Below are 266,764 nucleotides of genomic sequence, written 5' to 3'. Positions count from 1 at the left end.
AACAGAAGATGAGGAAGCTCCCAATCTGGAAACTGTTACACTCTATCTAAAAAATTACTAATTTTCTAGAAGTTTTTGAAGAAAATAAGTATAATACTTTTCAGGGTGTGTATGCTGTTATATAAATATAATTTATATATATAATAATTGATGTAATTTTTCCTGGGAAAGTGATCATTGGAGACTTCTGTATCCTTCTCCCACTAGGTAACTGGAGACCACAAAAATGAGATTCGCCCACATTACTCTTCTCTTAAGACTGAACAAGGTACCTGTTCTCTCAGCCTCTTTCTTCATTTCTTCTTCCAGCTCCCTGCGCATCTCCGTGGCCTTCTGTTAGTGGAGTCATTCCAGTCTGTTAGTGTCAATCTTGTACTGGGAAGCCTGAAACTTCAGTCTCACAAATACGAGTTACTGAAGGTGACAGTGGATAGTGCTTGTGGAAGGTTTGCCAGGTAGTTGAACAGTATTTCCTACTCTCTTTCTGTGAGATGTCTTCTGACATCCATGATGCAGAAAATAAATGCATCCGTGTTAGAGCCTTTGAACTGATGACCTGAGCAAGCAAATGTTTCCCTGACCCTGAATTTCTACAGTACTTCTCATGAGCTTGAGGTACATGAAAGCTGAAAAGTGCATGATGTGTTCAATCACTTGTTTTGTGGTTGGTTTTTGCTTTTGTTTAGGTACAAGATACCTGCCTTGGTAGAGGGAGACCAGATTGTGATAGAAAATAAGAAGGAAGACCGCTGTGATAGTGTACCTTAATCTGCAGGGATCTTTGGCTGATCATCTGGGCCTGTTGATCTTTTAACATCCAAGCAAGCAGGGAAGACTAGATATTTACATGCCTTGAGCCTTTTTTGTTTGTTTTCCTCATGGGAAATTCTAACTTAGTAGATCTTATGCTTCTGATTATTCACCTCACCCATGCACTTCTGAAAGGATATTTTAGGACTTCATTTTTCAGAGATTTATCTCAGACTGCCAATGTACTGATGCTAAAGTGCCTTGTGAGAAACTGATGGCCCTGAGCACTGCCTGGCCTGTCTCCGAGGTCGGAGTTCTGGGGATGGCCTGCTATTTTAAACCAGCCAGTGGCTGTTGGCTCCAAAACACTTGTAAACACTGATACTGTGCTGTGGATTTATTTAGGATTCCCACTCACCTTCCATAAGTACTCTCTCATAGAAACCTCTGAGGTATGATATTAATGACACAACTCATCATCTGTGCCAGCCCTACAGTAGTGTTGTAACTGACACTCCAATGAGCGGCTTCTGTTTTACTGTGCAATGGGTGAACCTCTGTATTGAGCCTGTGGCTGTATTTTTTCTGTGGGGGAAACTGGTGCGGATGCTACCGATGGACCCGGAGCAGTTGGTCTCCTGCTTGGGATGGGCCATGTAGTGGGTGTCCAGAAGGAAACGCTGGCTCTGCTGCGCTGGTCTAGACTTTCGCACACTGGCCAGCCCTCAAATGTCTTTCTGGCTCAGCTAACGGAATTGTTGGCTGGGAAGGGCTGCTGTCGTGAGGTTGCTGCCGCTTTAGGGAACTGTGTTTGTTAAACATGCTCCGTGCTCGTCACCCAGCGAGCGCCAGGAGAGAGGCGCTGCTGCGGAAACGGCTCCTGGCGAGGCCGAACCGCGGGCCTGGGCCCGGCGCGAGGCGGGCGGGAAGAGCCGCCGGCAGGGGCCGCCAGGGGGCGCGCTGCCGCCGAGCGCCCGGTACCTGCGGCGGGGGTTGAGGCGGGGGGGCGACGACGGTGGGCAGCGGCTTTGCTACGCGAAACGGCTCCGTCAGCTTAGCCAGCGCTCGGGGACCGGCGGGGGAAAGCCAGGGTAGGCTCCCTGCGCCGTCTCAGGCGGCCGCGGCCCCACCGTCCCTGCGGAAATGACCCGTCCAGCCGGCCGCGCTGTGGCGCGGGAGAGCCGCGGCCCTGCCTCACGGCGCGGCCTGGGGCAGCTGCCGGCGTGCGGGTGGAGAACTGCACAGGTCGCTACGTACTTTCATAAAAGCGGGCCTCTCCGCTGCTTTAGGGAGAGGACTTTCCTCAGACTGGAAGCCGGGAAGGGAACACGAGTCCCAGTGTCTGCTGCAGCTCCATTTGGGCCAGTGGCTGGCGTTTGCTGTGACAGCCCAGGCAGCTGTGCCACCCAGCTTAGAGTGGCGATGTTTGCTGTGTCACTGCCCACACCACCTGGATCCCGTGAGGATTACAGTCACCGTGAGGGGAAAGTGTTCTACTCATGGAGCACCTAGAAGAAAGTCCAAAACCTTGAGCTGTCACTGTTGAGTGCTGGCCGGTGCGGCCTAGTCCATTCTCCACTCGCTCATGCTCCCTTGGCAGTGATTCGTTTTCTCTCCTCTGCTCCTGGCAATTGCCTGACAACTTCCATCGTATTTTCCAAAACCAGCCTCCATCTCTCCTCTTCCTGTTCAGTCTGATGCGTGAATTGCCTGGCCATGGTACAAAGTCACTGAGAAGACAAAGCTCTTGACTCATCTTCCTTGGAGACACATCCTTCACCCCTCAGCTTTGACCTCCTATCTGAAAGCTTGACAGTTCAGGATTAATTGTAAGCATGACTTGATTTTATGTTGGAAATTAACCTTGAGTTACTAATTGGTCTCCATTTCAAACTATTATTTTAATTTGGAATGAACCTACCAATGTGTGCTGTGATCCCATCAGGTAAAAGTTAAAAAGGAGCAGAGACACATCTTAAATACTGCAGGGCTGACCTGATAGCAGAACTCCCTCTTAAAACAACCATCCAAGAAAAAGGATTAATGGCAGTTTTAATTATTTCTCCAACTATAACCAAAAAGACAATTAGAACCAGCTGCAACCAATAATAGCTGCTGGGGCAGAAGACAACAGCAGGTAGGAAGACTTGAGTCTACTTTTTTGGCACTGGATTTGAAAAAGTTGTAATTATAACACGGGGAATAGGGAGGGTCAGGAGGATAGTCTTTCAACACAGGTTGCAAATCAGAGAAGAGATTGAACCTTATTTTTTCCCAATGTTCCCTTTCATCAGGAGCAAAAGTATCCATGAATCAGGGAGAAGCCAAAAGGCAGCACATACAGTCTAATTCATATTGATCCTTAAAGGTGCTCTTGTATTGTCCCAACTACAGAGAGCATCACTGATAATGAAAGAGCCCTTTGCCACTCTTACCTTTTGAACACAGTTTAAACCCCAATCTCATACCATCTGTGGTCCTGAAAAGATTTTTTTCCATTTTAATGAGTCCGAGGGAGTTAATCTGACCGGTCTTTTCCAGTCCCAACTTTGTATGTGTTATCTAACTTCTTGCTAGGGTTGTGTTTGGGTGCAGTGTTTTTAGCTCCTGATTCAAAATGCTGCATTTTCCTTCAGAAGTTGCCTTCCAGGGCTAGCCAGGTGGCTGAGCTCCGGTGCAGCAGTCAAGCTGGGTAGGTTGCTCCATTTAGTTCAGTTGCAGAGCTCGGCAGTTTTGTAAAAGCCCTTTGGGGCTACCTTGGTTGGAAAAAACACCCATGAACAAACTGTTTTGATTTGCTCCAGGAGGCTTAGCTAACAGATGTTGGCTGGGTCCCTACTTTGAGGGCTTTTAATTGCATATTCATGAGCTGACCTTTTTAGGCACTTCCAATGCAGGAAGGATGTATAGCTGCATTTTGTTTGCAGTATTAGGAATATAAAAGGTTGCCTGCATGACTGAATGTGAAAATCGATTGGGGTTTGTTATCTCAAGTTCTTTCTGCCTAAGTTTCTTCTGAAGCCCTTCTGTGTTCTGTCTGCATCTTCTCTGTGGTGGCCCACAGTTCCCCGGTTTCTCTAGCAATGACTGTTTTCCAAGGTAGAGTCACCAGGGTATGCAGTGGGGAGGATTGACAGTCTAAATTAAGAGGCTCTCACAGACTTGGAAGATGATGATTTGTCTGAAACAAAACTCCTCATTAGAATACTGTTAATTTCCTTTCTGTGACAATTATAGCACAGCACTAGCTCATATGTGCAATGTGCAGAGATATTTCCTCCACTGGTGAAAAACATTCCTTAGAGGAGAGAAATGAACTTGTAATTCTGCAGCAGTTTTCCACTTTAGTGGGAGTTTGGTGTTAAGGTCCTTTTTGGGGGTTCTCCCTGTTGTTTATTGCATTTATGTTAGACTTCATGGTTAGCATTTTCCTGCTGGCATCTGGAATCAGAGGTGATACAGAGCTCTTGACATGGCAGTCCCCAACTGCTGGAACCTGCTGCCCCTGAAGTTCAGCTCATTTATTCTCTCTTTACTTTAAAAAACTCGCCTCCCTCCTCCCTACAGACATCTTTAAATGATTGTTGTTTCTTTCTGTTGGCATAGCATATTTTTGCTTATCCATCTGTTTTGAAGTTTTGATGAGGTTTAGTTTTTTAATCAAAAAGAGATTGTTTTTATAATAGCTGTTCAGTGCCTGGAATATTTTGGCAGAGGTATTGTATGAGTAAAGTGGGTTAGTGCTTCTCAGAAGTGCTGGATTTGGTAGTCTGTTCTTACACTTTGGGAGAGCAGGCTGGACAGGCTCTAAACAAGAGAGAAGTGGATGCTGTGCTGAGGGAAGCGCCTTTAAACCTGAAGAAGGTCTGCTCTGTTTAACCGATGATGACAGTTTTGCTCATTAAGGGGAGAGAAGCGCTCTTGTTCATCAGTTGCACTGGAGATCCCTGAAGATCTTTTATTTTGTTGTGATTTTCCCACCTGAATCTTCAGGTAGAAAAGTTCTGCTCTTTGGGTCCAAAGGTGCTGGGTTTACTTGCACTTGTTTTAAAAGTTTAGTGAAAATTTTCAAAATACTGGAAGGGACATATTTTTAAAATATATTTTGGCTAGGATTGTGATCAGCTGAGCTCAGAACCATGAACAGAGAGAAGATTTTACCTCAGCACTCCTTGAAGATAACAGATTGCTTTCTAATGTTTTTTCAGGATGGGCAGTACTACAGGGCAAGGTTATAACCTCAACTCTTTCCCCATATATGGATCATTTGCAGGATTGAGTTATCCTATTGTGCTTTCCAGGGAATCAGACCAGGTGATGGAGGAGATCATTCCCTTTATTTGACCTTGCTCAGCTGTGTGGGATGATATTTTAGCCCTTGGCTCTGACCTTAAATTAGTGCCAGCCATGCAGGATGCTAAGATGTGGAAACCTGCTGCTCCCTGGAGGCAGGCGTAGCTCATGTGTGCATATGGAAAAAAGTTGGCATTGTTCCCCTTTTCCTGCAGAAAAATCTTTTAGTAACTAAGAAGCTAGGACCTAGCAGCTAAGAGTATGGGTCCATGTGGTTTCCTGTCACTGTGTGGGACAGATTTGATCCAGATCAAAAGTAATAGTATGGGCTTCATGACAGCTGTGAACGGGAGAGACAGTCTCTGCTGTATGGTCCGCTACTGCTGGATGGAAGATCCCATCCCTGTTCCAGAGGTATTCTGAAGTTTTTAATTTTTTTTTTTTTTAATAAGTTTGTAGGGAAAAGAGGGACTTCTAGTTTAGTTCTGTCCTTGTGGCTGAGGTGTGTCTGATTTGGTATTGGAGCTCTTGCATCAAGAAAACGTGGCCTGTGGTGCTGGACCCTCTCTGCTCTGGTTCGGGGCTCTGTCTTGCTTTGGCTGTCGGTGCAGTAGAAAGCAGAGGCACTGGCACCGTGTGGATCAGCCTGGCTCTGCTGCCCTTCCCCCTTGCCAACCTGCTATTTCGGTACTTGACTGGAAGAAGCTCAAACTGCTGGGTTTTTGCCTTCAGTCAAGGCATTCCTCAAGTTCCTAACCCAGGCTCCAGATGGTTAAGATACCCATCTTGACAAATAATTATGGTAAAGAATTTAAAACCCCACACCAGCCCCGGATTGTGAGACTCTCCGGGAGGGAGAAGTTCTCTTCGGCAAGCCCAGATCACCCTGCACGACTTGCCTGCTGCCCGCACTCGCTCAGCGAGACCAGGAGCGTCCGGACACCCGCGGCAGGCACCTGAGGGCGGGCTCGGAGGGGCCGAGACCTGCGCGGGCGCTGCCGCAGGGGCTGCCCGGTGCCTCCGAGGGGTAGGCGGTGCCCGGGAGGGGCCGGGGGCAGGGGCGGCCCGGGGCTGCCCAGCCCGCATCCTCGGACGTGCTGCAGCTGCGGGCTCTGCCTCCGAGAGCACCCGCCCCCCCCCCCCCCATCCCCGGGGACGCGCAGCTTCCCCCGCGCCGGGAAGGGCCGGCCACCCCCCCCTCTATGGCTCGGGGGAGGCGCCGACCGTGCCCCGGGGCTGGGGGCACCGGAGGGGCGGGCAGCGGGAGGGGTCACCTGCCCCGTCCGGAGCCGGTCGCCGGGATGCCGCTCGCCAGCGCTGCCCGCGCTAATTGGATGTTCCCTGGATGGATGGAGGATTTCCTCCCCTCCCGGCTGCGGGAGTCATGAAGGCAGGCTCGGCTGCGCTTGAAAGTTTGCCAAGCAGCAGCTAGGTTTAATTTCTTTAAGGATCTGGGGAGAAGGGGGGTGGGGGGGCTGGAGGGGGACCGTTTCCAAGGATGGGAGACAGGCTGCCGGAGCCTTACGCCAGCTCTTCCCCTGCTGTGGCTGCCAGCTCAGAGGCGGAAGAAATCGAGGTGCTGGACTCCGAGGATGTCCTACCTATGGCCGCAGAGGATGTAAGTTTCCTTTACTCGGTGTCCTCCCTCCCCTTTCCCCCGGGCCGGGTTAATCAGCTCAAGCTATTTATAGATGAAGTCCGGGATGGGGAGAGGCATGGGGCGAGGGGAAAGCCGCCGTCCCCGTCGCTCTGCGCGCCGCCAGTCTGGCTGGGTCCCCGGGGCCGCAGCTCCCTTCTCCCTGCCCCAGCCCCGAAAAGCCCCGGCGGCAGCGGCCCGGCCCGGCTGCAGGTCCGCGCCCGGGAGGTGCTGGCCCGGGGCGAGCGGGGGCAGCGGGGCTGCGTCTCGGGAGGGGCTGGCGCCGTGGCTGGAGGGGCTTCCCGGGGACAGGGAGCTTTCTCCAGAGTCCCAGCTGCTTGGAGGGTGACGGCTGTGAAACGCTTTCGGGAGCCCGTTCCCTCTTCCAGCCCCCGAGCAGCGAACAGCCGAGGAAGTTTTTTTTTTGGTGTTTTTTGTTTGTTTGTTTTTCTTTTTTCCTTTTTTTTTGTTTTTTGTTTTTTGTTTTTTCCCTGCTCGGCAGAGCTGATAGCTGAGCTCTGCACCTGAGGATGGGGTAACTTGGCACCGGGTCTTTGCCTCTGCTCGCCCAGTCTAGAAGCACACCGAGCGGTGCCAGGCTGAGCAGCAAAGCCCGCAGTTCTGCATCTGCCTGTGCCGGCGGCAGGAGCTCGCTGTGCACCTGCCTGGGAGGGAGTGCAGGGGAGCAGGTCCTGCATCCCTGGTGCATCCCAGGGCTGCGCGCAGCTCTCCTTCCCTGCAAACTCTGCTGGGATGAGGACTGCGTGAAATGCTCAGTCCGCAGAGGTAAGCGCAGGCTCTGACCCTGCCTATGGAGGGAGGAAGCAGGGACGCTAAATGCCTTTCTGAAGTGGGCTCTGTCTGGAGTCTTACACCGGCATGAAAGGGACGCTTGTGAACTAAGCTTCCAGCAAGGCACATCCCCTTTCCCCTCTACTTTTATGACACTGCTGGAGGAACCCACCTGGGGCTGCTTAGGGGCAGTGCCCACTCCTCATCCCCTTGCCCTTCCTTCGGAGTCACCTAGAATTTGGTTGCTGTCGGATTTTCCTCCCAGAGGGTAGCAGAGGAAGTGCAGTTGCCTGGTAGAGCTGCATTCCCCAGGCTGTTTTCCTGGGCGCTGTACGGTCAGGAGGGAACGTGTGATGCAGTTTGTCCTCTGCTGCAACACTGCCAGATAATTTTCAAAGTACTGTGCCCGACCTGGGCATGTGTAGCTTTCACTCAGAAAGGGTGGCTTCCCACGGCTTTCAAAGCCCAAGTTTCCAAATCCCTAAACTTGCTTACCTCAAACTGTGACCTTTTATTCCTTGACAAATTTTGTGCTTGTTTGGATGGTCTACAAGAAAGATTTCCTGATGTGATACACGTGTGCGTTACTCCAGCCTCTACATGAATGCAACCATCAGGATTCAATCCTGCTGGGGCCCGGGAGATGCTGAAGTGCTGAGTGCCTGGCAGGATGGGGCTCCTGAGACAGGAGAGAGACCATGAGCTTTCCTTGGGGGAATCTAGATTCTCATCCTAGTTCAGCTACTGACTCGCTGCTTGACCTTGAGGTAGGACAGCTTGGGTCTGATCCAGCTTGCAGTGTTTCGCCATTACTGATGCTGGGATCTGCATTGTTATTTGACTCTGGTACCATGTATTCTGCAATCAAAACAGAGCTAGAGCCTACAGTTGCATTGGTTATGGGAAGCTGCTGAGACCTGGCAATAGATGATGTGTATCATCTGCAATAGATGATGTGTATCATGTATCATCTGCAAGTCAGAAGAGCAGGAAGCGGTGTAAATGCTCTCCTCCTGTACCGCCAAGATTTCCTGCTGAAATAAGCAGGCTACAGAGCGTCATCTCTGAAAATTCAAACTGCTCTGCAGTAGGAGTGTGCGCCCCTGAGACCTAACTGGGAGCTGATTTTCTGTTGTTATTATTACATTTGAAAGCTTGATGTAAGCTCCCTGGCTGGGCCAGCAAGAACTGACACAAGGTCAGTTCTCTATGTGTTATTAACCACAAAAATATTACGTAGTGGAGGTTTGGCTGTCACAGCCTTGACAGTGTATAACAGCTCAGCTGTGATGTCATTACAGCTCTTGGAGCAGTGTTCCACAAAGCCAGGATTCAGACAGTCCCAAAATGTTCCCTTTAAAGTGCTGGGCTGATTTATGGTGATAAATGGGAGTTTATAAATGGACAGAGGCATGGGGAGGAGGGGAGCCAACAACTTAACTGATTAAACAGAATTCAGTGGCCTGATACCCCACTGTCTCTCCAGTCAATTCTGCTTTAGATCTGCCTACAGTGTGAAAGGAAACATTCTTGCAGGACTAGATAAGACTCTCACCAGAGCTCTGCTTTGCTTATAGCACAGTGATGAGATTTGCTTGTATGAGTCTGATGTTTGTTATTTTCCTCATTTTGCTTTTCTGGGAAGACAAATGAGGCAGAAATGAAGTGCTGTGCTGAACAGCGCTTCAGACAGGAGAGCTGGAAATGTGCAGGTTTTTTTCTGGGAACTACAAGCCAGTGGTTATTCCACTGTCACCCCATGGAAATTGCTGTCTTCTCAGCTGGCCCCCAAGTCTGGGAGAGATGAAAGATGGACACGGAAACACTTCAGTAGGAATTTCCTCTCTTCTATGGGGCGGGGGGGTGACTTGACGTTGGTCTTTCTATAAAGCATAAATTGGAGCTAGTTGCCAGCTTTTTTTCTGTTCCCAAGTGACAAGGACTTGTGGCATGTTCACGTCTGTGTTGAAGTGGAGCTTCCTCCTATACAGAGCTTTTAAAGCAGAACTGCTAGAACAAAAGTTGTGTGGTAAATCCTTGTAATGGGCTCTGTCCAGCCTTCTGCCTTCCCACCTTGTGCAAGAGGAATTATTTGTTTTTCAGATATGGACATGTGAGGCTCAAAGAACTGATGAGTTATCACAGACCTTGCAGCAATTTTCTGCCAGAGTTAGGAGCAGGCAGCAGACAAAGCTCTGAGAACTTGACAAGGCAGTCTGGGGGTCAGTGTGGGGCCACAGGACCTCAGAAAGTGACCTTAAAAACCATTGCTAACTCCTCCCTCCCCTCAACATACACCAAGCTTTATTGATCTCTGTGAGTAAAAAGCCTTTTATTCCTTGCTTGCCTGTGAGTAGACAAAGCAGGAGAAAACAGAATTAACACATGAATGTTCTGAGTTCATCCTAATTTGGATTTGTAAATGAAAACTGTCCTCCCTGTGGTTGGTAGATTCCCCCTGCCTCCTCCTCCGGAAGGGTCGGTGATTCTGCGATGAAGAAGGATGTTGGAAATGGCACTAAATCCTTTGGTTATTTCTCTGTTGGAATATACTTCTACAGCTTACTGCATGTTAATGTCGTTGCTCTTATACCTTCTTTTTCTTCTTTTTCCTCCCTTATGCATTGCCTCTCAGCACTGGAAAGCCCTATTTGACCAGGTATGTGAACAACTGATATATTGTCTCTGTCTTGTGAGCAAAGAGTCTAACCTCCAGTTAATTTCCTCTGTACTAGATTTTCTCTGCATTTAAAATACAGCCTAGGAGTAATGTGCTCCATGCTCCCAGTTCCCAGGATGCTGGTGTGCGAGCCATAATTATCACCCACTATGTTGTCCCTTGTCAGAGCAGCCAGGGACAGAAGCGGGCCCAGCCTGGCCATCCATCCTAGCACAGGGTCTAAGCTGAGGTGCTGCAGCAGGTGCTCTGTTTGCTGCCAGTTGCACTGTCCTTGCTCTGTGGATTTAAGGATCTGTTACTCTTTGAGGCAGGCAAACTAGGACCTGTAAAACCAGCGCTCTGTTGTTTGAAATGACTCTCCAGCTGCTAAACTGAGTTCTGCGGTTTACATCCTCCAGGGGAGGACCTGCTGCTTAAACTTGCACAGAATTAGCCAAGTATCTGCTTCTGTACTAAAGACTGTGGTTGTATCAGGTAAATGCCTTGGGTCAGATCTGAAGCTGGCTGAAATCAGCACAGCTCTGTAGAGCTGAGTTATAACTGCTGAGAATTTGCGTTGTGGATTCTGGTTTGTAAATTATACTTTTAGTTGCTTTAACTAACATGTTCGCTTTGTGGTGTTCCTTCCATCTGCCAGGTTGAACTGTGAAGCAGCTATAAACTTAAAGATTTTTCTAGGGTTGACTTGCTTCTAAACTGCAGCGCTCTCTTGATGTCATAAACTTTCATGCTGCTGTGTGTGCGTGTAAATGTCACCTTCTGTAAGGGAGCTTACTCTGATGCTGGCATTGTCCTGGCAATACTAAAATTTGGATGGGATTTCGTCCCTGCTTTACGAGGCGATAATCTTGCTTCTGTGTCTGACTGAACTGCAAAGCCAAAAGCTGTGGTGCAGTCTCTGCTAAAGGATGTCCTTGGTACCCTGGAGGCTGTGTTACCATTCAACTAATAACTGGACTGCTTGTTCTGATGAGTGCTTATTTATACCCGGTTAGCCATGACCAACTGCTAATCAGGGCCTCTGGACTGCAGAACGTTTGTTGTACAGTCAAGCAAGCTGGCAGTTGGGAATTAGGTTACAAGAATTGTTGATGACACTTAAAATGTGTGGTGTATTTGAATTTGCTGGGGCTCGTAGCATATGCTGCCACTCAAAAGGTGGATGCAAAATACATTTATTGTGGTCTGAGCTGAATGTTTGTTTCAGCCACTTTGAATTCTCCCCCATCTCAAACATTGGCCTTAATTTGGAGTCTGATTCTACAAGCATCCTTTGAAGTCATTGAGTCCTTGTGGGATGGGGTTCTTGGCTGGTAGCTACCTCTGGCTCAAAGAGAGTAATCTGTAATTTCCCACTGGACTTGCTTGAATAGTAGATAGGGGGTGGGTTTTTTTCCCTTCTTTTTTTTCTTTTTAAGGGAGGGGAGAGTTTGACTGTTGGATTTACAGAACATTACCCCAGTGACAAGGGAATGGTCTTTAAAGGCGAACCTTCAGTAATTAGCTATGTTTCAATTAGGGCTGCAGCTGAAATTTAAGCCTTGCCTGTAAGGCTTTATTGTCAAAGAGAATGCAACCTATGACAACTAGTCCTAAGTCCTGAATAAATCAATAATATCCTTGTTGCCTGTGGGCAAAGCCAAGGAGCTGAGGTCTTCTTGAGTGTTATATCAGCAATTAGCCCTGCAGTGAATTGCAAGATGCTGTTTGTCATGCAACAAGGTTGCTATTCCTAGCAGCTCTGTGCTGGTAGGAGAAGGGAGTGTTTTGTTTAGCTCTGATTGGCATCCATATGAAACGTGGGGACAGTCTTAATAACTAGAGAAAGCCTGTGTGTTGAGACTTGGAACAGTTGCAGCTCTCCCTGGGAGATATGGCCTGGCCTTTCGTGTGCTTAGAGTGGAAATGTGTGGCTGAAGATTCCTGTGCATCTGTGACTCACGGGCTGGGACTGAAGTTTGATAGCCACTCTCTCAGCGAAGATACATGGGCCTCTGCATTCGCCACCTTCCAGGAGAGCAGCAGAGCAAGGGAAGCCTCTGGAGAAAGTGTTAGAGCAGTTGGGAATTCGCAGGCTGGAGTTTTGCAAGCCTCTAGTTTCTGAGGTGATGGAATATGACATGACAGCAGTGTGAAAGGGGTCTGCACTTCCCTCCCTTGCCTTTGAGGGGGGAAGAAATTATTGGTCGTGCTTTCCCCCCTCCACCCTGCCCTCCACGCAGAAATTTTTTTTAAAAATACTTTTATTTAGGATTACTAAGAAGCAGGTTTCTATTTAGGCATACAAAATTAAATGGTTTGGGTTTTTTATGACCCCCTGAACATCTTAAATTAAAAATTCAAAACTTCTTGATAAAAATTGCTGCTCAAGCATAAAGCAGTGACTTTCTTGTTGTTTATTTTGTGGGAGAGGAGTGACTGCCAATGCTTTCTGGAGGAATTTATTTGTTTTGATCCAGCTCTAGTCTGTCAGTGAGTCAAGCCAGTATCTCCAGCCTCTTGCAGATTGCTTCTTTTTAAGAAGTAAAATAACTTAAATTTGGCAAAAAGGCAGATCCAGAACTACTTCCTAAGTGTTGAGGTTCAAAGAAGCCCCTCCCAGGGCAAAGTCCCGATGACACTGAAGCGAGTACCAAAATTCCTCCTGCGTTTAGTGAAGTCAGCACTTCACACAGGAGTTTGGGAGCAGGCAGACTTGCAGCTTTTCAGTGCTGCAGCCAGGCAGTTACAGTACAGCTGCTGCTTCATGCTGTGCTTATGAGATGCGGTTTTTATTATGAGGCCATGGCCCTCGGGCAGCTCTAACTCACTTTTATATGGGAACTCTTATAGGGATTCATACACTTATTTATTGTGCTCATAAACACCCTCCACCCCCACACACACATTAGCTCCGCATCTGCTGCCTTCTGCAGAGCCTGTGCCGTCGCGGAGCGCTCCACGCTGTCTCCCTGTGGAATCCAAGCTCTGAGCAGAGCAAGGCATTGCCTCTCTCCATCCCTCTGCAGTCACTTAGGCTTTTCTTAATTTGCTCTTCACTGGCCAAAACCCCCCTCCTTTTTTTTTTTTTTTTTTTTTTTTGATTAATCTTCTGGTAAAGTTAAAAATGTGACAATCCCAGTATGAGGTCCTGCCAGTTTCACTGCTCTGTGCTAATAAGATCCCTTGTTAATTGCCTTGCATGCAGGCATGAGAACATCTCACTGTCCTTTTTGAAGCCAAGTTGTCTGGTGGTTAGAGGTGAGACTGCAGATGACTCTCCTGAGGGGCTGTTCCCGCTTTGCTGTGTCCTTTCTGGGGCCTTGGGTGCCCTTCTTTGCCTCCATGTCCCCAGTGCCCCTGCTTTAGAGATGACTGCAGCTAATCGGTATTATCCAGCCTTGGCTGTGCTGGGTGGAAGGGGCTCTGTAGGAGGATGGTGTTTGTTATTAGGACAGACCTGCCTTCTGAATGTGGCTTTTAGCCTTGTTAGATGCCAAGAGCTTGTATCATCTTCTCTGTTGCCCCATCCCTATGGCTGATGAGGTTTCAAGGGTGAATTAACATTATCAGCCCTCATCTCAGAGTTCTCACTTCTTCTCACTGGTACTTTGGTTTGTAGTCATGACAACAAACTTGTTTTAAATAGACTCACACAAATCTCTCCAAAAAGACCCTCCTCACTGGCTCAGCACCTTGATCCTATTGCTTGTCAATCCAGGCTGTGTTTTTGTTGCAGCTGCTTTAGAAACCTTGTATTCCTTCCTGAGACTTTTCTGTGGGTGTGATGGCAGCAGATGAACGGAGTTTATGGGAATGCAGAGAGATGCCAAGTTACGCAGTCTGTGTAGGCAGCTAATGGAAAACTTGAGCTCAGAAACAAGGCTGTAGAGATATCCTGGACCAGACGTACACTTGCCAGGAAGAGTTCAGTTGCTGACACTACCAGCAGTGGGTGCAGCTGAACCTGCTCTGCCATGGTCTCATAAAACATTAAAATATGCTGACTTTGCAGCCGTCTGAAATCCAGGGCTGGTTCCTGCAAGGCTGAAATTGCAAAGCAATCCATAAAATCAAGCCAACTATGATCATGGTTGGTGGTAACCAAGAAAGGGAATTATTTTGAACTCCGTGATCTTTTATGTTAACTGTGTTCCTTTTCTCTTGATGGTCTTGAACACAGGCAGGACAAGCCATTTCCCACACTGTAAAATAAATTCCAATTTGTTTACTGGGGCACTGTTGAGATAAATGTCACACTTCACTTTGAAAAGTTTCCCTGACTATTTTTGCTGGCTAACCGCTGCCGGCTGTGGCTGGAAGACCTTGCCAGGCAGGTCTCTGAGCTCTAGGCAGTAGTTTGCCTGGAGATTTTACCGCTTTCTCTGACAAATTGCTTGTGTCATACGGCTGGTTTGTGTGGGTCACTGGGAGCAGGAGGAGCAGAAACTGCAAATTGAGGAACGGGAAACGATGGCAGTGGGAGCAGCGGCACAGGCAGAGTGGTTGAGCACAGGGTTGTATGAGACCTTTAAGTCCTTGCCTGAATTTTGGACTGTTGCTGCCTTTTTAGAGTAGTGTTTGTCAGGATGTATGTCCTTATTTAGTGGAGTGCTGCTGCAAAGAGGAGGTTATAGGAACTGGAATTAGGAAATAGATACTTGTTACTTCATCTCCTGAAGTGAACTGGAGAATCAGAGGTGCTGGTGGTAAGACTGTCCACGGTGATAACAGATTAGCATCCAGGCCCTAAAACCAGGGTCTGCCTTGTCTGCTATATTAGACACTTCTGTGAGCGTGACAATAAATTTGTGCCCTTCTCCCCCTCCACCAAGCTGTGCATTGTAAAGGGGAAAGACACTTCAAAAGCTACAAGGGTCTCTTGGCGATCCACAGAGGGGATTCTGCATCTGCCCCATGCCTTGAAGTCTAATCTCATTTACAGTTGTCAGCGTGGGCTGCTGGAGGAGATGAAAGGCAGAGGACAAGGAGGGAGAATAGATTAGTCTTGAGCAGAGGACACTGGGAGTGCACCTGCCTCTGCCCCGCTACCTTGAGGAGGGGCGGCAATAGCAGCTGGGCATGTGTCATCTGCTGCTCTTTGAGGCGCCCAGCCATGGAGCACACGATTAATGACTCAAAGGGCCAGGCTTTTGTGAGCCATAAAGCCCTGGGATTTAGGCAGGGCTCTCAGGCCTTTTTTTCTGGACAGCGCCATCACTTTACATTTCTCAAGTGGCATTTTGGTTGCAGGGAGCTGCTGTCTGTAGCCACAATGCTTCCCTTTCTCTTCCCTCCCCAAACTGGGCTGACCTTTGTCATGCAGCATTAACCCTTTGACTCTTCCACTTTGGGTTACAGGGTTGGGGGAAAAAAAAGAGAGTCCTTCAAATTCATTGCCCTGTGGACAGACTTAAAGGGAAGAGTGAGCTGGTAATAGAGGATCCGTTTTTGGTAAAGAAGATTGGTTTGCTGATGCTGTCTGGATTATCAGCCCCTTGCTGCCTTCTGCCAGAGGCTCTTTTGAATACAGCAGCTCCCAGGAAAGAGGGGAGGGGAATTTATCCTTCCTTCAGTCAAGGATGGAAACTGAGGCATTGAGCAGCAAGTAAGATGTTTGAGAGACTATTCCCTCTGCAGGGTGATGTCTTGTCTTTTACTATGCCTGCATTAGCCTGTGTCCATCACCGCTGTTGTTACAGTGGATGGCAGTCTCCCAGCACTTCAAGGCTTATACCCAGATTTGGCTTTTAGCCACGGAGTGATGGCTCAGCATGAAAAAGCTACCTGGGTGTTACTGATGATCCGCCTGCCTCTTGCAGGATGAACAGCAAAAATTCCCCAAGTTCCTCCTTAATCTTCTAATACCTCTGGACACCAGCCGGCCCTTAAGCTGGATGCAGGTCTCTGGGATTGTCTGTATTTACATCTTCCCTGCAGCATGAAAGGTTTATGATCGGCTACCCCATTCCTCCTTCCCTGACTATTCGGATACTCTTCTCTCCAGTCCCACCAGCCCGTACACAGACTGTTGGCTTTGCCTTGTGCAAAAAGTTGTGAGTAGAAGTTGTGAATATGAACTAGATATCAGCAGCGTAGCAAACACAGCGCTATCAAGCTTATGCTGCTAGAAGTAGGCATCTCCTGAAATGTTCCAAAGAGTCATAACAAACACACCGAAGAGCACATGGAGGCTGAGTCAGTCTTACACAGCTCGTGAGTTACTGGCAGCTTGATATCTCTACATTTGTAAAAGTCTCAGGAGGCTTGCTACTCATTACACATTTGTGTACCTTCCACATCTGAGCTGCCTGGAAACCTGCACGTTAGAGCGTGGCGTCTGAGAGGGACCGCAAGCCGCATTCAGACCGTTGAATCTCTCTGCTGCCTCCTGATCCCAGCTGCGGTGAGAGGCGTTGGTAGCGTAGCTCTGCCATTTCAGCTGAATGTGCGGGATGGTTTTTAAGCACATAGATCCTTGCTAATGCATTGTTCTCAAATCCTGTCTTGCATATAGAAAATCACTGAAGCAATAAAAACATTTAAGCCTGCATGTTTAAAAAGAAAGGGAGGAAGAAAGCCATAAACAGAGTGGATTGATGCTGTTCTGCAAATCCACCAGTGCATTGTGCTCTGTGGCTGTGTGCTGTGTTATGATAGAGAAGGGGAAGAGATCATCCTGTCTCCAGAGGAACAAACCAGCTGCTTAGCGAGTGGAAACAGTTTGGAGGTGCTTTTATACACCATCATCACTTATGCCTGTAACATTTACAGGGCTTTTAAAGTTACTCTCTACCAGACCTGCAAAGCATTTCTCATCTGCGGTAGGAAGTATGATGTTACCGTTGCCTTCCGGTATGTGCAGTCAGTGCAAACGTACCAGGGCACGTTTGCAAATTAAACGCAGCAGTGGGCGTTTTTAAGTTTGACAGCAGCCAAGGAAGCTGTGATCTCTTTCTGCCTCCTCACTAGGCATTGTGCAGTGCGTTCATCTGAAATCAGCTTGGTATCAACACACCGTGAGGCAAAGTTGATGGGGTTCAGATGATGGGTTGTTTTCCTGCACCATTGTACATACCAGCTGCTGAGGAAAGCTGATCTCTCAATGCTCTGGATTTTTATGCAGATTTTACCTGTTCAAGCTGTAGCACGTGGGACAGTCACTTCTTACCCTCTCCTCTCCTAATCTCCTGAGTGGTGGTATCCCTCCTGATTGAGCTACTCGTGGTGACGCTGGCCATATTCTGTCACCAGAGATTATACATCTTGGTGAAATGTGTAGTGAAGGTCCTGAATGTTGGTGATCACACCTGTCCTGATACTTGTTTTTGAGACCAGTCATGATCTTCTCTGCCCTGGACAGATTCCAGCTGGCTAATTGTACTCTGACAGTAATTTCAGCTGGAAAAGTTGGCTTTTACTTTCTGTTGTATGGGACAAAGATCATCCAAAGGACTCCATGAGATCTGACCATACAACTCATTGTAAGCCTGTAAAGTGTTTCTTTTGGATGCTGTGTTTGAGTAGAGGAGCCTGGAGACTGACTTCTGCCATGGCCTGTCCCTGTGTTACGTTGGGTGTCTTGTGCAAGGGCTGCTGTTGCACTCTCATCAGGAACCCAGAACTTTCCAGTTGGAATTCTCTTCCTTCTTTAGAAAGCACAAACCAGTAAACAATTATAGATTCTCTGCAAATGACCTTAATTAGCAATAACTAATTATCGGTGCCTGTAGTGTGAGGTTGTTCTGTGTGCCAGGGAATCATGAAGAGAATGCATGGAAGTCTCACTTGCACCTTGAATTCCTTCAACTCTAAAAGTAAAACCCCAGCACTAGCAAGACACAGAGAATGTATGTATTCTTAGAATATGTTCCTGTTGCTTAGGAACTGCTGTCTGCAGTGACCCTGTGTTGCTGGTGAGAAGAGTAACAATGTGTGAAACTCGTGTTAAACAAGTGAGATCAGTCTTACCCCTCATAACTGTTGTTTGCATTCTTTGATACTTTACGTACTCTGTAAGTAGCATATACTTTGGAGTTTCTTGGTTGCATGAGGGGGAAAAATAAATGAGGCTGCTGGAGGCAAAGCTGCTTGTGACTATCCTTAAATTTCTGGTCTCATGCGCTTTTTCAGGGCAGTGTTCCCTGAGGAAACATCTCTGGGTTGTTCTCCTCCCCATCAGCAGGGAAGGCACAAACATTTTTCCTTCATGTGTTCTCTGACAATAGTATTTGAGTTTTGGAGAAATGTTTATTTTGTATTGATTGGTGCCTTTAGGCAGCCCCTTTAGAGAAGACAGCCATGAAGAGCATGGGAGATAGTCCTGCTGCTGCTATCTTTGGTCTCTGAGATGTGCCTGGAGACCATGGTTGGAGAATAACTTCCTTTCAACCTAAACACAGTGCCTGAAGAATCTTTATAGAGCTGCATCACTGCTTTATCACACTTGGACTTGCCAGCCTTGGGAACTCTTTGGGGATGTCTCAGTGCATGTGTGTATGTGTGCAGGATTGCTCTTGTGGCTTCAGCATGTTAAATATTCTGGTGGTGTTTCCTCTAGAGCTCTATAAACTAGAGTGCGTGTTGGCTTTTTTAGAGGATTCTCCAATGTTGGCCATCCCCACCGGAGGTTTTTGCTCTTTTCAGTCAGTCCGTGTCCCAGAGGCTGTAGTGTGCTGTCTTGCTTGTGTGCTCTTCACTTGATGGGAGCCTCCTGCCTGCATTCATTGCCTTCTACAGCATTTGGAGAGGCCAAAACTACCTCTCTTTTATGAATGAGTGCAATGGCCAGTTTATCTACCTGTCAGGCATGACAGGAAACAGCTTTTATGGTGGAAAGAGCAGCAGCATGGCTTCAGTTATATGTGAGAGCTGAAGCTGGCTGGGATATAAATGCTGCACAGTCCCCTTCAACAAGACAGGTGCACAGGGTGACTTCTCCCAGGGTAGTGATAGCCAAAATGTCTCCCAAAGAATTGTCATATGTGTCTGAAACAGCATTATCCAGCCTTATTCCCTCTATGGCCCATAAGCTGAGAGCTGCTGTTGCTGCACTGATTTATGGGATCTTTTAGGGTTGGTAGTGGTGGCCAAGAGGAGCTGGGGCAGAAAGCCATTTGCCAGCTGCTGATTTATGGCCCTAGTAAACAGTCCTGAAAAGCACAGTGAGACTTTTCTGGACCTTACGCAATTCCAGCTGACTGGAAGCTCCAGGCTGTTATTTGACCATGTGGAGTAATAAAACTGTGAAAACTAATTAACTTCTGGGCCTACTGCAAAACAAACTGGTTCATGCAAAAAATTACTCCACGCTTGCAAGCAACAGTGATTTTATGGGTTTATAAGCCTGTATTTGATGACCAGGCATGCAGTACGATGCGTGAAGTATGTTCCTTTTACTGACTTCTAAGGCCAAGGAGAATAGAACAAGCTCTACCGGTTACTGAGGATCTGAATACCAGCTTCGAATAATGTTCTCTTTCATCTTTATTAATTATGTACTTGATGTGTGGGTGGAGGTTTGACACAAAGCTGCATTGGATGATTTCTTGTAGTCTAAACCAGCCTGAATTATGCACACCCAACCTGAGCTGAAGCAGTTCATTCAAGGAAAGATGCTCTCTGCAGTGCAAGTGCTGTAGCCTTTCTGAGGTCATTCTCTGCTCACTGTTCCCTGTGAGGTGTAGCTGAATGAGCTCTTTTCCAGTGGGAACACCAAGGTTTTTCTGATGTTAGCACGCAAAGAGAGTAAGTCCTACTCAGAAGCTGCCTCCTGTGATGAGGATGCTCTGTGTGTGCCAGTTGTGATGGTCACATCAGGGACGGGATGTTTCTGAGTGCCTGGGTATTGTGTTCCTTGTCAACGTCAAGACACTTATCAGCATTGTATAGATGATCCAGCCCCTGTCATCCTACACCGACTTGGAGGGAGGGAATGACTGGCTGTTCTTCCCGCTTAATCAAATTACTAAAGTAACCCTTGTCCTGTCCCATCGCTCCTGCATTACTCAGTAGCCCTTAATACTGGATGCCTAACTGCCTGTGGTGTTAGTCAGAGTTGTGCCTGCTGATTCCTGTTCTCCCTTCCTAGGATCTAGCTATTTAGCTGGTGGCAGAGCTTTGTGTGGAGCCTTTGCTCACTGGGACACATGATGCTGCTTTGCTGTTCTTTTCTGGTGGATAACTCATTGCCCCAAAGAGCAGAGCTGGCCCTTTTGCAGAACATAAGGTGCTCTGGAGTAAGCTGTGTGCGTGTTTGCTATGTCTGAGCTGCACAGGCTTGAGCTGCGGTTCCTCAGAAAGCCGCAGGCCTGTCCTCTCCCCCTGTTGAGAAGGGAGGGGAGGTAGGTTGAATATTGCGCCCTTTGTTGCCTCGTTACGTGGCTATGGAATGAGGGAATCTGATCTGGACCTGCCTGCTGTGGGGGGAAGGTTGTGTGCTGTCCAGGTCTGTGCCTACACCCGTGTCACACAGACAGAGCATCTCATATCTTGGTAAGATACTTGTCATAATTGCTGATTCAGGAGCAGGTATTTGGAATTTAAAAGAGAAACCACCTCAAAGGCAGGAAAACTGTGATGTGATGAGATCTTAAAAAATAATTTATTTCTTTAAAGTTTCTCCCCCTCTCTTTCTGATGGATGTGATTGAATTGTTGTGTTACTCAGTACTGGAGTACCAGCTAGCATGAGTCTATCCCAACCTTTGGTTTTCTCTGCTAAGCTAAGTATTATTGCAGAGCTGCTATTTGACCTAAAATAAATGTGTGTGCATATAGCTGCTATAGAATTCTGCTTTTTCACGCATCAAATCAAGTCTCTGTGGATTTTCACCTCCCTCCCGGATCTGGCAGACAGTGAAAAAGGGAGCTATTTTTAATCTGAACTGTTCTGTGTTTCAAGTCCAAAGTATAAAATGTAGTTTTTCTCCTGGCAAGTTTCATGGCTGATTGCTATAAAACTCCTTGTCTTTAAAGGAAGGATAAAACTTCCTACAGGAAGGGCAAAAGTTAGGATTTTTGGGGACTATAGATCTTGGTTCCTTTTAGAAACTGACAAACAGTGGCAATCACTGTCCCTGGATTGAAGAATTTACCAAGGAGGAGGAACGATTTAACAGAGGAGTCTAGCAAAGTCCAGTGTGGTAGAATGTTATCAAGAGACCCAGTTCACCTCCAGGAGGGGAGATGATGGTCACTGAATTAGGAATCATTTACCTGAATCAACGTTTCTGGCAACTAAAGCGATTGGCATCACTGGCAGAACTTGCTTACACACCTTTCATCATCTTCTTGCTGTCACTACAGTTCTATCATTCCACTGGAGTCCCTGCTCCATCTGGCCTCCTGAAAGGCTGGCATGTCTTGTCCAGGAGAGAAGATTAATTTCTGGTCCAAGTGTTCTCCCTGTGCAGAAGAAATGGGTAAAGAAAAAGTTTCTTTTTCTCCCCACTGTATGTGTTGTTCTGTGCCTCAGCCCTGTCTGATGGGTCAAAGGGGAGGTCACCTTCCAGAACAGGTCCATCCTTCTTGCGCTGTCAGGGGTACGATGATGGGGATAGCAACTTGTTACCACCAAGGTGCAGACACTTGGCTAAGCAATAAAGGCTGAAACTGCTGGTTTCTTTTTGCCCTAAAGGGAGGAGGAGGGAGAGAGGCAGAGTAGATCTGACTACAGGCAGGCTTGAGTTGAGGAAAGCAGCATGCTCAGTTTTCCAAGGTAGCTTTAGGTCAGGACTAGGCTTGGATACCTTGGGTGTGACAGGAGCAGTGTTCCCTAGGCAGTGCTGAACCCTGTGCCTCCAGCACTGGTGGAGCTGCTTCAGAGCAAACCCAGCTCAGCTTTCTTCTGGCTCCTAGTGCAGAAGGGGCTACTTGTGACAGTCCAAGTGGTCTCTGTGCTGGTGGCCCCGTGAGCTGGGACAGCCCTCACCTGCCCTGCTGCAGCCTTGGTCAGCAGGGTTGCAGCTAACAAAACGTGAGGTCAGAGGAGCTCCCTGCAGTTGCATGGGCAGAATTTTTCCTTGCTGAATAGATTTCCATCCTGGTTACCAACCTGGCAGCACCCCGCAGGCATAGCCTTGGCCGTTGCTGTAAGGACTGACTAACGCAGCCCGTTGGTCACAGCATCCTGGCACCTGATAAGGCTTAATTGGACAGCCAAGCTGTGAGCCCAGCAAACCCCCTCACGGCACTGCCCTGCAGTGTACCCCTTCCTTTTCTGCCTGATGCAGCAGGCGAGCAGCACTTGTCTCCTGGGGCTAGCTGGATTGTTGGTGTTTCTGCCTGGCCTTCGTCTCTCTGGTATTGCTCACCAGATATGTCTCTAAGCAGCAGCAGAGGGAGACCCAGTGGCTCAGATCTGATTAACCTCTACAACTTTATCCGGTGTGTTAATTGGATTAGCTGCAGGGGGGATGGCTTTACTGTTGTTCCTGTTTTTTTTTTTTTTGTTTTTTTTTTTTGTTTTTTTTTTTTCCTCTTAAACAGGTACTTATCACTGTGACATCTGATGCAAGGAACAAGTTAGAGTAGCAAGAGCTGTGAAGAAACAAGTGGTGTTTGCTTCTTCCCCACTAGTCAGCTAACAGCTCCTGCCCTTCCTTTCTGAAAAATTGCTGCAGCTGATGCCTGTGAGATGGGTCTGAGTAAGCCCTGCAGTGGGATCTCTTGGAAGGTGTGGGTCTTGCCTGAGAGCCTGGATGCCAGGCCAAAAGTCCCCAGTTGCTGACTGCAGTTCTGTCACTTTTGGGAAGGATTTCTGCTCAGTAAGTGTTCAAAGCAATATTAACTTTCCATGTTCGGTTTCTTTCGTCTTTTCTCTGAGCTTTTTAGTTTCCTTCAGGGCCTGATTCTTCTGCACCCTAGGGTTTTTGCTTGTATCACTGCAGTGGTTGTGGGCTCTAGGGAATTAGCCTTATTCAGCACCGCAATAGCCCTTCCTCTTCAAGAACTTCAAAGCTCATTCTCCAGTATCAGTTCATTTAGTTTCACAGGTGGGAACATGGAATAAGGAGATCAGTGATGGTGTCCTGTTACAACGGGGTCAGGCTGCTACAGACCAAAAAAACGAATGGAATACATTTGATTGTGGGATTGCCTGTCATTCCTCAAGCTGCTGTCCTGGTGCCCAGTTGAGAAAAAGGAGAATCGTTTTACAGGAGACTTTTCCCCCATGTCCATCCTTCTGCCTGCAGCACCCAGTTACCTCTTCAGCAAGCTTAAAAGAGAAGCATTTCTCCTTGCCATTGCTGTAATTGGTCCTGGACTGGGCATTGGAGAGGGTCATTCACCTCCCTGGGATGACAGAAGGTGTACATGCTGCTGAGAAGCTCTCTTACATCTCTTTCTAGATAGCTGTGCACAAAAGGAGTGAATTGCAGGTGTGATATCGGAGCATGGCTCTGTTCCAGGAGGAATAATAGATGTACCAGCACCACTGTAGCTGTTACAAGATCAAAAGTGCTGTTACATTAAAGCTGGTAATACTGCCTGGCTTGGCAAAAGGGCTGAGAAATTGTTCCAGGGATTTAATGTATGTTCAGAAAAACTGTCTTCAGCAGTGGGGATCAGGCCTTTGAATTTAGTCCATGTACGATAGCATGGATTTTAGTGACTTGGTCAAAATGTAACTCCAAGGAATTCCCACTTTGGATAGGACTTGAATGTGATTAATTCGTGAACACTGGGTGCATCACAGTTATAGTCTCAAGGTAGTGGGTTCAGTGCTTCATTGCATCTAGGATGCCTTTATGGGGTGCGTGGTTGTCAGGCATGAACTCTGCAGCTGCTTGTAAAGAAAATGTAATCATTAAGTTGAATTACGATGGACGTTAGTTTCCTTCTTCAGATTTAATGTATTCATGTATTTCGTGTCCACTGGCCCCTCAGCAGCTTGCAGGCTGGATATGTAAATTGGTAGCTACAGAGGATGACTGTTCCATTAATAGGTTGAATTTAATGCTCATAAAAATGAATGCATTTAATGTTGCATGGCAGTAGTTTGCTTGAAGTTTTAAGTCACCTGAAGATCTCTTACTTGGAATTCTGTGGCTCAGGCTATATTTGTTACAAAAGCAATACACATAGAGAGGCCCTGTGGTTTCTGAGGGTTGGCTATTCTTTTGTAAGTGATACTCACAGACACTTTTTCTGTATCAAATGTTATTCCAAGGAAGCTGTGAAAATGTGAAATGCAATGATATCTCGAAACAAAGCCTTGCAGTCCAAATTCACTGTGTCCACAGAAATATCTGTCCTTGGAGATCTGTTCAGATACTATTTTCCAGGAAAAGCCAAGTATTAGTAGATCATTTTTCATTATTAGGCTTTCATGGAGGGATGTAGAGGACTAAAAGGATTTGGTGGGTCATTAAAATAAGTACAGATCCACCACTGTGGGGTTTTAAATACAAGATGAAATCCTGACCCCTCTGAAGGGGCCTCATTTGCTTCCTTTGGGCCCCATGCTGATTTCTCTACTGATTTCAGAAGGGTAAGGACTTATCTGATTTTAATGTTACAGTGTTTCTTTAAGCATGCAGACATAGAAACATTCAGTTTCTTTTGCTGAGGGTTTTATTAGAGGAAGCTCACACAACATGCGCCCCTTCCATGATAGAGCATTCATGTGCTAAATGTCATTGTTCAAGCACATGAGGTTGTGATGATCCCTCAGATATTGAGAGGCTGCACTCTGAAAACATTGGCACTTCTTGCTTTTTCCTGTAGCACTGAGAGACAAATACTTTAGCTCTTCATCACTTACGCAAGCCTGGGCTGAAGGGGCAGTAGCAAATCCGCAGGGAGAACATTGTGATACACACCATGAAGTTGTGCCAAGGAGAAAGGAATATCCAGGCTCAAATGATCTTTTTCTCTGAGGCTTCTATGGTTTATTTTAATTTTTTTCTATGATGAAATTCTGGACCCAACCCTTGCTAACAGCCAGTATCTTTCATGTCAGGGAAAAAAAAATTATTTGCTTGTGTGTTTCTTGGCCACAGCTTCTATAAATGCTGGTGATTTCAATGCAGCCGAGTTTGGCTGTGGAAAGTCTATCGTTACTGTAATAATGTACAGCTCTGTGGGTACTGCATCCATCTCTGACTGATCTGTTCTCATAAGAACGTGTGCCGGGTTAAACTGAACAGCGTCTCCATTTTACAGCCAGAGGAAATGACCGTGGTTTGGTATGTTTCCCAGAAAGCAATCAAAAGAACTAGATTTGCTGGATGGGCAGCAGGAATAGGACCAAGGTGAAGAACCAGTGTGGGGTGGCTGGGGTTGGGGTGACACCTTCATGATGCTTCTTCCCCACACTATAGTATTTGAAAAAAAAAAAAAAATCCCCTAAAGGCAAGTAGGGGTGCTTGGTTATGGTGTCTTGCCTCTGAAACTAGCTAGTTGTGATTGCAGGGATTTGCAGTCTGCTCTCTTTCAACTTGCAATGAAGCTGCTGCATTTGCTTGAAGGACATCAGGCAAGTTTGCAGGCAAATCCCAGATACTTTTCTTCTGGAGGCTTAGTCTCTCAAATAGTCAGTGCCCAGGGTTCTTGAGAATCTTATTTAAAGTTGATGAATTCAGTGGCAGCTGAAGGTATTTGGCATCTTTGGGTACCAGTCACTCTTTGGGGCTGCAGAAGGCAGCATTGCACTGTGTATGCTTTGCCCAGGCCATTCAGACCACCAGCTCCTTGTCAGAGAGCTTTGGGCTCCTTGGTTGGGCCGGGCTGCAGCACGCAGCTCTGCACACAGCAGCCAGTTCATGTGGCTCAAAGGTAAAGGAATGGTAAGATGTACAGGACTGAAAAAGACCTCAAGAAATTTCTCCACTTCTCCATCAGGCCCCCACCACAGATCAAAGTTGTATAGACTGTCCCATTTCCTTGGTGTAGGAGAGATTCTCACTTTCAGTTTGTCTGAGACCAGGTCCACAAGGCCTGGGAGGAGAAGAGGAGAAGCTGTTCACCAGGACCTGCTTCTTATGGTGGTACCAGCTGGCAGTTTCAGAAATAATTTTTACTTTAGCTGCCTCCAAACTATGTAGAGGTGAGAAGTGGAGCAAGCAACGTTGGTCAATTAAAATGGCCATATAATTTTCATTGCCATAATAAAGACTAATGTAAAGTGAAGCTAATTATTTTATGCAATAGGACAGGAATTAATCTCACCTAAGCAATCCAGTCTGTTGTACTTCCCTACTTGCTAGAACAAGCAGTTATCTATGCAGTGAGATTTTTCTAGCGTAAGAATGCTAAGGGAAGAGTGTGCACTGTGTTGGAGACAGCCATGGGAGCTGGACTGGCTTGTTCTCTAGCTGTGTTCCCTCCCTTGTTGGGCAGGTGAAGAGACAGATGGCCAGCTTCCAGTTAACATAGTTATTTTGCCTGCTAACATGGTAACTGTGCTGAAGATCCTGCTATTGCCTGAGTAATCTAATTTCTGAAGAGAGACGCTGCTGAAGTCTTTGTCCATGGAATCAGCTGAGTCAAAACTCTAGTTTCCCATCCATGCTGGGGAAATACCCAGACTCAGGGTGCAAATCCTCAAACCAGCCGTGGGTTTGTGCCTACCCTACGTGGGACAGAAATACTGCAGAGCCCAAAGCAGCTTCACAGCTGGGCCACAGCTACTTCCTCAGTAGTGAGAACAAGCACCAAGACTGTGACTGGCTTCCGTCTGTCTCTGGGAGTGCAATAGACCTGCTGTCCCATGCATGCTTACGTCTAGTACCGTACTGCGGGGCTGAACAAGGCTACATATCTTGCCTGTGTGTCTCCTGTCCAGCTCCTCCAAGTTGCTCAGTGTGATGAGCAGTGCTGGGTTGTATCTGTTCTCCATCTGTCCCTTCCTCCCTCATCTTTGCTATCGTTAATTGTTAGCATCCCACTTGAAAGATTGCCTCTTAGCATGGTGCTGATGGGATCTTTCTACAGAGGATTAAGGGTGGAGTGGATTGACAGGAGATGGTATCCTTCCTGTGGGAAGTTTGCCAACTGTGTGCAGACTCAGTGCTGCTGCTCTTCTGGTTACTCCAGTTCACGTCAGGACATAAGCAGGAGTCAGTCGCAGCTCCATGCCCCCTCAGCTGGGGCCAGCTGGCCAGATGTGGCCTGGGTTTGGGAGAGGCCTCCTGCACCCAGCTGCCAGATGCAGCGTTTGTCGAGGCTTTCAGTCTCTGTACACCAGCTGCAGCATCCCATGGAGGTGACTTCATACCTGGCACATCAGGTGGCTTCCCCTGTGCGGTTGCAGCACTTTAATCAAGGATGCGGATAACGGTATAACAGTATTGTAGGGGGTGCTGGCAGTAGGAGTTGTGATGTCGTTTTTCACTGTGTCATGCTCCCTGGGTGGCTAATGTGTCTGTAAATCACACAAGTGCTTTCCTGTAGCTTTGCTTTCTGTTACCGCCTTGGCTGCCAGGATTTCATGGGACACAGATCTTCACTTTTGGCAAAAGCACAGCCTTCTTTCCTTGTAAAGGTACTGAGAATGTATCTCCAGTGCCCTGAAGCGTAGCTGAGGGCCCTGCTAAGCTCACTGAATTCAGGCCCCGAGAGATTCTATTTCTTCTTTTTTTTTTTTTTTGTTGTTTGCTTTCCTGTGGAGCCTGTTTGGTTTTTTGGTTTTTTTTTTGAGGTTTTTTTTTTTGTTTTTTTTTTTTCTGTACATACACAGCGAGCAGGGGAGAATCCCTTGGCATTTCAGAAGGCAGGAGTTTCCTCTTACCTTGTCGGTCTCCTGCTAAGTCCGTGGAGACTCTTGTTGCTCTTTCCCAAGGGTGCTGTGTGTCCTGCAGTAACCAAAGAGTATCTGTTACCTTGCAAGGACAATCTGGGGTCTGGAGGCACATTTACTCCTTGCTCTCAGTAGCACAGGTGGTGTTGTGTGTGTTGATGCTGTCTACAGCTACGGTTGTTGCAAAAAAGTCTTCTCCTTTCTCCCAGTCTAACGGAAAACCTTTATACCTAATCCATCTCAGACTTTTTAAATCTCAAGCTAAGTAAAACCAGCAGAGTTTGCACCACAGGGCTCAGTTTTGTGGGCTGCTTGGAGGGAATGTTAAACGATGTTCATGGGGTTTAGAAGTATTGTTGGAGGGGGGTTTTTTGGGTTTTGTTTTTTTTTTTTTTTTTTTATGAAAATTCCACTGGCTGGTATTCCCCTGTCACTTTAAGCCATTTGAGATAACATTTCTTCTGTTTCTTTCTTTAAAACTATTTTTATCCTGGCTCATGGGACTGTGCGAGTAGAAATTAAAACACTGCTTGGTATTTCCTTGCTCATCCTATCTGTTCTTCATCCCTAAATCCTTTCAGGTCTCCCCCCTTCCCTCCCTAGCTTGCCTTGAAGGGCTGGGAAAGCCGGCGCTGGTGCATTATGTTGCCTGTCTGATTGTTGTGGGGTTGTGTTTGTGTGGGGAAGGTCACGAGACAAAAAGACCACCAGGCAGGGCTGGGCAGGGGGGGTTCAGTCCCCTCTCCATTCAGTCCCTGTGGCAATGGGTGGGAAGAGTCTTGTTTGCATGACAGGATTTCAGAGGGCGATCGCTTTTTGTTGCGGCTTCTTCCACGATGGGCCTTGGAGGGCTACAACAAAAGTAGAGCATATATATGAGATTCATGGGGCTGAAGCATGCTGAGATAACCAAGCGGCAAAGCTGTTGGTGCAGGAGTGGCTGAGCCAGAGCCAGCCGCTGTGTGCTTGCAGCCTGGAGGCTGTCAGCAATTGGTCTGCATGGGGTGTTTGTGCTACGTCCACTCTTGGCTCTGGTGGGAGCTCTGCTTGAGTGTTGGAATCCTATGGGCTGAGATTTTTAGCTGGATGGATGCTGTGGAAGTTTTCTCTCTGTGGGATGAAGGCTGTAATACTGGGGGACAGCTCCACTGACCTGCCACAGTGGCTACACTTCCCTGAATATTTTTGAGACTTCCAGCGCGTGACTTTTAGTTGTAGCATCTGCCTCCTTCCTTCGCCATCAGCTCCATGCTTCTGACAGCATCCTTGCATTTAAACAGTGCTTGCTTTTCATCATCCCTCTGGGAAGCTGAGCTGCTGTCCCTCAGTGCAGCTCTCCCCTCACCCCCCATCCTTAGAAAGCAGCTCAGTCTATATTTACCAGTTGTGTGCACAAAGGCAAACATTGTCAGGGATTCATTGTAACTGTCCCAATTATCCTGAGTTCATTTGCATAAGAAGATTGACCAGCCTGTGGTAGTGGCTTTGCCTTGGCCGTCTGATATGGGACACCTAGATTTGCGGAGCAGAAAAAAAAAACCTGGAGTTCCCAGGCTGGGTGTGGGATGGGGAGCAGGTGAGAGTTTTGGTCCCTAACAGCACGGGTGCGACAGCAGCCCTTCCTGGTTCTGTCTGGTTCAGTTGTAGTAGCTGCCAGTTTCACAGACATGCAGATTCAAGGAACCCCATGCATCCTTGAGCTTCGGGCTGTCCCGTCTGAGTAAATCCGTCTCCTGTATAGTGTGTACATGTATATTTATGTATTTTAGTAGGTGTGACCCTGCTTGAATGCTTTTAGACTTAGCAGTGACCTGCCTTGTGCGGTAACTTCCCTCAGGCACATGTAACCTCTCCTCCTTCTGTTTGGATTTCTTCCAGAGAGCTAGCTGTTCCTGCAGGCAGGCACTAAAGGGAGAGTAAAGCAGCTGGGATGAAGCACAAGACAGGAAGCAGGCTGAAATGGTATGATCTCTTGACCCAAAGCGATAGCTAGTGCTGGTAGGGCTTGCTTGCACTGCAGCAGCTGCACAGTTCACACTCCTTTCACTGAATTGAGAATTATTCATATTTTCCTTCCCTTCCCCCCAGTGGCATATGTAACGTGATCTGCCTGTGCCCAGCCTGGCAGATGGAAAAGCGAAACACTTCTCTGTTTGCAGTAATGGTTCTTCATGGGCTCAACTGGCCTGTGAAGTTGCTATATTCAAGCCTGTCAGCTTTGGCAGAACAGCCTTTCTGAAGACCCATACAGTCCCTCTGCCACTGCTGTGTGCGCCTATGCCTGCACAAATTCACATCCATCTCTTCATCTCCCTGCTGCTTCCAGGAAAGACTCTCATACTTGGACATCTTTTCTTGTTGCTTGTGGGTATCACCAAGCTCAGTGTACTTCCTGGACGTGCTTTGACCTTTAGTCTATCTTAACCCCTCCTTAAAAAAACTCCATTTAGTATTTGGCAATTTCTGATTTTTACTAGCCAGTTATTAGGTGGCAATATAGGAGTGCTTCGTGGAGGCGACTGGAACACAGGCAGCTCATCTCAACTACGGTTGTATTTTAAGCCTCTTGGATCCTTGGGTGAATTACTTTGCCTCTCTGTCTTGGGTTCCCAGTTCATAAAGTGGAACTCCTTATGAGGTGGTACTACTGTGAATTATAAAGAGCACAAATCATTATTTCAAAATGCACTGTGTGCTAGAGACCTGATGGCCAATGGCCAGATCCCAAATCTGTCCTGTATTTTTGGACCTCTCTGAGAGATATTCATGATCCAGCCCAGATTTCTCAGGAATTCCTTTGCTGTTTGAGGGGGCCGGGGGGGGCGGGGAGGGGAGGAAATAATGTCTTTTCTCATATGAGTTGCTGCTTGTGCTCTGACTCCAGGGCGCTCACCTCTTTTGTCCGAAATTAACTGTATTGATAGTTATGCTTGGTGCAAGAAACATCAAAAGAGGAAGCAGAACCAGAGATGGGGCCCCTCATGGTTCCTCTAGCAACACTTTAAAAGCCTGGGTTTATGTTTGACCTCCCTGATGTGTTGAAAAGGCAAAGTAGGGTCAAGTCTTAAATTTAAATTTGTTTTCCTTTCCATTGTGTTTGGTTTTGAGGGCTGTGTCCTACCCTCTACTGAGTTTCTATGACCTCTCATTTTTGCTTGTGTGACAGTGAAGTTTATTTATGAGCAAGCGAAATATGAGCTCAGACAGTGAATTAGCTTTTAAATGGTTGTTCCTGACAAATATGAAAGATATTCCGAGCATGAAGTAAAGGGCTATGATTTAAGACCTTATGCTATCCCTTTTAGAGTGAGTCACTGTATCTTTTGCTTTGCAGTTGGGGAAAACTGGATTTGGCACAGGATAGTGTAGGGTGTCACTGATAGACCTAGGAGGATAACTGATGGCCTGTCTAAACCTGCACACCCAAAAGTGATGGAAGTGTATCCAGTTTTCAGCTCTGCAGGTGAGATTTAAGTAATAAGATGTGGCGCTCTGAACATAAACAGTAATTTTCTAATGAAACATTTTAAAAATGGTGATGTCCAGTGTTTTGGCCTTGTAGAACCTAGGGGAATTTCTTCTAAACCGTCAATGTTGAAAGCTAAGGCAAATTCACAGGAAAGCCTTGGCATGACTGAAATCTCCAAGTTTTTTTCTTGGGAAAGTTCTTTCGGAAAAAACATTGTTCTGGCTTTAGAAATGCAAATAACACGGATGATAAACGTTTCTATGCCATACATACAAACTGCATCTTATCCCACCTTTAGGGTAGTGTTAAGCTTGCATCTCTTGGGCTGCTGCTTGTAATTCTCTTGGTGCTTTATCCCATCAGCTGTTTCCACGTGACTGGCTCAGTTTTGCTATAACTCCCTTTGATGGGGGCCATCTGGCCTTTGGTGGCTGCTGTTCGAGTTACTCTGGGTTCATGAGAATTTGTTGACTGGGAGCAAAGACGGTGCCCAGTGTTGAAGGGATTATAGAGGGACAGACGATGGTAACACTGCCTGCTGCAGGCAGCTTTTCTGCTCCTGGATTAAAGTTCATGCTGTATTACTTGTCTCTCTCTCTCTCTCTCTAAGGCCTTGTCAAGTCCATGTGGGAAGCTGTTCTGTCTGCACTGTTTCACTTTGCGCTGCTCAGTGTTCTCTCTGCCTCATTTCTCCTCCCTCTTTCCTCTTCCATTCAAGCGGCATCTTTCAGTCTTCCCCATTCAGGTCTGTCTTTGCTCTCTGCCCTGTGTAAAACTTCCATGCCCTCCCTACCATTCATCACCCCTTGCTCATTCACCTCCTTGCTTGCCTTTCTCCATTCATCTGAGCTTCCTCCCAGCCAGTCTGGGCTGCCCTCTCCTCCTGCCCCTTCCGCAGTCCTCCTTTTGTGTCTTTGCACTCCCTTCCCTGTGACCGTCCGAAGCACAGCGGTCTGCAGCGTGCTCTGTGAGGATGCTCTACTAGATGCTGGCCCCACTTGATGGGCTAATTAATCCCCAGTGGAAGCCTGGTGGGATTGTTTTGGGTGGATTTGTCTCTCTAGTTACCCTGCAGGTGAGAAGATTTCTTTTTTCCTCCCCCTGCTCCTACTTCCCAGAGATGCAGTATGATGCATGAATAGGAAGAGTATTACCATTTCCTAACCTTCCTTTTCAGTCTGCTCTTTCTGTCTCTCTCTCTCCTGGCTTGTTTCCCCTTTTTTTTTTTTTTTTTTTTTTTTTTTTTCAGTGGTTGCAGCTCTCAGGTGACTCTTTTTTGGGGAGTCTCTTTGATTTCCTTATTCCTGCTGAGTGAAACATGCATTCTCTTAATTATGCTCATGCTCTAATTATGGCTGTTGCATGTGCCTTCTCTGCTTCCTTTTTTTAATCATCTGCATTTGGGTTGTATCAGTTTGGAAAGCCATCTTTGCACTTGAATGTGTGATTTAAGTGTCGCCCAGGAAATAGAGCTTGTGAATCGCGGTAGCCAGGGCTCGTCGTTTCTAAATCTCAATGCCACCATGACCCTGTGCTTGTCATGCAGACATGGCAAACATGAACCACAGGCCTCTGTCAGAGATCCCCCACTCTGCCGTGCACCTGGTCCCCTACAGCTCACACCCGTGCCGGCAGCATGCAGATATCCACCCCATCCCATAAAAAGAGAAGGTCTCTTTGCTGCAGTGTGGCAGGAAAACAAAGTGGGAGGTCTGCTTGCCTGTGGGTGCCCATAAGGGCTTCAGCTCTGAATGGTTAAACTGCATTCAAGCCAGTATGTTCAAGTAAAAGGTGAATATTAGAGCTTGGGAAAAGTGCACAGGCTCGTCAGGGGAAGCAGGTGCTCTGTAAAGCATGTGTGAGCCCTGTGCACAAGAAAATTCCCATTAGCTCCCTAAAGGAGGCAGAAAGGAGGTGGAGAGGGGCTCTGTGAGCGAGGGCGGGTGTGACTGACAGGACCAGCGCTCTGTCGTGTGGGAGGCTGCGAAGGGAGCTCTGCTGCTGGCTGCCCAGGCAGGAAGGAGCCCCTGGTAGGGCTCAGGCAGGGGCAGGATTGTGAGAGCTGTGAGAAGGAGCCTTTCCCGTAATAAATGCCTAAAAGAAGGATTTCAAACCACAGTGTAGTACAGTTTATTGTCAGGCTGGTGAGTGTCTAAAAGGAATTCCCTACTCAGTGTGTTTGGGCCCCAAAGAGGCATTACACCTTGCAAGGCACAGCTGGCTCCAGCCCAGCCTTGGATTTTGTCATCTGTAGGGAGAATGGTTCCGCTCCAGCCAAGAGGCTCGGGCTGCGAACCTGCATGGACAGAACTTTTTTCCGATGAAGTCAGTTGCACTCCTGTTGTGGAGTATTTATTAAGTCATGATTTGCTTTAAAACTTCTGGCAAATTTAGTGTGTATTTGAAAACTGTGGCAAAGAGAGCTCTAGAAACACTGTGCCTTGCATTTGTCTCTCATATCCAGTAAGAGCATATAAGAAGCCAAAAATGTAGCTTTATTTTTGTGATTTGTGGTTGTCTGTGCAGCTTTGGCACTAGGGCAAATATCTTCTACCCTTAAACCGAGGTATATTTGACATAGCAAGACACTGGGAAGGTGCAAACACTGCAGCTATCCTCGCAGTCCATGCAAGGAGCCTGCAGTCTGGGTGTCATCCAGGACTCATTTGGATATATCTCCTAAGAAACGATGTGAACCACCACAGCTTCCAGAAGTCTGGCTCCTTACTGCAGTTGTAACCCCTGTGATCATCCTGGAAAGATGGAAGCTAAGATTGCTTGTTCTCAAGTGTTTAAATTATAGAGGTTAAAGTAATAATTAGTACTCCCAGCTCCAGGCTCCATTTGGAACCTGTACTTTTGAGATTGTTATGTCACTGCTGTGTAACACCAGGTGCCTACAAAGCATCGCAGGGAATTATGTGATACCTCTGTCTCCTCTCACGAGGCTGACATTGCCTTCTGCTCCAGCTTAGCTTGGAAAGCAGAGGGATTTCTTTGGTAGCTTCTAGTCCCCATGACTGAGCAAAGCCAAATGTAAAATCAGTACAAGTTAAATATGTTTCCCAGTCTGTTCAGTAGGAGTTTTGCTCTGTGGTGGTTGTTCTAACCAGAAGTGTGATTTGAATTCCAGTATAGGCGGGTCGTTCTGGATATACATGTGTTATTGCAGTTGTTATCTGGGGTTTTAAATGCATCTGCTTGGCTTTAGTTTTTCTGAACCTTAATAACTTGCGGTCTGATCAGAAGGGAACTGTTGAGATTGTCTGTCTAGTCTCTCATAATGAAGGCCAGAAGATTTTTCTATGGGGTCTTCTGCTTGACCTCTGCCATACCTTGTCTCCTAGGAAAACTTGCAATTCAATTGTAAAACACATGGTGAAGTTAGTGAGACATTTCACTTGTTAATAGTGAAAATAATCAACTTACTCTAACCTAAAGCTGCCCAGCTTTGACTTCTAGCCCCTAGATGTGATTATACCTTTGTCACAGTGGAGAAACCTCTCCTGCTAAATTTCTGTTCACTTTGTGGTTCTTCTGGACAGTGATCAAGACATTGCTTAACCTTCCCTTTCATAAGCTAATGAATTGAGCCTGTCAGTAGGGCCAGTCAGACTGCACCAGTAACAAGTGCCAAATACAGAGGTAATGTCACCTCATTTACAAACCTGCAGATCATGTTTCCTTTTTTGAAGGCAGTGTTACCTTGAGAGCACTCAGTGTAACAAACAAGGCTCTTTTTTTTTCTTTCTTTCTTTCTTATTTTTTTTTTTTTCAAATTTTTTTTTCAATTTTTATTTCCTCCCAGAGTGGCTGCTTCTGAAGATGGCGTTCCCCATCCTGTAAGCTGGCTGGCTTTCTTGGCTGCTGGCCATATGGCTTTCTGTTTGTTTTTACTGTAGTATGTATTGTTTGCAAGCACCCAGCTTTACTAAAAGACCCAGCTCATGCTTAGTAACTTGCTGCTTTAGCTCATCTGTGAGCATGGTGCAGATTTGCGTTACGCTTTCTCCTAAGTCACTGACGATAATTCTGTAGGGGCGAGAATGAATTCTCACGGGACCCCATTAGTGGTACCTCTAGCTTAGTTTTGCTTTTGAGACCTGTCAATTAGCCAGACTTTAGCATGTTGAATGTGTGACAGCCTGAGTTTGTGTCACAGTAAGTCCTCAAACACTGGGTTGTCTCGTGATGTCAGATGCCCTGCAGAAATCAGTTAAACCAGCGATCTTGACTTAAAATCAGCCCCAAGTTTGCATTCTCATCCAGATAATATCAGTTGAACATAATCTATTTTCTGTAGCCTGTTCTGACTGCTATTAGACCAGTCCTCCTTCAATTATGCACTACTCGATATGAGTCATCTATTCATTTGCTGTGGGTTACTATGAGGTCGACAGACCTGCTTTGTCCCATTAAATTGTTGTCACAACCCTGCACTTTTGGGAGCGGTGTGAGTGCTTGTCGCTGCGTTTGGACAGGAGTTTTGGAGCTATGGTTTGAAGGGCTGCGTTGCTGATTCAAAGCTGGAAGAAAGGTAAAAAGCAAATCTTTTATATTCCTCCCGTATTCCCAGACTTGTAGAAAATCAATATTAGTATTAGCTTTTAAAAAACTTTTGGATGCAAGTTACCTTCACCTGCTGCTTCAAAACTCTCTCTAACTTTAGGAGCTACTGCGTAACATTCTCTAGTCACTGTTGGGACAGGAAGGGTATCATCATTGTATGATATAGATAGTTCATTGGGCTTTTCTGCATATACAGAACAGAAACATTTCAACTACTCCTGGCTCTTTGCACTAGTATCACGTATGCTACTTTTTCCAGATAATATCAGACCAAAACTCTGTTTTGAAGGAGAAGACTCATCTGCCTCACCTGTAGCAGCAGAGATGCTGCTGTGTCAGGAGGCATTGTCGATAGCACTGAATTTTACAGAAATGCTTGTGTACGTTTAGTTAACCTGGGGCTAAGCAGGGATCTGACTGCAGGAGCTTGGCCTGAAATACAGCCCTAGCTGAACAGCTATTCTGACTGTTGTGTGTTGGTTGTTTTTGTGGTTTCTTTTAAATTTCCTCATAGCAATAGTGATTAGAACTTGTCTAATCCAGTCTGTGAGGCTGACTGTGCATGCTATACCCTCTGTTGAGTTACGTAGTCCAAATAAATGGAGCATCCCACCTAGAGTGTATTGCATTTCAGCTCTGAATGAAGTGGCTTATGCATTATGGCCCCTCACAATGTAGATGCCCTGAGAGATGTAATTAATATTGGTACAGGATTTTGAGATTCTCCAATAAGATATGACTAAAAATCCATAAATAATTATGTGGTGGTAAATGAGAATATAGTGTGTGATGGTAGTATGGATATTGCCGTTTTCAGCTTTTGATATTTAATGCCTTACAGCACCCAGATGAAAAGTGAGTTTTATGTAAATTAGACTGCAGAACTCTTTGCCTCAGGAGATTTGTGGAGCCCTAAAAACTATAGAGGAGTTCAAAAGGGAGAGCAAGAGATTGGGCATTTGTACATATACCAATGTCTGGGCCACTGCTGACAAGCAGATCTGGAAAGAGTGTTAAACCCCTCACCTAAGGATTTAAGGAAAGGTTTTAACTGTTAGGGTGAGTTTGGGCATGGCAGTCACTAGGTGATCTCTTGTAGGCTTCATCGTGTCCACAATCTCGGAAATGTGCGGATAGTCAGCGCCAGGGCTGGGCTGGTGGTGTGAGACACATGACTCGCCAGGCTGGGCTGTAACCTGCCCAGCCTGCTGCTGCAGCTGAGGACATCTATCCAGCGAAATGTGCAAGGTGTCCAGTGCTGGATCAAGATTAAAAATTGTATTTCCACCTAAATAAAACCCCACTGCTTTTTAGAGTGCCCCAGCTTCCTTCCATTAGTCTTAGTGCACTTACATAAATAATAAAACAGGAAGAAGCAGAGCTGGAGAAGGCTCGGTCTATAAACATGTCTCTTTGCGTTAAGCCTTGTGGCATAATGGAGGGCATCTCCTGCCATCCATGCTGTCTCATTAATCATGTAATTATCTCCCTCACTTTCAGTGCTGCATCTCCTTCCTTGTTAGTTCTGCTGATAATGGAGCTTCTATTTACCCTGGCTTCTTTCTGGGGAGTGGCTTTGGTTTCAAGGGCAGCACAGTGGCATATTTTGAATAATTTAGTTCTGGGTGGCTTGCACACTGTGTGCAATTCCCCAGCTGAGACTGGAGGCTGATTCTGTGAGTGTTCTGCCAGGAGGTTGATCTGGAGAGAGGCAGTGGGATCGCTCAGAGTGGTGGGTCGTCGAGACAGCAGAGGAGCTCAGCAGGTCCTGTAGGCGTATCTCAGCTCTCTCCTCTCAGTCTCTTCTCAAGGACTTGCAGCAAGAAACCCACAGGCAGAGGAAGGATAGGGGAGAGAGTTGCATTAAAAATTTATATGGAGACAGAAACATTGGTTTGGATAGCTGGCTGAGCGTGATAGGCTTCCCCAGCAAGCTGTGGGTCAGAAATTCCTGGGGTCTCTGAATGTAGGATTTGCTCGGCCTACGGTGGCTTGGACCAGGGATCTGAACCTCTGTGGAGTCAAGGAGTTCACTGTGGTATCCAACTGCTGGAAAGTTTGACATGTTTCTATACATGAAACCCTGGCAGAAGGCCAGCTCTGTTCATATTCTCCCCATGCTGCTTGGCCTTGTGGCTCGCTAATTGCCCTTTGCCGTGGCAGCCATCATCCAGTCACGCTCTGTAAGCGCTCCATAGGCCTCACTGTGCTGAATCATGCAGGCACCGGTGTGTTCCTTGTGCCTTGTAGATGGGGAAGTCAAGGCACTACAAGAGGCACCTGGGTGCACTCCAGAAATCTTGGCAATACCAGGAATGAAACCTGGTCTCAAAGCTCCCTTTCCTTTCTGCCTAACAACTGAGCAGTGGTGCACTCCTGAATCTTCTTATTCTCCCGTTCATGTTGAATCTGTGCTTCCAGGGACTGTTTAGATCAAGTGCTTTTGCAGAAGGTAACAACAGATGGTAGCAATGTAGGTCTATTCCTTGTCTTTACGCCTAAGATAGTAGGAGAAATAAATTAGAGCAGAAATGCCTATACAGATTGGCAAGCTAGCTGATGGACCTGGTCCTTCAGTCTACTCTGCTCTTCAAGGAAAACAGAATCTTATACCAGCTCCCTCCATTTCCACTTTGCCGTGTGCTGCATACAGAGAGATGCTTAGCCGAACCCAGGTGACAGGCCATCTGCTCTGCAAATGCATCCCTGCCTCGGTGAATGCTGAGCTGAGTAGCTCTGTGCTCACTCACTGCAGCTTTTGGGGAACGGGTCTGTCTGGGGGCCCCGCTTGGTGAGTTAATGAGGGTGTGTCCTCCATGCTTACATGCAATCTGACTCTGGAGAGCTGGGTAAAGTTTTCAGCCCTCGGGTTCATCTCGGGTCAAAGCAATCTAACATGCGTTAAAAGTACTGCTGGACAGACCTTAATCACTTTATAATGTCTGGGCAGTGGTGGGTAAATTCGTTATTTAGAGGGGAAGAGAGTGCGTCACAGGAGCCAGCACTAATGTCTTACCACCCGTGTTCAGGCAACTCAGATTAGGTGACTTTTGACGGTGAGAAACTGGATTTCAAGGAGGAGGGATATGCACTTACCTTTGACTGGCCTTCCTCTCTTCTAGATCAGGGTTTCTCCTCTCATGTGCACTTCCCACTACTGGAAGAGAGAGAAGGATCGTTAAGCTGCTTGGAAGATCATCATCACCAGGCAATGATGAAACTCCTCTTAAAACAGCCTCTGCTTTTTGCTCTCTCATTTGGATTATAAGGCAGACTTTCATCTTCTGCCTTGTCATTCCTTTGTTCTTCATCAAAGCAGCAAATGCTACATATACTATTGCCACATTGTTGTTTTGTTGGGTTGTTGTGGCTGTTTTTTTTTTTTTTTAAAAAAAAAAAAAAAAAACCAAAAAATTCAAATTCACAGCATGAACCCAGAGACTGTGGAAAGTTAGGGAATGGGCTCTGGTAAAGAGGTGTTGCTATCTTGAGGAGAGTTTCAATGCCTGTCTTAAATGTCTCTTCACGGCTTCAACTTTAATCTGTCAATTCCATGTATTGACTTGGAGATTATTGATTTAACTGCAGTGTGGCCCTTGAGGCTGGAGATGGTCTGGTTGTTTCCAAAGCTTGTTAGCATCCCTAGATTGCAGAGACTGTGCCATCTAACGGTCTGAGTTCAAATCCAGCAAAGCTTAGAATGGTTTCTGAAACCCTTGGAGATGAATGGATTTTGCATGTGATTAACTCCTCCTTTCCAGTGCCAGTCATGAGAAAGGGCCTACATGTGAACAAGAAGCAGGCCTACTATTGATAGCTCCTTTCTGATGGGAAATGAAGCAGGAGTTCTCACTTCCATGTAACAGGAGGGGAAGCTAAAGCTCAGGGCAGTTTATTTCCAGAATCTGCCTCCTAGTCTGGAGCAGAGCTGGGGTCAGTGGCAGGAGGCCTGACTGCCAAGCCAGTCTCCCAGAAGTGAAGATACCACCGGACAGTAGAATGATTCAGATTTGTAGGGGCTGATCCAACTCAAAGCCAGTTTCCAAATTAGGTGAAGTTGCTTGGAGCCTTGCCCGTTGCAAAGACAACTTATGGCTTGGGTGATGCCAAGTCAAAGCACCTCAATGGGGAAACTATGGGTGGTAGCGAATTCTCTGTTCTCGCAGCAGATCTGCAATCCTACAGCCAGGTGAGGATCCTCATGTTGTGCCCAGTTCAGCTGTTGCCTCTCCAGCTGCTCTGATGCCCCAGAGGGCTCTTTGCCATGGGGGAGAGGAGCAGCTGGTTGCTCTATGTGAAATGTCTGCATTTTCCCAAGATACCCATTGTCTGTCTGCAGCACCAGCCTCCACCCTACTTGCTCACTCAGCCGTGGCTGATGTGTCTTTAATTAAATAGGAGGAACAATTTGAGATTTCATTTTCTTTTTTCAACCACATTTCGTATTTCCATCAGAGTTTGTGGGGCCCCTTCCCCATATTTTTGTCTTGTAGTTTTGCTGTCGGGCCTTTAGTTTATAGAATATCTGTTCTAAAATAAGGAAGAAATACGAAAAAATAGGTTGTTTTGGGCCAGGGAATTAAGATCCTGGGTCAGATGGCGGCTATGGTCATTAACATATTTACATTTTTGCTTAAGAGCCTGGTCGAGGATCAAGGGAGTTAAGGGTGATTGTCATTGAAATGCGGAGGAAACCTTGCATGAAATTGCCGTTAGTGTCCTATTGTTTTGGGGGATGGGGAGGGGCAAGTGGCCTTCTTCATCCCTGCACCGGTTGGGTTGTGCTTGTCTGCTCGAGTTGTGCTTGTCTGCCTCGGGCAGAGGCAGAAGTAACTACGCTGGAGGAAGCCGGGGTGCTGACTTGGCTGCTGGGAGGCTTTGGGGAGCACTCCCTGTGGGGCTGGGCCTGGGGCTCAGAGCAGCCTTGCTGCTGGCTGCCGGTCATCGTCCGTCCGCTGGTTGACACAAAGGTACTCGGCTGGGCTTGTGGGACAACTGGCCCTTCACGAGATCATCATGGATAAATACATGAAGCGTCTAGCAAAGGTTAGTTGCCTCTTTTGTAATTGATGGACCCAAGAGTTTTGTGTGCCATCACTCGTTGCTTTTGCTGTGTGTGGGGATACATGTTCAGCAGGAACAGCTCAACCCCTTGATTTTTGTGGCTAGCTGTGATATCAGAAACAGGATTTGAGGCATTTTGAAGTGTTGGGGTAGATTTTGAGTGTTGTGGTGACAGATGAGTTTTTTATATACTGAAAAAAATGTTTAAAAATAAATAAGAGAACTCCCTTACAGCTGGAGTTTACGGTAAAACATTCTGCTCCTGGCTGTGGAAGCAGTGGTCTAGTCCTGCTCTGAGGCAGGCCTTTTTAGTCCAGATGCCAGTTGTTCATTGTTCACCTCTTACTCTTCCATGCTGTTCAGATCCACTGTTTTAATTCAAACCTGTTTCTAATTAGTATCATTAACTTAGTTAAAAAAATAAAATTATACATAGTAACGTGAAAGAGAACAGGCTTCCTAACACGTTTACAGAACTGAAAATAGTATCTACCTTCTGCCACTGCTTTGATTTTGGTGGCACAAGCAGCAAGACAGGGAGCTGAAGGAGGAATGCTGGTGCCTGTTGGTGTGAGAAAGAAGCATCCATGGAGCAAGAGGCTCATTTGTAGCCACCAGACAGGCTTCAGCTGTCTGTCCATTTGCAAAGCCGGCAGCCAGGAACAGGTACGGACAGTACCGTCTGAAGTGGCAGGATCGGATCCGCTCTAGCGCGAGCGAGTCTGGCGTCATTAGTGTGTCCTTGTGGGCTGGTCTGAACTCTGAACCGGTTGTGTCATTTCTGTTCTTGGTTACAAAATGTGTCTTTTTGGAATGCTTTAAGGCAAAACAAAGGCTGGGAAAAGCGGTTTGTGATATGAGCAGCTCTTTTGTGCTTCGGGAGCCTGTGTGCGTCAGCTCTGTAACTCTTCTGCCCTTTGAAGGAACAGCCGCGTTCTCCGTGGCTGTGGCCATTGGTCTTTCCTACGAAGCCAAACAGTGAGCACATGGCATGGGGGGAGAGTTCCACGCTTCAGTCACTGACCCTGGCCTTCAAAGTGAGGAGGCATTTAAGCCTTGAAGGGGCAAATAGTTTTGTCTTAGACAAGATAGGTACTGACATCTTAAATGTCAAGATATTGTTAAAGTGGTACAGTTAAGTAAGATGTTGGTTTGGTCAAATGTTTTCAGGAAATAAGGATGAAAACAGCAATATCTATGGGATTGCAGGTGTTATCCACTCACTGAATGACTCATCTCCCAGCTTCTGCAAAATCCCCTTGAGAAAGGTCATCTCAGGTATTATGCTGATAATACTTTATTTCCTAGGTAACTATGCCTCTGGGATTGAGCACAGCAAACTTATGCTGGCTTGGGAGTCCCAGCAAGAGCCAAAAAGCATCAGGGGTGAGCCTGAGTGCAGAAGCCCTGATTTTGGGGTTGGTTTTAGAATTTGATCTGTTAAAGCATCAGAGTGGGCTGGAATAGAGGAGCTAAACTTCTCCAGGGATTAATATTAAGCCCTTGTTTAACAGTAAACAGCTGATGAAATCCACCTTTGGCTCTGACTGCCAGCTGTCAGAAAGGTACATCCAGGCCACCTCGCAAGGATACAACAACCTTTAGCAGAGGGCAGGGGAGAGCGCCCAGCTCCGACTGTCCACAGGTCACTTGCTTTGTCTTCTTTTGTGTAATCCACTTGCCCCAGCAGCTTCCTCACAGAGGGGGCTTCTGCTTTGACAAAATAGCAGACCAGCCCTGCTCCAGCGAGGGGCTGTGATCTCAGGTTAGACAGCTCCTCGACAAAGCAGCCAGTGATAGCAGGGTCCTCAGGAGCAGTGGGACAAATGTGCTCCTGCCAGCCAGAAGGAGACAGAGCCAGATCCTCGCACGTGGGCACTGCATCCTCTAAACAAGCTGCCTGTGCCTGAGGCGGGTCTGCTTTATAGCTGCTCTGCTTGCTGCAGAGCAGTGCCAGCCCTGCCGCTGGCAGGCTGCATCCTCTGCCACGTCCCACGTCTCACCTCCTCCCTTGCCAAGGCACCCTTTACACCACTGCGTCTGATCGAAGGCTCGGCGCCTGCTCAGCTTTTGTTCTCCGATAGGAAAGAGTGAGGATTGTCAGGACCCTTTTTGGCTCTGCCAAGGCCTTTTATGTCCCAAATGTTTCCATGAAAAGACTCCCTCCTGACCACCCTGCCCCCTGACAGCCATTCAGTCCAGCCAACAAGCTTGATATCATTATCTACAAAAGGAGGCCAGTGAGTAGCAGTGTCCTCACAGCCAAGTTTGGGAAATGAAAGGCAAATCTCCCAGCAACAGAGAGCTGGCAGAGATCAGGCTGCACTACCGCTAGTGTGGGCTGGTCTGGCAGCTTGTGTCCGCTAGTTTTCAAAGCACAAAAGAAATGCACTCGGCGCGGTGCCAGCACTGGCTTTGCCGGGGCTGGGGGTGTGCCCCTGAGCTGGCAGCCCCTCGCAGGGTGCCCTGGGGAGCTCAGTGTGGGTTGGAGGCCACTGGAAACAGTCGTATGTTTGAACAGCCCTGCAGAGCTGTCTCTTTTCAGTCAATAGTGTTTTTATGAGATGAACCGCTTAGTCAGAGGAAAAACAGTGATGGTTTTGGTCAGAGTGGGACTCGCTCCAAATCTCACCTGAGACTTTCCTTCTAATGACTCTGGTTTAAGTTCTGAAAATGGTATGTGGCTACCTTGTCACTTTTAGTTTGACATAATGTTCATCTGCTTTGCTCCCTATCCAAAGACTTTCCTTGCAATCCATCTTAAAATAGAGAGCTCTTCAGCAGTGAAAGCACTTACCATTTTGGAGGCATCTGTAGAAGTGATCTGGAAAGGTGACTGTCAGAAACACTGAGCGCAGAAAGGGCTTGAGGAAGGATGGCATATGCCTGCATTGCAATTGTGTTAGGAAATACAGAAGTAAAACTAATTTCAGTATGTTTATCTCACAGACTGCATCTCTGGTTTGCTTGATAGTCCAGGTATAGAGCGATGTAAAAAATAGCCAAGAAAAATGATGATGCAAAGGGAAGGAAGGTGAAGGAAGCTGACTTAGCTGAAGCTTGGGTGGAGACCGGGTGATGATGTCTGGTTTCACCCCTCTCTGCAGCAGGGTGCTTTGCAGTCCCAGGGCAGTGTAAGGAAGCTGGAGGTGGGGTGATTGCAGGGCCAAAGCCTAGAGCAGCTCCTGGGGTCCCTATGGGTCTGCAGCAGGGGATGAATGCATAGGAGAGGAGAGTCGTGTGTCATGCGGAGTCATTAATTCTGGCACTTTCCCCTCCTATCCCAGTTTGATCCTGACAACACTGGCTATATCAGCACTGAGAAGTTCCGCTCCCTTCTCCAGAGACACGGCTCGGAGCTGGACCCCCACAAGCTGGAGGTCCTACTGGCCCTGGCAGACAGCAACTCCGAGGGGAGGATCTGCTACCAGGACTTCGTCAACCTGGTGAGTTCTTTGGCTGGCAGAGCCTGTCAGTCCTTGTCTCTGCTTTAAATATTGGCTGTTGAGGGACAGTCTCTCTCCCTCCTTCCCTCTATCCACAGCAGTGTTTGCTGTCTCCCTGCATCACACTTTGCATGGGCTTGCTCAAGTATTCAGTGGTAACAACTCTGAAGCCAAGAGTTAAGTTGCTGCTGATTTTTTTTTCCAGGGAAACAAGTTTGCATGGGAAGAAACTGTGGGAGCTGTTGTAAGACAGCATGAAGCAGTGGCTGCTGCTAGTTTAGGGGCTTTTGCTCTCAATATCAGTTGGTAGCTGTCATAAGGAGCCATTTGTTTGCAAGCAGAGGTCTGTCAGTCTGAATGTCTCCTGTTTTATCTAGAGATTTGACCACTTCCAGACAAAACATATAGATAATATTGTGTTGGCTTGCTGGGTGGAGTCATGTTGCACTGCTGTAGGCATCAACAGGGATAAAGCATTTCTAGGTCATGTTCATTTTGTCCCAGGTGGGATGTCTTGGACTGCATGAGTCATGATCTGGATGCCTCTCTGTCTCTACTAATGAGTCAATTAGTGAAGGGATCTCTGTTTCTTGTCGAGGCAGTTAGGCAAGCCAACACGTATGTAGACATGTTGTTAGATGCCCAGGATGGCGTAGAAATGTGTGCAGGATAGATATCTTGAGCAGCAGCCATTCCAGAGGCTTTGCCTTGTTCTTGCTCTGTCATTCCCCACTGAGTCCCAGCAGATGTAGCACAGCAGTAAGAGAAACCTGGGTGACAAAGTCAATGAGCAATGAAAGTCAGTGATGTCTTGAAGGTTTCACTGGAAAGCTAGATATGTTCTTGATGTTGAGTATAATAATTTGCATCCCTCTATGTTCCTGCAGTCAATATGGGGATTTGATCTCTCAATGTGTCATGGTCACTCGTGCACATGTTCTTGTTTAGAAAGAAAGTGTCTTCCATGTGGCCTGTCTTCACATTATTCAGAAAAGTATGATAACAGGCACAGCTGTCAAGGATCCAGGTCATAACCTCAGTCTGGCTGTGGGCAGTGTGAACATGAAATCACTGTGATGCAGCGATGTAGATCTGTATCTGATCTATCTCGTTAGCCCCTTGCATATATCTAGGTATATAGTAAAATAAACGTAGCAGCTATTAAATAGATCAGAGTGAGTGTGAGGTTTTCCTCAGCTCCAGCTTAATAAACAGTGTGGTCAAAGGTACTCCATGACCAGCAGTGTATTTATAGTAACAGCTGCTTGTTCTACGGTTTGCTGTATTCAAAGTACCATGCAGGCATTCACTAATGGAGCTCCTCAACACTTAGGTAGCAAGAAGAGGTATCATCTAATTTCTTTTACAGAAATGATGGCCTAAGGCCAGCCAACACAACATATTGGCAACAGGCTCACGAATAGAATTGGGTTTTTTTCCTTTCTGCTCGCTCCAGAGCAGCACAAGCTAATGGGAGGCTGGTGGAAGGTGAAAGGCTTGGACATCCTCCTCCTTTGGGGAATGGGAGATTGTGCCAGCTCACACCCACCTGATGGGATTTCTGCAAAATGGCAAATTTCCTTCGCTACTATTGAATGACTCCTGTAAAGAAGGCATTGATTTTTTTTTTTCTGTCATCAGTCCCTCTATCCTCATCTGCATTTTTTGCACTTTCTAATCAATAGGCAATGCAAATGCCAGAACATTAAATTACTTGCAAGTGGCATCTATTTTCTTACTCCTCCTCTAGTTGCTATTGATTTCCAACATTCAAACTTTTTAGGGCTCCTTCTCTTTTCCCCAGTTTCCTGCTCCCAGACTTACCTTGTGAACTTTCTGATGGAAAGAAACAGCACAGCTCACACAGAGTCACTGTGAAATTAGTGATTTCCTTCACTTTATAGCTGTCAGTCCTGCAAACTGTAAGTTACAGGCTTGTGCTTGATGATCATCAGCCATCTCTGCTTTTTGCTCAGGTTAATTTGTCTGTTTCAGTTGCTTAGCAAAAATGGTGGTGCAGATGTGGGGAAGGGAAAGGCTGACCTTCTACTAGATCCACAGGGATTTTACCAGCATGGCTCTGTGCATGTGATTTTCCTTTTCTTCATCAATATTAATGAACAAGTACTCTGATGTGATCAGAGAATCTCATGGCCTCCCAAAGGTGTCCAAGGTACTGGAACTTTGAGCAAGGGGTAAAATTGTGCTAATAAAGCTCTGGCCACTGGAGAGGCCTTGAGGGGAGGAGTGGGGCTGGGTATCAGAGACACATTACACTGCAGCGCTCAAAGCAGAGGTGTGGAAGGAAGGAGACTCCTCTGTGCGTGTGTCTCACAAGCAGCTCTTTTGGTTTTTTTCCAAGCATGGCGACGGAAGTAGCCGATGAGCTGCCTGCTCAAGCTACTATGAAAAGAAATTAACTCTATCCCAGCCAAAGCCAGTACAAACATGCGCTGCCTCACAGAATCCAGCAGAAAGTAAGGTTTAACCACTGGGCATCAAGAGAACTCTTATCTTCAACGGTCAGTTCCTGGGATATGGTGTCATCTCTGTTTCTTCTCTCAACTTTGCTAGTGCTGATAAAAATGGAGTAGGGAGGATCTTCCCTTTTTTCAGCCCCTTGATTTTTGCTGAGTTCCCTGGAAGTGTGACAGAATGTGATACTGCTTAGTCTGCAGGATGCTTGTCTACTTACTACAGAATCTGATGCCGAGAGATGCTGTTAGAGACCATAGAAGCAGCTATAACTCTATAAAATTATTATTTCCAGAAGGCACTACAGGCCATAAACCTCACAGAGCAATAGTGTTAACACTTTGTTTCCTCAAGAGTACTGGATGTTGTCCCAGAAAGGACCACCTCTCTGGTGAGCATTTGCTTGAGGAGCTGTATTGGGTCTAGAAAAGCTGAGGACAAACGGCTGTTCCCTGAAGGCAGCGATATTTCAGCATGTTCAGGAGAAATCATAAGCTCTGAGACAGAGTTCCTGTGACTTGGGAAAAACAAAACACTACTGCTTCTAACAGAAATGTTTAGCTGTAGCTTTCTAGTAACTTGAAGCTGATGTAGCATCTCAGTAGCGAGCAAAATGTATTAGCTAATTAAATGCACATCCTTTGTTTTCCAGATCAAGAATTAACACCCATCTTGCTCTCCCTGGCCCTGCTGGCTACTAGGGACAGGCTAATTCTACCTCATTTTCAGTGAACAACACATGTTTTTAAAGTACTGTGTAATGATAATCAGGTCACCCTAATCCAAATTTTGCTGGTGCCAGCACACTTTACCCTCCAGAGAAAGATTTCCTTTAGTTTTTGTGATTTCCTCTCTGGCTTGCTCAGCGTGCTGCCAGACTGCAAATCCTGCCTCTTCAAGTGAAGAAATAAAACTGCAAATGCAGGCTAAGAACTCTGCAGTCCCTGCTGCTCCTCCTCGCAAGTGACAGGTACACAGGTCTATTGGCCAACAGAGACGGTGAGAGGGACATATCTTTGCCGTAGTTTCTTTCTTCATGGAAGAGGCTGAAATATGATTAGCTGTTGGTGGAAGGCTATCTTGTGCTATATGCTGTTGAGCTGGATGTTCAAAGGGGCAGTTATTATGTCAAAATATTGCTGGAGTCATAAAACCAAGATAAAATGTGGGAGGTGAAGGAGATGAGGTGACTGCCCAGAGTCTTACGATCTCTCTATGCGAGTGGATGCTGTAGAAATACAAAGGTTGATATTCAGGTGCTAGCTTTTCTGTCCTGGGCAGGCTGATCTGTGTAAGCATGTGAAGAGAGAGCAGAGCTAGCTGAAGGGATAAAATACTTTGGGAATGTGTTACAACCCACAAACAAAACCAGTGAGTCCAAAGTAGGTCCTGGAGTGCTGTGAGTGGGAAATGAGCTGGTTCAATGGCAGCTTTGACTTGCGCTTTCAGCTTCATTGGTCTATAGAAACTTATTGTGTGGCTTATCCTAAAAAAAAAAAAAGGCAAAATAATGAACTCCCACTCTGGTTTTAACAGTTTTGTAGACTTGTGAGAGTCTAATGCAGTGTAGAAAGATACTTAAAGATGCACTCAATTTAAGGATGTTTCAACTTAAGCATGTGCTTAGAACAAGTTAATGCCTTTGCACAGCCCTGAGTTCAAGCCCTATGGGTGTGGAATTAGTGTACTTCGATTTAATGAGGTTATGTTAGGAACTTCCCTTCTAGATAACTTATTTGAAACTTGGTAAGAGTAAAACCTCTAAAATGCCATTGACAGTGTCATTAAATGGGGTTCTTTTGAGGCTGTTTCAACCTATCGACTGTCATAGGAAGTGGGGATGAGAATTTTTACTCTTTTTCTTCAAAGAGCCAAAGGATTTTAATGAGATTTTTAAACTGATCTATGAAACTAGGAATTAGCAGCCTTGTTCCACAGGGGTGTTGCAGTTCTCTCTCTGAACTGCACAGTGCTCTCCTGTTTGCTTTGTGAAAGGCACAGCACATAGGCTGGTGCCCATTAAAATATATGTTGTCTTAGAGGCTGCAAAGCTCTTCTGTCTATGACAGTTTGTTTTTTTTTCCTTTTTCCTTTTTTTTTTTTTTTTTTTCTCAGAGTCATGTGTGTGTTGTAATTGTTCTGCAGACCTTCTGCTGGCCACTTATGCCACTAAAATGGAGCATTAAAGCACCTTTTCTGACTTAGGAGTTTTTTCTTGTGCAGAGATCTTGGAGATAGCAGCACACCCTCCCTATCAGTAGTCACCAAGTGAAACATTCACATTGAGTTTGTGAAAGGACTTTTCTACAAACTCTCAACGTATTGTTTTGTCTTAACAGATCAGAGGTGAGACATATCTCCAGCTAGACATGGGATTTAGTAGGCAATAACCAGCCAAGTTAGAAGGACCAGTTCTGCAAGGTGCTGAACCCTTCCTGCTGTTCCTTTAGCTCCCTGTTCCCTGTTGCTCTAACTCCAACCTGCTTTTCCATTGCTTTCCAAGGCTTCAAAAGTAGCTGCTTATGTTTTTCTTAAGATATTTTTCAATAATGCATGGCTGGAAGCCATTTGTTCTTGTCAGCCACTTCAGTGACAAAAGCCAGGCTTGGTTCTGTCCCTTGTTGGGACACTGGGTGTGCCTGTAGATTTTTTGTGGCCATACTTTTTGCTTTGAAAGATAACTCTTGCCTTTGCTATTTCAATGCTTGCAGTGGTAACACTTTTACTTGGGATACTTCCTCCAGCCTGGCTTGAACTGAAATGAGGGGAAACAGTGAAAGAAGAGCTGTAGTTAGGAACAGAGATAACTTTTTTTTTTTTTTTTTGTAAAGAAGAAAACATTGTATTTTATCTTTTGGCTTTGAGTGCATATGTAACAGCTCCAGGAGGGCTTTGTTATCTTTGTGGATGTGAGCTTTTAAGAAGTCACATTCTGTATTCTTGTATGAGGGGAGATGATAGAAGTTTGCTTGAGTTTTTTTAAATGGTACTTGGAAGTACTTCATAGCACGGTCATAAAGTAGCTATAAATTCCACTTCCAGTGTCTTTGCATGTCCTTTGCTGAATCAGCTGACAGCCTGCATTGAACGCTTAGGTGAACAAGGCTTTGCAGGAACTAGATATAATTCTTTATTACCTGAATCACAGGGAAGATAAGCAATAAAGCCTGAATCTCCAATTCTGAGGGGAATCTCCAGGCAAGACGAAAGTTTGCCCAAATGAATATCTCCTCTTCCTGTTAAATCCTTGCTCACTTTCTAGTGAGTGTTTTAAGCTTAAAAGGCTATTGCAGAATAACCCAGGACCTCAGTTCTAGTGGTCTTGTCCGGTGTTTGTCATTTTGTTCTCACTGTGGCTAATCTGGATAGGTTTGTTGCAGGCAAAGCTGCAGGTTTTCTAACTCTCTCTCTTCCCCTCTGTGCCTCCTGTTCGCTGTGCTGTTGAACCAGGGCAGATAATCTGCCAGACATCAAGAGGACGCCCACCTGGAGTCCACTAGGATGTCTGTCAGCTTCCAGGGACACCCCTTTAAGTGCTCCCTCTGTCCTTCATTCACTGTCTTGGCTGAAAGTATAGGATTCTTGAGTCCTCTTCTTGGCCTTTATTCAGAGGTAGAATAATAAATATTTCATTTTAAAAGGTCTGAAAATCTCTTACTTCAATATTTGATCTAATATTATGCTATTACGAGTAAGGAGCAGGTTTTCCCAAGAGATGGGTGAGAGCAGTCATGTGATTGTGTCCTTTTCCATCTCTTACCTCTCAACGTATTGAAGTCATTACTGAGGTGCAAAGTTTCTTACTCCAGGGAGCATTTCCAGGAGCTGTCTACCCCTCCTGACAAACGTGCCTCACGCAGCCTTCCTGTTGTTTTCCTTCCCATTTTGGAGAAAACTGGTGATTTTTTTATGTTCCAAGAACCACAAGCCATCAGAGGGCCAAGTGAGTATCTTGAAACTTAATAACTGTGGTGTAAGACCTGCTTTTGGAGTGTGTGTGGCTTGTACATTGATCTGAGTCCATTACGTACTGGCTACACGTAGCAGCTGAAGAGAGAGCTTTCTTCCAAGTGAACTAGTCTGGCAAATAATCATTATACCAATTAAAGTGGAACTTAGCATAGAAATTTCCATCCTTAACCATGATTCCTCAGCTGTTTCCAGTCATGTACAGTTGAAACTTGAGAAGCACAATGTCAACTTAAATGGTTGTTTTAATTGTGTATGTATCTAAAATACACATGTGATAGGGAAATGTTATAAGAATATTAAAAAAAAAAATTGCTTCAGAAAGTTAAATCTGGATTCATTTTAGTTGTGGAGTCCTTCCCAGCTCCAGTGAAAACTGGAACAGGTGTTGGGAGGTCTGAAGTTTCAAATTTGCTGGGTTTTGACCAATGTTGTTTGAGCTACAATATTAGTCTTGTCCTGCAAGCAGTGTTCTTGCAATTAACCTTGAAATCTGGATGTGGTTTGCCTTTTCTAATGGAAGTGCAGGCAGGTCTAAGCCTGGCACATTTAACAGGAGTTCAGACAAAACCTTGCTTAGGGAATACCCCTGCAATCACCAGAATAACTTATTTTCTCTCTCCTGCCTCTAACTTTTCTTGAATCCCCAGAGTAAACCACTGCTTGGTCAGAGCAAATCAAGATGTTAGTATTTGCTTTTCTTCTGTTTTGCACTTTGGGAAAGTGCTACCAGGTTGGCTCAGAGGATGTGAACATCTGTGACAGATGAACTTGGTGCTGAGCTATGCATTTTGGGAGAAGCAGTCTTTACCCACATTAGCATTTTGTAGAAGTGTGGAGTGAGGGAAGGAAATAAATGTGAATCTTGAAAGCAAAATTGATTGGAAAGGCTGCATTTGTAAGTAAAGTGGGTTATAAAACCGGAGCTGACAGAGGCTTTTACAAAGCTTGTGCTAACTTCTGATTTAGCGTTCTGTGTCTTGGAGGATCAGAGCTGGAGAGCTGAATGCATTGCCTGTCACAGTGTTGTGTGTGTTTAAAAATAGCTGTAGACCAGACTCAAAGATGCCGATATGTAGTGGGCAGAAATCCACGTTTTTCAAAATCTCCTGAGTGAGGCTGAATAAAAACCGTAAAAAGGGTAGCGTGCCCCACACCAGCCATGAAACTGGAGATGGGGAAATGCTATGTGACTTGGCTATTGATTATCTGAGGCAGCAGCAGTAGTACAGATAGCCAAGAATCCCAGAGAAATTGGTCTGCCAGTGGGAATAGACAGTTTCCATTGCATGTTGCAGATTATTTGAGACTAGGTCTAGACTGGCATGTGTCCTGAACAAAAGCAGAGCTTTGTACAAAGCTTGACACTGTCCCATGCTAGATGTTAAGGACTCTTATCCTAAATTTTGACATTCTCAACTTTGAAGGTTCAGATCTAAGTAGGAAAAAATTTTCCTTTCTGGCAGATGTATCAAACCCATCCTTTGAGCAGAGCTCTAGCACTGAGCCTTGCTTTGTTTTGGTATGGTAATACCAAAGGGCAGAGGTGGCAGTCCATGGTTACCAGTCATGTCAGCTTGGCTGTTTTGCAAGGGAAATTTCTTTCTCTCTGCATAATAACTTTTTGCAGGCATGAAGGACTAAGGAAATGTGTTGTTCTCCACCGCTACCTTAATTCCCCACATACTGTTTGCTGTACCTATCTGCCTGCAGCTTTAATTTCACACTTATTAAAGAAGTCCCAGATCAACTGCGTGAGAAGTGGAGTGGGCTACCCTGACCTTCTGGAGCCGTAATAACATGCAGGCCAACAATGGGCCCAGTGTTCTTTCAGCTGATGATTAAATACTTGGCTCATAAATACCAATATTATGTAATTCTGAAATCAAGTCAGCAAATTGTGACCATATGGGAGACTCTCAGAGAAGATTTGGGTTTTCCAAAGTCATTCTGAGGAACAAAATAGGCTTCTCATCAAGAGTTGGTAAGAGCAGTGGTAGTGACTTAATCCTGTCTCTCCTCGTGCCTGTCACCTCTTAGCTTGAGCTTAATCAGCATGATTCAAAAGCCTGTGGGGTTATGTGAGTAGGTCCAAGACTATTGTGTTTGCTTGTGTCCTGGCAGTCAGCTCTCAGGTACTGTCTGGTATCTTCATCTGTTGCAGACAAATTTGTAGTTTCAGTCTGAGTTTATTCTCATTCACAAGAGGAGCAAAGCCAGAGAGAACAGAATGAAGTCTGCGAGGGAGCATGCACAGTACATCTCCGACAGGCTGCTCCGAACTAACTCGGAGCAAAGCTTTCTTCTGTGGACACACTGAGTCATTAGGTGGCTAAAGGTACCTTTTGAAACAGAGGTATGCCTGTCACCTAGCGTCTCACAGATGCTAAGGAAAGCCTTACACCTGGTGCTTTCACTCTGTGAAAATACTGTCTTTCAATAGGAACAGGCTTTCTTAGTGCAGCAGCAGATCACCAACAATATTTTCCCCTCATCTTCCCTAGTTTTAGATAAAAGCTTTCGGATGATACACTTGAGAAGACTGGAAGAAAGATTTTTGTGGACAGATTTTTAATTTTTTTTTTCTTCTTTGCCTTTTCTGTTTCTTTTTCCAGAAGAGCTCTTTTACAGATGTTTTATCAGTGAACAAAGGAAAGAGAGAGCAAAGGAGAAATACCAAGAAAGGAAAAAGAGTTTTTTAGGGTAAACCTTTTTCTCAGTAAAACAACTCAAACAGAACAACATCATTTTCCCCAGTTTAAAAAAACTTGAAATAGATCCATTTCCTATCAGTGTTGCTCATGTCTGTGAATTTCTGCATTAGAGGGACAAACAGAAGGCTACGGAGGGCAGCTGCTGGGAGAATGGGTTGCAGTGCATCACCTCAGATGGCCTCTTTGCCTTCCTCAAGTGATTAACAGGAGGTGGCTCCCTGCAGTGATTACTGTGTTTTAAGCAGCTTGGTCCGGCTTGGAACAATTACCCGTCCGCCTGGGCACCGAGAGCACGAGCTCTGGGCTTTGCTGTCTTTGGGCTGTTAGCAGAAACCAGTGTGATCCAAGGCAACTGGAAGCCAACGCTGTTGCACATCATCTCTTATATGGTTCTGGGAGATCGAAGATGCTGTTGGTTTCTGAAATCAGTTAGCCGTTCTTTCAGAAGAAGGACCAGGCAGTCATGTTCTTTTTGCTGCCTTTTACTGTAAGTGGTCCCCCTGTGCAGGTCTTTACGTGTAGTTTGCCTTTTCAGCCTTCTTGCCAGAGGTTCAGCCACTACAGACAGTGACTCTAATGCAGCAGGTTTGTTTGACATCAGGGCTAATTAGCAATCCAAATCTTGGAGCAAGCTCTTTCAGGCCTGATTGTGGGGTTTTTTGTTTGTTTGTTTTTGGTTTTTTCCTCCACCCAAGCAGGCTAGACATAAAATTCCAGCTGCCTAACTTGCAAGTGGAATAGGTTTAATTATGCATCCAAATTGAGAAAGTGTATACTCAAAAAGATAGATAGCTAATTCTGTGCATGTAAGATGATAACGTATACACAAATTAGCTGTATCCTCCAAAGCCTGTGCCATCTCAAAACCTGCCTGTACACCAGTTTAGTTTGTTCTTTTGTTGCTGTTCCTCATGCAGTTTTGTTTTACACAAAGGGATAATTTTCTTTGCCCAGCGCTAACTCCTACCAACAAGAACCACAATACAAGGCTTAGATGCTGTGAATATACCTGCTGCTGCGTTCAAGAAATGCTCTGCCCCAAGAGATGGCAAGTGCAGGGAAGTGTGACAGAGCTGAGGAGCTGAGGGAAGGAGGACACAGGAATGTGGATTGTGATAACTGCTGGTGAAGGCGATGGACAGAAGGCGGGAGAATGGCCCAGAGAGCTCAGCTGGGTGCATCAGCAGCCTCTGCTCTGTCTTGCCAGTGTTCTGCCCTGATCTCATTGATTGGCATCATAATAGCAGACTCTGGTACTGGTTTTCCTTTCACCCTACGTAGGTCACCCTGTGATCATCCTGAGACTTGATTCCTTGGCTTCAGCCTGGTGATGGTTCTCCTGCCTGCTTGGATGTGGTGCTGCCAAACTAATCTCGCCAGATGGTTGTACCATGCCTTGCGTTGTCCTCATGGTTTCTTCCTTTTCTTTTTACCCAGATGAGCAACAAAAGGTCAAATAGTTTCCGCCAAGCCATCCTTCAGGGGAACAGGAGGCTGTGCAGCAAAGCACTGCTGGAAGAAACGGGGCTGAGCCTTTCACAGAGGTTGATCCGGCATGTTGCATACGAGACCCTGCCACGAGAGATAGACCGCAAGTGGTACTATGACAGCTATACCTGCTGCCCTCCACCCTGGTTCATGATTACCATCACTGTTGTAGAGGCAAGTACCTTAATTCCCTCTCTCTGGGAACCCACACCACACTGCCAAAGGCTTTGCTGGGACATGATCAGGGGCTAGAGTGAGAATTTTTTAGACCCAGACAAGGACAAGCACAAAACTAGTAGCTGTTTTGGCTTATCTGTGTGTGTATAAGTGGATATGTGATCCTACCTGTCTCCAATTGTGGTTATTAGTCATTGAACTAATTTGTACATGAAACCACAGAATTTGGGAAACTATAGCAAAACTTTCTGAGGGGTGAAAATCTGGACAGTTCTAGGAAAACTGGTAATTCAGTTAATGGAATTAGAAGGAAAATTCCTGTATAGTTACCTCTGTTCTGTGAATGGAGGAAAAAAGGAGAGAAGAGAAACTGGATGAAATATTCTGACCTGCTCATCTGATGCCCAAATGAGATCTTTTCACAGTTGCTGAGTGATGTACTGGAATAAGCACAGAGAAGGCTATAACATGGCACTGATCAGTAAGGTGCTGAGTTTCTCTGGCTCAGTGGCTGATGTGTTACAGAAAACCATGTATAGTTATACCAATGTTTCCTCAAAACAGGGAATTTGTGCTGTGTGAAGGTGTCAAATGGGAGAAAAATTATTGTACATTTTTCTCCATGACTTTGAGTTACAAAGGGCTTTTCAGTGAGAGAAGGCAATTGCTAACCAAGGAATCTCCCTGCTCTTCTAGGTTGCCTTTTTTCTTTACAATGGAGTGATGCTAGACAGATTTGTGCTGCAAGTCACCCATCCCTTATACCTGAAGAATGCATTACTTTACCATCCTCAGCTCCGTGCTCAAGCTTGGAGGTACCTAACATACATATTCATGCATGCAGGGTGAGTACTTACAAACTGCGGAGATTCATAGAATCCTAAATAGTTTGGGTCAGAAGGGACCTTTAAGAGTCATCTGGTCCAACCCCCCTGCAAGGAGCAGGGACATTCCCTACAGCTCAGGTTCCCCAGAGAGAGGAAGGAGGAGGAAGTGACAGAATCAGCTCAGAAATAAATTTTAAAAAATAAATTCTAAATTGCATATAAAAATCTAAAGCTGTTGTGGAGTGTTGGGCAATGAGGGGCAAATCTTCACAGCTCGCTGAAGGGAGCAGGCAGCATAAGGAGCTTAACAGATGCTGCTCTTCTCCCCAGTAGTGTTGGGACCACACCTTCCTCATATTGTGTGCTTACCAGTGTGTCCTTCCTGAAACTCACCAGATCGAAGCCCAGTGTTCCCTCTAGAGGAGCCCTGCAAGTGGTAGAACAAGTCTTCAAAGTTGCTGGACTGGCATTTAAAAACTACATGGTGTATTCTTGCCAGACTTCCTAGTTGATGTTGGAAAAGTCAATTAGATTCCCTGTGCCCATGGCTTAATGTTGTCCCTTCTGTAGGGACTGAGGTAGTGCCTAGAAGCCTGAGTCAAGATTGAACTCCAATTTTGTATGCACTGTACAAACACCAGTGTTCCTGAAAAGTTGACAGTCTCGACTGACTGGATGGACAGAGAATGGTCCATCTAACGCAAAATGAAGGTGCACAGTAAAATGAATCCTCCTTCATCCCGTGGGAGGGATGTAGCAGACTCGGGAAGAGAATACAAGGCATGGGGATTCTAACTCTCCTGAACTGTGCTAGTCCTCCCAAGATTCAAAGAGACTTAATTGTATGATGTTTGTGATGCCATGGTAGGTGAGTGCCACAGGAAAGTTCATCCCTGTGCAAAAGTTCATCCCTCTAAGTAGTTTCTCAGATCATTATCTTCACATGTTCCTGGCAGATAATTGCAATTTTCTTTAATTCTGTTATTGAAAAATCACAGCAACAAGCTTTTTAGCAGTAGTTTGCAGTTTGAAACTGGATAAAGACCTTTTGTTCTTAAATAGAAACCCTATATTCCCATCAGTCAATGTTCTCCTATGAAAGGCCAGAAGGATCAAACCGATCTTCTCCTTTTTCTGTGTTTCTGATGGAAGATGGGCTGATGTCTCTTCTCTGCCATGGCATAACTGCCTGGGTGTGTAATTGCCCTTGAGCACAAGATGTGCCCCAGATCTCTGGATAAAAATCATAGGAAAGAACAGACTCCATCCAAAGGGAGAATAGGAAAAAATGTGTAGATGAAACTTCTGAATGTGGCAACATCTGTGTTTTGCATGCTAAATCCCTCCAAAAAGTCCATTGTACACAGGCTTCAGTCTGCAAGTGGAGACTATTTGGCTTAGACGTGATACTGGTTATGTAAAATGAGAATTGGATATTTCCATTGTTGAAGATGTGGGGAAAACTGGGCCTGTAACAGGAAGAAACACTTGATATTAGTTAATGTTAGCTAATTTGTATCTGGGTTTTCTCCTGGTGGTGGTTGTGTTCAACTACGTCACTTACGTAACCACAGGTTGCTTTGTGATACGTTTGAAGAGAAGCACCTGCACAAGGGCAATTTTTGCAACATTAAAATTTCTTCCTGTATTACCTGTGGCGTGCTTTCCTGACCTGTGCAAGTTGTCCTAACTGGTTAGGGGTCCCAACCTGTGCACCCTTTCCTGTAACAGGCAATACTCTGGCATTCTTTGCACTTCCTGACTGTGGTTGACTCAGAGATGAACAGTGGGGAAGGTGGTGTGCAGGAGATTAACTGTTTTTGTGATGGATTCCAAGATCTTTAGCTACATAGCCTTCAAAACGATGGAGGGTGCTGCTGGAGCAATAAACCCCATGATTTATCTGCAGTATCTGGAGCTAGACCAAATGTTCATTTATTGCTAACTTCTGTGTGTGAAGCTTCTTTCATTTCAGAACAGATAAATCTTGGAAAGGTAATAACGTTTGTTAGTGGAAGCCCATCATTCTCCTCTCATTTTTCAAATAAGAGGCTAACACAATGCCGTGGGATCTATTGTTATCCTGCTTCCAGCTGTGATTTTAAAATGGTAATGTGGGCTGCTCCTTGATTTAGTGCACTCAATCTGTTTTTTTGAAGAGCAAGTGACAGCCAGAAGGTGTCCGAGAAGACAGCAGTTGCTAAGGCTTGGCTGGCTGTGCCTGTAGAAAGATTCCAAAAATGCGCGGGCTGTGTGTTGGTCCTGATGGAGAGAACTTTGTCAAGGGCTGAAAAGGCAAGCAAAGTTGTAAATTCTGCCCGTCTGCTTTAAGCAGACGTTGATTATCTGGGGCCCATGCATTTATAGCACTGCCATAACTAATGACTTGCATTGATGCTCAGTCCCGTTTGTTTGGTCCCAGGGAACGTGAAAGTCTTTCATAAATCAATGAAATTGTTATTTCAAGAATGACACATTCAGCGCTGGCAAAGGCTAATTATATTTTATGGGTGCTTATTGACTGTGGAGCCTTCAAAGCTCTTAGCATGATGAGGAGAAGTGAATGGAATTGCTCCTGGAAAGTCTTTTAAGAACAGCTGTGAATTGGAGCAGCCACTTTAGAGTCTAGGATAAACTTTGCTGAGCTCTTACAAAAGCTTCCTTTGAAAAATAAGACCCAGTGCTTTGTGTGAAAATGTCAGGTGCAGCCTCATGGTGTTGACTGTGTGCCAGCCGGAACTTCCCTGCCCTCTGTAAAAGGGCACTTGGATGCTTTGACTCTTTTCTGTGTGATCTCAGTTTGACCTTTGCTGGTTGCTCCTAAATTAGTTCCTAAGTTCTGTGAACATGCAAAATCAGAATGGGTGCCAGAATGTGCCCGTGCCTAGTGGCTTCAAAAGTCTTGAGCAAGGTAATAAAAGCACTCAGTTACATGCAGCAGTTTCCCATGATGACAAATTGCAGTGCTGAGTGTCTTGTGCAGGAGAGAAATTTATCCTTGGAGAGAAATTTTTGTGGAAACAAACCTAGTAAGATATCCGGAAAGAACTGTTTCCTGCAGTATCAATTCTAGCAGTTTTTTTCCGGTCCAACTTTAAATTCTCATTTGTGAGACTGTTCTGTCATTACTGCATCTCACCATCAGCGTTTTTCTCTGATGTATATGGGAAATTGCTATGGTAACATGAAGAAAGACCAAAACAGTGAAAATACATATCACTTAAGTCAAAGATTGCTAGTGGCTGTCTGTGAGCAATCCTTTTCTTATCTAAAATAGGATGTAGATTTCCAATGCATTAGCTATTTTGCACTCTTTCTCCCAAAAGATGCTAGCCTTCTGTTTTAAGGGTGCCACTGTGCCATTTAGGTCTGCCTGCTTTGTAAGCAGCCTCGAGCATTCTTCGTACAGAAAGTGCTGTACCCCTCGGTCCGGTGTGATGTGGCCATTCAGCAAGGTCACAGCCCTGAGAGCCCAGGGTAAATCTCAGACATGAGCATAGTGTTGAGAGGGACCCATTCAGGGGTGTTACATCACTGGAAGATTCTGCAGATGGCAAAGGCATGGATAAAGATTTGTATAGAGCTTTGAAAAGTAGCAAGACAGTTTTGTTAAGCTATTGATTAGAACAACAAAGAACTTGCTTTGAAACTATTGATTCAGCACAGGAGAGAACTGCTGCACTGGACTCTATCAAATATGCACATCTTGGCTGTCACCCTCTCTACCTCTCGGCTGCAAGTGGTCTTGCATGTCCTGATGTGCATAGTGGGGTTTTCTAAAAGACTAGCCCCAGCCCAGCTTTTTCTGTGTTCAGCAGAGTTTTGATATTGACTGTAGTCCAGGTGAACAGAGAGCTTCAGAGAATACACCTTGTGTCTCACGGGGCACCTAACCAGAGATGAAAGTGCCCTCTGCTTCCCATTCTGACCATGATCACGTTGAAGTAGGCACAGCAGAAAAGGCTGAGGGTCAGACAGAAGAAACAGTAAAGTGCCAATATGTTTCACAAGGAAACAGCAACTGTCTTGGGACTGCTAGGCTTATCTTGCTCTTGACTTAGTATCTGCTCCCATCATGGCAGTGTAATATATGCAGGGAAAGGCTGCATCATTAGGAGGGGAGAAGAGAGCAGCAGGACAAGTTTCTGCCTTCTGTTCCAGGCTCTGCTGCCATCTTGCTGCTTTTTTGGACAAGTCACTTAACTTCTTAAAATTAAAAAAAAAAAAAAGAAAAAGAAAATAAAAAAGTGTCACTAAGAACCAAACATACTATAAGGTCTTTGGCTGAAAGGACCTGGATGAATATGAAGAAGATAATGAGCAACAAGGAGGGAAGAAACATCGCAGCTCAGTCTGATTTATTTCCCCCCCCCCCCCTAGGAACCATTGTTTTTTCCAGTATTACAATCTACTTTGATGAAGCAGGTGCTATTTGATTTGCTTTCCAAGATATCTCTGTCTCAAGGGTAGAGAAAGGAGACAAAGAGTTAGAAAAGAGGACAACTGTTGTTTTTCCTTGCCGCAGGATAGAACACCTTGGACTTAATGTTGTCCTTCAGCTCTTGGTTGGGGTTCCCCTGGAAATGGTGCATGGAGCTGCGAGGATCAGTTTTGTGTACGTTGCTGGAGTTGTGGCAGGTAGGTGACACCTCTGGATGCCCCAGATGGAGAAGCATCTGAAAATGGTCTGTGCTAACTTTTGCGTAGGAGAGATGTTTTGTGACATTTGGGTGTAGGAGAAGAGCGGTCACTGATCATCTGTGTGTTGAAATTCTGGAAACTTGGCATCTGTTTTGAACTAGCCGGAAGCCCTGTATTTAGGAGACCTACTAAAAAAAGCACCAACAACCTGTTACTTTAAAATAGTCCTACTTTAGATGATCTTCCTGAATGTGGAAGTCATTGCTGTTCCTTTTCTCTCATGCCCCACAGAGGCATAGGAGAAAGGTGGCATCACAGGCATCCCTGCATGAAGAATATTCCCCCCCCCCCCCCCCCCCCCCCCCCACCCAGGTCCTGTGCCTGTTCTCCCTCCATTTGTCCTGTGCTATCTGCTCTCTACAGCCTGAATAAGCAATAATTTTGTTGTAGGTTGTGAACAGTGCACAGGAATCTGGAAATTCATTTAATCATGAAACCATGGGATTGGATTGATTTTTAGTTTGTGCTGTATTGCTTTTATTTATGTTTGGCATTTCCAGCAGTTTGGAGGTGATGGAAGTTAGCTGACAATAGATCAACATCTAATTAAAACAGGAGGAGAGCGTAAGAGCAGCCAAGGGCTTCACAATGGAACTCGGACAACCATTGACTGCCTTAGTTCAAGATCTATGGTGATTTTTTTTCCAGCTACATAATTCTATTTTTTCCATAATGAGCAGATAACACCTTTGTAAAGTGGGCTGCAATGGGTACTAATAAATCATACATTCCAGAAGAGAGACTGTGGAAAGGATAATTGGAGTAGGACACAGGACTAGGCATGTTACAAACACCACACTATTTAATGCAGAGAAAGGAGTCAGCAGACCAGCTCCTTGCCTGTTATTTTAACAAGCCCTAAAGTAGGCCTCCATCTGCAACTTTCCAGACATAAGCTTTTCTACATAGAGCCATGTACCGAACCCCGGGGTTTCATTTACATACGTCTAATACACATAGCACGTGTATGCTAGGTAAGTGAAGCAAGCTAACATTGAATCTGCTGCAGCTGAGCCCAGGCAAGCACTGCGAGTTGCCGGCTGCCTCTCGGATTCCTGTGGCCGTGGACTTGTTGGCAGAGCCCACAGGGCCAGAGGCAGGTTTTCCTGGGCATTGAGCTGGGCTGAATGCCCGGAGCTCTGGAGGCTTGTAGCCAAGTGCCTGAGTGAGGCTCACTAGCCCACCTACCATTACTGGTTCATTTCTGCTACACAAATGATCTCATTTTTTTTTTCTCAGACAAGCTGCCACATCCTCATAGATTGGCCTTTCACACCTTATGACCTATCAATTGTAGAAGAAAGTGCCAAATGGAAGGGAAAACTTCCTTAGTGCAGGATGGAACTACAAATGTAACTGGACAGTCGCACAGAGAAGAGCGACCCCTTACCTGTTTGAGTTGTTAGCCAGTTATTAAACAAGCTTTATTCTTTGGTATGTGCCAGGAGAAAGAGACATACTTACGCTGAAGGTCTGTCAATATAAAGATAACACAGCTCATAAACCATCAGGAATAAACAGTAAAATGTAGACATGGGCCACAATGGCCAGTCTCTATTTTTATGGGTTTTTGCTCATTTATCTGGCTTTACTGAGAAAACATGTTGAGACTGAGATCGAGACTGAAGGTATATGCTCATTGCAGTGTCCAAGGACTTAACTCCAAGTTCTTGTTACTCCTTTCTTAACGTCTCATTAACTTTTTACTTCACGGCAGTGTTGAGGAGTCTCGGGGCCATACAGTGAAGGAGGGAGCTATCAGCAGAGTTGGCTGGTGGAACCTCAGCACTTTATTGACCCAGAATCAGCTGAGCAATTAGCAAAGAAGTTTGTTAGATTCTGTACTACCGAGGAGACTCTCAAGATTTGCCATTGTGTCTTTTTCCCATTCCTGCTCGTCACAAAGATCTTCATTGCCCCTGCCTTGTGACACCAAGTCTGCCTTTGTCTCTCTGTCTCTTATATTACTCTTAAAGTTTGCAATGAGGAGCTTTGAGCAGATCCAAGCCTCCAACTGGGGTAAGGAGAAGCAGGGTCTATGTTTGGATGTGTTGTTATTAGTGGTGCCTTTATGTGATTGACCTGTCATTTTGCTATCTTGTGTTTACTGCCTCTGTCCAGGTTATTTTTAGCTAATTTTGCTCTGAAGTTTTATAAGTAACAGGCTGTGCTTTGATCAGAGGCCTGTGCTAAGTTACAAGTCCCCAGTTCCTTCTCACTGTGCAAATACCTGTCTTCCCAGCATGGGAGCTATTTCTATGCTGTCTTCAGGTGAGGAGCAAGACACAGACATTTTTGTCTCCTGCTTCCTTGTTGTTTTAATCAGGGTGTAAGTGCCTTTTTGCAGCGTAGGTTTGAAGACACGTTGCTGTCTTGCTTGGCTGCTTTTGAAGTAGGTGCAGAAGAATCGATCAGTCACTGCCTTGGCAGCACTACAGGACTGCGTTAGCCACACAAGTCAATTGATTCCCTGCCTCCTTCTCTTTACCTGCATATTACTGGCCTGCAGCAATTAGCACAAAACAGGCGGTAGCAGCGATGTAGGGTAGGAGAGAGTGTGTTTACTTTGCCGGCAATTGTCACAAACCCTTGTTCTTTCTCGCAGGGTCCCTGGCAGTGTCAGTAGCTGATATGACTGCGCCTGTGGTGGGTTCCTCTGGAGGCGTGTACGCTCTTGTCTCGGCTCACTTGGCAAATATAGTCATGGTGAGTACCAGAGTGACTGTCTAACCTCTTTGGAAGTGAGCCAGGTCTGGTGGTCCAAAGGGATTGGAAATAAGGTCTGAGGCAGCTGTTGGTCTTTCAGAGCTTGCCCTGGTTAAGAGTCTTTTCTCAGTGATGTGGTCCTGGAATGGAAATATTATACTGCAGTTAGTGGCTTGGTATCCTGATGACTGGCAGCTTGCCAGGAGAAGCCAAAGATGCTGGTAATTCAGGACTTATCAGTCTACTCCAGGATATCAGCTCTCTTTGCAAGGGCTTACCAATGTTTGGAAAAGAAGGAGCTGACTGGCTCAGCAAAAGTTGCAGACTTGTTTCTGTCTGCATGTGCCATATAATGTTAGTGGGTGCCTAAGGAAGTACAGGATTTGTTGGATTTGTGTGCAGAATATCCCTTGTCTCCACTTGTAAAACCTAGACTGAGCTGAACCCTGGGTGTACTAGTGGTGGATCTTTTTGCCATTTCATCCAATGAAATACTTTACAAAGGTCAGTAAATACCAGCATCGTCATTCCTCTAAGGCCTGGAAACAGGAGCTCATGCAAGGTCCTCAGCTAGATGGTGGCAAAGCTCAGCATATCTGCCTGTATGACCCCGAAGCTGACTGCTGGGTAGAAATGGCTTTGCTGAGAGAGCAGGTTTTGCTGTGGTTACGATTTGTGTGTATTGGTACAGGGCTGCGTGTCTGTCCTGCACCAGCAATGTCAGAGCCGAATAACCATTAAAATGATGGCAATGCGGCCTCCCGTGGGGTCTGAGTGGGCAGAAAATGCCAATTAGCTGCAGTAGAGACAGAAGGTCTGTTATATGGGTGCTGGAAAACATGTGTGTGTGGTGGTGCTTGTGTCAAGCCTAAAAGGAAACCTTGAATTTAATGCTTTTATGCAGTGAAGTCAGCAGCTTGGGCTGCAGCCCACAACGGTGCTGCTCCAGGAAGCCTTCGTAGCAGCTGGGAGTGGGGAAGCGAGTGGTTTCCTGAGCAGAACAGGTCTCCTTTGCTGTCTCCAAGCTTTTCAGAGCATAAATGAGCTGGGAGCTGTTGCCAGTCTAGGACAATTGAGTGTCTGGCAGGGAGACAGAGTGGAGGAGAGTGGCTACCCCTATACCACAGGGTTTCTACTGGCGAAACGCCTCCTTATATACAGCTATTTTCAGTATGATTTGTGTTCCCTGCCGCTGGGGCACAGCAGCAGGAGGGAGTTTCCTCTGTCTCACAAGGTGGTAATGTAGACACAGGGTTTCTTCACAACAAGGTTCACAGGGTCAGAGAGGGACATTGGAGGAAATTTTGGTTTGCTTTAGAGGAAGAGGCTCTGCCAGAGGTGTGTGGGGAGTCTTCACCAATTGCCTTACTGGACTTCTTAAAAAAATTGCAAAGTGGCCTGTCATCACGCTGTTCATTGGCCTCCTCCAAATCTATTTAGCAATTGCTACCTTAGCATCTATATTTATCCATTATCCACTGCCTCTTTTCTCATCTGAAATTACTTTTACTGCCTTTCCCATTCTGGTGGAGTTTTTTCTGCTTTTTGTTCCCCCTCTTCTCTCTCTCTGCTCACTTAGTATCTAGATGTGATGCTCTGCATGCTGGAAGATGCGCTGGCCATGTGCTAGTAAAGAACACAGTCTTGCCCAGGTGCTTTGAGCGTGCTGGGAAGAGGAGGGACTGTTGTGAGGAGGGTCTCTTGAATCTGCAGTTCCCTTGTGCCTCCTGGTAATCAAAGGAAATGAAAATATTCCTGCTTCTAAAAATAAATATTCTTGGCATTAAATACATAACATAACAAACAAAGGGAAGCGATAAAGCATGTCGCCCTAAGGAAAAGAGTGAGGGGAGGAATTCAGAACAGCTGCATGGAAATGAAAACTGAGGGAAGCAGCACAGTATTAATCAGCATGAGTTCAGAGCCTTCTGACTGGGTTAGGTGTCTCTGTGGAGAGAGAAAATTAGTCACTTATTTTGTAGAGATTGCATTTTTGCAGTCACAGAAGTGACTTATGTACAAATTCCACATAAAACTTGAATATATGTAATATGTATTGCAGAATGTTTCTTCAGCAGGCTGAAAAGTCACTGGGTGTGTTCTGGTTTTGTTAGTGAGGGGGGGCCTAAGGTGGTAGCTTCTGTAGGAAACTGCTAGAAATCGCTCCCCTTTGTTCAGTGGACTCGGCCGGGCCTAGGGCGGACCCGCTGCTGGCCAAGGCCGAGCCAATTGGTAGCAGAATGTCCCGTGATAACGCCTCTGCGATAACGTATTTAAGTAGGGGAAAACAGGAAAAAAGAGGAGAAGATGTGAAGCAGCTGAGCAGGGGGCAGAGAGGGGGGGGAGGCGCGAGCCTCGTGGGCCTTGCAGGCCTCACCCTCTGGCCTCCCGCCGGGCAGCCGACTGGGCCCAACTCGGCCCGGCCTGGCTGCAAGAAGTGGAGAGGAGATGAGAAGTGAATAAGATGTAAAAAGGATCCTGAGAGGCGTCTGCCAGCCTGTTGTGAGGAACGGCTGCAGACGCCAAGGTCAGTTCAGAAGGAGGGGGAGGAGTAATATGGCTTCTGGCCAAGATTCCTCTGCAACTCGTGGTGAAGACCATGGTGGAGCGGGTTGTCCCCCTGCAGCCCATGGAGGCCCACGGAGGGGCAGAGATCCACCTGCAGCTCGTGGAGGACCCCACGCCAGAGCAGGTGGAGGCCTGAAGGAGGCTGTGGCCCGTGGAGGGCCCGCTGGGGCAGCTGTTCTAGAGGGACTGCACCCCGTGGAAGAGATGACCCACGCCGGAGCAGTTTCACGGAGGACTGTGGCCCGTGGGAGGGACCCCACGCTGGAGCAGAGGAGGAATGCGAGGAGTTCTTCCCCTGACAATGATACAGCGGCGTAAAACAACGCGTGATGAACTGACCGCGACCCCCATTCCCTTTTCCCCCCCCGTGCCGCTCGGGAGGGGAAGGTAGTAGAGATGTTAAGCCCGGGAAGAGGGAGGGGTGGGGGGGAGGTTATCTTGTTCCCTGTCTCATTCTCCTGCTAATTTTAGAAAATAAATGAATAGTTTTCCCCAAGTCGAGTCTGTTTTGCCCGTGACGGTAACTTTAAGGATTTCTCCCCGTCCTTATCTCAAACCTTGAGCCGTTTTTCTTATATCATCTCCCCCTGTTCTCTCGGAGGGTGGGGGGAGCGGGAGAGAGACTGCGTAGTCTGGTCCTGATCAGGGCTGAACTACGACAGGGTGCCATTAAAGTTAGGCTGAAGAGTTTACAAGCATTTTTTTTTAATGCCTTCAGTGTGATGAACAGGGAGTTTGTCACAAGAAACTTGGCTAGCTTCATGTCTCGTATTGCTTTCAACAGCTAAAATTTCATTTAATTACTTAATAATAGTATGGTTATACATCAGAGTTCCCTAGAACGTGATCTCTTTTTCTGCTTGGAAATTTTGTGCAAGTGGAAAAGAAGGAATTTGAACATTTCTCCAGGGATTTCTGGCTGTCATTCAGAGATTCTTATTCCACTATATTGATTACTGACCAAGCCTGAAGAGGCCAAATCCAGGCTTTCTTACGGCACTGTTTCCTTGGTATGCTTTAATTGAGGTCCTTATTTTTTGTGTATGTCCTATAGTAGATCTGAGTTGCAGAATTTCAGGGAGCTTGAGGCACAGGCAGTAGCACTAGAAAAGCGCAGTAGGGCTTGAATGCACAGAGAAATTGCCTGACAGGTGACAGTGTTGAGTTTCCAAGTGAGTCGTAATGAGCTGTGTGATGTTAACCTGAATGAGACTTGTGTTGGATGCTAGGTCCTACTTAATATAAATTTATTTCATGTGGCCTAATAGAACAGGGTTTTCCAGGGAAGGTAAATGCAAATATTTTCAGAAGTCAGAATTTAAGGTGAAACATACTGACATGTTAAAAATTAGTCTGTCTGAAGAATGGAAAATGGCGAGGCCAGCCAAGGACCATGCCACACCAGCTGGATCTCAGGCAAGGAGAGTCAGTAAGACTGCCAGGCATAGTTGTAGACTGTCTGTAACTTAGAATTTCTGTAATATAGAATCATATGTCCTTTATGAGACATAAGTTCTCCGGGACTGACAGAACTGTGTTTGTTGTGGCCAGTGGAGAGTTCACAGCCAGGTGGCAAAGGCATGAATGGGGTTTGTTTCAAGGAATGGTCGTCCTTGATGCTCTTCCAGTGCAGATCTGAATGTAAAATCCCTCCAGGTTTGCATGCAGCATCACTTTGTTTTCCTTGTCTTTTTTCCAGAACTGGTCAGGAATGAAGTGCCAATTCAAACTGCTGCGCATGGCTGTTGCCTTGATCTGTAGTAAGTATCATGCAATACTTGGCACACGAGCAATCCTGTTTTGTTTGTTCTTGTCGTAAGAGTTCATGCTGAGTCAGAGAGTTTTGACTTTGCAGCAGTTTTGGTAGGAATTTGCAGCTGGACCTTCTGGCAGCAGAAACCACATCACTCTCAAATGCAGATTTTGGCTTTCAACAGAAGCATTTGTAAATGAGGATTTGTTGTTAGCCAGCATCTGTAGCTTGTGGCATTTGTGAAGACCTGGGACTTAAACATCTCGTCTTTAAATTAGCAAACAAGCGATGCTTTCATAATGATAATGCTTAGGTTTCCTAGAGCACTTGCTATCTGGAATGGCAACAGCATTATACACCCATTAATGAGTTATCTTCCAGCCATATCCCTAGGGTGGCATAAGGGAAACTAGGCTGTATATTCATCACAGACAATTGTCTTCAAAAGTCTAACTTTTTTTTTTTTTTTTTTTTTTTTTTTTCCATGAGTGGTTCTGGTACCCTTACCAACCACTCAGGAGACCTCATGTCTGTGCTCCACAGCCCTTACATAGCCATGGCTTCCCAGCTTCCCTATGCTCACTGTAGAAGGCCGTTTTTCCCTCTCCATGTCTTCAGGGATGCAGTGCTGCCTGCAAGATGGACTTAAGAAGGGATAGACCTAGACAGCTAATTTCTTTTTCCCTCTTTGTTCCAGTGAGCTTTGAATTTGGAAGAGCCGTGTGGCTGCGATTCCACCCCTCCACTTACCCACCGTGCCCGCACCCCAGCTTCATGGCTCACCTGGGAGGGGTGATGGTTGGAATCACCCTTGGTGTCATCATCCTGAGGAACTATGAGCAGAGACTCCAAGATCAGATTTTATGGTGGATCTTCTTTTCTATTTATGTCATTTTTGTCTTGTTTGCCATCTTCTGGAACATTTTTGCCTACAACCTGTTGGATCTAAAGCTACCTCCCCCTCCTTGAAAACACGGGACAGAAAACTCAAGAGCGGAAGTCATCTGTCAGCTGTGTTAAATGAATGAAGATGAAGGATCTATTTTTATATTTAACTTAGGAGAGGATGATTCTTTTGAACACAAGCGTGTGCTGGAGGAGATGCTTAAAGATCTCGTGAAAGAATGGGCTGATCAGTTTGTTCACAAATCTAGCAGGTACTGTAATACTGAATGACCTGGGGCCTGCAGTTTCTCTGCTGCCAGGGCTCCTGTTGGGCAGCTTGTACCTGGGCACTTATCACTTGGTTTGTTAGCACACATCAGTATTTTGTATGAGATACTTGTATTTTCCAGGTCAGTGCTGGAATTATGGCTGGTTGTTGAAAGAATCTCCTCAAAGTTACTGAACGCTAAAGGGGAAAAGAGCAGATGTTTACTAATTAGAGGCTCACATGGTACTCAGAAGGCAGCTTGGGTTTGGTTTCTACGAACACATCTGACTGTTCAGCCATACCAGTGCCACTGTCTAATTACTTGAATGGTTCCTAAGATATCTTCGCCTATGGTGAAATCTGTCTTATGCACCTTTCAAAGGAATCCGCAGAAGTTGATCACTCAAAGTGATGGAGACTGGCTTCAACTACAGGTCAAATGAAATTGCACTATAAACCGTGGGAACTCTTAGAGTGTTGTGGACACCCAGCCAGAGGTGACTTTTACTGTGCATGTTTCACTTGATTTTAATTGATTAGTTGGGTTTTTTTTTTGTTTGTTTTTTTTCCTCCAGCCTGCTGTGGCTGGAGGTTTCTTTTTTCAGAGGTGAAGAAAAGGAGGGCAAATGTTCAATTGTGTTTTTATCAGCTGGTGATCAGGTACTGCTTTCTTCTCACTTTGTTTCTGGCCACATTGATTCAGCGCTTGGCCTGCAGTGAGCTCCTAGCGAGGATCTCAACTCTTCCAACAGGTTCTTCCTAGAAAAGTGGGAACAGGATCACCTCTAGCAGCACAGGGTGGGAACTATCTAGTCTTTACAGCCATAGTCCATTTGGGGCCACATCTGTCCACTGAAGTCAGTGGAGGTAAATCAGGTTGTATGTAGCACTGGTTTCCCACTGAGGTGGAAAGGGTGTTACAGTGATCATCGTGAAACTGATAAAACTGGTTTAAAAGTGACTGCTAAGTTTTGAGGGTGCCTCTTTCTGAGGCAATGGACGTTCAGGGGCTCCAAGCAACGGTTAGTTGCAGTGATGCCTTTTTCTTTAACAGTGGTCAACCTCAGTTTTTAGCAATCTGTAACTGGTCTGTAGCACAGTCCATACAGCTGCCTGCATGGACTTGGGGAGCAGGCTGGAACATCTGTAGCACAAGCAGTGCTTGTAGGTACACTTCTCTGTAAGGTGCTTATGTTATTTTGCTTCTCACCTTAGAGAGCTGCCAAACCACAGTCCAGGAGTGTGGATGCCCTCCTTTTCTCTCCCCTCTACCCACCTGGTTTGATGGCCTGGATAAAGTAGCCATAGAAGTCTCTCTAGACTAGCTCCTTTCTTCCTTTTTTTCTGTTTGCAGACTGGTGCCCAGACACCAGCCACCTGAGCCTTCCACAGCACATCTCACAGGCACTGTAGCAGTTGTGTTTGCTCCGTAGCAAAATGTCTCAGTATCGTGGGCTTTATTCTCTCAGCTGTGTAACCAGTGCTGCCAGATGATACCACAAACTATAGGAGTCTGTCTTTCTAGAGGGGACATTCACAAGTGCTTATCGGCTGCCCTTCTCTTTGCCTCTTGTGGGAAGAATCTCTGGAAGGGTGAAGTTCTGCTCCCACAGTATGCACTAATAAAGCTCCTCTTGCCTTGGAGAAAGGGAGAGGGGAGAAAGTAAGTGTTTCTACAGCCCAGAATGAGCCTTACCAGCCAAAGAAACAATTTTTGCCACCTTTGTGCACAGGAATGGGATCTCTGAGGGCAACTGCACCTTTGTTGTTTTGCATAGCTAGTACATTGCTTGTGGGCCCTCAGGTGAAGGAACAAGAGGAAGGGATAAGGGTTAGAGCTCTGTTTGTTTTGGAGAAGCGGATTGGTTCCCCATGCCGTTTTATCTCTGCAGTTTGGGTCCAGATCAAAGCAGTCGTGTGAGTTTGCATACATTGTTTCATTGGGAGCTGGCCAGCGAGCATCCTAGGGATGGAGATCAGCGCCCTGGGGAGCAGCGGGGAAGCAGGAGAGCGGGGAGCTAGGAGGGTATTGACAGACACATGGTTAACACAGGAGGAGGACATTCCTTTCCTCACTTATTGCTAAGCCTTTCTGATTACAGATGCCTTTAAACCAGAGGTGAGCAGAAATGGGAGTTCCCCTGGAAGTTTTAGGAAAAGAAAATTTTGGTAGAAAATTTCAATTGCAACAAAACTTGGTTATTTTGTCTATAATTTACCAGAGTACAGTATGCACCAATTGACTGTTATTTTTGGTTTCTCAACTGAAAGCTACTTAAGGCCCATCAGTTTCTCCCCAGGAAAACTTTCTGTGCCTGCCTGTGATGTGCTCTGGGGTGAAGTAGCAAGCTACAAGTTCAAGTGCCACCTGTTTCTTTGCCTAACCTTGGCCAACATGTCTTTGTCTCTGCTCAGGAGTAGATGGGAGCTGAACAGAATAATCCAGGCATCCTTCTTTGGTCATTTATCCATAGATGAACATATTTTACATGAACTGGTTGAAAACAGCTCTAAGATTGAGCTTACTACTTTGTTCTTTAAAAGTGTTGTTCATCTTTCTGACTTCCGTTCTGTGTCCCCACACCCTGTCTGAGCAAGTCTACAAGCAACTCTGGGGATCAGAAAGGCCAGACTTTAAAGCACTAGTAGACTTATTTTGGGTGAAGAAATAAAACCCTTTCATGTTTATGCTCGTCACAGCTGAAATCTCTCCCCAGACATAGAGCAGGTTGTACACAGAGCCTGTTTGCTAAGAATCTATCAGCTCGTGGAGTCAGGACCAGTGCAAAGTGCTTAAGCTTTTATATTTTTTTTTTAATTATACTGTGAAAACTTGTTGTGTTTTTACAGAGTATCAGGAAACCCACTTATGTTGTTTTCTAATGCACCCAGGAGTGCCACAGTGCTGCAGCAGCAGAGAGCTAATAGCAAGCAGGCTTTTCTTTTACCTCCAGATGTCCTTGAAGCTGCTGGCTTGTGTCAGAGACGTCATATTCTCCATCCTGCTCGTTTGTGGTTGCAACTTGTCACAATCAGCAACATGTTCCTAGAGGAGCCATCCACAGAGGGGCTGGTTTTGGTGATCATTTTGGTTTTATTTCAACTGCTGCCAGGATTTTACATCAGTTGGACAAAATGTGAAAGTATTGAACCTTACAGACATGCAGTGCTAGAGCAAAAGGCAAGGACTGTTACAGAACTGAACAGCGCACATTAGAGGAAATTATTTTATGCTTCTGTCCTTGAGTGAGAACGCAACACCTGAGGGAGGGAAGAAAGAGAGAAAAAAAAAAAAAAAGCCATTTCTGTACTGGACCTTTCCATTTAGTAAGTATATTGCAGCACTGGCCCAGTGAGGATGGGTGTAGAGAGCAGTGATGCAGACTGGGAGAGCCTGGGATGCTGGTTGTAGACCTCCTTCAAGAACGCCTGCCGACAGCACGGTGACAGCACAGATGGGTTCAGGCTCTGAGCGTCTTGCTGATCCCTCATCCGAGAGGAGAGGTGAGAGAAGTGGCTCAGGCAGCCGTGGGGAGGAATAAGGAGGAGAAGAAACAGGTATATTAAAGTCCACAGGGCTTGCAAATTGCACCTTTTATTCCTGGAAGCTTGGAGGCAGGTAAAGATTAATTTTATGTCGAGACTATAGGAAGGAGGGGGAGGGTTGTAATGGAGTGATGGGAGAGGAGGTTACCAGAAACAATCTCTGAGTGAAGTGTAGAGGAGTTGTAAAAATGCTGATTAATTTGCTTTTGCCGAGTTCTTAAGGCAACATCTCATGTCCCTTTTGCCCCATCAGTCAATGAGGAGCCTTAGCACTTATGTGGCATACTGTGATTCTTCACTGCTTGCTCCTCTAGCAGTAGGAAGCATTTTATCCATGGGGAAAGGTGGGGACAGAGACATGATCATTGTCTGAGGCTGCTGGACTAGAAATAAAGCTCAGGGATTCTGTGTCCTGAGACCTTGCTCCTTCTGATGGATTGTACTGCCTGTATGTTTAAAATCAGATTAGATCAATGGATATGAAGGATGGAATCTTGACGTGTTTAGAGCTGGTACTAAAATAACAGCTATCTGCTGGCCTCACAAGCCAGCTGTTGTTTTGTGCCAATGTTCAGTCCATAGGATCGTAGCTAGGACTTTCACACATACTTCAGTGAGTGAAGAGCTCAAAGTCTTATCTGTTTACATAGATTCAAGCTCAGCTCAGTTGCTTTGGAGACCCCATCCACTGGCTTTACCTGAAGTGGAACTGGAGAATCTGGATGCAGTTCAACGCCAGCAACCTCTGGAGGCAAACTGGGATCTAGAGAACAAAGGCCAGCACCTCTGGGGTTTTAGCCTCTTTGAATTGGCTGCTTTTCTGTTTCTTTTATAGTAGTGGCTGCTCCACAGTGCTCTGTGATAGGACTAAAAAATTCCTTCTGCAAGCACTGATGCTGAGAGCTGGTTATAAAGGACAACGGTGCATTTTGGAACTCTGTAAAGAAAGAATCACATGTAAGACAGAAACCAAGCTGGTTTAAAGGTAAATGTATTTTTAATGTCACCATTAATCACTGGCTTTTAATTGGAAAAAGCTTTCTAATGAGGTATTTTTGAAATGCCAGTACTAGTACAGAAAATTTATGTTTCAGGGTACTTCACAACACAGAGCACAAAATATTCCCTAAGCCTGATTTAAGTAGCAAAAGTACCTTCATTTCTGGTAAGCTTAATAAATACATTAGTCACTGACTATCTCCTGACTCGCCCACAGTGTCTGCTTAGTTTGCAAATAAAGCTCGATTTATGCAGCTTTTCTTTTGCTTACACTACTAATGCTAACACCACATCCAAGTGTTAAACACAAAGCACTAAACAATGTGATTTTCTGCCTTAAAATACTGAACAAATGATACTTTCCCGTTAAGGGCTAGTAAAACAAAATGATATTTGCAAGGTAAGATGCTATGGTACGTTTCCAAATATTTTTGTATTGTGTACATTCTGTATATTTTTGTTGTAACAATATTATTTGAGCGCAGAATCCATTAAATTTTCTTTGTTGGTGGGTGTTTTGGTTTTCTGGTTTTTGGTGGTGTTTATTTTTTTAAATAAAATTGGGCTGTTCTACATCACATGCCAAAAAAAAAAAACAGAGAAAAAACTTTCAAAGACAGTTTTGTAAGTTTGTCCGTAGTTAGCACAGTATTTAACAAAAGAGCAATTGGTTTTGAGCTCTGCAATGTAATCTTTTAATAATGATATTGATAACTCATTTTTGTGTCTCTGAAAGTGTCTGAAAGATAAAGGCGAAAGTGAACTGCTGCTTTATTTCTCCATCAGGTGTAACAAGGATGCAGAACTGGCTTGGGACTTGTATTGGAATTCCAGTCTTGTCCCACCATTTGACAAATGACACTTTAGTGCAGTACTGACTTCAGAACCATGGGGAAGTTAACAGCTAAGTACATTAGATTATTTAATTTTTTTTTTTATTGGGATGGAAAGTTCTTCTCTTTTAACATCAGTCTGGACTGATTGTCTTAAAATCTCAGAGCCAACACATTCTCATCTCTTGAATCAATAGTGGAAACAACATACTCAGGAAGTTCTGCAGCAGACATCCAACTGATTTAGTTATTTTGAGGTAACTAAAATAAAAATCCTTCCACCAATGTGGGAGGAGGAGGCTTATTTTGAAAAATATTTTGTTGTTTTTTTGGGAAACATTGTGTTAAAGTTTAACTTTAAGAAATTAAGATGTAACTAGCAGCAGTTCCTGTCCCTCCAAAGGGAAGGCAGATCACTGCTGCCGTTAGGTGGGACTTCGCTCTTGCTGCTAGTTTTCTTCACTCAACCGAGCTTTTCAAGACGCTTAAATCTCTTTATTCATTAGTTAAGGACTTTCAGCAAGAAGGTAAGGTGGGTTTTGTCACTTTTTGTCAGTTAATACAGGAAGTGTTACTGTTTGCTAGCACCATACATTCTTCTTGGTGGCTAAAATAATTTTTTAGAAAGGCAAACTGAAAGACAGAAATATTGGCAGTTCCAGCGTATGTGTCACAGAGAAGGAGCCAAAAGCTGGCAGACTTGATACTCAGCCTCATGACACTCATTATCATTTTATTCCCATAGCTCAAATCATATTCTGTATAGTAAGCATTGCTCCTAAGTGTTGGAAAGAGAAATACTAGTTCTTTTATGTGCTACTTCTCTTGTAGGTGAAGATGGGGGAAACACAAAAAACCAAACCAGACTCTGATCTTTCAAACTGCAAGAGGTCTGCAGCAGTTAAATCTAAACTTGCATTCTTAACATAAGCCTGGGGAATTTTTTTTATTTAGTTGTTTTTTGGTTTGGGTGTTCTAGGGGGTTTTGTTTCATTTCTCTGTTGTTTTGGCTGGGGATTTTTTTTTTTGTTTTGGTTTTTTTTTTTTTCCCCAAAGGGTTTTAAATCAGACTCTTAAAACTACAGTAAAAGTCTTTCACGTTTGCAAATTAAGTGCACATCTCGGCATCTTCTGACTTTTTGTATGCTTCATCCTGAGCTAAGAGGTAAATACAGATTGTTTAGCACTTCAGCCAGTTATTCTTGAAAACTTCCAGGGATGAAGACTAGGCATGCAATTGTGGTTGCATCTCAGAAAAAGTTCATGACCACCATTACTGCTATGCCTTGGACTGACCTGCTTTTTGGAAATATTAGGGCCAGCACATAATCCCCTGGCCCCTCTCCACCCAGCAGCAGGCACAAGGAACTGGAGAGGACTAGTGCCACAGCTTCTTACACTCCTACCAATCACAGCTACCTGTTCTTGACATCCATCTACTTTAACTACTTTTTTTTTTTTTTTTTTTTTTTCTTGAGCACTGAGCTCTGCCCTGCCTCGTGGTCAGCAAAATACTACACCATCAGTCCTCCAACTTTGTTAACAATGTACAAGAGCAACACAGGGGGACGTCTTATTGAGTAGCACTGCTTTACTTGCTCATTAATAAAATATTCTGAAGGAAAACATTATTTCTCAGAGCTCCTGCCAATAAGAGAATAAGGGGTTTGTTTTCTTTCAAACTACTTTTTATTTTCTTCTGTGACCTGCCCGTATATGTTACTTACCTCTGCTGTCAAGATGACACTGCAGACTCCTGCACATTATACTAGCAGCTCTTGCATTGCGTGAATAAAGGGTTTTAAAAAGCGGACCTCAAGGACAACACTCATTTGTAATTTAATGTAGGCACACTACTACAGATTTGAATGTGTTTTATTGTAAACCTTATTACAGGTTCAACACGGTGACGTCACAAGAAAGCATTCAATTTTTATCATCCCAGTACACATCACTGGCAGAACAAATAGCCAAACGTAAGACTGTTACAGTTACTCTTTCAGGGAGAGGTGTTCAAATGCCCTGATAGGCACTCAAACACCCTCTGCTGCAAAGGAAAGCAACAGGGAGTTTTGCTTTTATCAGGTTTGCAGAAATAATCCTTGTTTATGTGGTCACTCAGAGGCCTCATGAGTTTTGATTCAAGCTGTAGCCAAAGATTTTCTTCAAGTATTCTGCTGTCTAAATGTAAGAATTCATTGCTGAAATACAATGGTTTAAAGTCTGAATAATTTACTTGGGAACTTAGTTTACTTGAATTCCTGAATAAGTTTCTATTAATTTAAACTTCATATTTAATCTGTAAAATTTTCATGTTTAATTCTCCACGACTGAAAAAAACATACAATTATTTACAGTTACGCAAAATGGGTACTAAATATAGAAGTCGTCTTGATCACAACACAAACTAATGAAGAATGGGATTCATCAAATAGCCTGGGAATTTAACATGTCTGCCCAATGTATGTATGCATCCATACAAGCGCGTACAAACTGATTCCTAAAATTATGTTCAGTCTTAAGGCAGTTTTGTTTCATACCAATTAACAACTTGTTAATCTAGTACCAAAAGAACAAACTGCCAATTTGAAAGTAGAATGTGGAAACTAGCTACAGATTTGTTACCTATGTTCTCTTATATAAACAAACATAATTAATTCATTTACTATGATTTATCCAGATGTTTGTGCTTCTTTATATATTAAAACAAAAGTAACCAGATCTTAGTGATTACACATGATAATTTTAAATATATTTAAAATATTTAAAACACTGAAATGCTTACCAGGTAAGAAATTCGGGTTGGTTTTAAATGTCATGATTTCCTCAGAAAAGGAGTAAGTCAGTTGGAGAATCTGGTAAGCACTGAAAACTATGCAGGAGTTTGTATGATACAATATTTACAGATAAAAAAAGCTCATACTGCTTTCTCTAAAAAAGAGAAAAGAGGTGGATGAAACTGCAACTTAGGTTTGTTTTGGGTAATACTTCTAAATAAAAATTAAAAATCCTGCAATAGTGAAACTAAGTTGCACAGAAGAAATTAATGATTTATACAATACCCTCAAACGAGTACAGAATAGTTAAGATAATTTTAAGCCACTGATGTTTCTCTCATGAATTCCTCAAGGACAGTCACTACATTTCTGGCTTCTGGCATTTCTGCGTGTTCTACTTTAACAATCTTCAAAAGGATGTCTCCACTGCCACAATTCTTTAGAAACATGTAACACTTGAACAAGGCGTAGTGGTTCATTTCAGCCTGGCGGATAAACCTCTTCAGGTTGTTAATGTCTTGTATAGCCTGCGAAAAGAGTCACAGAGCATTTTCTTATCCTTCTACATGGAAAGAAAACATACTGTCATGTGGAAAAGTGAAAGAAGAATAGCAGGAGAAGCAAAAGCATTTCCAATAGGAATTTTATATTACTACACAAGAGTTAACGTAAGAACTGAGTACTGTCATTGATGCATATTACTACTGATATTGTGACGATGCAAAACGTGTGGATGCTACAACTTGATAACCCATAAACTCAAGAGTTCTCCTGTTATGACAGATCACCTAGGAAGCGCTAGCTAGTGAACCATGTTATCCAATTACATGACGCTGTGTGTGCACAGCTCAAATACCCAGTATTTTAATTTTTTTTTAAAAGTGAGTTTTATTTTAAATATGAGAAGATGCTTTGGAGTATTCATTGAAGAAACTTTCACGCTACTTTATATTCTGGTCTTGTCAACTACAGTAATCGAGTCCTCAACTTAAACTTCAGAGTTAATCAGTCTGTATAGACATCATAAGTAACCTAAAACTTTTTTTTTGCAGCAAAGTACTCACTCCCTCAGTAACCCTAATGTTTTCTCCAAGTCTTTAAGATATATGAACAGGTACCTTCAATTTAAAGTTTTCCAAAATTTGCTGGAAGAGAAATGGATTTCCACCTTCAGCACCATTCACAAAAGCACGCATCCAGTCCTCACAGAATCTGTTGCTTCCTGTTATGTGTTCAGGAACATGGAGAATAGATGAGAAAAAGTAAATGAGCTCAACATCAATACATATCTGCATTCACCTGGTTTAATCACTCTCACATAACGACTGGTAATAGTATACCCGGGCCAGGAAATAAGTCTTAAGAAAAATAATACATGTGGAAAAGAAAGCAAATATAGCTACAGTGATTGTATGAAATCCTGTTCTGATTGTTCAATCTCTTTTCATAACATTAATAAAAAATACAACATGAGGGCCCGGGGTCGGGGGGGTGGGAAGTTTTGCAGCTTCCCTGCAGCATACAAGTTGTAGTTTCATGGTCCATAAAAAAACGTACTGTGGATTTTATTATGAACCATTTCAAACCAGAGTTCCAGCGTGTCTGGTAAAACAAACTACTCTGCTACTTCAGAGGAAAACAAGTGTTGTAGTTTCCAGCCAGAATCCAAACTTTCTGAGCATGAACCTATGAGCTTCTAAATATCCTCAACTACCTCTAGTGGCCACAGCTCTCAGCAGCTGAGGGTACAAGTGGGTAACATGAAGTATTCGCAGCTGTAATCTCACCTGCATTATGCAACTGGGGCTGAGGTCCACTACAGTCTATAATCACTGACTTGTGCTGCTCCTCAGTCATGGCAATACACAAGGAGGTCATTGTTCCTTCCTGAACAAGCCCTTGGAGGCTGGCAGCTGCCAGAAACCTGAGACAGAAAACTCTTGTGAACTGCTTGTTTCTTTACAATTCCTGAACAGCAAGAACAGGAGGGTGTCATACACAAAAGCTAAGTTACTCACAGGTTCCTTGGTCTCAAAGTATCTTTACCTGCTAATATCTTTTTCTGTTCTTTCATCTGCATTTTTCACTTCCATGGGAGTGTAACTCAAAGCCTTAAAACAAACCAAAAAAAGAGAAAAAAGCTAGATGCAACCTTGATACTACCGTTGCTATATTGCAGTTACTAGCAATAAATACATAATGTGCTGCTTTAAAAATTGTTCTTTTCAGAGAAAGAGTAGAAACTAAGGAAATGCTCCATATTATAGTCATTGCAGCTGGTTTTGCATTCAGAAGAAATACAGTAGTTATTATACACCATCAGCTATTCCATCCAAAGCCTCATCAAACTCAGAGACTAGAGCTAGGACAAATGTCTCTTCTGTTTCTAGTGAATTACATGAGGCACATATGCAATATAACATCCCTTTTGGTTCAAAGGAGTTACAGCAGGGACAGCTTTCTCACGCTGTTTCTAATGTTCTCATTCTAATTTCAAGTTGGACACTACTATGTAACTATAGTAGTTAATAATAAAAATTGATAGAAGAAATTGCTATGTGCTTTCTTAGCAACAAAGCAGGGAAAAAATACTTGTCCTGATGTCCTAAATTAAAAAAAAAAGAAGAAGAAAAAAGCTTTTCCTCATTTACTCCTGGTTGGGAAAGCAAATGTAAGAAACATTTTCAACACGTCGGAGTCACTGAGATTTCTTCTGAACCTTTTTTAGTTATCCAGTTTGAAATACACTTACAGCATGTAACAAAAAGGCGAGCTTCTCCTGGAAAAGCTGTACTACTCTCTGAATAGGGCATATGGCATTCTCAAACCAGCTTCTTAAGTAGGGGTTAACATAGGTCTCCAGGTTTTTTTGCTGTAACAAGTTGAAACATCAAAATGTTAACTACAAATCAGATTTCTACACAAATAGAAGCCTATTAATAACCTATTCAACCTAAGGTATTTGGATGTCAGATCCTTCTTAATGTCAAACCACAGTACACTAAAATAATGAGTTTGACATTTAAAGCCACACTTATGTGGAATATCACTAATGAAAGACTTTGCTCAGTATGTACTATCATAATACAGCTCTGTCTATTTCTTAAAATGCAAAGACCAGGCAACAGCAGATGGGACGAGGCAGAGACTTAAAATGCATAGTATCCATTAGAAAAATTGTGACCAAAAACCCACTAAAAATCCTTTCTTAAGAAGTTATAAGAATGTAGGTCGACATCAATAACTTTGCTGTAGACCATTACATTGTATTAGTCATTCTTCTTTCTGAATCTAAATAACCTTTAAGAGATCTAAGAGTGGCACAAAAAAGTATGCTCCCCCTTTTTTTTTCCCTTTTGACTTGTGTGGTTGATAGCACTTCAGATATTCACTGTCACTACAGTGAATCAAGTATCTCTCGCAGTGTTTCATACTAGTACTTAAAACACCTATTTTGTCTCTACAGACTAAATCTTCCAGATTGTCTTTGTAATTAATATGCATAAATAATAATTTTTACCTCTTAACAAAAAAAAAAAACAAAAAAACCCCAAACCTTAGGCCTTACCTCCAAAGCAAGGTTTATCTTCAAACTTTGAATGTATTTGTCCAGCTCAAGTCTGAAAGTATCTTCTTAAGGAAAACAAGATGCATCAGTTAAGACCTGCATTTTTCTCTTTCAGAATAAGGCTGTTGCTGACATTCTCAGTTATGGGAGGTGTGCAAAACTGGGCTGATTTCAAGTAGGAAACAGACAAAATGAGAACATATTTTTTACATCATCTCCCTCTCCACATAGATAAAGAAAGTTAAAGGTAAGGATATAGTTCCAGACCTTTCTCTGAGCCACCCAAGAAACAAACCACATATTCTGGAGCATTGATGTCTGATTCCAGTGCTGCCAGTTCTAGAAGATTTTCTTGTTGGAAACGACAATAATAACAACCAACTTTATATTCTGGTATGCTACACAGGAAAAAAAAAAAAAAAGAATTATTTTGTTACAGATACATCACAATAAATAAATACAAAAAGCAGACATACATGATTTCTGTAAATAATTTTCACCTGCTAGCACTGGTGGCTGCTATGGTCATATATAGAGCTCTTAGACCTCTTTTTTCCTCTGTGGTATGATCAGAATAGTTTAAAAGGAAACAGCCATAAACACTTGTAGTATTTTTTAAGTATTCAAGCAGTAACTTATTTACTAAAATATTTTTCTCCGAGCTACCTTGAAAAAGAGGAAAGTGCTATTGCGAAAAGCTGTTATTAACAGCAGCAATAGACTGAGAATATGGAATCAGGATTCAACATAAGTGCAGCAGCAGATGGCAAGATATGCAATGCTGCCAATGTTTCTTACAGTTTCTGATTCACAAATAATTTTTTAAATTTACCTCAGCCCCACTGATGCTACATTCCCCATTCCTTCAAACATGGCTCCTTTAGTAAGGCGCTTAGCGATGAAACTGCGCAATTCAGTCTCCGCTTCAGCTGGTAAGTTAGTGTCCAGCAAGGAGAGGCTTTAAAAAAACAAGAAGAAATCTTAAGCAGAAAGCAAATCTGTTTTGGTTCTCTGAACAAGTGCAGAACCACCCGCTTCTAGAAGGGGGATCACTGTGATCTCTCTCTGGCTTACAGCTAACTCACTCTGTGACTTCTGGCCCATCAGAAATGCAGCCGGTGGTTTCCCCACTGGACCAGAAGTATGGAGTTGCGGTGTCAGCTGATGCTGAACTCCTCAGCAGCTATGAACAAATCACTGGCCCTCTTTGTTCCTATGCTTCCCTACTTGTAACACAGAGCAACAACTCCATTACAGAGCTTGTGGAAAGACAAGATGTCAATTTAAAATTGCTTAATAAATTTTAATTATCTACTATCTACATGAAGATCTAGGTCAATACAGAAATGTCAAGTATTAGTAGCAAAGAAAACAGTTCAAACTCAAATACGATAGATTATGTTTAATACATTATTTGAGCACTGTAGTTGTGTCCATTCTGTAGGTATGCCAGAAAAAGCACCCACAGGACTTTAGTACGCTTTCACAGAGGTTTCTGCTTCGAAGGGACTTCAGTGGACTTGCTTACCAGTCACCTAACAGCAATATGGCAAAGACTTCAAAACGGGGTGTTAAGGGAATTATGCTCTTCTGCAGATTGGCTTTACCTGAAGTCTTCGCTGGAGGGTGTCTCTGCCGCGCTGCTGGGACTGCCATCCCCGCTGTCTGCTCCCTGCTGTGAGGATCTGAAAAACGAGCCACTCTTAGCATCGATTTTACAGCCGTAACAGACGGAACAGGGAAAAGGGACTGCAACCGGGAAAGGTATGGTCTGAGGGCATTTTAAATCAGGACATTATGGGACAAAAAAAAAAAAAAAAAAATCTCTTCGGGGAGAGAGAGGACACAAAATAAAGCGAATTCAAGCAGCTGGAACTGACAAGGCCTGGAAACGGCCCCCCCGCGGAGCGGACCCAGCGCGCACCCGCCCAGCCAGGCCCCGGCAAGCGGCCCCGTCACCTGCAGCTCCGGTAGCCGTAGAGGCCGTGGTAGGTGCTGCCGTGCCGCTCCGCCCGCCGCTCCTCGCCCGCGCCGCCGCCCTCCTCGCTGCTCTCCAGCTCCCGCTCGTCGCCGTCCGGCAGCGCCGGCAGCATCTCGGCCCAAGCCGCCGCCTGTGCCGCGGGGAACGCGGTTCCCTGCCGCCGCCCGGGCCGCGCCTCGCCCGCTCCGGGTCCCGCGCTTGCCGCTCCCCGCCCCGGAGGCAGAGGAGGGCGGCGGAAGGGCGGGCGTGCGGCGGGGGCTGCGCTACAGCTTGTCGCAGGCCGCGCCTGGCCCCGGCAGAGGGGAGGAGGAGGGGTTGACGCGGCGTTGACGGCCACGCAGCTCTCTAGGGCTTGAACCGCTCGGGAGGCGATAGGCCGTGTCCTCAGCCGAACTAGAGCTGTACCGCACAAAGCTGAAATAGCTGTTGCTGCAACTCTTCTGTTTATTACTGAAAAATGCAATGTATCAGTGTATCAGTACAGATAATCCTTCAAAAGCTGTTCACTTAATGGCAGGACCAGCTCAAATCACATTTGACAAGATTAGCTGTGTTGCCTGTTTTTAAAAAGCCTCTGCTTCCAAAATACTTGTCTGTTAAAGCAGCACATTCGCTAGCTCAGCGCGCAGCTCCCGCGGACAAGCCCTGCGGGCCGGCTCGCACCCCGGCCTGCGGCAGGGCTGCTGCAGGGAGCAGGAGCCGCAGGGACGCTCGGGGCTGCAACGCAGGACCACCACCGGCTGGGATGCACCAGGGGGACCGGCCCCGGCTGGGCACGGGAGGCTCTGGGGGTGAAGGCTCAACGCATTCCAGTCAGTTTTAGTGTTGCTGGAGGGCCGGACTCCCCACCGCGAGCCGGCTACACAGACGCATATAACCAGCACCAAAACACTGCACAGAGCGGTCTGCTTAGGAGATACCGGCTTCTTGCTCAGTCGGATTTCACAAGGAAAAATAACAGTTTCTCCTTGGCATTACACACGGAGACAGGAAACGCAACCAGGCAGCCCAACCCACCCCGAGCGCCCGCGCTGCCTGCAACGAAATGGCGGCGGGCACCCGCGCGAGACGCGGCGTAAGAGGCGGGCACGCTGCCGCGAGACCGTCACGTGGACAGCCCCTTCCCCGCTCTCTGCCGCCGCGGTGCAGGCTGGGAGCTCGGAGGCGGTGGTGCCAGGAGGGGCTGTGGCGGCCATTTTGTGCCTGCCTCGCTCACCTCGGCGGAGAGGCTGGTTTGGGCGTCGCGGCTCGGAAGGGAAGAACTCGGCTTTTTTATTTCTGTGTAGGTCGGGGACACCGCCGCTATGGGCCGTAAGAAGAAGAAGCAGCTGAAGCCTTGGTGCTGGTATCCTTCTGTGTGGGACGAGGCGGGTGTGGGGAGTTGCGGGGGGAGGGGAGCGGCCTGGCCCGGTCAGGTCTCTCTGCCCTGCCTTGTCCAATTCTCTGGCTGGCTCCTCGCCCTCCTGGGACGGGGCTCTTTTCTCCTTCACGCGTTACGGTTTGGCTCCATGTTTGGTCTTGTTCCATTTCTGTGCCCCTCAGCGAGGAGATAGGGCCTGGTCTGTGCCCTTCCTCTGCCCCCCCCCCCCCCCCCCCCCCCCCACCTTGCGGCCTACTCCGCCCGCTCCCGCCTGGCTCGCTTGAGGCCTCCTCGGTCTCACGTCCGGTCCGTACAGCCAGGGCAGGCCGCAGCATCTCTGTCCGGCTGTCCCTGGCGCTCCTGTGGCGAGACCCGGCGGGTTTGCCGAGATCACGGGGAAAATGGAGAACGATTTTTATGCCCCGGAGGGTAGGATGTCAACGGAAGAACACCCTGCCTCTGATAAATAGAGTTATTCAAGAAGTTGGGCAGATATGGTTGAAATTGACCTCTTGAAAACTCTTTTCTTTTTCTTTTGGGTGGGGGATAGCCTTTCAAATTGTAATTGCTGTATCGAAATCGCGTACAATTTTTCAATATCCAGAAATACTGGTGGATTTTTCTTAGATCATTCCTTCGCAATCTGTTTTTTTTGTTGGGGGTGATTCCAGACCTGCCTTTTCTCTGAAATATTTCTGCCCCATCTAAAATTGTTTAATTTATAAGCTGCTCTGAGATCTTTTACTGTTTTATATTGGAAGGCATCTGTACTTCTATTTTAGGTATTGGTCTATTTTAAGTTTTGATGGAAGTGAGGGGCGCGTATTAACAAAGAATAACTAATAAATAACAAAGGTGTATTTGTCTCGTTTAGGAAGATATGTGGAGTGTTTGCTGAAATATGGTGACCTACAGAAAGAAAATTGTAGTCTGCCTCTTCTGTCACATAGATGTCCAGAAAGTTCTTTGCTTAGAATGTTTCTGTTTAAAACCAGAGAATTCTTTAATGACTGCAGTGAATCATGCAATGTCATAAGAATTGATAGCTGGATGACTGAAAAAGGAAAGGAGTTTTGAATTGAAATCTTTGTTCTGTTTTGTAAACGTTAAGTACTGATACTTGTTTTAAATAGGCACTTTAAGTATTGAGCATCACTTCCCTTTTGTGGATTTCAAGTCTATTTCTCCTTTACTGCTTTAGCAACTTTATTTTAATCTACACATATGCAAAGGAGGAATGAGTCCACTTAGAAATAACTAGGACTTGAAAAGCAAATGTCAAAGAACATGGCATCGAGTGATGATTCTGATTTCATGCACGCATCTTGCTAGTTTGCAAGACCATGTACCTATCTGAAGAGGGAAATGCTGGGTGGTATGAGGGAGAGATTTGATTTCAGACATCCATGAAATATTTGTTAGGCTTTGAAAGCTCAGAAATGCTTCCTATGCTTTTTTTTTTTTTTTTGTTATTGCTTTAGGAAAAATCACAATAATGTTCATTAGCTTAGTGTTATATAGAAGGCCAGTTTCAGGATTAAATGTTTCCTTAACAGTCTTCAATAGGTATTGTAACAGGGATTTTGATGATGAAAAAATTCTTATACAGCATCAAAAAGCAAAGCACTTTAAATGCCATATATGTCATAAGAAGCTGTATACAGGACCTGGATTAGCTATACATTGCATGCAGGTAAGAAGTTTTAGACTTATATAAGCTTTTCTTATCTGTATCTAAAATTGGAATTAATAGTGAACTTAAAAAGGTGGGGGTCCCAGAGTCTTAAATTAAAACTGATGAGGACAAGACAGCAGTGGTCTGTTTCCAGAACAGGAGTCCTGCTGTGTCAGCAGTTACACGGAGAGTATGCAGTAGAGATCTCTGCCATCGTATTTGGGATGTAGGAGGAGTGAAGGAATTGTGTTGTCTTGGTGTTCAGAAAACAAATTTATACGAACTGGTTTTAGAAGCTAATAGTTGTTAACAGTTATTAGGAAGCAGATATCAAGAACGTACTTGGCTAGGGAGATGGGAGATTCTTCCCATTAAGCCCATTAAGGCTTTTCCTTTTGTATCTTGAAACTGGCTGAAGAACATGTAGAATCTAACCTGAGTTGTGGTCAGGAGGATTCCTTTTTTTTTTTTTTTTTTTCCTCTCTTTAGGTACATAAAGAAACAATAGATGCTGTTCCAAATGCTATTCCTGGAAGAACAGACATTGAACTGGAAATCTATGGCATGGAGGGCATTCCAGAAAAAGATATGGAGGAACGGAGGAGGTTACTTGAACAAAAAACTCAGGGTAAAGTGTAATCTCACTAGTTATCTGTTACTTGCCTTCTCTGTTTCTTACTGATACTAAGCTGTGTGATACAGTTCTTGCCTCTCAGAAGAGTTACGGGTTGGGTTTAGTGCGTTCTCGAACTGCAACTTTAGACGTTTGCCAGTCGTATAGAAGCATGAGATATTTTTGTGTTCAGAAGTAGCTGCGTGCCAGTACAGCTACAATTACCTAATGAATATGGGAATGGTGATTTTATTTTTGAGGGTAAGGGGAGGAAAGTCCAGGGATGATACAAGCCTGATGATGCCCAAGTACTTAGTTTTCTTTGCTGTTTAAGTATACCTTTGAACAGCTTTGGTTTATTCTGAACCGCATGAGACTGACAGGACCCCTGTTTATGTTGAGGGTCATTACAATATGAGTCACTTTCCTTCCCTTTATTACTTGTATGTATAGGTAGGCTCACATAGTTTTTTTTTCTTTATAATTCTGTGAGTTTTTGAACAGTGATAAGATCTGAATTCTATTATTTTCATTCCAGCTAGAATACTCCAGATAAAATTAATTTCATAAAATACAGTTTGTCTTCAGTTTGACCATATGCATTATACTCTCCAGCAGAAAGCCAGAAAAAGAAACAACAGGATGATTCCGATGAGTATGAAGATGATGAATCTGCGGCTTCAACTTCATTTCAACCGCAGCAAGTTCAACCACAGCAGGGGTATATTCCCCCGATGGCGCAACCAGGTTTGCCTCCTGTGCCAGGTGCACCAGGGATGCCTCCAGGTGAGATGGTGTTTTAAGCTAGTTACTGAAAAGCTGAGTAGAAATACAGATTGCTGCTTTTATCCTGGGGTAATCTGCCCTTTCTGATACAGAGTGTTAGAGGTCACAAAATAGTTTTGTAAGGTGCACAGAAGCAGTTCCTTCACTTTTTTTTTTTTCTTTCCACCATTCTTTGTGTGCACACATCTTCCTTTGTGAAGTAGATTAATAATGCTTGCGCCTAGATTGAAGGAATGTTAATAGGGTGGTAAGACAGATTAGTGCTTTAAACTTAAGTTACCAATGATATTTGTGGTATTTTGTTACAAGATTTTGCAAACAGAGCAGAAAGGCTGCCATGTATCTAGAGAGTGCTGACAGAACAGGCACGTTATACACAGGCCACAAATACATGGAGGGAAAAATGTTGCTCAGTGACAGTGAGCGAAAAACTGGTCTCATTCTATTTTCTGTAATGATAAGGCATGGTCCTGGGAGACTATTAAGAAAATGTATGGTCTTGAAAGACTGAGAACAATGAATCTAAGTCGGATCTGCAAATTACCTTTTATATTGTGTTGTTTGTAAGCAGTGTTATTTCAAAACCCATAAATATTTCAAATATTTAGAGCTCCCTGTAAAGCGTTTGTCCAGTCTCATTTTATTAGATGATATTTGTTAGCAACTACATTGTCAGAGTTGTTTTGAATTTTTTTTTTTTTTTTTTTTTCTAAGGTATACCACCGTTAATGGCAGGTGTTCCGCCTATGATGCCTGGAATGCCTCCCGTTATGCCTGGAATGCCTCCTGGGTGAGTAGCAAGAAAGACTTAATGTCACACATTCATACTGGGCGTTTTAAACTGTCACAGAAAAAGTAAAGCTGATTAGAGAAATGTTAATAGTCTTAATATTAAGACTAACCAAAGAACTGGATGGCTGTAAACCAACATTAGAAATATGGCCAATCTGTGAGTTTATGTATGAAGTATGTTGCCTTTCTCCTAACTTTACTGAGTAGTAGTATAATAATTTATAAAGTTTTGTTGTGTTGGTTTAGAGCCTTCTGCAAACCACTGTTCCTTTGTATGTTGCACATGTGTTATGCATCTGGTTATCAGTCATCAACGTAACAGGAAAAAAATACTAGATAGTTTAAATTTTTCTTGTATTTTGGGCAAAAGTAATGTGTTGGTTTTTATGCTTGTTTGGGGTTGACACCGTACCCTATCACAATGTATTTGGAAAATCACAGTTAGATTTTTGATTTTGTCATAAATTTTCACAGATTACTTCAACAGAGAAAATACATGCAGTCATTTTGTGGTGGAAACATGTAAGCATCTCATTAATGTAATTCTAGGTACATTCATTATGCCATTTTATGTCATGTTTTTGATAAGCTTGAAATTGTTTTGCTGAAAACTTCTGAATATTGCCTAAGAATTTGGGGAAAATGTCGCTAGGTTATGTTATTGTATGATATATGAAGTTTTTATGCTTTTTCTAAATGAATATTGCAGAACCATATGTTATGAGAAATGCATTCTATAAAATAATAATTAAGTAGACCCTTAGGGACTTAGCAGCCTCTCTTGAACCAGAGTACAGTTTCATTTGCTCGATCTTTTACACTGTAGGACATACTGCAGGAACTTTGCCTTTAAGTTTTAAAGCTCATTGAGTTGAAAAGTTGTTCTCTTCTGAGACATAAATGTTGTTTTAACAGACTTTGAATTAAAAAATCATGTCTTTTTTTCTCCAAGTATCATTATCAAGGAAAAAAATTAAAAAACCCTAACCTGTTTATATGAAGGAAAAATATGCCATAGTAAGGACTTCTCCTTAAAAGAAAAAAAAAATGTAAATCTCACTTTTCTTTCCTTTAACATAGGGAATATTTTTGTAATTGAAACTCCAGAAGATTACTGATCTTGTGATCTCTACTCTGCTTTTATCAGTATTTTGTGGATAGTTATACAGATTTGGGTTGTCTGTAGTTCACTAGAGGAAGGAGAGTATGATAAAATAGTATGAGGGTGCTGTGACCACAAATAGACTTGTGGTGTCAGAAAGGAGTAATTGCAGATATAGAACAGCTTTAGTGCAATTAGCGTTAGTTATTTTTTCTACTTTCCAATTTTCTGAGTGTATGAAAATCAGGTTCTTCGAACACTGCTGGAAGTAGTAGCCTGAAATAGATTTCAAGAGAGACACCAGTTCTGGAAATCTGATCATAGTGGAAGTGAAAGCTTGAGGAGTTAGTGTTCAGATAAAAAGTGTTTGGGGGTTTTCTTGGTGTGGGTGTTGGTATTTTGTTGGGTTTTTTTGCCTCTTGTGGAAAAACTTTTCTAATTGTGGAGTCAGCTGGTTTTGAATTGCCTCTGTCGAGAGCTTCTTGAAATTAATTATCATATTTTTTTATCTAATACAGGTATGTGCCAGTTGTCCCTAAGAGTTTATCATGAGTGTTCATACCAGTCCTCATTTTCTGTTTAATAGGATGATGCCAATGGGTGGAATGATGCCTCCTGGGCCAGGAATACCACCTCTTATGCCTGGTATGCCACCAGGTAGGTCAGTGTTGTTGAGCTCATACTATGGTGAGAGCTAAATTATATTTATTTCCACTGAGATTTAGAATTTGTGTAAAGAGTATACGGACTTATGCCACTACTTTGGTGTGGATTGATTGTCACAAAAGCCACTCGTGCACAGGTGAAGAGGTTGACTTATTTTTGATTTGTAAATAGATAATGATTTGCTTTTTGTACCACTGTAAAGGTTAAAAAATAGAATATAGTTTTCCTATTGCACTTTGCCTAGCTTTTGGGTTGCGTGGTCTTTCTTCACCCCTTTTTTAATGTCTGTGGCTGCAGCTGGAAAATTGTAGTAATTGAAGATGTTGTGGGAAATGAGAAATAGTATTGGTGATATACCCAAGTAATGAACCTGCTGTGTGACGAAACTAACTGGAATTTTGGTCTCTACTGTAGCTAGATGAGATGTTTCTTGAGCTTTTGCAGCTCTTAAGCAGCTTTAAGTTCTGAGGGTCTCCCACCTGTCCAGCAGCTTTGCTGTGATGGCTTGAGATTTGCTTGTTTGCCCACATTTCTTGCTGGAGGAGGAGGCAAGTCAGTAGGACAGTTACAGCCTAGTTCTGCTGCACAGTAATATGATGGAACCCCTTGTGAGCTGTTAACTTCCCATCTCTGAACCTCTCCGAGAGCCATGCGTGAATGAAGTGCATGTGTTGGGATGAAGGGTTACAAAAAGTTGCCTTGTGTCACTATTCCACTGTGCTAAAGACCCACAGCAAAGCTGGTCTGTGTTTTGGTCAAAGTTCTTACACCATTCACAGTGGCTGCATCTTTTAGATTTTGTTACAGTCTTATCCGTGCATTTGGCAGCACAGGTGCAGTGTGTTGGAAACAGTTACTGCATTAATTGCACTGATTTACTGAGAGCATAGACTTCACTGAAGCTCTAGTAGAAAACAACTTAATTCAGTATTGCTCTGAAGTGTTTGAGGTTACTGTCTATGCATGGACATTTATTGGTGACTGCTGGCATTACAGTTTGTTCTTTTTTTATTTTACTGTTGCCTTAAAAATACATCTTCCTTGAGGGAAACTTTGTTCTAAGGAACACTGCGAACAGATTCCTCTAAAGGAGTATTTTTACTTCCTTCAGCCTAATTCATTGGTTCTTTGTGATTTTGTAGGTATGCCACCACCTGTTGGGCCTCGTCCTGGGATGCCTCCAATGACACAAGCACAGCCTGTTACAGCACCGGGCATTCTTAACAGACCTCCAGCTCCTGCTGCATCGGCACCTACCCCCCAGCCTCCAGTTACTAAACCGCTCTTCCCAAGTGCGGGACAGGTAAGGTATCTTGTAGCCTGGAATCTATTGTTACATTCTTCAAATTGCCACTGTGTCAACAGTGTCTATTCTTTATTCTTGAGGAGGCCTGAGAAATTACTGGTTAAGTTTCTTGCTTGTGTTGATTCTTGAGTTTAATTCAGTGTAGTGCTTGAATGAATTTTAAAAGATTCTTTTGTTTATCTTATAATAGCTGTGAAACCAGAAAAGTTCTGTAAGCATGTGGGGAAGAAAGGAGTAGGCAAAACACATCGTTCTGTAATCCCTTTGGTTTGTTGTTTATAAGGGTTCTTTTGAGTGGGTGAAGGGATGCTCGTCAGCTACAGGAATCTGATTGCGTAGAACTTTATGTAAAATTTCCAACGTATAAATATTGACATTACTTGCTCTCCCCTGTTCTTTTCATAACGGGCTCTCTATTGATAGATGGACTAATTTATTCTGTAGTTTTGTTGAACTGGTTAAACATTGCCTGAATTAGGAAATCTTTTTACTTTAAAAAGTTTAGGAGTAATATTAGGGTAGTAAAAATCCATTTAAATCTTTTGGGGAGGGAATTGGGGAATTGGTAGTGGCTTATGATCTTTACCCTCTGATGGCACTTGCTTTGTGTAAGTCCTGAAGTTTTTCCTTGCTTTCAAGTATGTTGCAGAAAGCTTCATAGTGTACTATGTGTATTTTGGACTTCTACAGGGAAGATACTTGTTTACAAAAACACAGTCCTTTCATAAGAAAAGACTTAGCATAAGAAATCCTTTCATCTGGATACTTTCCACCCATTTGTTTGGAGACTTTTCACTGTTTCCTTTCTTTTATGCTACAGATGGGGACACCTGTCACAAGCTCAAGTGCAGCTTCCTCCAATTCAGAAAGTCTGTCAGCACCTTCTAACGCTCTGTTTCCTAGCACAGCACAAGTACGCAGGAAGTCACAGTTAAAAACAAATTGCTTTGCAACTTAACCCTTTGGACCGTTCTGTAAATCTAAAATTGACTAAACATCTTCAGATAATTTCTGTTAATATTCCTGGTTATGTTTAGCTGGTAAAACTACAGAGTCCTTGATTGTGAGTTGCAGCATGTCAAAGTGCCCAATTCTTCCTAGTGTGAAAGAACGAAATGTTACATCCTGGTTCTAAAGGGTTAAAAAAGCATGAAAGCAGTTAAATGCATTTTAGTGGGCAGTGGTTAGCTTGATGCATGGTGAAGGCTTTTTAGTTTGTTGTTTACTATGGTACATTATAATGTAGGGAATTTTCAAATTTGCATTATGTGTAAAAGATTGAAAGACTTTGTTTTGATGGGAAGTTCAGATAATTGTAAATGTACAGCAACTAGAAACAAAAGCATTCTCGCATAACTAAAGCTTGCTTTGGAGATTGTTACATCTTCAGAGAAAGCCTGGTAAGGCAAACTTTCCTCATCTTAACAGTTTTAATCTGAGAAAAAAGTAGGAAAGGTGAGATGCTGGAGTCTGTAGTGGACCTCATACCTGCCTTCAGTTGATTCATCATTCACAACTGAGATTAAAGATCTGTAGAGAGACATAGTACTTTGTGAAAATATTGGAATGTTTTTATAGAGAGAACGCTTAAAACAAAAACCCCGACACAATAGAGCTTTCTTAAGTATTTAATTAAAACATTTCTTAAATACCTAATTTTAATGAATACTAACACTTTGAGCTGTACTCTAAACTAATGGTTGCTAAAGTATGCTAATAATTTAGTAAGACAACAATGAATTTTTATTTACAAGCTCTTTTAAGAGATTCAGGAAAGATTTAGACATTTACCAAACTTAGTATTTGAGATTAAAATTTTGATAGTTGGGGATTTTCTTTTGTTGTTGTTTTTCCTTTTATATAGTTGTGGCTTTTGACCTGCAAATTTTAAACTTTACAGTGTGTCTGTGTGTGTGTGTATGTGTATATGCTGGGTTTTATTTTGTCTTGTTTTCAGTTGCTCTAGTGTGTGATAAGGCTGAAGTTTACTTTTGTCAAGCTTGTTTTAATTATATATCTCACTGGAAGGTTTCAGAGATCTAACAGACATCATTTAAGTTTTGTTATGCTTTGGGAAATAAATATTGATCTATCTGTGTTTCACAGGCTGCAGCAGCTGTTCCAGGTCCAGTTGGTACTGATTTCAAACCTTTGAATTCTACACCTGCAACAACAACAGAACCCCCAAAACCTACATTCCCTGCTTACACACAGTCTACAGCCTCAACCACTAGCACGACAAACAGTACTGCAGCTAAACCAGCTACATCTATAACAAGTAAGCCTGCTACTCTCACAACCACCAGTGCAACCAGTAAGTTGATCCATCCAGATGAGGATATATCACTGGTAAGTTAAAATACTTTCATTGTCTTACTGAAAAATGCAATTTATGCTGATAGGACTGATCAAATTGAATTTCTTCTGTGCTCTGTGTTATACGTATTTTAATAATGGTGGGAGTGCAAACTACAGAATTAACATGACAGAACCATGCATCGAGAAAGCTTCTTTGGTTGCAAAGTGATGACTGGCATATTGCAATGATCTTGCTGCAGATCTAAGCTTTATTTTTGTTGGTGATAGGGAAATTACTCAACCCAAAATACAATTTGGATTTTTTCTGTGTGTAACTTAAGCTTGAAGTTAGATAGATACAGCTGCTGAGTGTAGGACAAAAGACTTAACAGTTTGAAGTGGTCTTGGTGCTATTACAGAAGTGAGAAATAGGGAATTTATGGATAAAAGAAATAAACCTTAATTTCAGTTCACATATTTAGATTTGGTTTTGGCTGGTTTATCTCAGCTTGTTATGAGGAAAAGGCTTTCTTTAGCTGAGGGAGGGAGGGAGGAGAATGTGTGTTGTGTGCAAAATCCTAGATTGGCAGGTGTTAGTACAGTAGCTTTGAAGGAAGGGGAAAAAATCCACGCGCTACTGTGTGATGTTACTAGTAGCAGTCTTTGAACTTGTAATTGAAATAGTTCAGTACTGTAGTCTACTCTGTTACACTTTCATTTCATTTCATTTACTTTACTTTTGGTGAGTTTTAGTCTTACAACGTGTTCTGGTTGTCTGTTCCTGGTTTTAGGAAGAGAGAAGGGCACAGTTGCCTAAGTATCAGCGCAATCTTCCTCGACCAGGACAAGCTTCCCTGGGTAATCCACCAGTTGGACCAATTGGAGGTATGATGCCACCACAGCCAGGAATTCCTCCGCAACAACAAGGAATGAGACCTCCCATGCCACCTCATGGTAATCATAAGTTTCCCAGCTTGCTTTTATTGAAAAGATTTGTCTTTACTATAAACTTCTTTTAAAGCTTGTGGCATATACTGGCAGGGGAGTGAAGCTTTTCACAAAATGTAACTTCTGCCCATTATTTAAAAAAAAAAAATATTTTTCTTTCCATCTTAAATGTTCTGTTTATAGGTCAGTATGGTGCTCATCACCAGGGCATGCCAGGATATCTTCCTGGAGCGATGCCTCCATACGGTCAGGGACCTCCGATGGTGCCCCCTTACCAAAGTGGACCTCCTCGACCTCCAATGGGAATGAGACCTCCTGTAATGTCGCAAGGTGGCCGCTACTGATGCTACTACACACGCTCTAATAGGTTTGGAGATTAAACCTTTTCTCATCTTGTGCTGTTAATATAGCTGAGCTTCCGTCAATTAAGGCTTCATTGTGACTTTAAAAAAATAAGTATCTTCCCACATGCAAGGAGCTATTGGACATTCTTATTTTACATGGGAAAAATTATTTGGAATAATAACAGGAACCTTTCCTGATGTTGCAATTTATACTGTATGGCTTCTTTTTCATGTTTCATCTAGGTTTTTAGAAGTGAAGTATAGTAAATATGGTTCGTTAAATTGTGAAGGCGCTGGAATTACATGAACATACCACCTTAAAGGCAAGTTCTGTGACATTATGTTGCTATTTGTGAAATGATGCCTTCACAGCACTTCAAGTGCTGTTGGACTTCATGTCCCCAACATAGTTTGGTGAGGGCTGTAACTGTTCCCAACTACTTGTACATTTAAGTCTGAACTTGTAACAATATTTAATGTATTTAGAGTTCCTCCTGTTTCAGGGTTTAAGTAAACTGACCCACTAAGGTCATGTGACTTTTCTGTACTGTTATAAACTTCATTGTAATAAAAGAAGAGAAAAATTTATATGCCTTTTTATTCATGACCAGCTGTGGACAACTGCCTGAAAGGTTTGTACAGATGCATGCCATGGTAGCTGTTGGTGTAACGAACACAATTACTGGTGCTGTTCTGATAAAATCTGAATTTCTTGTTCTAAGATTAAGTCACTCCTTAGCTGCACGTCTGAGTAGACAAAGACCTGTACACTTATTAACTGACTCCTCAGAAATGAGGCTGCAGGAGGCACATCATAATTCTTGGCTGTAACTTCTCTTAATGCATATGTTTCTTTATTTGTGCTTTCTGTCCTCAATAAATTTTAAATGATTTCTAATCCTGGCACTAACTTGTAGGATGTAAAAGTGATTACTTTAAGATGCATCCCAGTGCCAGATGTGTCCTGTTAGTTTATTCTTTGGCTGACTCTTTTTAATGTGCAAATGCATATGAATGTCAGGAGCCTTTTAGATGAAGATTTCTAGAAGCTTAGGTGCATGCCACATGGGTGAGTGACTTCCAGTTGATGTTGTATTGAAGTTGACCTGCAAAAGAGAAAAAGTAGCTTGACCACCTTCTCAGTGTGTGAAAGAGAGGAGACAAAAGTAATATGTTACATGCTGCATTTTTACTTGAAATGTTCAGAGTTTCAGATCTCAGCAGAGTGTAAAAGATGAACTGTCTGTTGTGCGCTATGATCAAATGTTGACTGAGTTTCTTGAGCAATTTAATGGAAGTATCTAGAGTAAGAGACCTTTTTATCAGTTCTAATGACAGTTATCAAAGAGAGGTCTTCTCGATATGAATTAGTCTTTTTATCACTCTACTCTTTATAAACAGATGAATCACTGTCAAGGTTGTAATTCTCTGAATGTCTTAACATCACCATGTTAGTGTGCTGTATTTCTGATGAGAATGAAAATGTAGAGGGAGACTTTTCGGAGGGAAGGGAAGTGAGAGCTTTCCTGATCCCTTCACAACAAGGGAATAAAGGGGTGGTGAATTTTTCATTTGCAGGTCAACTTTAAATACAGGTTCCAGCCTCAAGCCTTATCTGTGCAATTTAATTATGGGGATATCTCCTCTTCTAGGTTAGGTTAGAAACAGTATCAGCATTTTTGTTTCAGTTTATGTTCCGTGGGTGTTTTTGTTGATGGTGGAGTTTTAATCACCTTATTATAATACTGAGCTCTCTCTCAAAAGTCTTGGTCTTTTAGCTGCACTTAAGTACTTCATGTGGCTTTATTCTGTACTATCTCTTCATAGTTCAAAAATACAGTACAGCTAAAATACTACATTGTCTCTCAGCTTCAAACTTGGGGTCATGGAATGGCTCTTAAAAGCACTAGAGTATCCAGTACACGAATTACAGCTGAATGGCCTTAGTTTAACCATTAAGAATTATCAGGCACTTCTTCTGAAGTGTTTACCAGTTTAAGACCATAACTCCAAGCCTCTGTTGAGAAGCAGTTCTCTCTGATCTCTGGTATCTGCTGATCACCTGTCAGATGTGCACTATTTGGCTTGCAAATGTGCTGAGTGGGCCTTGATGTCAGATCTTTTGTTAGCTCTTCATCTTGCTTTATATAATTCTAACAGACAAAACTGGTTTGCCTAGGCAATGCTTTTGTACTCTGATTTTCTTCTGTTTATCTATTAAGGATAATTACAGAACGCTGGAGAGATTCTTATAGTGTCTTACATTCATCCTTTTTGTAATCCTACATGTAAAATTCATACATTATAAATTGATCTTAACTTGTGCTTTTAAAACTGTAGAACTACTTACTTTTTCTGAAAATCATATTGTTACTGTAAGGATGCTTTGCCCTCCTGCCCCTGGTAAAGTAGATACCTTCTCCCTTCAGTGTCTTTCTGTAATTCATTGGTATGTTGTTTCCAGACTCGTACCTTTTCTGGGATAAATAGTTGAAAACCCTATTGCATGTACTGTTAACTCAGCATATTCTGCAAGTTGTATTAATTAAGAGTTTCCCTCTTTTAAACAGCGAATGTCTCATTATTCTGATAATAGTACATTTTTTAGCTAATACTACATAGACTTATAGTTTGGACACAGAATTTTAAGATTGAACTTTCTTTAGTAGTAATGTTATGATAATCCCTCAACTAAGTACTGCCACATACTATTCATATGGTACTCTAATAATCTTCTGCAAGCAGACGAAAAATGTTTCCATGATTTTTCATGTGGATACTTACTTTCCTGCTCCTGTCGTTTGTGTACTGTAAGAGCTGTGATGTGGCTATCTTTAGTTACTCTTGTGTCTCTCGTGTGAACTCTTCTGTAAACAGGCAGGTATTTCTGTGCATATGTTGTGTGTTCGTCCCTGCCTTCATTTCTTTGGATACTGCTTCTTAATGTTCAGAGAGTTGGATTTATGGTGCATTTTCCCAAAAAGAGGAAAACTACTTTGAATGTAGTAATTTCTTGTTAAAAGACTAAGGCTTGGCTTAAAGTACAAAGTTTAATCAACGTAGTTGTGCCAGCAAAGTTCCTAATGTATCGCTGCCACAAAGAAAGTTTTTTTCTTTAGTTAATCTCTCCTTGAAAGGAGATTGCAGAAGCTTTCATGATTACAGAAAAGCCTGTCTTTCTTAGATCTGTTGCAGAACTCTAGTGATATAATTACATAGGCAGAAACTTTGTTCTTCAGTTGTTGCCTAAATTTGCCGTGGCAGATCTTACAGTAAAATTAAAACTTGCAAGTGGATTTCGGTCAGTCTTTAAATTGGAATGTAATGCAGTTGTTAAATAGAAAAAAAACAGGCTGGAAGAAAATGTTCAGACACAGATGGGAAACTGTTTAGCAGAATACTTACAATTTATGGCATCTAAGACTTATTTAAAAGGTTCCAAATTATTTTATACATGGTCTCTCAATATCATTATGAGAGACTGTTCTCATATCTGCTGATTTTTAGAGCAAAAGGAATGAGACTGGCATGAAAAGGACCTTGGAAAAGCCAAGGCTAGTTTTTCAGAAGTCTAAAGATAGGACTGTTTCGTATGGTCTTTAGAATATCTTTCTGCCTTTGTCAAAGGTTGCTTTAAATAAAGTCTCAAAAATTTAGCTGGCTTATGCAAACAAAATTTCTTTTTCTGGAACTTTTGGATTTGTTTTTGTCTTCCACAGATGAGATTTTTTTAGATGATGATAATAAATTTGAGGCTGGGATTTATATCTAATAATTTCAGTGGACAACTATTCCTCGCTCTGTGCATGCATGGCAGAATATAAACAAGCTTCTAGAAACATTCAGCTGTGTCTGCCCTCTATGGTTTGTGCAGTTATTTTAGTGTATAGGGAGAGCTCTTGAACAGTACTTACATAGGACTGTAGAACTTAGTTTCTTAAAACTTGCATAAAATTGAATGGAATATATAACCTGCAGCTATTTTATAGGAATAAGAGTTCTGCATACAAGATAAAAAATAAAATACCAAGATTACTTCAATTCTGTAAACAGCAAGGGCATTATGACTCTTCAGTTAAATTGAGACCAGTCCATGAGCTGGAGCTGCAGTTTCAAATGGTAACTAATGACACATTAAAATAATAGTAAATGTCTTAATAATTGTACTGGTCTAGCTTCTACATAAATACTAAGGTGAGGGTGAACATTTTCAGTGGCTGATGGAATCTTTAACTCCACTTTTTGTGAACTAGTACAGTAAATACTATCAGTTATCGGAAAAGTACCCCAAGACAAATGACTTATGTTCCATTGATCAAGATGCAAAGCAAAACAATCTGTCCAATTCAGAAATAACTACCAACTGTAAAAAGTTTTGTTTGGGCCTAATAAAATAGGAGCTATAGCAGTCATTTTCTTTTGTTTACTTGATCACTGGAATTTTGTTAACTTTGAATGCATGTCTTTCAACTTAATTGGGTCATGTTTTTTCTAAAATTTAAATTTTTCTTCTTCCTATAGCCCTGCCATAGGACAGGCTGAGGCAGAGTCTCAGTGTTGCCCTGTTCAGTCTGAGGCAAGTGGGATTTATTTTATTCATTCTGGGGGCTTTCACAGCTTTATGGCTGTTGGATATTTATGTCCCCAAACTTGCAGCAAGTTTGGTGAAGGCCCCTAAATTTATTTTAATTTAGGTTTTTTAATTATCTTTTGGTAGATGGGCTCTATATTAATATTTATCTTTTTATTATCGTTGTGTTTTTAAGAGTCTTAGGGGGAGGGAACATGTTTTAAGATGCTGGAGTACCTTTTCTCTTAAGGAATGTTTCCTTCAAGGCTGCTCAGGTAGTCCTTCAGACACTGGCCCCCTCCCCCTCTTTCCCTGCGTTGCATTTGTGCTGTATTTGTTTTTGTTTTGGTAATGTGACTTTGTGTGTTTTCTGAACTAGTGGCATGTAAATATCACTTACTAATATTTCCTCTTCTGGGGAGATTTTTCTTTTGAAGTGGTTAAAATACTTAGGTTTTAACTAGTAAGTGAAATTTATAGTCACAAAATTGTGTAGCCTAAATTATAGACTACAATTTCTGTGGAGGAGATTAAGGAGTTAATATTGCTGCATATGTGAGCTGCACCACAACAAATATTAATGTAGAGCCCTGTGAAGAATAGAGATTTGAGTTGGTGAAATAGAACAGAAGAATGAGAAATCAAAGCTGCAGACTTGTTAGTTTGTCGGTTTCAGGGAATGCCTTTTCATCAGTCAAGTACACCAAACATGACAATATTTTGTCTATTGCAACAATACTGAAAGTCATATCCTTTTTTTTTTTTTTTTTTTTAAACCTTGTAGAATTCTGTTGCATATTCAAAACGTGCTTAGGCATATGCTTGTCTGAAGTTCCTTATTTCACACGGTGACTAGCAAAAAATTCTACCCTTTGTGAAGAAAAATGAGCTTTAGTGTTGTTGCCCACTATATTGCAAATAGATTGGCTTTGAATGCTTGAGGTTTCTTAGAGACAACTTCAGCTTCAGAAGAACAGGTTTTGTCCAAGGAGGTCTATCAACAGTGAAGTGGAAAATTAACAAATGCTGGAGTCGGGTTTTATAACTCTTCAAAATTTTTTAGATCTTTTTAAAATGTGTGGTATTTTTGAGCGTAGACTGTGTTTTGTTTCTTCAAGATTTTGCTAAATAATGCCCCCTCAGTGTGATTTCCAGTAATTTTAATTAAAGGATAGAGTTGAAGTTCTTAGTTACAAGAGTGAATTTTACATTCCTGCTGTACTCTTTGTTTGTATTCTGCCCGTTGCATTTTTCCTGTAGAAGGATGTCCAAATAGTCTCTGACTGGAAAGTTGACGTGTCCTTTGTTAACTGTTTCAAAATGATTGTTGAGCATGGTGGTGTTTTTCTAATTCTCTCCATGGTGCTACCTTTGATAACAGTGAAGATGAGAACAACACTTCAAGATATACTACTGCAACTAGTATTTGTTTCACATATTTAGTCTATAGGAGCATTTGGCTTAATTCTTACTTCCCTAGAATGTCTAAGGAAACCGTTTAACCAGAAATAATATGCAGTATGGCTGGTACTTGTTCCTTTAAATAGTTGAATCTCTTAGAGACTCAAAATGAAAAATAGACAAATTTCAAATGCCTGATACTGAACTTTGTTATCAGCTTCCATTTAAGGCTGATGCAGCACTAGGTAGTTTTTATCCAGCTGCTCGTATGCAGCTTGTCAAGCGCACAAAGCTAAAATTCAGATACGTATGCTGTATTGTGTTCAACGGACCACCCTACTTAGATCCACACTTGGGTTATCTCTTACAAGCTGATACCCTGGTGAGAGCTAAATTTTTTCATTTTCAGATAAATTGCTTTGATCTGGTTTTGTTGAAGATAATTAAGTTTAACATCTTCTTGGAAAAAAATGTCTCCAAAATGGAGTTCCTCTTTTCACTGTGTCATTATTTAAGCTCTGTATACTGATCCTTTGGAGCAAATGAGTTATTTCTTTGTCTTTTGGCATGTTTTGTAAACAAAACATAGCATTTTTCAGCATCACATTGCTTTAAAGAATTTTTTTTTCTTGAAACTGCTTTTAGGCTATTCTAAGGAGACTTAATTGCACACTTCTGAAAGATGCATTTGCCATTAATACAATTCTGCAGGGTGTTACTGTATGAATTAAAGTGGAGGTTGACTCTGGATTTTCCTGCTACACTGCAAATACCGCTTGTAATTTCTGGTGGGTATTTCACACATCCGTCGCTTCCATCCATTACATTCCTGTCCTTTCTCTAAGTCTCTACAAGACTGGACAGGTCTTTTTTTGTTCCCTCTTTGGGAGTTTGTAGCTTTAGCAGATTACGTTTGGGTTACTCTGATCTGTTAGCACAGACTAATGTTTGTCCTCAAATTTGCAGCAAGTAATGATGTGCGTTTTTCTTTTGTTATATGTTTTGTCCTTAAAGATACATGTGCAAGTGCTACTGTCTTCCTAGTCACAAGAATGGCATAATGGCTCTGTGCTTTTTGCTGGGAGTATCTCCTCGGCTATTAGAGCAGCTAGCCTGTCACCTCTTTAAAAGAACTTGTGAAATTTTGATCTAGTGCAAATGGTTCATGTTTTGCTCTTTTTGTGAAGTTCTGTTAGTGACATTTTCTTCCCTGCCTTCTTGTGTGGATCTAAGGGGGATAATTAAAAAAAAAATTACACTATAAATGAGATATCTATTTTGAGGGATGGTAGTGTGTTTTTACTGACACTCCAGTATTGCAGCTCTCAGTGTTGCAGCAGTCTGTATCACAAAAGTTGTACATCTCACTGTTTGTGGAATTTCTTTCCTAATGATGATAGTATTTTAGTGACTTGACTCCTGTAGGTATTAATGGAAGTAGACCTTGGGGAGTTTGGGGTTTTTTTTAAGCTTAAGTACAGGTACATGACTCTGCTAAATTGGGTGAATTTGCACCATCTGTTTTTAACAAGAGAAGTGAATGGGAGGTGTGGCAAATACAGTATATACCACATGTGAAGTTGGACTTGCTTCAGAATTGTATGATGAGTTAATAATGTGTTCTGTGCCTTGCCTACTAAAGATTGTAGCCTTTAAATACTCTGAGGAATAGGCTACCTCCAGAAGAATCTTTTTTGAAAGTGTATATACTTGCAATCAAAATAGTCAGAGCAGTGAAATAGTGGTAGTGACTGGATTCTATAAAAATGCAGGTATCCGTGACTGCCGTATTTTCCTGTAATAGTTGGAGTAGGTAGATACTCGTTGAGAGTAAGAAAAGTTTTGAGGCAGCCTTTGAAGGGATCAAGATAGAATTGAAGTTATTCTGAAGTGTAATGTGCATAACATTCTTTTTGAAGTTCTAAGAAAAACTTTGAGTTTCCTTACACATTGTAAACATCAGCTTTATGCAGTCTTTTGATTGTCAAAGCGCAGAATGTCATTAAGGCTCTAGTAGAAGAAAATATACTTTGAGTACAGTATTTGTAGATTCTGTTGTGTAGTGAATGCACTTTTACATTTGTTTTGTGAAGGTCCTTTAAGGGAGCCAGGCACTTTAGCTGCTTTTGCAGACACCCATATCCTGTTTTGAACTGTAGGATCCAGGATGTTACCCTCAGTCCTTTGTTCCTACCATCCTGATGGGTCAGCATTCGCTGTCCCTAGTATGAACGGTCTGTGGGGGTCGATACTTACCCACCTGATCACGGGTGTGAATAGTGAGACACTTGCACCTTCTGAGCAAGTTTACAATGACTTGTTTTAATCTTATGGGCTTTCTTGCAGTAGGAACAGTCAGCAACACTGTTGTTTTAATGACGATTAATTTAATCGCTCCATAAATATGGTCTTGAGCTTACCTTAAGGTTTTTCTTTCTCAGGGATTTAAAGAAGTTTACAAGTTTTGAGAAAATAGTGGAATTTTAATACCAGTGTCGTCTTAACTAAAAACAAACACACAACTTTGAGAGCTTGAAAGCTTCCTTAAAAACTTCTCTTCTTCGCAGTTAAAGCATATCTCTCTGTTAGCCTTATGCAAGCTTCAGACATGTCAAATTTTATTTCTTACGTTTTGTCTGAATCTTAACCGTGTTTCCAGCTGCTATTCACAAAGGGATGTGCGTAGAGTTTCAGTGTCTGCTGCCCTTAATAACCAGTATGTATAAATGATATTCACTAAGAGCAGCTTTGAATTACAAGAAGTTAATGCCATACAACCAAAGGAAACTGTTTCACTGTCTCCCAATTTAGGAAATTACATAATGCTTTGAAATAAAGATATAATGCAGAGCTTTTTTCTTTTTTTTTTTTTTTTTTTTTTCCATTGAGTTACTTGCATATATGTTTCTTGCACTGACTCTTTAGCTTCTTTCCCATAAATTTTAGTGGAAGAAAATATATTTTACTCTTTCATTTGTAAAAGTCTAGATAAGAAAACACTTTATGAGACTGTTTAATGAAGGAACCTGGTGATGTAAGTATTGTGATTTCCTTTGTTTGTAGTAGCCAACAGGATTACCTTGTTGAACTTCTGGCTTATGTATGAAAAATACCAGAAAAGTAAGGGCAAATTGAAAGTAGTTTTATAGTTGCCTTTACTTCATATACTTTTGTTAAGCAACAAATTACAGTAATTGAAGTTTGGCAGCTTTTTAAATGAAAAACTAAATTATGGGTTAAACTCCTTGGTTTAATACAATTTGTGTTTCTGTTAACTAGCAGCAGAATTTCAGCATTTGCTACTTACTGGTAGAGAAGAAAAATTCCACAGCACTGCCAGTACAGGTTAGTTTAATCTGTAAGTACCTGATGTTCCTATTTGAAATCATTTGTTCAAGTGGTACCACTTAAATACAGGAGGGGAATTTTGGTCTCTGAAATGTGAATGTATCTGTTATCTACTACTGTTTTCAGTAGTGAGTGAACGTCTGGATTTTTTTTTTTTTTTTTTAAGATCTGTAATGGTTTTAACTACACCTGCGGGTAGGTAGTATCTGCAAGTAAGGAAAATTTAATACGAAACCTTAACAAATAGCCATTGGTGTTACTGAAAAGTGTGAAGAACTAAAATTGACGTCACTTCTTCAGTAACATGCCTGTTATAAAAGAGGCTGTTCTATCAGTGAACCAGTTATAGGATCGGATATTTATTGTGTTGGAGAACAGGCATTTCTCTCTGCAAGAATCCATAGCAATTACATAATCTTTCAATTTTCTTTAGCTATTTCTAATTACTGTCTCGTACGAACAGATTTTTACTTTGTTAGGCCTGTAAGCCAGGAGCTTGTTCTTCTCTGGTTTTGTTGGTTTGTGGGTTTTGTTTTTGTTTTTGTTTTTTTTGTTAACCTATTTCAGCACTTCAGAGGCTACCTACAAATGTAGTTTTGCCCAGCTGTTTTATCTTACTTGAATTACTGCTCTGCATCAATTCTTTTTTGTTCTGCCATATTCCATACTCCTGGAAAATTCCAAATTTTATAGAACATTTTACACCTTAGAAGAAAATAGGAGAGATTTTTTGTGATTGGCTAGAAGATGCAACCTTCTCCAGAGTAGCTGCGTACATTTATTTAAGCTTTGTGTGGCTCATCTCTACATATCAGCATGGGAGATGAGAACTTTTTGTGCTGTAGCACATAGCATAGTTTCACAGCTGGATGTGCTGTAAAACTCTGTGCTTTAATTCACTTCTTAAGGACATGTTGTCACACAGTGAATTTGAGGGGGTTTTGACGTCATTGGTGCATAGTTACGTAGAAGCAATAGGTATTGGAAAGATCATACACTAATGTGGTAGCTGAACAGACACTTTAGTTCTGCCAGCTCATCTGAATGGTCTAGAGTAGTTTCATGAGTTGACCCTTCCAGCAGTATTGCTTATTTTAGAATTCTGAAATCCTATACAACGCTGCAGAATTCATCGTACTAACGTATAAAGTTTCAAGGGGGTTGTGTCTTCCCAGGTTTTAGAATAGCTACACTTGAAGTGTAGCTAGGACTAGAAGTCCTAGCGTCTTCTCTACGTCAGTTCTCAGTCATTCACAGTAAGTTGCTTTATCTGCAAAACTAGCTACATGCAAATTTTTGAGTAATGTTGCATAGGTGTTCCTCCCTAGAAGAAAAAAAAAAGTTATATAATAAAATTTATAGCTTATCTTTGTCTATATTTCCTAAATCTTAATGGCACATGTGTATGAATAATAGAGAGACCTTGCTGTGAAGCCATTATCCTATTAACAGAATGTATGTATCTCTTAATTTCTGTGGTTGACCCTAGCTGATAGTGCAATGCTGAATAATAAGTCAGAATGAGTAACTGACTGCTTTTGGCTGCTAAATTACTTTCTGAAGTCTCAGTTTTTACAGAGTTTGGATGCTGACCTGCACTACTTATACACCAGCTTGGCAGTCAGTGAGGATAACTAAGGGTTGTGGTGTTCTCTAGTGTCTTAGCAAGAAGTATATTTGTCCAGAGTCGATCCTAATATGAACTCTGGTAGAATGTAATCTTTTTGTGAAACTTAATAGTGGCAATTAATTACAGTACTTTTTGGTAGAATTAAGTTTGTTCCTGTCTCAAAGGAAAATAAAACAATACTAGGAACTGAGCTTCCATAACTGAGTGAGCAGTCTTAAGTTGTAGCTCAACTTCTGATACGCTGTTACAGCAGCTGTTCAGTCTAATGCAGGTCAGAAGTCTTCCTTCCCAGTTCTGATGCAGTATCTATGGAACAGTGAGTCAGTTCACACTATTTCCTTTAGACTTCTGCTTAGTGACTCTAACTTGCCCCTTCGGAGATTCTGGTAACTGCAGCGACCCCGGGCTCCAAACGGTTTTTAGTACCTTCCTAAAGTACCTTAAAGCACATGGTTGAATTATGTCCCCTTTCAGTAGCAGTACAGCCAGAGAAGTTAGTCTCATGTTTTTTCTATAACCTAATACTACCTTTGTGTAAATAGTATGAAAGGGATGGGATCATTGATCTTTTTCAAAAAACAGGTGGCAAAAAACTGAGGTTGAATTTAATTCAAGAAAGTGAGAGACTGGTAAGTATGTGCATCACTTTAATGCATGCAAATAATAGTAACAGTAACTAGCTTAATTTTATAGCATTCGTTTTACAAAAGAAGATTTAAAGGAAATACGGAGCTAACATTTGCATCCATTGGGAAACCTGTGAACTGTATACTTCAAGAGTGGATCGCTGCACATAGACATCTGTAATGTGTGTCTGCTACTTTGTAACAGTCTCTGATTAAACAGAAGTGAAACACCCTTTCTGTGTGTTTTTTTTTTCTCCTCTTGAGGACCTGTTTAAATGATTGTTGCAATTAATGGTCCAAAGTGTGTGTAAGTAGAAAATCTACCTTCGCTCATGTCACAGTTTGAATAACTTTGTGCTGTTCTTCGATTGTGTATAAACTGCAAAAACTTACTCATGTGAGCTCTGTCTTTAACCGGTGTTTATACCTAGAGACAACCAAAGGAATTCTCACTCCTTAACCTGTAAGTTTCTTTTGCTGCTGATCCGCTGTCCTTCTGCTGAACTGACTATACAAAAAAAAAAAAAGACAATATTTAAGTTGGAAGAGTCAGGGGAAATGTGGAGGAAAGTATTTAATAGCATTTTAGTAAAACCTGGAGAGAGGGCATGCTGTTAAGTGGTCTGTTCTAAACCCTTTCAGAGCAAAATGCTGGAGAGATGTGGTAGATTTGAAGATATGTGTCCTTCCAAGTCCTGTCTAGAAGACAAGAATGGATTACTCTACTAGGCTGGTTGGTCTCATTTGGCTGCCACTTGTAGATTAATTTCTAAAAGGTGGTAAAAGGAAGACAAATCCATGATTTTATTGCTACACTATCTGGAACAATTCAGAGCATTTTGAATTTGATCTGTATAATAAGGAGGAGCTTAACACTAAGTAGAGGACACTTCAGGGAAGACTACTACTTTGCATGAGCTCTTTGCTGGAGTTCGTGCTCTAACCCTTTTGCTCCAGGGAGACTTGAGGGGGTGTTTGAAAAACAGAGGAACTCCTTTGTCCTAAAAGCTGGCTAGTGCAAGGAGCGGGGGGGGGGGTCATGTGTTACCTGACTGATTGAAGCACTCCCAAGTTTGATTAATTGTGAAGAGTAAGAAGGATCCATCTGTACTTTCTGCCCTGTGAGCCTCAGCAGCTTGTTTTATAGTGCAAACCCTGAGTTCCAGTAGCTTATGCTTTTTCTCTAAATCTTGTTTTTCCTGTGGGGTGCAGGGGGAGGATTGTGTTTATAATACCCTGATGAGGTAAGGAGTCTGGATCTAAGCCTTTAGTTCCTGAGAAGTAGAAATGGGTATCTTGAAAAGCAAGACCCCTACTTAGGCCTCAAAGGAAAGAGTCTGCAGTGGTGTGGGCTGCAGGGCTGCTGTCTACAGTATCAAGTCAGGTGTCTGTGGGCAGGCAGGCAGGAACGAGATACCAGATGGACCCTCTTGGCCAAGTCTTCTGGCTTTAATTTTTTATCCTGGTAACTGTTTCTTTTTGAAAAATTGCCACAGCATTTGAGCAGGTTGTATAAACTGTAAGCAGTTAATGATTTTAGCTCCTAAGTTTGCATATGCTATTTCTGCCCTGGCTTAAAGCCATCCTTGTGCTCCATGCTAGACTTAAGAAAGCTGCCTTTGCCCAATTAACATATGCACCCCCTGTCACCCCCTGCCTCAGGGGTGAGGGACAGAGGGGTTTTTTTTCTAGTACCCTAGCTCTCTTGCTCCTATCAGTTCAGATGCTGTGTTGTGGTTTGGTCCTCCAGTGCACCTTCCTAGCTCATCTTGGGGACAGCTGCCTTTGATGTGCTTAACCCCTTAAGGTTAAGCTTGACCATTAAGTGTTCACTTAACCCTGGTGAGATCTGCCAGCCTGGATTGCCCAAGCCAGAAGTGCAGCCCTGCAAGAGTCTACTTTGCTCTTGTGTCTCCCAGGTTGAGGGCAAGGAATGGAGACAAGTTTAGCGTGGGCGGCAGTCATAGAATCATAGAATGGTTAGGGTTGGAAGGGACCTTCAAAGGTCATCTAGTCCAGCCCCCCTGCAAGGAGCAGGGACATCCCTGACTAGATCAGGTTGCTCAGAGCCTCATCCAGCCTGGCCTTGAACGCTTCCAGAGATGGGGCCTCCACCACCTCTCTGGGCAACCTGTTCCAGTGTTCTATAACCCGCATCGTAAAAAATTTTTTCCTAATTTCTAATCTAAATCTACCCCCCTCTATTTTAAAACCATTACCCCTCGTCCTATCGCAACAGGCCCTACTGAACAGCCTCTCCCCATCTTTCTTGTAGGCCCCCTTGAGGTACTGGCAGACCGCTATCAGGTCTCCCCGGAGCCTCCTCTTCTCCAGGCTGAACAGCCCCCACAAGCTTTGGTTTTGCTTCCTGAGGCCAGAAGGTGGAGGCTTGGACCAAAGAGAATAATATTTGGTTTAATCCTGTTTGAGACTTGATTTGTTCTGAATTCATAGTGCCTTGCAATTCCTTTTACAGTTTTGGCTGTGCCCAGATCTTGTCCGAAGCTGGAAAAGCAAATCATACCTTGCTACTGTTAAAACTACATCTTCAGGTAGGGTAATTAAGCATGTGTAGAAGTGGTAATTCTTAAAGATTGTTTACTAGATTAAAACTTAAGCTATATGACATTTTCTAGAAGTTTTAGTGACAATATCAGTATCAAACTGTGAAACTCCAAGAATAACAGCCAACTTTATTATTAGAAGCTTAATGTAACATGATGGTTGCAGACACAACCCCGACAACAAACTTATTTGCATTTTTCAAATGAGTAAATCAGGCTAGACAATTTTTCAAGCATAGATATATACAATAGACAAATTTGAGTCATGTACTGTGTGGGCATTTCTTGGTTGATGCTGCAAAAACGTTTTGCCAAGGGCAAGAATTGTTTGGATTATGAAATCATAACTCTTACCAATAGTCTTTCGTGTCATCAATATCTAACTGCTCACATGTCTGCACCCAATCCCAGGTACAGATATATCTGGTATGGTTTGTAATATTTATATAGAGAAGCAAGGTAAGAGTGATGTAAAGTTTGAGACCTGCTACTGATCCTGATGTTTGCAAAGTTGACTTAAAATTGCTTACTATCCCTCTGTGCTTCGGTACTGGATATTGGCTTGCAGTTGATGGGTAGATGTATTTCTTATATGGTACATGTATGTTACAGCCAGTGTAGTATACGTGTTGTAAGTCCACTTTTTGTTGCTAATTCAGGAAGAACATGATAGAGTTACAGTGGACAAACTGTTACTGGTCAGGACCATTCAGAAATTAATTTAAAATCCTAATTTGTGAGCTGAGAAGAAAGGGATCCCTGCTATACTTGTTTATTGCAGAGATCAGTTCTCCAAATATTGGGGGGGGGAGAGAAATAGTGGGGTTCCCCCCCCCAATATTGCTATTATTGCTGTCTTAAGTTACTCCAGAAGTATCAAAAGCTTCTGTTTCAAGGTATCTTTGACTAGTAGGTTTCAAATTTTTTTAGATATTTGATCATTATTGTAGTAGTTAATTGTGATTATCTTGCTACCTGGTGTTCAGGCAGTGCAGTCTACCTTTTGTTTTAAATGTGACAATGGACACTTTCACTGCTGTCTCTTCTAACAGCGTGGTAGGTACTGCTAATTTACTAAATACCTTGTATTCTGCTGGCAGTTGGATTATTTTCAACCTCAATGTTGAAAGCAACAAGACCATTAAATGAAAAGCCTAAATAAAAGGTCACATTTTCATTTCCAGGGGGCACTGAATCATGATGGAGTGGCAAGATGGGAAACTCCTTCATGTGACCACGTATAAATAACTGTCTGTCTTTGGTCCAACCAGAAACTCTTTTGAGAACATCACGAATCTTGGCAATATTCCATACAGATCCATGTAGCCACTTCATCCTCCTCTCATGTAAGGACCCACAAATTAATTTATCAATTTTAGTTTTGTGCACAATCTTACCTAAGCCATAACCCTTTCCCAGAAAAAAGTGTGTGTAGATTCTTTTCTTTCTGGTAGGAACATCTTTCATCTTGATGTCATATAAACGTTTCAGGGTTTGAAGGGCTGAGTTTAGAATTTCATCTTTATCTGGAGTAGGCTCTCTGTCTAATGCCTCATCTGGCCAGTACAGCAAGGTGAGTAAAAAATGGGCACTGGCTGGAAACGATCTTTTTCCTTTAAAGAATCTTACAGTGAGCTCACGAAGAGTTTGCACTGGAAGAAGTTTGGCTGATCCTGGTGCCAAGCATGCTAATGTGATGTGGCACAAAATATAATTGATCAGATCGTTGTCCTCCAGCTTGTCCCTTAGTGGGTTTTCTGTATAGAAACTAAGGATCTTTTCTAGCTTTTCAGCTGACCTGTTCTCTTTCTTATCTGTTAAGAATGACAGGATATTAGTGAAACTACCTCCACCGTTCTTGTAAATATTCATGCGTCTCATCAGCTGACTCTCGGGGCCACTGTGGCTGTCCTCAATAAGTGATGTTGAGATGAAGAATTTGGCATATACCTCAGACTGTCTTTTTAGCCATTTTCTGGGATTATAAATTTGTTCTTCCTTTTCATATTTTTCATCTTCGTCTTCCTTCTCATGGTTTTTATCTGTTTGGAAATAACTTAGGTCTTCTGAAATCCATTCCAGAGCATTGTACAGGTTGTGGCGTAAGCCTTTTAAGCGGGAGTGAAGCCGTCCCCATGTTTTTTCAATGTCTTTAGGAATGTAGTCTGTGATCAGGTATTTCACAAGCTCGGAATGTTCCCCCTCTGGACTCCTGCAAAATACATCGACTGTGGACAAAAATCTAAGAAGACGACATCCTACTTCTACTTCTCCAAAATAGCCAGCGTTGTTCATGCTGTCACGTTCTGCTTTTGCAGCCTGTTGTGCAGCCCTGAAACATTTCATAGCTTTAAGAGCAATCTCTATCTTTTGAATTATGCTTTCAGGAGTGTCCTCCTGTGTCATTTTATCCACAGTGAAACTAAACCATTTCCTGTAGACTTGACCTTCTGTATCTAAAATATAGGAATCATTTGGCAAATGATATTTTGCAACCCCTGCCCAGTGCTCCGCATCTTTAAATTTTTCATTATTGTAATGCAGTCTGGCAAGCTGCTGGGCAAAAAAAGCATCTTTTCCAAGGAGTTCGTACGCAGCTTTTAAAACAGCTATAGCTTTTTCACAGTCTTCAGCTTTACAGACATGTTCAATGAACGGGGAGAAGAGAGTGTCAGTGTTGTCACCCCTGCTTCTTTTATCACGTCGAATGAACAGATCTCTGATGAACTTTATGAATTCCTCTTGTCCAAATCTGTTTTCAAAGAGCATCTTTTCCTGAAGAAGGGTCATTGCAAGTTGACTTTGAGGTTCGTTCCCTGAAAGCTGATGCAGAATTTCTTTTGCAACCAGGCAGTGTATTATCCGAACAGATGAAATATAGGTGGTACTTTCCCTTAGCTCGATAAAAATCATTCTTGCTTGTTCGCTTAAGTGACTTTTGAAATCATATGCTCTTGATTTCCTTTCTGTATATACCCCTAGTCCCAGAAAAGCCTCGCAGTGTGACAATGAAACGTATGAATTGGGTACATAAAAGTTAAGCAGAGCCACATAGCACATCAAACGGGTGTCACGAGAAGAACGGTCTATGTCTTGCAATATATGCCCTACAAAGTCTCTCACATACGTTTCATTGAACTCCTCACACATCAGGACAAACGTAAGTATGAATTCTGGCTTGACATCTTTCTGCTTCAGTTTTTCAAGTTTAGTTATGAACAGGCTTTTCTCAGAGTCTGTCAGCTTGTGAGTGACAGCGACTGTGTCTAGTGGAGAAGCCTTGCAAAGCCTTTCAGGGTCATTGGATCGCCTGCAGCACATTAGGATGAAGTAAGGTCTGGGAGAATTAATTTTCCTAGTTGCTACAGCATCCATTAACTCATTCTTTAGTTCTTCTAAGTAGTCTTCATCATAATCTTCAATGAGGAGGAGCACAGGAAGACAATGACTGATTTCTTTTTCTTCATAATCTCTAAATGCAAGCGCATGCTCACAGACAGTTGCAGGGGAATATGAGGCTTTGATAACAGCACATCTTAAGTCCTTTCTTCTTTTCCATAGAACTTGTCGTGCTATTGTGCTTCCACCACTCCCAGGATGGTGAAATATCTTCAGTTTAGCCACAGAATAGTTGAGTCTGCTTCCTCGTAAGATATCATCTAGGAGTTTGCTAGCATCCTTGCATGCTTCACGTTCAATGATTTCCCCACAGCGTCTTTTATCAGCAAGCCAGAAGTTTTCCCAGATTATTTTTCTCCCTCGGTAAAAATTTTGTTCTATTTCTTGTATTTGTTTTTCAGTCAAAAGATCTAATTTTATATCATCACATTGGTCAACACAAAGGATTTCTAGAGAAAACATTTTCTCTTCTTCCAGCGAGGGAAGTGTACACAGGCCTCTAGTGGAAACTGGCAGGTGCCTGGGTTGTGCTGTAGAAGGCAGCATTGACTGAATGGTGGCATCTACGTGACTTAGTTTCATACCCACAATGCTGCACTGTTCTAGTGACTCAATGCTGCAGGATGCCTGAGCTAGGTTAGCCCACTTCCTGTAATTGTCTCTGGACTCTGCAATGCAAATGATGTACTCCGTGCCATTCATCTCTGTATAGAATTCCTGAAAGGTGTCCACAAGTGGTTTCTGCACTGGTGATAGCAATAGGAAAAGCACAATGAAAGACCGCTTTGGCAGGATTTCGTCACAGATACGAGTAATAGCTTTCTTAAGGTATTTTTTTTTCGTTCTGATCCATGTATTTTCATCACAAGGTTTTTCATCCCCATGGAAGTCACTGCGCCCATTGCAGAATATCCAGTTAGTCTGATCAAACAGGCACAAATGTTTCTGAGAGGGAGGGTTGCCAGTCTTACTTTCATTGGAAAAATCTTGTAAAAAATAAGACCTTGTTGCATGGTGTTCTTTGTACTTGCTATGCAGTCCCGACACATTAGAATCTTCATCAAAGTCAAAGACGCAGAAAATGTTTAAGTGCATTAAAAAGTTGATATAGTTCAGATTATCCTTTTCACATCTGTTTGTGACAAGGATGTACTGTAGGCAATCATCCATATAGCTTTTGCCATCATTTATTAGAATTGATAGCTTTCTTCCTAAATTTTGAGATATTTCTGTATTTACTTCTGCGCTGGTGAGCTCTGCTTTTTCTCTTTGAGCATCCCTGTCTTGTAAACCTTGAATAAAAGTAGCTAGATCGTTGTGCTTTACAGGTTCAGATTTTGCTCCTAGTCTCTGATAGAGAGCTCGATCTTTTGCCAGGATCACCTTCCGGCTGTCTTCATGGTACTTTGGCAAATACACTTCAAAAAGCCTGTTCTTTACTAAACTGGACATTGGTTCAATGTCAACCTCCACCACAAATCTTTGTTCCTGAGAGTCTTTTGAAATCACTTCAACAAAAACAGGTGGGTGAATACATTTCCTTGCAATTTCTTGTACATTTTCGGGAAAACATTTTTCTATATAATCTAATGCATCAACATAGTATTCTCGCTCTTTGACCTTTATGCCAATGATCTGTCCATGTTTCCAACCCCTGTCATCGATGCTGTCCATGATACCAAAGTGTATGGTGCCATTTGTTCGAATGTTCATGCAGGCTGAAGCAAATCGTATCACTTCACAGGCAAATTTTGATTGTAATTGATTTTTGTTCAGTTCTGCAGCAATGGCAAAAGATTTGTATTCATGGCAAGGAGTGATTAAATCATTGACTCCTGATTCTGGAGCAAGAACTCTGTCTTTCACATATTTGAAATCAATGTTCTGACTTCTAAATGGTCGACAATTGCTGAGCTCTAAAACTTCATCAGCACTTTCAAGTTGGAGTTTGTTACTTCTCCTTTGCCTTTTGCCGGAAGTGGAAGCTGTGTTGTCTCTGATAGTTTTATCTGCTGGACCACAGCTGTCTCCACTTGAAGTTTTTTGAGTGGGGACATTTTTGGGTCTTACTGGATCTGTTTGCGCATCAGTACTGTCAGATGTCTTGCTTCTGGAATGCTTGGCTTGCTGTGCATTTTCCTGTAGGTGCATAAGTTCATTTCTCTTGCGGATAAACACGTGGATTTGGCCTGCCTTCATACCTATGCCTTTTAGGAAAGATTCATCCAGTTCCACTAGTGCTGGGCCTGTCACTTCTTCCGCATGTAGTTTCTCTACATAGTCTTTCTTGATGCCAATGGATTCTAGCCAACATTTGACATGGTTCTCATCCCATTTATTCACAGGTAATGTTCTGTAATCTAGAAGTTAAAATTATATATTAGTAATACAAACTAAAGACGTGTCAGCATGCTTGACAAGGCATTCTAATCCTTGCAAAACTGGCCGCGCTGAATGCTCGATTGCTTGCTTTCTGCCAGTCACAGAGAGGGACTGTGTCTTAACTTCTCAAATATGTTAGTTCTCATGACTAAAAGCATCCTTACCCTTAATTAAAAGCAATCCTAAGCAATGGTGCAAGACTAATAAATCAGTGAAACGGGAAACTCTGAGGGAGGTTTGGAAACTGTCCTCAAAGGGAGTCATGGAAATAACCCAAAATGTTTTTGAGGGGAATGATATGGTAAGGTTATCAGAACTGATAGAGGCCGAATTCTCTAAACTAGAGAGTTCTGGGTAGATCATTTACTCACTTGAGTCTGTCTGTTTTCTGCTAAATGCATCAATACAAACCGTAAGATGTTAAGAGTACAGATTAGGTCTCTGCTAGAGATTAACCCTTAAAATGCAAGTACTAAAAAGCAAATTGCGACATGTAAAGTGCAGATTTTCTGAAAGCAGCACATACCCATTGTCTTTGATGAGGGAAATCCTCCTGTAAATGAACAAAACCCTAGAGAAGGGAAAAAATAACTGTCTTCAGATTTGCAGTTAACATTCCTTTGTTAGCTAAAGTTGACTTGCCTATTCTGTTTTCCCAAGCCTCTTCCCACCTTTTTGGTCCAAGGTAGTTCTGTACCTCTAAAGCCCAGTCAACAGCTGCACTGCTTCTGTGCACCTCTGCTGAGTGAAGGCAGCTATTCTTGCTTCTGACGTGTGTGTAAAGGAGATGGGGTTTTGCTAGAGAAGCGTGTGCTGACAGCAGCTTTGCCCATCTAACAGCTACTTCTGTTAGGTATTGGAAACAAGGAGGCCCAACTCTGTATCCCCTAGGTTACACAGTATCTCTTGCTTTTTGTTCATGTCTCTTTCTTGCTATCACTTTCCCTGCCTCTTGCTCCTCCCACTCCTGTTTTTTCTCCTTTTTTGCATGTATTCGCTCCCCCTCTTCCCCCCCCCATCTGTTCTGGTGCTCACTGAATTTTCCATGTAGCAGTTCAACTTGCTGCCCAACCCAACAGAAGACTATTTTTTCAGTGAGGTGGCCTGGCCTGATCCATGACACCCTCTGCCTTGCTCTGGCTCCATTTACAGGGGTACAGAGAGGGACTGCAGCAGGGATAGCTGGTTCTGTACTGCAGGAGGAAACACTAAATAATCCTGCTCGGCTTAACACCAGAAATGTACGATAGGTTCCCACAGTCAGCAGTAACCATCCATGAGCTGTGCACTTGTCAACAAGGGTCACAGTGAAAGGGGCGGGGTGGTGGTGATGTTTCTCTTACTGTAGTGTGGAAGCTCAACTCCGTGCTGGTTCAGCAGGTACCTGTAGCCCGGCTAGCTCCATCCCTGCAGCTCATGGTGGTACAACAGCAACAGGCGCAGATTTTGAATTCAAGTGTAAAAGGAGCACACAAAGCAGTTGTGGGGCTCTATGCAGGTTCCCTGCAACGCCTGAAAGTACAGAGGCTGTTACTGAGGGAAGGCAAGGAGCACTCGCTCCCTAGGACTGCGGCTTGAGGTGAGTTATGTCCCTGAAATCTAGCCTTACGGTGCCTTTGGCCACCACCCCCCCTCCCAGGGCTGTGCATGTAGAGTGGTGAGCCACTGCCCTGTGCTTGCTGTGATGTCACACAGCATTTCGGGAGGAAACGAAACTTAATGGGGAATAGAAACCTGGGTGGAGCCCCAGCTCCCTGCACAGCCCTGTGCTGGAGGGAGCCCGGGGGGGGGGGGGGGGGGGGGGGGGGGGGGGGGGGGGCGCCGGGCTGGGGAGCAGAGAGTGGCAGCTGTTTTGTCGTCCCTGCAGCCTCCATCTACTCCAATGGGGCCTGGGCACTATCGGCTGCATGGGTAGGCAGGGAAGGGACAGCAGCGGTGGGGGCAGAAGATCTACTCCCTCTGAGCTACTCAGTCTGTCCCCTTAACTGCTGAGCAGTCTGTTCCCCGTGGGACGGGGCAGAGCTGGGTGGCAGTGCAGAGAGATCCTCACTTTTCCTAGGCCTGCTGCAGTGAAGTAACCTGCTAGGTGGAGAACAAACTCCCAGTTCCTACCTTTCCCCCTCCCACCTCCCCACGCTGGACCCACACGGCCAGGGAAGGCTTACCTTGCAGATCTTGTGGGTGCCTGCAGTGCTGTCCTGCCAGATCCTGCCTACAAGGAAAGTGTTCCCAAAGGAGGTGAGGGAGGGAAGGTGTTCCAGCCTGCTGCGGTGTCAGGCTCTGCCAGCCGCTGGCTCAGCAGCAGGGACGGGAGTCTGAGCCCTCTGGTCCCTTTTAAGTGGTCCTACTGATAGCTAGCAATGGAAAGTGAAACTGCTTTATGCAAATATTCTGGATTATCCAAGTCTCCACCCCCTTCTCGTCAGTGCTGTTGCTGGGTGGTGCTGCCTTTGCAGTCCTGCTGACATGCTCTCCTTCCTGCACGGCCTGGGGAGAACCCCTTGTGTAGCTGCACACCGAGGCTGTGGGCCGTGCCCGTCACAACACGGTATGTGTCAAGGGGCTTGGCCAGGGCCGGTGTTTGGATGGTTTGTTTATTTGTTTGTGGGTGTTTTTTTTTTTAACTAGGCAACTTAAAAAAGCCCCACCCCATTTACTGCTCTCTGTATTATGTACCTACTCACTCCAGGCCAGCTCAACAAAGTAAATAGTGAAGAGAGGGTGGCAAGATCATCAGCCCTCACTAGTGCTGGGGCACGGGGCAGGGCTGTGCTGGTATTTGCCATGTGAGGCACACCCCCAGCCTTCCAGGCTCTAGCAGACAATCTGTCTTAGAGGCTGGCTTTTTTTCCTGTAAACCACGTGGTCATTCAGGAGCTTCGTTTCACACAAAAATTATAACTTATCGGTATCTGTCTCAGTCCTGCACAGCAATAACATTTTTGCAGCCTGCAATCATTCCAGCCATTTTATCTTACCCATTCACCTGCCTCAGACACCAAGATGTAGGTAGGTAGATGTTGGAACAACAGCATGAGGCTCCTGAGCCTTCAAGGACATGTGATGCTCCTTCCCAACACCCCCAAAATGTGGGGGGAGTCATATCTTTGACTAGCAGGAAGACAGCGGTTTTGAGCAGGCCACTGCTCAAAAAACAAGGCGCGTGCCCTTCCCCTGGGGAGACAGGATGTGGCTGCTGCAGGCCCAGCGCAGCTGTAGCTGTGTTACCCTCTTCCCTGGGTGCGAGAGCTGGGTTAGTCCACACAGGGCGGCAGGCCAGTGTCTTGCCCCAGGCACATATCAGCACTAACAGCTGTGGGTGCTTTTTTTAATCTGAGTACAAGTCTTTATTTAGTAGACTGACTTACAAAAGAACTTTACATGAGACGTACAAAAATATGAAATAGGCTTTGAATCTTCTTAGGTAAAACTATATATTTTTTTTTTTGTTTTTTTCAAGCTTTAGAAACATGTAACTTGCACTGTTGGCATCTTAGGTAAATTGCTCTCATATATTGTAAAAACAGAGAGGGAAAAAAAAAAAAACCAAACAAAAAAAAAACTTCCTGTAAAGTAGCTCCAGAAAAGTAGCTGTATGTACCCAAACATACACATTACTGTCAATAATTTATTAGTTTAAGACACAATGGCACAGTCATACAAATTCTCACTTTGTAATGTCTCCTTTAATTCTGTTGAAAGATGCAGTATCACTTTCCTCTTCCAGTTGTTATAATATGATTAAATATAAACACAAAACTGATTAAGAATTATTTGGCATGCTTTATACTTGTACCACTTGGATTTGATACCACTTTGTAGTAAAAATTAAATAAATATAAATACATTAAATAAATATATTGTAAAAGAACACCCCCACATACTAGAATTCAGCATTTCTTCATCCTTTGCACACACTTAATGCTTTGTCACAGCTTTAAGGCCAATGAAAAGAAATACTGCATCTTTAAAAATATAGGCTCCCTTGGATGTAACTAGCAACCCATACAAACAGAAAATGGGGTTCCTTTACAGCTTCATCGCACCCATTAAAAAGCCTGCCTGTAACGTCACTGGTCTGTACATCTCACTGTTTCCTATTTAGCTCCTTTTTCCCAGACTCGCCTTACCTCTGTATAAACACGCGAGGAACCCTTGCAGTAGATAAATGATTAGCCTCTCAGCTAACATCAGTGTATTCTTCTGAAATTGTGTAGATCTAGTCTGGTAACGGTTAAGGACTGTTCAAGCTCTTCTGTGAATACTGGCTGAGATTTAAACAATATGAGGCTTATTTTCAAAATAGGCAAACCTGTAACTGCTTTTTCAAGTCAGTATTTTTTTTTTTTTTTTAGAACTTCAGTGTATCTGTTCAAGCGTGAGGGACTAGTTTTCCAGGGTAGTACTGATTAAACAGAAATTGTACTCTCTGCTGTTTTTTTTGGATTATCATAAATTATTCCCTTTACAATCACTGTGGTGTGCCTAATGCATGATGTGGCAGTAGTGCAAGGGCAGGTTCTGATGATTGCTGCAAATAAAAGGCTCCTTTTGCAGCTCTCAGTCCCTAGTAATTATATTATTTCAATCACTGTATTTTGATTCTTTGTAGTAAAACACATCAGTTGTTATAAAAAATCACGTACAGTACAGGGATATGGGGATGGTTATATCCAGCTTCTGCTTTCCATTTTCACTGTCTTGAAAACTGCCTTGGAATAACTCCATCACCAGGGTTCATGGTGTTTCTGGAGTTACCATTCGCTCCTTGGGCTCTTACCATCTGATCCACAGCAGGCGGAGGTACAAGGCACTTTTTGGACGCTTGGTTTCTTCAAAGAGAGAGAATTCAGCTCTTTGATCCCACTTTTCCCTGCTAAAGGTAGGCCTGTTTCACAGCCCTGTGCTTGGAATGTTGGTCCCAGAGAAGAAAGCTGCATCCCTCTCTTCTCAAACGGTGTCTCCAGCAAGGCTCAGCTCTGCAGAGTCCTGATTATAGTAATGCTGGAACAGTCTTTCTTGGCAGCAGATACGCATAGCATTGTAGGTATGTAGGAGCAGGTGAGGGAAACGAGCTGTAAAGTAACATACAAAATCATCTGGGATGGAGCCCAGGGTCTCCTGCACTTCGGGCGGCAGTTCTCTGTAATGGTGCTTCTGTAAGGGAAAAAAGAATAGGGAAATGCTCAGTCAGAGGGTAGGTGTTCAAGGACCCTCTTTTAAATAGAGCTGTCTGTCCATGGTGCATTTTCACGGACAAAGTAACTCCTATTCATCTGCTGGAAAGCAGCTCAATGCCTAGCACCTCAAAGCAAGGCAAGACAGACATAGACTGGCAAACAGCAAAAAAAGGCAGAACCATAGCGCGTGTGTCCTTTACCTTATTTCTCATTGCCCTCAGAAGATCCCGTACTGAGCCTCCTTTATATGATCTGAATTTTCGAAGATCTGCAAAAGAAATTACAAGATTTCTTTTTGTGTGTTGATGTAATTTTAGTTGTGGGCCTCAAAAGTAAGGTATGTGTGCCTAGAATCGCATATCCTTATAGGTGTGTTTCAATATGTGAACACGTACTTTAATTTGAAGAAATTGCTGACAAGTGAAGGCCATGTGCCAAAACTGAGACTGTCAGCCTTACTCTCCTGTCCCAGCAAGCAGAACAGCAAGTGCCTCCTTTCCCCTCTGAGAAAATACTGTCCGTTACCTGTCTGAAGAGGAACAGTGATGTGCTCTCTCCAGTCCATTTTCACCACCTCTCTTCCACCTCTTTCCAACTGCTTGACTATTCGACCATCTAAAGTTTCTTTCTCTATCCGGTCACTAACATCCTGGAAGAGACATTCAGGTTATTTCTTGTTTTATTTCCAAGCTTTTACAAACAATTTAAAATTCCTGCTTCTGGACAATTACAGAGTTATGATTCTACTTTACTCCATGACAAAGTGCGATACAGTGGATTATGCTTGGGACTGGGATGCAGAAGTGTCTGAGCTGATGAGCTGTTTCACCATCTGCCAAATCCTTTTAATCACAGAGTAGAAGACAAGGCTGGAAAGAAGCTCAGATCCTCAGGCAGTTCCCACCCCACATCAGGATTAAGTGTGCATATTTTCTACAGTGAGTTAGTTCTGTTCTTTAAAATGTGCCTGGCAGCACGGTCTCCTGCGTTGCTACTGCAGTTGCTAGAGACCCTCCTCATGCCTATGTAAGCTGATAACATGTTGTAGCCCTGCTATAAAAGATCTTCTGTAAGACTAAGGCAATTTTTTTGAGAGATACCACTGAGGTATCTCTCAAAAACTTTGCCTCTTCTTTCCTTACAGTAAGATTGTGGATTCTATTGCCTCTACCATCCACAAAGCTGGGAGAGACTGAATTAAAGATCTGAAGAATGTCTACAGCAGTCCTTAGAACTGAAAGGATTGAAAAGGTCAACACAAACCTGAAAAAACTGGAGCTGTTTTTCTAAACTCCAAAAGAATGGGTGCTTTAGCACACAGCTGGCAGATGGACGTTTCTGAGGGTCCATGTTTATCATTTGCTCTATTAAATCACGAGCAACTATGTCTTCTGCAAGAAAAAGGGTGATAATTCTTAGTCTGTAAAGAAATGTAATGTTTTGTACTTTAGAAAAATCATTATATGTTCTCCACTTCCTCCACCACGATCCTGAACACTAGCCCCACTAGCTCAAGTATTGCCCTCCGAGCTACGCTGCGCAATGGCCAGAAAGTCAGTAGCGTTGAATCAGTGTGATTACGAGGATCAAAGTTCACCTCTTTCCTACCCTTTAACTACATGAAATAACTCTACAGTCAAGCTTGCAGGGTTCTAAATTTTGTATCCTAGAGATGCTTTGGGGTACTAATTCTAAGAACTTTAGGAGCTTTGCTGCAGGAGTACAACTTACACCACTACCAGCCTGGCAATTGCTGTAGGTCACAGTTGGTAATTTCTGTTGGTATTTTACCCCATGGAACATTCACTAAACGCTGTAGTGCTTTACATTTACTGGGCTTTTCTTTTCTTACCGTGCCTCCCTGCATTTAAAGACTCCAGGCTGTATGCACCCAGCAGAATGTTGGCTTGCCGCTGTAGAGATTTGCCAAAGGGGTGGCTGCCTTCAGATACCACATAATAGAAGACACAGCCAGCTGAAAAGATGTCCACGGTATACGTCTGTAAATAAACAACCTTTAATAGCAATAACACTTTTTTTCTTCCCCCTGAAGATTTTCAGCTGTCATCACAGGGTGGTTATTATTAAGCTGTGTGGTGCAGTTGATACGCTGGAGGGACCTGGACAGGTGCACCGTGCAAACTTCATGAAGTTCAGCAATGGATGGAGAGCAGCCCTGAGGAGAAGGACTTGGGGGTACTGGTGGACGAGAAGCTCAACAGGAGCAATGTGCACTTGCAGCCCAGAAAGCCAGCCACATCCCCAGACCTCTCCTGTGAGGCCAGGCTGAGAGTTGGGGCTGTTCAGCCTGGAGAAAAGAAGGCGCCAGGGAGACCTTTTAGCTGCCTTCCAGTGCCTAAAGGGGGCTGATAAGAAAGCTGGAGAGAAACTCTTCAGCAGGGCCTGTTGTGATAGGATAAGGGGAGCACGGACTTAGATTAGGTATAAGAAATTATTCCTTATGAGGGTGTCAAGGCACTGGCCCAGGCTGCCCAGAGAAGCTGTGGATGCCCCATCCCTGGAATCGTTCAAGGCCAGGTTTGACGGGGCTCTGAGCAACCTGATCTGGTTGGAGATGTCCCTACTCCTGGCAGGGGGGTTGGACTGGGTGGGCTTTAGAGGTCCCTGCCCACTCAAACCAATCTGTGATTTATGAATGCCCAGGCATCAAGTACTGTGTATCTCAAAGGCTGACTGCAACAATGTGCCACCTGTTGGCTGTGCTGCCTTCCTCTGGAGGAGCCTGAGGGAAAGATGAACACTTACAGGGTTCTCTTTGCAGTCTTCACTCAGCATCTCTGGGGCGATCCACCCTTCGGTGCCTGGCACACCCGACCGACGGCTAAAGCTGTGCCTGCCCACTGCCAGCTTCTTGCACAGGCCAAAGTCTGAAATCATAGCTTTGACTTTTCCATGGGCGTTAGGCATCGAGATGAGGATGTTATGGGGCTTCAGGTCCCTGTGGACTATTATAAACACCCATTTATCCATTCCAGGCAATCCCAATGATATTGGTGAATTTTTCATGTATTTGCATTGTAAACCTTTCACAGGGCTGAACCACCATTTGTTAAACCAAAGTCCTAACCTCAAACTGTTGTCTCTGGTAGAGGCTCATCCCTTTTTTAATTCCATCACCACTACTCATTATGTTTTATATGACTTCTGTGAAAAAAATGCAGCCCCCTGAACAAATGGTAGTGCCTAGCTTTACTCCTCCAGTGCAGCGGAATGTTACAAGGACAAGGCTGGTGTCCAAGGACAGACACTACTGCTGCCAGCACCAAGTGGAGCTCATACAGCTCTCTTCTGGGATTGGATAAACAAGCTCCCAGCACTGCACCAGTTTCTTTTTTTTTTCTTTTTTTTGGTTATGAAAATATACCAGTACTGAAACAAGAGCATTCTTACCAATACTGAGGGAGTGCAGGTAAGCAAGACCAGATGTCGTCTGTTGCAGGAGAGTGATGGGTTGTAAGCCATGGTGACAGAAGGCCTTCTGCTCAACATACTATAAATTACAACAGGAAAAACAGAAGATTCAGCCACAACATTGCTTAGTATTAACCCCTGCATAAATAGTAAGTTCACCCCCTTCACTCCCCAAAAAAAGTTCAGGCTGGGTAAATTGCAGGCTAATGCTGGCTGGTAACACACATAAAAGAGCTGCCTTTTTTTTTGGCTGAAGGTGATGTCTAAAATGTCATTCAGAGACAGAATTTTATATAGGACTGTGCTCCAGAAGCAAGAGTAGAGGGTCTTCAAAGTCCAGAGGGTAGGAGGTGACTAGTCCTTCACAAGAAGGAAAATCAAAGGACAACAGCTTCAGTCCTTAAATCCGTATAGGGCTAGGGATGTCCTTCTGAAGGTCTGAAAACACCCCTGTTGCAGGAATGTGTAATGCCACAGAGGTGATGGCAGGAGGAACTAGAACATCTCCTGCAGCAGGCACTTCAGCAACTTAAGCTAAAGGAAATGGAAAGCCTTCCCGGGAGAAGACCTTCACAAATTCTGCAGGTTTGCAAGTGACCCGTCACCTCCTGTAAAGTGGCCGCACAGAGCTCAATGGCTATGTACTGAAACTGCCGGTCCTTCTCCGTGCAGAAATAGCGGATCACGTTGGGATGCTCGTCTGACTCCCGCAGTAACTGTACTTCACGGTCTGCAAAGCTGAAGCACTCAGGAAGAATTCTTTTTACTGCCACATCACGGTTATCAAATGTTCCCCTACAGACAGGAACAAAAACCACATCAACCTTTTACACTCTCTGTAGACAAAGCATGTACAAAGGAAGTGACAACAGAAGACATTTTACAGAGTATTAAAGTATTTCTCATGCTGGAAACAGATAGGTTTGGTCATTAAACATTTCTAAGGGAGGTAAAGTAGTTTTTGCTAGTGAAAATATTCCAGCCACATGCGAAATACTTTTTTTCAAAAGTTTCATTTCTGTTCACATTAGACACATGGGGCTTTTTATTAAAAAAAAAAAAAAAAAAAAAAAGACCTAATGCAAATAAGACATTCATTGGTCTATTTAGTGCTGAATGCACATACTGTCTTCTACCTGTAAACAATTGTCCCTTCGGCTCCATGTCCCAGTACATCTTTTGGGTGAAACGAAATCTTGCCAACCATCACTCTGTTTGCATCTTCATCTGAACAAAAAACAAGAAACGAGCACGGGTTTAGGGTGGGTCAAGTCAGCCTTTTATAACTGCACATCCTTCTGGACCAGTATGTAGAAGTCTTTTTCACTCATTTTTAAATTAACAGCACAGATGATCAAAACAAATGATGAACATCTCCATTTTGGCACTCACGCTGAGTAGGCAAATATTCTCTGGTGACCAAACGATCCAAAATACAGAGTCAAGCATATTCTGTACACAACAGTTGACATGAGGTCTGGAAAGAACGTGTCTCAAGACAGTGTACGAGACTAGTGGATCTCAGCAGAAAAACCTGGACAGTTTTGTAGACGTCCTGTTGAATTTAGGAAACGCTGACTGACAGTTATGGAAATGGGTTTACCAGCAGCTTCCCCTAAGGGACCAAAGAGTGCACAGGACTATCAAGCAGGAAGGCAGGCTGCACTGCACAATCCTTATTTCTTGATTCCAGTTAATCATAACAATATGTTGGGTTTTTTTTAAACAAACCTCTCCCTAGAATGGCTCTACAGGTTGTAAGAATGCACCACCATGGACAACATAATCCCTCGGGTGGCAGGGATTGGGAACTGGATGTTTTCCTAAAGCAACTAATCCAGTTCAGAGTCAGGGCAGGGCATGGCACACCTGCACAGTGTTTTGCAAATGGTCAGATTAAATGGGAACGACGGTCCTTTTCAGCTTTCTGACCCATGAAGTATCACCAATAAGTACTTCAATTGTTGTACTGTATCATCAGAGACTGGGGAATACAGAGACTCACAATATCAGACACTATCAACCTTACCTCCTTCTTCTTGCTCAGTGGAGAGGCAGCTCCCAACATCAGACGTGGAGATGCTGGAATACGCAGAATGGTTTGATGCTCTGGGGGACGCATTTGGTGTGCTGGTGGCTGAGCTCTCTGTCCGTCCACAGGAAGTGTCCAAGAATTCTGCTTCTGGGGGTAGATCGCTGGGAGCACGAAAGGGCAGCTTCTGCTGCTGCAAGAGCTGTATCTTCTCTTCCAGCTGATGCTGCCTCTGTTGCTGCTGATGTACGCTCTGTGAGAAAGGACCTCAGTTCCGTAAGTGGAGTGAAGTTTCTTGCAGCCACGTCACAACAGGGAACTCTATAGCTACTGGGGTAGCTACACCCAAAAGCTGGGAGGAAAACTCTTGTTATGCCACTATCAGCCAAGCAGGCTGGGGAACTTTCACTCATACGCTTTCAATTTCATTCTGAACTTCCATTGCAAAGCTGAGAAATCACACTGGCTGGTTAATATCGCAAACCTAGGTTGACTAGGTGTCTTAAAACCACAGAAGGGTAAAGGCTTTGATCCAAAAGCCAGAAAACCTGACAGCGGTTCAGGTGAGGAAGAGAAGAGTGAAGCCAATGGTGTTAAGATCACATCCGTGAAAAGAGTAATGCATACAAAAACCAGAATTGGTGGGATGAGAAAAAACCCAAATCTCCAGAGTTGGCACAAATGCCCAGAGAAATCAGTTACGTCAAATTTGTAGCCTTTGCTATTCCCTGCTCATCTGTGAGGAGGGGAAAAAAAACCTGTAGTGCGTTACTTTCTAATGCCTGTATCATTTCTTGGGCTGCAAAATGTTACTGACTCTCCCAAAACTCAAAAGCCCATCAAGCTAAGTCAGCATTACCATTGGATAACTGATGACAAAAGCCACCCAGCCCACAAGCAGGAAAGTGCTGAGAATGATCGTGGCCATGTCCTTCAACATGGAGTCCACAGGAGCCTCTGGCCGAGGGACAGGCCGAGCAGGTTTCTCCTCAATATCCTTTGGAACAGCAGGAGGCACTTCTGTTGAGGAACCTTCAACTATGTCAATAACCTAGAAGGCAAAGAGAGCTCTATTAGCTCAGTATCTTCATGGGTAACGGAGCATTTATACACTAGCTTTTCTGCTAAATCATTTAAAATAATTTCTAATCCTACTGAAGTCAAAGAAAAGTTTTGCATGTGAGGAAAAAAAAAAGCAGCAGGAAGCCCTAATTCTGAAATAAGGAATGACACTTCATCATACCGATGATTCTATATGCTAAGTACATGAAAATCTGACATAAAAAATGTGAAGTAATTCCATGTAGCTTTTTTTCCAAGTCCTTCCCCAACTTCTACTCCTTTATCAACCATCCAGTAACATGATTATTCTCATCACAAACCTCTTCAATAGTGGCTTTCTCAGAGTCAGCTGGAATCACGTTTTCAGGCCTCTTAGGCAAGTTGCTTGGGAATTTCTCCAGGATCTTTGTAGGGGCAGATAATGGTGTTTCATGGTGCCCTGTAAATAAAACACATTTATTGAAATAAAAGTTGTCTCTTTTTAGGAAAGATATCCTTGACTTCAGCATCTTTGCTGAAGAGCATATATAAAGTTGATTTACATCACAGAACAAAAGCTGAAATGAAAACATTTTTTCCCTCTGTTCTTCTCAAACAGTCACAGGTACAGTGATCACAATCCTGAAGAACTCTGAGCTCAAGCACTGGCTGTGGGTTTGGTTCCTGGCCATCAGAGGAACACACATTATGTCTCCTAGCTGGGCCACTCTCAAGGTTCATTTTGCTTTGTGGTGTGGCCTTGAGATGAAGATCATGTCCTAGGTATGAAATGGTTCTGAAGGGAATGGATCACACTGCACAAGACGGAAGCAAGAATCGATCTGACACTCAGCTACAACAGCTCTTCACACTCCTTTGGCTCATGCTAGCCAAGTAAGTGAGAAGAGGGAGATGCTACTGTGCTCCCAGCTTTTGCAGTTGGGGTAGACAGAGGAAGACTCCTGCTCACGTATACAGCAGGAAAGCAAAAGGAGGGAAAAGATGAAGGGCACGGGTCATTCAGCACAGAGGGCTGCAGAGGAATACAAACCGTTTAAAGGGAGCTGCCTGACAGACTGCAAGAGCGTGACAGAATTAACAAAGAAAGGGATCACAGGTAGAGGCAGCAGTGAAAGAACTTGAAAGTTACACCCCGTCCCTGCGCAGAGATCCTGTGGCATATTCACTTAAATATAAACTTGCCTCACTTAAAACTGAAATCCAGACAGTTCTTCATTTTTGAAGCAAAATTTTAAATGCCCTGAAAAGTCAATTCCAAAATGCTGGGATTTGGGACACACAGGACCGGCCCACACTTTATTATCTTCAGCCTCTGTGCCTTAACCCCCCCTCTGTAAAATGGGGAAGACAGGACTGTCTGATCCATATGACGAGAATTAAAGGAACACTATGCACAATAAAAAAAATCCCAAAGGAACCAGAACACACTATTTCCAGTAAATAATAATTTATCTATACCCTCCTCTGAAGGAGGGGGCAAATAAACAATAAACAACTTTCCACATCTTGAGCTAAGCACTCTTCATCCTACGCGCTGAATAAAGCGGGGGCCTCGGGAAAAAGAGTATGCAGTCGTGTACTTAAATCAATTAATTCACAGGCAAACGAGGACGAGTTAGAAACGATTACTAAAATTCAGTAATTGCTGCCTGAGTTCAGGCAGTCACTGCAGTGACTGCGGCTGATTTCCAGCAGCTGAGTAACTCCTCTGAGGTTTGGATTAGCGTTGTCCACCAGATGGCAATGCCATCCCGCAGCCCAGGGCCAGCCCAGGGACCCCCCTACCTATTAACAGCCAGTCGTTCCAATAGTTGAGTTTGTTCTTTTCTTTCAGTCTGCCTGAAAACTTCACATCCGTGCTGGGCGTGATGACACACTCGCCGTTGTCTTCAATCGTGACTCCTTCTGTTTTTGGACCCTCTAGCAAGGGTATGGCACTGCCGCGGGGCTAGAGAGAGAGATTATTGTTACAATTAAGGAAGCACTGTGTCCCTGTAATATTTAAATTGGCAACTAAATTAAGAAATGGAGGTCAGAATTGGTGGGCAAGCAAAAATTACTGGCAACAAAGTCACCGTAAGTAAACACTGCCGTTATGCCCTCAGCCACTGTTTCAACAACCTTGGACATTAAACCTTCTGAGTTACACGTTGCCTAGGAGATGAGATTACCCTCTCTTTTTTTAGAAAAGTTAAACAGGATCTTTATTTCCTACCCAGACAGCTGCAGCACGAGCAAAACAAAACTGTGATGCAGTTTGCTATCTGGAGAGTCACTCGGATGAACAAACCAGCAACTTTAACAGTAACCACAACGTACCAGCGATACCACATAGCAACCTCTGGTCCACTCCTGCTGATCTTGCCTGGCACAATTCCTGACGAGCTACAGTTACGTCTTTGCAGCATTTGAAATTATTTGTGAAATACGGTCACGCAATGTGAGATTTAATTGTTTCATGAAATATTTAATTTGCTATGCATTTCCTGATAGTAATTTGCAATTTAAAACCAAATTTCTGTAGATGTACAGCCATTAGTGTTTTATTTTCTATTTTAATGAGATCCCTTTGCCACTTTACTGTGGCAAAGTTGTCTTTTTTAATGTATTTTTATGTATGTTTCCCTTTCAACCCTTTTTTTTTTTTTTTAAACCCAGGACAGCACTAATCCTGTAAAGGCACTTTTCAGCAGGTGTCATTCAACTCTTGCAGCTCCCAACTTACCACAACAGTTACTCCTTCATGCACCATTGACGGCGATGCATACAAACTTGTGGAGTATTTCCCTACATACAGAGTTGGTCTGGAAGAAACAGTAAGTGTTAGAAAGAAGTAGACAAATGGATGTTTTACTATCTTAGCCAAAACCTGGGCAACACAATCCTGCAGAACTAATGCATGAGTTTCTTAAATCATCAATATTTACATCTTGAAAAGGCTGGATCTGTAAAATTACGTATTGCTGTACTAAAAAGCCATTGTTTTTAATTATGAAAACATTGTTAGTTGATTGTTCACATCACAATTACTCATTTGATATAACTCATGTCCTGTTTCTGCGTTATTCAATAACTGGTATTTGCCAAAACGCTATGCACCTTTTTAATAACGTGAAAGGTTTCACATTATAAAAAACAATTCCATTCCACATCAACATAGAACATCTGATAAAAGTTATGAATATACTTCTCCTAAGTTTATGACAGGGTTGGTTTTTTTTGTCTCTGCCTTTAGATATGATATGAAATAACAGCTGGAGAACTAGAGCTGCTTTTATGTATTCTTTTTACCAACTTGACACTTGTAGAACAATCCTTAACTGAATGTATATAGATAAGGTTTTAAGGACAAAGCTCTGTCTAGCAGACAGTGAGAACAGCAGCACTATTGATACTCACGTCAGTTTGCTCTTGGTCTCTGTTTCCTTTGGGAAAGGATATTTCCACTTGGTAATGTGTCCAACCTCCCCAGACATGAACGTCAAGTATCGCAGGGTTTCTATCCCCACGTTAGTGTGCATAACTTTCCGTAATCCTTCACGTTGCCAGATGTAAAAAGCTACCACTGGAGAAGCGTAATTCTGAATCCACAGTACGTCCCCGGACTCACTGTCTACGGTCACCACCAGTCCATCTCCATTAGACACAAAGTGGGACATTTCTGCAATATACAAATGTATAGGGGATTATCTGGATCGCTGCAGACACGCAACTTAAATAACACAAATGAACAGTTCAAGTCTTACGTTAACTGTGGAGTCCTTCACACTTTACATTGCAAAAGAATAGCTGGTCAGCAAATCATTTGTCAGCATTAGGTTGATAAAAGTTCAGTTGCAAGGCACTAGCATTGCAATAGCTTTTTCTGAGGGCACCACAGTTTAGGTTTGCTTCCTCTCCTGTCATTTTCCACTGAATTTCGAAGAGCTGTATCTTCAAGAACTGTACCTTCTTAAGATTCAATTTACCTGAAGTTACCTGACAGGCTCTAGATATTACAGCATGTAATGGCAGATGCCTATCAACTTCACAAAAATCAGACATACAGCTTGACCTATTAATTATAGAAAAAAATCAGAATATTTTTGCCTGTATGCAAAACCCACAGCCAGTATGTGGGGACCGCTCCCCCCTCAAAAAAGACAGCAAGCAAATTCTTACTGTATTTTATGTCTTCATCAGGCAGAGTAGCTGCATAATCAAAATAGGTAGCATTCCATCTCAGCTCCTTCTTCTTGGTGTCATACATCGTGATCGTGTACTCTGTTAAAAAATACACAGTCTGTGAAGCAAAAAAACCTATGAGAGAACAGAATCAAATCACCTGAAATCTGAGACACTTCAAAACACCACACACACCACTTACTGCTCTCTGCATTTCATTTTCCCAACACTCCTGACAAACAAACGTTTCATAGCTGTTAAAGATGACATCCGAGGCGCTTGTATACTGATCTACAGGAACCTGGGAACAAGCCCTGCAGACAGCTCCTGCCCACGTTACCAGCATTTTGGTTTTACTGCACAGCTGCTTCTGATGTGCTTTGTTTCACTTACAAGTTTCCAAACCCTGCATTCTAAAATTCAGCATACCGTGTTCTGCAACTATCACACTTAAAGAGCACATGAATACAGCGGTTAAAGAACAAGACTATTACACTTACTCCTTTTACTAGTCAACATCTATATGGTGTTGCTCGAATTTTAACCACTAGGTAGAACATTGCATGTGTAATTTCAGTGGATATGCTCTACCTCCATTTTCTTTAAACAGTTTTTATAAGAGCTGTATGTTACAGAGCAAACTTGGGTTCACAGCTGCTACTGGAATGCACTGTTAGATAGAATACAAATGCCGCTTAGTTAACAAGAAGAATAATGAACCATGCCTAATGCCAAAGTTTAAAAAAACAGTATCTTTCTGCTGCTATAAAGAGTTAGTAATTTTTGTGTGTACAGTCTAAAATCATAATTTACAGAAGTTTTTCTAAGAAATAAACCTGAAAACCTGGACTGAGCCGTAACAAGGCCTTTTGTTATGATCCTGAACTTTAAAAACAAAGACAAGAACAAATGTTCTTCTAAGCTGCAGGAAAAAAAAGCATATGACCTGTTCTCCCAAGATACAGGAGGGATGTTGATGGGCAAAGACTTTCTGCAAATGAGGAAGTCAAGGTTTGCTGTTTCTCCCCAGTCATGAGGTCAACCACGTACCAAATATCCTGCTTTTTACCTGCAATCATAATTTAAGTCACATTACCATTCAGTTGGAAAATTGCACTTCCATCAAGCTTTTCGGTCTTTTTTCTTTAGTAGGCTCACGAACTTAGCACGAGTAACGCATTTTTATTAAAACACTTTCTCATAGACAAGCTTAGTTTCATCATTTAGCACTGCTAGCCAATCCCACATATTGACAGGAAAAACTAAATACAATATTCAAAACCATAAGTACTACTGGCTGAACTATTTTTCACACTAATACAATACACAGAGCTGTGCGTGTAGACCCTGTGAGCTAGCAGAAGAGGAGACTGAAGCGTTAAGGTTGAAGGACAGCAGATGGAAAAAAATTGTGAAGGTCTACATCTTTCAAATTGATTAAGGATTGCAATCCTAACGTCCTACTCTAGACTACATGAGCCATGACCTTAAATATTTCTTTCATGCTAACACATATGTGTTCTGTTTTGAAACTTCAAATAAACATTTTTCACTCCTTTACTGGAAAGGCACAAAGTGGAGAACTAGAAGGAGGTATTGGCCCTTCAGGAGATTAAAAAACCAACACTAAGTTCACCCTGATCCTTCACACATTTTACTGTTGTGATAAGTAAGAACTGTCCTTCCTTCTCCCTGTCTCCTCCCGAATCCATCTGCAATTAGAATGAGTCAGGACGGTAAGCCACACTTATGTTACTTGTAGTACAAATGAACTGACTGCATCTCAGATAACGCAAGATGTCTAACGATGTTGCAAAGGGATTTCTAATTTAATCATCATTGTCAGGCAGGCAATGACATCTATCAGTGTAAGAAGATTTAAGTAGAAGTCAGTTTTTGTTCACCCATACAGGCTATTCACTGCTTAGAGAAGCTGTTTTCTCCTTCAGAAAAAGTAGTTTTTTAATTTTCAAACAGTAATTGAATTCTGTATTAATCAGATTTTTCTGTCATCAGAAGGGTTCATGAAAAACCGTAATTAATACCCACAATAAAGCATATTTCCATGCAGTCTGTCTGAGAGTCTCTACATTTTGCAGTAGCTGAACATAGAACAATCTAAAAGAGATTAAATTTGAGCTCACCCATGTACAGGATCCCATCTGAACTGCGACAGGGAGATGCCTGCACCAGCTCTGGGATAGTAAATGGGAGTTTCTAGGTAAAAAAAAAAAAACAAAAACCAAACCAATAACAGCTTATTCACATTGGTATGATAGTCTTCGCATTTGTTCACAGAAAAGGGTGGTCAGAAAACTTCAGAAATCTCAAATGACAGGTTTTCATTGTTTGCTTGTGTTACTGCAGTGCCTGAGAACTCAAAAGTTCAGGTCACGGCCCTGCTCTGCAAACCCAGAACAGAGGGAAGTCTGTCTCAGACTCAGCTCAGCCTGGGCTTCCACATACCGCAGTTTAATTGCCTCACCTAAAGCGTGTGTAAAATGGTGCCGCACGGGGCTGTACGGTAACGTTCATAAAGGCCAGATAGCTTCATACAATTGAAACTGTTGAGAGGACGAAGCACGAACTCCAACTGAAGAGTTCCTGAGCCACTGCCACGCCGTATCGCACTTACAGAATGGGCGACAATTCTTCCTGAGTTTTAAGAGACTTTTACTGGGATGAGGTTACAAGAGTAATGGACAAGCTGCACCAATAATAAAGATTGGACTTTGCTAAGTTTACTGAAATATGCTAAAATTACTCCACTCTTGTTTAAAACTTCTATAATAGTGTTTCTAAACAGAAATTAAACTAATTTAATTTAAAAAGAGAGGAGATTAACAGAATAAAGGAATAGATTAGAATAGATTGCTGCTTCTCAGACTCACCCAGGAAAAGAACCAAGAATCATTCTGCAAGTTATGATCTCACTGTGCTGGGGGGTGGGGGGAGTGGTGAGTAAATACTAAAATATTTAACAATATTAAAGCTCTTAAGGGAAATCATAGCAGCTGCCAGAGAAAAGAAACTTGTAGGAAGCCAAATATTTCATCTGAGTTTCACCACAAAGTTTAAAAGTCAAACGTTAGCTAGTATCTGTGGGTTACATGGATCAGTGACTATTTTGAGAAGAGTCAGCATTTTTGTCTGCTTACTAAATGTTATAAAGACATCTTCTAAAGGTGTCAGCACAGAAAGTATACTAACCTTGCCTTCTGGCAAATGGTTTTAGAAAAGTAAGTATTTGGGTGAAAGTGACATATTTGGTTTGTATTATTCTGGTACACCCTTCCCATCAAATCATACAGATTATTATTATTATTATTAGGATAACAGCACGTAAATGTTATTTGTCATCACTATTTTAGGAAGTTACAGAAAATAGCACAAGTGAACAAAACATATGTGGTGTTGATATTTTCAAGGGGAAACTATTTCCTGACGATCACAAGAAAGGTGGCAGCTTTCTGCTCTAACCAAACAAAGTATGTTTTCACTCTGCAAAGGTGCTAGCAACACAACACAGGGCACTGTCATTCCAAAAACTTGTATCCTGACATTGGCACGGGCAGCAGACGCTGGTTTCTGGCGAGTCTCTCAAGCTTTTCCAAGCAACTGGTGCACTTCCACTCAACAATACAAAAGCCTGCAAAACTTTACAAGAAAGCAGAAAGTTCCCTTGGGGACTTAGCCTTCATTTGAGTTTGATTAGGGCACTTTTCTAAAAATTATCAGAGGAGAGAATTTAAAACACATACTTACGGTCAAGCCTTCACTATTCTTGCCACCAAGTGTATATAAACTGCCATCATTTGGGTCTGGAAGAAATGCTGGCCTAGGATTTAAGCAACAATTATAAATGATAAAAAAATGTACTGTGCTTCTCAGAGAACAGGAAAGCAACTATGGTCAGGACTGGCTTTACAGAGGAGTTAATCTGACACTAAATTTTTTACTTTGTATTATTCATTCTTTGAAGTTCGATTTATTAACAGTGAAAAATTAAAAAATACAAAAAAGTTTCAGAACTGCTATAACATAAGATTACTAATACATCTAAAAATTCAAAGATCCAAATATGTCAGGCAATCACTTGCGTGAAAGCTTTTAAACAACATCTATATGATTTTAAAACGCAACAGAATTAGAAACAAACCATCCAAACAAAACTAGAGAGCAGGAAGAAGACAAAGAACAATTAAAAAGTTGCCAGAACTAAGTAAATTTGAGAGGTAAAGCCCATTCCCCACCCAAACTACAAAAAGAAAACCCCCAAACCCCAACATTAAAAACAAACCACAAAAAAGAAAGGATGTTACCACTGACTTCAGAGACAAAGTTAAAGCCCCAGATTTTCTAGAGATATGTGAGATTGCTATGCTGGAGGCACTACTCTGAAGTAACAGCCTGAGGGTTCCATTTGAATATTTTGGTAGTGGTGGTGGCTGGAGTTTCCTACGCTTCACTATTTGTAGTCTTTTCTTTGAAGAGAATAAGAAGTACAGAACCCAGCGCTCACTCCCTAGCTGTTTCTGTCATTTTTAAAGCTGCTTAGTTAAGATGCTGGCACAGTTAGTACACTTAATCTCTAAACCTGAGCAAAGGCTTAAGAGAACAGTCTGCAGATACGATATTTTTTCAGTGCTACAAAGAAGAGAATGATATATGGCTAATTATATCCTTTATATCTGCTCTCTAAACCACCTGAAGTTGACTTACACAAGGTAAGCAACTTTCTAGACCATAGATCGTTTTGGTTCAAATTAAACCAAATTTCAAGATGTCAGTGAAACTGCACAAGCAGCAAATGAGAGAAAGGAAACACACTTACTCTTCCACATGTATTGGCACCTGGAGTACAGGATCTGCATACAGAGAAAAACAAAAAGTGGTAATTTTGGCAATTCAATTCCTTGAACTCACTAGATACAGGATTAACGCAGGTCTGCAGCAACTTGCTCCTTTTTGAAAGGCTGACACACAGAGTTTGAAAGTGGTCATCTCAGCAGCCTCAACGATCTCCTGGTTGGTCATGAAACTAGGTTTGTAAAATCAGAAAGCACAAAGCACCCGAGAAGTTTTAAACCTTCTGAAGCTCTTTGCTCAGTTTCATCCATACTGCTCCCCAGCTAAGCCCAGCAGGACACTCAGATCAGATAGCAGGACTGGGTTGTATCTTGAGTTTTCTCCTTATTTCTCACTTGGACAGAGCACGTCAAGTCTGTTAGAACTGTCTGCACACATGTTAATAAAAACTCTTGCTTCCAGTATGTGTGTGTGATCGTGGGGCACTGGCTGCCCAGGAGGCAGCTGACCATAATTTCCAGCAACCGCTGTCACTGTGCAGGCTTCAGCAACCAATTTTATGCAAAAACAAGCCCCAGCTGAGGGAAGTTTGCAGAGACACTGAGAACAGGGATACAAAATTACCTATCTTGGTACTTTCACACAAGGCCAACCCAGTGCTTTCTAAATCTGCATTTAATGCACATTTGCTACTTTGTGTCTCAAGTACCTCGTGTATCAGGCAGGTAAGCATATACTTATTAGCCAACTCAACATTTAATTTAAAACACAACATACAAACTGAAAACCCAGCACTACACCTACGGAAACGACAACGAAGACCGCCAAGGACATACGAGCAAGACTCCAACGCAAGTTATTACAAAGTTAGTTCCACTTCCTACTCCAAGATAAAACACCAGTGATCAGCATGTCACTGAAAAGAAAAACAGAAGTCTGCCAAGAGCTATACAAAATTTCCTAAAACCTGATTTTTTCACTTCAATAATCTCCCCACTAAAATTTATCCAAGAATCCATGTTACATAAAAATCAGAAGGTTTGGAAACAATCTCAGAGGAGTTGGTATTTGAGCGATCAGAATCACAGTCTGGCTTTCATCAACAAAAAAAAAAAAAAGAAGTTATGAAATAAAAACTGACAATGCTAAATCTAAATCCTTACATATTAAAAGGTAAATTAAGAACAATGATTTTATTTTAACGTAAGGTGATGTGACCTCAAAATTACTGTCCGAGGCCTCAAAAAATCCCAAATCATAGGATTTTCAATCCTGATGCCAAACCCACACAAGTTCCAATTTCCAAGACAAATGTGTGTGCCTGTTTCTGGGTACACTGACAGAAAGTAACTGAGAAGTCAAGAGGATGCAAGGTATCTTCACTTCCACAGGAGAAAAATCAAACCATTACACCGAAACAAGCCCGAGTAAGAAGATGGAAATGACCAAGCAAACAAACACTGTTTTTTCACCTATTCTGTCTCCATGCAAACGTCGTGAAGCAACAGGAAGGAACAAAGAACTAACCCAAAGATGTTTTGAGAGCCTTTGATCGGGAAAGCGGCACAGATTCTGCACAGCTTGAGTATACTGTGATATGTGCCAAGGTAAGCAAGACAAGAACAATATATTCAGGGTTCGTTACATGGGTCTTGCCATTCTGCAGTATATTGCACCACACAAACTGCTGGGTTTGACGATAATGGCCTAGAAGCATGTCCCTTCATTTTTATATAAAATAGTAAAAAAAACCTAAGAAACCCGTACCCAAACAAATCTCTAGCTGCAATGTAGCTGAAAATCAAAGATGTACATATAATATCAGAGACAGAACAGAAGCACAATATGGGGAATAACAGTAAGGTTATTTTTATTTTCATCAATTTCTTTTTACAACAGTAAACACACTCAGAGCAACTTTGTTCTAAACATAAGTGCATACATATATATTTTTCTCTTTAAGCCTAGAAAACATTCCAGATACATCCTCAAAGCTGTCAGAATAAACTACTCAAAAGCACAGCAAGCTTCTGGGAACAACCCAGTTAACTGTTGAAGGGGCTGCGCTCCACTCAAGCACCGCATCTTACTCCGCCCAGCAAACTCACTGCTGGGTGAGCAGACTTGGCAAGTTCCAGGCCTTGCCCGTTTCCCTCATCACAGGGTAACTCGCCACCGCATCACCAGGAACAGCGCCAGACACAGCCTCCCTCCACACCACAACAAATTTCCTCCAGTGCAGGGACCCCGCTGTGTGCTGGCTCTGGGAAGAAACCTGCTGGAGGGCACAGACACAGCCTAGTCACGTTATCTTATGCTCAGAGGGCAGCAAAACCGCTGAGATAATTTAGCCAGTACTCTCAGCAGTCTTAGGCACCAAGACTGAGAGCAGCAGTACCTATCTTGAGCAGATTTTCTCTTAATGATGAATTACAACCATTACCACTGTTCACTGATGTGAGATGAGAATGCTATGTCAGTGTAGAGCTCCACATGATATCATAAACTCCATTTAATTTATTGAGAACCCGGGTACACATCAAAATGCCCTAAGAATAATTAACATTCAAACAAAGCAGCTCAGTGATTCATCGTTACGTATCTGTTTCTACAGACCACACTGCTTAGTCAAACCTTTATTCCATTAACCACATCAAGCAATTAATTTCTATGCCTTGTGTGAAGAAACTGATTTCAGGGTATGTTGGAAGGGACCCTCCCGTTCAAATATAATCAACTTCCAGTTGATTACATGCCAATTATTTCTCAGTGCTTGCTTCAAGTATTCCACAAGCTTTGCAATATCTAATGCAACACACAGTGACTTACAACATCATCTCTCCCTTCTCCATCAAGAAAAGCAAGCAAGGAAAAAGCACTAGATGACCATCATAGAAAGTGGTTCAATTCTGGAGTCGAACTGCTAGGCTGAACTACTAAAAGCAAACAGACATCCAGTTTATATACTCAATGTATCCATAAGTCTAGCTGAAATTAACTGAAAGGAGAAAGAGGCATTAAAGACCACAGGCTAGAGATTTTATAATCATAAATGCTTAACGGGAAGAGAAACTCTCCCACTTTTGTGAAAGAAATAGCACCATAAATCAGCACAAAATGGCACCTGTCTCAGCTGCTGCAAGAATTAACGCGAACGTCATATGCATTGCTAAAGGCAAAAGCCAAACAAACTTTGCAAGTCTCTTGATGAATTGATTACACAGAATGTCTCACTTGGAAAAAAATAAACCCTTGTCTGTGGTGGTGATGACTATCGCTAGACAACAGCAATCTTCACCAACGGTGCTTGAGCAACCTTGTCCTATCTACAAACATCTCCTCCTCGAATGATCATCAGTGATAACAAAGCTGCACAGCCTGTTTTGGAAGTGGTAACTGACTGCATGAACATTGTTTCAGTACAGTAATGCAGGTTTTCTATAAAATCACTATCTAGTCAGCCTAGGCAAAGCATAAAAAAATAGTCCCTTGTCCAAATTATCTTCAGAAACTTTTAAATTTTATTTTAATAAAAGGACTACTTATTCTCTCAATTAAACTGAGCTGTGAAGTTGTTACATGAAATTACAGCATAAAACTAGTACTATCTGAATCAAGCCCCAGATTTTCTAACTGCACTATTGCTGATGCAACACAAGAGGCACAGGACAGAATGCAATTTCCTCACACATATTAGTATTTCAGGGGTTTTTTTTCAAAGAATGCTCAGGAAAACTTGAACAATTACAGGAAATTTCAAAAGGTAGATTATGTTTTCTAGCAACTGAACCTGGTTTGTCCATGATATCTGCAGGAGAGTCTGGTTGGTAATGCTTTCCTATAGCCCCTTCTCTGCCCCCAAAATACAGTGAATACCAATAGTACACTTCAGCATTTTTGGACTGATAACTTGATTTCACTTAATTTTCTAAGACTAGGCAATCTACTTCTAAAATAAAACAAAAAAAAAAAAAATAAAAAAAAGCACTCCACCCCGCTCCAACTATCTCAAAGGTCTGAGAAGTGTTGCATGATTTTATCTACCATGTGGCACCATAATAGCGAAAGAACACACATATATATACACGCAACATTTACTTGGATTAAGCGTTTACCCCCAAGCCTGTACTTCTGAAAGCCGGTGGAAAAATGTCACTCATAGCAATTTAACCCACAAACATATCCTACGTTTTAACAAATGATGCCAGAAATCCCATTAATGTCTCTGCAACTTCTGTAGTGAGTTTTTGCGAAGCACTCTTGCATATCAGAAGACACGAATGAAAGTCTTACAAGTTCCAAGCTGTTCAGTGTGTGCTGTACAGAAGCATCACGCCCATGAGAAAGTCCTTAAACTTTTCTTTAGCATCATGTCTTCAATATCAAGAACAGTGCTTCACCAGATGTGAAAAAAAATCCTGCTTTTACTTGTTTTCTCAGCAGCTGAAATTTGATTTACTAACAATGATAAAAAAGAGGTAGATGGAACAGATCAGGATGTTACTACAAAGCAGCAGGAAATTTTTTTAGTACTGACTGGCACATGAACCAAAACATTGATTATTCTGACAGCTTCCTGCAACACTGAAGTGAATACGAACTGTTAGAAAGCGTTTAGTATCAATATCTGACTCATCGCTATGCATGAGGCTATTCATAATGACTGAACACAAACTGATGGAGGAGTTTTTTCTGCAGTGAAAGGAATTCTCCTTTCACTCCTAGCACCATTCACTCGGAAAGATGGGCTGTGGAGAGACATTTCTCTACATTTTTAGCTACTTGGGCAGTGTAAATTTTCCCATTTTCTTAACACTTTCATGACCTTGAACTCAGGTTGTAGCTATGCAAAGATAATTTGAAGACAGACAATGATCTCTTCACATTCACTTTCATGTGGTTTGGGACATATTCCAACTTTATTTCAAAGTTTCTTTTGAAATAAGAACTCACTCTGAGATAAAAAGAGAATCTTGAGTTTAATTTGTTGTCAGATCTTACAATAGTTTTCATATGCTTGAATACAGACTAGTAAAAGCATCAGCTGTCTTATCACTGAAGTCACCTTTTGTTCTACAACGGGTCAAACGGAAAAAGTTCTTGCAACAGTCAGAACTGAGGCCTTATCTTCTCCTCAGCTGCTCAGCCTCAAGTGTTAACAGGCAGAGACTGGAATCACGTAATCCTGCTTCCAAAATTTCCCTGAACTGCAGTTCTCTGTAATTAGGTAAGTCATTCTAACAGGCCCAATCCGTGCCAATACAACAACCATGATAACCACTGAAGAACAAAGAACTAAGTGGCGTCCCTGAGGGGTCTGTGCTGGGCCCGGCCCTGTTCAACATCTTTGTCGGCGACATGGACAGTGGGATAGAGTGCACCCTCAGCAAGTTCACCGATGACACCAAGTTGTGTGGTGCCGTCGACACGCTGGAAGGGAGGGATGCCATCCAGAGGGACCTTGACAGGCTGGAGAGGTGGGCCCGTGCCAACCTCATGAAGTTCAACCAGGCCAAGTGCAAGGTCCTGCACCTGGGTCATGGCAATCCCAGGCACAAATACAGGCTGGGCGGAGAATGGATCGAGAGCAGCCCTGAGGAGAAGGACTTGGGAGTGCTGGTGGATGAGAAGCTCAACATGAGCAGGCAATGTGCTCTTGCGGCCCAGAAGGCCAACCGCATCCTGGGCTGCATCAAGAGAAGCGTGGCCAGCAGGTCGAGGGAGGTGATTCTGCCCCTCTGCTCTGCCCTGGTGAGACCCCACCTGGAGTACTGTGTCCAGTTCTGGAGCCCCCAACATAAGAAGGACACGGACCAGTTGGAGAAGGTCCAGAGGAGGGCCATGAAGATGATCAGAGGGCTGGAGCACCTTTCCTATGAGGACAGGCTGAGAGAACTGGAGCTGTTCAGCCTGGAGAAGAGGAAGCTCCGGGGAGACCTGATAGCGGTCTTCCAGTACCTCAAGGGGGCCTACAGGAAAGATGGGGAGAAGCTGTTCAGTAGGGCCTGTTGTGATAGGACGAGGGGTAATGGTTTTAAGATAGAGGGGGGTAGATTTAGATTGGGTATTAGGAAAACATTTTTTACAATGCGAGTTGTAGAACCCTGTCCCAGGTTGCCCAGAGAGGTGGCGGAGGCCCCGTCCCTGGAATCATTCAAGGCCAGGCTGGATGAGGCTCTGAGCAACCTGATCTGGTGGGGGATGTCCCTGCTCCTTGCAGGGGGGTTGGACTAGATGACCTTTGAAGGTCCCTTCCAACTCTAACCATTCTACGATTCTATGATTCTAAGTATTCTGTATCAGAATGAAAGCCTTACAGAGAAAATGTGATAAAACTGTGATGAAAATACATCCGCCTCTCCCTTAAGCTTCTATTCCCTGTAACAGAGGAAAAGCCAGCTTCTTACAACGTCCTACATAAAGCTTTTGGTATGACATCCTGTCCAAAAGCTTTCCACTTTCTAGACTAAGAAAACAAAGATGTCAAAATAACTGTGGAGTATGGAGAGGGGAGTGATTCAGGAAGCAGGACACCATCCTGTAAATATCTCCAGTGCTGGATGGAAGATTGAGTTTTCCATAGATACTTCCATGGGTTTCCAATTTTTTTTCCTGCAGCCTCCGCTAAGGCAGAGTACATTAATGATTCCTACACTAAAATCCCAGAATACAATACACACCAGCTTTAGCCTTCTGATGTGGGAACAGACACGTGTGTAAACAAGCACATGCACACACTGTTGGTAACATAATGCCTGTCCAGTAATACAGTAAATTATTGGGCTCAGTTACGCTTCTCTGAAATTAACATTTTGACCTGGCAGCAGGTAGATGTCCCAGTAGAGTTTTGGTTGCATCATGACCAGAAAACATTTGTGCCTCTATCATCTGCTTGTGAGTGGGCACAAGTATGCGACATGTTTCAGATTATTCTGAAATAATTCTAACCCATATTTTGCATACATATACGGAAAAAAGCCATATTTACATTTTTGAAACTGTAACCATTATGCTAAATATAACACGTTTGACTTTTCTCCATATTTCACAAACATATGACAAGACAAAATTTGCCTGCTGACCAAAACCCAAGTCTTTCTGAATGCACAAGATACAGCTGCGTATTTTCATCACTGTAACGTGCCCTTAGGTAGAACCAGTGACTGAAAAGGAGAAGTGGGAGATTCTGAAACAGCAAATGAGTAAGTCGCTGCCCCGCTGGAATGAGCTGGAAAAAAACGGTTTCCTGACCTGAGGCCCTACCATAAGATTTGGGCTAACGGGTCGATTTAAAATCATGTCACCCTCGCCTGCTGTTGCAAATACAGTTAATGAGGTTAGAGATACTAACAAATATCCTCTGGAATTTGCCGAGAAGAGTACTGTTCTGCAGTTATTTTGTTTTGACAATCCTTAATTTACAGCTATGCACGAAGATATTTCTTCTTGCCTAGGAATAACTACTGTTATTACAGCAGGACCTACAGATCTCAGATTTGCCCTTTAAAGTCTACACATGGCATACCATTAATAGATACAGTCTTTACATCTTTGTTTTATCATAACTAGCCCTCTTAAGTCCCTAGGTTACGAGTAAGGTATCAGAAATCAAAACCTTTTAAATTGATTGTGGGCCACAATGACTGACTGCTACAGAGTACTGAAGATCATAACAAAATTTCTGCTGGCTCTACACCTGGACCCAAATCTGTATATATTATATGTTCTTCTGGCACATTACTTTGCATTAGTTCTTAGAGGAAAAGCTTCTAAGGAGCTGGTGAATGAAAACAAAGAAATTGCTTTGAACAGTACAGAAGAACACACAGAAGTGACTGTCTGAAGAACAGAGAAATACTCTGTCCACGAGTACAGTTTAAAACACTACATTTGTAACACCTCAAAGTTCAATATCCTGCACATTAGCCTAAGCTCTTGAGTTAACAAAGATGTACAGAGTGATTTTTACAAAGATGTGAGGGAACAGGACAATCTTCAAACCACATTCTTAAAGCTCATATTGAAAACAAAATTGTGAATATAAAGTCTGACATCAAGGAGACAAGCATTATCCAGATTCCGTCTTGCCAACAGGTTTCTTGTCACCATCTCTATCACTGTCTGCTTTCTTACCTGCATGTAAAAGAAAGCCTAAATTGCTGGGCTTCTGCACCTTTCCGAGAGATCTATAGGAAATGATGGAAGAAGTTTCATTTCCAGCAATTCTGGGGAAGAGACTTCATCCTAAGTAATCTTACTGAGGATGCTCACTAAGTATCTTGCTAGTGGCAAGTGCAGCAAACACATCCTACACATCCCCCATGCAGCCTATCACACTGTCACTTCGAACTGGCAGCTCCTTTTACTAATCTGAGACAGCACCAAGAGCCTCATTTACTCTCTGATCTTAAATGCACGCCAGCCCTTTCAATGCCCTTTCAGATGAGTGCCTCGCAATACAACACCTTTTTGTGGGGCCACAGCAGGAGCAAAGGTGCCTCTCAGAATTTTCCGGGGAGAGGAGTGTGGATTCTTTCTATAAACTTTCCAATCATATTCCAGCTTTCCAAGGCCCAGGGAATCAGCAGCATCAGTTACTCGGCCACTGAAAAATCCTGAAAGCTGTCAGATAGTAGGATCCATCGAAGCCAACAGAAAATGACAGTATTAAGCACACTCAACAAATAAATCCATAATCTCACCTCATGTAACTGCAAGGAATGCAGCTTTATTTCTGAACTACTGGAGTCCTATTACTAACTGACCCATGTTTTGCCTGTTTTATGGGGAGCACAAGTATTCAGACTGCCCTTTTTGCCACCACTACATGAAGGCAGGAAACCCAAACATATTATTGTGGTGATAACCACTGGCTCATTTACTCTGCATACCTAAGATAAGCTTCAGTGCTAAATTAAAACAAACCACACATGGCAAGATTTTCATGTTTGTTTAAGTACTGCCTGATAATGAACACTGCCTCGGTTCTTTCCCCAGTGAAAATAAAATGTAAATGAATTCCCCTTTGTTAAATACCTTGCTCCTTAAGTGCAGTAATAAAACATTCTTTTCCTGATGAACGCCACTGCAGTACTTCAGGTGACCTCCACAGCTTCTCAAAGCACATGATCTACAACACACGGCTCACTGACTGACAGTCAGGGTAAAACAGCACCTGCAAGAGCGCTGCTTGCAATGCATGCAACTTCCCACATTGTCGATAGAGAGTGCAGCCAACAACTGTGTTTATACACTAACATCAGTACTGAATTCTGCACGATTAACTCTCTCCAAGGATTTAGCACAGCAAGATGGTAAGGACTTTCAAGGGCTATTAATTTCGAACACTGTCACATCTTTGTTGGGCTTCCCACCCACAGAGTGACCACCAACAAACACAGCTTTGCACAAATAAATAAAACCTCTCCAATTACAAGTTAATTCGCCAATTTACATGTACAGGCTCTTGTTCCATGTATACTTAACTAAATTAACTCATGAAGCATCTTGTAACAATGATAACTACCACTATTTTTTCACTGACCTTTGTGTGTTGTTGTTCTATCACACAGAAATAAACTAATGGGCAATAAGTGCTTGGCAAAAAAGCAAGTGAATGTACCTCACGTACACAAGATGCAGAAGAATACATACTTAGAGACAATGAGAGAAAAAGAACTCCCATAAAACTAGATTATCCAGTCTGGCAGTTCTACTGTACTAACAATAGTTTTGCAACATTTTTTTTTAAACAAGCGAAGTTTCTTGAGCAATACACTGTGACCAAGATCCTTTTCATTACCAAAGTGCTCTCATTTCTTCCTCAAAAAACCTCTTGCCACTTACTACATCTGGCTGCAAACAAATGCCCGTTTTGATATCCTTCCGAGACAGGCCTGTGTAGTGTATGCTCATGTCAGCTGAATGACAAGGAAAAACCAGTAAGCTTCTCTTAACCTCTCAGTAGCCTATAGCCATAAGAAAGGAGGAGGCCGATAACTTTTTTTTTATTCAAGCCTGTTCAGGGAAAGGAGAGGTCTAAATTTAAAGAGGAGACGGAGGAGAAAATGTAATCACACCTACTAACCAAGATCCTTCAAGAAAATACTTGCTCATGCCTTTTAACTGCAAGAGGAGCTACGAAAGCATTCTTTGCTCATTTTTGGAGTTAATTTTTTGTCTGGTAGATTTGCATTCAAATGAGTGGCTTCACAAATAAAACCAACTGGTTTATACCGCAGACGTCAGATATGCACAATCCATTTCCTACCGTTTCAGCTCACCTACTAAACCGACATCAGGTTTACAAATAGAGGACAGAATGATGCAATCACTGTGACTGCTTTCCATTTGACATGCTTTATGATTTATTTCCTGAAGTGAAGAGAAAGTGCTACGATCACTTCTACCATACGTAATCAGAGTTCCACTAAAACAAATTGGTATTAAATATTGCTTTTTTCATGAAGACAGAAAGAGCTATCTCTGCTCAGTAACTAAAATTACAAAATCACTTCCAGTCACTGAGCAATGTTAAATTTATTTACATAAGTGCAGTTCTTTTATTTTAAAAACCGTACTGTTCCTAAACATCTATTATCAAAAACAAGACCTGAGGTCTGCATGATATCCACTGCACGAGTAAATATAGGGTATTCCAGGGACAGAATCACGCAAACCTTTTGCACCAGTTCCACCAGCTGACACTCTCCTTTGACATCTATTCTGTTCTATGCTTGCTTATATTGTGCTCATTCCCATAAAACATGATATCTACCAATTACACCACTACAGCTTAAACATTCTGTCAAAAAAAAACCCCATAAACCTGGAAAAGCTCTGCAAGTGAAAATAAAATGAACACAACTCCAGAAAGACTGTAGCTTAATTCTGAGGCAAGAGCAAAGGTAAAGAAGTGAAAGCATTTACCAGGCCCTACAACAGTTTGAGTTATCAATTGGTTTGACTGTTACTACACTCCTGAGTACAGGGCATCAGGATACCTCCTACTCACCTTCTTTTAAAGTCCACTTGATTGCTCCTGTCCTCTTGCTGACAGCATGCAAACTTCCATCAAGGGTTGAAACAAACAACAGTGTTTCTGGCACAGTGACTGAGCTGGTGTTCTGGAAGAGAAAAACCCATACACCAAAATGCAATTATTTGTTACAGAGCTTACTTGTAACTGTCATACAGTACACTGCCTAGAATATCACCCTTCTTTTTAATCTCATAGACTTGACAACTTTCTTGTCCCTTGGAATCCAGCATTGTTTGGCTTTTTTAATATTTTCTGCTGTCACTGTTATGGGACTGCTTACTGTGATAAGCTCCCCTAGAGACAAACTGGGAGATGGTTTAAATGAATAATCTATCTACAACTCAATCGCCATTTTCAATTTTATAGCAAAATCTTCTTGTACTAGAGTTAGGAGAAACCAGAGATAGAGCTGATTTAGGAAAGAATTGACAAAAAGACTATGTGATGATAGCTATGGTAAGGAACTTCAAAGCAGCTCAGAGAACCTAAGAGTTAAGGTCAAAGCTAAGCTACTACCAAGTAAAGAGAACATACTTTTGCAAGGTTTAGTCCCCTAGAGAGGAAAAGACATTAGTTGAGCAGAACACAGATAAATAAAACTGAAAGGTAATCAATATCCTACGGGCCTGACTGCGGCTGAGAGACAGGCTGGAGCTTCAGGCATGTAGGCTGCTTCTGAGCACAGGCAAAATATTTAGGACAGATGCAGCTTAAAGGCTAGAGGAGATCCATACCATTAAGACTCTTAATTGTGTTTCGTACCTTATGTCTCCCAACACTGTATTTCTGCAGCAGGCAGTAAATAACAGTGTTTAAGAAAGCCCATATGTATTAACACATCCATAGGCATCTCCCAGAAAGCAGTCAGCTGCAGAATTCAAACCTCAGTTTGACATTCTAATTATTCTGCCACTGGGGACACACCACTCCATATTTATGTGTACGGAGAAAGAGCTGTTTGGTGTCTGCTGTTATTTCTATAGCACAAGCTGCTTTTGAGTCTGACTATTGCAGAGCATGTAATTTTATTACAAGCGCATCACACAAACATGAAGGACTCAGAACTATGTAGTTATCACGGGAACAGTGAGGCCAAGTCCAAGGTGTTTCACTGCACAAAGGAGAAAAAACACGTACATTTGATGTCTACTTTTCTCTTCCTGCCTACAAACGATTCCACATAGCCTAAGACCAACGCACTCCACTTACCAAGTCTCACGTTATCACTCGAGTAACCTGTCATTTGTAGACTGTATCTGCACTGCTCATCTGCGTGCCATCTGCCATGTTTAGGAAGTTTCATAGTTAAATATAATTCCTAAGCTACCACAGTTCATGAAATGAAAGTGTGTGCATTTTAAACAATAATGTCTTTAATGATTTAAACTGTAAAAAATAATTATCAGTCATGTTAGAATTATTGCAAAGCAAAATACACAATTGCTAAATTAAAAAGTATGGGTATGGGAGTAACTGTTTCTTTGCAAAGCTATACATTTTCAGTGCAACTCAATTAAAGCATTGGGCTTTCAGGTAAAGTATAAATCTAAAAGAATAATATAATAAAGTAATAATCAGCAAACTTTCAGGTTGCTCCTACAAATATTATACACGCTTCTTTCCAGCTATAATGAATATAGCTGGAGCAGACAATTGTAAAACACACAGTGCAGAAAAAATGAAAGTACAAATCAACAGTACACAAAACACAGATCAGAAATAACTGCTGAAGGTCCAGAAAAATATATATCTTAACACACAAATATAATTTTCATTCTCTGATGTAGGTAAATTATGCAGGCTGCACAGACATCTGCACTGAAATAAAATATTTACAGCTGCATCTAGAATCAAACTTTGTAGTGTTTGTTCAAAGAGGGACATTGAATAATAACAGTTCCTCTCACGCTGGCCTATAAAATATGCAGCTCGAGATGTTACTAATCACAACTGAACTTAAGAGTATCTTTCTAGCCTAATGAGCTGATCTGTATGTAAGAGCAAAGATAAGCTGTATTGCAGAGTTGTGAGTTCTCATTCTTTTGTAAAATGTATTACTTTTGTTAAACTATTACAGCTACTGTATCAAAGTAATTCACAAAATTTTTGCCCTTTAGGACTTTTTGTACATGAACTCCCAAAACAACTTAGGATGGCGTAGCTGATTTATAATCAGCTAGTCCAGTCTTTCCGTCTTCCTTAAATAAGCATTTAACAAGCCAGATCCACTGATTCTGCACCCAGAAGCGGAAGACACAACCCACACTCCATTATCACATCCATTTGGGGCTGAAAGCCATCTAATTGGGAGGCTTAATCTGCCTCCCCTGGAAGATTTACTTTTGAAATCTGTCATTGCCTAGCTGCCTGCATAAAACCGTCCTCGAACAAAAACAAGGGAAGCTTTGGGTTGCATTCTAGTCATCTTTACAGCTGCCTTTATCCAAAAGATACGGGCTCTTCGCAAAGAACTTCTTCCTGTACAACACTGTAATAAGCTAAGAATTACAGTAACTAATCTTCCTAACCTGGGACACTAATGAGCAAGTGGGGCACTAACTGAGCAGCGTCAGTGCTCCTCACTTCTAAAATGTTACCTTGCATCAGACTGTCAAATTCCCTCGCTCTGTGAGGCAATGAATTACAGTGCTGTCAACGCAGAGTTAGAACACGAATATTTTGTGAGTGGGCTGTGATGTGGCCCCAAAAAGGTACCAATTCAAGGAATACTAGGAGGCTGAAAAAAGCTGCATTTGAGCAGGTTTCCTTCCCTTTGCAGGTCAAACTGCTTTGAAGCTGAGAGAAGTCAGACGACTTGCAGATTGGACTGATCTCACCACATATAAGCTACTTAAGCACGAAAAGACATCTAAATTCAATAGGATACCAGCAGTAGGAACTGCTGGTAGGGAATCCTCCACATCTTTAAAACACTTTCTCCACAGAGTTACTTATTTGGTAACATATATTGTTCTGATCTTACTTTCCTCTTATAGCATTACTGCAGTGGAGCTCAATTTTGACTTCTTTCTCTGGCTTTCAGAGCCTGTCACCCATAAACAAAAAAAAAAAGCAGAAAAGCCATCAAATGAATATTCCAGCTCTGAGTTTCAACTAATTGCACAAACTGTGCCCATGAGGCTAACTGCATTTCACTAACCATCATCCTCAACTGCCAGATGTTGCTCAACATCAGACAGCAGGTAGCCGTTTAAAGTGCCTACTCCTTATCTGCGCAAGTTCAAAGAAGAAATCACAATGAACCGCAACATTGGAACAACTTCTTGTAAACTGTTTTTTACTGACTTTCGACAAGCACATTTCAGCTTTCTCATACTAAACGTGTATTTTCACTGCAGCTGAACTCAGAAAAAAATCCCCATTCCAGAGAATTTAATTCTTCTTCCATCAGATTAATAGATAAGGCAGAAAACATTTTTAGGCAATATTTCAATACAACATGCTATATGATATACACCACAGCGAACACAAGAAATACCTGTTTCTTCATGAAGACCTATCTACCCTAAACCAGCTCCATGAACAAAAACATCTAATTTAAAAGACTGGAGTGACTCTGTTTGCTCTTCTATCAAAAAAGATCCACCAAAACCATCCATTATTCAAACTGATAATTTTAGTTAACGAACACAGTGAAACTGCATCTAGAGTGAAACACGGTAAGTTGAGAAAGAACATATAACCATTAAAGGCAAGAAGTGAAAAATATTGAAGTTCCTTTAAATTGCAGGTGGGAATTTGAAATCCAGAATGTAAAGACTAGTGTTGAAGTGTAGCTGCAAATACAATACCACATATAGCAAATCCACCACATCTTCCACGTATACAGACTAAGATTGTTTTTCTAGGCTACTTCTTACTCTCTGCGCAAGTTTTTCTTATTTTTTATCTTCTTATCTTACAGAATCAGCATCCACAAAGCATATTCTCTTCCTGTCTTCTTAATGAGAAGTGAATAAAGTGTGTATCATCTTCACAAAAAATGTGCCTGTAAAATAACCACCACGATTATGGCTGGGTATCAAATATCAGTAACATACAGTATATGGAACACTATTTATTGTAGATCTATAGATGTAACATTTTCATATTTAATGTTTGAGTATCTGAACATCTATTTGTTGTGGCATCGATGCTACAGAAATTATGGAATTAAACGTGAGCTCTGAAACTCTCATCGAAACACCAGTAATTAATATGGTCTTCCAGACTACTGACATTTTAGAAGGTTGCTAGTACTTGGGCTCGAATGGAAAGCACTGATGTGCAAAGAGTTCCTCTGCACATTCTGCAGTCACAGGAGTAAGATTTTTTTTTCTGTACATCTACCCTACAGACCACTTACAAGCTGAATGTTAAAGAAAGAAAACCAAAGCTGAAGAAGTTATTCACACAAGTTTCTGATGAAAACCAGATGAACACCTGAATGTTGCCCACAGGCAGAATGACCTAAAAGGTTCTCAGATATGACTAAGAAATGACACTAGCTTTTTTTTTAGCTTTTCAGGGTAGCATCCTTGGTCTGGAGGAAAAAGTGCTACTCCCAGCTACCATTCTTTCAGTGCTTACCACCACTTTGTGGTTAACAGGGAGATGTGAACTCTTCCTGGGATGGCAAATGCTTATGGCAAAGCATCGAGGGAACAGAAGGGAACGGTACTCTGAAAGGCTTATCGAGCCAGAGAAATCATCTTCTCTTCAGAGGCCTCTGGGCCAGTTCTGCTCGCTGCCCAAGGAGTTTCACTGGGACTGAAATCAGAAGGGAGGCACACAGATTTCACTGACAAAAGGATTCTGCTGTATGCACGGATCTTTTTTCTCCAAAATACAGTTAGGAAACATCACTGCTCCTGCTGAGCTCATGCTCTCCCTCTAACTGGCTTTGTGTTAATATCACTTTTTTCTAATGCTTTCCTTCACCTCCCCCATAATTCTGTCTAAGTTTTACTGCCTTTGAAGGGCCTTCTCATATTTAGTCATCAAAGTCACATTGATGTGGTCATTGCAACCCCGTGTGTCAAAGACACCATCTTCTTTGGGGTCAAAGACTGAACATAGGGCAAATTTCACTGGTTCTTCCTTTACTTCTAAATTTGTATTTGCACACAGATAAAATACGTACGATACCAGACACTAAAAATCTTCCATTCACTCGTACTTTTCAAAGTGTATGATATCACGCAGCTGAGATTAACCAGCTGAGTAATACACCGACGCTGCTGAAGCTGATGACCTACATTTAAAAACACACAGATGAGTTTGTAGACTTTGCATGCAATATTGCTGATTTATTTTCACCAACATCTACAGCAGTCACTTGGAGAAAAAGCTAGGGGGTTAGTACAATGGTATGGAAACAAGTTTTTTTTTTCTTTCAAATTGCATAAAACATGCAAAAACGAACAGATTATTTAAATAGTTATCTGTATTTCACCCACTCAGAAATTAAAAAACCACCTTCTCATGTTTTTATTAGTGAGTTTAATCAGTGGCTAGAGACTGCAGTATCAAAGCTGTAAATACTCAATGGACTTTACTTTTAACACAAACTTTGTGATCAATTGCTGAATGGAATAAAAGCCTGGAATTAGCACTGTTATGAAAAGCTATGAAAATTGTAAAAACCGGTATGCACAAGCTAAATTTGTTTTCATTTTTATGTGAAGTATGTAAGAGCATCCTCTGCCACAAAAACACATAATAATCTCAGTCCCAGATAGACTCTTTATAAATACTGGCATACATAGATATTGTTCTCCCTGCAAGGGTGCGGCCAACTGTTGTAATGCCACACAAATTCTTGAAATAGATTTTTATTTCATACTGCGATTTCATTTCTGAGGAAATACAACAGTTGAATGCAAGAAATATATGGCAGGACATGAATCAGCTGAGCAAAAAGAACTTGATTTACTGAACAGAGAAAACGAGACAGTAGGAAATGCTGGTTGGGGCCTTCTTTTATTTTATCTGAAACTGCAATAATGTCTATTTTAACAACTGCTCTCTTTGGAATTCAGTGAGAGCTCCTACTGCCTTGACAGTCTGTACTCGTAATAACCTTCCACCCCAACAGTGATGTTAAGTGAAGGATTCACAATACTTTGAAATTATTTCAGGACTTCTATAGAATTAATTTTTCATAATTTAATTAAAATTTAAAAATTAATTAATAATTTAAACACATTTTAAAATCTCTTTCAACTCTCATTGAGTTAAACTTTGACAAATGCTCTAAAGCGCTAATTGCTAATAATCCACAACAGCTTACAATTTGAGACCAAACAGAAAATAGCATTTTTAACCTAGAATAGAAATATACGGTCTAGTAGAAATAGCATTTTATAAATAGAAACAGAAAGATACTTTATAGATACTAGTTAACTCTAGCATAAGAATCTTCCCCTCAGTCCTGATCTACCATATTTTTAGATAAAATGTTCTAAAAATCCAAGTAACAAAAAGACTCAAAACAATTCTGAAGGACCCGTGGAGTCAAGCGAAGGTCAGCGAAAGCTGTAGAACAAGTTCTGGTGTGTTTGTATAGGTCTATGGTGCAGCTCAGTGTCAGAGATTATCTTATCTTCATTCATCGCAGTATTGCAGATTTTTTTAAGGGTTAGCAGAGCAATGCCCTGTTTTGTTTTATAGTGTTGGAAGAAAACAGATCCCCATAGGAATAATTTCTTCCACTAATTTTTCTGCTTAAAAGCAGTACTTTCAAAATGCAGGTCACTGAGCATGCACAAATCCCACTGAAGTCAGTGGAAACAGCAGACAGAAAACCAGGCCACTCAGTTCCTTGAGGTTATCGTTCTGTAACCTAGAAATATGTTTTGCTGTGGGGATGATACCACAAGAGGTTCTTCAAATATGAATAAAGAACAGGAAAACACTTCACGATGACACTGGATGTATGATGGCGCGTTGCTGACTGAGAAGTGCTACTGATTTCATAGAAATAATTGAGTGCTCACTAGTAAACAAATCAGAATGCAACCAGGTAACAGTTTTCTCTATTCTGAGTCTTAAGTAGGAATACATATGCACCCAGCTTTATTTCTAAGGTCTAGTGCATGACAAAGGATGGATGATTGGCTAACTGTAATTTAGATCCTCACAATTTCTTCAGTAATGCTTGGCTTACCAAACAAAAAAGTTCATAAGAAAGAAAAAGAAAAAAATTCTACATCTCTCACTCCATAATTAGCTTAATATATATCAGGCACATTTTACACAAAAAAAAAACCTACTAGAAAACAACGTCAGCATTAACAGCACCAGACACCTTCCTCTCAATAAGAAAAGGCCTATACCATAGTTTATGCTACTGGAACCACAGCTGGTAAGCCAACACCGATACAAACCAAAACATTTTTAAGCATTAGTGCACACTGCAAGCAATTGGCATATTCATCACAGATAGTCTATGATTCATTATCCTGGTTTTGACAGCTATTCTCTAATTACATTGCCAGGCTGGAGGCTAAAACTCGCCATGCATAATAAAACCATGCCATGAAGAAACTCTTTGTAAAATCCAGTGAACTATTGGAGGGAGTTTTTCAGTACAGCTAATAATGAAGTCAATATAAGAGAGAGAGTTGACAAAAAATAATTTGTCTTATTTAGAAAGTGAAATAAAATTTATAGATCTTTTAATCTTAAACTAAATTCCAACATGTCTTAGCTATTTCTCATCACCACTATAAGCCAGTTCCAGTGACTTTTCATCCATAGGCCCATTCGTAATGCAACAGGAAAAACTGGAAACTACGGGAGGTCCCTACAACTGTCCTCCGACTTGGCTGAACTTTGAGCGGTGCTCTACACCACAAACTCCCAGTTAAGTTTTCAGTCTTGGGTCTCTCTGTCAAAGCAAAACTTATGACAGTAATCACAAGAACACCACCAACCAAAATGAGAAGAAGGGCAGAGTTACAAACACAGGAATTTACACTCCAGAACAGAGCTGTCCATGATAACTTTAGGTGTGCAAGACAAGTTTGCATTCTCCCCCTAAAAAACCCTAAACTATTTTTTGAGCAATCAACAATATCTGCAACTCAAATAAAACAGATGAATGTTAATTAACAGAATTCTTGAAGAGGTCCTATTTAAAATCTTCTGCTATCTCACATAGGTTTTCATGCCTACCAGTTAACTGGCCAAACACCCCATACTGAATAAAGAACACAACAGAAGTAAAAACATCTGGCTGCGGCTGGGGTTTTCCCATGTCAAGCACAGCCCGCATGTGCTGCCTGCACACTCCATCTAACAGCCCCGAAACCAGTCCCGCAGGCTGCGGGAGGCAACAGAGGGATGCTCTAAGCAACAGTTTAATCCCAGAGATGATGTTATTTTTGAGTTGCACCGACTCTATGTTAAAAGATAAACAGGCACAGTTTGGAATATCCATGGCTCAGAAAAAGTTTTTTTCCAAAGCACAGAGAGCTGTAAATTAATACTTATATACACCGTATAATATTTGCGGTGACTGCTTATTTACTGACAGCGCTATTGCATTTCTTATTGCTGTACCTGAGATGTCACCCATTTATAATACGTTCCCATACATTGCTAGGGCAATTCCAAGGGCTATACACTGTGTCACCTAAATGATAAGGGACCACATTTCATCTTATTAAAAAAAAAAAAAAAAAAAAGGCAGGAAAGGAAGCCCTTGTATGAACATATAATATAAATTGTAGAAAAATAATACTAAAGTTGGGATATAAAGTAACAAAGAGTACGTTTGTCAGACAAAGAAAATACAGAGCAGCATGTCATCACCAGCACTCCTAAAAGAAATCTATAGAAAACACAATCTGCAAAATCTTTAGGCAATCTCATGTTTTTCATGTTACCTCAATACCAAGAATTGTATGCCACTCTTTTTCATGGGAATTTATTACTCAAGTGACATTAATAGTCCCAAATAAGTCTTCCCAGTTAAACCGGGAGTTAAACCTCCCAGGTGAGGTGACTGGGACTAAGTTCACAGAAACTAAAACTAGTTCTGAAAAGGGACTGAAGCACAGAATAGATTTCAAATTGGAAGTAACAACACTAGGTATGTTACACAGCTTCACTAATAAATGTGTTTATTTTTAAAGAAGGGGAGTAGAGCTATAATATCCCAGGCAAAAACAAAGCCTCCAGCTTTGCTTACCTTGAACGATAACCCCATATATTACACCAGAACTTTCAGGTAACAATGAACAATCCATCAAAGAACATAACCTAAAACTTCTCTGCTACACTTCAGTACGATGGAAACAGTAAATGCCAGCTGGCCTTTTCATTGTCTCCTGATTCTGAGAATTTACAACGAAGAGCACCTTTCGGAATTGAATTTCTGAAGACTTAGTTTTCCGTCTCTGTACACACACAGCAGACAGCACCCATTTTAAAGTACCCTGTTTAACATTATGACCTCCATACAAATAATCTGCTCAGCATGCCATCTGCTTTGCACCAGTTTCACTATTTCCTGTGCTTTTATTTTATTGCTCCACGCAATACCTTATAGCCAACCTGGTTATTTCTCAAGAGGTTTTGTAGAGCAGTGACTTGTGCACTTTGTCTTTCACCTTTGAATTTGGAACTGTAGCCTTTTCAGGATTCCAACCAGTCATATGTACATTTACCGCACATTGCTATCTTTGCTCTGGGGAACAGAATGATCAAAATGCCGTAAGACAGCATACAGGGCACGCAGCTAATCATTTGTATTTGGATATTGACATATATACAACGCAGCTTTTTCAGAGAGAAAACAAGAGCCCCCACTTAGGAGGTCATGAAGGGACAGAGCAAAGATCTTCTAGCATGTCTCACTAGTTCCTCTATACACCTACACAGATACCTTCAGCTTCCAAAAGTTTCTTTGTCCTACTTTCACCAGTCACTTTCTGGGAAACGAGCTGTATTTTTATATTTCAAGGGTTGTTACGTACGCGGCACGCTCAGGTCCGGTGCTAAGCGCCACGTCCGGCACAGAAGCAGGGACACAGCTGTCGAGCTGGATCAGGCCGGCGTACCGCAGCCCCTCACCCTCGCACACAGACGGGCGCACGGCACCACCGCCAGCAAACCGGACAGCCCGCTGGCTTCGCCAGCGCCGCGGGGGCTGCCCGCACCTACGGCAAACTTTCGGCAAAGCCCCGGCAGGGCCCGACCAGCGCGTCCATGCCCGCCCCCCCGGCTCCTCTCTCTGCGGGCCGGGGGTGACCGGCCTGCAGGCGCCGAGGCCTCCCCCCGGCGCTCGCCGGCTCGGGCGCCCCCGCACCCCGGGCCAGCCGTGCCCGCCCTCCCCCGCCGCGGCCGGGGGCACTGCCGCTGCCCCTGCCCCCCTTCCCCAACCCGCCCCAGGCCCAGCGGGCAGGCTCAGCCCGGGCCGCCCCTCGCTTACCCCGGGCCTCGGCGAGAGCAGCGCCAGCAGCGCGCCCAGGCTGAGGAGGAAGCGGCGGAGCGGCTCCATGGCTGCTGCCACCCGCGGGGGCTCCGCCAGCGCCCGGCCGGCTCCCCCCGCGCGGCGCTGGCTACCGGGCGCAGCGCGTCCGGCGGGGCGGGGCCGCCCGGCCCGGGCCACCGACGTCAGCCGGGCCGCGCACAGGTACGGCCCGGGCCGCCGCCGGGCCCGCCCTCAGCGGCCGGTTCGGCGGGGCCGCCGCGGGGGCCGTGCGGGGCCAGCGACGCCCCGTGGCTCCGTTCCGCTAGCGGAGCCGCCCCGTCTGCGCTGAGCCGCGGCGCAACGGCAGCCGGCCCGGGGCGGGGGGCTCGGCCTAGAGCCCTTGGCATTTTAACGGCGGGGTGCGATGGCAGGTAGCTGGCTGCTGGGTTTTGGGTTTTTTTTTCTGTTAAACACCTTGTGGGTAAATTCAGGCTTAACGAATAGCCTCCCTCCGCCAGCACTGCCCTGCCCGGTATAATTTCCCTATTGATTTTTTTCACCTTCAAAGCAGATCTGGCCTAATTTATTTGGCATAGCTCCTGTTTTGACGAGGTCACTGTTGACCCTACTGTGCCTTGCAATGCCTTAAATAAATGCAAAAAACCAAATAACATGCCTCTTTGAACAACAACAACAACAAAAAAAAAAACCAAGTCCAAGCTCCTCTGAACAGAAAAAGTGAACATACAAAAAAAAATATTGAATCAAAGGAAAGAAGCTTTGGAAAGAAGAGAGTAAATTTACACTGGCAGAGGCCTAGCTTTCAGACACCTATTTATATAACAAAGCCGCTTTGTCCTTGCTACATATTGTTTGCTTTCTAATACTGATATCCTTAATGGAGCTGCAGAGCACACCGAGTGCTAAGTACGCAACATGCACGTAACAGATGAGCTCTGGCAGCTCTCTCTTTTAATAAGCATGCCTTTGATTATATGGGCAGGAAACATAATTATGATCTAACTTGCAAGTCTGAATACATAAAAACATCAAGGAGCTGCAAACCACACTGAGACTTCAGCTCTCCAGTACTGACAGATAGGTTTCTTTTTGTGGTCTTGGATTTTAAGGCGTTTGCACCATTTGAGAACAAGCAGGCCATCTAACACACCGCTTTGCGCGTGCCACGGCCACAGCATGCACAAGGAACCCGCCCAGACCTCCACCACAGATACAGTACTCGTAACCGCACGACACCAGTTAAAGCAGGCAGCTGTGCCTGTGTAAAAAGCACCCGTGATGTTGTGTAAGAAGCAGGGCCTCTCCTGGGAATACAGCAGTTATTGTTTTTGCCCAGCTGCCCCCAGGCAGCTCCCGGCTCTGGGCACAGGTACGAGATGGCCGCGCTCCCCTTCCCGCCGGCGTCCAACTTCCCCATCAGGGAGGAACCGCTCGGGTTGAGCGCATAGCTACCACCCATCCTTGGGTCTGAAAACTGGCCGGCAAGCATTTAGGTATCGTTACCTCTTCCCATACAACCTCATCAGCTTTAAGCTGAACCCATGCTACATTAAGAGAGGAATTCTTCAGTCACACAAACACTGCACATGCCACTACCAAACTGCAGTTATTTAACACAAGTGCCTCCCAACAGCCTCACGGGAGGTAGGATAAACGTCAAAACCTGGGGCTGGGGCGGCAGGAGGCCAGCCGTGGCAGGAAGATGAACGTTACCGTGCGCCCTCCGCTCCTCAGGAACCGAGGGAGGCGGGCAGCTCCAAGGTCCCAGCAGGGCCTAGCCTTTTGTATTTTTAACGTTAAGACCCATTTCTTAACAAAGTGCTAGTGCAAACTATTAAAGAGAAGAACACTGTTCTTTCTGAACAGGCGAATAAAGCTACCCAAAGGCGCCGGGGGAGCGCGGCCCAACCAGCTCGCTCAGGGCCTCACCTCCTCCGGCCCGGCGCCGTGCCAGCGCTTCCCGCCTCAGCCGCCGCGGGCGCAGCTCCGCCCACCTCCCGCGCGCAGCCGCACCTGGGCCAGCACGTGCCCCCCGCGCTTGAATCCTATTGGGCGACACGAAGAGGGGGCGGGGCGGCAGCCGCTCTATAAAGGGCAGCGGGGGAGAGGCTTGCCCTTTTCGGTGGGCGCGGCGGAGGGTGAGCAGCGCAGGCAGCGGGCTGTGGGGGGCGGGCGGGCCGGCCGGGCCGCGGTGATGTCCTTTGGCACGTGTTAGACTGCTGACATGCATGAAGCAAACCGACTGCTGAGCGGCCAGGCTGCCGCCTGCCGCACGGGGCGGCCCCGGTGCACCGCGTCTGTAACCTCCCCTTTTCCCTTTGTGTCTTGCAGGGCCTGTGAGAAAAGAGCCGAAGGTTTTGCTTAAGCCGTGTTGCGCTTCCGCCATTTTGTAACCTTAATAGCCTGAGCTATGGTATGAAAGGTATATAACCGTTTTTGGCAGCATATTAGTTTCGTTTATGGGTAGATAACTGAGGGATTTTGTTTACTAAAAATTAGAGAAATGGCACTGAAACGTGGATGTGGTCAAGTAGATTGTGAGCTCCACTGATAAACAAGGAGACAGACAAGTCGGGTGATCGGGGAAGGATATAAATATTCTAACTCTGAACTAAGAGGTGTGCCTCTCTCGTTAGACACACCCGACTCAGCTGACTCGCATATAAAAGATACTTTGCTCTGCCGACTTTGTCCTCTGCTGATTATTCACGGTGACTGATTGTTTCTCACGATCTCGGGGCTCGGCCGGGAGAGGCGTCTTGGCCTTCATCAGGCCGGGCGATTGCCCTGGAGGGGGCGGCCCCGCCGCTTATTTGGTGGCGGCTTCCGTTGTTTGGTCTGAAAGGGGGAACCGTGGGTGATCCCCGGTCGGGGGGCTTGCGGAGCAAAGAGGGGAAGTATGGAAATTGAATCGAGTGACGCGTGGCAGCCAACCATTTCTGTGCGCGGGACCCGGTTAAGAACACTGACTGTTGAGTAAAACTGGGGCGGCTGGGAAAGCGGGGCTGAGACGCAGAGCTGTCTGCGAAGCGAGTGTGGAGTCCTCCTAACCGCGATTCCGTCCCTCCGCGAGATCGGCCGGTGAAGGGGTGAAGCAGAAGAATTTTTGTTTGAATGGTGCCCAGCAGGAATATGGGGAATGAGGTCTGGATGAGAAAGGGGGAGGGGGACCAAGGACTCATCTCCGACAGTCCTTTGGGGATGGTGCTCAGGCATTGGGGGTGAGAGGGAATGTCCTGCACCCGGAAGCTGTTCTTAAATCATGAGACAAGATCTTACGTAGAACAGCATATACTGGGTTGCTGCCACCTCACTGGTATATGTCTGGGTACGTTTGTTGTGAAGTAACTCCTGGTTGTGTAATGGGTGGTCAACAGGGCAGGGAAATTTTAAAAAGAGCCTGTTAGGATGTATCCTGGCACATGGAAAAGATATTGGGAGTCCACTGGGAGGGAACATAAATAAAAAAAAAACCTTTAATCAAATATTGTAATCAGTGGTGGCCATTATATAAATTGGATGATAAGAAAAAATGGCTGAATCATGGAAGTTTGAATTATAATACTTTATTGCAAATTGATGCTATTTCTTAGAAGAAATAAGTGAGATGAGGTGGTATATGTTGATATGTTTCTCACTTGAAGAAATCATCCTGAGTGGCAAAAGGAATGTAGTATAAATTTGGCCCCTCAGGATCCCCCTTGTTTTGGCATTAGAATCCACTGGGAATTGCCAAAAGATTGGAATTAATTGGAATTAATTAAAAAACAAGACCCAGACTGGAAAGATGATTAGTCACTGCATCTAACATTATGTCTGAAACTGAAAAAGTTAATTCTGAAAACCAAATCCAGCCTGGGTATTAGTGCAATTGTAGAATGAGGACTCCTTAATGCCTGCCTGGGATGAACCCTTCCAGGTACTTCTAACCACAGAGACTGCTGTCAGAGTGAAGGAAAAAAGGGTGGACACGTGCCTCTTGGATTAAAGGACCAGTGGAGACCCCACCTAAGGATTGGACTGTTATTCAGATGGAGGGGGATACCAGGATCAAGCCAAAGAAACATTAGTTCAGAACATTATTAAGGCCCTAAAGAATGCAACAATAACAAGAACTCGGGGAAAGACCCAAACCCAAATATATGGGGGAATTAGAAGGGAGCTGCAGAAACCATTGAATTAGTTTAAGTCCCCTCTAAATTCTTAGCTGGAATCACACCATTACTTCAGTAGAAAATCAGAAACCATTGGTGAGGAGTGTGTAAGATGAACGGGGGCTACATTTGACAAATGGGTAGGGGAAATGCTGTGTAAAAGAATTCTAGAAGTTAATGAGTCTACAGAGACGCGGTGGCCCGGAGAACCCAGTGAATACTGGTCTCAGGGAAAATCCAGGGAACTGTACCAACTCCAGTGAACAGACTTGTTTAATTGCTCAGGGATCAATGCATTTCAGGGAATATCAAGATAATAAAAAATTGGGGAGAATCTGGGAAACATTTCAAGAAATTGGGAACCACTGGACAGGCTGTATTTGATTTGTGGGAAAAATGCCTACTTTAAGTTACTCCAACTTGGGGTATGAAAGTTATGAAAGGTATACCACCATTTTTGGCAGTATATTAGTTTTGTTTAGTAAAAATTACACAATTGCCAGTGAAATGTGGATGCGGTCAAGTAGATTGTGAGCTCCACCAATAAAAAAGGAGACAGACAAGTTTGGTGATCAGGGGAAGGATATAAATATTGTAACTCTGAACTGAGAGGTGTGCCTCTCTTGTTAGATGCACCTGACTCAGCTGACTCGCAAATAAAAGATAATTTGCTTTGGTGACTTTGTCCTCTGCAAATTATTCATTGGGAGCGATTGTTTCTCACACCTCTGTGTCTTGCAGGGCCTGTGTGGTGACCAGCGGTAAGCAGCCTGGCAAATAAAGCTGTGTGCCCCTCGCAAGAGTGTCCAACCATTCCCCGCACTGCCTTTGACCCAGCGGGGTGCCCTGCCTGTGGTGCCGCTGGCCAAGCTGCAGTGCTAGAGCAAAGCGCTTGTTCATAACTGGGGCTGCTCGGCCTGACCCGAGTGGCTCCTTTAAAAGCAAGTGACAGCTCATCTTGGCCTGCCCTCCCCAGCACCGGGCAGCAGACATTCTGCCACCACACAAAATGGCGATGCTGTGCTCTGGTACACTGCCAGCCTTCCCGGAATGGGAGAGGGTAATACCAGGGTGACAGGGGACTCGTGCTCTATCAGTTGATTCAACATGAATTTAACCCACCATAGCGTTTTTCTAGAAGTAGTTAAGGGTTCAGTTTGTAAAGGGATCTTGGAACACGTAGCAGAAGTTGTGGGATTCCTGCCTAGCTCTTGCAAGAGTAAAGCACCTGGGCAAAGGTGAGCTAGCTCTTAAGCAGAAAAAAAAAAAAAAAAAAAAAAAATCTGATGTTGAGAGAGCTTTATCCACACAGCAAAAGAGAACTTGAAACAAAATCAGAATTGGGTGATTTAAGCTGTAGCTATTTAAAGGGCTTCCATCATAGCTGCATTTCTAATCAAGTTTTAGAAACTACTTGCAGAAATAAATTAATGAATTTTAACTGAATAATTGTTTGACAGGGGATAAATTTATTTAATAAAACAAAGCAAGCAGATCGTAGTTACCCACAGTTTATGAAGTGCAATATGACAATCTTGTGTAATAAGTCTAAATCTGTTTACACATTAGTGCATCTAGTCCTTTGACTTTAGTTATTGCACATAGAAATTAAATCATATAAAAGACCTGCGTACGAGACATGCAGACTTCATGAAAGGCAAATAACGCCTATGTAATCAGAGCAAACCCCAGAATATACACAGCCTGGAATGGTCAAGGAGGAGTTCAGGTAACAAATATAACCTACTAATATTTCAATTAAAGGTAACCAAAATAGGTGTTCAAATATAGAATTAATTTTAAATATATTAAATGCTAGTTTTCTTTTATGTTTCAGGCAAGGTGCTGTTTAAAAAACCTTCAATATAATAGCTTCATTTAGAGATGGTAAATCATCAAGTTACACATGGAAATTTTGATTTACATCAAATGTGACAACACAACATACAAAAAAGTTCTTAAAAAATTACTTCTAAAAAAAAGCAAATCATGTTATAAAAGGAGAGCCAAAACTCACCTTCTTTGTAAACTAAAACATTTTCTGACATCCATGAATAGTTGGCAACACTGAGTATCAGAGAAATACTACATGTGTTAAATAGTGGATATGTAGTGTTCAAACCTTGAATTTACTGCATTCATTTATAGTCTTGAATCATCATACCAGATAGAAATTAAAGGCAGTTCTCCCTCCCCCCTTAGTTTTGGCCATTAATTAGCAGAAACAGTCTTTACTTACATGGCAATCAGCTTGAATAACTGCAATGCTTGAATTCCTATTCCACAAAGTCAAAAAAAACAATGCATGGGGGTCAAAATCTTTCAGTCACAGCTGTTTTCACAAACATCAAGGGATTTGATGCCTGGAGTTGCACCGCTGTAACGGGAGAATTTGGTCCCATGCTTTGCGTGTAAACACAGTGCAATGGAAGAGACTCACAGCAACAAACTCTGCTATAAGAAAAAACTTGGTTGTAGCAAGAGGCTCTGTACACAGTAGGGTAACTAAGTACTTCTGGTAATGTGCAGTACTGACGGTTTATGCGTGTGCTCATGTCTTTATAAACATTCAGAATTAATCATGAACCAAGGTGATTGTACCTCACTATAAGGCGGCTTGCTGTGGTTTGGTCTCATGGCTTTACCAACTTTTTTCTCATTTACAAAAATCTGACAGTCCCACCTTTGCTGATAGTTGTGTGTTTTATGGCTACTTGCTTCCCCAAAAAAAAAGCACAAGTTCTGTATGAAAAAAGTAATATGTATATACCACATTGAATCACAATATTACCTATACATCCAATTTACATTCTTTAATCCTGAAAGCATTTCATATTTTGATTGCTTGACACAAGCTATTGACTGCAGAAGTGAAAGAACATAAAACAGTTCATTCTACACCTCCAACTGCCTGAGAAAGAAAAATATTCTTCCAGTTTTATAAATTCGTTCCTTATTTAGGATTTTTTCCATTTGGCATGCAGTTCCTTTGCTGCCAAACAACCTTTCAATGCTTTAATGCACATTAACATAGCATGAAAACGTAAGCTGAACAAAAGGTGTGTCAACAAGCTCCTTGATCTATTACAGTTAGGTTCCTCCTCCCTCCCCCAAAGAACAGGTCATCTTAGCCTCCGAGTCAGAATTCTGATGGCAGCCAGTACAAAAATAAATCAACTGCTTAATGGAATGAAACTTCATGTAGCTGAAGTACACAGGAACAATAACCAGGCAAGTGAGCACAAAGGTATGGTTATAGGCAGTCCTTGGGAGGGGGGGAAAGTGGCACAAGTTAAGGATGAGAACTACAGCACAGTTTATAAAACCATGAGAATAACTTTTATAATACTGTAAACTGCAAGAGTCTTCACATGTCATGGTTGATCAGGGGCCTCTGTGATCGGATCTTTAGGAGGGCATGTGGAGGAGCGGGGATCCATGGCTGAGTGCATTAAAGGAATATAAACATCATCCATGTTTGGCATGACAAAGATTTTCTGTGAAAAAGATGCAATTAAATCAAGTTACATTTCATATGCCAATTGAAACCTTAGTTTTGATTTGTTTAGTTAAAAAATGCCACAAATTTTCCAGGTAAAAGGTTCTGGAGTTCAGCATTATTTGAGTCAATGCTCGTACTGAAGCCCTGCCGTGTCCATTAACTCGAGCCATTTTGTTGTGTTACAGTTGTAAATTGAGCTTAGAAATACGAAGATCTCTGCACTTTCTATTAAATTGAAATAACACTACAGGAAACATACCAACCTAACTCTGCTGCTTTCTCAGCTCTTACCCATATACTTTCAAACTGTACTTTTAATGAAATGAGCGGGTTTGATCTCTGGTTGATTGTACAGGTCAGAGTTCAGAATGAATCTGGTCAGTACACTTTGCATATCCTACAAGTATTTGCAAATTTGGAGGTTTTTTCCTATTTTGCACTACGGTCAATGTGATTTCTAAAAATTATTTTATTTTAAAAGGAAGGAGTAACAGGACACTTGAGTGCCTCATCACTTCTTAATTTTAGACAACAGTGGCTCTCTATCATCTAAGAACAGCTAAGATCATGCTTTTACTTAAGTACTACAAATTCTGACATGGCACCTTATTTCAAAGAAATGGCATTTTTGGCTCTAAAAATCTTTCTGACAAATGCTAAAACAGATTCCCAGATTCATTTCTTGAATGAAATAGGGGACATGGAAAAATTAAAAAACCCACCCTTCTAATAGACCAAAGCTATCATTAATGAAATAAAAATGTAGAGGAAACACACCTGAAACTCTTGTTCTAGTTTCCTCTCTATCCAGTCAGTTACATGAACCAGAGTCACTTCTCTCTCACCAAGTTTCGGCCGAGCTTTTAACTCCAGGTGGGGAGGTCTTCGAAAGCCATACCTTAGGAGAGTACACAGAAGAGGTTCTGTTACAAACACTCCAACAAAGCATATATTTAAATGTGTTAGCTGTCAGTTTTCTCTTAATAGCAGTTCCTACCTCATTTACAATAGTTTGTATTGCACCTCTCCTAGAACTCATTTCAGCTACACTTTACCTTTTTTCTTAGTTGAGTCCCTCAGGTAGCACACACCTGAAACATTGCCCAGTTCGGCAGCGAGATCCTCTTACCATATTCTGTCAGTAGGTGGAGGTGGAATGTTAACTGCTAGTGTTCCTTTGCACTCTTGTACTTCAACTGTTAGCAGCAATGGAGTATTGGAGACCTCTTCAATTTTCTTCTTAATAAACTCAGTCTCTGTTGCTTTCTGGAAGTATTTTGATTTAGTAATTTTATCCACAATTCTCATGATCTTACTTGTCCGATGTCCTCCAACATACCTTTAGATAGAGAACAGAAAGAGTACATCAAGGTTATTTTCTTAAACCTATTGTTTGCTAAGACACCTACAGATTTCCTATTAAATCACTAGAGTTTTTGGTAAAAACATTCTAAACAGATAAACATTCACATGTCCAAGCAGTATCTACCAGAGCCAGCACACAGTGTCTGGCAGAAATTCTGTCCAGCCTGAACACTCCTCCTTCCCAGATGGCTTTGGAAGTGCAACATTTTTTAAAACTGCAAATATACTTACATCATTTACGCCAGCAAGCTGGCATGAGAAGTGACAACCTGTCTATTACCATTCTAACAAATCTGTGGAGACACAGATGCACTGAGACACATGCACATTATCAGCATAGAAGGCCCAACCATCACATCTAATCTATTTAACAGTGTGTGTCAAACAAGAAGGTGTTCATCTTAAGGTACTGCAGCATTTACAATGAGTATAAAGGTGGTGAAAAAGAAGAGGAAGGCAATTTTGGCAGTGGGTGGAATGATATTGCAAAAATGGTTAACTACGCCTGCACAAAGAGGCTACTTTGCCTGGTGATAGCATCAGACCGACGCCCAGCTTTTAAAACAAGTGCTTTAAGGACTGAATATGTCTTTTCTCACACCCATCCCATTTCAGAAATATACACTCCAGGAATAGCGTGTTTGATATTTTCATACACTATATTATACCTAATTGTTATGCAACTGAGATAGCCTTGCTAAGGAAATAACATTTTCCTATCCTGCAAAAAAGTCATGTTCATCCAGTCTTTTATAAAACTTTTTCCTTAGCATGAGATAAGACAAGAAACTCCTCAGCTGATATAAAAGGGGAAAATTAATTTCAACTTTAGGATTTTACACCAGCTGTAACTTTACCCAGACAAAGTAGTTACTCTCTCAACACATTTTATTGTGATAGTAATGCAGATTTTTGAAAGGTGTAAGGAAAAATCTCCCTCTTTGTCCTTAAGAGTTCTTTATATGATCTATATATATTTTTAAAGATATGAAATGCATCTATTGAAATAATTCCAACAATTCATCACATAGTTTTCAAAAGGTTTTAAGAGTAAAACTCCAAGGAAACTCCCTTGAACATTTTTAATATGTCACAGAGCCTTTTGGTATATTCACTGTAAAATCACTAAGATGTGTTCAGATACAGGAAACTGTGATTGTCTGAGACATTTCAGTGTTACTACAGATTTCTCATTGCATGGCATGATTTCAATTGGATGTAAAAGCAAAAAAAAAAAAAAAAAAAAATCAGAACAGAAGCCAAAACAAGGAATGACAAGGCAAAACCGATGTTAGGAAATTTTCTTTAAAATTCTTGCACAGCATCAGAGGGCAGTATTGCATAACTCAGACATTCAAAGCCCTTCAAGAGAGAAAAAAAAAAAAAAAAAAACAGGAGGGAAAAAAAAAAAAAAAAAGAAAAACCCGCAAAACCCTGAGCACGAAAGCTAGGCTTGAATAACAGCTGTTTTCTTAAAGTAAACAACACACTGGAAATAAGAGATCTTCAGGATCAGTATGGGTATAATACTGTATACAAACAAAGTACTTCAAGTTCACACACAAAATCCTGTTCTTGGCCCTGCTATCAGGCCCAAAGACTGAACTCTCTGTAATCTAATAGCAAAGGAATCAGGAGGATTCAAATGGAGCCGTGCAGCTCACTCTGCAGAAGTGCTGACCGGTGAACAATGCTCCCAGCACGGTAAAACACTCAGCAGAGCAGCTTCCTTTCAGTCTGTACTCCATGGCTTGATCGCTGCTCTTTGCTCCAGAAATGGGTGAGTTGTGTTTGCTTAATTGCTTGGATATACTCACAATCTGACATCCTGTGTGACACAATGAGCACTGTAGGACTGGAGCAAGGTATCAGTTACACTAGGTCTGGAAATGTGGCAGGGAGGACAGGATTAACAAACACCACGGAGACAACTCACCCTTCTGCTCCTGGAGTCACCTGCTTCTCTCCTGCCAATTCAGGAGCATCATCCTCTTCTGAAGACCCAGCGCTGGAGGATTCCTCATCACTGTCTGCGAGACAATACGCCCTTGGCCTGAAACTGAAGCAATGCAATTTCCAGGTCAAATGTAATATTCTTACATAGCTATTAATCACGTACAGCTTTGGCTGACATTACATGTATTTCTACTGGAAATACTGAAACGTCCTCTCCTCTTTTTTATAAACTCTGTCTAGAAGAACAAAACGAAACCACTCCGAAGCCAGTCGCTATTAGAACCCCCTTCAAAACAGGACATTTGTTCTCTCCAAGGAAATGTAATCCTGCATGAAAGGGGATAGCAAGGGAATGGCTATTCTACATATTTAAATCAAGTTTAGAGATTATTTGAAACACATTTGAAAGCATCTCTCTTGCTGCTCATGGCTTTCAGTGAAAGTTGAGCAGTATGTAGGCTGGACAGGAGGTTTTTTTGTTTGTTTTTAAAACTCTGACAAAGACATGCTTTTAAATTGAAAGGTGAGAACATGCAATTCTGAAAGCAAACATAGGACTCCAACTTAAAACTACCTCATCTACCAACTAAATCCCAGAATCCCTCCGAGATGTTAACTGAGGTGCTAGCATATGTACCTTATCTTCAGAGCACTTTTAACCAAAGACAATAAATTCTATTTTACCTACTCACACATGCAATTTTTGCTGCATAGATATATCTCCAGCAATGGTAATGTGCAAAGTGCAAGAGAATCAGATCTTTGTCTTCTGCTTCCAAAGGAAATGCACAATACCCACACTGGCAGAGTGGAGTTGTCTCAAACTGGCCATTCACCTTACTGCAGCTACAGCGTGTGTCATCACTTACCAATTTTGTACAGAAAAAAGCCAATTTTATTCACAGAAGTCATCTAACATAACCATAGGAAGCAATATCTCTTAGATATTTTGCAAAGATACTTCTGTCCCATACAAATTTAGGCTATAATCTCACTTCAGTATCTTTGCTGGAAATACTCCTTTCCCTACTATATTTGTAAGGAAATTGACCTTTGGGCTCATGAATTTTTAAGTTCTTCTGACACAGTGAACGATGTATACAGGATTTAAGGTTTTGGTTTTTCTGAAGAGAGTCCAAGACGAAATAAGGCAAAGAATGTCATGGGGAGAAGAGCGGAAAAAAGTAATAAAAATCAACCAAGTGCTCCTCTTAGGGTAAAAATATCACACAGTAGTAACTAATTCCTGGACTTCAACTACGGAAGAATTTATGTACACAATCACAGAAAAAAATTTCCAATCTATTAAACGGATTAAAATTAGGGAAGGATACACTTCAGTATTAACAGATCTCTACTAAACGCAAGAGCTTGAATTAGTTACACAACACAAGCTTCAAAAGCACATAGTTTTAGCCCTAGGGACTATACCCAGGACTGTAATATTCTACAGCTTGTTCAGAATACAGTTTAGAGCTGCATTTTCTTTCTTTTTTTGTGTGCGTGTTCTTGGAAATGCCTTTGAAGCATTTAATAACCTCGCACGGGGCATGGACTGAGGCTACTGTCTGCTACTCTGAACACAGAACTAACTGTTAGTTACTGCATGAAGTCCTAATGCAAAAGGACAGTTCAAATACAGCTCACAGCGCACAAGGCTCCTTCCTAACTGCCCATTTAAGAACTGGAGCAGTAATTCCATCACCCCTCTATGCTGAAGAGCTTGCCAGGTTCATGTCCCTGGCCCAAATCGCAATGCTGGAGCTGTTTCTCAGAGGCAAGTTCATGGTTTTAGGTCAGATTCAAACTAAACACTCTCTACCTGGGTGTGACCTCACTTCACTTCCCTGTGCATCTCATACCACCCAGTTCAAAGCATGCCCAGTGTATTTTCAAGGCTCTCAAAGGTGTCACTTTCTTAGAAGAAGGTGTTTTATTTGCCTAGGTAACGGGGCCCTCTGAAGTGCCTCCACAAGCATGCACTGACTGGCTACGACCACAAGATTTCCTCACATTAAACAAAGCAACAATAAATAAGCTTGAGTGAGATTTCAGGGGATCTCTGCACACAATGGACCATTTATATGACACAAACATTGGCAGAAAAACACTTCGGAGCTACCGTATTGTTCCTGAGCAGATTGCACAATATTTTATGAATTGCCATTTGTTGGTTTGTTTTTATAACATGGTGCAACGCAGCAAAAAGGACTGATGGGGTAAGAAATTGCGGTGGCTTCGGGTTAGCCTGCCAGCATTTGCCTAACCTCCGGTATGGTAGAACCTCCTACTGTATTAATTTTATAAAACTGGCAATTAAATCATTTTCCACCCTTTTTGAGAGCTGCATTTTCCTGAGTGCATGCATGACAGCATTATCAAACTCTATAACAGCACACTTCTATTTCAGACAGTAACGCAGCAGCGATAGAACGGCCTGCAACATCAAACCAGTTGTCTCGCTTTACACTGACAATACCCAAGCATGGTTAGAACTCAGTGCTGTTTCCCCACCCTCCGCTTTCTGCATGAGTAGATGCCTTCTTACACAAATCTGTGGTTATTGCATCTCAAGAGGCGGTTTGTTCCAGGCTCTTGAGGGACAGAAGTGTGCATAAGCAACCAACATGCATCACTTACAGATAATATGATTTGTGGCTGCAAGCACAGAATAGTTTGATTTGTCACAGCAACTGTCAACTGATAAATTAAAAAGCCAGTTAAATTAACACAATGGAAAGCATAGATGAGAATCAAACTGTTCTATACTTCTCCGAGTCTTTGTTTGTTTGTTTGTAATATCCATTGTCTTTAAGAAAAACAAAAACCAAACACCAAAGCTACAAAAAACCTCTCATTCAACCTGGAATACATTAGACTGCTCTTCATGTAAAGCTGGCGCGGTACCCGGCCCTGAGCACTGGAAACACGGCAGCCATGTGCAGGGAGCACACAGTTAACCGTTATACCTTCAAGTAATTGGTTGCTTAGCTACAGACATTTATATTTGTGTTGCTGGGGGCCTATTGCTCAGCTACAATCAAGCTCATTTTTAACTATGAAATCAATGCATTCACTAATTATTTCTGAAGCTGTTCTTGCACTGGATAGATATAAAAATACACCAAAAAAAATCCTGAAGGGATGGGGAAGAAAAGCAAGAGTTCGGTTTGTATAGACATTTCCTTTTCTATCCCCCACTTTTTTGGGTGGACAATTAAAGGGATTTTAAAAAAATCACACCTACCAATTATACTAATGTAAATTCAGAAATATTTATTTCAAGCACTGACAACAAGAATCTAGGTCGATTTTAAATCCTCTGAATTTCTACCAGTGTATGAGATCATTCAGCTATTAGTTTTTTCACATTTATTTTCTTGTCATGACTGCGCTGTAACGTAGTGCTGCTGTAAGTGTTACTTCAAAATATCTCAGAAAAAAAATGGTCAGGGCTATGACGTGAGTATACAAAGCACCTAGTATCTTACTTCTGGGAGACCACAACATTTTATTCATATCTAAACAAATGGCCAGATTTAGATAATATTTTCTTGATTTGCTGTCAGTGGTCGTACACTAAATCAGAGACCACCCACTGATCAGGGACTGCAGATTGCTTAAGCAGAAAGAGAACACAGTAAAAGAGAATCAACACTCCACAGCCAACAGGATGGATATTTGACAGGCGTCACTCACAAGGTTAATACAAATGGACAGACTGATGAAGTTCAAACAATATAATAAAAATGAGAGGAAAAGCACAAATACAAGTTAGGTAAATTACAGCATGTGTGTTTTCTAATTAGTTCATCTGTAAGGCATTTCACTTAGGCGTAACAGGTAAATAGAAATAGGAGATGAAGAAAACTGGAGACTAAAGTAGGGGTGTGATTATTCCCATGATGCAATAAAGCTACTGAAAAAGTCTTTACAGAACAATTACAGCCTACGTACCTTCCGCAGTTGTTTACTGTTACATGGTTTACACCTGTAGTAGCTGTACCACACTGTAGCAGCATGTTACATGTGTCTATCTCCATATCTGCATCTATCTCCAATATTCAAGTCTTACTGACTCCAAATCACGCATAAGGCAAACCTAAATTTTAGTCACAGAACATTGTAAAATCCTTCTAGAATATATATTTGAAATGATTGTACTACAAAAGCCTTTTATTAAGACAATTATCAATGGTGTAATCAAACACTAAAGTTGCCCAGAAAGGCTAAGTTCTACGCTCACATGTATGCAACCCCCCCAACTCCTTTCAATCTATTGCAGAGCCAGAGCTGCACATATGCAAGGAAAATTTCACTTCTTCACTATGAAAGCTCTTGCTTGCTTCTACCATTCTAAGACCTTACCCTTCTTTGCCGATCTCTCCAACTCTAAGCGCTTCACCCAGCGGCTCTTTACCAAGTTTGGTCAAGTTCATCTTGGTCTCTAGGGTCATCAGAAAAGACCCATTGTAGGACATGTCCAAATCAATCCAAAGTCCTAAAATTAACAACAATAAAAAGTCACTTTAAGAACAGTCACAATCACTTTTATTTTAATGTTAACCCCAAATTTTTTTTAAAAAGGTCTACACATCACACTTTTTCCAACGAGCAAAACTATTTATTTCTCAACCAACTATGTTATTAATTCACAAATAATTAAAAGCTTATCAAAGTAAGTTTTCTGCTCACATTAAGCTTATGGAACACAGTTGAATCTTGAGATATGAATGAAAGCCATGCTGAAAAACAAAGCAGCGAGTACAGCTAACGATCTAAAAAAAGAAGTGTGATTTATGCACACTTAAACTGCTTAAGAGGTCTGAATCAAGATAAAGAAAATAGAACACAATCAGGGATTCACTTCAAAAACTATTTACAGTGCTGCTCCAAGCCAAACAGAATGGGGACACTCCTTTGTACTACTTACGCTGTCCAAATGAAGCAAAACTTGAAATCCCAGAGCAATATTCCTTGTCACACACCACAACCTGCCGTCTCTTTTGCTTTTGACAATAGTGTATCGAAGAAGTATGAGAAGTTTCACTCAGTAACTCAGCTATAGGCATTCTTCTTATGACTCACAGCAAACAGGGTCATTACTTAGAACAATTCTAGACATTCAGTATTAAGCTAAATCCTATTGTCTAGGCAGACTATTTGCTTATTGCAATCACAAAAAGAATTGTGTTGGGAATAATTGCAAGATTAGGTTCTGCCTCTTAAGTGACACTCTACAGTCCCACCAATCAAAAAAAGCTGTAGGGTATTTGTGATCCAGAGATCAGAAGTCAGATGCACCTTCCTTTTCCAGACGTTGCAGCTGCACGGTATCTGGCACATCAACCACTAACGCATTCTACTTTTCTTTACTTATTTGGAAGCAATTAATACTAACTACTCTTTAGGTTTGATTGATCTAGAAAAGACACACTTTTTCAGTTAAAGAACAGCTGTTTTCTTTTCTGCAAAAACATATCAGAAGAATGGCGTTGTCCCCAGTTCTACCCATTTACACTAACAGAAACACACACAGGTCCCACAGACCAGGTCACTGACACACTGACATTACATGTTGGCAGCGGTGCTGAAGGCAAGCTGCTTCTTTACTAACCCAAATTATTCTTTTCAATCACACAATTTTTCTAATACTTATATAGACTTTTCCTTTTTACAGGAACAAAGTATCTGTAACATCATCAGAAACAAGAAAATAGCTACACAGACTTTTTGGATAACCCGTGAGTCAGCACACTTCAAAAGTCAGTGTTTTAACAATAAGTCAGATTAAGCAAAGGATGCCATTACTGAGAGGGAAAATCCCTTCTGGCCAGAAAACATTCATACACATTTTCCAGAGGGAAAAAGGGAGGTAGGGAAGGGAGAGGGGGTGAAGTATTGGGCAGATGGTACAATTTATTCAGAGCTATCTGGTTCCCTGGCCTTGACAGACGTTCAGTATATACTACAGCATATGCTGTCACCCAAATAGGACTGTATTAACAGAAACAAGATTTTTTTTTTTCCCCTAACATTGTCTGTTAATAAATTTAGTTACTTAAGAGGAGCCATACAATTTTAAAAAAATTTCCTCATAATGAAGCACTGGTAAAAAGGCATGGATGAAATAAAGCACATCACGATTACTAACTGCATTTCAAAGCCTCACTAAAGGCTACCTCAAATGACTGATTGTCTCAAGGACTTAAAAAAAAAAAAAAACAACCAAACAACCAAACAAAAACTTTAAAATGTTTGTTCTGGATACTGGCCTGAAGTTTTATTCCATGTGTGGTTTATTCATAGGTCAACTTACCAACAAATACATTTGTCCTTATGAAAACAAGCATTTCCAATTACGATCCCCTTATTTATCTATGTCCTTTTAAGTACAATAGCAAAACAATTCAGTCTAGTAATTATTCACTGCAAGCTTTTAAAAACCCAGACACTAAAAGTTCACATGTCATTCAACAATATGAAAGAAGTTAAAAGGATTACAAATTCTACCATAAATGTTTGCTTGTCACAGTTGAACTGAACAAGAAACTGAAGGAGTTAATTGTTCTCACTGCTGTTGTCAGCAATTAATTGAAGCCAAGCGTTCAGCAGTCTCCTAAATCCCATCTCATGACTCAGAACTACAGCCTTTAGTTACAACTAAAGTTATGAGAATAGAGAAAGGAATTTTTAAAATGTTTAAATCTAGGCAAAGGGAAAGACTCTGACAAGAATGCCAAAGCATAAGTTTGTTTCAAAAGAAAACAAGAAACCACTTGGCAAGCATCATACATGTAACGATTTTTAAAAGTTTTCACTTTCTTTTCTGTAACTTTATAAAATATCTACCAGTGGTGAAGCCACTTTGCTACAGGGATGACTAGACGATGTCCTAAGCCCTGTGGAGAACCCACTCTCCCATGCAGAAAGCATATGACGAGAAGCAGCAATATGTTTTAGTTCCCCAAATACTGACTGCACATGAGCTTATTCCATCTATTCCATTTTTATTTCTCTTAAAAGACAGTTTTAGTTGCTCATGACAACAAAACAATTTGCTCTTTTCAAACATGCTTTGTTTATAAAGCTCAGTGGAAAAGATACCTCCAAGAAGTTGAGAGCAAAGTACCGAGTGTGTTACAGAGAAGGCTTTTCCCCAGAGTTGCAAGTCTCAGGTGAGATAAGGGCAAACAAGCAGCGTTAGTTAACACGTTATGTATGCCCAAGAAAATTTTAATAATTCCCTAAAGTTTGTTTTGTTCACACTTTTACAGGGGAAAGGTTAGATCTTACTAATTTTCTCATGCTTTTAGTCACTGATTTGAGCGGCACAACATTTTTAATATTGGTGACGAAGTTTATTTATTTCCTCATAGACTTCATGCATCTGGTATTCTTGCAAGGATCTCATGGTAACTGTTCATCTGAGTTAGAGAAGAGCACTGTAGTAAGAGTGGCAGACAAATGAGACTTACATCAAAACTACAGTTAAATAAACCTCAAAAACACCAGGTCCAAAATACATAATATGAGCAAAGACAAAGCCTGAATTGCTTCTAAGCAGGAACTGGCTCATTATCTAATACCGTGCACAGCTGAATTCTATCACAAGTTCTCCATCCTGGGGAGAACAGTGAGCAGAATTAAGATCTTGAGGAGCTAAACCATCCTAGTGAATAGAAACCCTCCTAAAAACCACCGAGTTCAGCACTGCAAGAAAGAACATGGTACTTGTGCGTGTTCAATGCCCTCGTGCTCTGAGGAGATACGACATGACAGGCCATTCCTCACTTAGAAACACTGTGCACAGGAGACGTAGTGATGACTGATCCTCTGACAATATTCAGCTAGGTATCTGTTCAAACTTTGCTCTGTCCATGCTTGTTGTTATTGTTCTAAATATGCTGCTGAGACTGGCTGAAGTTTGGTTCATCACCAGCCTGTAATTTAGAGGCTCTTAACAAGTATTGTAAATTCATTAAATTCCTACTATCTCACTAACAGGTTACTGGGTTTAGCACCATCTAAAAATGATTTTTGCTATCTTCATCTAAGAGCTGAAAGACCAGTTGAAAGCAAAAGTAAGTTGTTTGCCATGCAATCCATAACTGCACCACAACAGGTCCTCCAAGGAAATATCTCCCTTTAGACCAATTAGAAACTTCTCCATCTTGAGTTAAATAATTCTCTTTCACTTCTCCAGCCCAGTGTAACAATATGCTAACTAAAAGGAGTGAATGTAGTGAGAGGAGGTAAGTTAAGAAACCCTTAATAAACTCAGAAGCAATTTAAAATTAAAAACTGCTCTGATTACATGTCTTAGAAGAAAGATGGCATCTACGTCTCGTCAGCATGTAGAACAAATACTTCTGCAGCTAAAAAACATCAACCCAAGTTTGTCTTTTTGTGAAACTACTTGAGTGACTAGAGTATCCTCAAAGATACTCCTGTATATGCAAGCCAGAAAGAATAGAAAAGAAAAAAAACCAGTTCTGATTCATAAAGCAGCAGTATGAAAGTCACTCAGCTTAAAAATATTCACATTTAATATTAAGGACACAAAATTATGCTGTATTTTGAAGTTTCTTTTCAAAGCAACACTGTATTCTTGTTTTCTGAGTTATTATAATTGTATTTTCTGAAACACTGACTTCAGAACAGGGTAACTTCTCTTGAAGAGAGCTAAATCTGTTTTCTGCTATGGTATGGAATCAGATTTGTCTTGAGGAGATGTACAGTGCTCTCTCTAGTCCATGACAGAGTATCAGAAACAGGTCCGCATCTCTGTTGCACGCAAATTTTAGTTTAGTTCAGTAATTATTTCCAATGGAAAGACATGATCATATTTCCATATCTATAGAATTATGTTTATACCAAGCATGATGCTACTATTACTCGAGATAGAGATCACTCAGTATCTCCTCAGAATAAGCTCTTATTAAATATACCTCCTCCAATTAAAACACTCAAGATAAAGAGATCACAATTCTGTTCTCCACAGGTACAAAGGCATGAACCTAGAAAAACCAGAAGAGGAAGCATGTTTTACCTCTGTGATCAACAGAAGGTTTGAAGGCTTGAAGGATCTTCGGCACTGCTATCCCCATGTCAAGCTCAGTTAGAGTTAGCTCATTCATGAAGTATGGCAGCTGAAATAACAATGTAAAAATCAAATCCACGTTATGGAACTAAATATCATTGCTTCCTGAAAGAAGAAAGGTCATTAAACTTACAGAATTGATTGAGCTGAAAAGCCACCAGTGAAAGAACACAAATACGATTACACAAATATCTTCACATTCTAAGACTTCTAGTTATCAGTTTCAAAATAATATTTTAGGGAGAGATTCAGCACCTGAACTTCGAATGTTTTTAAAACTATGCTGAAGTTGAGATGCTGACCTTAAACCACCTGCATGCTTACTCAAAGCATGTGAAAAGCTCAAGAACAAAGCGTAAATCGTATTTTACTGTGAATAAAAATCAAAGACTTCTTTGGATTTTAAATTCAGTCACATATTTTATAGTTGCAGTTATATCAACGCCTCAGCTATTTTTATCTTCAGCAAATTCTTTCATAGCACATTAGCTTTTAAATCTGTATCATAATTTTAGTATCACAGAGGCACAGAATCACTATGATTTGGGTATCTATTTACTGTATTTCTAATTCATAGAAATTCTATCTCCTGTGAACAGACAGTGGTTTAACCTGTCAAAAAGACATCCATCCACCATTCCCAGTCTTTCCACTTAAACAGTTTCCAACGAGATGTTTGGGTACCCTGCTGTCACAATTGTGGAAACAGCCAGGGCAGAATTAGGTTACTGCTTATTTCCCAAAGCACAAGCAACACTATCTCACAGCTGGTGCTGGCAGCTAAATTTCAGAGCTTTTGTCAGCAAGACTACATCTTCCTTTGCCTTTAGGAACAGGCAAACTCCTCCCCAAACATCAGGAGCTAAACAGCCCTGTGATTAACTGCTACTGTTCAGAAGTTACAAAATGCAAAGGGACAACCCAGAAGTCACTCAAAAGCATCACTCCTCCCTTCACCCTTTGATTTGATGCAGTTGATGCACAATTATATCCCATCACCCCACAGACAGCTCTGTCCCTGACTGTTACTCCCACTGACCTCTCCCGAGAGCAACGTATGTCTGAATTAATAGGAGCACATTAGAATTGTGGTTTCCTGATCTCCTCCATCTTAAAGGCAACATAGTATTTCCTCAAGCAGATTTCATAACTTATAAGCAATTCTATTTATCCCTAAAGTAAATACAATAATACTTCTGCTTTTTACATAAAAACTTCACAGACACGAATAGTTAATCCAGCTGTGGTTCACTTGAAACTGAAGCAGCAAAGTTAACATGTTGAAATCCTACTGTGAAAGGGATAGCAAAGCTGAATTGTAACTGCATCACATTTATTTACTTGTTTTTACATACAAGTGTGAAGTGTTTCTTCTACTGTTCTAAAACTCAAAGACTATGTGTTTGTTTTCCTCCCTAAGGAATGTGCAGTGCAGCTCTCCAGATTAGTTACCTTTATTTTGCTGAGTTTCATTTGAATCTTCTTTGACACTAGATCAGACCAATACTTTTCTCCCAAAAAATCCCAAAATATTCTTCCAAGCAAAGCATTCACCCAGGCCTCCTGTTCTTCTTCTTCAGTTTCGGCATGGGCATCTGGTAACTGAAAACACAGAGCTGGTTAGTCACCTCTATAAATTATATGAGGTAAGGTCAGAAAAGACCTCGTTTACACTGAGAAGTTCAGTGATATAGCCCGGGTCAGCCAGGAACACCAAATGCTCAGCACAGATAGCAGCTTTACAACCACATCAGCTGGCCTGACATAAGCTTGCTTGTCATCATCCTGACGTGCAGCAGAGTGAATGAGACCACATAGATATAGATTCACCTCTGGCACTGAAATGAGAAAGTTGTGTATAATTTAACCTCTGGCAGAAAAAGCAGATAAACCCAAAGCGGGCAGACTTAGAAATGTGTCTGTAGTAGAGGCACTCTCTCTTTCCAATAGGACCTACAAGAACAGCTACTCTTCTTTTGTTTTATCAAAAAAAAAAAAAAACAACAGGAAAGCGAGACTCAATCTTACATCCTTAAATCTAGTTCAGAAACATCACAAATAGATGATAAATAAATACAGTACAGGGAAACAAATTCTTCCTCCCAATGTTTGTATACAGGATTCAGGAAACCATATTGTTCCTTCTGCTGCATTAAAGGTTTTGTTTACAGTCCAAGAGGATTATGTCTTGGTCTCAAAACACTTGGGGATATATGTTCAGATGTCACATCACTGACTATAGACATGAAAGCAAAGGCAGCTGAAATAACTCTGGGTGTGTACATGCTGTCACATATTTCATTAAAACCAGGAGGTTTCCATGAAGGAAAGACAACACACTTAATGTCTCTCAACTGCCTGCAATGAAAGGAGAATGTGTCTTTCATTATTACATGCAGAAATCCTGAAACCAGCAGAAAAATAGTGCTTTCTAAGAGGAGCCAGGTAGCTGCTACAGTTCTGAACATCATTTATTGGCAACGATTACTCAGCCTCACGCAGGCAGAATTCCTGGGTTAGTAGCTTCTGCTGTGACGCAAGTTTCCTGCCAGCATTGTTGATCTATTTATAGAATGATTTCTGATACATGCCAGATTCAGCAGCAAATTCATCGCTGCTTCAGGGGTTGTTCGGGGCTAGAATATCTTTGTTCCTGGGGGAACACAAGATGTGTTTATTCATATGCTATACCATGGCCTCCTGCTCCTTTCTGGACATCGTATTAAAGTCTGGCAACGAAATGCATGACATGAATTACATCTTTTAAATGGATGGTGATTGTACTTTACATTAAGGATCTGTTTATTAAGAGCGTTGTACATAATATTAAGGTTCTGTTTATTAAGAGTGATTCAAATGCAGTCGAAGAGGCTAAAGGATTACTCCGAGCTACAGCCATTGTTCACCATTATGCTGCTACGTACCACACAACGCTAACACATGAGCCACTTGGTATTGCTTTAAAAAACATGTTAAAAATGGAAACCATACGATCCATTTATCCGTGCCCCTTGCTTTTAGTTCAATCTACTTCAGAATATACACAGAAATGTTTAACTTTTAACTACTATTGGGAAGTGAGGTTTGTGGAATTTTGATTGCTATTTTGTTTGTTTTAATCTTAAGCATAACTTCTTTTGGGTCCAGTGGTTTTTAAGACACACCTGTGCATTCCTAATGAAGAAAATCTACAGCCATATTGCCTTCAGCTGTACAATCTTTTAGGTGCAAGGCACAGAAGCCAGAAAAAACACAGATGTTCTTGGGCATAAGAAATCAAACCAAATCAATGAAAAATTTGTGTGTTACATTAAGAAGAAATTGCGGTCAACAGGGAACTGGCAAGCGTGAAAACTCACACTGATTTTATAAAAAGTTTAGGTCCAACCTGTAGTTAAATGAATTAATTTTTATTTCTACATAACTAATTTGTAAAGTAGTAGTTAACGAGATCAATATCACCACCTCTGATGCATCTTTTGGGGAAAAAGTATTACCTTTTTCACAGCTGTAGGGCTGCTGTCTGCACTGAGGACTGGACTACCTGAAGGGCTTTTCTTTTCCTGTGGAACACACTTTGCCATATAAATATTGTAGTCCAGAAGCATTTTCTGACGCACGTTGCCAGCCAGATCCTTGTGCTTTGGCTGGGATGCAATTTCTTCTGCACTTCCCTTGCTGCTGCTTCGGCTGTGTGTGAGAACTCCAGATTGACTATCGGTTCTGCTGTGTGTTGGCAAGATCCCTAAAGTAAAAGGAATAACACCTGTTTAACAGAAAAGGAACCTGACAATCAAATACCAGGGTATGATCAAACACTTAAAGGAACAAAATTATCTTGCAGATACAATTTATTCTGAAAAGAAAGACCATTCAGAATAGTGCTTTCTCATTTTGAAGGGTAAAAGCAAATTCAACTATTGTGTGTTTAGGTGCTCCTAAACCCAAATTAGTTAATATCTGGTATGATTCAGCACTCAGCAGGATGTGGGACTGGAAAACTCAGCTGATCAATAGCATATTTAAATATGGACACTCACATAAATATAACATATGGCAGAATACCCAACAGCCCTGCTGTGGAATGCCTAAAATAAAAGTCAGGTGATTAAAATGTACCTATAACTAAATTTAAAAAAAAAATGAATTATAGGCTGTCACAATTAAAAGGACTGTCAAAAGCATGTAACTATTAGAATTTTAATTAGTCATTAATTTTGCATTTGCATTTCAAGAAGTTGTGTGTCAGAAATAATTATGTTAACCAATTTTTAGAAAGCTTCTCAGAGAATAGATAAAGACAGAAAAGCATGAGTCATTCAGATTTAAAATTATATCAGAGGATGGTTTTAAATTAATATTTCAAACATTTGATCAATACTGTAGACTAACATGTTTGTTGGTTCAGATAGATATATATATATTAGCACAGGACTTTGTATTTAAACACAGAAATACGTTTGCTTGTGACATTAACCCCTGAGAAAGCTCTTTAGTCTTTACAGCAGACTGGAGTGGAAGGAAGGATGGAGGAAGAAGAATGGGTAATAAGAGGACTGAGTCTAATACTGCAAATATGGACATCACGTCCAACAGCACAGAGAGAAAAAAGGACTGAACAATTCATCTTAACAAAAATTACAGGGGTTGTTTCAGTCACTGAAAGATAGTGTATTCACATGAAACGGTCTAAAAATGGTAAGAATAGCTGAGGGCACATAGCCAAGCATATAGCCAAGTGAGGAAAAGGCAGGGTGGGTAGGTAGGAATGAGAGGCTGAGACAAGGAGCAGAAGACTGTCTTTAGTATTATTTGTCTGTAAAGATCACTATGGCTCCACAGTTGCCATAACTACCACTGGGAAAACGTAACTTTGGTTTGTTTCTTTTAATAGACACTTTTACTAGAACACAAAATTTGAATACCTGGCTTGCTCCCACATAAACTGGATGGCTTCTTTGCTTCAGACTTCAGCTTGGATGCGAGAAGGAACCTTCTGAACCATTCCTCCTTCTCCCTGCCTGTCCTTCCAAAGAGATAAAGCACTTGATCCTTTTGGCTAGTGCACTTTGCTCCATCCTGAGGTTTCTTGGATTCTTCATTGTTCGAGTCCACTTTTTCAGCAGATAACTTCTCCTCTGTATTCTCTTTATCAGTCTGGGCCTTGGCCATGAAGTCATCCTGTCTAGCAAGTTCGATGCAAATAGGGTACTTCTTATTCCAAATCCGTTTTCGTGCCAGACTCTTAGGAACCAGGGAAATCTGAAGGATAAATCAAAGGATTAAATTAACTTATTTTTCAGTTGTACCTTCTATGTTTCTATACTCATATAAAGAAAACAGGAACACAAAAGATACAGATCCTACATTGCATCTGCTGGGCTTAACTGACTCTTAACTTAGAGATGGCTGATGTCCAGTCCACTGCTGTCACCAGGTCTTTGGGAAGCCAATAGCCTTGGAATTAAAACAAAGGCCATTTAAGTGGCTCAGACTCCTACAGTCCTGTGGAGAAACACAGTTCTCTTTAAAAGATCTTATTCTCATAGTTATGCAGAAAAAAAAAAAAAAAAAAGGAAAAAAAAGAACATTATTTCTGTGACCACGGAGTAGGTAATAAGAATCCAAACTGAGTTTTAAAACTCAACTTTTCAGGTCCACCTCACTGAGTGTTTGAAGTTAACAATAGTCACATCAAGTATGTAAGAATTAAGGAATAAAAGTGATGTGCAGATAATTATATTCTAAATTCAGCATATTCAGAGAGAATTGAGACAATGCAAGTGATGAGAAGAGTGCTAAGAGTTAAAAAATTCTGATCTAGGAGCTGAACTTACCTGTGTTCTCCAAAAACTGTGGGTAAATACATTGGGGAATAGCCACAATTTGCATATTATATTAAGGGCATCCAGCACTTTTGCAACCAACTGGGGGTGTGGGAGGTGGAGAAATACTGGAAATTTTTCTAAAGTACCATGGGGAACGAGTGTCAGTCAAGTGCTCCTGTAGCACGTGATGGCTTTGCTTGTCTTCATTATGGGAAAACAGATCTGCAATAGGCAGGAATCTAAGATTTTGCTCTATCTTTTACACCATTTTCCTTTAATGGAAAGCAGAGCTGACAGCAAGCCCATTTCCCATACTGACAGAGGGAAACAAAGGGAGGTTGTTCTGGCTGTTACCTTGGTCCCTCCCCTTCATCTAACTCCCACAGTCAACCGAAGCACAGTTTCCTCCTACATCTGTACTGCCAAGGCCCTCTAATGATGCAGCACATTAAAAAAAAAAAAAATCCGTTCTTTTAGTAATGGAGTATTGATGTATTACTTAATAGAATGCCAATGTAATCAACTTCACATGGCAACTCTTCACAGATTTGAGGGAGGCAAATAACATTTTGGAAAACTGTCCCAGCGTTATTCATGATGCACTCTTCCAACTGCGAAAATCCTGATCTCCTTCCCTAGACAGCAGGTACCAGCAGCAAATCATGTCTGTTCCAGTCACCTCTCGCTCTCCCGTTTTCCATCCAGATACAATGTACCTTCCCCTTCAAGTGAAATGTAAGTGTTGTCTGAACTGCCTTGGGATAGACGTGACCAGCAAAGATCACACATTTTGGTGTAAGCTTCAGAACAGCCACACAGTAATCTAATGTATGGGGAACAATTCTCTAAACTCCCATGCATGAGCTTCTGCTTTGAACTGACAGAGGAAAGTCATGCTTTTCCTTTACTGTGTAAATATGTAGTTTTTTCTAAATCCTGCTCAATCTTCCTCCCCAGCACAATCTTTTGTAAGTTAGTCACGACAACAGTTTTGCTTACATAATGACAGAACATGAAACTAGAGGAGTGAAAAAAATTTCAAAAATTTTTTTAAAGTTTTGAAGTATTCTTTGTTAAAATCACATATAAATAAGGCAAACTCACCTTGCTTTCTGTAAGTTCATAAATTTTCTGGCTGACATACGTGACTTCAGGCTTTGGCTCATTGTACACAGCCCTTCTAGAAATATTTTTATTGGGTTTTGAAAGCCTTAAGGTGCTTCCTTCGAGTCGCACATAGACAGAGTGAGTCAACGTAGCATGGTACGTTTCTGGATCATAATTATAAATTTCATTCATCCATCCCTAGAGAAGAAAACACTTGTTAACAGGCTTTTAAGCTGCTGGAAACCCAAGTACAGCACATACATCAAAGTTTTAAATAATTATCCAAGCTTTTGCCAAAGTTGTGTCACTTACTGTACAAATACAACAAAGCAGCAAATGCCCTAAATGACGTAGCACCAGACTGACAGAGCATGGGACAAGAACTGTATCCCAAGCATATAATCAATTTTTGCCTGAGTAGATAAATTTTGTATACGTACTGCAGCGCTCTTCCACCTCATCTTCATGAAACGCTGCGAGATCTGCAGACACAGCCTTGCTGGAAAGAGCCAGTAAGGGCATGCTGCAGAGCAGCCGTCTGCTTACGGCACGCATGGGCATTTTAATCGTAACAGTCAGGCAGAACAAACAGTCTGTCTGCTTATAGACAGCACTGACAATTTAATCACCAACAATTAAGGACTGAGTGGAAGACCACAATGGAGTTTGTTTTAATGCACCATCACCGTTCAAGATCATTTACCATGTTGCGTAGCTGCTCAGTTACAACACAGGACTCATATATATGATGAAATTTCACTTTTTTTTCTGTGCAGTGAAAGAAACAGAAAAACAAGCAAGCACCTGTGAGCACTGACACTAACCATGGGGATGAAGTTACTCATTTTTAACATCTGATTACAGAAAATGTAAGCTAGATGAGGCAGAAGACAAGTCAGAATACTCATTCAAAGACGACAAGTTTTCTTTCTCTTAACCTGCCCGGCAACATACTTTGATAATTACCTCTACCTGCACATTAAAACCTTAATTTGACATACTCAGTATTCATTAATGTCAACAGAAGGTGAAGGAGATGGACTTAAACACACGCAAGCTAGAGCATAAAGGAAAATGGCATTTTTACAAATACCTAGGTGAGCAGAGCAGAGGGGAGAGCATCTGCGCTGGGAAATGAGGAGAGCTGAACGAGCATCCCTAGTATTCTTCAAAACAAAAGAGTTGTAACTACCTTAATGCAAAACATCCCCAAAATTACTGCAACATTTTAACTTATTAAAGAAGCTTCCACCCACACAAAGAAACGTAAAATTTCTTTCAATGCTCGTTTACATTAGTGCCATACAATTTCTCAAAGTAGACAGCATACACTCTCTTAGGTGCCATGGTAACAATGATATCTATGTTTCACTTACTCCAACATCTAGCTCCATTTTCACTATAAACCCTGAAAAACCTAGATAAATAAGCATTTTTTTTATGTTCAGCAAAGATTAAGTCATTCATCTTTGCTCAGCTCCAAAGTAGACTACTATTTTTATTAACAGAAATACCTAAACTAACACATGCTCTTTGAAGAAGCTTTGAGTTTTTTGCTTCCACTGCATTATATACAACTACCATATAGGAAATAAAATGCATGAGGAAGAGTTTTCTACAAACCATGAAGGTTCTGCACAGCAGGGTTGATGTATGTTTGAGCACATCCCATTTCCTTCCTAGAAATTATTAAGCCAAGACATCTTTGAGCAGACAGCAATTAATTTTCAGCCAGAAACTCCAGCTGGATTTACTGAAGCACAAGGACATCACGTGAGTTGCCTAAAGCCACCATGAGCCATTCACTGTGCAGAACTGGAATATCCATATGGCCCACAGATCTCTGGAGAGACTCCCACCTGCCCCGTGGATCAGATCTCCGAGCTATTTCTAGCTCAGACACTGAAGTCTGGAGTCTGTAGCCAGGCAAACGTACAGACGAAAATTTGCTGCCTCAAAAATTTATTGCCCTCTCCTGCAAGGCGCTTCAGACAAAGACCACACAAGCTAGCACAAAGAGAAAGGGATACCTGGAAAGTGGATCTTTATACGAAGCTTAGCCACATGAGCCCCTTTTTTAATTGTAATAAGCTGTGATGCTGTTTTCAGTAGGAGAGTTGGAAACGCCCAGGTAAGTGTGGCGCCCAAGAAGGAAGGTCAGAGTACACTTTAAGTTTCCTTGCCATCCTGCTCAAGATGGAACCAACTGGAGTTTTCTGACACTAGCACTTGAACTGAGCATAGGATATGTAGCAACAAAAACAAGGTGTGATTTACACATCATTCTCTTGACTACCACGTACCATAGTGAGAAGTAAAAATCCATGAACACAGCTTCAAAGATGAAAAGCTGAGAATTCAGACGACTTGAACACCTTGGGACACAGATCAGATGCACAAACTCTGCTATACCTTCTCAGCAGCTCTACAGCTGTTATCCAGCACCCTTCCAGTCATGTTTAATTTTATCCCTCCAGCACACACTGAGATGCCACAGCCACACATCTGTGATAAAAAGGCGTGACGCCCAGCCTACGTTAAGTGACTTAACCAAGTTCAGTGAACTTCTGGTAGCACAGGGGTCTGAATCCACCCAGTATCTCATCCACGAGACCAGCACCTTTCCTATCTTTTTTCTTCTGTAACAGTGCCTTTCTACCAGATTTCCTTAACCTACACAGCTGAACAGCAGAGGAGAGGCCCTTTTGAAGATCATCCCCTTCTTCCCAGCAGCAGCATTACACACTGAATTTAAAGGGCAAAAATAAACAAAACAGAATCTCTAATTGCTCAGTTTGTACAGTCCCACTCCTCATTCAGCAGCCTTGAAAAGTCCCACCTGCTTTTTTGATCCCTACCACGTGCCCAGGCTTTCCGCTCCAAACGGATCAGCTGTACGATCTGCCAAACACGATTCTCAAACCCCGCACTGCCACCTCCCCCACTCCCTGTACATAACAGACCCAATGGAAGTGCAGACGCTGCTTCTCGTAGCACAACCATCAGGTTATTAGCAACTGAAGAACCTGTCCAAGACTTCAACAATTATTTCTGGCTGCTTAAGCTACTGAGTGTTCAAAATCTAGAACCGACAGAACATAAATACAGAGCTTTTACCACCTAAACCAGCAACCTACATAGCAATTTCTGTAAAAGGAAGAGATTGGCCGCTTCATGTATAGCCCAAAACCCAAAAGATACAGAAGTTTAAATTAAAATATTTGGGATTTCATTTTCAGACGGTACCTAGCCAACAGCCAGGATGAAAGAGGGACAATACTGCATTACCGCAAACCCTCCGTGTACATAAATTTTTTGTTTCCCAGTTTCTAAGGATGCACTGTTGCCTTTTTGCACTCAACTTCCAAGTTATTTTGTAACATAGAGAAACATTTCATGGCTGAGAGCTAAATGTTAGTACTTCACTAAACTACAATTCTTCACTCTGTTAATGAATCTGAAAACGTGTGACAGCTGAGGGAATTTTTTACCCCATATATCTAATACTGTTAAAGGGGGAAACTACACCATGTGCCTTCTCACTTCAGCAATTTTTGTAAACTGTTTCATCTAACACAAAAATCATTTTTGAGAAGGTTATCCAAGAAACCCCGAAGTTCCTCCATTTTAGTAACAATCTTAGCAGAAATACCTCCCCCTCTCTTTTTGCAAAAACAAATTGGAACGAAAGATTCACAGCCTACGGAAACCGTTTTGCAATGCATCTAAACAGAGAAGTTATGTTACCATAACGTGCTAGCAACAGATACATTTTCCCAAAGTACTGAAACAACAATGGATTTCCTTGTGTACAAGCAGAGTGACTGTATGATGGGTCTTTTTTGTACTAGCGAAGTTGTTAAAATAAGAAATTTAGTAATTCAGAGAGGACAATGACCATAGTCATATGCCACTCTGCAGCTGCTTGCCATTTACATTGATCCTGTGATCTCCATTTATAAAGGTCAGCAGTTGCTCTGAATTCACAGCTGAAATTAGGAGAAAGCGCCTCACCATCGGGCTGGTAACTAACCTGAAAAAGTCTCTGATTAGAATACTGGGCAGCGTGGCTTTTCTAGCAAAGGTCACGGTTACTATTCAAAAGCCCGTATCTGCGCTAACAGGATCTGGCCAGTTTGTGAGATAGCAGAGCCTGAAATTCTGGCTTTCAGAGCGCAGCCCGCCACCTCCGTCACAGCAGTGCTACCAACCAAACCGGCCCTGCACCGAACACGCGGGGCTGGGGACCACGGGCACTCGCCCGGAACAGCTTTAAAGGCCCCATCCTGGTTTACTTTTCCTCTTTCATGGGGAAAGGGCTGCAAATTTTTTATTCAAATGGCAGTTCAACAGAATAATTCATGCGAGTAAGAACTGCAGAGTCAGGCCCTGTAGAGCATCAACTTTTGCACTTTACTTAGTTTAAGATCTCAGGCATGTTATACCTTAACCTGAGAGAAGAGAGAGGGGAACTGCAAAAGATCCTGATGAACGACCCAGAGGGCTGGGGGCACAGACCAGGTCTGCAAGTAAAAATAAATAAAAATCATTACTTCTATGATATTTTCAAATACATAAATAAAACAAGCAGCAAGTCAACCTCGCAATATAAGCCCCAATCTGGATTAAAACTGCCCCCAGAGTTTCTTAAGATATTAACAGACTGATTAATATCCATTATCATTAAATGATATAATCAAATGCTCTAGCACCAGAATTCTTGAAAGATTGTGGATCACTCAAATCATACTAATTGTATTCGTATCCCTCTCATTATCACTATTTTAAAATACTTAAATAATATTTTATTTGATAAATGAGGAAAAATGGAATGCAGTGTTTTGAGCTTTGAATGACAGGGAATCTAAAGACACAAAAAAGGTCTAAGGCGGGCAGAAGTAACCACCGCCTTAACTGGAAAACACCAAAGACATTCAAGTGAAATAAGTACAGAAAACCTCAGAAGCACACACTAACCGGCACAACAGTGTTTTTTATTCTTTCACATCGCAAAGGAACAATTTTCAGGAAGACAATATTAACGTTCAGGTATTTCAGCAATTGCTGAGGGGAATTTTCCACTAGTTCTTGAAACCACGGAAATGTGAACTTCTCAGACAACATTTACATAGGGGGGAATGCACACGTACTTGTACAAAAATAGCTTGACAGCAGTTTGGCAGAATCCCAGCTCCCCGAGCCCCACAACAGGACCTTACCCATAGCATTTATCAGAATGGCACGAAAGCAGCTCAGGCCAAAATACGAGACCAACACGTTCTGAAGAGAATATCTTTATGCAAGAGCATTAAGTTCGATTTTCCTATATCCATGTGAGTTTTGTTACAGATTAATTTTTTTATCTCATTTTACAGAGGACCTAAACTGTCCAGTGCTCATTTTGACAGAGGCAAATAGAAAATAGTTGTATGAGAGGGGGATAATAACTTGCAATCTGCTAAATCACATTACATTATATTCCACTTCAATATGGGCATTGAGATGGTTTTTAAACTCCTGAAGCATTAAAAAGCACTTTTATAAGGCTTTATATATAAAGGACAATTACTTTGTGTGTTAATGAGCACAAGAAATACTTATCAGGTCATACAAAACAATCTACATTCATGCAGACTTCTCTGCACAGTTCATTTCTCGCCTACAGCCACCCTCATAAAACGTATCTTCTGGATAAAAGCACTAAAATATAATTTGAGCATTCCTGAATAACAGCTAACACCTCTAACACCTCAAAGAGTCATCTTAATACCAGCCAACAATGAGCATCAGGATCTTTACAAGCTTTCAAGCACCAAGGCAAATTTAAACACAGGGTCTCAGCACCCAGTTAACAAGGACAGAATTTAAAGTTTGTGAAGATTTATATGTGTAAGCAGCAGGTAAATCAACTGGGCATACAGGAGTGTTCAGTCTGCATTCACAACAGCAAATAAAGACCACAACTCGTAACGGCCTCGAAAAATAGGGAACACCAAGGTAGCATCAGGGCTGGCCATGCAATTGCTGCCTGTACTCAGCAAAGTTGGCTTTTATTTCTCTAACTGTTCAGTTACCTAAATTCGTGCAACCTTTGTATTGTTACTGCAACTAGAGAGGCACCGGATGGAAAGCTCCGGATGGATTTAATATCTACACAAATACAAAAAAGCCTTTATAAATACTCTGATAAGCAAATGATACCAAGTGAAGGTTGTGCTGCTATCACTCTGAAATGCTTCTGTTGCACATCAGACACTATCAGGTGCTTTCTTGTTCGGAATTCTGCAATTGGGAAAATATTATTTTAATTCATCAGAGATGGAGATTAGGAGAGGCCGGACAGCGGCAAGGAAGAAGCATAAAGCCATAAAGTAATTGAAAGGTTGTATGGATCACAACGGGACAGATAGCAATGTGCCAGACGTATGAAACGACAGCAACTTGCAGTATCTGAACCAGAAGGGAAAAAAAAGGAGGCAGGATATTTTTTCCAAGAGTTTGATTTAAAAGCCAGCTCTCAAGCATATATTTTACGGAACTGTAATCCAGGTTATGCAGTACAATATTCAAGATATTAGCACACAGAACCACAGACATCATAACCCATTAGTATGTCTCCTTCATCACTCATTCTTCCTCCCATTCTAATTAGCTAACGTTTGAGGAGAATCCATATGCTCTCCAACTAGCTATGCTTTACTTGAACACGCTTTTGAATTTGCTTAGACTGAACAGACAAGACAGATAAATTACTGCCTAGACAGAAAACTACCCTAGAAACAAAACACCTCTCCCAAGACACAGCTTCAAGCACGAATGTTATTTTACATGCTAAACTCTGACACTACTTGCTATCAGTAGTTCAGCTGGATAATTTCAAATCCCTCAGCAAAACCATCTGCCCTTTTACTTCTGAAGCAATTCTGGTTTTCTACTAATCCTTAAGGATACTGAAGTCTTACATATTCTTGGATACTAAACCATTTGTGCCCCTGCCAAAGCTGCCTGACCCCTAAAACAATACTCTATTTACAGATCGGGATAATTCAGCTCATTTATATCTTCAGAATAGACCTAGTTTACTACTTCTACCCAAAGTAATGCACGCAGACACACGCACAAAATGCCATGACCTCACCTTCAGTATTTCGGGTTCTTTGATGTCTAGAGCTCCTGTATTCCATCGCTTTTTCATACTTTTATGCAATTTGAGATATTCACGAGTACGTGGAGTAAGAAGCCAAATCACACAGATAGCTATCATAAATCCAAGGGCCATTCCAAATAAAAGTCCACTTAAGTAGCCAGGGAGAGGGATAATAAAGTAAGCATACACTAACAGTGTTAAGAAGTATAAAGTTTTCACTGGTATTTCAGGCTGTTGCACATATGGATTATTTTCATCTTCACTACTGAGCATAGTACCATTTTCCTCAGTCATCTCTGGATCGAGTAAAGTTTCAGTAGGCTTATCATTTTTGCTTTCATCCTCTAGCAAGGCAAAGTCTTCAGAATACAGTTCACAAAACTCCTCATCCTCTCTGCTTGCTAGTGCAGACAACGAACACTTTTCAAGTACGAGCGAGGTTTTCGAACTCACGTTCTTTGTGCTTGCAGACTGAGAGCTTTTGGTCTCTGTCTCTTTTGCGTGTTCCTCGGCCACTTTTGACTGATCGCTCTTATTCAGGTTAGAGTCACTTCCATAGAAGTCCCCTTCGGAATCACATTCCTCCTCCTTAATGCTGTAGTTGTTATTGCTTTCCAAATGGCCATTCAAACTGGAAAGGTTTGAGAGTTCTGAAGCACTTGAAGATAAGGCTTTGGGCCTGTGGCTACTACTTTCATCACCCATTATTTTACTGAGCAGCTGAAAAGGCTCATAGATTACTTCAGAAAGGCGTCTTTTAGTATCTTCAATTTTAGCCTCCATTTCAGGTACTTTAAAAAAGGAACGAGTGTCAGAGGGAGATGTTAATGGAGACGAGGGGGCAGTTTTCGAATCACCACCTGTAGCTCGAGGCTGAGTGAACTGTTTGAACAGATGCAAGTTCAGTTTTGAGTCGGGTGGCCTGTAAGACACAGCTTCAGGTTCTTGTTTAGAAGTGTCTGTAGACAGAGATTTCACTAAGGTTTTCATTAACTGTCTATGTCGCGTCGGTGGGGTGGGTTCTTTTGGTTCCACTTCTGTTGAAAGAGACTTGACTAAACCCTTAAAAGGCTTTGAACTAGAAACTGTGGATGATCCACTAGAGCAACCAACTGATCTGGAAGGGGATGAGGATGGGGAAGATGACAGGCTGGATTTCTGTTCCACAGGTGGTGATGCACCTGATGAGCTAACTGTATGACATGAGTATGATGATGGAGACAGGACTAGTGGCACCGCACTGAATACTTGGGATGTGGAAGGAGAATCCAACAGCATTACAGTCTCTGCAGTTGGCAAAGCCGTAGGCGATGAGGACAGTAGTGATGCAGAGTTGACCACGTTAAGCGAGGTAGCTGGACCAGAAAAATCATGGCCGGTATGCTCAAAGCAGAGGTCTTCCTTGGCTTCAAGTGCTGTTACAATGCTTTGGTCATCTAGTTCCTCATCAAGAAATTCCTTAAACTCCTCTTCCTCCTCTTCTTCCTCCTTCCCAAATGCAGAGAAATGAATAGTGATGGTTTCTCGGGAGACAGATCGCTGGACCTGCACTTTTGGTGCTGACTGCTTTGAGGACATTTCACCAGTTTTCTCTGCATGGCTACTGTTCTGACTTGTCATTGCAGGTCCCAGAGATGTCTCAGAGCCTGTGAAGAAAATGCAATACTATGTTAAATCATTTTTTAAATATCCTTATTTTCAAGCATTAAGCCAAACACAAGAGAGAGGTTATACACAACAGGTCAGTCACTTAAAAATTTAAACACTCTGGACACTCTCCATCTTGCTGGATTTAAAGCTGTCTAGTCAAATTATAGACTGTTACTAAAGAAACTGACTGTAGATTTACTTCATTGCAAAAACCATATCTATGTTTTAGTTAATATCCTCTTCACATCTGCTTAACTACCCCATTCTTAGCATCATTGAACGTAAGAACAGATTCAAAGCAATACAAGGAGGAAAACATGCTTAGGACAACTGGCAATCACAGATAGGAACGGAGAGCATTACCAGACCCTCTCAGGTGATCTTGAAGGAAGAACCTGATGCAATTTTAGGGGGGGGGGGAGGGGGAGAAACAAACCACAGAACAAGAAACAACAAGCAGAAGATGCTTATGCTCAAAATCACAGGTCTAGGTTACTGTTTGCTAGTTACCATATTTCCACATAGCACAAAATAGCAATATTAAGAAGTGCTGTGCTTTTAAAATTACTTTCAAGTGTTCTGAAGGTTTTGCAAGCTATGGACAAATGATCAGGATACACAATAGTCCAATAATTGCAGGCCAAAAAAAAAAAAAAGCATAATTGAACAGAAATCAAAGTTATCTTCCTGAATTCAGGACTAGACACTCTTTACAAATGAATTTTAGGAGAACTCCAGTAGAGCAAGATGAAGTAGTTTCACACACTTCAACAACAGACAGTATCAAATTAACTGTTGTCAAAAAGACAGGAGTCGGACCCACAGATACAGCATGTTGGAGATCTACCTCGGCAACACAAATACCCACATAACGTATTGCTGCTGGCAGTTTTGCTGTAAGAATGCGTAAGGACACTTCAGTAGAGGCAACGGCACTTCCCACTGACACAGCAGCAGTACTTTTTTAAAATACTGATCTCTGATCAGACCGGTGGACACAGGCAGCTTACGCGACAGATCCACTAACATGCCTGCCTTTTACAGCAACTCTACCTGCGTGTTGTTTCAAGCACTTTATTGACCCATTAAAGTGGACTTTGCATCTATCTACTTGCAGAGGAAACATCACACTTTCAAACCAAGACACTGGTGACCACACACAAAGCTGGATCGGGAGTTACAAGATTAGCTCTGCCTTTCCAGCACTTTATCTTCATTGTCAAGGCAGCAAGTTTACCACTTCAGTAACTGAATTATTTTTCAGAAGCTGTAAAAATGCTGTAATCAAACTGTCAAGCGGAATTAATGAGAGGCCTTTGCTGACGTTTAAAGAGCCGTTCAGAAGAATGATTACGCGGTGGTGAAGAAACGTGCACTTCACAAACCATTGTGGTATCAGATTCTATTATCCAGCAAGCCAGTGCCACCTGTTTGTCATCATCTTCCGACTAAAGGTAGTAGCCCTTTATACTTGCCAATGGCGCTGTTCATGTAAACATTTTTTAACTTGTCAGTAAAATGAGCTGGGTTAAACATTTTAAAATAGCGGATCTTTGCTACCCAGCTTATCCAGCAATGCTGGAACAGAAGCGAGTATCTGTTTACAACTCACTACTCACTACACTTGTCCTAAATTGTTGACTAGTTTATTCCTTGCTTCTTCCAGCATTTGTGTGCTTCCCAATCAGGTTGTACAGAAGGAGCTGGACTCTATCCTGCTTCAGGCAAAGCCTCCAGAAATTTCAACTTCGGTTTTCAGTCCCAGTTCTGCTGTATGCATCAGGGAGTCAGTCTGGGTTCAAAGAACCAAAAGAAGCTTTCAGAATCTAGTCATGCTTTCACTTGACACCTAACCATTTTTCTGACAAACTGCTTAAGGGACAAAAATCTGCCTAAGGTCAGGTTTTGGTTTCAGGTTTTATCATGGAGCTGTTTTCTTCTGTCCTCCCTAAAATCCATCTGACATATCAAAGCAGAAGTATTAAATGGAGAACTCACTGTCAGTGATGGAGGTGTAACCTCCACTTTGGACTCAGCAGATCATTACCTCTCCTGCCATGTCTGTGGGTCAAGAAGTTATTCACCCCAATAGTAAGAACTGTTATTCAGAAGTTTAGACATGCATTTATCAGTCATATGTATATATAACTTGGTGAGTGTTACAGCTGGTAAGAAACTAGCAGCGTACAGAATCCAGGCTTCCTATGGACACAGTTCCATTTCACATAGTTCAAATGGCAAATTGCACAATTTTTTAGACAAATGCACCCGAATTTATTTTGGAGACGGAAACTCTATTTCCATTTCCTAGTGCTGGACCATCAGCTATCACACATCTCTAACACTTTCCGCCAGTTGTGGGATTGCAAGACTAGCAAACCAAAATTTGAAAGTACAAAAAACCCCATGCACCTTCCAGGTCATTAATCCATTATAACACTATACACTAAGGCAGGGGAAAAAATAAATAAATAAATAAATAAAATCAACCCTTTCTCTTCCGCCCATTTGGCACTAACCATGTATCAATAATCTAGCAACACAGGAGAAAAATAACTATTGCCCCACCCCCAACTAACATTTCTACAGTGTTGTTTTCCATCAGCTAGAAATTCATGGGTTCGGTTAGCTCTTTAGCCCACTATGTTCACGCTGTACAGCTAATTACTCTGTGTTTAAACACCAGTTGCCATGTTGTGCTAATGCAGTGCTAATTACCTGAAACAGATGAAGTTTACTTGCACACACCAAACGTACTGAAAAAAAGATTTCACTGCTTACTGAACAAGCAGTATTTTTTTTCACATCATGATTAACTAGTTAAGACAGAAAAGAAGGAAATTCTTGATTAGCCGCTATTTGCTTAAACATGTTTCTATACCACGAAAAGCATTCTTAAATGAGCACTATCAACAGGGCCACGGCAGAACATTAACATAATCCAACCACCTGCACTTTGGCATCCTCAGCCCCTGACTCACAAGATAACTCTGTAGTATCCAATGCCCTCAACATCTGGCCCAAGTGATATTTCAGTTGCGGGGACTGGTTTCCAGGAACAAACATTTCTATTTGGGCAAATAACCATTTTTAGCCTTCCCTGATCTTGCTGGAACTTTCTAAATCAACTCTGTTGATAAGCTGGTTTTGCCACAGGGCAGGTCATGCTTTTCCGAAGCACAGCTGTTCAAAACTGTATCTTGTATTAAATTTCCGAACTGGTACATTAAAAAAAAACAATGTACAACACAGAGAAATATTGTAAAGCTGTTCACAGGCATTCTGAATATCAATTGGGATTACAACAGTAGCGCTGTCTCTAGATTATTCCAAGCTTTAAACAACTCTAACATCTCTCAACACACCAGATAGCCCACCGAGAGTAATTCCCCCCCCCAAACTCAGGACACGAGAGATTTAGCCCTGACTCTCTGGGCAGGCCCATGTTTCCAATCAATTCCTGAGCACAATTCCTCTTTTTTATTGAGAAGGATTTTTTTTTTTTCTTCAAAGTAGATGTTGAGAAGCAAATACAACAATAACATCCCTGACTTCTTCCACTGCTACAACTACTGACAGCTCTTCCACTAGGTGCTTGGTTTTGATAACACAGATATTTCATCATGTTCTTAGACCACAGGTTTTTACCCCTTAAATCATTCCAACGGATTAACTCCTTACTGATTTCCAGCTGCGTTCTCGCTCATTGCTTCCCCCCTTTTTCCTATTCCTCACCTCCTCTCTCAGCTGAAGACCCTGCACTCTCAGCCTCCCCATCTGAAGGGGCACAATTCCAAACCAACTGTTTGCAGATAACATCCACACTTGCAGAAATGTATGTTTCACTGATCTTTCTTTTGAAAGCCACACTGTCCCCACCTTCTCCAGCTGCCTCTTTAGGGTTTTGTTGTTGATTTTGAAGATTTAAGGTATCAGGTTTATTCATGTGGCAGGCAGGCCTGAATAATAATCTTAGATCCCCAGGCTTCTAATTATTCAAAACATGAACTTTTGCCTGGAAGGGAAGGAGGCTGCTCAGAAGATAATTCGTCTCTCCAAAGGTTTGAACTTCGGATGCTTTTGCAGGGTGGAATGAGAGCCGACAATCAACTACTGTCACTTCCACTTCTTCTGTTAAAGCACTGCACCTGCACCACGCACATACCAGCAGTTTATAATCCTCACCTGCAGGCATTGCTTTTAAAGCACTACAACAACAGGAAACAGCAAGCCACGTGAACAGTGTAAACACGCTGCCTGGGAATAGAAAATATTTATTGCCCAGCCCTTTCCTACCGAGCGGCGAGGCAGCACGGTGCAGGAGCTGAGGATGCGTTTTTAGCTAGGTGACAACGTGTCTCCACCACGCCGCGATGTACCCGCTGACAAACAGGGACGCCCAGGGAGAGACCAGGTGTTGGGCAGCACGGGGTCAAGTTAGGCCGTGACACCTTTTAGATGTGTGGCTGCAGTGACACATGCTCTTACCTACACCAGGAATGACTAATTGGGAGCTTTTATAGAAACAGCCAAGCACCCAAGCAATCTGTGCTTTCGTCCAACAGCATAAACAGACTTCTCCAGAACTGGCAAACCCTCTTCCTTTTCCCTGCAGCAGACAAACAAACACCCCACTCTTCTTCCGCTGAGCCCCAGAAACCAGCTATTTCACAGCACTGAGCAAACACACGCTGCACCAGCAGAAGTCTGCCGGCTTCACACAGAGAGACGACACACAAATCATTCTCTCATTTACCAGATGAGAAGTGTTTCAGCACTGAAGAAATCAAGCTTATACTTCACAAAACCAGGCTAATTTTTCAGAAGCAGGGGAGGGAAAGATATTTATGGTGCTACCAGCGTCTAAATAGCTTGTTTACTCTACGTCACATACTGGCCATTGGGCATGAGATACCCAGAATGTGTTGTCTGCTATGTCCATTCCGCTCTCTAACAAAGAAATCAACAATTTGTAAAGCACAAGCCACTCAGCTAAAAGCAAACATTTAAAGCTACAGCTTTTCCAGCAAATCACAGAAAAGGTTGATCCACAGTGCAGAGGGAAGAGAACTCAAAGGAAGAAACTTCTTGTAATATTTTTGCTTACATGTGACTTCTGGTTATGGAACTTTATTTTACAACCCTTCAGTAGTCTTCCTTCTGCATGACTAATGGGCAAGGCTCAATTTTGACCTGAGATAGACAGCCCTGGCTGCAACCACAGCTAGGGGAGGAAGGCAGCCTATGCACACACGGAGAAGAGGACAAGGCTCACAAAGCAGATTTCATTCAAAAGAAAGCTAGAGTGTTGGATCTTCACTGCTGATTAGAAGGATATCAGCATTTAGAAAATTCACAGAATATATGTGTACATAAAGAATACAGATGTTCAAAATAAGTCTGCTCGCATCCTAGTTTGCAGACAGGATAGAACTTGGGTGCACCTAGGATTAACTGGGATGCTTAACTGAGCATTTACTCCCTCTCACGGTTCACAACCTCACCATTCACAAAGCGCACCTGGACGTGTTTTCTGACCCTGTAAGGCAAACTTGATGCACTTCCAGACTAGCAATAAGAACACTTCAAAACAATTCACACGTACAAATACCTTCTACTCATCATGTGTTTGGCCTTCCACTACCACAGCGTGGGTTCTGCAAGTCACAGAGTTCCTCGGTTAACAAGGACAGTTACCTACTCGCTGTACCCACCTGGAAACCAACAGGCAGAACACAGAAGAGTCATCCAAGGCTAGAAGTCTTTGGAACATGGGAGATGGCGTCTAAGGACCCAGGTTCTTAACTTAGAGAGGAACCACAAGTCAGCAACTACATCAAGAGGAAAGTCTGGCACGGGGACTGAGCAACATGACTTCAGCCCCAGTAAGCAAATTATCCACTTTCACATAGTTCACTTATTTGGGCTACTTTTGGCATTGCACATTTAATTCTAGCACGGGGGTACGCCATTACAGATCTATTCTTAGCAACTCTCCCACTTTCAACAAAGAAACAACCAAACTATGCCTTTGGGCCTTTTGCATGCCTTTCAAGCAACCTCTACATCACAGCAGGTCCTTTCAGACACCAGCGGCATCATTAGTAACTTAATTTCTCCTTGCCCTACTTTAATTTGGCAAATTCATATTCGAGTAGAGATCAGTGTAAACTGAGTCAATTTGGAAAATAAGTAATATTTTAGAAAAGAGAATCAAATTAAATTCAAACAAAAAGTTTCAAAATTATTCACTCCCACTTAAACTTTACTTCACAGAAAGGACTGGAATAGTTTCAGAATTGCACAGATATTCCTCATATTTTAGTCCCAGCTGAGTAGTACCTTTAGTCTTTTTGAAGTTTTATCATTTTAAAGCCTGCAGGTAGAAAACAATATCCAGTTCTCCGCCAGTTCTTGAGAACAGGTTGAGATTGATTTCTGCTTGCCTATGCTTTCAGAGCTCACATGAGTTAAAGTTATATTTACATCAGCCAAAGCAAACTTTCTTCAGACAATTATACTATCAACTTCATAGATAAAGCAAAGCAATTATTTTCACATTAACGATTTAGAAGGTGATTCAACCAATGCACGAAGTGGCAAACTGGGAACTAGCTTAAAAGAAAAAGGTCAAAGTTGCATACACCATGCTTACTTTATCTACCCATCCACAGTTCAATTTAGCCACATTTCCCAATTAAGTAAGGGATACTCCATAGAGCAATTCAATGTTTTTCATACTCATTCAGCCAGAGAAACAGGGCAGACGTGGTAACTAAACTCACACATATTGCAATAGCCAACTATTCCAATCACTGTGCTATTACTGAATGCAACAGCTACACAAGGAGGAAAAGGTTTGCTGTATTAGTAACCACAGTCTTTCACAAAAATATGCAGCAAGGTTCAGAACTTCTTAGACTACTTCCCCTGTTCATTGCTACTAAACAGACTGAAAAAAAAATAGTTTTCTACAAAACGGAAATTTCTTTCCTGCTAAGTAAATAAAAAGTCTTACAGGTTATTAAAAAGCATTTTAATATTTTCCCCTGTATCCATCAGCTGTGTCAGGAGAACAAGCCCAAAATGCTATTCAGGAAGCCACTAATTTGATTATTGATAATGCCACAATTTAACTTCATGCAGATTGTAATCACTGTTTAAAGGGAAAGAGGTTTCTAACATGTTACATCTCTGCTTTCCCAACAATTCTTCTGCGCCATCGCTCTTTCAACAGGCACCTCCTGCTTTGGCAAACTGCCATCACCTAGACTGGGGGGAAAAAGTACTTCTTTGGACTGATGGGGCTCATTATCATTTTGGGTTACTCGATAGTAATTTCCAAGGGTCAGAATGAAGACACATTCATGATTCATACTCCAAATCTATCCTCCATTTGGTAGGAAGGAGTAGTGTATTTGGTTTACGCTATCTTTACAACGTTTATGTGGTATAACAGAAGATCTTACATTAACATAGACAAGACCACCCTCATCCGTTAAGCCACTGTTCCCAAAGCAGGCTGGGAGCATACTTAATGTTTTCTTATTTGGGAATACTTGCACAAGCCAGTGTGATCTGAAATTCATATTTGCTCTCAGAAGTTACAGATTCCAGTTGTTTTACTAGAGACTTAGTCAACATCTTCCTTCCAGCACTGAGGGATACAGGAGGACTGTTGCAATTCTTTAAACTTATTTAAAATAAATAACAGAGCTCTCAGCATCAGACAGAATTCCTTCTGTTAAGAGCTGGAAGTCTTCACTTCAGGTCCTTCAAAACAAAGCACAGTATCAGTGATCCTTTATCGGTTACAGTCTTTATTTAAGCAATGTTTTAAATCATCGGAAGTTTATATCTCCAATAATCTGTTACCACTACTCTAGCAGTAGTGGTCTACTTTCTAGTCTAGAAAGCCAATTCCCGTTTAGTCCAAAATGATCTCACTGAAGCAGAGATCACAGCTACTGGGACATTACCTGTCACATAAATTTTGTCTCATTCAGCTGCTTTATAATATAAAAGACAAAAAAAAAAAACCAAAAACCAAATTTCAACATCCTTTCCTATCATCACTCAACTTTCTAACTACAACAAATTACATTCCCCTGGCATCCCCACAAGTTAATGTATTCCACGGTTAACACCTATTATTCTTTTTACATCCACTAGTCATTACTTTTAAATGAACTACATTGAAAGCGTTGGTAATTACCATCATACAATTGCCCTGTGAAATCTCCCTGTCAGGGATCCAGTTACGCAGCCTGAAGAGAATACTTCAAAGCTCACCTTTCAACAGGAGCAAGAAGGAAGCTTTGCTTCACTTTTCAAGCTCACACAACTGGACTTGAGATACAGAGGGGTGGAAAAAGAGGAAAAAAAAACCATTTTAAATCTAAGCACAGAAACAAAGAATTTTATACCATTATCAAGTACTATTAAAAGAATGTAGTCCAATGTGTTCAGCAGAAGTCAACACTAGGATCACGGCCGAAATAGCTTCTGCCACCCACTATGTACTATACACGTACAGACTTTCCACAGCACATACCCCTAACAGAGGTCAACCAGGTTATCACAACTAAGCTGGTTAACAGCTAAAATACCTCCATCAGGAGTTCTTTCTGAGCCTCATTAAAAAAAAAAAAAAAAAAAAGAAAGAAAATAAGATATCGTTGTGCAAATGCTTTTAAGGTAAGAATAACCCAAGTTAAATAACCAGCATTTAGGTACACCTAGGGATATTTAAACGAAAGATCCTAAGCAAGATTTTAAAGTATTGTCAATGAAATGGCACTTTTAATGAAAACTGTAAATCTATCAAAGAGACAAATAAAAGGAGGTGTTTACTGAAGTCTAGGAACAGAAAGGCCAAGTAAAATTGCAATGGCAAATAAGCAGTCTTCAAAATTATTGGCATTTTTTGAAGACAGGTGCTGCTAATAAGGTCCTTAACACAAGCTTATATTTACAATGCTCCAAAAATAATCAAATAAAAATTGTTTAATGTTAGCTAAGCAAGTCTATTCCGTATTAACACTGTCCCCAAAGACCTAAGAAAGGTCAGCTACCACATTAGTTTCTCTGCCTTCACCAATAAAAGATAAATTATTCCTCTTTCCTATTTTCCTTCCATGATACATCACTTACACCAAAAACTTCATGAAGATGCACTACAGTTTAATTTCAACAAGCACAAAAAGGTAAGCAGATAAAGGTTGTCCAGGAACTCTGAAAAATGTAACTTCTTCCTGATGAATGCCTTCCTGAAGCCTGAATTGAAGTGATATTTATAAGAAATTGAAAATTTCCCCTAACAGAAGAAATAAAAGAAGCTAAATCAAAGCTAAAACCAAAACATGCAATAACTCATAGAAGAACAGCAAACAGTGCATAGAGAAGAATCACTATTTTGCCACATCCTGTGACATCTATTGTTTTCAAAACAAGAACGCAAAGAAACTCTAGGAGCTTTCTGCAAAGAGAATGAACTGTAGTTACGGGACAGGCTCCTCATCCCTCTGTCCTGTAACCCGCAGGCCACGTTCACGGAACAATGCCTGTGCTCTGCTGGACTTCAGAAGGAAGATGGTCCCAGAAGGACTCGATTCCAATGAAGCAGCGTGCATCAGCGCTAGATTAAGAACCGGGCAGCAGCAAATCTGCTGAAGTGCGAGACAGAAAACTAGCTAGCAAAACACGCCTCTGGTAGTCAGTGCAAGAACTTCCAAGCTGCCAGAGCTGGGAGCTGAAGCCTGTCAACACCAAGGCACGAAGGACTTCTGCAGTTCCACAAACCTGATGACATGCCTAGACAGAAGCTGCTGCCTTGCTATGATATCAGCATAGCACTTTTCAGTCACTACAGGTCAAGCTTTATTTTGCAACAGAACTGCTTCTCTGAAATTCAGATGAGAAGCTGGAAGAGGTACAGAGTGAGTATTGGTAATGTTAGCTAGAAGCTGACCCCAGAAACCAGTTCTTAATGTACAGCTCTTCAACAGTTCAATTTCAACACAACCTCTACTAACATTTCCCAACCAACTGCAACACTTCCAGTGGGGCTCCTCAATACGGAGCATTATACACGTCAGTAAAGCACTGTGAAAAGAACTGCTGTAATAGCGAAAAGGTGCTTTGCCATATAGTCAATTCATACACTAGCATTATTTTTTTTAACAGATAGCCCACACTCTTTCAATAACATGTTCCTTTACTCTTTGCAGTAGATTCAAACTGCACCAGAGTGTAATTTCAGTAATGAAGGATTACTCCTAGTTGGCACAATGAAAAAAAAATTCTAGCACATTACACTTTCCCCATTCACATGTTCTCCTCCTATGAACTACTTTATTCTTGTTTATCATTCACAATCGCAGGCAATAAGTAGCATACTTTCCTTCCAAAACACTCAACGTTAAACAGTTCTCCATCAAGATTTTGGAGATTTACTTATTTCCCGTATCATATATTGCTGTCTACACTCAAGTACTTATTTTTCCAGGTAAGTAGTTGCTGGCATCAAAATTACCCAAAGAACTAATTTGATCATGACGGGGAAGAGAAATGCCCCAGAAAAACAAAGGTTTACAGACCTAGATCTCAAACTCCTGCAGTAAGAGGTTAAGAAATAAATGCATTTAAACCAGAGCATACTCACAGACAGAAGAGACAAACTTTTGACACAGTCTAAAGCCAGCTTTTTCCACTTTCCTCTTCTAAAAGTGCTGTATTACCTGGCTGAAGCACTCTCTTCAGAGTCACCCTGACAAGCCAAATGGGAGCAAAAAAAAGCAAAACACTAGGCCATCAGTAATCCTGAGCAATAAGTATATCACTGCCGCGCTTGTTCTCTTCTAAAAGGGAGGACAAACTAAATCAGAAATTGCTGGTGCTGCACAAGTTCTGCATTTTGACAGAAAATGTATTATTACTACAGAAATAAAACATCAAAAGCCTACACATAAAAAATTACATCCTATCAAGAGGATAAATAGTGAGGTAGAATATAAAACTATGCAGCATGGTAACGCTCTCCCTCCTATGTAAGTGGAAAGAAAAAAAGAAATCAACTCCTCATTAATCTGATGAAAGATTATCTAAAACCTCTGCAGATTAGTCCACAGTCGAAAATGCTGTCCGCACCACTGATTAAGTTAAAGGTCACTATAAAATCTTTACGGGAAATTTTCACTGAATGACTTACAGAAAAGCATGTTTCCAAAATGAAGTAAAATCAGCTGCCCTGAATCCTGTATTTAAAAGGGCTTATCAGAATTGTATTACAGGCTCATTTTTCACAACAATTCAAATGCACATCAATAGGTAAAACTGCCACAGGTAACAAGTGAGTGTTCAAGAACTTTCTTTACATTTATGTTCATTTCACTAACAAAAAAAAACCAAAACAAAAAAAAACCACAAAACCAGTCAATATTCACAGCAACTTAGAAGTTAAAACAACCATTATAACCTTCATATGAAAACAGCAGAAAAGATATTAAAAATAAATATGCTTTTTCCACATGAAGCAAAACACACACAGATGAGCAGCATCAATTAATAACTCAAAACTCTAGGTCCCCGTGTAAAATGTAGTTATTATAATATTATTTAAAAAGGAATAGAATCTACAGATTTACAAACCATACCCCATAGCTATCTAAAGAGACTTTTTTTTCAGTGGATTTTTAATGGTTCATAAAATCTTCTAATTTCATGTTTTGCAGAGGATTAGCATGCAAAGTAGAACTAGTGCTTTAAGGCTTTTCCACCTGACAGGACAAAACATAGTTAAACCAAAATCATGGTCACTTTATTTCTCAGAGATCTTTTCAAAATTAGAGAAGGTGGTGTTCTCTGGTTTAACTAAACAGGACCAAAGCATTTAGTATTTAGGTATGGACCAAGAACACATTCCTGAGCAGCAAGGTAATAACTCTTCCAAAATGGAAAAAAAAATAAACCCAAAAACAAAACATCAAGCCACCAAACCAAGAGCTACAGAACCACGACAGACCAACAATGACGCATTTATGTGTTTTACTGTCCAAGCATATTCCAGAAAGTCACAATGGCAGAGCCAGAAAAAGGCACGGGAGGTGGGGGAATCTTTCCACTCAACCTCTCACAGACCAACTCACACAAGTGGAGTATCTTTGCAGCACTGCACACAGTTGATGGGCCCTCTTCTCAACCAGCAAAGTCATCACAACGTCATGTACACAAGTGTCAGCAGGACTTTTTCTCACCTTTTCATTGCCACACATCTGTGAACGTGTCTTCCCACGTGTATTAGGAACGGATGGGTCAATATGTTTCAGCTAAAAGAAATATCTGTGTCGTCATCTACAAAAGGTTACTCTCATTTATGTCTGCTGGGTTTTTACCAAGGTGACTTCAGCCAGAAGCAGCACATTATCTCCAGCTCTTCCAATACAGCCAGGTCATTGCTATTGCCTTTCCAACCATGCTAGACCCTGTGAGAAGTGCAAGAAACACAGAACTCCCCATAGAAATGTAGATGATTTCACACGCCTAGGACCTCGGCATGCCCCAGGCACAATGCAGTCATCATGGCAGGATTATGTGGTTTCTGATCTTTCTCATCCTCCAGCTCTGCAGGTACTTTTTCAACTTTGGGATCCCCAGGAAGTTGACAACAAACCAAAACAAGAACAACTAACCAAAGCAAGGCTACTTTCAGAAAGCTTAAATGGTCTATGAGAAGGAGGAGGGCTACATCTGCATTTAATACAAATAAAAAAGTATTCATACCTAGCTAGAAAGCTAGCTGTACCTTCTGAGAAGTTTTTGCAAGCATCATCTCCAGAGGGTCCAAAGGACAGAAAGGCTTAGGAACAGGTCAGTAAGTAGGACTTCATAACATGCAAATCTTTTCAGAGTTGCAATCGAGTTTGAGAAGTGGTGCGACAAAATTAATCCAAAAGTAATTCAACCCAAAAGTTAGACTGTTCTGCAAGGTTTCATTAAAAAAACTGTTCCTAGCACTTAAGAGAGCCAGTCTTGTCAACAGCTCTGTGCCAGTCACTGAGCAGTCTTGCCTGTTATTGGATTCCATGCAAAATTAATGGAGAAAGGTATTACCAGCATTTCATGCTACCTGGAAACTGCAAAGGCAAGAAACATAAATCACCACCACATGAACAAAAAAGCCCTTCATGATCTGATTTTGGAAGGAAATGGCTTATGGACTAGATTTCCAGACTCCTCTGAAAGACCTGAGCAGGTAATCATGTTATTTTGCGTTTCAATATTATTAGGACAGTGAGAAAAATTTTGCTTTAAATTACGTCACTGAAGAGTAGTGTTCACATAGCACTTTGAAAAATTAATATCCTACAGAATCACTAACTTCTTAAAATGGCAATAGCGAAGACCAAGAACCACGTTAAAGCGGCTGAAGAATCACACAATCCATCTCACTCTAGTAACAAGCGTATAGAGCTCATAAACTACTAACAGCAGCTTCTATGCTTTAAATTCCTTTAACTTCAATTCGTAGAAGGATCCGGAGAAGGTTAACAAAATGCAAAGTCAAACCTTGTCCTAAGAATAGCAGGAAAACAAAATGTCAAACTCAGAATTGGCAAGTACCAGACATCTCTCCCTGCTTAAGGCAACATTCATCTCATTTCATTAAGATTTATGTTCAACCCAAATACTCAGAAACTAAAATGCAAAAGTTCACCAGCACTGTAGCTTTCCAGCTGGAGGATACAGCGCAGTTGTGAGGAAAGGAGAACACCCAAAATTTTCCCAAGACTGAATCGGAACCTAACAGCCAGAATTTTTCCCATGCTAAAGATAAAGTTTTCGCTTATTAAAAAAAAAAAAAAAAACCCAACCCTCAAAACCAAACACACAACACAAACACTGTCAAACCTCAACGACCACAGGTATTAGGTGGGGCTCAATTAAAAACATTAGGACAGACAAACCAGATTGTTCTAGCTTCCCAACTAATGATCACAACATAAGGAGTCTGGGGTTTTTTTCAGCTTGTCAAAAAGCTCCTAGAGCCTTGCAACTGTCACAGACATTTCAATATAGTCTCTCAAAGATTAATTTTGCATTAAAAAGTGGTTTAAGCATTTTATGATTAAAAATACTGAACTATGAGAGAAAGAGACAGACATAAAAAAAACCAACCCCATTCAAGTGCACAGGGCTGAGGCAACCATAAAATTCCTAGTCATGCTATTACAGTACATTCAAATATTTTACCAAATCCACAAAAGTATTAAGGCAAAAATAGTAGAAGTATGTGGCAAAAACATCCACATGTGTTCTCATTTAAATATGTGTTTTCTTATTTTTCGCATAGTATTTATAACTCCAAACACTTCAAGGTGTAAGCTTATTAATTCACAGATGTTGGCAAGAATTTTCCCTGTACTTTGTTATCCAGAACATGAAAGAGGTCTCTGCCAAAAAGAGGCTACTGAAATCTAAGCCACTGGCTTGATTTGCATTCCCCTCCATTTCTTGCATTAGACACAGAAGAGAGCAAGAGTTAATGGATCAGTTTAATATATTAAAGCTCTCTGGAAGTTGGTGGTTGGTTTTTTTTTTTTTCTTTTTTTTTTTTCCCCCAAGTGCAATGCAGGTAACTCCTATTTCTAAAAGCTGCAATAAATTTTAATTGCAATATATGGTAGGTCAATTACAGCTTGCCTGACCTTACCAGCTGCTATACAAGCTTGACTCTTTTTGAAATCAACTGAGTCAGAAAATGATGAGCACCTCCCACAACATATTTTTTTCATCCTAATTGCCAAAAAACTATGGCAGGTAGATACATGAAAGAAAAACAACTTCGCTGGCAATCTGAACTAACAGGATTATTTTACATAAAAGCAGATACAAATATGCTGTATTTTTCATGAGGAAAAAGAAAATCAGTATATTGTGATGACAAAGTGAGGACCTGAAAGCCCTTTTGTTCACACCCCTAAGCAACAAAAACATGAGAGGATCCCTCCTACTCTGTTTTTCTCTTTCAAAATGTGGGTACTGTTAACACACCTAGAAGGATAATTTGTCATGTGAATACTCTCAAAAAAGTAAACAAAATAAGATTGGGAAGAATACAAACAGTGCTCTCCTCTCCTTATTTTTTCCAGCAGCATGGATCTACTCTAACATGGTCTTTCACTGGGTGAATCACGCCACAAATATAAAATTAAAAAAAAAAAAAAATCTCTAAAAGATTTAAGTTAGTTAACAGCTTTCTGAACTTTTCAGCACTCCTTGAAAGGTGTTCTCACTGCCTCTGGTGAAAAGTAGTTTCCAAAGATCAATAACGCAGGAAGCAACACAGCTATTACTCATTCTCTCTCGGCTCGGAAAGCAATTATTTGTTCCTGTATGGTATAATTCATTCATACAGCATGCAGACACAGACAGAGGTCCTTATCTCAGTGGAAAGTAGACCTCAGGTAGACTCATATGATGGCACAACATCTGTAAATGAAAACATTCCTCCACACCTCTTTAAGAGATGCACATATTAAATTACGATCGGCTACACGTGGAACTGTAGAACACACACAGATCTCACTTTCACAAATGTTAATCAATGTAGTTGTCTCCAGGAATTTCATCTGACAACTCCACAGGCTGAAAATGAAAAGGTCAGAAGGTGGGTGTCTCGTGACAATACACACCCCAATTCCCCAGCTGCCTGCAGAATTCATAGTGCCGTATGAAGAAAAGAGCTTACAATTTTTTTTTAATGAATTTTTAAGAAGAACCCCAGTTCTACTTTAAATTCAAGCAGTATTCATGTAAGCTTTCTACTGTCATTCTCCTTTGGGGCTGCTTCCCTGTGAAAAAGGACTAAAAATCTTCCTATGATATTTGCTATTCAATAACGAGGTATTATCAGTGTTACATTTGTCCAACAAATACCTTCAGCACTGTAAAAGTTTCTATTGTTGCAGACAGAAATAATGTCTATAGCCTCTACTTGATAAAATAGGTAAGAACAAATGCACTCCACTGTATGGGTGACATTTTGTGCACGCACACGCACAGAAAGAGAACTGTCATTAAAGTAGTTTCAAGAAAATGCATTTGAGGCCATCAATTTTAAGGTCTTGATTTGCTGGGAGAAAAAAAAAAAAAAAAAAAAAAAAACACAACAGCAAAAGCCACCAGATGGATTCAAAAGGGCAAAAGGAAATAAATGTCTTTGAGCCATATCCTGCTTGGTTCAATTACAGTGTTACGCAGGCGATTCTAATTTCAGGCATACAGCAACGTTCTTATACACATGCTTAATAAATCCACCATGCATTTGTTTATCCACTAGAGTCAAGCAGCCCTACCAGTTCTCAATTACATACGCTGTTAATAAGTTTGTGAGTACACACACACTCACTTCCTCATCCATCTCCACACATCACGGGTGTGTCTGCTTAAGCCGGGCTTCTAATTGCTGAGAGAGGTCAACTCAGAGAAGCCAAGCATGGGTGGCAGCTACAGTTGTCTTCCAAGATAAAGTGACAAAAAGAGTGATGACTGAAGTGTGAGGAGGCTGCACCCATTCCTAAGGAGCTCTCTGCCACATAACGAAGGCTTTAGAGACAAGATTGGTTGCTCTTTTGGGGAATCTGAAAAAAACAATACAAGTAGAAATCTAAACATGGGATGGAAATCTTTTCACCTCGCATTCACCATCACACCACAAGACAAGCTCCTCTCCGTTAAACTATGGAACGGCCTCCACACCCCCTCAAAAGTTCTCCTGAACCCCCTGAAGGAGTCAGAAGCATGATCATAACAGACAATGCCTTCTTTAATAGTGTGAGATCTGAGCAGATCACACAAATCAGCATTTATTTGGCTTGGTGTATTAGAGGAGGTGGCCTTTCTAGTCACCCATTTTGTGACTAGAAAGAAGTTTGCAGGACAATCAATCCATAGCAGTTTTCATTGGTAAATACACCACTTAGGGCATCTGGATGCAAGAAGCAGATTTTAAGTATATTCTGAGAAAGTAAAGTACTAAAACAAAACTCATGGTGCAGTACAGTGATTTACTCATTTTTAATCATTTTAATCATCAAGCTTTGGCTTGATAGAAATAATAATAAAGATTCTAGTTAGAATTTTGAAAATCTAGCCAATAAAAATGAAACTGAAAAGTTGTCCCAACTCCTCAGAAAAGTCAAGGGTTCATAAAATCTGTTTAATTCTTAAAAGCAATTACCAATTCACATCCCAAAGCTGCATGACAAAAGAAATGGAGATCCATACAACCAAATATTTATGTTCTTAAATACAACACACCTCTAAATGAATCTTTCAGACAGTTTTCTACAACTGTTAGGCACAGAATTTAGCTTGCCTGTAACCTCCAGACAGCGTTGAGGCATCTTGGAAAACTCGGCCCGTTGTCATCAAGGGAATGATAACGGGAATTACAAAACAGGACAGTTTGCATGCACAGCTGGTCCTTTCTCCATCCATATCTCTTATTATTCACTAAAATAACACATAAATAGAAGAGTAGGGTTTTTTTTTCATAAAAATATTTCTGTAAAGTTGTCACGTTTTTGCTCAGAAGGTTTATTAAAGACCTGGCAAAACCTTTATTAACTGGCACATTTTTGAGTTGACAGACATTTAGGATTATCTCCCCCTTAGTTCTTCCCCCTTTCTGCCAATTCATTTGTTTAATACTTCAAGTCAAGTTGAAAAGGAAGAAGTGTGAAAGCGATTAGACAAAAAGAACTGCTACTGAGAAGGTCTTACATAGATAATCCTTATCAAACTTCACAGCAGTTACAAACAAGAGAAGAAACACATGGATCACTTTCATTTACCACCAAAATACGTTTATTTATGCATTCAACTCCAAACATTGCACAAGAGTATTAGGAAAGAAAGTGAAGCCCCTCTGGGCAACAGAAATGACAAATACATATTAAGCAAGCAGAATGGAAATACCCAGCTTGGAAGGCATCCGGAGCAGAGATCTTCACCTTGCATTGGCCACTTTGGGGCAGGGAGGTAGGAACAAGGTGGGAGCTGACCTGTGGGCAGGGAGCAGGGGGTACGAGAATGCTATGGGAATTCAATGGGAATTCTGCGACTGGGTTGTGAGACTATCGTTCCCAGCCTCAGCTATGGGATTCAGCTCTCTGAAACCTGGCAGAGCCTCATGCAGGCAGGGTCTCGATACTCAGAAGTTTCAGAAAAGACGGTAATACAACATACTGCAAGGAGAAGCCAAAAGACAGAGAGCGCCAAACTTAGACAACAACTTTCACTGTCTGTTGTTAGTATCACATGTTACGCAAGATTTCCTAATCAAGCTATCACAAGTGTGTGAGCATGATTATCTCCCTTCCTCTCAAAGAAGCCTTATTCTTTGAGCCTGTCTGGGCTCATAAACCAGACATTTTTATTTCCTTAGTTTTAATCCTGGCTTTTAGTGAAACAAAATTATTTTTACAGCCCTCTATTTAATTTGAGATCAGAATCTCATCATAGCTCATGACAGGTTGCATCTACGTTTCAGTCCTTTGCCATCTGCTTTGAAATTCTCAGTATCAAAGATGATGGTAGTGTGGTTTGTGTTTACATTTTTGCAGTCCTATTTTACAACAGAAGTATCATTTACACAAAACACATTAAATCCAGAGCAGGATCTAGAGTCTTAGAGCTCTCAGTCCTCTGCATAAGCTACTAAAACTATAGCAATTTTTCGGACTCAGGCAGATCCTTTAGAAGAATATGCGTTTTCATACTCTTTTAAGAGCTCCTCTTTTAAGCTTGACCATCCCGTCTTATCACAGCTCCAGGATAACAATCCTGCATTGACAGGATAAGTGGTCCATGACACAGCATACATTCGCTAGCACTAAGGGACACTCTTCTGCAGTGTTCCTGTCATCCAATACCAGTGGGGTCAGAGAGCATAACAGTTTATAAACCACAGATACACTAGGTAATGAATATTAAAGCCCAGTTCATACAACGATTCATTTGGCTTACCCTCCTGGCCTTTATGGGAAAACATGACTGTTTACTGTGTTTTATTGATCTTCCGTTATCCTTTGTCCATCAGTCGCCTTGTCTTTTACAACACTAACTTAACTGCTGTGCTATCTATTGATTTGGGCTTTGCACAGCAGAATAACACACCTTGCTGTTTGGCATGGAGAGAGTTAAAATAAGTAGGAGAGAAAGGCAGTGAACAGAGAGCTAGGAATTTTGAGGACCAGAAAGGCAAAACAGGCAAGATCAGAGAATAAACTCTTTTTGACCATTATATTCTCATGTCTCTCCAAAGACAATAACAATTAGTTTCATCAGAGACAATAGTTCTGAGTACCCAGAGAATTAAGATGACTGGTAAATAACCTGACACCATAGAACTCCTCTCCTTGCTGAGGGTGAAGGAGGAAGAAAAAACACCTGCAAAACTTAGATTACTGCACAGTGCAGATATTTCAGCCACTCTAACCTACTCCGTTGTCAAAACTTGCTCCTCTGCTTTCCATCTCCCAGGATTTCCAAAGCAGGCAGGACTGGTCTTGGCCAACACAAGAAGGTTTTAAGCAACTCCTCTCAGATGCCTTAATTGAGCAATTTCAACTTAAGGCACTTGCTTTTTATTTTCCAGAGATACTGGTCATCCAGGAACTCCATTAAAGGAAATGGTGATGGATCTGTTAATCAGGACTTAAAAGGGCTACATCTGTAGCCCTGGGGATCCAAAGTAATTCATTGCTGTAACAGCCTTGCTCCACAGCAAGAAACTACAGAGAAGGCAGATAGCACAGGAACAACAATACAGGCAAATACTGCATTACAAAACTCGTCTGATTGAAAGTCACTGCACTGGGCATGCTGTTCCTATGCTTGATAAAGAGAAGGGGGTTTTGCTCTGTGAGCATACTCAAAACTCATCAAAGTGAGTTAGCGTACAGCAGCCTCCAGTGCAAAATTACCCCAAATAAAGCACTTGCGTGAAAGAATCTAAATATTACCTTAAAAACTTAAAATTTCATTTGCCAAGTAGGTGCTTTCAGACCTGCACTGTGAAAAGCTTGGCCCAAATCCAAGCAACTCCATTCACGTCCAGTTCTTCTGAAGAAGACAATAATTAAGCGCTAACTCTCCAGGTGCTTAAATCTCAGTCCTCACAACACTCTGGAGTGAACAGGCGCACAGCGGCTGTTGGGTGAAGTTAAATGTTCCTAGCCAACGCGCAATCTTCATGTTTTGTTGCCTTAGGCAGGAATGAGATCTTGACCAATAATTATTAACTTTCTGCCTTCAAACTTCTGGGCTTGCCACGTTAACAGAAGCTTTAAAAAAGTTAAATCATCCAGGAGCAGATAATTCACAATTCTGACAAGAACAGCAGGTCATATATTTTTATGACACAAAAATTGGGATTCTGTCCCACACATCTAGAAAAGAAGCTGAATTAAACCACTTGTAGGACGACAAAAAAAAAAAACAAAAAAAAACAAAAAAAAAAACCCAAACCCTTTACTTTGTGCATCATTTACCACAATTCTCTATAATAATGAAAACAAGTGGTACACTTTATTTTTTAAATTGGCAATCAACAACGGCTTTACACACACCATAACAATATGCATCAGTGCGCTGAAGAAATAAACACAAGATGGGGAATACTGATAATCCGAAAGCTTTCACTATTCACCATAGCGCCTTACATCTTGCTCTTACACTACAGAGATTTCTGAGGGACAGACAACACTGTACGGCTTTGCCTTTGCTCCCTAAATGTTAAATACTCATTTTCCTCAAGCTATCTATGATTGTGTTACTCAGCTAAATTTAGAAAAATTGTTCCCAGATTGCATATATCTTCAAATTTGCGGTTTCCATATCAGTCTGCAATAAGAAAAAGACTTTGCAAACACAAGCCTGTTTTTGCATTCCACGTCCTGTTCCAGTAAGCCTAATGAAGATGCCTGTGCAATAGAGGCATGAAGCAACAACAGAAAACACTTAGAAATAGTGAAGCAACAATAGCAAACGCTTAAGACAGCTGTCTCTGTGTCACAAATTTCACCGGTTTCTCAAAAACACATCATGCAGAGAGGAAACAGCACATCTGAGACAGCAAGAAACATCAGTGAAAAGATCCCAAGCACAAAGCAGCCTGGCAGACCTAGAGTTTGTGCACTTTCCCACCAGTTGAGTCTCAGCAGAGTTCTCCAGAGGACCTCTTTAAAAAAAAAAAAATATATATATATATATATATATATATATATATATATATATATATATTACTGCCTAACCTAGCTAAGCAATCTCCTCTCCTTCACATCCCTTCCTTTCCTCAGCACTAATGCTTAATTCCACAGCTTACACAGTTTCCCTGTTTCTCAGAACATGGACCCAGCCTTCCACCTGGAAGAAACAGCACAAGATCTCCACACCTTCACATCGGGATGGTTTGAGAACTACGAAGATGCACCACTCTGCTTGCTTCGAAAGTTTGCTGTAGTCCTTTCTCCCACCACATAGGGCAATTCATTCTCCTAAACACCATCATTAAAGGGCTCGTATATGGCATAGTAACTGACAAATCTCATAAAACAAAAAGGAGATTAAGATGGAACAAAGGTAATTAAATATCCTGTTTTAACAGTACAGTATACCAGAAAGTACCTGTCTGGCACACAGAACACACAGCACTTTCTCTCTTCAAAGTACACTGCTAAAAATCATAACTGAAAGTCCACACATTTCTTTACAGAACACATACTCCTCTTGAAGAGCTGATGTTGTGGTCATTTTCACGTAAACCTGCAAACTGTGTTTCTTAACAGAACTTTGGTGAGCTACACAAAGTTATGAGCTACAGGTACTGTCACAGGACGAGAAAGAAGAGACTACTCAGTGGGAGCAAGCCTTCACATCACCTTAGCTTTGTAAAACTTAGGAAGAGGTTAAAACAGCTGAAAAAAACTACTTATCAAAAAGGTACTTGGAATAAAAGTTTTTTCTGCACACAAAGAGTAGTGAGAAGAGAAACAGACCACAGGAATAAAGTCTAATAAAAATCAATAAAGCTACTAAACTGCTCTCCATCAAATTCTCTTTTAAGTCTCTCCTTTGCCATGATGCCTTAAAAAAAGCTTAATAATTGTATTATTAATGCACTGAAATAACTGCCTGTTCGTATTGTCTCACTGTTTCCTTCATTTAGTCATTTGTTGCCTCTTGAAATATAGACTCTTTAGAGAAGAGAACATCTTTTCCAGCCATTGTACAGCACCTTGGCAAATGAGAATAGGGTTCCTAGATGCCAATGGCAGTGCAAATAAATTGATGTTTTCTCCAGAAACCTAAGTGAAAGTTTAAAATACCTGCTTATTACCTGAAATTTTAAAATCTGACAAAGATGTTGCCCTACAAGTAGCGTTGGACTTACATTTCTGCTTGTCATTTCTCCTCTACACTACTGCTGCAGAATCACAACGTAATTTATGTTGAACGAGATCTCTGGAGCTAGTGTGGTCCAACCTCTTGCTAAAAACAGGGCCAACCTCTAGCCTTATACCAAAGAGAGGATTCCAGGAATAAGGTCAGTTGCATGCGGCATTGCAAGTTTGGTTCTGACCATCAGAGATTTTGGGCCATCAATGCGAGACGGTATATCAGTGTTTCAACAACTTTGTATGGAGGCTTTTCTTTGAATAGGTCTCTCGCTGTCTAGCAGGCACAAAGCCAACACTGCCTTACTTAACTCCCTCATTTGCCCCTCAAGTGCTGCATTCTTCATCAGTCCTGACACGCGGTATCGTTCTCTCAGTATTTCACTGTTCTACCGTCCTCCCCCTTGGAATCAAAACACATTCTTTTCAGCATCCACTTTACACTACCTAGAGTAAGAAAAGTCATTGTTAACTCCCTTTATTGGGCACATGTGGCATCCTCATACATTTCCAGAGACTATTCCTACTCTGAATATGTTACATCTCTTCTAATACCACATACACACTCATGAAGGCTCACAGTACTAACTCTTATCTTTATTTCTCTAATCTCTAAGTCTACATCACACTCTTATTTTCCAACACACGTCTCACTTAGAGCAGTAAGGGATTCCAGAACACAATGCCTTTATTGAAGCATAAGTGCTTCATGGGCCATAACAGGCTAAAGCTCAGAGAACAGGACAGGGGAACAGCAGCACATGAAACGTATCCTTATGGACGTTCACTGCCATGCTTGTGACTGGTCACCTGCACATTCACACAACATAAGGTTGGTGGCCCTTCAGACACGCTAGAAGAGATGTCTTCAGATTTGATCTAATGGATCTGCTTGAGTCCGCCCAGGAAGGTCAGGTTAGAGCAGCACAATCCCCAAATCTGTCAACTAAGAGGCTGCTTGAATACAACAATGCATTTTCAGTCCTCTAGCTACATGATTTTAAGTTTATTTCAATTACATTATCCTTTTATTTACTAGATCAGTTTCTCCCATTACTTTGTTTACACATCTACCACAGCAGGGAAATTACTGGCATTATACATTCTGCCCAGGTTTCCTGCTCTGTACTCTTGACTTTGTCACACAGTTGTCTTAGAAGTTCTTTAGTTATGAACAACTAAGTATTTGCTATTAATATTTGAAACTACTAAGTGTTGTTTGCATGCAAAAAGAAGTAATTAATATATGTACTTCATCAGGCTGTGTCCTTCAAGTTTTCACTTTAGATTTCACTAATTTATTTCCTTTTCTGAAATAAAAGCAATATAGATAATTTCAAGAAGTCCTTTGCATGGACCAAAAGTGAAGTTCACAAGAGAAGTATTCGGCCTACCAGTACAATTCACAGGGATACCGTGCCCCAGGACAGTCCAGTGTAAGACATCTTCGAGCACAGAATTACCTTTTCGGTCCTTTGCTCAAGAGAGAAAGCACCTTACCCAATCCTGCCTTAGAAATGCTACCTCAAACCTCAGCACCTACTTGGAGGATTATTAATATGCCACCCACAACAGAGCTGGTTGGATCAGCTTTGAAGCCAATCAGAACAGTAACCTCTCATATGTCATAAAAGAACTTGATAACAGAGCCCTTAAAAGTAAATTCTAACATCAAAAACAATCGTTTACTTTCTTTTGCTTAAGTTAAAGTGCTTTTCCATTTAATAAAGCACATTTTCAATTCAGAAAAAAAATTAAACAGGGTACTCGCTCACACTGCCTGAATTTTATTCTGAGTTTAGGAATATGAAGTTGTTTTAAAATTCAAAAAAGCTACATCTTCTTGGAAAAAATTACACCCCTGAGACTGTGAGCCTGCCTTGTTTTTCCCAAGTTATGCAGGCAAGATCATCTTGAAAGAGGAGTTGTGTGAAGACAGAGGAGTATGACAAAGCATCTTAACATAAGATAATCTTACAGCATTGAAGTCTTACACTAATTTATCTTATATCTACAATATGAAAGTTACATACAAAAAGTTTAACTTAACTCAGTCGTATACTTATCCTCCCTAAATTATGGACAGGGGTTCCTTAAGACATTTGCTAACAGACACAAATCATCAAGAAGTTGAGCACAAGCATTTAGAAGGAACTTTAGCACATACTGATGAGACAGAGTAAACAGACCTAGGCACTGAACTGCAACAGAGAGGTAAAATACAAATGGTACTGAGAATTAAAAGACAAGCAGAAACTAAAGAGCTGACACCTAGGACGAGAGAAGGAAACAATTTTACAAGACAGAAAACCTCTCGCCTTTGATACTAAGAGCCAACTGGAAATCCTCCCTTCAGTTCCAGCAAGAACAAACGTTACAGCCGTTTCCTCTGCTGCTTGTTTTTAAGGGATGACTTCTACTTCAGCAGTGCTCCTGCCAAACTGCATACCCTGCCTCAGCCAAACCTTTATCTCAGTTACGCTGATGGAAGGGGGAAGTAACTCCATCCCGCCGAACCCTGCCCAACGGCAAAAATAAACCCTGCGCCCAGCCCCGGCCGACCTGCCCGCCCCGGCCCAGGCACGGCTCACCCACAGGCAGCCGCCCCGCAGCCCCCGGGGTCCCCGCGGGCCAGCAGCGCGGCCGGACCGACAGCGGCGCCCGCCGGCCCCTCACGGCCGCCATCAGCCCCTGCTCGGTCCCGAGAGCCGCCTCCCCCGCCGCCCTAGGCCCAGCCCGGCCCGCCTCCCGACGCCCCTTCCTTCCTTCCTTCCTGCCCCCAGCCCCGCGCAGACCGGCGGAGCCCGCCAGGCTCCCGCGCCGCACTTCGGGCGCTGCCGCTGCGGCGCTTCCCGCTCCGCCGGGTGCGGCCAAGAACGCGGCCGCTGCCCGGAGCGGCCCGAGGCGGCGCGGCGGGGCCCGCCTTGCTTCTCTTACCTTATCCGCGGCTCATGGCACTGCCCGGCGCGGCCCCGCCGTCCCCCGGCCCGCGCCAGCAGCGCCGCGCCGGGCGGCAGCAGGGGGAGGAGAGGCGGCGGGGCTGCCCGGCACCGCCAATCCGGGCCGCGCGGTGGGCCGGGCCTGCCGGAGCCGCCGCAGCGCCGGCCGGAGGGGCGGAGCGGGGCGGGGGCCCGCCGCGGGCGGCGGGAGGACGGGCCGCGGCCTGGCCGGGCGGGCCTGAGGGGGCGGCGGCGGGCGGCGTTGCGGCAGGGAGCGGCCGGGGCTGGGGGGTTCGCCCGTTCCCCTCGGGCGGGCAGCCCACTGCCAAAGTTTCAGGCAGCCGGTAAGAGGTGCCGCGAGGAGCCGCTCGGGGAAACAGCAAATGGCCAGCGCGGGCACCGTGCAATTACACCCGCTCTCGGTCACTTGGAAAACGCCCGGGGATAACGAGTGCCCCGGCGAGAGGAGGGTGGGTGTGGGTTTGGGAGGCCGCCGGCAGCGCGGGCCGTTCTCTGCCGCCCATGTTGGTGTTAAACCTCTCAATTCCTCTTTTCTGAGTTCACCACACTTAAAAGCAGGCAGTTCCAGGAAACGCTGCGTTTGGTTGGGTTTCTTTCTATGAACTTTTATGTATAGGTTTTGCAGGTGAACGTGTACTGCTGTCATCTGTGACTAAATCGTTTTGTAGAAAAAGCTGCTGCCTCCAGGAAATGTATATGTCAGCAGACAAAAATAAAGCTGTTGGTGTCATGATGTTATACAAATGTCCAAAAAAACAAAAAAATCTGTTACCCAAACAACTAGGCATTTAACCCAGGAAACATACCGTGTCAGAGGTTATATTATTTACTCTTCATATTTCCCAATCTGAAGCAGACTAAGAAAAAAATGATCTCTGACCAAAGTTGTTTTCCCAATAATAGTCTCATGCAATAAATTACAGCTTTACCACTGCTTTTACCCTTCACTTAATTGCTCTTGATTCTGAGGACAGCTAATAATGAGATTACAACATCTGCCCTGGGTCAGATTGATACTGGCCTTAGCTACCCAGGTTTCTTTAGCTTCCCCGTGGATTCATTTGGCTGTGTCAATTCTTTTCACTTCTCTTTAACAATTTCAGTTTGAATTAAAACATGAAGAATCCTATGAGATCTTTCAGGTTGTCTTTATGTCATACTAGTGTTCAAATTTATGACACTTTATGAGGTGATGAAGCAAAAGTTAATTTATTTACTAGCCAACATTTAGCAGGATAGGTGAGCAGAATTCAAATTGCGCCAAACAAGCTAATGTGAAGAGTTAAATGCACAATATTAGTTTTCAAATAGTTTACTATCTTATCTACAGCTACAACTCAGCCAAGGTTTGAGGTCCTGTTACACTAGGCATTATATATATGGAAGGTAGTAGGTTCTGCCGTCTAGTTCAAAAGTAGGTGCAGGCAGCACTCATCCTGCTTTTCTCTTCACATTTCAGGGACAATTCAGTGCTTGTGGAAGTGAATTATCACCAAGCATCTTTGGGCTCTTCAAGGCTCTTAGTAGCTCTTTTTAAAACCAGGATTCCTGCATGTACCTGTAAAAGGAGAGGTGACCAAGAGTGGTCAGCACCTCGCAAAATCTGCTTCAGTGAGGAAAGGCCTGAGCTCATCAAATGGAGGGCCAGATCCTTCAGGCTGTTGGGTGTCCAAGCAGTAAACGCAGCAATCTTACATCTCCCTGAGGTGAGGGAACCTGACAAAAGACTGCATTGTGTGAGCATCACTGCATCACCTTTATTTATTTGCAGTCTTTTTAAAATTAAAAATATATTGTATTTTAAATATAGGTACAAGTGTATTCAATCATTTAGGATAGGTTTCTTTTCATAGCTGGCATTGTATATAGGCAGACCTTTGAATCATTATACAAAACTGATGTTAGTGTTTCCAAAGTCTGAAGATAAGATAATGGTTGTTTCCTTAACGACAGGCATTCCTCATAGGAACAGAAACTATCACTGAAACTGGATTGGTTTTAGCTGTATTAAACTATAAACAATTCACTAGAATTTCTGAAGCTTTTTCTGCCCTCTGTTTGTACCTGACTTAGGCAACATATGTCCTAAAAGGCCTGACCTCAAATATTTTTGTCCCTGAAGTTAGATGCTCAGCAGAGGCTTTTTCCATAGAGTGATAAAAAGGCTGGAGTGAGCCAGCGGGAAAAACTAGGCACAACCTGGGTCTGACCAGGTTACCTCTGAGCTTCGTGGTCTGTGTGGCCTCTTGGGAATCCTCTTCTAAAGGCAAGTCCCAGTCAGATGGAAGAGAGAAAAGAAAGAATCTCTGCATTTCTGAAACATTCAGTGCTGTATGAGTAAATCCGTTTGTTGGATAATTTATCTTCCATTCATCCTACAAAAAGAAGAGAAAAAAGTAATGCTTATTTATTTTTAATATTTCGGTATCCTATGTATAAATATGCAGGCATTCTGAGGAACAACAGGCCTGCAGATTCTAGAAATAGGTATCTATAGTCAGGAGCTGCTTTTGAAAAAAATTACTTTAATCTTTCGGAATACCTGAGGGAGACAGTTAAATGCTTTTTAAAAGCAGGCTGTAAAATAAGTAATATTTCTCTCCCAGAGCTACTGTGAGACTCAGTTCATTTCTCTGTCATGCCCCCATCAGAATTTCACAGCTCAGGACAGTTTAAAGCTTGTACTTTTGTGAAAAGAAGAACATTACATGTCATTTGAGTTTCCACATGGTTTTCACAAACCTCTCATTGCCGTCAGGTCTCCTGGGGAAGACCCAAAGAAGTGCAGGACAGGCCTGCTTGCAATTTTATGCTGAGAAGCTTCAAAACCAATGAGACAGCAGCTGCACCTGAACGCGTGAATCTTGGCATACGTGGGTTTGTGTGTATGTGTGAGAACAGCTTTACTCTTATTTTGTTTGGTTGTTATCTGTACAATATTAAATGCAATGGAAACAGGCTTAGCACGGAACAAACAAACAAGCTCCTCAGCCCACTCCATGTGTACAGCAACCCAAAAAGCTCTCAAAAGGCCAAGGCTTCCCAGTGGGCTTCAGCTGGTTCTGACTATGGGTACAGAGGAGAGTATGAGCTTCCTGAATGCCACGCTCCTTCCACAGTGCTTGTGTGCTCGTCAAACAGTGAAATGATGGCATCCTCAGCACCTCCCAATTATTTCCCTGCCCAATGGCTTCACTGTTGTCTTTGGACCTGCATTCTGTAAGTTGCAGGTCTGCCCATCTTGGCCTCCAACCCATCACTTCTCCCCACCCACTAATCCAGCGCCTGAGGAGCCGTGCTGCTGCCTGGCTTCTCAGGGGCACAAGGGAGCACAGCCAGGTCACAGCCTCCTCGGAGAGCCTCCCCAGCCAGCTCTCTGAGCCCAGCTCCAGCTCTGCTTCTGAAAGCCCTGAGACCTGCAGAAGCTCCAAGCGCATGTTACTTCCTCTGCTAAAGCACATTATTCTGTGGGATTTTTTTTTATATTGCTGCTTCATTTTTAAAGCTGAGCTGGGGATAGATCCTGTCCTCCTCGTTTGTCCTTGTAATCTTCCTCTTTCCCTCTCTCCCTTCTTTTTTTATTTATGAAAGGTTTCTAGATTGCCAAGTATCTGTGGAGAAGCAGCTCTATACTACTCCTCACATCAAGTCCTTGCACATGCTCAGAGAAGAAACATTTCCAGGGCCAGAGGAGGTTCTAACTTCCACCTGTCTCCCTGCAGCTGTGGGCTGATGTGCTGGTAGAAGGGCAGTGGCATAGGCTTCTCTCATGGCTGCCAGGAGGTCGAGGGGATTCACAGAATAGGCTAAAATAAGGTCAGCAGGGCGTGCAGAGCTAGAGCCGAGGCAGACCTGTTCCCAGGCAAGGTGCTTTGCAATGCAGCCTAGGTGAAAGTTTGATTGCTGTGAATTTGCACTGGTTTCTCTCAAGCCTGGAAAACCTTCTTGATGCATCTCACATAGGCTGATCTCCCCCTCAACACTGCATCCAGATAAGGAAGACGGCTGGTGCATACCTCTAGCAGTGACGCTATCCGTCTCTGGGGAAGAGGTGAGTCCATGTGCCACGCAGAATAGCCACGCGCATGCTGCCAAAGTCACATGAAGGTTGCAAGAGCTGATATCTGTATTTCAGTGTACCTGGCAAATGCACAAAACTCTAAAAGCCTGAAATTTGATCTGCACATGATGGAGAAGTCAATACCCCTCCCTCTGCAGAGACCTTTGTGAGTTAGAATATATGCTGGCTGAGTGCTGGAGTACTTCAGAGTGCAACTGTGACAAAATACAAAGCCAGGGGAAGGTATGGGGGATACAATGGCACTATTCTACATTTTGTCTGCACTGGCCTTACAGCAGAAGTCCTTGACAATATTATCAGATGCTACAGACAATTTTCTATTAATCAGGAAAAGCAAAGCACAAAATAAACAGAATGTGTCCTGACCTTTTAGCTGTCAAATCATTCACCTATTTTAAATCTACAAGTAAATTTAGTGCTCCTGATACAGAACAGCTGAAGGTAGATATTTAAACCAGGCACATGCACTGCGACTTTTCGATATGCACAGCTCTACCACAGAAACATCAACACCAGCCAGCAGTACCCTTCTGCTATTGCCTGGACAGATGCTAAGGTTCTATACTGGTGTGCTTAATTTAAATGGTTAGTAAAGGGAAGAGAGCATTGACTGTAGCCTAGAAATGAAGAGCATCCAGAACTCCAACCCAACTGTCCAATATTCAGGAGGAGCTAGGTCTATAGTGTTTGGGCAGAGAGGGGAGCAGACCTTATGGTCAGGTCATCTATGATGATTTTATTGTCTCTGGTCTTCACAGAGAAAGTCAGAAAAATTAATCCGAATTAATGACAAGTGTGACTTGAAAGTGAAGTTACACTGGAGTCCTGCATGAGTGCTGTTACTCAGAATTAAAGTGGCCTTCATTTGATTTAGCTTTCTTCTGTTTCAGAGTGAAGTACACTAAATCAGATTAATGCCACTTAATTCTGAATATGAATATCTGCATAAGGTTTAATAGAATTTAACTAATCTACTTTAAAAGGTAATTCAGTTAAGGTTTCCTGAGTGTCCCCTTCGAGGAAAGACTCACATCAATAGACTTAATGGGAATTGTTCCTGGATCGTGCTGGCATGAGGTCAAGACACCAGCACTATCATAAAAAGGCATCTTGCTCAGATGTCTTTGTTCTGAGAGCATTAACATCTGATCCAGAGCTGAATATATACCTGGTAAAACGGGATCAGCATGAAGTGAATTCTTAGTTACCACAGAGGGATAAAACACTGAAGAGACTTTGGTTTCTCCAACTGAGAACTTTGCCAAGCTGTGGGGAACTGCAATCTCTGCAACGGCAATTAGTAACCTTTAACTGAGAAGTAGCATCATTGTGGCCCACATGTGCATATCATAGAACAAACCCAAATGTCTTTGCCAGTCAGTCCAGCATTTTGGAATAAAATAGGGGCAAAGTCTTCTTTTAAATGGCACAAGTCAGACACTGAGCTTTGCTGAGGAGACTGGACTTAAACTATGAGAACGTGAAGGTGTAGTTACACCCTGGAACAAAGCAGCACAGCTTTGAAAGCAAACACAGGGCTGATATTTTCCCATGTTAAAGAACTGCCTCTGATAGAGCATTCAGTACTTGCCTATTCACACAAAATAATCACAGCCAAAATTCAATCCTTCCCTTCTCTCCCTACAACCAAACAAACACCAGTGACAGCTCCATCCTAGCCCATTTCTCTAACAGATTTCGACCCAGCCTCTGAAGCCGAATGTTCTCAGTGCCTCCACAACTGAATTCTTGTTCTGGACTTCACATTCTCCTCCTCTCCAATAATATTAACTGTACAGCACCTTAGGATGAAGACCTCAGCACAGAGACATATTAAATAACATCTCACTGTGATAAATAAGGAATCTGTGCTCCTTAGACTACCTATTGTAGGCAATGAAAAGGGACAGGCACCTCCAAAGGGCAGCCCAGAACAGGACTCTGAGTGTACCAGAGAGCACAGTAGCCTGTTAGCTCAGACATCCCGGGTAGCTGTCTAATGTGAGGCACTGAGAGTACTGCTCAGAGTCACCGTCTAATTTTAGTGACCTGGTGCATAATCCAGTTTCCAAACCTGCCCAGATGCCCTGACTCTTCTGCTCAGCTTCCACAGAGACATTATATTGCTGCCTACTGCAAAGAGCATCACAACGTGTGGGGCAACATCTGGCTCCATATGACCTTGGCTTTTTTTCACATACAGGAGCTGTTCCCTGTTCAAGAGTGAGTCACCTTTTGTTCATTAAACCTTTTAATTAAACATCTCTCAGTAATCTATCCAACCAGAATCCCTGAGTCAAGATTTCAAGTGCTAATAGATAATGTAATATGTTTTTCACGTAAGTCCAGTGACATATACTAAGGAATCTGGTAAGTACATGCACAGTCTGCTCTGGAAAAAAAAGAGTAAACTAAACACAGTAATACCTTAAGGTTTTAGAACATCAAATCCAGATTCCAGGCAATATTAAAACCTTCCAGATTTGAGTAAGACTCACCAGTCAGTGCTGCCTTCTGCTGCATTTAGATAGAGAATTAATCTTGATATTCAAAGCCTTCCAAAACTCACATTTTAAAAATAGCAAAATGTATTTCTTTTGAAGTATGGGCTTGTTACAGCTATTTAGAAACCTTTTACTGAACTCAGATGGATCTTGACTCTCCCTTGGGGATGGTTTAGATGTCGGTGTTCATTCATTAACAGATTGGAAACTGTCCAGGACAATATTGCCAGAAAACACACGATGTCCAGGCTTTCTTTCTGTTTCTTCCTTTCTTAAAGAGCACTTTCTGTGCAGTTCTCTACAAATAAATCCAAGGTTAAATATGATGAATAGGGCAAGGAACATAGAGAAATTCAACCCAGTATTAGCAAAGCATACTGCTTATTGATCAACAAGATGTTTCTCTCCAGTGGCAAGGGGAGCATATAAAAACGTCACTTGAGCAGTGAGAATCTCATGTTGCCCCCATTCCATCACATATTCCTGTTCCTCACCGCTGACATTAAGTGTGCAAAGTCTTACTCTTCATCAGCACAAAGACACATGTTGCGTATCTAACAGGAATGCCATCCAGACACAGGTTCAGGTAAAAGCTTATGACCCCAACAGGTTTAATGTTGCTTTTCACTGGATATTCTTTTGTATAAGAAACAAACAGGCTCTCGTAGAGAAGCAGGCAGCTGAAACAGGAAGAGCCACCCTGAGAAAGAAGGCAAAAGGGCAAACCTGGAGGAGAAGCTAATGCATTCAAGGTTTCTCCTGACTTAAATGTTGGGCTTTCAAAATGTGGGGTGGAGGGCCCTGCTTGGAGCAGCTGTGTGCTCGTATGGTCTGGCAGGAGCAGCCTTCTGTCAAAACCAGGCAGAACCAGATAAACTCTACAAGAATGACCTTGAGAAAGAAAGTTGGTGGAGTGCTCCTGGATAAAGTGCTAGCTGAAAGGATGAAATTGCATGCAGAGAAACTGTCTCCTGTTGACCGATTCCAGCTCTATTCAAGTAAACAGAATTCTGTACTTTCTTTGTAAATAAAAGGGCTGCTTCAAAGTACCCGAGTGATCAATTTTGCCTGCTATTAGAAACAATCTGCTGGGCCTAAAACCACCTAAGTGATTTGGTCAAAGACAGGGAATAAAAGCCCCATTCATTTCCTCATGGAAAAGCAAAAATTTCATCCCTTTGACTGCAACTGCACAGAGCTTGAAAAGTCAAGGACGCATGAAGTGTGATTTCTCTGACTTATGAAGTGCAGAACAGGGGACGTGTGCTGTGGATGTGATGACTGGTGACACTCCTTTGCCCTCAACCTTGTCTTCCACTGACGTAAGTACAAAGTAGGTGTACAGCAGCTACCATGACAAACTAGTGATTTTGCACTGGTGGAAATGCCTCCAGAAGACATAGCAATTAGGAGAACCAGTTGGTGTGAGCACACAGCCCTATCCATGTTTGTATGCAGTGAAGAAAACACAGACATGACCTTTGTCAGCCAGTCAGTGCACTAATTAGTGTGTCAGAGATAATAACTGTTAAACATTAAAATCTGACCTATATGTGCTACAAAAGTGGAAAAGGTAGCATTTACTTAAGTGTCTATTATACTGTTAATGATTATAAGGTGAAAAACTAGACCATAATGCAGGAAACTTGTAATTAAAAAGCATCAGTTATAATTTTCTCCTTGTAGGGGACATTAGTCAGGTTTGCTTTCCACAGTCCCATTCGGTGTACAGACAGACATGCAGGATTGTGTGATTCATCCGGGAACAGTCAGAAAGAAATTAAGTCAGCGGGAAAATATCAGGTTCAGGAAAAAGAAAAAAAGAAAAGAAAAGGAAATAAAGATAGTTAAAGAAAACCCTTTCAGCGTTTCTTGTTTGACAAAGCATAGGTGTGTGTCAGTATTGTTTTCTAATAGGGCAGCCTTGCCTCCCTCCAGCAATGACTAAACTGGATTTAAGCAGCATACACAATGTTCTGAGGTTTCAGGGCTGAGCCAGCTAATACTTTCAGTCATGCTGAACATACCATCCTTCTGTAGAGATCAACTAGTCCCCAGGGTCCCTGGGAAGAACATGAATCTCTCTTCATAAGTCTGCATATTTTCCCTCTCTGCTCCCTTAAGGTCTCTGACTTCCAGCCAGGGGGGACAGATTGTCTGGAGGGTGTCACAGGCTCAGCACCCACAGGTGGAACCAGTTTTTCAAGGGTGCCAACGCATGCTGTAAGTACATTTAGAGTTGTTCTTCCAGCCCTAAGGAATCCCCTGAGTCAGGGCTGAGCTCTGTTCACCGAATTTGTCTGGAAATTGCAGCCAGGGAGGTAGATTGCTCCTGTTCTCTTTGTCTATATGCAGGCATTTCCAGGAATCCAGGGCAGTGCAAAACGCTAAATTCTTTTCTGGAGGCCAAAGCTCGAGTTGCAGTGGCCACATGTCTTGAGAGTTACAGCACTATCAGGCACTGCAGTCCGTGAGAAGTACTGGCCAAAGTACTTGAAGCAATACAAGCCATCTAGTCCTGATCACCCGAGTGGGCAATATGGACACAAACAGTGGCTAGAAAATTTCATCTATCATTTTGCATGCAAGGACTGCATTTAGACACACTTGGCTTTACCTGATTTCAGCTCTGCCATGGATCACACTGCAGAATCACAGCTCATCTCCAGCCACCTCTGAACTTTTGCCTCATAATGCTTTTGCAGCTTTTGGCATTCCTGAATAAGAATGTCTTGCTCTTTAAAGGTCTTGTTCCTTTAATGATCATGAAGTTGAAACAAAAAATATTAAAAAATCAACTCAAACAGTAATAAAATCAAAACTAAGTTTTGCATTATGGAGACTTTTTGAGATTTTAATTATTACTGTGTTTTAAATAATTTAAAATTATTCAAAAGCAATCTGTATTTCTTATTGACAATCTCATGTTAATTTAATAACCTGGGGGCTGTAATTTTCATTAATTGACTTACACTCTGACCACATCTTAATAGACTTGACAATTTTTTCTTCCATTAGACTCTCACAGCCTATTATCAACAGGGATGCCAAATTCACCCCTTCCAGTAATACTATGACTCAGCCCACTTAAGAGAAAGCCCTCATCTTTGTCCCACTGATGCCAACCTCTCTGTCCCCTCCACTCCTGAGGAGAGGCCAGCAGCTCTCATTTTCACTGCTTTGGAAGCACGTACCCCAAACAGAGCAGAGTTCCCTAAGGAAAAGCTGGGGCTGGAAAGTGGTGATTTGGGAGAGGATACATTTCCACAACTTACTGCTGGTTGGAGCCTGAACTACCCAGAAGATCCCAACAGGCTGGGTGGATGGTGCGAGCCACAGAGGAGTTCAGACATTTGGCAGGGATTAGTTCCATGAGGACAGCAATCAGTCAGGGCTGTCAGTTCGGCAGCTCTGAACAATGTGAAGCTCACAGGCAAGACTTTTCTGCCCTTGTAGCATTGCCTGTCACATTGATTTGCAAAGTGAAACTGTGTCAGTTGCAGGGGAGGCTTGGCTTGCATGTAGTTAAAAAATGAATAAACAAAAAGCCACTGCAGAGGATTTCAAGTCAAGCTCTCCCTATGCAAGTGCTGATAAGCGCTTTGTGGAAACAGGCTGTTTCATAGACTAGGGCTTGGATTATGGCAGCTAAATAACAGTGTAATATGATGTTTTCTTTTGAAGACACACACTCCCAGTGTTGCTATCACAGTCTGCTGGAGCAGCTGTGTCTCAGTCAGGCTCCTCAGAGCCTCTCGACTGCATGTCTCCGTACAGGGCTAACGCACCGACAGCAGCAGTTGAATATGAACCTATTGTTTTCTTGGATCAATGGTGCTGTTACCTGCAAAAGTGCTTTTTAGAAACAGGTATAATTTCTGCTTCTCCTAGTGGTCACAGGACTTCTATAAACACAAGAATATTTGGGACAAGCCACCTCTACAGCACGGATTCTGCCCCAGCACATTCTGCAGAGCATTGACAACACCATAAAAGTGTGGAGCCATATAAGTGACTGGACTGATGGGCTGTTTCTTCCCAAACCTTCCACAGGCTGGGGGAATTATCTTCCCCAGCTCTGCTCACTCCCCTCTGTCTTTCCTTTCATCTTCTCACTTCCTTTCTTCACTGTAATTAGCCTTCATTCCAAGATCTCCTTTTATCTCCCAAATAAAGCATTAAAACAAAAAGACAACTGCAGAAAAATCAGGGCAGTAACCAGAAGATCGTTCATCTAGCACTCTTATGCATTCAAGATTACAGAGAAATACATTACTAATCTATTAATTGCAGAACCAGATTCTGTCTTTACTGTAAGTGATAGTTTATTTCTGTTTATTACTCCTCAAACAAAATCCTTTTGGATCTGAATTCCTCTTAACCTGGGAATGTGGTCAGACCCAGGATACCACTAACAATCACCGTTAGAGCTTCCGACGCAGTTCAATGCTGCTGCAGATCCCGGGTAGGTCGGGCTTATTCTGAGCGCCTTTGCAGTGGCTGCCTGGACCTTTGCTGATGGGTACTAAATCTTTCATTCCAGTTTTATACTGTTATTCTGTTTGTCTGTCATCAGACTCCGCAGGTGACTCCCTCCCTGAGGAACCTGTGATTTCTTTTGCTATTAAAATTTAACTACCGTGATTATTTCCTGCAATGATGAGAATTTTTCCAGCCTTCCCACTCAGCATGTCTGTGGCTGGTGAGGACACAAATTACCTGTATAAACATAAACGCTCACATTTAACTGAAGCCTCCCATGCAAGCCACATTCTCATGATTGCTAGACTCTCTAAGCTTTTTTTAATGGGAGCACTTGTGATTTAGAGTGGAGCATTTCAAAGGACAAAGACAATAAGCCCCGTTGTTTGTGATTCTTTAGGCATGACAACTTGCTTATTACTTCCCAAATAACAGTAAAGGTGATGTTTATTTGGCTTTCACCCATCTATTCAGAAAGGCCTTGAAATTCTAAATAACAAAATGTGCTAGCACTCTAAATCTGTACTGATACTTTATTACTTTCAGCTTGATTTCTAGTTTAATTGGTGGGTTGTTTTATTTTTTTTTTAATTTGATACCTCTGTTTTTCTCAAACTTGTTGCTTTTCCCTGTACCTGTCCCCTCCCTCACAACATAAGGGCTGTAGCCAGTCTGACAGCATTACTTCTCCCACCCCCAAAAGCTGGGGGCTCGTGATGCAAGACAGCTTCGTGACGAATTGCAACGTTAAGAACTTGAACTGAACCAAGCTCACAAAGAAGCAGGTAGAACAAGAACGTAACACCCCAGAAAAGTAAATAAATTTCGGGGTTTATTCACCCACCGATGAACAGGATGTTTACCCTGCACAGAAGTAGTGCCCCAGCAGTTACAAACAATTCACTAACCTATGCGAGAGAGGAAGAAGTCACGGTTGGTAGGTTTACACTCTGCTTTGAAAGCTGTTCTTTAAGAGTGGCAGAGGTCCAGGTGAAGAGATCATACCACTGCAGGAATAAAAGTCATCAGGCTCAGTTTACTCTATGCGTGTAGGTGTAAAAAAAAAAAAAAATCAGAATCTGGCCCAGAAGCCAGGGCCGGACCTGCAGCCCCCCCCGCACACCACCACCCTGCCCACCCCGCCTGAGCCCTTCCAGCCGGGGCCGGGCAGCCCCCAGGCATCGCGGGCGGGGCCGCCCCGCAGGGCAGGAGGAACCGGTCGCCAGCCGCGTCGCCCCGCAGGTCGCTCGCCACCAGGGGTCAGCAGCGGATCAGCGCCAGAGAGCGGGGCGGGGGAGCGGCCTGGGGCCGGGACAAGGGCCCTTCGCCCCGGGCACGGGTGACATCGAAGGAGCAACGGGCAGGCGGCTGCACTGCGCGCTCCGTGGCCCTGTCAGGTCGAACCAGACAGAACACGAGCATTGATTTTTTTTTTTTTTTTTCCCCACGAAAGGGCACATAGAAATATACTTACATTAGACAGAAAAATAAGTAGCTACTAGTTTTCTGGAAATGCAAAAAAATAAACCGTGTCAAGGAAGAAAAGTGTTGATTTAAAGCACTTCTGTATCTCATCCCTAAAGCCTCTGCTCTGTAATAATAACAATATCGTAAAGTTCACCAGGCAAGGCAGTGGGATGGGTAAACCCCTCTCTGAACACGCTCAGCGCAAGCAGGCTGCAGCGCTGTCGGCAGCACCGCACAGCCGAGTGCCACAAACGGGCTGAGGACGTTCCCTCTCTTCTGCAGCTGTTTATTTCATGGGCCCATTTACCTTGTCTTCACTAGAGATGTCTCCTGATCTAACGTCCCATATTTTAAAATATTTTTGGTATATCTGTAAGACAAAATAGAAGTGCTCAACGCAATGCATAGCGCTCTAAGAAGGGGATAGATCAGCTACGCTTCACTAGGGCAAACAACTTCTATTACAGACTAAATCCAGAATAGTTTATGATTATTCCAGCCAAGACACAAGCTGAAACAGACCAGTGAATTGTTCCACTGCTGCTCCATCAGGCCCAGAGATGACACTCGGAAACTTCCCAGAAACCAGTGCTTTCCTGAGCTGTGCCAGGGACAGTGGAAAGGTTTGTGAGGAACTTTTACTTTTGTAATTTAGCAAAGGAGTTACCTGAACGCGAGAGCTCCCGTGCTCAACTCTTAAACCAATTTAATGCATTTAACTGCTGCTAAACTGGTTCATGACACCAGATCTAAGAGTCTGGCATCACTTGTTGCAGAGATGACATCTTCCATATGTCAATTTATACAATGGATCTATATGGTTCATCACTAATAAAAAATTTTACAGGCATTAATTTGCAATTGGTCAGTAATATGAACATGCAAGATCCAGTGCAAACTTCAATTCAGAGTTTTCTTTATTAAAATACCTTTTCACATTCCTTATACTAATGCATTTGTATGGACACTCATGGGATGCAAGAAAGAACATCTGTCAACAGAATAGTGCTATGAAGTCAGTCATTTGTGAAAGGCTTACGATACAAACAACATTTGCATAGGGAACAATAAATTAGAGATATTAACCAGTAACTGGAGCTTGAAAATCTAAACATTTGGAATGAGAGTATAAAACTTTTCTATTTCGTGCTGGTTTTGCGCCTTCGATGCAACGCTTAAAGCAGTAACTATATATGTATATATAAATCCATGTGCTCTCTTTCACTATTTTCTAACTAAAATGAGAACCTTCTTACCTGTGGCCCAGATCTTGTAGCAATTTAATCTGCAGTAAGAAAAGGAGAGCAATTACAGTGTCAAAGACCAGCTGGTTAAGGGGTTGGAGATAGTGCTTTTTATGTTTTGTTTTGTGTTCTTATTTTAAACTAATGCAAATGAGATAAACATGGGCAGCAAAGACTAGATCCAGGTACAAACTGGATCCATGTTAGTCGTTTATCATATTAGAGAGAAAAAGGATAGGTATGGAGTTCCTTACTGGACAAAGTGGACAGAAGTATGATTTCAGATCTCTCCTAAAATCAAAGGAATAAGGATTATACACAACAGGATTTTCAGGTACAAACTCACTGACCTGAGTGTAGTATATCCACTCACTCAAGACTGATATTTTGCATCATCCAAAATAACTGTGATGGGCCATCATTCCTTGAAGAACCACCACACCAAACTAACCAATAAGCATCAGAACTTTTAAAGGGGGAAGGCTATTCAGTGAAGAATAAAGAATATTTGTGCTTCTACTGATAGAAGCACTTGGTAAAGTACTGAATCTCTGAACAGTTATTCAAGTTTTTAGAGAGCCCGGAGCTCACTCCTCCGTTAGGCCCTCATTGCAGTGTAGCATCCAAGTGAGCTATAAATTAACTGGCTCCAAGACTGGTAGCAGTCCAGCTGCTGCAGCACAGGGTCAGCACAAGCTGCAAGATATGTCAAAGTACATACACGCCCGGGCAAGCTGTGCTGAGCTCTGTTCTGCCACAGTAGAGCGTTACTGATAACCAAGTTAGCTAGTTTAAAGCAAGCTTAGATATGTCTACATCCTACTAGCATCACAGTAGTTACTGCACTGTAGAAATGTACTTCCTTAGCTGTAGCTTCCCCTTTTGTGTCCTCAGAGCATGATGAATTGGAGGCTAGAAAGGCAAAATTGCATTAGCAGGAGAAATTAAAATGGGAACTTAGGTCAGTGGTTTCTAGAGCCATTTATATGAGAATTTTTATTTGTAATTTTTTTTCCATTAAATGCTTTAGGAACATCTCTATTGTTCCCCCTGAGGAAACAAACTTTGAAAAGAAGAGCCTGGCAAACTCATAAATAAGTGCTGCAGAGGTTTTGAAACATTTGCAACGTCTTCCATCTTGGCTTGTTTTCTTCTCCCAGCTGAAGTTTGAGGACTGTTCTAAGTAGCATCAGGATGCCCTTGTATTCTCTGTTGGCAACAAGACCAAAAAAAAAAAAAAGAAAAAGAAAAATAATATAAGTGTCCCCCTGCCCTCCCCGTCCTTTTTGATCAATACAAAAACTTTTAATATAGTAACATACTCCTTAGAGCATTGTACAATGAGCTAATAAATACTCACAGTTCCCTGGGAAGATATTATTATTATCTTCATCACATAAAAAAGGAAATAAGACAGTGGGAGATTTAGGTTAACAATTACAGGCTAGACTGCAGTACTGTTAATCACCAACATCTGCAACTGGGCGCTTACTGATAAAAGCTGGATTCTTATAGGAACTGGCACTCAACGAATCTGAAAGTCAGATCCCTTATTTACTAGTAGATGCCCAGTTGCCACAATTAGGCATCTTCAGTCCCACAAGAATGAAAACCTTTTCCTAAGAAGCACTTGGGTATCTCAATGGTGAGAATCCAGCGTTCAACTTTTAGACAGCGTATTTCTACAAGAGTCCGCTCCTTTGCACAGGTTATCTATGTACTACACAGCAGGGACATAGAAACCTGGCACTGAGAACCACAAAAGACAGCGTGCAGACAGAGGAGTCCTCTGCACAAGCCAATGGGAAAGGGCAAAGAGAGAACCCAAACTTCATTGTCTTTACATTGTATGACAGAAATAATTCTGTCCACTGAGGATTCACAACTGTCAAGTCTTTCCTGGCATCAGTTGCTAAAGCAAGTCTTCCTCCAACAAATATCTGCCAAGAGTACATGGTGGCCTCTAACCTAATAGTTTAGTCTGTCAGCACCGAGGCGCCTAATTCCTTTTGTAGACTTACCCCCAAAGGATTTGCCCCATGAGTCAGAGGCAGGAATTCCTGGTTTATAATTCAATGTTTATTTCAGAGAATCACCTTGTTTTTCATATCCTGACTGCCTGAAATCCCCCCCCCAATTTTAAATGGACACATCCTTCTTCTTCATTTCCTGTCTGAAACCATTGTGCCACATTACTGTGCTGTTAAACACAAGCCAGGACCCCTTCAGAGCTGGCTACATTGTGCTGGCAATGGGAAGCAATTCCTTTACCACTGAGAATTTACAAAATACCTTTGGGATCACTTAAATACGATGAGAAAATAGCTGAAAAAAAACCGCAGACATTTCTCTGAATAGATTTAAATTGTACAGGTTTCTGTCTCAGAGGGTACATTCTGAGGTTGAACAAAAAGGCAGCTAAAAGTACACTGTGTCCTGACTGAGGCTGCCAGTCCTCATGTATCCCTAGGACAGAATCAAACAAACACACACACACATCTACGAGGTAACAGGGGAGGAGGAGATATGAAGTCAGAATGCACGGCTGAGGTAAGTTTGACACAATACCAATTAGTATTTGGCGAAGTGGCTATCTCATTGTTAAGATATTTCCTTCAATATGTTTTCAGAAACTAGGACCATTAAATAACTTGGAAAGATCGCCAGCTCTGATTTCAGGAAGGAAACCTCCTCCCAGTTCCTCTCTAAGTAATTCACTTCTTTTGCAAATACTTCCTATGGATGGCATTTAAGATACAAATGTCTGAAACAGAAGAAAAAGAAGGAAACAACCCCCAACCCAAAACTTTAGGTTCATTTCTAAATGACCTAAAAGTCCGAGACATTCAGGTTCAAGGTACTCTGAACCGCAAATCAGTCAGACCCTGTACTGCAATTGTGCCTTTATACAATTCAAATTATTCAAACTTCAGCTGATTGTTTTTCTAACGCACCACCTTTCTTGACATAATACAAACACTTTCAATGCCTCTGTGTAACACAAAATTTATTGTCAGTACACAGTGTTTACTAAAGCCCTGAGCTCAATTTTGCAATGGTCTCTCAGTGAAGATGAAGCAAAGTTCCTAAATTTCCATGCTGGATTATATTTATTCTGACAGAAACTTTGTAAGGGCAAATGCACAAGAGCAGGGCTAGCCCTCATTAAAATGATTTGCTTCATCTTTCTTTTCCAGAGTGCAGTACTCTGTTTTGCCTGTGACTTCTGGAAGATCAATACAGAACTGAATAAATTAACAGAGTTTATCTGAGGAATGGAACCCACATTGTTATTTGAATTTAGCGAGTGAAAAGGACAGCAGGAGCTGATGTTGAGTCTCCACCGTCGCTACTGAAGCAAAAAGGTTGCATGTCCTCCTGCCTCTGAAAACATAGCTCTTAGCAAAACACTACTCTCTCTGCTGCGGTGCCCTTTGTCCCGTACTTCTGGAATACCTCTTACTTCCTAAATGGAGTCAAATTCTACAAGTTTTTTTACAGGTCACCATAGCTAAGTAACTAGCATTTCATGTGATTAAGATGCCAGCTGACCAGCTTAGCTCCTCAAGGCCTCCTTTCACTCACAAATTGAGGGAGTAGCAGATCAAAAGCAACTTCACCTCTGAGCCAAATACTTCATTTGGCTATAAAGAAGCAGAACAGCTGGGGAGGAAGTTTAAGCCACTTGATCACTTTATAAGGAGCATTTTCCTTTTCATGAGTAGGATCAACAAGTCCTCATTTGGACCAAACCTCTGAGGTACATCACAGCTAAGCACTGTGTGATAATGAGCTACAGAAAACAACAGTTGCAAGAAAATAACGATAGAAAGCACCTTAGTAGTTCTCTGCCTCTTTCTCTACTCATCTATGTTGCCTGAAAAGTGCTGAGAGGCAAGCAGCAGGGATGGAAAAATCTATAAAGAAATGTATCTGTCTGGTCCAACTTTAGGTCACTTATCTGGAGACTTCAAAAGAGGGATGGTGCTGCTTTTGTCACAAGCTTTATTGTGAATAAAAGTGGGAATTTAAGAAGCAGAAGATGGAGATCTAGCTTTTTGCTATGTCCTTCAAAGCACCAGTAATTAAAAAAAAAGGAATAGTTACTGTGTTAAGTACATCAGCAGTAACTAAGGAGGGCACATCATCACAGATGTGAACTGAGTAACGCTACTTCTAGGAAAACTCAAGTAAGATGTGCAAGTGTTACAAAGCTGACTTTGCTTTGAGGTGTTTCTGAGAATGGGATTAGTTTTACAGAGTAACTAGTTTTATTACTCTCTACTGTTAAGAAGAGTTTGCACAGACAACACAAAGAAAACACTGCCCTCAGCTGACACTTGAATCTAACATTACTTCATAGATTGTCTGGTTTAGCAAGCTTTAGTAGCCCAATTAATTATGATGAAAGTGATTTACATGGGGTAGTCAGTGTATTTTCACTCAAATAGCCTCATTATACTTCCATGGAGAGATTTTTTTACTCATTTTTGGCCACAGGAAAAGAAACAAAAAAAATTTTCATAAAACTTTAGTCTTTCATCCAATGTCCATTATAAATTACGTAGGGTGTGGGGGAGAAAAAAAAAAAAAAAAAAAGACAAAAAAAAAAAAGACAAAAACTCCTCCCTGAGCTTACACCAGATGTCTATCACAGCCACTCCTGACCATTTTTCCTTTTGTGTAGGACAGGGACAAACTTGCTTCTGTGTGACTTTCCAAGGAATGCCTGGTATAACCCAGAGGAGGGTTCAACTCAATTTATTTTTAGAAAATTGAGAGCAAAGAATAAAAACAAACCTTTAAACTAAGAGAGACAATGATGCTATAAACCCTACTGGGCTGTTAATATATGTCTGTTTATTGTAACACAATCTGTGACCTTCAGTACACTGCCAGTGTCTGTGAAGAATACAATGGGCTGCTTTTTTATCCCATGGGGATGTGAGTGCTGATGGAGCCTTTCAAAACTCAAATGGATGCCATAAGCTGACGTAGGCTGTGCTATTGTAATTCTTATTTATGAGTCTCTCTCTCTCTCTCCTTTTCTTTTTAGGCACAAGTTGCAAAGTCACAAAGTAGATGGCAGAAAAAACACCCAGGCTGCATGGTTTGAGGTTGGATTAGATAGCTTATCTAACATTCATCAAAGCACTCCTGAAATGTGAGTTCCTTGCCTCTTAGATCTCTTGAGAGCAGAGTAACAGCTCATTCAAGACATTTATTCTTTTTTTAAAAGATCCGTATCTTTTCACTGGCTTCTTATCCCCATAAAGCTGTTCACCACCTACAGACCCTTCACAAAATTCCTAATTGTTTAGCTGAGATTCTCCATATAGGGATGGTACTATTCTCACCTCTTGGATAGAGCAGCAAAACTGTGACATACCTATGTCCTCTGAAGTAAAAAATTGCTTGCCTTGAAAATTTCTTACAAGGTCTCAGTTTTCACCACCAGCCCTTAGAGTCATCCCACTTGCTATATGAGTGGATGAAAACGAACCCAGAAGGAAACAGTCGCAGAAAGTGAATAGAAGCGATTTCTGCGAGTTCAGGTGATCACCCGTTCCTCCTTAGTTTAACTCTTAATTTCGCTTCTTAGGAAGGACCTCACTTCTCTGGATATTCCAATCACAAAATGTATGTGTGTGCATGTAAGCAGGGCCACCCCGAGGAGATTCACTGACACTCAACAGCCTGTAGATTGTACAGATGGGACTGGAACAGGAGCTCTGTCCCCAGCGATACGTTAACCAGCCGAGCAGGTTTTCATAGGCAAATCATGAGTGCCTCAGCAGGAACCTGGAGCAAACAGCAACCATCCCCAACCTTGTGCCATTCTGTCAGCGCGAATATTTGTGGCAAATATCCAAAGCTGTGCAGGTGTTCAACACAAATTCTTGGAAGATCATTATTTATCATCTACCTCCTGTACCAGCACTACCAAATACAAGTCAGTTCCACGGTCTTTTAAACTGACCATTCTGTGCAGTACTGAAAGCCTGACTGCATATTAAGGGATTGCCCAGTAGCTTCCAATAAGTGTCTTGAACAACAAATAAACAATTGAAATGTAGCAACACTTGAACACTATCTCACTAGATACACAATAATCTCAATCTAATTTCCCGATATTTAACTGCTTGCATGAAATGTATACTTACAGAATGCCTGTTTTCCACAGAATCTGCAAAATAAAACACAATGTATAAATTATGAAATGGCACATTGCAGAGGGATCAGTTCTATGTTCCAGAAAATAGACTTTTTATGTTTAATCTAACTTTTAAAATTCACCTTGCAATGATGTAAAATTACTACCTACAACTAAAGTCCTAAGAAGTATCCAAGCACTACTTTAATGTAAGTACATGGGTGAGACCAGACCTTTCAAAAACCACGTTGAACAGTACATGTTTGACAGCTTTCCTGATTATGGTTTAGAGCAGAAGTCTCTACTGAGAGTACAAGCTGTTACTGGACAAAAAAGAGTCTTCCTTTTAGAGGCAAGTTCTCATGAGCATTATACTTCCTCTTCCAATTCCTTGCCAGGAAAATAACATACTGCAGAAATCCGGTATAGGATACAATTTTCAGAGCCAAATAAGATCTTGCAAAGACACCTGAAGTTTTATTAATAAAAAGATGCTTGTTCCCAAAAGCCTGAGAGCCAGCGGACCTTTCCATTTAGGATCAGTGAACTTTAAGATTAGATCTTCAGCTTTTTTTTTTTTTTTTTTTTAAAGTGGATTTAGCTATTAAGAAGTTTCACAGAATACCTTCAAATACTAAACCATAAATATTTCTTTGCCTTCTGAAAGTAAGACAATCTAGTGACATGAGGAGAGTAACTCTGCTTTTAGAAGAGGACTCCAAGTCTGGTTAAAAGTGCTCTTTTGTACGGTCTGTTAAGATATTTCACACGACAAAAGTGCATGCTCAATTCTGAAGGATATTTTCTTGGAAAGTACATCAAAATCAATGGAGAGAGTTTGTTTCAAGGAAATTAATCTAATATTCAAAGCAGAGGGTTTGGACCAGGGCTCTGGGTTAATCTTGCCAGTATTTTTTCTATAAACTTCGGGCAGTCTCTGAATCTACGTTTTCTCTAAGTATGTATCTTTTAAATAGCAAATAACAACATTAGTCCTCCCAAAGGCAGAACACTTATGTGAATTTTGAAAAGTTCCCTGAAATCATTAAATGAAGAATATTATGAAAAGTAGTACTACCATAAATAAACCTTAATAAAGGTCTTTTAGAAACTCCCTTCCCAGCCAGCAGAAGTAATGAGGAAACTGAACGCAGATGAATGTAACTTTGCAGATAACCATGCTAAAGTCTCTTTCTCTTTCTCCTTTATGATTGCATCCATGTATATTTGTGGTGCAGTTAAGTTCGTACAGTTTCTAGCATCCACATTTTTATTACATTAGGATTGTGATTCTGCTTCACTGAAGGCAGCACTATGAACACCATATACAATCAGACCGCAATTTCTGAAACACAGAGAGTCGACGTGAATGTTGCTGGCACTGTACACTTTGAGTTTTCTCCAAGACAGTTCTACTCAGAACTGTTAGCCTAGGAAAAGGATTAAAACCTGAGGTGACTATAGCACCTTATAGCGGTGCATAAACTTAATTTCAGTATAAAATTGATCTCAGTGTTTGGCAAGATTGATCCCTATATGCTTAGTCAGTTTGACAAGAAACAAAATTAAAAGTTACATGGGAAACACACCAAAGCTTTTTGTGTCCTGAAAGCTAACAGACATGAACAAAACCACTGCTGACCCACTGCTACATCAAAGTTTGACTTTAAGTGGACAAAACTATATGTCAAGGTTTATGAAGTGAGGTATTAACGAGCTGTAGTTTAGTCCTCTGACACAATGTATTGTGCTTACAGGAAGGAGGAAATGAGAAATTTTGTATAAATTCCAAACTTCAAACAACGGGATGTTTGCTACCCCAAAGCTACTAGGTCACGATAACAGATATCCCACCTCCTTGTTATCTGTCACCCAGATCCAAAATAGTGTGGCTTTCTAGCTAAGTATCATATCTCTACCAAGAGAACGTAATGATTTGTGTCCTTTGAGAGGGCTGCTGGAAAACTGTATGATTTCTAAAAGGTACCAATCAGGTAAGCGAGCAGGTAGCTTCTAATGAAAGCACAATGATAAGGTGCTTTTTCTTGTTCTTTGTTATGTCAATCTTTTGACAACCCTGTTATTTCATTCCTGTTAAAAATATAAAGTGTTTTTTACTTGAAACCACTGATTTTACTGTGAAGAAAGAGAACAGAGATTTTCAAATGACACCTGGCTTTCCCTTACTAACAAAACCAGGGAAATGAGTTATGCTGGATTCTAGTCATATACAGAAAAAAAAAAGAAAAGGTCAAACTTCCATAGGCAGGGCAAACCAGAGGCTGCATATTTCACGAAAGGAATCAGAGTTGGAGGTCTGGTGCTGGTGATTTCTAAAAGTTTTCCAAGTCAGGAGCTTTTATGGATTTCTGATGGATTTAAACTCTTGCTATTGCTTTTAGTTGACAAGATTTTAAATTCAAAGAACACATTTTTACAAATGAATGAATTCATGACAGGAATTTAAGATACTCTCATCCCCACCTGCTCCTCCCTTTCTCATTGCTATAGGTTCTGGAGAAGAGAATATATATCTAAAGAGCTGCAGTTCATAATCCATCTCAAACCCATCTCCAACACTGGTGAAAGCTAAGATGCTAGATTATGAACTGAAGATGCCGAACTGCAGACACAATGTAGTTTCACATTCTGCCAAGCCTTTTATTAGAGCAGTAACTTCTAACAGAGAATCTTGGCAAGCAGCTTGGGAACAGATCTTACAGAAGGGCATGCACGCAATTCAGCATGAACCTTGCTTAGGTTCAGGCAAGGTCAGAATCTCCCTCTGTATTTGTGCCTTACTGAAATCATCTGGCTTTGCCTATTTTTTGGCTGAAGCTACTCTAAGTGTTTGGCTCTGGAATCAATGTCTCACAGACCCAAGCTTTGGTCTAGAACAGGTCTTGAAACCTAAAGATCCAAAGAGTTTTTTATTTTGGAGAAGAGACAGGTTATTTGCATGATTTTGGACTGCATACAACTAGCATGTGCTCATAAGGGCTGAGTTTCAGAGAACATAATGAATTTCCAGACCCTGTAAGTTTTCTCTGTGCTGGAAAAAGGCATGCACTGGGAAGGTCTGGCTAGGCACAGAGGTGTTAAGCCTCAGGCTCAGTAGCAGGAAAGTATTTGAGCAGGTTTCCTGATTGCTAGAACTGATTTCTAATAGTTTGTTCCAAACCACTGAATCCAATGGGGATTTCTCATGCCTCTTTCCACTTGGATATATTTATTTTTCCTTAGTACATTGTTAGTTGCAATAGGACTCTTAGAATTTCCTGTCTCACTACTGCAGTTGCTTCCAAGTGACCAATCAATTTTTCCAGACTTAGAAGCACAAAGGTTGGCTCTACATTTTATTCACTAGATTTACATTTTCCTAATAAGAAATTAGGAATAAGCCACTATGTGTTCAATTCAGCATACATCAACCACCTTTCACTGGTTTCTGTGAGCTTTGGATCTAATACAGAGTTCACTGAAGGAGCAAGAATGTTCTAACATATTGTCTTCCACAAGAAGTGCCCTGAAAAAAAAAGTAAGGAAATCTGCAAACTAGAGTTGGCTCTAGTCTTCTCAGCAATATGAACAGAACTGTGCTACCCCAAGAACTGAGATCAATGTTGAGGGAAGAGGTGGAGCTGACATAAAGAACCAGTACGGAGATGCTTGGACTTCCTGTCCCTGCTGCCTCCTGGGAGGATGAAAGGTGTGATGGAAGTAAATCATGCATCTAAAAGAGCCTCCACCCACCCAGCTGCACTTAGCATCTGACACATCCTGAGCCCTCCCTCAGGAAGAGCATCAGCTGCTAGCCTAGCCTGTTGGCACTCCAGCGCAGGCAAAGTAGGCAGCAGGGCCACAGTTATTTTATCATTCTTGGCAGTCTGTTGATTTAGACAATTGCCTGTTTTGCTTAAGTCTCGATCTGTCTCAGTTCTTTTTGAACAAAAAACAACAGCTCTGGGTCTAGGCTGGATATTCCTGACTCCCAATATACTTTGACCTTTTCACAGAGCAACCAAAGAAAGCAGTATTTTAAGGAAACTGGCTCATCCTGATAGGTGTGAAGGACTTTTAGACAAAGGTGTTATTGACCTGACTGGTACTAATTGTGACCATTCCCCAATATACTAACATTACAGCCTATTCCTCTAGAAAAGGTTTTATATCAATACCTGGGTCAGCTTTCTGAACATCAAATTTTCTTTCTCTGAATTAAACTAACCTTCTGATAACAATGCTCTTTGAATTGCTTCCAGAGACAATGCTAGTGATCAGAATCCTCCTTAAACCTCTTGTTATATCAGAGGAAATCTAGCGTCCAACTAAAGAGACAGACATTCTCTATCTACAGTACTATTATTTGACTTTCAATCAAAATACACCTGAAAATTGAATTTCACAAATGATCTGCTTTTCCTACTGTTAACGGTTAACTGTAGTTAACCACATGCAGGTCATCTGGGATTTGAAATGTGCATTTGACAGTTTGTTTCTGTCTGTTTTTAAGGTAACACTTCTTTAGGCCTGGTACTCAGAATAAGGAAAGCAGCACAGCTGATAGGATGGAAGTCTTATCACACTGTGATGGAGACACTAAAATAATAGTAACAGGAGATAACATAGCCAATACCAGGAAAATAAAAAGAAAAGGAATAATGGCAGATGCTCAGCACACTGCTTAGGAAAGGTCAGAGCATTATTTGCACTATGGATTCATGATTTGGGATAAGGACAAGCAATAGCTGAACTTAAAATACAAGAGAAGTCGGTTACTGGCATGGCATCTGCCTTAGAGGGGACAGCAGTGAGAGCCATCAGAAAAATGAAGAGGATATTGTAGCTCAGTCACAAAGAATCGCATCAGATATAACAACTACTGACAGCTCTTCAGCTTCCTCTCTAGTGGATACAATTTCTGGAATACACAGACAACTCCTTGAAAACACAAAATTGCTTACAAACCACTCAATTAATTCTAATTAAACAAATCCAAACCACAACAGTTACCTGCAAACAAATAATAATAAAATGTTACATAGGTGTTAAATCTGTCAAACTGTGTAGCTGACGCCAATTCCCAAACAAATGTAATTTCCCCAGAGGACACATTTGTCTGAACCATTAACTTCCTAAAGTAGACTGTACTCTTAGGCATTTGCTAAAAAATCTCAAAGAATATTGAAACATAGAGAAGACCATAATGGTAAACCAACTTCTGCACCCACTAGTAATGTTCAACATCTTTCACAATTGGCTTTTGACATACTTCTATTAATATATATTAAAGCACTTAGGAAGATAGATCTATTTCCTAGGGATCCTCCGACTGCATTTATACTTTGCCACTTTGCACACAGCCTATCAAAAATCAAAGTATATGTTACATTTAAACAGACTGTAGTGTAGCTACCCAAAGCAACTGCATAGCTGTGTGATGCACTGCTTATCTATTTGAAACACTTTTCCTGTGTATCAGTCAGGAAAAGCAGACGTGATTAAAACAATAAACTGTTACTATGTTTCCAAGAATAACTGAAACTGTAGAATGTTATGCATAAAAGAGCAGGTGGACTCTAAGATTAAGAGGTATTTGCATATCATCTGGCTAATTCGGCTCAATCTTTCAATTATATCTCATTTTATTACAGTTCCCACTTTATGGCAAGTGCAGTCTTTTAAGTGCTTTGAATTACAGCTCTGTACCAACCTTGAGTTTACACTACAACTCACAAAACATCCTTCTAGTAAATAACACTTTCCATTATGTCAAAAACAGAAATGGTGAAAGGTGTAACAATCGGCTTCACACCTTGGCAGGAAGCAAGCGAGGGATTATATAGTCAGCTTCTGCAGCTTGTTCCTTTCCACACTCACTGGAAAATGTTTCAGAACAGTAGCGGTCTTTGGGTTCAGCCCTGAAATTAATTTTTTTTTTTCCTCATGACGCTGTTTTTTTTCTCCTCGTGATCCTACCTGAAATGCCTAGCCCTGTTCTTCTGTGTAAAGGATATTCTGCTTGTCACTGCAAGGCTGTGAAAAATGAATACAAGATATAGGCTCAGCACCAAGCCAGGAGTCAGGATCCTGAAATTCTGTTCCCAGTGTTGTCACTCTCTAAACACATTGCCTTAAACAAATTACCTAATCTCTGTTTATTCAGCTGTAAAATGGAGATTAAAATTGCCTTATAAGTCCTCACAAGGGAAAAATAAGTAATGTTTTCTCAAGTACTTGGAGACCCTCACAAGAAAGATTCCCTAGAAACAGAATACAGATGGGAAATCCCTTATAAAATAGAAAAATAGCAAATTAAAACACAAGGATCAAAAATTAAAAATGGCAGACAACAAACCCAATTGGTAACATGGATAGGGACAAGACCTGAACAGTTTACAGCCCTAATATTTACAAATCTAGACTTCCTAACACAAAGAACGGAAAGGAAATCCTTTCTGATTTAGTATTTGACAAACTACGAAGAAATGCTTTTAACTTACTGTCTCTGAACTCATTACTAACAGAACATTTATAGGCAGTAATTGCCAGTAAGCTGCTAATGACCACATACAACGTCTGTGTTACAGGAGGTGGAAGGGTAGAGGGGCTAGCACATACAATCTGAGACAATTTTTTATGATGCTCAAAGCAAATAACCCACCCTACTGAAGTGATCATATTGCTTTAAAAGTTTTTAGAGTTTGTTGTCGTGGGCTTTAAAGATATTTGCTGGGGTTATATCCAAAACCAGTGTAATATTTTATAACACGTGGCAAACATGCTCAACTAAGAGGAACAGTGTTGTTCATGAGCAGTTTGAGATAACACAGCATAGCACCCTTATCCCTAACAGGGCACGTTCAGCTGCAGATTCAGATCCAGATATATGGCCAAACTATTTAGCAGACACAGTGCAAATGAGCTGATGAAGTAGATGTTACAAATATTAATCTCACCGTGTTAAATATCATATGTTTATGAGAAACAATGAAGGTGTTACACAATTTATCAACATCTGTGATTTCGTAGCTGCCCTTCAGTCACATGTTCCCATGTGACTCGAATCTCTTTTTATGCCATTTGTCTTCTAAACTGTTCAGTCAAAAATTTATCCCTAATCTCTATACAAATGCTTCCTTTATGTGTTTAATTTTTCACTAGCTTACTTACCATTATTAGCTTTTCTGATTTCACTATAAACTGTTTCAGTCCCCTTCTGTACAGGAGCTGGAAAATGTATTGGCACAGAATCAATTTCTTTCTTTTTTTTTTTTTTTTTGTTTGTTTGCCTTATGAAAAGCTCCTTAAACAAACAGAACACACTGTTTTACTTTCAGAGGAAGCAGTTACATAAGCAGCAATGAGCCTGTGGAGTCTGCATGAAAAAGCAACTACACCCCCCGCCCCCAACCCCAGACCGTAACGTTCTGAGAGGGAGGTTCTCTCCCTCTATATAAAAACAATTATGAAAATAGGCTTCCTTTTCTGAATTTGCCTTTTACATTCTAATAATCTTCTCAACTTAAATTGATACTGCTTTAATTTTACAGAGACATCTAGCACTAGAGAAGAGTTTCTCTGGACCACTTTGAAGAGCTTCTTCAATTTGTTCTAAGGATTCAGGGATCCTAGACCCGAGGAGATCTATCATTTGGAAGACTAACTACACCCTCTTTGGGCAACTAGCCTGATTAAATCTTATGGGCACAAAACCATTCTAATTTGCTGTTCTTTGTGAAATGCCTCAGAAGAATATTTGCAGATTTCACACTGCACAGCTTGTACTTAGGTACTATCTGGGAAAGGTCTCCTCTCAGTTCCTCAGCATGGTGGACTCTTCCATTAGTGCACTGAGATCACGTGGACACAGCGGGACTGAAGGCTAAGGAGGCTTGCGGAAAGAAAGAAAGAAAGGAGAAAAAGCAGACGGAGAAGATTTGTGCCTCCAAGGACACAGCTGGGATACAAATGCAATGTTAGTCTTAGACATATACTTTTTGGCCCCTTAGGTTTACAAATAAACCCCTGTAAACCTCTGCTGTTGTATGAGATGGAAAGCAAAAAGCTCTTTTTTTTTTTTTTGCCATCTGACCTCTGTGAAAACCTATCCACAGAGTTTCAATACCAAACTACAGGCAGTTACCCCAGGGGTAGGGAAGGGGCAGAGCCTTGTCTAAAGACCTGAAAACTGCAAGAAATCAGTTTCTCTATGGTCAGTGTAAACAGAGCTCTGGCTAGTAGGAGATTAGAACAATTTCCTTGATTTCTTGCATGACTGTAGATTAAGAATCTCCGGGCAACCATAGTAAAGCAAAGTGCTCCAGAACTCTGTGCATTTAAAACCACTTCCTTCATTTGGTATAAAGGCCTATGCAGACAGAGTCTAAGAGCTTGCTGTTCAAGGCTCTCAAAGTATTTTAGAAATGCTCGTTCACCTCAGTTAAACTGGATCTCTTCGAAAATCTCAGAATTCTATAAATATCACCTCCAATTTATGTGGATCTTCAATAAACCAAGAAGTTAGATTTTTCTAGTTAAAGGTAAAAAAAAAATAGTTTTCTCTGTGCAAGAAACTGGAAAGAAAATTCACATTTCTAGATACAGAGTCCTGTACTTTAGCTATAAAAAAAAAAAAAAAAATCTAAAGAATTCAGATGTATTGATCTGCAGCCAGACTCAGAATCAGGATTGTTGCTGTTCTGCATCGCTCTGAAGAACCTAACTGTCTCTGGCACCACATTCTAATTTCCCAAAGCTAATTTCTTTCTTTTTTTTTTTTTTTAATTCTGTTAAGCATCTTTTAAATGTTGTGAGCTAACACATCAGAACCGAATTGCAAAACTGCTATTAATTTCAACCACAGTGGGAGTTACACTTCACCGACTGCCTAATCACAACTTTCAAACTTGCAGTTTTGGCATGAACAGTCTGAAGATCTTGGAAGCACATTTCGTATGCTTATGGACTATTGCTTAAATGATCAATTCAATTTCCATGAAGTAAGAAGTAATCTTATCAGAATTTTAATGAAAGGTAGCTCATTTTGTTTGGAACTTTTTTTTTTTTTTTTTTTTAAAGCAGATTACAGTCCTAAATCTACTCCTGTTGACTCTGTGGAAAGACTTGGTGGGAGGCATTTCCTTAGTTGGCTTTTTTTTTTTCAGATCCATTTCATTAAATTGTGACATAATGCCACTGCCCATGTTATTTTCTTTGATAATCTTCCAAAAGTCGTCTCAGCACTGAAAAAATGTGCTAGGAGAAATTATTTGGATGAGTTGACATTTTGTTCCCACTAAATTTATAAAGTTGCCACCCTGCAGATAACTAATTAGCTATAAAAGTAAAAGAAAGAGTGTGTTCTTACTCATCCATGATTAGTGGTTTTTCCCTTCTCACTTCAGGGATATTTCCTGATCTTACTTTAGCACCGGCCTTTGGTTTTGCTCAGATTAACAATGAAGGCTCTAAATCACATTGTCATCTTTTGACAACTAAGCTTTAGAAAAGAGAAGCACTGTATTTTTTTTCAAGCATATAATCTCCACATGTATTCAATTTAATCATTCTCTAGAATTATCACCTCTTTAAATACCAAATTAACATTCTGCTAAAAAATAACAGCTGTAGCTGTGTAGCCCCAGCTCTACCTCGTGTTTGTCTAGCCTCTTCACTTCTACTTCAAAAAGTGGGTATCAGGTTATTCCCACATGGAAGTTTTAAAATAAAGCCGTGAAACTTTGCTTCTAGCAAGCTTACTGCTCACTATCACTAACCCTGTAATGAACCCTGGTTTTTGCTCCTCATACAGAAGCATAGTACATAGAAAGTTCTTGATGCACTAGCCTATTTGCCATCATAGCGTGTTACAAAGTATTTCAGAACTGACTAGCTAGTGCAGACACGGCTGGAAAAACAGAGTGAAACCACTGTTTTCAAATGTAAGTAGTTCTTTACTGTCAAAGACAAGATTATGTAAACCTGTTCGGAGGTGGCATTCAATTATTCCTGATTCCCAAAAGTGACATAAAGGCTACTGCTATAGCTTATACTACAGTAATCTTTCACAATACACAAAATATGATTTTCCTGCTCCTGAGATGAACATTAGTATTGACATTGACAACAGTGCCAGAAGGAACAAACGATTGGGAAGATAAATTAATTTTAAATTAGTCCTGAAAGATCAAAGAAATCAGAAGTTCTTCAAAAGGCAGAAGGAATCAGACTTCACATGCAGCCTGCTGGATGAGATATGCGTGCCTAGAGAAAAGGGAAGCATGATACACTTTGTTTTCACTCAGAAAATAGGTGGGATCAAAAGGGGCGCGATAGGGATTTGGAGCTAGGTGATAATCTGAAAGATGTGTTCCCTAAGGACTGGTCATAACCCACAGACAGACATGAAAGAATATTATGATTTGAAACAAAACTTGTACAGTAACAGGAACGTGGCAGAAGTATCGGTGTCAGTCCTATGGCTGAATTGTTTTTGTAAGTACATGGTTATTACAAGGGTATAAAAAGAAACTTGGCTTTGCTTCTCTTCCCAATAATAAATCTTATCCTGTTCTTATTGTGATAGGCAGTGCCATTTATGTAACCAAAGTAGGCATTCGCTAAGCATTCACTGGGTGCAACAAAAGAAACAGATTAGGGAGCTACCATATCCCAATATACTTGAGGCACAGGTCAGTCTTATAGAATCAGTTAATATTCTGTATGTCATACATAGGTCTGTAACATGAGACAGCGTTCAGTTAAAATAATCTGATCTCATTTACACATTTTCTTTTAAACGTTATTTTGCAGTATGCAGTTTGACAGAGTTCAGTGTACATAGCATGGATACTATCTTATTACTCCTCTGGCATACTAGAATAGTGTTATATATCCGGAATGGCACGAAAAAGCTTTTTTTAGATATGTTGATCTTGCTTTTAATAGGGCTTTTAATTTAAATAATTATGCATAACTTCACCATTTAATAGGGATTTTAATTTTAAATAATCCTGCACTAGCCTATCTTTACCGTTCTACACCATTGTATTGTGTAGTGCATGCTCAGAAACAGTTCAAACAATTAAGTATTAGCCCTATTCTGAAAAAGAGTACAACAACTACAGTCTCTCAGTGTAGAATTTAGTAGAGGTGGATAAATAGCATGCTAAGAATACAGGGAAAACTCTGTGATGAATGATACCAGCAAGTGAAAACAGAAAAAGAATAGGAGGACGGGCTGTTCCAGGAGAGCTTTGCTGCCAAGCTTGAAGAGCGAGCGCTTTTGCCGAAACCTCTGTTATTATTAACTAAACAATCATGTCTTTGGTCTCTGAAATAAGTGAGTGGTCCTTCCTCCCAGGAAAAAGCAAATTTATCCATTTTTTCCTCAGTCTGTTTCTCATTCAGCTAAAGCAAAGAAGCTAGAGCATAGCATAGACATAGCTCATGGGGTTTTTTTCACACTTAGCTACTTGAAACTTTTGAAAATTTCTGAAAGATTTAACAGCTTTCAGCACAAGGGGATAATGATATCACAGTTCTCCAGATGACAGAGAATTATTGAAGTCTGCATTGGGGTGTTGAGAATAAAATTCAGTGGATATTTCTCCTTCAAGGTTGCAGAGACAGGTACCTCAGCCTCGCGCTGTGGGGTCTGGTTACTGTTACCATAGAAATACAGGTAGGAGGCCAAAGTTACCTGGGCATGAATATTCTCATTTCTCTGCTTAACGTGCCACAAAATCCAGGATGGTCTCCAGGCCTTTCCAGACTGAGAGTCTGAATCTACGCTGGTCTCTCTCCCTTTTCTATCACAAGTGAATTACAGCTTTGACCCTTCGACCAGTTCCTTTATAAAGGAGGAAATCCTGTTCTCTCCATTATGCTACCCTGGGGCTAACCTCAAATGGCTCCCAGTGAATTTGGACTCTATAGCATGCAGATTCACAGCAGGCTGCCTTCTGCTTACAGCCACAGTTCCAACTGGGGGCCTTGCTCTGCACAGACCTCACGTGGACGGGAAGGGCAAGTGTATGAGAGGATCACAGTGGAAGAACGGCTGCAATGAAAAGCAGCATGGTTGCTGCAGCATCGTCTAGATTAAGGAGCCCTACTGGCATGAAACTCTCATGCACACAAAACACAACCTGCTCTTACTTTCACGGGTGCAGATATCAGACCAGTGTCAGGGAGCAGCAACATGCCCAGAGTTGCTCCAAAAACATAACCATAGAGGCCAGACAGTTTATTACCTCTGTGAGGATCAAGCGTTGATACTTCAACTTCAGTGTACTCCACCTCAGCACTCTCAAGGTCAGGTCCTGCCCCAAAAATATCAAGAAGATGTTTCTTTGTATAACTGCATGCTTCATTTGAGCTGTGGGCCTGATCCTGTCGCCCTGAAATTAATGGACGAGTCCTCATCCACTTTGATAGGTCCAGGATCAGGCCCTACTTCTGGCCAATGTGAGTTACTCTGCTAAGAGTTGTAAGGTCAACCCATCCCTAAGGGTCACCCCAAACTGGAAGGCAGTAGACCAACTCAAGCCAGATTTCTGAAACTGTGGGACATGCAAATTGTACCTAAAACACTTTCAATTTAACAGCTTCAAAAGTCGCACAACACAAATGGAGCAGGAAATTATGTGAGGTTCTCCCATATTCCTACTCCAGCTCCAACTCCCCTTGCTTCTATTTCTCTCCCTGCCATTACTTCTTCCTCCTTTTTTAAGGCTGTGATGGCAGCACACTTCCCATTCTCCACTTTCCTCACATTTAAAGCTCTCTCTAAATCTTTCATGGCCTCCCTCATCACCTCGCATACTCTCAATTTCTGCTTTGCCAATAAGCAATTTCAGTACTTTTCTCTTATGCTGCCCTTCAAGCTCTCCACAGAACATCTACAATGGCAACCCATCTTCCTCCTCAAAATGCTTCTCTGCCACAATCCCCACAAACAGCCTGACAATGATTAGACACCTGATTTACTATGACTACTGGCTGACAAGTACTGTCTTGTCACCATAAACCACTATTTTTCCAACAGACACAAGGAACAGCTGTTGCTTTCTACTCTGTCTTTTCCTTAGGGTGGAGATGGTTTTGTACTAGATTTCTGTAAAAGCTGGAAGGAACCACAGCAGTCATCCAGACTAGAATCCTGCAGAACTGCTTGTAGATTTTTTAGAACAGAAATTAGAGGAAGATCTAATGATTAGAACAGCAAAGTTTTGGAGCAGCCTTCCAACAGCATCGGTGAGAGAAGAAAAAACAAAACAAAAAAAAAAAAAAGCTGAACAAAACAGAAATTGTTTAAGGTGGCATATTAGTTAATAACAAAGTTTAAGTGAGATGCTTCAGTGATTCAGAACAATCAATACACCCTTATGTTCCTGTGTTTCTGCTGTATGTTTGTTTTGCACGAGAATGTCTCTCTAGTTCTAATTTGACTTATTCAGGCCACAATGGAATAACTTCCACACACCAGCTATAAGCTCCTTCCTTTTGCTTGCTGAAGTAAAAGTTATTGCCACACAAATACGGCATAGATACTGTTATTTTTAGAGATATATGAATAATAGACTTGTTTTTCACATCTGATGGAGAGATCTGCAATAGCCTAGTTGGTTTTAATGAAGCTGCCCAATTCACAGTAGGTAAGGATTGAATCCATTTATTTCTGGCACACAGGCAGATCACTAGACCAGAGCCCATTTCATCTGAAACAGGTAGCATACAATGGAAAAAACAAGAGTCACGGAGCTAGAGTTTCCAAAGGTTATATCCAAGTTCTCCTGTGAAATTTACTTAGTGCAGTGCCTTTCTCTTAGTTTTGTGTTACAGTGCTGCCCTGCACACTCAGAATTGCATCAAAGAATTATCGATTAGAAATTCCTGACACCTATGTTACATACAGGCTTGTCCTCATGCAGGAGTCTAGTTCCACGCTCTGGATTAATTTTAGTTTAACTTTCATCTTTAGTTAACTAGATGCCTTTCCAACTATCTTTCAATTCATTGTCCAATAGACAACCAAGTCAAAATGTATTATAAGCCACCAGAAATTGCATCTAGCACACGAGAATAGTTTCATATCAATATAAAACAAAAACACATAGGGCACACTATGCTTTCAGATGGCAATATCCACATATTTAAGTATTATTCTTTGACTAAATATTTTAAAAGTGTGCTAGATGATGCAGTACTTGATGACATGTTTTAATAAATATATATATATATATAGCGCACATGGTGTCTCAAGGTGTCTGGCAGGTTATTTTACTCAGATTTCATAGCATATTATTTTTAGGTTTAATGCTTAAGTATTTCAAGATCTGCAGAAATGAAGAAAAGACACAGAAGTAAGAAAAGCAGAAATCTGTAGAACAAATTTTTTTTTTTAATCTGAATATTTGTTGTATTGAACTTAAAATTTTGAGTTTAAATTGTATTTTTATACCATCCTTCACTAGATGGCCTGGAATCCAGCACAACCAATTAGACTTCCCAATGCAGTTTGTAAATGGGCCCCTATCATTGTCATTTTGCATGTAAGGAAAAAGAACTAAACTCAAAGGAAGGAGTTTTTCCCACTATCAAAGAGAAAAAGGAAAGGACAGGACCTATCAAATCCTGATTGCTACCATTAGAAAACATCACAACTTTCAATCATAAAATAATTTTTAAATATGTTGTTTAAGTATGAAATTACCTTTACTCTCATCTGTTGATTTCATGTGATTTTCACTGTCTTCAATGTAACCTGATCCTACAATATTAAAGCAAAAGTTAGGCTGACAAAATATTTATTGTAACCAATCAAATGAACGAGCTGCAACTGCATTATTTTTTATGTTTATTATTATGTTTATTTACATATGAGAAATTCTACTTTTACATTCACACCTAAGACATTCGCATAACACAGGTGGGAAGAATGTGGCTTTTAAAATGATAAGGTAAAAAACATCCAAGTGGTAGCTTTGTTTATATCAGGTGCTCTAAACAATATGTCCACCTATCTTCATAAAATGCATTGAGATCCTGGAATTAAAGGTGCTCAGCCACAGCAATTAACATTGCTGTACTGTGGCCACATCACAGGACCATGTGCCACAACTAGAATTTCCTCTCCGAAATATTTTTTTTGCAGCTGTGTCAAAACTATCAAAACCAGAAAGTAATTTTCTTTTACCATGATTACTCCACCTGTAATATTGTTAACCGACTGCCTGGTAGAAGCGTCTGAGCAGACTTATAAACCAATCTTTGTATAAGGTGCACTCATAAAGAACTGTACAAAGACAAAATGATAGAAGATACTTGGGAGAATGTTATTGATATTTCTCTGCATTCCCAAAACGCTGGGCCCTATCCAAACAACAACCATGTAAGTCCAAAGCTTTAAACAAATGTTTAACTAAGCCAACTCACTTAACAGTCTTACTCCAAAATATCCTACCTAAATAGCAGTCTCCATCATTGTGCTGTCCTGTCAGTTTTTCATTTGTCAAGTTTGTAGACAAGGCAGAACTGAAAAGCAAACCAACAGAAGTTATGTAATTATCTAAAACCAGTCAATAAAAACAACGACGATATGCAATGATCAGTCATTGTCTACACTGACTACCGCATAGTCTTAACTATTGAAGCTAATGAATGAATGAAGCTAATGAAGCTAATGAATTTGCCTTTGTCTTTAAGAGAAGCACAAACAAACTTTAAGGTCAAAAATGTTCCCTCTTGCATTACTCTTCTTTAAGACTGCTGTATTTTTAATTCCATATCTAAATGCATTCAAATGCAGGCCTGACATTCTTCTATTTCTCTTAGCTGGCCTTTTTTTTCTATTTTTAGAGTATTTCCTCATCCTGTTGTTGCGTTAGCAGGTGGTACATGAAGCACAACCATCTATTGTCTGCAGGTGTGTGTCACAATAAGCTATATTCATACGGTGGAAGGCCTCCAGCCCGTTAAACAGAAATACTTCACAGTTACCATAAAGCAAGCCATCTTACCCAGACATCTCCATGGACGGTCCTTTAGCTTGACAGAGAAAAACAAAAGCAACTATTAATAGATTGCACAAGTAAAGTAATTTACAAGTAAAAATAAAATTTAAAAAAGTTATTATCTGCCCAAGTCAGAATAATTTCTCTTGGCTATCACAAAATTAATTACCTAGTGCCTTACATCCCATGTATCCCTCAGGTCCCTTAAATGTCTCTTTCACAGAGAACCCAAGATCCCAGACCCCAGTCTTTAGCCTGGCCAATTTAAGCAGTCTAGGACATCCAGACACTCCAAATTTTCACAAATGTTTTGAAGCGTATCACAGGATAAACTAGGACTACTTATTTTCTAAAAGAAAAAGATCTGAAAGAATACCTTAATGATAAACCACAAATCCCTAAGTGAAATTGTATTACAGTGTGAGAAGGAAAAAAAAAAAAAAAAAACAACCCCACAACATGATAATCTTAAATTTGTTTCATGACTAGAGAAGTACCTCAGTTACACCTGAGATGGGACCTCAAATCAAATTTTCATAGCTCTGTAAAGGATCAAAAAACTCTTCAGGCTCTGTCTGCCTCTGCATTGCACAGGACTGAATTCCAGACATCGGACTGCATCAGAACAGTGCAATCCTGGCCTGTGTCCAACAACCTTTGCTTCACTAGTGCCTTCTCAGCACCATTAGTTAGATGCTCCCATTCCGCCCAATATACTCAGAAAGCTTCAGCACACTTCCAGCTTAATTTGGGCCACCTGATATTTTAAAGTAGATTTTCAGGTTTTAAAAATTTTATTTAGTCATCTCCTGAAGCCTCACTCCCACAAGCCTTTGTTCCTGAAAAAATGCAAGTTTAACTGTAATACATTTGTCACCAAACAAACAGAAAGGAACCATTCATTACCCTTTTTCTTCTTACAGAAAAACCACCATAAAGTCAGAGTTACTGCTCCTGCGATAGGTATTAGGACAAATGCAGCAATGACTCCTTTCCGCCAAGCTGCTAAGATGACTGGAAAAAAAGAAAGACATGTTTAAGAGAGTATGCACAGTGACAGGTCATCATTACCAACTTCTGCAGTTCCCAGCCTTTCATTTTACTACAAATTTGCCTTCTTACACACTAGGGAAGAACTTTAAGGATACTTGCATGCAAAGTTTACTAGTGAGCCTCTCCTTTGTGACCAAAAACTCAGTACCATGGGTTGCTTTTAGCTTGCATCTGGCTCCTTTGGCTTTTGAGCATCCCTTAAACTTTTCTATGTAAGTCAGACAATCTGTGTTTATAAATGGATCTTCTCTGTTTAACTTCTGAGAATGGTGGAACAAAAACAAGTAAGGGAGTTATCCTTAGTAACATCCCAAATAATATGACCTCACCTGTCATGATGACATAATATGCAGCATGTCATAAAAGTTAGCTTACCACTGATGGTTATCGGACGGCTTTTCACATCCACATTAGCTCGATTAGAAGCTATGCAGTAATATGTCCCTGTGTCCTGCCTGTTCATTGCTTTCTTGTGCCATATGACTCTGTCTGCATTTTCACTTTTTTCAAATAGAAGAACTTCACGATCAGTTTTTCTAAAAATCTTAAAGAGGATTGGCCAAGATCCTTCTTTCACAGAGCAGAGAAAAGCAGCCTCACTGCCTTCTTCCACTTCTCCATATGGAATACTGCCCAAGCTGGCATTTCTGATTGGTACTACAGAGGAAGGCACAAAGAAAACAAAAATTAGCATTATTAGAAATAAGTTTGATGATAAAATATTGTATTGTAAAAATACTTGCTTTAATGCTTAGTTAAACAGAGACGGAATGCACAGTATTAACCTTTCTGAACAGTCTCTGCAGACAGCATCCTCTAGTAAATATTTTTATACAAATGGAAAAGGAGAAGGCACTATAAAGAAAGAAAGCAGGCACAGAAGGAAACTCTATCCACTCCACAGAAGTCAGTCAGCCTCTTTTCTTAAACTCCTTTGGATGCCCCTCAGACCTCACCCTACAAATTATTTAATTTTCAGAAGTAATACACTCAGCAGTTCAATAATGTAAATAATTATAGTTCAATTTATGTAGCTATGCTTCCATAGTTACGTAGTTATGCTATTTTATGCTAACTGCATTATATCTTTCTTGTAACATTTAATATACAATAGTGAATATCAGCAGATAATGGATCAAGATCTTCAAAGGCATAAGCAAATCTCAAATTCTAATGGTTACAGAATACAGCAAACAATTAGAGAAGTTAGTTTGCATTTGACCAAGTTGTAAAAATATGCATAGCAAAAATACAGGTTTTAAGCTTGCTGCTTTATAAATGAAGTATATTAACACATACAGAGCTATCACAGGAGCAGATGAGCATCAGCACTTATAATTACATGAGGAAAAAAATGTATATACATTCTGTGATGGAAGACATGTAGAATGTCAGCAGCCTCATTAAATGTTTGGGATATGAAATATCTGTTTTGCTAAAATTTCTCTGGAAATATTATAAATGTGTTTGGGCAGTCATGGATAACACAAGGCAGATGTAAAGGGGGAGTCATTAAGGCAACACTGGTACAGAAACAGGAGGAGAAGGAAACCAAATCCGATATGAAAAGATGCTAGTCATGGAAGCTGTATTTGTATTAGACAGGAAGCAGGAAACAGATTCAGATACAAGACGTGAGCTACTATGACTGATCCCACGATAGAGAGGACTGCTGTATAAAACATAAGTCTTTTTTCAGATCTGGTACAGACAGAAAGGCGAGAATACAGAGAATTTGAAGCCACCACCTCAAGACTGGTGAACTCCAGAATATTTGCTCACCAGGCTCCAAAATGTGACTTTCTATTCAGAACTACCAGTGTCACGATATATCCTGAACCACTGCTGTAATAGCTGGGATACGCTAGTTCCAGCAAAGAAATACCTACTTGTTAATTGTCTAAGATTATGCTTTTATCTGTTTATTTGTTACTTGTTATTTCAAATTACCTTGACTTTAAATCTCACTTGATAAATCTCTTCAGAGTTTTATCATTCACCTTCTCTCTAGTGTTAGCAAAGTATATTGTGCTGGAACTGATGAACTTAAGGTGCAGTCCTAGTTCTACACTCTAGACAAATGCAAATACTGTATTAAAATACTGTATTAAAAGACCAGTTTGGAGCTCAGAGAGTGGAGAGCATGTCCTTCAACTGTGCAATAATCTGACTCAGAAGAAATGCAACAATTCTGGGTGTATCTGTTCTAGTCATATACAACTCAATCAGCCTGTTAACCACAAGTTTATCTTACTAAAATCAACACAAATTGGGTTTAAGCTGGAACACAAAACTGAAAACTCCTTGGTAGAGAAAGATTCTCTCTTCTTTTCAGTAGGTCAAGAATAGACTACTTTGCTGTAATCATGTTAGTAAATCTAAAATACTGCTGATATCTTCAAGAAAAGTAGCAAGGAGCCAAGGATATGGGTTAAAATGGCTCTACCAGTGGATTTGCCATCACCAATTCCCTTACAGTCCCAAAGAACTATTTTTTTCCAATAGCTGTGTGGTTACTATCTGGTCAAATGACACCAACATAGGTTCCAACGACATGCTTAGGATAAACAGCTCTACGTATCTTTCACCACATATTGCCGGACCACTACCGAAATAGTCAAATATTTCACAACATCAGACTGACAAAACAGACCAACTCTGGACAAAGTAAGGTAGAGGTGACACTCCTGAGCAGACAAACATTTTGAAGATGTTACAGGCAAATTATTATTTCCTTTAATAAAAGGTCAATACCTACAATCAGTTGGCTCCTTCTCTAGATTAAGAATATTATCAGGTCCTCCAGGAGCAATGCTTTATTTCCGCTTGAGTAGGAGACTAATATTTCTGCTTGCCACATTCACTATCAAAGATGAACCCAAACAAGACAGTATCTGTCAACATGAAGCCTGCAACTGTTACGGAGCTTCATCTAGTGCAGAAGGCTTCAATATGCCTCCTCAAACAACTACTCTGTTCTCTACAATTACTTATCTTAGATTTTCAAATTAAATTCAAAGTACAATCCGTATCTTTGGTGCAGGATATCCAAGAAACTTCCTTAAGGCCTACAACAAAACCTATTGTTAACAAATAAGTTCTTTGGGCACACAGAGAACTGCTTGTGATGGGGACAGAACATACCTAAATCAGTAACAGAAATTTCCTGAGCCAAACCTTTGAATCACTAGGATCTAAACCAGAAATTGTCACATGAAACGTCACTACCATCTGCTCTAAGTGCACCAAACAAATCTACAGAAACACAGTATACTGGTTAAAAAATCCTACCAGGACAAAACGCTCCCTTACATGCTTAATGACAGGGAAAACCACACGCACGTGTTTTGAGAGCTATCAGTCCTGACATCGGTCTTACGTAGCCTACTACAGAATTATTATTTGCTTCAGTTTCTCTTCATATCTGCACTGCTAAGATTCCCAGCGTATATCAGACATCATGCTTTCTTCTGCGGACTTCCAATTAATCTTCTTTTTAAAGCTTCAACTATCAATTTCCCTCATGGGCAGAGGAATTTTCCCTTTCTACTTCACACATATTTCTAGGTCAGAGACTTTGCTCATATACAGTAACTCCTAATTGCTAATAAGGCATAGTAATAGACTGACTTTCGTTGCTACTTAGCCACTGCAGCTTCTGAACACAGGCTCAGTGCCTCTGAAAAGTGCAACTAGTAACAGAGGTATTTAGAGGGATAGTGTGGATTTACATATCTTACCAGGAACCTAGCTAGCTCAATCATTTTAGTGAGTAAAATCATAAGCTACCTCCAGTATCATCATGTATCCATCTAATCCAGTCCTACAAAAATCAAACATGAAGAAAATTGATCTGGTCCTGAAATTTTAATAATGAATTTTACTAAAATAGATTCCTAAGAGTTCAAGTCAGATCTGTTTTTAACATTAAAATAAATTCAATTGTAGTTAACTTGATTCAGATTACTGTCAGGATTTTTACTTTAGTGACAGCTAGTCTGTGATACAGACCTCCAACTATTTTTAATTCAAGTGCGCAAAAACTTGTAAATATTTCACATCCATTTTGCTTAGTCCATCATTTGCTGCTACAGTTTCAAAAATCAAAATATGACATTAGACAAGAAGAAGAATTAAACAGACTTACCTATTACTGTGATGTTTAGAATATTGCTAGTTTTCCTACCACTGGAGTGATTATTCATAGCATCACATTTGTATTCTCTTTTGTCATTTGGTCTAATATTTGCATCCAAGAACGTAGCATATGTGTCATTAGTTACTATTTTCTTAGTTTCATTTCCCTTGTGGAATGTGAATGTTATTGGCGGTGTTCCCATCGCCGAATGACATATTAACTGTAGAGGCTTCCCTAACACCACCTCCGGTAAACCACTGACAACGGAAAGAGTTGGCTTGGAGACTGGAGCTAAAAGGGGAATAAAAGAAGAAATTGTTGCAAATTACACTGCACAAGGCCAAAAAAAAAATTATTTTCTAGAAAACATATAAATAGACAATATTTAGCTGCACACACAGCCTATACAGGAAGCTCTTCTTCATTGATAGAATGGAAGCAGGGCGTGACTCGAATAAAACAAAAGTATAGGTAATAGAACATATGTGACTTTGAATAAAATAGCATACAAAAAGAATGTAAAGGAAAACAAAAAATGGATCTGTGACACAGCTGTGGATCATCCAAACTCCAGAACTAGCTCTGACCCAAGAAGTAAGTCTGTAAAGCAAAAACAGATGCAAACACTATTGCATGTATCACCCAAGATGGATCCTGCAGCACCTATCAGGGACCTCTGTTTCTGCAGCACAGTGAGTCACAACCCAGTGAATCCCCCTTTACAGACTTGAGAACCGACTGTGCTTGTTCCATGACAGGGAAGGAAACTAGCGTGTTCGTTATTAGTGTGCTGGCGAGGGGGTTGTACTGATAGCAAAAAACTTGGCTTTTCTGGAGTAGAGCTATCCAGGTGAACTCTGGCGCTCATATCTTTGTGCCTGGAGGGTCAGGGGGAGGGATTCAGGGCAGACACTGACAGAGCTTCAGATCAAACTGACGAGCGAGAGGTTTGCAGAACATTCCCAGCTCCTGTGAATGATAATGAATGAGAGTTTATTTGGCACCTAGCAGAATGAAGGGAACAGAAAGAAGACTTGCTAACTCCCTTCTCCTAGGGCCAGTCCTGGAAAAGTCTGACTTGATTAGATCATGACAGGCCAAATCCTCTACAGCTAAAGACGAAAAGCACATCTCTCAGAAATTAATATTGCAAGAACTAACACACACTGCTAGTTCACGGACTAGAGACTGATTCCGTAAATAGATGTGCTTATTTATAAGCTTACAGTTTTGATTCTTCCCCACCACCATTGGGTTCTAAGCCTCTGTATCAACTCACCATAAACATTTATCCTTACAGGTTTGCTCTCCTTGATTATTCCTTTTACTTCAGCTTTACAGATATAGGATCCAGTATCATTCACATTAACTCTCATTGTTAAGTTTCTAGAATTTTTCAACAGGATGTGTCCATTTGAATTTTTCCGTAATATAGAGAAGTTAGCTTTCTGAAAACCATTAATGCTGCAACTCAAAGTTAATTCTTTATTTTCATCCAGCTTACTCATAGAAGCAGACAATATTGGCTTGGGGAATAACTCTGCAAGGTAAAAAGAGAATTAATTAAATCAAATTGAGCCAAAAAGATTATGACTAGCTATCTCAAAGGTATACAAAATGAAGGATATATTGAAAGTTTACAATCAGGGAAAAAAAACGATCATATTATTTCTATTATTTTAACATTATATTTTCAAGGAAAACAAACTTAGCAATCACTTGAAACCATTTCTAATATGTGTTATTTAAAAGTACTATTTTGTTTGGAAAGTATTGGCAGGCAAAAAATCAGAAACTGAAATCTAACTCTAAATAGGCATTAACTTAAGGAAAATTTACACCTGGATCTGGAGGTTACACTTGGATCTTGAGTTCTCCCAAATTTAAATATTAATCCACTGAGTAAAACCTAAGATGAACAGAGGTGTTACCTGACACAACAACATTCAGCTTGGTGGTTTTAGACGCTCTCCCTTGCTCCACCTTACACAGGTATTCACCACTGTCCTCTAGAGTAGCTACTGTAGAGTATTTCAAAAGTTTCTCATCTCGTACAGCTTTCAGTATTTTTTTGTTTTTCTGGAGTATGATTTCAATTTCATGCATTCGGGCTACCACAGTTGAGCATTCAAACTGTATTCTGTCTCCTTCTGTAATATTACTTGAGGGCTTGGCATTCAAAGTAGGCTTTATAAATGGTTCTGCAAAAGAATACATATAAGCTCACAACTCAACTTTTTAATTACAGCAAGTAAAGAAACATGAGAAGAAAAGCTAAGCAACTTACCCCTGACTGTAACAAGTGTTTTGTTGCTGTGTTCTGAGCTTTCAAATTCAAGTTTTACATTTCTCCTACCATAGCAATCAAATTGTAAAATATTATCTCCCTCTTCAACAGAAAAACTAACTTCAGAAAAATTTCTGTATGGTTCAAAAACGTGTTTTTCTTTAGGTTTTGAATTCATCTTTATCTTCCGGAAAAAGAAATCTAAAGGAGGTACTTCTTCTGGCAGCTCACAACGTAATTTCACAACTTCACCCTCTAAAACTTCTTTTTTCTCAGCAGTCAGGATTGGCTTGGTCATTCCTTAGAACAGAAAACAAGAAAAGAAATAGAACATTGCATAATCCTGAAATAAACACTATCTCTGATGACTATGGTAGTAATTTATGGCAATGAACAGATGCAAATAATTTGCAAGAATTGAGCTTTTGTGGACAGTTCCTTTCATGTGTGGGTGCATGCCAAGGCACCTTCAAAGGAACAAAATGTCCCTCAAGAGGGTAATACAATCTTGATGCAATGTGTGAAGTATGAAATTTGCTGTTTTGAAGATAAGACTGCTACCTCCTCAGTGTTTCCTATTGCCACTCGGAAATGAGCAAGTGAAGAAACTAAATGCCATCCCAACTTCTGTACCTAGAGGTGCAGGTCTCTGAAGAAAAATTACAGGCCCTGCACACCCCTGTAACTATTTAATGCTGAATGAATTCTTTCCAAGTTGCTTTTCCAAGGGGAAAAATGTCACTTTGCAGTCAAGAACATATGGCTAGAAAGAATATAGACGGAGGTGGCCCCTGTTCTCATAAGAGATGAAAGACGATGACTAATACAATATTGTCTACTAAAGCAGCCCACAGTTGATACTAGCTTTAGTAATGGCTGTCACAAGGTGAGAATCTCTGTACATTATTTCCAACTTTTCCAGTAATCTACCTGCCCCCTCATCACGTTTATGATCTATAGGCATAACCTTTCAGAACTAATACTTTCTTTAGTCTAGGGAACAGAGGCTCAGGACAGAGCAGGCGGCAGCACAGGAGGCACAGACTGTATTCCTGACTGTCACTGATCTGCCATGTAGCCTTGGGATTGCGATTTCATTTCTGTGCCTTAACATGAGGATTTAGTATTAAACTATTGTAAAGTACTGTGACGTCTGTGGATAAAAAAACACTTTGCAAGATACCCTGTTTAGCACTGACTATTATTGCTTCCCCTGGAAGGCTGTTCTTTTTTTCTGTCTTAGAAAACTGCTGTGTTTGAAGGAGCACTCACCTGTTACCCAAACGTGTAAGGAGTTACTAGATTTTATCTTTCCGCCTGCTTCCACAGTACATTCATACTCTCCTGTATCTGAAGATCTAGCCATAGGTATTTCATATCGTGCATCTTCTTTGTCTGATACAGTCATGAACACAAGCTTGCCATCCTTAAAAATTGTAAAATTATACTTCAGCGGGAAATCGGTACTTTTGGTAATATCAGCATGACAGAAAATTGACATAGGAGCTCCATTCTTTACTTTGACAGATGGCTGAACCTCGATTTGAACTCTGTTGAAAGTTAAAACTGGACAGAAGAAAAAAGAGTTATATTTATTTTCAATTAGTCCAACATAATACTTTTATCTCAAGCTGCTACATTTTTATTACAAAAATTAATTCATTGTACCCTAGTGGCAGGTGTTATCATTTTGTGGTCAGATCTCACAGATGTTGACAGCAGTAGCAGCTTTACTTCGCACTACACAGATACACTAGAGGCAACTACTGATTGTCACAGCACACACTGTCCATCTACTCAGTCTTTGCCTTAGGGGACCGAGAGAATCATTGATTTGGCCGTGAACACTACTAAATTCCCTAGCAGACACAGAGGACACTGGAATAGGTTTGCACCTACTTCTTGGTTTTCCTTATTTCTCATGGTTTGTTGTCTTCAACTCTAATTGGCAGGACATCTGAGAGGTGAACAAAGTTTTGTATTTATACTTGTCTGAATAAACTGAAAATGACAGTAAAACCCTGTTTAGAGTTGTATTAAATCCCAAGTCAATTAATCCACAATTAGCAGAAATCTCTGGAGTTAGCCCAGTATTTTTTATCTGAAAGTAATGTTAGTATTATGTCATTCAGCAAATTCCACTTTAAAAATGTAACTCACAAGCCTGGGATAATCTTAAATCTCTAGCCTAGGATAACTAGAGTGTAATAGAATATATCTGGGATACTCTCAAGAGTCCTTAGCAATCATATTCTGATTAATTCAAATACAGTATCATATGCAGAACCAATATCTTCAATTAAGAATTTAGATGTTTAGATGTGTAATATATATATAGTGCTTCTGTGTTTATAATCACAGCAATGATAAGTAACTTCCGGCTTAAAATATTGTAATTACTAGAATACTGGTATAATTAATATTTTTATTCCCACAGCTAGATGAACAAGTATAAAGAAAGATTTATGAGTTCATTCACTTTCCCTTCCTTTAGAACTTACAGCTCTTGGGTACGCCCATATCGGCCAGGATTTCTGTTAGAAATTTGCTACTAGAACAGGAAAACTTTCCTGTGTCTAATGAAGTCCCTTGCCATGTGCACTTACCAGCTATTTCTAATTTGGCCTTGCTAGAGAGAGTTTTGGGCATAAAACCAATGCAAAAGTTGTACATTTTTTTGCACGTGAACAGACTGCATGCCAGCAAGAAGCAAACATTTCTCTCTACTGATGGAAAAAAGGAAGTATGCAGAGTGTATGTGCTGGAAGTCAGCAAGATGATAACGTAAAAAGTAAACACATTCTTTTCAGGATGCAAGTTCTGTATTCTGCTCAGACATGATCTTTTCTTTTGCAAGAAAAAAAAAGCAAGAGAGAGTGCCCTTAATTTATATTCCACAATTTTATCCTACCTCCTTGCTTGTGGGCATGAGAGGGCTTTTTAAAGACCAAAACAAAATGCCAGTGATTAAGTTCCCACTCCCATCTCTTCTCTTGTATGACTCAGTACAGCAAATTACTCTAGGAAAGATTTCACCAAAACATTTTTCTGAAGTATGAGCAGCACATCTCTCATTTAAACACTATATCAAGAAACACCACCAGGTAATATATTTTTTTTTATTATTATTATTTTTTACATGGCCAAATTTTATACTGAGCTATAGTACAGCAAATCTAGATAAACTCTGTTATGGATGCACACCAACAACTGAGGAATTAGCTAAATTACTTATTTTAAATTTGTATGTGAAAAAAAACCCCTATTATTACCTACCTCTTTCCTGACTGTAAACTTCTGAACCTGGAAAAAAATGGGAAGAAATGTTATTTTCAAAGCTTACAGATTGATAGACAGTAATGGGAAACAGTAAAAAGCCCCAACAAACCCCAAACAAACCAGAAACACATGTACCTTATTTATAAAACTTACACTGCAAGAAAATCACCAGAAGAGCAAGATACATCTCGTTCCTGAAGAGCAGACACTTAATTCCAAAATAAAACAGTATACATCATCAGAGGTGCCGCTTCCAGGTAACAAAACCAGGTTGTTTTTTTCTGACGTTGTTTTATGGAAACAGATAAAATTCTGCCATTAAAATTTGTAGTTTTCCCAGATCTTTGACAGAAACTGGCTAGATCAAGTAATCGTTCCCATTACTGGAAACTGGAAATGGCGAACAATGGGAATCTATCTGCTGCTCACAGGCAGATTACTGTTCAGGAAGTGACTGGACTTTTCCTGAGGGCGCCACCAAATGCATTCGAGTTGTTTAATTTCTTAAGGTGTATTAAAAAAACAAGAAGTTCCAATGACATTTATCCTGCAGTTCCTGTCAAAATGGGTATTTTTAAGTCACAATTAACCATTTACAAACACAAATTACCTTTGCTATTTGACTTCAGCAGATCCTTGAGCAAGTATTTCCCTTCATCCTGACAGAAAACTCTTTTAGAAAATACATTTATATAATTTTTTTTTTATTTTTCCCCTTTACCTTGATTTCTAGGTCTCTCATCCTCGCTGTGGCAAAGAGCAGCTTTACTGTAGGGTGCACAATAAATTCAAATTATCTCAGAAGCCACAGCTACTGTTGTGTTAGACTAGAATATTGACAGGTGTACCTCTCATACTACCATCACATCTCAAAACCGTGGATCTGCACAAGATCTTATCTTGTTAGAACAGCGCAAAACATACACAATCACAAAACTTAAACCCCACAAGAACTAATTGGAGTTTCAATTCTCAGCAAAAATCTGAAGCAGCACTGGCACAATCTGAAACAGAGAATACTCCACAGCAAAAGTTAAATCTGCTAGTAGCTTGACACTGTTTGAATTCAGGCATCCCTAAGAGATCATCTGACCTCTTCTGTGTTTTTTAATTTTTTTTTGCAATGGTACAAGTAGCCTGACAATATAACAGACAACCTTAAATTAGAGATTATTAATTCTGCATCCAAAACATTGAAAGCAGAAATTGAGCAAATGTGATCAGAGGAGGTAAAGTTGCGAAACATCCTACTTCAGCATTTTGGCCTCCCTTTCCACTGGTGTAAACGTCTGCGTGAGATATAGTAAGGAACGAACATAAAATTCAGAACGCTTGAATTACTCAACTTCCTTTAACAAAATGGAGGGGGTTTTTCTGATTATGAACAAAAGCCTAAAGAAAGTAAAAAGCCTGAAGAAAGCCTAAAGAAAAGCAAATCAGTAGCCATCAGCTTTGGTTTAGGTGGAATTGTTCTGAAGAAGACAAGCTGTAAAGAAAAGTTAAATGCAATCATTACCATGACTAGTTTCTTGATATTCAAATGGGGAGGGGCTGGGAGAGATGGGCAGAACAAGGAAAGCTAGAGGATTACAAAGATACTGTCCTGTCCCTATTTCTCCTCTTCTACTTTTCTTATTCGTATAAAAAATGAAGGTACCCAAATATGCTTTTTATGATAAATAATCTGACAACGCAGAAGTGGCAGATTTAAGCATCAATTTCATTTTTCCAGAAAAAAAAATTTACTCTACAACTTTTAGGAATTTAATGTTCAATACCTTTCAGTTGTTGAGGATATTCCTTTCTTGGTTTATCACTCCACTCTTAAGTCAGTCTTAAGTCATTCCACTTAAGCCCTAACACTAATTCTGTCTATAAATTTGATACCGTGAGTTGAAATCACGGCCTTCAAAAAAATGTTTCTCAAGTTGTGCACCCCAGAACTCCCTAAGCAGTGATTTAATTCTTCTTGAACAATGAGTGCTCAACACTTAATTCCTTAGTTTCTTTCTTTTGCAAACAGAATCAATGCTTGTCTTTACTTCCAGCGACATTTTCCAGGCTTGTTAAAACACTGTTTAAAACAATACTAAATACATTTACAGAAGTCTGAGAGACATATACAGGTCTCACAAGCTTCATTGTTTATATGAAACCCCTCCTTTTTTTTTTTTTCCCCTCCTGGGGTCAATTAAAAC

General features: G+C 41.8%; 7 protein-coding genes, 3 long non-coding RNA genes and 2 other non-coding genes across 36 annotated transcripts; 7 read left to right on the top strand and 5 right to left on the bottom strand.

The window, feature by feature from the left end:
* The first annotated feature begins 6,541 nt into the window (after nucleotides 1-6,541).
* Nucleotides 6,542-68,767, top strand: RHBDL3 (rhomboid like 3). Its single transcript, XM_086762350.1, has 9 exons — nucleotides 6,542-6,661; nucleotides 10,107-10,130; nucleotides 44,262-44,420; nucleotides 55,016-55,240; nucleotides 55,940-56,088; nucleotides 60,596-60,708; nucleotides 63,377-63,477; nucleotides 67,745-67,805; nucleotides 68,496-68,767. The coding sequence occupies exons 1-9, from the start codon at nucleotides 6,542-6,544 to the stop codon at nucleotides 68,765-68,767; spliced, it is 1,224 nt and encodes a 407-aa protein (XP_086618476.1).
* A 7,419-nt stretch (nucleotides 68,768-76,186) lies between these two features.
* Nucleotides 76,187-83,187, bottom strand: C18H17orf75 (chromosome 18 C17orf75 homolog). Of its 2 annotated transcripts, none has more exons than XM_086762463.1 (10): nucleotides 82,634-83,187; nucleotides 82,203-82,445; nucleotides 81,507-81,632; nucleotides 80,932-81,072; nucleotides 80,675-80,732; nucleotides 79,859-79,978; nucleotides 79,153-79,217; nucleotides 78,894-79,030; nucleotides 78,225-78,328; nucleotides 76,187-77,633 (listed from the first exon to the last, which is right to left on the bottom strand). In XM_086762463.1, the coding sequence occupies exons 1-10, from the start codon at nucleotides 82,765-82,767 to the stop codon at nucleotides 77,424-77,426; spliced, it is 1,338 nt and encodes a 445-aa protein (XP_086618589.1). In that variant the 5' UTR covers nucleotides 82,768-83,187; the 3' UTR covers nucleotides 76,187-77,423. The 2 variants fall into 2 exon arrangements, with proteins under 2 accessions (XP_086618589.1, XP_086618588.1); XM_086762462.1 differs by having other exon boundaries at nucleotides 82,282-82,359; nucleotides 82,634-83,172.
* A 628-nt stretch (nucleotides 83,188-83,815) lies between these two features.
* ZNF207 (zinc finger protein 207) lies at nucleotides 83,816-110,005 on the top strand. 14 transcript variants are annotated; one of them, XR_015260515.1, is made up of 16 exons: nucleotides 83,816-84,000; nucleotides 85,582-85,708; nucleotides 86,180-86,318; nucleotides 86,919-87,089; nucleotides 87,804-87,879; nucleotides 88,356-88,403; nucleotides 89,570-89,640; nucleotides 90,792-90,952; nucleotides 91,776-91,868; nucleotides 93,062-93,304; nucleotides 94,045-94,207; nucleotides 94,385-94,868; nucleotides 99,067-99,121; nucleotides 103,796-103,861; nucleotides 108,597-108,672; nucleotides 109,869-110,005. XR_015260515.1 is itself a non-coding variant. In XM_086762029.1 (13 exons), the coding sequence occupies exons 1-12, from the start codon at nucleotides 83,960-83,962 to the stop codon at nucleotides 94,543-94,545; spliced, it is 1,494 nt and encodes a 497-aa protein (XP_086618155.1). In that variant the 5' UTR covers nucleotides 83,816-83,959; the 3' UTR covers nucleotides 94,546-94,568; nucleotides 94,789-95,133. The 14 variants fall into 14 exon arrangements, 7 of the variants coding, with proteins under 7 accessions (XP_086618155.1, XP_086618157.1, XP_086618154.1 ...); XR_015260517.1 differs by lacking the exon at nucleotides 103,796-103,861; XR_015260514.1 differs by lacking the exons at nucleotides 108,597-108,672; nucleotides 109,869-110,005 and adding an exon at nucleotides 106,077-106,353.
* LOC104485113 (sterile alpha motif domain-containing protein 9-like) lies at nucleotides 109,519-117,516 on the bottom strand. Of its 2 annotated transcripts, XM_086762020.1 has the most exons (4): nucleotides 116,631-117,516; nucleotides 115,809-115,977; nucleotides 114,992-115,036; nucleotides 109,519-114,443 (listed from the first exon to the last, which is right to left on the bottom strand). In XM_086762020.1, the coding sequence occupies exons 3-4, from the start codon at nucleotides 114,993-114,995 to the stop codon at nucleotides 109,759-109,761; spliced, it is 4,689 nt and encodes a 1,562-aa protein (XP_086618146.1). In that variant the 5' UTR covers nucleotides 114,996-115,036; nucleotides 115,809-115,977; nucleotides 116,631-117,516; the 3' UTR covers nucleotides 109,519-109,758. The 2 variants fall into 2 exon arrangements, with proteins under 2 accessions (XP_086618146.1, XP_086618147.1); XM_086762021.1 differs by lacking the exons at nucleotides 115,809-115,977; nucleotides 116,631-117,516 and having other exon boundaries at nucleotides 114,992-115,500.
* Nucleotides 117,517-118,599: 1,083 nt separating this feature from the next.
* On the bottom strand, nucleotides 118,600-156,789 carry ERN1 (endoplasmic reticulum to nucleus signaling 1). Of its 4 annotated transcripts, XM_086762023.1 has the most exons (22): nucleotides 156,624-156,789; nucleotides 146,159-146,270; nucleotides 135,170-135,203; nucleotides 134,101-134,173; nucleotides 132,480-132,552; nucleotides 131,282-131,404; nucleotides 130,333-130,434; nucleotides 129,571-129,832; nucleotides 128,897-128,975; nucleotides 127,957-128,119; nucleotides 126,492-126,610; nucleotides 125,969-126,160; nucleotides 125,107-125,362; nucleotides 124,214-124,304; nucleotides 123,683-123,872; nucleotides 123,057-123,156; nucleotides 122,412-122,611; nucleotides 121,498-121,645; nucleotides 120,909-121,036; nucleotides 120,171-120,294; nucleotides 119,846-119,913; nucleotides 118,600-119,622 (listed from the first exon to the last, which is right to left on the bottom strand). In XM_086762023.1, the coding sequence occupies exons 1-22, from the start codon at nucleotides 156,690-156,692 to the stop codon at nucleotides 119,416-119,418; spliced, it is 2,913 nt and encodes a 970-aa protein (XP_086618149.1). In that variant the 5' UTR covers nucleotides 156,693-156,789; the 3' UTR covers nucleotides 118,600-119,415. The 4 variants fall into 4 exon arrangements, with proteins under 4 accessions (XP_086618149.1, XP_086618150.1, XP_086618151.1 ...); XM_086762026.1 differs by lacking the exons at nucleotides 118,600-119,622; nucleotides 119,846-119,913; nucleotides 120,171-120,294 and having other exon boundaries at nucleotides 120,912-121,036; nucleotides 121,498-121,620; XM_086762025.1 differs by lacking the exons at nucleotides 118,600-119,622; nucleotides 119,846-119,913; nucleotides 120,171-120,294 and having other exon boundaries at nucleotides 120,897-121,620.
* On the top strand, nucleotides 125,269-128,137 carry LOC147598458 (uncharacterized). Its single transcript, XR_015260521.1, has 3 exons — nucleotides 125,269-125,385; nucleotides 126,770-127,044; nucleotides 128,006-128,137. It is a non-coding gene; the product is annotated as an uncharacterized LOC147598458 (long non-coding RNA).
* Nucleotides 156,790-158,789: 2,000 nt separating the features above from the next.
* Nucleotides 158,790-159,309, top strand: LOC147598456 (uncharacterized). Its single transcript, XR_015260532.1, has 2 exons — nucleotides 158,790-158,830; nucleotides 158,958-159,309. It is a non-coding gene; the product is annotated as an uncharacterized LOC147598456 (long non-coding RNA).
* LOC147598457 (small nucleolar RNA SNORD104) lies at nucleotides 158,815-158,877 on the top strand. The gene has a single exon (XR_015260582.1). It is a non-coding gene; the product is annotated as a small nucleolar RNA SNORD104 (small nucleolar RNA).
* Nucleotides 159,310-161,597: 2,288 nt separating the features above from the next.
* LOC147598455 (small nucleolar RNA SNORA50) lies at nucleotides 161,598-161,734 on the top strand. Its single transcript, XR_015260583.1, has one exon. It is a non-coding gene; the product is annotated as a small nucleolar RNA SNORA50 (small nucleolar RNA).
* Nucleotides 161,735-162,229: 495 nt separating this feature from the next.
* TEX2 (testis expressed 2) lies at nucleotides 162,230-217,940 on the bottom strand. Its single transcript, XM_086762120.1, has 12 exons — nucleotides 217,836-217,940; nucleotides 190,780-192,434; nucleotides 183,639-183,839; nucleotides 181,632-181,968; nucleotides 180,204-180,451; nucleotides 178,159-178,308; nucleotides 176,656-176,755; nucleotides 171,972-172,104; nucleotides 167,584-167,706; nucleotides 165,412-165,621; nucleotides 165,060-165,180; nucleotides 162,230-164,277 (listed from the first exon to the last, which is right to left on the bottom strand). The coding sequence occupies exons 2-12, from the start codon at nucleotides 192,406-192,408 to the stop codon at nucleotides 164,155-164,157; spliced, it is 3,375 nt and encodes a 1,124-aa protein (XP_086618246.1). The 5' UTR covers nucleotides 192,409-192,434; nucleotides 217,836-217,940; the 3' UTR covers nucleotides 162,230-164,154.
* A 2,698-nt stretch (nucleotides 217,941-220,638) lies between these two features.
* On the top strand, nucleotides 220,639-228,461 carry LOC147598454 (uncharacterized). The gene is made up of 4 exons (XR_015260533.1): nucleotides 220,639-220,743; nucleotides 221,822-221,909; nucleotides 226,568-226,666; nucleotides 228,335-228,461. It is a non-coding gene; the product is annotated as an uncharacterized LOC147598454 (long non-coding RNA).
* Nucleotides 228,462-231,291: 2,830 nt separating this feature from the next.
* Nucleotides 231,292-264,967, bottom strand: PECAM1 (platelet and endothelial cell adhesion molecule 1). 7 transcript variants are annotated; one of them, XM_010115425.2, is made up of 16 exons: nucleotides 264,720-264,966; nucleotides 264,564-264,590; nucleotides 262,560-262,853; nucleotides 261,288-261,587; nucleotides 260,932-261,201; nucleotides 260,280-260,540; nucleotides 259,010-259,291; nucleotides 255,238-255,519; nucleotides 254,716-254,823; nucleotides 253,816-253,843; nucleotides 253,260-253,330; nucleotides 252,510-252,566; nucleotides 250,048-250,116; nucleotides 244,964-245,020; nucleotides 237,801-237,823; nucleotides 231,292-232,845 (listed from the first exon to the last, which is right to left on the bottom strand). In XM_010115425.2, the coding sequence occupies exons 1-16, from the start codon at nucleotides 264,751-264,753 to the stop codon at nucleotides 232,816-232,818; spliced, it is 2,193 nt and encodes a 730-aa protein (XP_010113727.2). In that variant the 5' UTR covers nucleotides 264,754-264,966; the 3' UTR covers nucleotides 231,292-232,815. The 7 variants fall into 7 exon arrangements, with proteins under 7 accessions (XP_010113727.2, XP_086618248.1, XP_086618250.1 ...); XM_086762122.1 differs by lacking the exon at nucleotides 237,801-237,823 and having other exon boundaries at nucleotides 264,720-264,967; XM_086762124.1 differs by lacking the exon at nucleotides 250,048-250,116 and having other exon boundaries at nucleotides 264,720-264,967.
* Nucleotides 264,968-266,764: the final 1,797 nt, after the last annotated feature.

Source organism: Chlamydotis macqueenii, chromosome 18 (genome assembly GCF_036417535.1).
Source record: "Chlamydotis macqueenii isolate bChlMac1 chromosome 18, bChlMac1.mat, whole genome shotgun sequence".
NCBI classification, from domain to species: domain Eukaryota; kingdom Metazoa; phylum Chordata; class Aves; order Otidiformes; family Otididae; genus Chlamydotis; species Chlamydotis macqueenii.
Note: the sequence above shows the minus strand (reverse complement) of the source record. Positions and strands in the feature narration are given on the sequence as shown.

What these genes read in the sequence shown, in the direction of transcription:
- RHBDL3 (XM_086762350.1), top strand. Translation starts at nt 6,542, where the DNA reads ATGGGAGACAGGCTGCCGGAGCCTTACGCCAGCTCTTCCCCTGCTGTG. An exon ending in ACTTGGCAAATATAGTCATG is followed by an intron (nt 63,478 to 67,744) that starts GTGAGTACCAGA and finishes TCTTTTTTCCAG; the next exon opens with AACTGGTCAGGAATGAAGTG. An exon ending in GGCTGTTGCCTTGATCTGTA is followed by an intron (nt 67,806 to 68,495) that starts GTAAGTATCATG and finishes TCTTTGTTCCAG; the next exon opens with TGAGCTTTGAATTTGGAAGA.
- C18H17orf75 (XM_086762463.1), bottom strand. Translation starts at nt 82,767, where the DNA reads ATGCTGCCGGCGCTGCCGGACGGCGACGAGCGGGAGCTGGAGAGCAGC. An exon ending in GTAGCATCAGTGGGGCTGAG is followed by an intron (nt 81,073 to 81,506) that starts GTAAATTTAAAA and finishes TTTCCTGTGTAG; the next exon opens with CATACCAGAATATAAAGTTG. An exon ending in GCCCCAGTTGCATAATGCAG is followed by an intron (nt 78,329 to 78,893) that starts GTGAGATTACAG and finishes AACACATAACAG; the next exon opens with GAAGCAACAGATTCTGTGAG.
- ZNF207 (XM_086762029.1), top strand. Translation starts at nt 83,960, where the DNA reads ATGGGCCGTAAGAAGAAGAAGCAGCTGAAGCCTTGGTGCTG. An exon ending in TATGCCTGGTATGCCACCAG is followed by an intron (nt 89,641 to 90,791) that starts GTAGGTCAGTGT and finishes GTGATTTTGTAG; the next exon opens with GTATGCCACCACCTGTTGGG. An exon ending in ACCTCCCATGCCACCTCATG is followed by an intron (nt 94,208 to 94,384) that starts GTAATCATAAGT and finishes TTCTGTTTATAG; the next exon opens with GTCAGTATGGTGCTCATCAC.
- ERN1 (XM_086762023.1), bottom strand. Translation starts at nt 156,692, where the DNA reads ATGGAGCCGCTCCGCCGCTTCCTCCTCAGCCTGGGCGCGCTGCTGGCG. An exon ending in CCTGTATCTTGGGAGAACAG is followed by an intron (nt 130,435 to 131,281) that starts GTCATATGCTTT and finishes ATTTTTTAACAG; the next exon opens with AGTACACGATCACGATGTAT. An exon ending in GAGACCAAGAGCAAACTGAC is followed by an intron (nt 128,976 to 129,570) that starts GTGAGTATCAAT and finishes TGTTTCTTCCAG; the next exon opens with ACCAACTCTGTATGTAGGGA.
- TEX2 (XM_086762120.1), bottom strand. Translation starts at nt 192,408, where the DNA reads ATGACAAGTCAGAACAGTAGCCATGCAGAGAAAACTGGTGAAATGTCC. An exon ending in GGAGAGATCGGCAAAGAAGG is followed by an intron (nt 167,707 to 171,971) that starts GTAAGGTCTTAG and finishes GCATTGCTTCAG; the next exon opens with TTTCAGGCCAAGGGCGTATT. An exon ending in AACTAGAACAAGAGTTTCAG is followed by an intron (nt 164,278 to 165,059) that starts GTGTGTTTCCTC and finishes TCTTTTTCACAG; the next exon opens with AAAATCTTTGTCATGCCAAA.
- PECAM1 (XM_010115425.2), bottom strand. Translation starts at nt 264,753, where the DNA reads ATGTATCTTGCTCTTCTGGTGATTTTCTTGCAGT. An exon ending in TGTAAGGATAAATGTTTATG is followed by an intron (nt 259,292 to 260,279) that starts GTGAGTTGATAC and finishes TTCCCCTTTTAG; the next exon opens with CTCCAGTCTCCAAGCCAACT. An exon ending in AACGCTTGATCCTCACAGAG is followed by an intron (nt 245,021 to 250,047) that starts GTAATAAACTGT and finishes TACATTTTCCAG; the next exon opens with CTCCTGTACAGAAGGGGACT.